The 286642-nt window shown below is 53.1% G+C and overlaps 1 protein-coding gene across 1 annotated transcript; it reads left to right on the forward strand.

Annotated features, from left to right (window-relative positions):
• The first annotated feature begins 11771 nt into the window (after window positions 1-11771).
• On the forward strand, window positions 11772-191600 carry LOC101686749 (gamma-2-syntrophin-like). The gene is given in 20 exon segments (XM_045069242.1): window positions 11772-11887; window positions 14742-14890; window positions 67406-67467; window positions 83169-83439; window positions 90127-90170; window positions 90263-90322; window positions 101047-101119; window positions 106075-106166; window positions 129110-129241; window positions 134700-134714; window positions 141811-141924; window positions 143156-143186; window positions 146849-146973; window positions 154316-154387; window positions 160896-161019; window positions 161022-161080; window positions 169854-169871; window positions 174856-174930; window positions 176381-176491; window positions 191460-191600. Coding segments are annotated over 20 exon segments (1884 nt in total).
• Window positions 191601-286642: the final 95042 nt, after the last annotated feature.

Below are 286642 nucleotides of genomic sequence, written 5' to 3' on the forward strand. Positions count from 1 at the left end.
AGAACATAGGCAGTAATCTCTTCGATATCAGCCACAGCAACTTCTTTCAAGATATGTCTCCAAAGGCAAAGGAAACAAAAGCGAAAATAAACTTTTGGGACTTCATCAAAATCAAAAGCTTCTGCACAGCAAAGGAAACAGTCAAAAAAACAAAGAGGCAACCCACGGAATGAGAGAAGATATTTGCAAATGACAATACAGACAAAAGGTTGATATCCAGGATCTATAATGAACTCCTCAAACTCAACACACACGAAACAGGCAAACATATTAAAATATGGGCAGAAGATATGAACAGAGACTTCTCCATTGAAGACATACAAATGGCTATCAGACACATGAAAAAATGTTCATCATCACTAGCCCTCAGGGGGATTCAAATTAAAACCACATTGAGGAGCACCTGGGTGGCTTGGTGGGTTAGGCCGCTGCCTTTGGCTCACGTCATGATCTCAGGGTCCTCGGATCGAGTCCCGCATTGGGTTCTCTGCTCCACGGGGAGCCTGCTTCCTCCTCTCTCTCTCTGCCTACTTGTATTCTCTCTCTGTCAAATAAATAAATAAAATTAAAAAAAAAAACCACATTGAGATATCACCTTATACCAGTTAGAATGGCCCAAATTAACAAAACAGGAAACAACATGTGTTGGAGAGGATGTGGAGAAAGGGGAACCCTCTTCCTCTGTTGGTGGGAATGCAAGTTGCTGCAGCCTCTTTGGAAAACAGTGTGGAGATTCCTCAAGAAATTAAAAATAGAACTTCCCTATGACCCTGCAATTGCACTACTGGGTATTTACCCCAAAGGTACAAATGTCGTGAAAAGAAGGGCCATCTGTACCCCAGTGTTTATAGCAGCAATGGCCATGGTCGCCAAACTGTGGAAAGAACCAAGATGCCCTTCAATGGATGAATGGATAAGGAAGATGTTGTCCATATACACTATGGAGTATTATACCTCCATAAGAAAGGACGAATACCCAACTTTTGTAGCAACATGGACGGGACTGGAAGAGATTATGCTGAGTGAAATAAGTCAAGCAGCGAGAGTCAATTATCATATGGTTTCACTTATTTGTGGAGCATAACAAATATCATGGAGGACAAGGGGTGTTAGAGAGGAGAAGGGAGTTGGGGTAAATTGGAAGAGGAGGTGAATCATGAGAGACTATGGACTTTGAAAAACAATCTGAGGGGTTTGAAGTGTCGGGGGTGTGGGAGATTGGGGTACCAGGTGGTGGTATTATAGAGGGCACGGATTGCATGGAGCACTGGGTGTGGTGAAAAAATAATGAATACTGTTTTTCTGAAAATAAATAAATCAATTAAATAAAAAAAAGTAAACCCCCAACCCCCCACATGCACACACATGTGTACACACATGCACAAATGCACACACAGGCACAAACACATGCACGCTCACACCTGCACACCCATACACACACATCTCTGCACACATGCACACTTGTGCACACACAGGGCACACACATGCACGCTCACGCATGCACAGCCATGTGTACACATCTGCACGCACATGTGCACACACAGGGCACACATGTGCATGCTCACACACACATGGGCACACTCACACATGCACATACATGTCCATGTGTACATATACCTGCACACAGACATGCACACTCAGGCTTTTGCAGGCAGGGCACTGCTGTATGTTCACTTAAAACTTAGGAAAGAAATTGTCCGCATCACTGAATTTCCCTCTGCGCACCTCGGGGGGTGGGGGTAAACAATAAAATGTTACTGTCCTTAATTCCTGATAAACACACCCAGATGGGGTATTACATCTGGGCAAACACAGGACTTTATCTCAGAACCACCTGTGTTTAGAATAAAAGACATGACCAATGGAAATCTTAAACTCTGCTCATTTATAGGGGTACCTGGGTAACTCAGTGGGCTGAGTCTCTCGCTCTTGGTTTTGGCCCAGGGTCCTGGGATCGAGCCCCACATCAGGCTGCCTGCTCAGTGGGGAGACTGCTTCTTCCTATCTTTCTGCTCCCTCCTTCTGCTCATGCTCTCTTTCTGTCTCTTAACTAAATGAGTCTTTTTTTTTTAAATGCACTAGTTTATATATTCTTGTAAATGGAAACACCAGATAGTTCATTTATTTTTTCCACTTAAAATATTTGTCTAAAAATATCTTTTCCAAGAAGAAACTAAAGCTTCAGGTCTTTTTTTCCCTAATTTGAAAAGTAGCAGACACTGATTTATTAAAGCTCCATGAAGAAACTGCGCTCAGCTTCACCTTCAGATGTAAAGTCTAGAAGGTGGGCAGGATATATGCAAATGTGTCCTCATGTCCTTAGGTCATCAGGGCAGCAGAGAGGCTGGCCCCTGACTAGGAGAAGGGACAGGATGTCACTATGGCCACCGTGGTGGTGTGCAGTACCAGATCCTCAGGTGGCTTGTCATGCAGCATCCCTGAGTGTCTGGGGACAGCAGGCTCCCCGATCATTGGCAGATGACCAGGCCGGCCTCCATCCCAAGGGTCCCTGAGGATGCTTCCTTGGCCTTGGTTGTGCTTTGTGTGTTGTCCTGTGAAGATGACGTCAGCTTCACGCTTTTGCCCACAGAAGATATGTGGTACTTTTGCTAAGATGTCTTTAAGGATTTTTCTTTGCTTTTCAAGGTGAGTCGTTTACTAGGTTGTGCCCCAAGTGAAACACTGAGGCCGACTTCCGTGTTCCTGGTGGGCCCCATCATGTGGTCAGGGCTCTTCCCTCCTGGGAAAGTTCTCCATTCCATGTCTTGCTCGATGAGCCCTCGGTTTGTCTGGGTCCCTGGGACCTGGCATGGGGGGTCCCTGGTCACCGGCCCCACATTGTACTCTGACCCTCTCCACTTGACTAATTTTCAGCTCAGGGTTTGGGATTGTTTTCTTGTCTTTCCCCAACGCTTCTGTTTTTCACTTAATTCGAATTCACTTATTCCTGGTTTTGTCCATTTCTAGTTTTGAGTAAGAGCCATTTCTTGTTACGACCAAAGTGCAGTGAGGACAGTTCACTGACGGTGCAGGACTGTGCTTTCTCTTCCTCTTCGCGTGATGTTTGGTGGGGTTTCCATCCGCTGGAAACTTTAGACACTCATCTTGTGTTTCTTCTAGACACATCCTCTCCCAGCCCAGGTGCCATCCGAGGTGGCCACACTCCCAGCTCCGAGGCCTCTCTTTGATCAGGACGACCAGCGTCTGTGCCTCCGTGTTGCTGCCTCTTCCTGTCCATCTGCCCGATGTCCCTCTCTCCCTTTTCACCCCTTGCCCCTGCCCCCAGGACTCTCCCCCTGACGCACCCTCTCCTTCCCCAGAAGCCCACCTATGGGCCAATAGAACCCTCTTCCAGCCTTTAGCCTTTAGATGTTTGCTTGCTGTGGCCCCACCCATGGCCGCTCCCTCCCTCACCTTTCCCGGACGTGCCCTGTGCTGGCGAGGGGCTCCAGAGCAGCTGGCCCCTCTGCCCATGGGTGATTTCCCATCCGGGCTCTCTCGTTTCCTCCAGTTTATCTACAGCTAACACTGTAATTGTAGTAGGGAAGTCCTCCTCTGCAAGGCACTGAACTCTCAACTTTGTGCACCGTAGACAAGCCATTCCAAGATATGTAAGGTGTGAGAGCGAGCCGTCAGCAGGGTCACCTGCTGCCAGCCTCTCGGGATGTAATTTAGGTCTGCTGCAAAACTTGCAACCCTTACCACTGAAAAGCTCTGCAGAAAGAATGTTTCTTCCTTTTAGATTAATTAAATAATATGTATGGTTTTAGGACTTCCTCACATATGTATCGTATACCAGATCTAGATGGAGGAACACAGCCGAGGACAGAAAACGTTCTTCATACGTCACTTCACACATCAGACCTGGAGCCTCCTCTACAGAGGATGAACTGTCTGTTTATATTTTTGTAGGATATTTTCAAGAGGTTTTTTCAAACTTTTTAAAATTCACTTTACACGTCTATCTCATGTTATTTATTTTTTTAAAGATTTTAATTATGTATTTGGCAGATAAAGACCACAAGCAGGTGGACAGGCAGGCAGAGAGAGAGGAGGAAGCAGGATCCCTGCTGAGCAGAGAGTCCGATGTGGGGCTCCATCCCAGGACCCTGCGATCATGACCTGAGCCAAAGGCAGAGGCTTAACTACCCAGGGGCCCCTTGTGTTATTTCTTCTAAGCTTCCTTTAATCGCTTATAATTCTATACTGATTCTATACTGATAATCACACTGTGCCTTATGTATATTAGTGTGTTTCTAATACATTCTATTATATTACTCTGTGTTACACTGTATCATGCTGTGTTACACTGCATTACACTGTATCATGCTACGTTACACTTTATCATGCTGTATCACACTGCGTTATACTGCATCATGCTATGTTACACTGCATTACAGTGTATCACACTGCATTACACTGTGTTACACTGTATCACACTGTATTATATAGTAGTTAGGATGTTATGAGGTATTTGCTCAGCACAACTCTATCTAAGCTTGGGGTTCTGTGAACTACAACTACAGGCCAGTTTCAGCCATGGTCATGTCTGGATGACCTTTAAGCTAAGAACGACTTAACTTAGTCATCTCCTGATGCCTAACCATTTACCCCATACATTGAGTCTTTTTAAAAAAAATTTTATTTGAATTCAGTTCAGTTCCATATACTGTATTATACCTCCAGACAGTGTAGCATATGGTGCAGAGGTCAGTGATTCATCAGCTGTGTAGAACACCTGGTGCCTACCACATCGCCAGCCCTCCTTCAGGCCCATCACACAGCTACCCCATCCCCCCATCCACCTACCCTCCAGCAACCCTCAGTCTGTTCCCTAGAGGTAAGAGTCTCTTATGGTTTGCCTCCATCTCTACTTTTACCTTATTTTATTTTTCCTTCTCTTCCCCTATGTTCATCTGTTTTGTTTCTTAAACTCTACATATCAGTGAGATCATATAGTAATTGTCTTTGTTGGACTTATCTCACTCAGCATAATCCCCTCTAGTTCCATCCATGTTGTTGTAAGTGGCAAGATTTCATCTTCCTGACAGCTGCATAGTATTCACGAGCTGATGTGGCCACTCTGGAAAACAGCGTGGAGGTTCCTCAAAATGTTGAAAATGGAGCCACCCTATGACCCAGCAATTGTGCTGCTGGGTACTTATCCAAAGGATACAAACGTAGTGATTCGAAGGGGCACCTGCTCCCCAAGGTTTACATCAGCAGTGTCCACGAGAGCTGAACTGTGGGATGAGCCCAGATGTCCCTCCGCAGATGGATGGATAAAGAAGTGGTGGTGTGTGTGCATATATGGTCATGACAAAACTCAAGCTTACGGTCGCTCCATTTCTATGGGTTGAGTCCAGGCTTAGGTGCTGGGGGTCCTTCAGGCTTCTCTCAGGGGCTTGGCTGGGCTGTGTTCTCGTGTGTGGGCTCGCCTGGGGGCCACTTCCAAGTGACTCAGGTGTTGGTGGAATCTGTCCCTCACTGCTGTGATCTGAAGGGCCTCAGTGGCTTGCGTTTCCTGCGGACCCCTGTCTGGGCCTCTCCTGGGAAAGTTGCATCACAGGTGTTTCTTCCTGCCCAGCAGGAGAGGAAGAAACCCTGCCGAGGTGTCCTGTCACATGGAGTGGCCACCAGAGCGAAACCCCAACACTTCTGCCATATTATCCAGGTGAGAGGCAAGACATGAATCCTGCCCTGAGTGGATCTGGGGCTTCTCCAATGGCATTTATATGGGACCATTATGGACATATAGTCTCCCAGACACATCTTTACTCTTTAAAGGGTGGTAAACACTTTAATTGAACTGAAAGTTTGATGTGACAAAAACACCATTCATGGCCCATAAAACCTACAATATCAAGAGTTGGCACTTTACAGAAATTGAACTCCGTGGATTTGAAGGGATGATCAAGCGCAGCATGCCTCAGTGCAGGGAATGCCTCGGTTTCCCCACATGAGTACTGGTATGGAAGAGGAGGTGAAGACAGCACCAGAAGCATTTTCTCTGTGTTGTTCGTATCATTGACATGAATTCCCAAGTATCCTTAGGAACACAATGCATCTGTCTGATGCATGAGACTCACTTCCTCTTATCCTTTATACCTGAGGCTAATTCGTGCTTAAATGAACAATCATTTCATTCCTCAAAATCCCACTGACAGAGCAGCTTTCAAAACTCTTGCCACGGATGGGCACGTTAGTCAAAACCCAGGATAGTAATCGCTATTAAGGAAGCCTTAGGTGCTTCGGAGGGAAGATGCTGGTCTGTCCGTAAGCCTGGGGTCATTCTGGGTGGAACAGAGCAGTGGAAGGGAAGCTAGGGAGGGAGAGAGATGTGCCCAGAGCAGCAGCGGGGAGGGTGCCTTCTCTGAATTCCCAGAGTCACTCATTGGTTATCTCCTCCAAATGCAAGATCGGGACCAACTCCAGGAAGGGAGCAGCTGAGGATGGAACACGGAGCCGGTTCTCAGGACTTGGTCCCCACAGGGAGCCACTGCGCACTCGCACGGGGCCGGGAGACACACCTAAGCTCACACTTTGGCTGAACAGTAGTTTCTGCAGTGGTCATTTCCAAGGGAGACATTAGCACAGCTCTGAAGTAAGATGGCTCCTAGATGGGGATGTGTACGGTGGTGCACATGTGACCAGACGGAGACGCTGGGGCTCATGCCACATGAAACCTGCCACGGGGGTGCTGGCTTCAGTGTGTGCCTGTGTTGTGTGTATGTTTTGTATGTGCATGTGTACACGGAAGGAACCAAATGCAGTCTGGACGGACAAAGGAGTCTCAGAGTGTCATCTGGTTTGTCTGAAATCCCACCCTGATTGTCCCCGGAGTCACTGACCCTGGCCTGAGTTCCGCCAGAGGAAACCAGAGTTGTCAACCACGGCCCATGCCTATGTAGCATCTGCCTGGAGCATTCAGAAATTCTGGGAAAATATTTCCCTGCGTCCCCACCTCAAAAACATCCTGTCAGCTAATGACCACACCTCGGCAACTTCCTGCAACTCCATGTCTCATGGCCCTGCAGCAAGATTCAAGGTGAAAACCCCAAGTTTCACAAACAGAGAGGATTAACAGCAAAAGCTTTCTTGAAAATAGCAAAGTGCTGGGGGCCGAGAAACACAAAAATTCAGAATTAGATGTGGCATCATGAAAGTATCACATGAGAACTAGAAGAAACAGCAGCAAAATGGCATGCATTACACGACTTTTCTCCAAGACTGGGACCTCAGCACAGGTGGGGTGAATGTCCCTGGAGCGCCGTGGGAAAGAAACTGTCATGAGAGTCTCATACGCCACCATGTTCGATTCTAGCGGTGTCCACATGCTGGCCACCAGACTGGCTGTTTGGACATCCCTCTGGTATACAGTGCTCAAGGCATCGGGCCGGGGACCCCGGAGAGATGGCAGCCTCACCCGAGCAGTGCGGGTCCACAGCCATGCAGATCTAAAGGGTGAACACATGCCCAGTGCCATCACAGCTATTTTCAAGGGAAAAACACCGTGACAAGAGGCAAATGAAAAAATCCTTTCATAATAAGTAAAACTCAGCTATTTTAGCTCTATTACTAACAATTGAGAAGTCACACCAGAAAAGACTTACTAGAAGTTTCTCTCTGTGCCTAACTTTGGTATTTGGTACATAACCCCTCAGGAGCTATATTTTTGGCTCACACGTTTCTTAAGATACGGTAGCAAGTAAGCCGCAGTCCCGCCAAGGATGAATTTGTTCAATGTGACTTAAGCAAATCCATTTAAAATGTAGTCATACCTCTAGAGACAGCTATCCAAAAATAAGAAACTTCTTGATTTATCTGGAGTTATGCAAGCAAAGTCACCTTCCTTGCATGTTGGACTCACTTCTCCAAGCCCCTGCTCTGCAGAGGCTCCCCGAGTGCCCGTTGTGTGCAGAGGGTGCTTTATTTAGAACTACTGATAAGAAAAGTGGGGCATTTTTCCTTCAGGGTTTGTGTAGAATAGATACGTGTATATAAGTCACTATCAAACCAGATACAAAAGGATAAATAAGTTGAAAGAAAGTGGGATCACGTAACGGCAGGCAGGTGAGAAAATGCCTTTCTGGATGCCGTGGGTCCCACGATGAGTTCAGAGCGTGAGAGTTCCTGGGGCCGCAGAGACCCTCAGGAGAGCTTTCCAACTGTGTTCACCTATGACTGTTTGCTGTGAAGAGGCCAGTGCTCGAAGGACTGGGTGGGGATAGTTGGGGTGGGGGTTTCTGTCCAAGAACGCTCTTTAAAATTTCTAAGGGATGGGAGCATGAGAAGGTGCCACATGGGGAGAGTTCCCCAGAGAAAAAGAACAAGTTAGGCATCTGGGTAATATTATAATAATGTGATATAATATGATAACATAATATGACACGATAAGATAATAATATTATAATATAATAATGTACAAATCCTGTTCTAGGGAATGGGACCCTGTGATTGTACAGGCTGACAAGTCCCAAGTTTTATTCTCTGGATACCCAGAATGAGCCTATGTTTCAGTTTGAGCCTGAAATCAGGAAAAAGCCCACACCCCAGAAAGAAGGGGGGCAGAAGAGTTCCCTCTCACTTTGGGGAGCATCAACCTTTTTTGTTCCACTCAGACCTTGAACTAGTTGGATGAGGCCCAATGGGGAGGACAATCTGCTTTACTCAGTTAATGGATGTAAATGTGTGTCTCATCCAAAAACATCCTCACAGAAATGTCTAGAATGATGTTTGACCCTATATCTGGGCACCCCCTCAAGCTGACGCATAAAATCAACCGTCCCAGTATTCTACAATATAAAGTGAGTTGAATATCTCATGCCACACCCCAAAATGGAAATCTTATGCAGTGATTAAAGTCATTTAAGCTCAAAATTACACAGACAAATGTTTAGATACATTTTAGTTGAGAAAGCACCATAGAGAGCAGGCCTCACTGCAGAACGGCTCCCTGTCAGGCGAATAATACGTATTAAATTTGAAGTTAAGTATCCTCACACACTCACGAGCAGTGATATCTGAGAAGATGTCCATCCATGGTTGTACCAACATAATGGGATTTTGCTTAACTTCTGTATTTTTAAATATCTGGACTTCCTCATTATTTTTTAAAAATACTTCATTTTTTCATACTTCCTCATATTTTTCCCAAATATTTCAGACTACTTATAAAGTGAAAATATGGGGAGAGAGGTGTCCTTGTCCATAATGGAAAACTTTTTTTTAAAAGACTATAATAAGTTATAAATGAATTCTAATGCACTGTCCCAGCTGTCCTGAGCTCTAGGTGGGCAGAGATAAGCCAGTACCTTCCACGGGCGCTCAGGGACCACACAGCTTTCTGAATGACCCACGTGGCACCTGGAGCTAATGACAGCAGAGGGTAGATGATGTTTCCATGAGAGCTGGGAATGCTGATTTGCCAGTGACCTCTAAGCAAAGCTGGAAGCGTGAAGGGCCTGGGTAGCAGGAGATAACTGTGTCCAAGGCACATCTTCTCCAAGCTTCCTTTCCTCATCTGTCCTGCCCTGTCTGGCTCCGGATGCAGCCCCAGTAACTCTTCCTGTGTCAAGGGCTTATTTCTGAGGAGGTGTATTCCAAAGGCCTACTGAGCATCCAAATTTTGAGAAAAGATACCCTAATGCGAGTTTGCAAGGGCAGAGAACCTTCCTCAGCACTCAAACACTGCGGATACATAGGCCTGAGGCTGCCTCACTCCATCTGGTGAAGATGCTGGCGCCGAGGCCACATCTTGCGGATCAAATCAGTCTTGCTGTCCTTGGATCCACACACCAGATCCAGTTCCCTGCACACAGTAATTACTTTAAAAATATGCAAAGAAATAATAACAACTTTTGTTAGTATTGCCTTTTAAGTTCTGGATTTTTAAAAACATTGTAATACTTTTATCTCAGTTCTCGCAGATAAGATGTAACATCTCCCCTTACAATAGCACTAAAGAGAAAGAAATCCTACCTGTTTACTTAACAAATATTCACTGCTTTTTCCTGTGCTAATTAATAAGTCTGCAAAGTTGAATGTATGAGGTAAAAGATCCCAAAGGCCTCATTTCCTGGAGAAAGTATAAGTGAGCAATTCTGGCACAGCCCAAACCTGTCACTCAGATCTGGGAAATGCACACTCATTGGCTTTCTGCATGTGCCCCAGGGACCTGAGGGAGAATCCTGTGACGGGTTCTGACAGGAGCACCTCCCTGCCACAGGCGGTCCACAGATGCCTTCACCTCTCCCGTGGACACGTGCCTGTCCCATGTGATGGTCCTTCCCTGTTGCCCATGACTACAGGCCCCAGCCCTCACCACCAGGTTCCCTGTCTCCCCAGCACCTTTCACGTCACCTGCTCCCAGGATAGCAGGAGACGAGGAGGAAAAGAACCAATGGCCCTACTGAGATGGAGCCTTGGGGCTCTGCCGACACGTGGGGCTCGTTGACCAGTGTTTGTTGGATCTCCCATGCCAGAGGGTTCATGATGCAGGGTAACTCTTTGTTCTGTTTGCCTACATTTGAGTGCTGTTGGAAATAGATCCTGAGGTGATAATTACAACGTGGTTGTACGTGTGTGCGTGTTCGTAACTTGACATTCCCCAAAGTACAGATTTAATGTTTGTATTTTTTCTTTGACATTTGCGTTAAGCCAAAGTGAAAAACTCACATGGATTCCTTTATGTAAGTGTTTGTAATTTTCAAATAATTCATATAAGCATTTGTAGTAAAATCATAACTTATGTTTCCATGAGGTTAGGTTACTGACATTTCAATAAAGCCAGATAAATTTCCGGTCAGTTAGCTAAAATTTGCAGAACTCCTTTTGGATTTGGGGATTTTCTAATTAACTCTATATTCTATAACAGCAAAATGTAAACAAAGCAATCTCCTTGAAACAGGTTACTGATTTCCATAAAAAGGGAAATTTAAGAAACTCACTGTGACTCGTGATACCAAAGACTCAGGGAATATTCTATTGAAATGAGGCACCTGATGCTGAAATGCGGTAATAACAGCAGAAAGACCAGGCTTGTTACATGGAAATGTCAGGACACTTGTGATCACATGAATAAAAAATAATATTGGAACATCAGGCAGATACCCAGAGCGTGAAGAAAATCCCCTACACTGTGGGACTGTTTGGCCTCGGGGAAGCACACCTAAAGACGTTACGTGTAAAATGAAGGCATGACCTTGACTTGCACGTGTGTTTGGAAAAGGCTTGTCACACGAGCTTCCCACAAATGACAAATGCCTCTTGCTCGCGTCCGAAATGTTAATGTGAGACATGGTAAAGCAGATGTAGAGCTCCATGTTTTCTGTTACCGCTGAATAAGATAAGCAAAGTGAACGTTCAAGAACCCTTTCCAAAACACAAATAAATAAATAAATTATAGTCCGGAATTGGGAAGATTAACGGCGACCAGAAAGTCCAAAAATTATATCAGTTCCGGTACATTCCACTCCGAACTCCAATCATTTGGGAAGTGGTAACCACAGGATGGAAAAATCTACCCCAATGGTCTGGAAAGCTGGGCTCCCCATGTTCTAACCAAGAGGCTCACAGACCCTGCCAGTGCCCCCTCTTGTGCCTGCCGGTTCCCGACCCAAGGCCAGTGCCTCTTCTCAGACTGCCATGTGGGCTCCAGTGGCACAGTGAGGGGGTAGCTGATTGAGACTAGAGCCCTCTGGGGGCTCTACATGAGCCTGGACATTAGAGCCCTGACATGTCCCACACGCCCCTCTTCAGGCTGTGCTCCAATGGTAGCTGCCGTGGCAGGAGACAAGCTGACCATTCTCACCAGCCTCACCAGCCGTGGGCACCTCGGTGATGCCCTGCCCTTTACCACCCAGCAAGAGTGGTTTCGGGGGATCAGGTAACTCGGGACAATCTTCAAAACAGGACGCTGCTTGCACAGCCCAAAGAGTGCTCTCTTCTGGCCCTAAATCCATCTTCCTCTGTCCCAAGCATCATGCCGTGTCCCCAGATCAGTGAGCCTCGTCTCCCTGCTCCTGCCTCTGCAACTGGGACTGTGTGGACGGAAAACAGACGGAACTCTGCTGAGAAACGGTTACAGTTTTTCCTCCCAAAGATGAAACAGGCAAAGAGAAACAAGATGTCCTTCCCGAGACATGGGCCAAGCGAGAGAGCACAGTTTCCGTCTGTGTCATTCACGAAGAGTGTTGGTACAACCGAATCAGCATTTCATCATAAAATGCAGGGCGAGAAGAGACACACAAATTGGGAGAATAAAAAGTAACAAATCCGTCAGATTCTCCAGAGTGAGGCCTAAACTGCACCCCTGGACATGCACCCCTGGACACACACCTGGTCAGCATTTGTTCAGGAGACACAAAGGTGCATATGCTTGCACCCAGCATGTCTATGAATGAACCACTGGCACCTGCAAGACACGCCAAGGGCTCCCGCCAACTAGCACCCACCCTGCCCATCCCCGGGCTCAGCACTCTGCATCCACGCTTCCTGGGAGTGCTTGAGATGCCACAGAAGTCTCTCACCCCCCAGTGACGACGGAGTGGGAGATGCCCAGAGACTCAGCTCTGCGTGCAGAGCTGACCAGTGGCTGTTATGGGCACAGACCCAGGCTCGTCCGGCGGGATTTACCAGACCTGCTTCCCCCCCCGTTCCAAACAGCTGTGGACGTGGGGACCACGTCAGCACAGAGAGACTCGGCAGGACCCGATGGCCTGTTCGGCCACTCTGGCCAGTCGGCGGTCTCTTGTCTTCAGGCATCTCACGGAGGCCATGAGTGGGGCTCCTGTTCTCTCAGTGGCTGCTCCATGCACACATGGAAGGTGGAGTTCGGGGGTGATCGAGCCAGGACCATCTGGGCCATCAAAGCACCCACTATTTGGTTCTTGAAGGGGGACGTTGGTGGAAAACCACCTCTTTATGCCTCAGTACCTTTAACCATGAACATAAAATGTGACAACAGACCCCAGCCTTGTTCTGTGTCCCCTACACTGAGTCTGTGGACAGAGGAAGGAGAAAGACAACATCTATGATTTTTCCTATATATATATTCAAATAATTGTGTTATTTAAAATTGTACACTCTCTGAAAATTAGGTGAGTTAGCCCATTATTTAGGTTTTTATAAAAACAGAAACTCCCACGCTATTGGTGTCGTGATGGTGGCATTTGAGATCAAAGAGGACAGTTCCAAGTTCACAAGAATATTACCTCAGAAGAGGAATAATTCTTGAAGAGTAGCCAGTGGTGACAGGATTCTAGACCAGGACAGAGGGAGAAGGGAGGTGGCCTGGGCAGAGCCAGAATTCACAGTGACGTGTGCCCAGAAGGCAAGCGCCTGCCCTTATCTCCTCCTGCTTGCGGCCGTCTCTGGGGGGACTCGGTCTCTCCAGACTTCTGCGGGATGATTTTAGGACTCATCTGCTTATCTTCTACTGAAGAAAGCCACGTCCCCTGCTCTGGATGCACCCCCAGTACAGTTCTGCCCGGTGGGGTGTGTCCTGCCGTGGGCCAGTGATTCCCGTGCCCACACCCTTGCCAGCAGCTCGTGGGTAAGCCGGGACTTGGGGTCAGGCTGGCGGCACATGCTCACAGTGTCTGTCAGTCGACTATTGATAAAACCTTAGGTTTGAATGGAATTTCTTACAAAAACTATTTATTTCATGAACTTTTACAGAAGTATTCTTGATCATGAATGCACATCTGACTAATGCCTAACCCCCCTGAATATACAATGTTGAAAATCCATCGCCAGGTAAAATAGTTTCTGGGAAATAAATAATTTTAATTTTAAAGAGGGAAAGATTATTAACGTGTGTTTTCCTCATTAAGGACTAAATTATTTTTTAATCTTTGTGCCTGACAGATTGCATCATTTAAGACAATTAAGTTGTCCCACTTAACATTTTTTGGACATCCTTTAAGATACAAGATTAGAAATTTAATATTCGGGAACTACATCCACTGCCTCTGATAGCTCTCAGGGCTCTTTCACGAGCGCCCTCAAGGTGGAGCGGAGCACGTCACATCCCGCCGCGCGGCACCTGCCTGCAGGGTCTGATACCCCAGCTGACTTCTGCGGGACACTCACTTGGAGCACAGGGAGAGCCACGAGGTTCTCAGATTCTCTCTCAATCCTTAGAATGCCTTAGGCGGCAGAACAAGTCTTCCTCCTGTCACTTGAGGGAGGCAAGACCCGTGTGGCAGGTGAGGTCCCCCAGGCTTTGCTTGGGTCCCCGCTGAGCCCCAATCCGGCCCCGAGGATGCACGTGCTTCAGGTGCAGGGCCAAGAGGCTGCCTCTGCAGCCCTGTGAGATGGTCAGCCCCGGTGCTCTGGAAGGTTGGCGGGGCAGCTGAGGGATCAGGACACACTGAGGAGTGGACAGACACCCGCAGTCTGGTTCAGAGGGTCCCAGTGCCTGGAAACAGACAGCCTCCTCCCACACTGTGAATCTCCCCGCCGCATGTCCTCGTCTCCAAGATGGAAGCTTGTGAGGCATCTGGACACACGCCCACACCTGCACACGATGTACACACACACTCACACTCACGGGTACACACGATGTGCACACATGCTCACACTGCATATGATGCAGACATGGGAACACTCGCTCACATGCACATGAGCACATCGAAAGCCTGCTAGGATGGACAGGTGACGGCCTCCTCAGGGACACTCTGGCCGGTGGGGCTTCTGTGTGGCTGGGGGACACCCCCCTATCTGGGGGTTCACCTCAGGCAGCACAGAGCAGGAGACAGCAAGCTCCAGATGGGCAGACCTCGAGGGCAGGCCTACGAGTTGTTCCAGAAGACGGACATGGGCTCTGGGCCAGAGACGGTGGGACCCCATGGACGCAGGGCCCTTGTGGTCGATGTGCTGCTCTCAGGTCAGGCACGACGCACTCCTGTGCACGCTCCCTGGGCTACACCCATCTTCACGCCACACCCGACTCCACGGCCTGCGTGGTCCAGCTTCGCCGTCAAGCTGATGCTTGTAGAAAGGCAGGTCTGGGTCGATGCTGTTGTATAATTAAGGTAGAACATTTCTATGCTTAGTTTGCTGGGAATTTCTCATGAATGGACACTTACTATACCTAAAACTTTTTTTAATCTACTGAGGTGACCATTTGATTATTTTTCTCTTAATTTGTTAATGTGGCCTGCTGAACTGGTTATGTTTTAATGTCAAACCAACTCTATTCCTGAAACAGCCCTGTTGGGGCCATAATGAGCCATCTTCAGGGTATATTGCTGGTTACAGCTGCAGACACCTTAAGGTTTCATCTCTAAGACAAAGCCACCAACTCAAATCTATGTATCAGCCTCCCTTTCCTCGTGGTTCCCAGTGACGTGTTAATTTATCCTCACACAAGCTCTGTTCATGTTTGGATGAAAGTTGCACTTTCCATGTTTTGAACATTATAAATTCACTGTCCTGGAGGTCCCCCCACCCCAAACATGCGGTCAGATGCCCATTCCAGACACAGTGCCCTGCGCAGGGACATGTTTTCAGAATCTGGGAACGCTCCCAGGAGAACTTGACCTTTGCTGATGTTTTCCCCGACTGCTGTCGTGTCTGTGTTAGTCCAGGCCCCCCACAGACAGCCTACCAGCAGGGTATGTGCAAACATGTATGGACACCTGCCCAGTCTCCCCTGTACACACAGCAAGCGGGGCTGTGGGAGACAGATGGTGGGCACGGGGGAGGCACGAGTCTGCATGGCCAGCCAGTACTCCAGCCTCCAGGCAGAAGTTCCACCTCTTAGAGAAAACTGTTTCTGCTCTCGACACCTCAACTGATCTGATGAGGCCCACTACATTATGGCAGGAAAGCTGCTTTACTCAAAGTCTGCTGACCAGGTCTACAAAATACCTGCCCAGCAACACCCCAGGGGCTGGCTTGATTGGCTGAGCCTTCAGCCCAGCTGAGTGGACACTGAAGCTGACCGTCACTGTTCCACTTCTGGTTCTCAGACCAGCATGTGCTGGTTCCAGGGGGTCAAGTTGTCTGTGGTCGGGGGCAGCAGGGGTCGGAAGCCTGATTTATGATGGCAGCTGTCTGGTAGGCATGGCAGGGAATGGCTGGGTTCATCTTTCATTCATCTGTCTGTGCAGGACCATGTGTCCTCACCACCAGGAAGAGCAGCTTGGCCATGTGGACCTACTTGTCATCACGTTTCTGGGTAGACTTTGGTCTGCACTCAAGAGCCTGAAGCAGCATGTCCTCCCTGAGTTGGTGCGTGCCTGTAACTGAAAAAGCCTTACCTGTCACCGCATGACACAAAGTCAGTAACAAATTAGATTATGGGGCCTCTTGCAACAAAGGAACGCTTCTCTCACTGGTCTTTGGACTAAGTGTTTATGTAAATCTAATATTCCTTAAATTCCAAGAACATTGAAAAAACTAATGCCGAACCCTTGGAGTGCACCAGAGTTTTATGAAAAAGAGAAAAAAAGAACAAGTTTTCAGAGAAAATGCAGCTCAATGGCATTTTTCCCCCATAAGAAGCCAAACTCAAAGAAACCAAAGATCAACCTTGGACAAACCAGTCTGGTTGGATTATTTTGATTCACAAAATCAGTGTAAGACACAGTTTCTCATTTCAGCTTTCCCAAGGGCTCTGTTTTGTCATGGCAAGTCTAGTTAATTTAAATTTCCTAATTTTCTTCTACCACTTACTGTTTGGATAAATGAACAACACGTTTCCATCCCTTTAAGGATATAAAAATACGTATGATTACAATAGTGACTAAGTGGCCTTGTGATTCCAAACAGACAGGCCTCTTTGTGGAGACCGAAACCGCATGTGGCACGTGGCCATACAAGGTCGTCAAGATCATCAGCTACTCTGAGATCCCGGAGTAACAGCCCTCAGCTTTCCCTTGTTTTTGCATGGGGTCATGTGGCTGTGCTTGGGGTTGTGTTAAAGAATGCGTTCACTTTTACAGTTTAAGCAGGAATTTAAAATGTGCTTAGCCATGCAGAGTTGGATACGTGACTTTGCTGGTCGCATGATGAGGCTCTGGGTTGCCTCTCAGTTCCCTCCATGAAGAGGAAATTAATCTAATCTGGTTAGAACGTCCCATGGCTATGAGTAGTTCCAACGACTCCAGGAGCAGTATTGTTGGAGACACAGATGAAATGACAGTTTACTGAGAGGAAAAATGAGAGTTGTTTTCTTTGAAGTTGATGCGTATGAGTGAGGAGAAATTGTGGATGGAAACGCGTTTGCCTTGGGTTCTAAGGCCTGCAAGAGACGGCTCCCTAAGGAAGCGGGAAGTGTGTTACTGTCTTGGTGAATTTGGCTCTGTTTTGCTAGATTCATTTGTCAGACTTCTACAGAGGATCTTGGGAATCCCTTACAGCCGAGTGTCACCCCAGTGCAGAACCAACTTTATCTCCCCAAAGTGACAGCCTGGCCTTGGAAGACCCTGTCCATTCGGAGAGCAGGTGACAGCTTACCTGCTCACCTTCCCTGTAATCTGCCATCAGCAGATGTTCCGTATCTGCTTACTACAATGCTATTTCTGTGTTCATCATCTCATTTCCCTCCAAATTAAAGACTTTGAAAGGGCTCCTGCCTTCTGGGGGAGCAAAGGTTTCGCACAGTGTTGCTGCCTTCTCTGGTCCATCTGAAGTGGGTGTCATCCCTGTGGCTGACAGGCAGCCGGGCCATGGCCACTCACTGCTCTCAGCACCTGTGATCGTGTCTTCATCAAGAGACAGAACTTTGTGATAATTTTTTTGATTTCCAATATTCAACCTCGATCTCACCCTCTTCCCCCAGAAAAGGAATTTTCAGGACGACTTTCACACACGGCCGAGGACATGTCTCTGAGATGTCGTAAGGAGATGAATGGAAAACCACCAGTGCTTCCCTGAGACACAGCAGAGGATGCCCTGTGAGATCATGGGGACAGGCGTCCACCCCGCGCAAAAGCGGGGCCACCCAGGGGAGCTCCTCTGGTACCACAGGGGCAAGCGGCTCTGAGACTGGTGCCGGGGCAGACGCTGGCCACTTCCAGCCCTCGCCCTGGGTGTTGTCCTGGCCACAGGGCAGAACCTGTGAGCAGCCCTAACAAAGAGCCATGTGTCCAACGAAACAGGGGGTGTGGCCTTCGTGTTTCCGGATATCGGAGTTACTGTGTTACACCATCAACCGCTGGTTTTCATCTGCTCCCACTCTTGCCTGGAAGCTAGAGGTGAGGTTTCAGTTAGGAAAACAGCCTGTATCCCACAAAGGGAAGCCTGAGACTGATGCCCTGACTGTTGGCACCGAGGCCACCGACCCTCAAGGACAGACAGGCGGGAGAGCAGGTCAGACACCCTCGAGCTGGGACCTGTTCCCACAACAGCCTTTGGTTTGGCAGCAAACGGCCTCACAGAAACACGTCACTGGAGACCCAGCAGAGCAAGCATTAATTACATCGAGCCAACCACGGCTAATCGTTTTCAGACAGAGTCGGTCTAGATTTCCATCTTCACTCCCAGCTGGGCATATGCGGGTGGACGGGAAACCCTTTCTCTTGTCCTCTGCCCTCCCCGACTATTTCCTTAGTAACCCCACTCCTACCATGGAAATGACACTCAAGAGAAAATATTTTTACTGATCCATTTTACTTTTGATGGCACAGTAATCCTTCTCGTGGGTTCAAAAATAAGTGAGTCACCTCTTTTTTTTAATTTTTTCCCCAAATCAGTTGTGCAAATCATGTAAAAATGGGTTATTGCTTTGGGGACTAGATCTCATTTGACCAAGTTTGGAAAGCTCATCATTAAGAAACAAGGACTCCGCTCATTAGTGGAACCAATACCTACGAAGCCTGCCTAGGGGCTGACCTCGTGCAGTCCCATGGCTTGGGGGTCGGGCCCTAGAAGGATAAGGAATGTCTTCTATGCCAATCAGGAAGGCTGGCAGGCTCACGGGGCACAGGGTTACCTGATGTCTCAGGGGTGTGCGTCTTCCCTTGGCCTCTTATGTATTACTGTTCTCAGACATCGTAGAACCCCATATGGACACATACCAGCTCTAGGAGACTAATGGGGATGCCGGTTACCACAGCAATGTAGGCGTGTTTTGTCCGGTGAGCCCAGTCCCACCTGCAGGCCAGCAGCTCCTCAGGGGCACTAGTCTGGCTGGTCTTGGGGAGTTAACCCCTCTGAAGGCATGTCTGCCCAGCCAGCCCAGCCTTCTCCAGGCAAGCTGTGGCAGATAGCTTGTCCTCTCAAGGTCACAAGGAACCAGCCTTACCTCCTGCTTCTCGGCTCATGACAGCATTCATTAAAATCTCCGACCTGTGCTCCTCTAAGAACTGCGCAGACTGAGGAAAGTTGCCCATTCTCGCCAGGATCCTTTGTTGATCTTGCCAATTCTATATCTGAAGCTGCCCGTGGCACCCCCAGGATTCAGTCGCATGTGCCGTGGCCAAGACTCTGCTGACCTTCCCACCCAACAAGTCATGGAGATCGGATCAGTACTGGGAACCCCATGGGGGCTCCCGTGTTTGCCCCCAGCCTGCCAGGCCCATAGGCCATGGGACGAGGTTCTCTGAAATGTATTTCCTGCCATGGATATGCTTGGAATCGTGTTACCCTGATGTGACCTGTGGGTTAAGAATCCACATGGCCAAAGAAGATTAAGGCTGCATGGGGAAGTATGGGGGTAACCAGCTGACCTGGAGAGGGCATCCTCCTGGCCCGTGGGGAGGAGCTTACTCCTGAGGGTTCGTACAAATGGAAGAGAGGGGAAGTGTCAGAATCCACCTGATGCACTGTGAGGAAGACTCCGCTGGCCACGGGCGGGAGCCGCGCCCCAAACAGGGAGAGCCCTGTAGCTGGGAGAGGCTGGGGGGAGAGGCTACCCTGGGGCCTCGGGGAAAGCCGCCACGCCCACTCCGTGACTTCCAACAGTAAAACCTGCTTTGCTCTTGAAACCTTCAGAACTACGGGAAAATAACTGTCTTGTCTTAAAGCCGTGGTGGCTATGGTACTGGTTATAGTGGCCATGGGAGACGGATACAAGGACCCGAGTCCTGCAGTGGCCAGAACCTGGGGAAATTGAGGCACGCGGGAGCTCGGGTGGGGGTGGGGGTCCCACATGGGGTGGGAGGGCAGGTCCCATGCATCTGCCTGACAGGCGTGAGCGAACCCAGCTCTCTCTGCAACACATGGGAATGTGGGTATTGGCCCAAGGAGCCCTGAAGGGAGAAGCTTGCTTAGTGTTGCATGTGGCCAAATGCAGAAGCCACATCCCTGATGTGTCTGTGGCTTCTGGAGAGTTAAAGGACCCCGGAACCCTTCCCCTGTGGACCAGCCTGGGGGGGCCTGTCGGCACATGCAGCTGGGGAGTGAGGCAAAAAGGAGGGTCTCTCCAGGGACAGTGAGATCACAGCGGGCCTGGAGAAAAGAGTGTCTGCCGGGGAAGGGGAGGCGGGCTCACAGAGGCAAGTGTCCTCCGGGACAGAGGCCCAGGCATGATGCTGCCCTGTATCTCCTTCTAAGGGAGGGTTCGGGGCAGTTTGCCCCTGTCCCGCCTGTAGCCTGGGTGAGGCAGGGGAGAGAACCCTTCTTACCACACTGACCTGGTCTATGGGGGGCGGTGCAAAGACCCCAGGCCCCTGTCTTCTGAGAGGGGGGTGCTGCCCCTGGATATGGGGTGGGCAGGGTTGACACCTGGAAAGGGGGATTCTGAGTTTGTCACTGCTCCTCCTTTCTTCAGGGCACGTGGGCCATGGGGGCCACACCTGGCCCTCTGGGTGTGGAGCTGAGCCCCTCAATGAGTGTCCCAGAAGTGACAGGTATGCCTTCAGCCTCAGTATCTGGGACAAGGCCAGACCCCTGGGGCTGTCTCTGGCTTCAGGCCTGCAGTATTGGACATGGATGCCATGGGGTCAGCCTCCATACACCTCCAAATGGCAGTGACAGGGGCCTCGCCTTGCCCGGGATGAGGAAAATACAGCCATGGTTTGCTTTGTGAGACGGACCGGGTAGGTGCCCCAGTCCATCCTGACCAGGGTGCTGGCCGTCCACACAGCCTTTCCCACAAAGTCAGCCAAACACAGGCCTCTTGCTTCTGCAGAGGCTCCAGACCCTCCGTGGATTATTCTTCCGGCTGCAGCCTCCTGAAGAGCCCAGGGGATGCCAGACCCACCACCCATCCCACGCCTCCCAATACCTGCAAATGAGGGCCCAAATCCTCAATTCAGGCCTTGGCCCCCAGGGGACAAAGCCCAGCAGAGGGCACGAAGCAAGCTGCCCCGAATTCCCCAGAAATGTGTTTGTTCCGCAGGGTCCCTGAGGAGTCAGTAGAGCAAAAATGCCCCTAAGTAGCTCGTGTCCCTTCCTCCAGCTGGGAAAGAGCCCCTCACTGCCTGGCCTCCTCCAAGGTCCTGTTGACCTGTAGAAGCCAGGCACATGGCGGGCAGTCCTGTCCCTCAGAGTCCACACAGTGAAGCTCTAGCCTAAACCCTCAGGCTGTGACCTTATTTGGAAATAGGGCTGTTGCAGATGCAATCAGTTAAGTCAACTGAGACCATTTGGAGGGGCCCTAATCCAATCCAGTCAGTGTCCTTATGGAAATGGCGAAGCTGGAGGCAGAGCACCCGGACCCCATCTGGAATGACGAAGGTTCTGCCCTCCTCCAGGCCCCGAGGATGGCCTGCAGCACACAGGGACGTGGGACCCAGAATCCCGCCCATCTGAGGACCCGCCCCGCCAGCTCCCGGAGCTCAGACTTCTGTCCCCAGAATGGGAGACCACAAATTCTGTAGTTTACTCCCTGAAATCAGCTGTCCTCTGGGATGGCCAAGTCAGAAGGTGCCCGCACGGAACTTCTCCAGAGCTAGGACAAGCACAGTCTGTGGGAGCCCAGGGCTGCCCTGGGGGGCACCAGGGCATCACGGGCAAACAGTGTGAGCACAAAGACACGCGTGAAGGGACCGGGCAGCTCCTGACTCCTGATCACAACTGAGAGGACATAAAACCACTGTAAAAACCTTTCTGAGGGGTGCCTGGGTGGCTGACCCCAGGGGTCAGCTCAGTGGGTTAAGCCTCTCTGCCTTCGGCTCAGGTCATGATCTCAGGGTCCTGGGATCAAGCCCCGAATCGGGCTCACTGCTCAGCAGGGAGCCTGCTTCCCCCTGTCTCTGCCTGCTTGTGATCTCTTAAAAAAAACTTTCTGAAACGTGATTCAGTTTTCACATGTGGTCTTGAAAGTAGTGTCACCCAGATTCATTTTCAGAAATACTGATGTAAAATTACCTAAAATCATTCCTTTGGTGCTAGCATCAGTGTTCATGAAATCTAAAATCACTGGGTTTAAATGTGATAAATAACAACTTTACACACCTCCGAGTATCTCCCCACAAAATACTATTTACAAAGAAAAAAGTGTCTTAAATAGAGACCCTAATGGACGTCAGAGTGACCAGCGGTCACCGATTGCCAGGAGTGAGACCAACTGCTCCAGAGACGTTTGCTGCGGCTTGAGTCTCAGCTCACCCAGAAAAGTTCTCAGATAACAGAGTTTCAGGAGGACCTGTCTGTGAGGTCATAGGCCTTTGGGAAGATGGGTCCTTTGGGGTCATAGACCTTTGGGAGGGCCTGTCTCTCTCAGGGCCCAGCACAGAGCCTCAGGCCCGTGGCAGACGCTGGGAAAGACCCAGAATCAGCGACCGTCAATGGCCAGGCTCATCTCAGTGCCGGCCCTCTGGAGTGATGGTCCCCAAGCACTGGGGCCGCCCTGGACAGAGCCCCTGTCTTCCTCGAGTCTGAAGTCCAGATGGGAAGACAGAGACGTGTCTGTGTGCATGTGCACACGTGTGCCTGGGGGTGTGTGTGTGCAGTTACACTAACACAAAATTGTTCTTAACACACAGTGTTCCCAAATGTCTGTGGGGGGAGAGGCTGCAACAGTGGGACTTTGCTTCTCAAAGCCTGCCTCAGTTTAACCCATACTTTCTGTTCTCAGTTTACAGAGCAAATGGACTGGACGTTTCACATTTACCTACTTTTCAAATATAAGATCTTCCTTTTCCTTCCCGTGTAGTTTGGGCGACGTCTGCCCACAGGACAAGAGCGGTCGTCACCTACAGCCACACACTCAGGATTTTCCCCCCGGGGTCAGGCCACTATCAGATCAGTGCCACAGGAGGCAAATGCAAGAGAAGCATCTGGGGCTGTGAAACAAGCCGCCTTGAGACCCTGCCCCCAGGCCTGTGAGAACAGCCATGCCTCCAAGTCCACCAACACCCAGAGACACAAGCTGCTTGCCCAGGTCTAGCTCAGAAAGACAGTCCATCGTCCTGTGTTTCCCTCCATCTACACCAGGGGAATGGGGGGGTGTTACAAGGAAATACGTACATCAGGGTCAGAAGGTATCATCAGGAAGGGAAGCAGAAAAACGTTCAAGTTCCCTCGGGTGGTGGGGAGCCTACCTAGTTCTGGGGCCCGGAGAAGTTAACCACGTCGTAACCAACGCAGTCCCTCATAGTCTCGAGAGTAGTCCCGGGCATCAGTGCTTCTGGAGGCCACCTGGCTGTTCTCCACGTGCCCCCAAATCTCTACATGTGAGAAAACGCCTCTCGAGGTCAGACGCTCTATATGCAGAAACATGCCTTGTCTGTTAGAAATCACAATTTCCCATCTACTACACACACACACACACACACACACACAAACTACATATGTATTACACGTGTTATACGGACGGATAAAATAATGATATGTTACGGAAGTTAAAGGAAAGTAGATTCTTTGAAATAAAAAAATTGACATTTTACATAAAACTTCATGAGGAATTGTGAGTAGTGGTCCCCGGGGAGATAACTACGCAAAGTATACTAGTTTTGGGAATCTGTAGTTCGACTGCACGTGAATCACTGTGTGAGTTTCCCAAAAGAACAAATTTATTTCCCTGTAGTCTTGGTCTCATGGTATGCGGCATACGCTGTGTGTACGCTGTATGGTATGGAGAACACAGGACAGTGGTGATAATGCGGACATTGTTTTCTTCTTTAGGAAGTAAAAAATACGAACTTTACCAAGGAAATAAAATAGTCACATTGTCATACCACTTCTAACGCATCTACTGTTCTAATGTTTACGGGTACAGGACTTAAATGCACATACGTGTATATCGAATGAACACTGTTAAATTGAGTCCTTTAAAAAAAAAATTGCCAGTTTCACAGGTGTAAACCCCTGACCACAGCCAATTTCACTCTACAAATGTGACAAGCCTTACCCTCTGGAGTTGGGAAGACGTGTGAACTCTTGTCCCCAACACACTGCATTTAGACATACACATTTTCACAGAAATGGCCTTAACTCCTGCCTTTCATAAAGTGCATCACGAAGACCCACCTCAGTCTTCATAACAACTGCAGAAGCGGGGCTCACAGGCTACATTTTAGGTATTTTAGGTAATTAATCTTTTCACGCACAAAGATGTTGCTTTCTGTTATGAATGAGGCCTTGATGAATGTTCGCCCACAACTGTTTCCATCGTGCAGCTGGTGGAGTCAAAAAGTGGCGGCTCTGCTTTCTGTGGCCTCACGCCAGGACTCCAGTGGGTGTTGAACGTTCGGGGTGATTGGGTCAGTGAAGCCCACACTAGAGCTATCCCACGTGAGTCACACTTTCCTGACTCTGCTTTCCAAGGACTCAGAGACCCTGCTGTTAGCTTCAAAAGGGAACAGGGAGATCCCACAGACTCTGCTTAGGGTCCACAAATCTGAAAATGTATTTTTACATTGTCTAGATTCCTCCTGAGGGATCTCCTGGGCCCTGCTTGTACTTCCCAGGAATAGTAATGGTGGTTTTATGTCCTCAAGTCTCCACTTGCAACTAGGCCTCCAGGTAGTTACAAAGGACCGTGTCCTATTTGGCTAATTAATGCTCTGATCTGACAATTACTGAAGGCTGACCTCATACACGCGGACCCCGTTGTGGTGGCTGGGTGTGTGGTCATTGGGACCCTCCCCCCGCCCCAAAGCAGATGCCGCCCCAGAGGGTCTGGAGGGTGAGAGACACATGAGGATGCAGCCTGCCTGCAGAGGTCTGAAGGCACGGGGCTAGTCCTGGAGGAGGAGGACGAGGGGAGAGTTTACTCTTCTCGGTGCAGGACAAGTCGTAAGTGAGTGAGAACATTCTGTGGAGTTAACAGAGCAGGAGAGAGAATACAGACTTGCAGGGAAAGGCAAAGTGACAGGTTCCATAGCACAACAAGGGTTTATGTCCCATGCAAGTAGACATCCCGATGTTTGCTGGAGAGAGGAGAGGCAGAGAGCATCTACGGAGAAGCAGGAACAGGGTAGATATGATTGCAGGGAGAAGAAAGACAAGTGAGGCTGGCCTGCCCGCTTCGTGCTCACCTCTGGTTTCTCTTCGAGTCTGGAAGCAAGATGAGAGCAGAGAGAATGGGAGCAGGGGGAAAGGTTGGGGGAAAGGTTGGAGGGGGAGGATAGGGGAGGGAAGCAGGGAAGAGAGTGGGGAAGAAAGGGCAGGGGAGGGGAGGGCAGGGAAGAGAGGACAGGTCAGGGAGACAGGGAAGAAATGGAAGGGGAGGGCAAAGGAGGTTTGGAGAGGGCAGGGGGGCAGGCAGGGAGGGCAGGGAAGCTGTTTTAGAACGGGGGACAGCAGGCACCGGCACAGGTGGCTGAGCAGGGGAGGGTTTGAGCACCTGGGCAAGATGGAGGCAAGGGTGGAAGCGGAGAGCGGGTCTGTGATCTACTCTGCACTCAAGTGTTTGGGGACAGGTGTGCAGAGGGCGGGCAGCTGGGTCCAGCATCTGCAGCTTCGCTGCACAGGTGTGACCCAGGAGGAGGTTGTAAGACCTGAGAATGGTTGTAAAGGACCAGTCTGGGGGGATCTTATCTTCCAAGCAGAATAGGGGAGACATGGAGATCTTTTGTGGGAGGGGTCAGTGGGTGATGGTAAAGACGGGCCCCCTACTTGTCTACACACACAGGGTGAGACCCCTAAGACCTTCGGAAGTCAGTGAGCAGGAGGGCGGGAAAGAGGAGGGTCCAGAAGGTAAGGGGGTGCCATGGGATGCTGGCCCCGTCCCATGTGCTTGCTGGGTCACCTTGGTGAACCAGAAACTCTGGGACCCCAGCAAGGGGCCAGCAAGAGGTGGCTGGGGGACAGGGAGCTTGGGGGGATAGGGGCTCAGGGGGGGAGCTGACTGTTGGGGGGCTTGGGGGCTGGGAAGGACTTGAGACTTGGTACTAAGCCTTCATATTGGTTTTCTGATGGGCGCCAAGTCCCTCAGATCCCCCTACTGGTGCATTTGGCTGAAAAGCAGGGACTTGTCCTTCCCATCCTCCCCCGCAGGGAACACAGAGTCTTATATATGACACAAGGGCAGCCCATATTTTTTAATCAATAATGAACGAATGAGATAAACGAATGGTCACCTGATTAAGTCATGAAACAAAGTAACCTGTAGGCTACAGCTGGGCGTTTTATGAAAGTGTTTTCTTATAAAGGATAATCTGTCAATTACAAGCAATATTCTGTAAGAACAAGTAAACAAATCCGAAATTCAGAGTTCTCAAAATTCATATACTTCACACATTTCGAATGTACTAATTGAGAAAATGAAAGTATCAAGTGAGAAGATAACCTTTTGATTTTATTATTACGGCACAAGTCGAGGAAAGCCGTATACCATTGCTCAAATTCTTATACTTGTCTTACTTAAGCCTGAAAATCTAAGTATCTGTCTGTATTTCAGAACCTAGTTCTCTCCTTGGCCGCTGCACACTTACATAACTGGAAGTAAGGTCTGAGTACTTGGCTATGAGTCAAGCCTTAATGTATTCATGGTTTATTTCTATTCAATTCTAAAAACTGAAGTGCATATTTGAAGATTACAGTGCCTACCAGATATTTTTAATATCATCTCCAAATATCTTACTCAGGTAAGGATATAGTGATATAATCCACTATGGGTTCATTTATTCTTTCTCAGAAATATTTTACACATGTGTGAGGAAACTAATGTGTGGACATTCTTATTATGTGGGTCATAAAATGTCTGCAAGCCATCTAGTAAGTAAGGTAGTAATGCTACAAACGAGCCCATGGACCCTGAGCTCCCTGAGGACATGGCTGCTGTATGAATCATATTCCTGGGGTCTACTAAAGCACCAGGACAATGTCAGCAATCGATAGTGGCTGAAACTTGTGAATGATTGAAAATATACTGCAAATCAAAAGCGGTAAAAGATACACACATTCACACAAAGTTTTAGACATTCACTCCTGTAGCACTGGCCGGTTGCTAAGTCCTTTGAGCTCCCTGCCAAGACAGCTCAGCCGTCCCTCGGAGAGATTTCCCTATAATAACCCTCTTCTTTCCCTTTTTCTGTTCTGAGTAGCCTGTTACTGTGGATTACCTCACACCATTATTTATACTGTGGCAACAGCATATTTCCAAAAGAATTTCAAAAATAGTATTCACTTCAAGTCCTTACTATATAAATAGCAACCAATTTCAACAATAATGCATGAGTTTCAGATGTGATTCACAAGGTATCAGTTTTTATAAAACTAGGAATACCACAAATGATCATAAGTGATGTTCTTTTTCTAAAATAATTAATAGGATTTTTTATTTTACTGTTCAGTGAATTTTCACAGTTTAAAAATACCAAGAAATGATGTATACAAACATACCTCTTTTGTAGCAAACACAGTTATAAGACCACACAAGATTTTGCTGCTGGTAGCTATGATGGAGAAACCTATACTTGACCATCTCCCTGAAAATGAGCCACTGTAAAAGCTGGATAGAAAACAACAAACATCTTGAATGTGGAGGAGAACCTGTGGCACCAGAACTTGCTGCCTGGAGATGCCAGAGAGAAGGGGAAGCTCTGGGGTGAGCCTCCCTGAAGAGCCAAGAAGGAGTCCCAGGCATCTGGGGGAGTAAAGACTGGACTCCATGGTAGCAGCAGCGAGGACTGGAGGGACCGAATGGAGGCCACAGAGAAACGGAACCACCCCAGAGGTGGAAATCTGGTGTCCTGTGTGTGGTTGTGCATCCGGCCCTATGGGCCACCAGGGGAGGTGTGCTGGCGGTGCACAGCAGTGCAGAGGTGAAGACTGGCACCTGGTTGACAGTGGCCAGGTGAGGTCAGGTGGGGCTGATAGGGTCTGGGGGCTTGGGGCCAGCTGACCTTATGTCCAGTGGAGGAGACAGTTTTTAAAGTTTGGTTAGGCGCAAGGGGGTTGAGGGAATTGTCAGTGTGACTGAGGACCACGGAGTCCCTGATGAGAAGGGGATGGGGCGACCGGGAGACCTGCACTCAGACGTGCTCTTACAGCCCAGCTGTGGCACTAACCTCGCTCGCACCGCCCTTCCTAGTTCTGCGTCTTGCTACAAACAGAAAGTACGACAATGTTCCTCACAAACTTGCCCAAGAAACATACCTGTGTGGAGCACATTGTGCCGGGGATAAGAAGACAAGACAAATTCTTGTATTTCCAGAGCTTACATGCTAGGAACCCCCTGAGTGTTCGAAGACCCGACAGATTCTGTCCAGGACGGATGGAGCGACAGAGTGAGAGAGATCTGGAGAGTCCGACTCCTTGCGTGCCTCTGGGTTAGAAGCCCAGGCCTGCTTACCATCAAAACAGGCTGTAAATTGGTGCAGCTGCACGGAAAACTGTGAAAGCTCCTCAAAAGTCTAAAAATTGAATTATCAGTATCCAGCAGTCCCACTGCTGGGTGTACTTCCAAAGGAAACGCAGACAGGATATCGAAAAGCTATCTGCACCCACGTGTCCCGGGCACCATTCCTCACAGTAGCCAGGATCCCTCACCGGCAGCCAAGATGGCTGAACTGCTAAAGCTGTGTGTGTATGTGTGTGTGTGTGTGTGTGTGTGTGTGTGTGATGCCCATGACAGTACGTAGATGCGTGCCTGTGCATACATACATGTAGGATGAAATACTATTCAGCCGCGAGAAGGAAGGAAAGCCTGTCACTTCCAGCAACATGGATGGGCCTGGACGACAGGATCCTGGGAAAGAGTCAGATGTCAGGAAGTCCTGCCCAGTCTCACTTACACAAGGAATTTAAAACGAAGGAAAGGAGAGTGGGCCTGGGAGGGTGGGGGAGATGGGGAGATGGTGGTCAGACCCATGAATTCTCAGTGACAGCAGGAGTAAGACCCAGGGAGCTACAGGACCCCATGGCAGGGGCACAGTTACTGGCACTATTATATACTGGGGAGCTGGTAGGAGAGTAGACACTGGGCTTTACGGACCTGGAGTGCTGGGCTGCTGTGAGGGCAGTGACCGTGACGTGACCGTCCTGAGACACAGAAGGGCACCAAATCCGCACAGTCACACCCCAGTGCAGCCGCAGAAAACCAGGCTGGAGTCTGGCAGGTCATGTCTTCAGGGTTTGTTCAATACCTAGTCTAGGGATCTCAGCATTGGGCTCTCCCGGCCTTGGCTCCCTTTGGACACCGGCTCCCTGATAAGCAGCCCCATGTGTGCGAGCTCATACTCACAGTGCGGTGCAGCTGGGGGACACGAGGCTTACAAAGGGCGGACAGCACATGCCCACTGCTTTTGGGGTTGGAAGCCCCGTGTGCCTGTATGCGTTTTCCTGAAATTAATCCCAAGCTAAATGACATCTGCATTTAAATTAGGATGGTCTGAGTCTACACCGCGGGGGTTACCATCTGGACAGCAATTTCCGTGCGAGCCTGGGGATGGGGGCTGGTGCCTGTCTTCGTCTTCCTGCCGCTGGGCGAGGAGGTCAGGTGGGGGCGCGAGGCTGGTCCGGGAGCCATGGGTCCCCGAAGGTTGGGGCGCCAGAGCCACCATGCTTTGCGGGGATTGCGTGGGGGTAAAAAGCCGAGGCTTCCGCTTGCTTTCCCTTGCGGGGCAATCCCGAGGGTCCCGCGTCAGCTGCCCTGTGACTTGCGATGGGGCAGGAGGTGTGTCGGTCTCCAAGGATCCAACAGGCCGAGCGACTGTGTTGCGCAAAGGCAGGGAGGGCTGAGGGGAGCCCTCCAATCAGACAGCCCAGGGAAGGGGCGCGGAGGGGGTCGCTGAGCCCGCGGTGGGCCGCTCTACTGTGCCCGAGAGAGCCCCGCATCCACGCGCCCCCGGCCCCCCAACCGGAGAACCCACTGCCTCCTCCTGGCCTCAGTGCTCTGGGACCCCCACCCCACGGTGGTGCGCTCCACCCCACCACTAGCGCCCAGGGCCCCACCCAGCCCGTGCGCTTGTTCTCCGCCCCGGTGAGCTAAGCCCACAGACCCCTAAGCTCCCCCGCCCCCACCGCCCCTGGAGCGCCGCGCGCCCCTCCTCCCGGAGGCGGGTCATCTTGGGCGGGGCTCACGGGCGGAGGGCGGAGCGTCCACTCCCGCTTCCCGCCGAGCCCGGACGCGTGCAGGACCCAGGCGCTGAGCAGGTTTCGCCTGGCCCGGAGCGCGGGCCTCCCGGCTGGGCCATGAGCACAGACTGACCGCCGCCCCCGCCGCCTCCCGCCGTCCCCAGCGGGCTCCCCGGCTGCCTCCAGGAGCCCGCGCCGGTGAGTGCGGCTCCTCCGCGCCCCCTCTTTTCCCGCGGCCCGCGTCTCCCTCTCCTCGCAGCCTCCCACCGCCGCTCCTCACACCCCTGCCTCTTGGCGTGCCCCCTCCCCTCGGCGCGGCCCCTCGGCTGCTCCCTACGCCCTTTCCCCTCTGCGTGCCCCCTCGCCCCCTCCGCTCTCCGCACCCCGCACCCCAACCTCCTTCCCTGTTAGCCCGGACAGCCTGTGCGGTGGGTGGGCGCTGGCACCTTGGGTACAGTGGGTGCACACCTCCGGACCGCCCCCTCTATCCGAAACCCAATATACCAAATGGAAACCGTGGGTTTACTGTTTAATGTCCTGAGCGGCTGGAGGGAAGCACAGGGGCTTTGTGGTCCGCGGGAATTGGAGTTTTCCAGAATTGGCATTTGAGGTTGGCCCGTATTCCTTCGTGTGAGTGGCTCCTGGGTCGGAGAGGGAGTTTCGGAGGCAAGCCGCCCCCCGCCCCCCGCCCTGGACAGGGCCAGGTCTGGGGCCTCCCCAAGACCCCTTTGTCCCTCCCTCTTGCTGGGGGGCGGCTCCCGCTGAGTTTTCTGGGATTGGGGACAACTCTGAGCAGAACAGCTACAACTGATGCTCTTTTGACACATTCCAGTCTCTGCCCCAAACAACTCCCATTCCCCATTCTTATTTTGGAATAGCTAAACTAGTGATTGACAGGAAACAGAACTGTTGGCTCAAACAAAAACGAAAAGTTCTCGGAAGCCTTCAAGTTGCCACCCACACATAAGGGAGTGTTCTGCAAACAGTCTGAGGCAGCAGCTGATGATCCTGGCCTCCAGAGGCTCTGGACTGCGAGACTGGCTGAAGAGGGCCCTGCAGGTCCCGAGGCTTCCCTGGGATTCGTCCCCATAGTCCTCCTTGTCCCTTGAATGCCCATGAAAAGCTGGGATATACTCACCTTGCTTCTCAGGGTAACAGAAATATCTTGACTGAGGAGAGGTGGATAGACTCGTGCTGGTTGTAATCCTTCTAAACTAGGATAGGAGCAGTAACTGAATTTTTTAGATATAGATGTGTGTAGATATAGATGTGTGTAGAGATAGGTCCCTTTTCCATCATGGCATTCATTTCTGGGGTATTATCACCAAATTTTAGAATTCAGGTCCAGGTAACATTCTGTTTATTTGTTGCAGTACTTTGTGATACGAATAGTTGTCTAGCCATTGTGGATAGGAATTCAGCTTCCAAGATGTGCTGGTAGTAACCTGCTGAAGAAAACAGGGATGCTCAGGGGCGATAGGCTTTCTGCTTTGTTACTGCTTTGAATTTTGAAACAATTCCCCGGTCGGAATTGTACATTTTCCTGGAGGAACTCTGGCACCGTCTGCTGAGAACCGTGTCCTTGTCTTGGCGGAATTTCAGGTCCCCCCCTCCAGGGCATCATTCTCGCAGGGGAGTAGGTATTGGCAGTGACTTGGGGTCTTAAGGACATCCTTTAAGTGGAGGTCCTCTGGTTGGTACCCTCCAGTGTGCCACGTGTTGGTTCCTTTACAGCCCTAGACGTGGGGTGCACTAGTGGAGGGGGGCTCTGTCCACCAGTTTGCACAGGCTGCGCTCAGGGCTCTCTTTGTCAGAAGAGCCTCGGTTACAGGATATAGCCAGCATGAACTGGACCTGCAAGTGAGCTTTTGTCAGGCCCTGGGGGCAGGTGTTGGGACAATAAGGGAGAGGGTAGCAAGGCAGGAGCTGTAACTTTGTATGCAAATAGGCTGTGTCAGTGTTCACTAAAGGACAACAAATGCCAGGGTTCAGATTCTTATTTAAGCTGAGTGAAAGCATGGGGTTGGTGCGCAGTCTGTCCGAACACGGACACTCAGAGCAAAACACAGACACTCTGAGCATGGACACTCAGGTTTAAAAGCCTCAGAGCTGGACGGCCACTATTGGGAATGGAGTAGTTCGTGTCCAGACCACCACGCAGAAGTACTAATTTTTGTTTCACTGACTTCGCATAATATCAGTGTATTTGCATAGTTCTTCAGCTACTTGAGCTAAGGAAGGAATCAGTTTTTCTAACCAGGAAAGCAATGACAGAAAAGAACCTTGTGTTAGTCCCACTATATTTCTACTCACAAAGGTGTTTTCTGAAGGCAAAAATGCAGTATAGTCTTTGTAAGGACTGCTTGCGTGGAGTGTGGGAATCTGGCCAAATGTGGACGTCTCCTTCAGGCATGGAGCCTTCTTTCTAAGCCTCCCCATGGCCGTTCTTCATGGTCCGCTCTTCCTAGGTTTAGCCAGTGTGCGAACCTGAGCCCCTACTTCCCCATGTCCCCTGCTAACGTGTCCCCATGTCCCCTGCTAAGGTCCATTCATGGGGGCAGGTCGATTCATGTAGTTTAAAACAGGGAATCATCTGGTTTTACCAGGAGGTAGGTCTGCTCATGAACACTTTCACGAGATCCAAGTCAGAGCTATGCTTATTTATGTAAAATATCCAGGTTGAACCGCCTTATTTCCCAAACAACAGACGTGGGACAACAGCCTTCGAGAACAGCATGTCTGTATCGCTATGGAAATACAACTACAGTTTCTTGGGTCAGCTTTAAAGTAGTTCAGCTTTGCGAGAGGCTGGCATGGGGATGGATGTCAGAATATCCCATCCAGGAAACCAGGTCCGTCCAAAGACGCCAGGCTTCCCCTTTTTGAAGGGGAAGGAGGGGGAGAGTCTGGGTGGTCCTGTGAGGAAGGATAAACTCACTATCCATTTTCCTGAACTCTGGCCTGGGCATGTTTGCTACGGGATCTGTGAAGCTTACTGTCCCCAGGGCAGCCTCTGGAAGGGGAGGGGCTAGGCTTCTGGGCAGGGTTGGGTTGGGGCAGGACGCTGCCCCAGGTTTTTATGGGAAGGAGGAGTGCAAGGCAAGTGGTGTTCCCTCCCTCCCACATTGCCTGCAGAATGTATGGTTTGGGTTCCAGAGGTGGTTCTGAATCTCTGATTCCAATACTCGCTATTTACATAGAATCTGCAGGTATTTTAAGGAGATAAAATAAGGAAGGCTAATGCTTTTGGAGGAAAAATGCATGAGAATTTCGTGGAAAAATGTGTTTGCAGTTTAAACTGGTGTGGGCTTCTGGTTGTCATCCCTCCGGTCACCCCACTGTCCGGGGTGTAGTTCTGGATAGAAGACTCAGATTATTTTCAGTTAACACTAGATGTCACTTCTGCCCAGCGCATGCCAACACAGAGGCAGGTTTGTCCTCGTCTGTTTCTGTGCCCAGATCCCTCCAGGCCTGACCCCGTGCCCCTGAAGCCTGCCGCCGCCCACCATGCTGCTTCTCAAGCTATCGCCAGATCGAACCGGTTTCCCTCTCACGTTGTCTTTGGTGTCAGGGAAGTGCTGGGGATGCCATGATAGTGTGAGTTTTCAACTAAATGATCAGGTGAGATAGTTGTGTTTTCTGAAAGGTCTGCAGTTTTAGATCTCATTAATGTCCCTATTCACTAGTTATGTTTAATTAAGCAAAGAATTAAGATTTAGAAAAACAAACCTGTGGATTTGGAGGGTGGGCATGGAAGATACCATGGGATGTGATGAGGGCAGGTGGAGGCTATTGTAGCCCCTCCCTGGCGCCCCAGGGCTGTGACCCGCCCCTCCCTTCCCAGGCTCCAGAGCAGCTGGGCTCTCTCAGTCCCATTCTGGGAGCCTAGGAGAGCATCTGGGGATCAGCTGGGAATCGGCGAGAGCCATATTTGTCATCGTGATGGAGTAATTGTGACTATGCCACGTTGGCACTTGACGCTGACTCTTCTCAGTTTCCACAGGCACCGAACTCGCTTGAAATTTGAAGGAACACCGTTCAGTTACAGCACTGAGTTGGACGGTTACTGTTGCCCCATTCAATTACAGCACTGAGTTGGATGGTTACTGTTGCAATCAGAGGACGGGCTCAGGCTCAGTGTGCAGATACTACTGTGCTCATCGATGCCCATTATTTGTTTTTCCTGAACTTGAGTTAGACTCTGGCTTGGGAAGACAGACTGCCCTCTGGAACCTGCGGGTCAGCAACTGCATTGAAGAATTAGTTCATTAGGAAGTGACCGTAATTACTTATATTTTAACCAAAAGTAGTTCAAATGACAAGTCGTCGTAAGAATTAAATTCCTTCAGGAATGAATGCTCTTAGCAGGCAGATAGAATTGTTGTCTATTTTATGAATTACTGTAAAGTAAAAATACAGCCACAGAAATGCACCCAAAGTCTGTGTTAGAATGTTTTTGTTCATTGAGCTAGTGTTTAGGAACATAATCTGTGCTTATGAAGTATGATGTAACTGTCAGTCACTCCTATCAGAAATTATAACATCTTCCACAGACAATAAGTAGTTCACATTCAGCGATGTTCACACAAAACCTTGGGGGAGCTTTCAGAAGCGAAATACCAGGGCTTTGGTGCATTCGTTAGAGGGAAACCAGCTTTCCTTTCTAAAACAGAGCCTGTGAGATGAAAGGGGACCTGAGCCCTTTCCCAAGTCTTCCCTGAGTTTGACGCACCCTGAGCTGCCTCTGCCTGATAACACTCCACAGCTGCCTCCTGTCGCCAACCTCTGTCCGCAAGTCATGAGTGCCCCGTGTGTCCCCGGACCCAGTCTGCCTGTCTCCAGGCAGCAGGTTGAAACCACTGCTTGCTTGCTCCGGGCTCACCTTTCTCCGATGTCACAGCCTTGTCCCTCCTTGGGATCTTTGGGTAGCCCACCCTCGGTTACTTTCTGGGTAACCTCACCCTCCTCCAGTTAAGCACCACACAGCCCCCTGCACTGTGCTTTCAGCCCCCTGTCTGTGCCCTGCTCAGCTGTTCAGTTAACATTTCCAAAACCAGTCTTATAATCTCAATCCTAAGACCTGGTTCTTTTTGTGTTTACATGTTTTAGAACAACAGCACCATCCACAGAGCTCATGGCGTTTTCCAAGCTCTGACTTTCTTAAATTTCTGATGCACGTGATCTTTCTGGTTGCCTCAGGACCTTTGCTCATGCTGTTTTCCTCTTCCTGACATAAATCCTCACCCTTGCCTCAGTCCCAGTCTCCCTCCCATTAGCCCAGCTAATTTCTAGCTGCTGTCGCAGCCCCGTGCCTCCCTGATGGCTGTTCATGTCTTCTCTCCTGCTGCAAAAGCCCCAGATTGGTCTGGCTTTCAGTGCTCATAGGCCATATGGGCCTCATTCCTACCATCAGGTTAAAATTTAAACCAATCCATGATTGCCTTTAGAGAGAGCATGTTTGCAGCTTCTCCAGTGATGCTGCTTATGAGCAAATGGGAACATTTCCCTTCCTTTTGGAAAGAGACGTAACACTTGGCAAGTTGCATTCATGGTACATAACAGCTGACACGTATGTACCCACTGAATCAATACATATTTATCTGCTGCATTAAAAGATGTAATTTTGTGAATAATAGGGAGGAAGTTCTGTTTCTGGCTTTTATACCAAGAACTTATTTTATATTTATAATTAAGTTATTTTGGATTTGAATAAAATCACCACTCTTTATTTCTGTTATAGCTACAGTCCAATACCGCTTTTATGAATGAGCAGAACTGTTAATGGTAAAATATCGTTTATTCTACTTCTCACCTCTATCCTGTTGAATGTTACCCTTAATGATCTCTCTTCAGATAATTATACTTTACCAAACGGCTCCTGATAACTATCTTGTTTGCTTTATGTGCTGGGAAATAGAAAATTATTTCCCATACCACCAACTGAGGACATTCAGAACCCGGTGCATTAGCAACAGTCCTTTCAGAAGGGTGTGTGGAGTTGACACAGTCTGTGTTAACTCAATGAAAGAAAGCCAGCCCTGGTTTTATTCCTAAAATTATCATGGTTTGCATCTCAAGGCAGAGGGACACCAGTGTATGCTGCCAGAAAGGCCAGCAAGGTCCCTGTCCTCTGCAGGGGGAGGAGGGCCTCGGGAAGCAGCGGCGCATGGGTGTTTTCACAGCCTCAAGCATTGTCTTGGGAAATAGACACTTGGTAGAATGACACATGGAGGATCACTTGGTGTGGGTGTGTGCTTATGAGTGTTACACACATGCACACTCACACTCAGCTACTGGCCAGTGTTGAGCAGGGACCTAAGAGGTGGACCAAGCCAAGAGGTGTGGGCAGGAAGCCCGTGCAGGCCGCTGCCAACGCGAGTCCTCCCTGGGGCTCGCCGTGCGTCCCTTCCTGGGGTACAGGCACGGGCATGTGCTCCCAGACTGGCCCGAGCCGATGGGTCTGCAGGGAGTAAACAGGCAAGACCTGATCGCAGATCCCTACGGCTGTTGGAAGAAGAAGAGAAATGGCCCATCACAGGGCGTAGCAAGTGTTAGCAGGATTGGTTACTTCAGTGTTCCCAGACGGACCCCAGAGCCGTGGTGCGAACACTCTGGCCTCTGTTGAGAAGAGCCTCCAGGCCGGCCAGTGGGGAGCTGCAGACCCGTCGGCACAGAGGGGCCCTCTGGAGGGTCCGGAGCTCGTGTGTGAACTGCTGTGTCACCAGGTGTGGGTAACCGAAATTCTCGGGTCTCACCGGTCAGGCGGGGAGAATTACAGACTCTCCTTAGAGGGTTCTGGGGATGCCCCGTTCGTAAATGACTGTGTTAGTGTGTAACAGGGCTGTGTAACAGGGCATGTTGGTAGCATATGTGCACACGTGTTCACCCCGGGTCAGGCAGGTCTCCTTCACAGTGAGCCATTATCATGGTACGACTGTGATGCCCTTTACAATTTGTGCTTCTAATTTTTTTTTTTAAATGAGTCACTCTCTCTCTCTCTCTCTTTTTAAGATTTTTATTTATTTGATAGACATAGATCACAAGTAGAGAGGCAGACAGAGAGAGGAGGAAGCAGGCTCCCCACTGAGCAGAGAGCCTGACACAGGGCTTGATCCCAGGACCCTGGGATCATGATCTGAGCCAAAGGCAGAGGCTTTAACCCACTGGGCCCCCCAGGCATCCCAATGTGTCACTCTTTTAAGAGTGACGGGCCCACACTTGGGTCTTGCACTGGTTTGTGGAGTTTGTGTTTGTGGGACCAGTTAGCTGCGGAGTGCACCGTGACACGTGGCATTTCCGTGTAACCGCACCCGTGGCAGTGGGATGATCCACCTTTCCTGGCCGGGAGCGCAGCGCAGCTTCTCCTAACTGTCACGGTTGTCACCCTGGGAGTTGGCTGCATGGCGACTGATTGCAATGAACATTTCTCGGAAGGAGTTTCCTTAGGAGGTTCCTGGACAGGGTCAGGTTTTGCTGGTGGTCTTCCGGCTGGCGGGGCTATCTTCTGTCGTTGCTTGAGCTGTGGTTCCCCAGAAGATGCACCACACCCTGAGAACCTCTGGAAAGTTATGTGGCCATGGTGGGGTTGAGAGGAGGAGCTCCCTCTCGTTATTTGCGTGGACCCCAAGGAAGCGTGCACGTGTCCAGTGAGAGGGAGAGGCCACTCTGTGCAGGGACTTTGAGTGGTCCTGTCACATGAAACGGAAGTAAACAAGAGGAATTGAAAATCAGGAATCAGGAGGGAGACCTTCTGATCTCCTTGGATCGCCTGTTTTAAACCTGGGTCACCCCTGCAAGCTGCGATGGTTCCTGGGTCCAGGAAGGCAGGTGTCCCCCGTGCACTTGTGGACACATGCCCTGGCTAACTAGATAACATGGTCAAGTAGTAAGTTAGATTTCTAAGTTCTGCACCTGAAGCTGGGTTTTACTTAAAAAATTTAAGCAAAAAAAAAAAAGTGTGTAAATTGAGTTTTAAATATGGGAAAGATACCAGTATATCTGGAAAATGATTATCAGGTAACTCTGGAGGACTAAAGTTTCTAAAGAATTTTTTTCTCTTTTGAGTTTGCTCAGAACTGTCTTTCTAAGGTACCTCTTTTTCAGTATTGAAGATTTGATCATTTTCAGTTTTCAGTTTAAAATGATAAAATATGTGGTTTAATAAATTTTGAAATGTAGAATATTTCATTTCTTGGACAGATGCCTTCATTTTCCAAATGAATATCTATGCGTAAATAAAGCATTTTGTTGTTCAACTTTTATTCTGTATTTTACCACAGTGGTGACTGTGGTAAGTACAGAATGCAGGATTTGGAGGTAAATGTGGCACATTTTTTTTAATCCTGCAAAGATATGACGCGTCAGTGAAGTTGAACAACTGAGCTTTGTGAACTTCCTGCAATTGCTCTAGAAAAATCTCTAGTCACCATCAACCTGTTTTGTGTTTAGGATTTGAAATACAGTAGGAACCAGGTTTTACAATTAAAAGCTGCTGTAATCCAAATAAATGTCATTTTAAAAAGAAATCAGTTCATTTAAAATCCAAGGGTTATTTAAAACATCACTTGAGCTTCAGAATTTTTTTCTAGTTTAACTTTCTGGATGTAATACAAATAAAGATACGTGTTTGATATTTTGATGTTAATGTGGTTATAATGTCAAACATTCTTAATGGGCACATAGGATGTTGGGATGATACTCACCTAAAGCCACTGTGTTTCTCCAAGACATTGGAGACTAACTCTGAAACAGTAATAACAGGAGAGAAAACAGGATGACACGCATACGTGTAAGACTTGTCCAGGTAGAGAACACATCATTTTAGCAACTGAGACAAAGTGGGACAGAGTGGCTAATGACATATGGGGACAGACACGGTGCTGAGTGGGAGAGATTTAATCCTATTTAAAAACTCATTTCTTTTTTTTTTAATATTTTATTTATTTATTTGACAGAGATCATAGATAGGCAGAGAGACAGGCATAGAGAGAAGGGGGAAGCAGGCTCCCTGCTGATCAGAGAACCTGACGTGGGGCTTGATCCCTGGATCCTGAGATCATGACCTGAGTGAAGGCAGAGGCTTAACCCACTGAGCCACCCAGGGACCCCAAAACTCACTTCTGTATTGGGTGACACTGTGATTTGGAATCACTTTGATATGAAACTGTGTAACACGGTAGATGCGGTTCAGTAACAGGCGCTTGATGCATTGGAGAGGAAGGAGCTGGTGGCTACAGAGAGGCAGGGGGACTGCAGAGCTTGCTGTCCTGGCAGGACACAGCCCGGAAGGTGGATCCTGCGCCCTGTGAGTCCCGGGAGCACCTCCCCTCCCTCGCTGTCCTCGGCTGCTGAGGACCAGCCCAGATGCTTGAAGATGCTCCGTGCTTCAGATACTGCACATAGTCCTTGGATCACATTTCATTGCAACCAGAAGATCCATTTTTATTAGGGTGGAATCAAAATGATTTGATTGTGATTTCTATTTTCGTAGGTGGAAGGGGGGTGGGGAGGGCTCAGGAGGCATCTGCACATGGGGCTCTGCCTCATCCGGGAGGGCACTGGGACGCGCGAGGGGCCGGGGACCCAGAGCCGGGGAGAGCATCTGGGTGGGGCTGCCGTCATGTGCACGGCCACCCGGGGCTCACGTGGCTCCTGCTGGGCCTGCCCTGGGCTGAGAGGGGGAGCACGAGTGGGCAGGTGACACAGAATGGCACCAGGCCACGGATGCCAGGACACCAGATCCCCATGGCCTGCGCCCAGCCAGCCACTGTATTGGGCCCCCACCAGCTCTTCCACAGGGCAGAAAATGTGTAAAACCCTGAGAAGAGTGAGAACGGGGAGCCCATCGCCCTGTGGCCTGTGGTCGATGTGGCTAATGTCTGGTATGTCCTCCTGCTTTTTCTTCAGTTTTCCGTACTCATCATTTTAAACTCTTCCAATTAAGATGGATGTAACCCTGCTTTTTAAAATTTCTCATTATAGAAGGACAGTTTGCACAGTTTATTAAGAATTACTGACCCATTGTCAGATCTCTGCCTCCTCTGTCGTACCAGATGAGAGGCTTTGTGAAGTGACTCCCATGAGAAGAGATTTGAGTGAGGACGTTGCTCGTGGGAACCAGACCATCTTGTTGTTGGCTGAACACCCCACAGGGTGGCTGAACACCCCACAGGGACTAGATGCCACTTTCCCGAGTTCCCCCGTTCTCCTGACTTCTCAGATCGGCGGCTCTCAGTATCCACTATGCACCCCGAGATGCTTGGCGAGGTTCCATGGGGTCAGTGTCTGGTTGTGATGTCGTCACTGACGGCGGGGAGAAGACCATGGGATAACGTGTTCAGAGCATGGAGGGAACCCCACTTCCGTGCCTGTGGATATTCGCGGAAACTACAGGCACAAGACGACCTTCCTGGCACCTCATGTGCTCGTGGTGGACTCGGCCAGCACCTGCTGCAGCACAGTGTCTGCACTCCCCGGCTGCAAGGACCAGTGAGGCTCTGCCCTGGGTCCCGGGGCTGGGGCCGGGCAGTGGCCACCCTCCCGCCTCCTTCCCTGCCCACGTGCACTTCTCCAAGCCTGTGTTCCATGATTCCTTCTGGGCCACCCTGCTTCATGGGGAATATCCTTAGCAGTTCCCTCAATCACGATCTCTTGATCACTAAAACCTTGCTTCACTGCCGCCTTGTTCTCAGCTGCATCTGCTGCTGGCTGCGACGGCGTGCATGCTCTCCCATGGCACCTGGGCCTCCCTGTGCTGCTCTGTGGGTGGCACCCCTCCAAGAATCTGCGTGGGGTATGACCAGCCCCGTACTCACCACTTCCGCCCTGTCCCTGAGGCCCTGCCTCTCCTGGCCTGGACTGGGGTCCCCTCGGGCTGGGGTCCCAGGCTCCTTCATTGTCTGGCCCACAGCCACTAGACCTGCTCTTGTCTGCCCATCTTCTTGGAAGACCGGACCTGGCACAACTTCCTCCTGTCTCTGTCTGCTGTGTTCCGCATAATGTCTCTAGATGTACTTTCCTCGTCATCAAAACCGATGAACCTCAGTAATTTTGTTATTCCATTGTTGCACTTACAATGACTTTTTAAATGTGTTAAATCACTTGTTGGTAGTCATTTGTGTTTTGCACTTAATTTCAGCACCTGCTGTGTGCGACTGCCTCATCTGCAAATTGCTCTATTTTCTTATTTTACCTCTTGGGATATTATTTATTTTCTTCTGTTTTAAGTAATTTCTCATTGTGTTCTTTGGAACTCTGATGGTGAGGATAAACTGTCTATCTTTGAGGGGTATATTCCTTTCAACTTCCTCTGGTGGTTTGCAAGACTTGGGAAGGTTTTTATTATGCAGAAGCCATAATAGGAAGGCAAACAAATCAGACTGAAGATATTTTTTAAACTCTTATAGGTCCAGGCAAAATGTAGAAAGTAGAAAATAAGTATGAAACAATGGAATGGAAGATTATTTCCAACACAGATGACAGTTGAAGAGCTGTATTTTTAAATGAAGAAAAGTATCTGAAAATAACATAAACAGCCCAAGAGAAAAATGCTCAGAGGATATAAAGTCCCTTTTAAGTAAAAAGCATTTTGACTAGCCTTAAGTATAAGAGAACATGTTCTTCCCGCCCCAGCCAGAACAGTGGGAGGTGCGTGGACGCCTTGGGGTCTTTTCTGGCAGAGGGTGAGCATGTTGTCTGCAAATAAGGATGCTGTTCTCTCTGCTCATGGCCATCATCCCGGGTTACCTGCTTTTCCCTGTCGCGGTGGGCAGGCCTCCCGCGGACACCGACGGAGCTGGTAAGGGGGCACTGTCACCGTTTTCTCATCCCAGCGGAAAGGAATTAGCATTTGTCATTGCCCCTGTTAGCGCGTGCCTTTTGTGGATGTGTGTCCGGGTTGAGGGGTTCCCATCTCTCAGTTTACTGAGAATTTTATCAAGATGTGTAGGTCGTGTGGCTGAGCATCTGCAGGGCTGGGTTTAGGTTCCAGTCTCTTTACTGTCCTGGGTTCAAATCCCACTGCTGCTGAGATGCAGTTTTCCAGGTGGCATGCACAATCTGTAACTCATTAAAAAAACAAACAAACAAACAAACAAACCTCTGGGGACATGGGGTGCCTCAGTGGGTTGGGCGACTGCCTTTGGTTCAGGTCGTGATCTTGGAGTCCCAGGATCGAATCCTGCATCGGGCTCCCTGCTCTGTGGAGTCTGCTTCTCCCTCTGGCCCTCCCCCACCATGCTCTCTCTCTCTCATTCTCTCTCTTTCAAAATAAATAAATAAAATCTTTAAAAAAAACCTCCGGGAGGTTTTTACCAGATGTACATGTCGAGTGCTATGGGATGTTTTTCCATCAACTGCGATGACTCGTTCTTACTATTCGTGATTAGGTTGCCGATGCGGTGAACTACATTAAATGTTTTTTTTTTTTTTTTTTTTTTTTTTTTTTTGACAGAGAGATCACAAGTAGGCAGAGATGCAGGCAGAGAGAGAGAGAGAGAGGGAGGAGGAAGCAGGCTCCCTGCCGAGCAGAGAGCCCAATGTGGGACTCAATTCCAGGACCCTGAGATCATGACCTGAGCCAAAGGCAGAAGCTTAACCCACTGAGCCACCCAGGTGCTCCCATTCAACAGTTTTGAGCGCAGACACTGCCTCACGTCCTGGGGACCAACCCCACAAGGCCGCAGCGTGTTCTCACTTCCTGTGTGACTGGATTCTGGTCACTAACAATCTGTCAGTGGTTGTTTGTGTCTGCGCTCATGTTGGATGTTGGTTTAGTTTTTTTTGTTTTTGTTTTTGTTTTCCATGTCAAGCCTTCTTTGGGTTTTGGTGTCTCTGTAAGCCCAGCTACACCCAAGAGCTGGGGGCATCCTTCTCTGTCCCCAGAGACTGTCTGGGGTGTCTCTCCTTCTTCTGCCTGGTAGAAGAATGCTTGGAGCTCAGGCTTCCTCTGCGGGTGCCGGTGGTTAATTACCAGTTGGTGACATTCCCGAATACGTCCGAGTCCCGTCTGCTGTGCCGGTGCAGGGCTCCAGGTGGATGGGTGGGGACAGACACTGGGACAGCTCTTGGGGAAGCAGAGTTGGCGAGTGCCTCGCTGGCTTGGGAGGACGGGCCAGGACACACTTACTTGTCCTGGCTCACCGAGCTCCTGGATTCTGTGGGCCGCTTTGAGACCGCTGAGTCTTTGGGGCTGTGTGTGACATCTCATGTCGTGATCTGTCAGGGGGCCTCCTGGGAAGGGGATGGTATCTTTCACACAGTCAGCGGTTTTGCTGCCGAGGAATTTGCCCCTCAGAAAACGGTCTGAGGAAGATGGGTCTGTGGTTTTCTTCTCTTCTCCGTGAAGACACTTCCTTATTCCAAACGGCAGGAGGAGGTGCAGATCGTTCCCCCTGGTGATGCAGATGTGTGGGTTTCTCTCAACAGCCGACCAGGTGGTTTTCCACTCGGAGACCTTGTCACTCTTTTGGAGGGCACAGTGTGGACACTTTTGAACAGTGGTGTTGCTGAAATTTACAGAAAACACTAATTTGATTGAAATTATATCAGAGAAAATAGCTTGGGAGACAATTGTGCCACGTTTTTGTTTATAGAGGGAGTAGGTAAAATCACCATTTGAAATTCCTTGTGGGACAAGTGTTTACAAGTCCAATCGTGCTGCGATTTCATGCTTTCTCTGGAGTGTCTTCTCCTGACTCACACGCTTGAAATAAAACCTGTTTCAATTCTAAAATAATCATGTTGGCATGATTCTTGGCATATAATCTTCTGTATGGTTAATTCTTTTTTTTTTTGTATGGTTAATTCTTAACCACACACATCAGTCTGAGCAGGTTTTGCCATGTTAAACGTGTCAGGTAACGTTTTCACGTTACAGCTCAGTCTTAGGATTCTTCTCTATATGTCGGCAGGTGAGAGGATTTTTGTAGTAGACTTAGAAACATCCCATGATCATGGAAGGTTTTCTGTTTCCTGCAGAAGGGTAGTATCATAAGGGCACGGGGTATTCCTGAGTTCTGGGGATATTGCCAAAATAGAGAAAAAAAGTCTGGTTGATAACATCTACCTTCTCACCCTGTTTTATATGTAAAGTGAACAGAAAGTGAAATTTTGGCATATCCATTTCATGAAGAACACAGCAGTTTCTGCAAAGCTCCTATATTCTGCCAGATGCTTCCCTGAAATAGTTTAGCTCCTTGAACTGCTTGATGAAAGTGTAATGAAATTGACAGATGTAATATTTTATGTTTTAATGAATAAAAAATTAATGAGTGTAGTAAGACCTTGTTTTAGTATTGGTGTCACAAAAAAAATCCTCTTAGTTTTCCTTGACAGGAACACATGCACATGTGTGTGTACAGAGGCATGCACATGTGTGCATATAAACATACCTGCGTGCACACACACGTGCACCTGCACACACGTGTACATTTACAGATGTGTGGGCACAATCAGTACACAGCTGCACATGCTGGTGTTTGCACATGCATGTACTCATGTGCACATACACACACATACACCTGCCTTGCGTGTGCACACATCTGAGTACATGCCTGCACATATGCACGTGTGTGCACACATGTCTGGGTACATGTGTGTGCACACACATGTCCTAAACACCGCACTTGCCTGCATTTTTGTCCTCCTGGAGTTGCCTCTCTCGTGGGGGCATCTGGTGGGTGTGCGGCATCAGGAGGGCATTGCTGAATGTGTCCATCTCTCTGAGCAAGGCAAGCAGGGCGAGTAGACCACGTTTAAGTTGGGGTTCTGGTGACAGAAAACCCAGGGACACTACCTGCTCAACCGGAAATGGAGCCCACGGTTCTGAGTCCCTGCGCCTGGACCTCATGTCCACAGGTCCAGAGCTGATAGTGTAGAGTGGAGCCGGGATTCTGTTCCAGTAATTTAACAAGGATGGACATGAGCCTCTTAGTTCCTTCTAAAGGGTTTTCCTCAATAATGCTAGAAAAGAGACGGTACACTCACACAGTTTGCCAGGAGAGATTTCCGGGCAGAAGAACATTATATGTCATTTTTCTTCCCAGGAAACTTATTATTATTATTATTTATTTTTTTATTTTTTGGAAAGCAATCACCTCAATTTGTGAAGATACGAAATCCAATCATCAAGTGTGCCAGAAAGCCAAATATATACAAATCACACTCATTCTTAGACACAATCTGCTTTCTGAAGGAAAAAAGTGTATTTCCTGACAGAAATGGGTACGGTCCCAGAGGACTGCCTTTCCCTCAGTTGCTGTGTGCCAGCTTCTGTAAAGGCGTGTCTCCCAGGACGTATGTGCCCGCTTCCATTAAACATGAGGACCTGGTGGTGTTTTTTCTTTTTGGCAAGTGTAGAAACTGGCAAGAACACGTTTTCTGCTCGAACAACTTCTGTAAGGAAGATATTTCCTTCCTCCTAAATAGGAAGGTTTGTTGGCTGACAGAGTCTTCCCTTGTCTCTCAGTTGGCCTTTTCTTTCCCAACAAGTGGAAAACGCGCTTCTTGACTTGAATTTCAGGGCCAGCAGTGGCAACAGCCATGATGCTCCTGTTCCGGGGAAGCTTGCCGTCGGCTGGCTGGCTCTGGTCCCTGAAGAGACCTCCCAGAGGCTCACGTTTCCCACCCGGGATGGTGTCGATGTAGTGTCCCAGGGTATCTGTGAATTCATCATGTTTTAAAAGAGAAACTGACTGGTGAAAAGTTGGTCTCTCAGAGCTGTGGTCAGAAATTTGGCTTTTTCTCTGGGGGATTCTGTGGGAATGCTGCTCCCCATGAGTGGGTGGGACGACCCCCAGGGTAGGCCCCCAGGAGCACCCTCCACCCCCACGGTCCCAGCCATGGGCCTCCTCCGCCGTTGTGTGAATCAGCAAAGCTGCTCCAGCTCGAGCCCTCCGAGCCACTCGCCTTCGTTCTCTCACAGACGTTGTGAATGCTAGGGTTGGTGCATGTCAGCACAGTTACGTAAATAAGGAAGAAAATAGGGGAAATTGTTGTGTTCAGAGATCCTACATGTTTATCTTTTTCCTGGGAATTGAAGCTCTGGAGTTGGGGCTTCTGTTCATTATTTCCAGGGAGCACCTCACTGCACTATGCGTTTCCTGTAACGTCTGGGTACTCCCCTGCCAATGACAGCAGAAAGGACACACACATCCCTGTGTGTGCATGGTGAGGACACCGGGGTGACCCTGTGTTTGCCAAGTGTCCCAGCGCCTTCAGGTGAAGTGGGCACTGGCCGGCCGCCCTCGGGGGTGAGTCTGAGATGGCACATCTGGGGCCTCAGCGGCACCCTCCAGACTCTGCATAGGCTGCGTCCGGGACCTCTCATGGGGTCAGTGTTCTGTTCCCACTTTGGATGTTGGCAGAGATGCCCCTCTGTGCCAGCTGACCTGCACCCAGCGGGAGGTCGTGTGCATTTAAATAACAAAATTGTGCTTCCTGTGGGGAAGCACATTTAGTGAACCTGTGACTGATGGTGCCCTGGTTAGGAAACCGGACAGAGTACCTGGGAGGGACCCAGGTGGCCCAAGTGAGGCGGGTGCCCCCCCCCCCACAGCGATGTCTGCTCAGATATCTGACCTGTGTTTCAGGCGCCGCAGATCCTGTGGACCATACAGGAAGGACCTGTAACCACTTTGTTAGCACGAGACACAGTTTCTTCCCGAAGTAGAGGACTTGGTGGAAGCAGAATGAAAACTTCCTGACTCTTTCTATGAAGCCAGCATTACCCTGATCCCCAAACCAGGCAAAGACCCTACCAACAAGGAGAATTTCAGACCAATATCACTGATGAGTATGGATGCTAAGATTCTCAACAAAATCCTAGCCAACAGGATCCAACAGCACATTAAAAAGATTATCCACCATGACCAGGTGGGATTCATCCCTGGGTTGCAAGGATGGTTCAACATTCGCAAATCAATCAATGTGATACAAATTAATATGAGAAGAGAGAAGAACCACATGGTCCTCTCCATCGATGCAGAAAAAGCATTTGACAAATCCAGCAGCCGTTCCTGATTAAAACGCTTCAGAATATAGGGATAGAGGGGACATTCCTGAACTTCATAAAGTCTATTTATGAAAGACCCACAGCAAATGTCATCCTCAATGGGAAAAAGCTTGCAGCCTTCCCGTTGAGATCAGGAACACAAGGATGTCCACTCTCACCACTCTTGTTCAACACAGTATTAGAAGTCCTAGCAACAGCAATCAAACAACAAAGAGAAATAAAAGGTATCCAAATTGGCAAGGAAGAAGTCAAACTGTCTCTCTTTGCAGATGACATGATTCTTTATATGGAAAACCCAAAAGACTCCACCCCCAAACTACTAGAACTCACACAGCAATTCAGTAACGTGGCCGGATACAAAGTCAATGTACAGAAATCAGTGGCTTTCTTATACACTAACAATGAAAATACAGAAAGGGAAATTTGAAAATCAATTGCATTTACTGTAGCACCAAGAACCATAAGATCTGGGAATAAACATAACCAAAGAGGTAAAGGATCTGTACTTGAGGAACTACAGAATACTCATGAAAGAGATTGAAGAAGACAAAAAGATGGAAGACCATTCCGTGCTCTTGGATCGGAAGAATAAACATTGTTAAAATGTCTATACTGCCTAGAGAAATCTATACTTTTAATGCCATTCTGATAAAAATTCCACTGGTATTCTTTAAAGAGCTGGAGCAAATAATCCAAAAATTTGTATGGAATCAGAAGAGACCCTGAATCACTAAGGAAATGTTGAAAAACAAAAATAAAATGGGGGGCATCACATTACCTGATTTCAAGCTTTACTACAAAGCTGTGATCATCAAGACAGCATGGTACTGGCATTAAACCAGACACATAGACCAGTGGAACAGAATATAGAGTCCAGATGTGGACCCTCAGCTCTATGGTCAAATAATCTTCGACAAAACAGTAAAAAATATAGAGTGGAAAAAAGACAGTCTCTTCAATAAATGGTGCTGGGAAAACTGGACAGCTATATGTAGAAGAATGAATCTCGACCATTCTCTTACACCATACACAAAGATAAACTCGAAATGGATAAAAGACGTCAACGTGAGACAGGAATCCATCAGAATCCTAGAGGAGAACATAGTAGTAACCTCTTCGATATCAGCCACAGCAACTTCTTTCAAGATATGTCTCCAAAGGCAAAGGAAACAAAAGCGAAGATGAACTTCTGGGACTTCATCAAGATCAATAGCTTCTGTACAGCCAAGGAAACAGTCAAGAAAACAAAGAGGCAACCCACGGAATGGGAGAAGTAATTTGCAAATGATAGTACAGACAAGAAGTTTATAGATTCTTAAAAATATTATTTATTTATTTCAGAGAGAGAATGAGAGAGAGCATGAGAAGGCAGAATGTCAGAGGGAGAAGCAGACTCCCCATGGAGATGGGAGCCTGATGGGGGACTCGATCCCAGGACTCGGGGATCACGACCTGACCAAGGCAGTAGCTCAACCAATGGAGTTATCCAGGCACCCAGAGTTTATTGATCTTAACTCTCACATATGAGTCTGGGGACTGTTTTGGGTACTTTCTGTGGAAGTCGTGTAGTAATGATTGGGGTTCATTTTTTTCACAGGTGGTTCTCTGATTGTTCCAACAGGGTTGTTTGAAAAGATTGCCCCTTCCTCATTCAACTTCTTTGGCCCTTTTAGTAGAAATCCATAGGCTCCGTCGCTGGGTGTGATCTCTGGGGAGTCATGCGTGCGTATGTGCACACACGTGTATGTACGGATACACACACATCTCTCCTATGCCAGCACAACACTGCGCTGATGGCTGTAGCATACAGGAAGCCTTAAGGTCACGTGCGTCTCACCACACTGCGGTGACCCCCAGACAACACAGGTTTGACCTTCACGGACCTTCTTATACGTGGGTTTGTTCTTTTGGTGAATACAGGACAGAGCTGTAATTGTGTTTTGTCTTTCTCGTGAATTTCTTAGTAATACTTTCTTTCCTCGAGCTTCCTTTGTTGGGAGAGCACAGCGCACCAATGGCTACGACATTGTGTTCACTGCGTGTGTTTTGGGTAAGGCTTCGGTTGGAAGCAGGCACCCGTGGTTACATCTGGGGTGGTCAGAAGTTGTGCGTGGACTTTTGACTGTGTGGAGATGGTGCCCCTCACACCCCGTGCTGTGCAAGAGGAACGGCTTACAGAAGCCTCACTCTTAATCCGCACGTGTCTGCCGCTAATCAGAAAATGCAATACTGAAGACAGAAAACCAGATGGCATCTCCATTGTTCCATGACTTTAGGGACTATAGCTAAGTCCCCTGAAAGTCTGCCACAAGTATTAATATCTAATGGATTTCAAGGACGAGTGAAAATCCCTCAAGTGATGTAATTTTCTAAGTCAAGTGTGACTATTAAATATGGTCTATGTAAATCCTGGCTCTGAGCCCAGTGGAGAAGCTATAAATCCTATAATATGGGATAGAACAAAACTATGACTTTAATTCCAAATAAAAGTACACACTCTAGTTACTTTTGTCCCAAAAAGTACATGCCTTCTTATATTAGGATGTTTATATTCACTAACTTGCTGGAGTCCTTATGTTTTATTTGCCATAATCCTCTGAAAGCTTTTGATGTCGTAATCCCGTGTTGGGGTGTGAGGCACTTTTACCCAAAATAAAGCCTGATAGTAATGCGGACCAATATGTAGCTGAGAAAATGCATCCCACCGCGTGGAATTCAGAGCCAGCCAGGTCCACAGGTGGGCTCAGGGCTGCGTTAGGACATGACTCCTTCCAGGGAGGAGAAGACCCACTGCTTTCCCAGGAACGAGTTTCTTTGTTGTCATTGTGAGACCCGACAGCAGTGGGTCTCATAGTTCATGGTAACCACCAAGACATAAATGGCAAGAAGTTTCCTGGGAGACCGTATGCATCTCGTGGCTGGGAGGCAGATTCTCTGTGCTCTCAGATGGCAGGGAGAGGACCAGGAGGTCCATGCCGCTCCCGGGGGACCGGAACAGCAGTGATGTTACTCAGCTGGGCATGAGTGTCTGTGGTGCAAATGAAGAAGAGGATGTTCATTAGAGTTTCATGGAGAACACGGCATATTTTTGTGGCAATTACCAGCACCCTATGCCAAACTGAAAAGCAAACATTAGACTATTTTATAGAACAAAAATTCTAAATATGAACTAGCAGAAGTAAGAAGGAGAAAACAGGTGTAGGAATTAAAGTAGTGATATTGAAAAAACCATGATTTCTAAGAATACAGAGCCAAGTGGCACCTGGGTGGCTCAGTGGGTTAAGCCTCTGCCTTGGGCTTGGGTCGCGACCTCAGTGTCCTGGGATCAAGCCCCACATGAGGCTCTCTGCTCGGCAGGGAGCCTGCTTCCCCTTCTCTCTGACTCTCTGCCTACTTGTGATCTCTCTCTCTCAAATAAATAAACAAAATCTTTAAAAAAAAAAAAAAGGAATACAGAGCAAAAAAAAAAAAAAGGACAGGAAAAAAGATAAAAAGGATAAGGGATACGGAAGACAGAAAGAATTCTATATATTCCTATAGAAGAAATCAAAGAAATGGAACAGAAACTGTCATCAAAGTACAATTACAAATTTCCTTGGTACAGTATTTATTTCTGTCATCCTCAGAAATATACTATTGACATTCAGAATTTCCAAAGTAAATGGATTTAAAGACTTCAGGAATTCCTGGGGAGAAAAAAAAGTACATCAGTAAAATAAAATTTGAAAGAAGATGATGGTTAACTGAACAGAATTCACCTCACAGCCTCCAAGGGACCCTGGAAAGAGACTGTGACCTGGCGTGTGCGCCAGCTCCATTTGCCTCTTTTGTGTCTGGTCCTGGAGGTGTCATCAGGTTGGCTGAATGAGCTCCACGGCGCCTGGGCCTGGGGCAGAGCCTGGCCAGGACTTCATTCCTTCCACCCTCTGCTCCTCTGCAGCAGATGTGTGACTCCCATGCTGCACTCCTAACTGGCAAAGCGCAGTCCAGGGGGCTTTAGGGTCTTCAGAGCTGTGCTTGCATCACTACAATTTGCGTGAAGAACTTCTCACGCCCAACAAAAGGGCCCCTGGCCACTGAGCAGTCGCTCCCCGTGACCCGTCTCCCCAGGCCCATGCAGCACTGATGGACTTTTGACACAGATCTGCCCATGGAGGACATTGTACCATAGTGGAACCACATAGTGGTCTATGTGACTGGCTTCTTTCCCTTATCACCATGACCTCAACAGTCATCCACACTGTAGCAAGTTTCAGACTCTAGGTTTTATCATTGCAGAATATGTCCCACTGTGTCTCAGCCCATTCCCGGATGTTGTGGTTCTCCACTTTGGTGCTGCCACGGATAAGGCTGCTGTGGACATTCATGAGCAGGTAGCTGAGGGGACCTTGAGGAGGGCTTGCTGGGTGTTGTGGACACTCTGGCTTCAGCCTGTTTGAGGGATGGCTCAGCTGTTCTCCAGAGATTTCCAGCTCTATTTCGTGACTGTTGAAGTTGCTGGTCAGGTCTGCATCTTGGAGAGCTCGTAACGGAGAGCGTGTCATGAGGGTCACATCCTGACCAGCGGGACGAGAGACTCCCGCTTCTTCATGTCCTTGCAGAACTCACCAGTGTTCCTGCTAAAGAACTGACAGTCACTGGGTGGGTGTAAAGTCTTAATGGTTTTGATTTTCATTTCTGCAGTAAGTAAAAATGTTAAATAGCTTTCCATATGTTTATTGGCCATTTGCATGTTTTTCTAGGAGAGTTGTGTGTTCAGATCCTTTACTCATATTTTAATTGAGTTTGCTTTATTCAGTTATAAGGTCTTTAAAAATACTTTGCATGATACACTTGCAAATATCTTGCAGATATAGATGTGTGGTTTGCAGGAATATTCTGCCTCTGTGGGCTCTTTGTTTTCTTCATGGTATCCCTGACTGAGTTTTTATTTTGGTCTTTTTCTTTTGTCACGTATTCTTTGGTGTTTTATCTGATAATCCAGTACTTTTCCAAAGTCCTGAAGGATTCCTCCTATTTTCTCCTAAGATATCTATAATTTTAGTTGTCACTTTTTAAGTAAAGGGTCCATTTTGAGTTAAGTTTTGGTATATAGTATAAGGAAGGAATACAAGTTCTTTTTTCTAGATGTGGATGTCCAAGGTGTCCCAGCAGCATTGACCAAAAAGTCTATCCTTTCCCCTACTGGATTGTCCTGTCCAGTCTTGTTGAAAATAAGTAGGTCACACATGTGAGGGTCTATTTCTGGATTCTCAGTTTTAGTCCATTGGTCTGTGTGTCTGCCCTTGTCCTTTTGTGATCTGTTCCTTGTGGGAAGTTTCAAAATTGGCAAATGTGAGTTCTCCAATTTTGTTCTTTGTCAGGATTGTCTTGGCTATCCTGGGTCCCTTGAATTTCCACATAACTTTAGGATCAGCTTGTCAGTTGTAGCAAAGAAGCCACTCGGGATCTTGATAAAGGTTGTACTGAGTCTGTAGCCCAGTCCGGGGATGGTCACCATGTTCAGCCTTCCCATCCAGAGGCATGGATTCTTTCCGTCGATGTAGTTCCTTAATTTCCTTTAACAGCGTCAGGTAGTTTCAGAGTTCTGCCTCTATTTTGTTAAAATTATTTCCAGTTGTTTTATTCCTTTTTTGCTCTTAAAAATGGAGTTTTCTTAATTTCAGTTTTAGATTATTCACTGCAAGTGAACTGAAATACAGTAGAGACACAACTGGTTACGTGCTAGTCTGGAATCCTGCCACATTTCTCAACTCATTTATTGGTTCAAATACTCTTTGGGTGGATTCCTTGGGTTTTCTGTTTGTAAGATGATATAATCTGCAAATAGGTGAGAGTCTTAATTTCTAATATAGCTGCTCACTAGTTCTTTTATAATTATTAAGCCTTTTTTTTTTTAAGAGAAGTTTAAGACTCACAGCAAAATTGAGGGGAATTTGCACCTCTGCTGCTCACAGGTGTACAGCCTCCCTGATGCTGAACATCCCATCCGAGGGGACCGGAGGGGACCTCTGTTATGGCTGATGTTTATGGCTACTTCACTATCACACGAAGTCCACAGTTCACCTTAGGGTCCGTGTAGTGTCGTAAATCCTGAGTTTGGGCAAATGGACCGTGAGAGGTGCTCATTGTTAAGAGTGTCATGCAGAGTAGTTTCACTGCCCTGAAAACCTGCTGTGTTCTGCCCGCTAGTTCCTGCCCTCATCCCCAGAGAGGGCGCAGGAGGAGAGGGCAGGAGAGCGTGAGGAGCCCCGGGCAGCCAGTGCTCTTGGGCGGGCAGGCAGAGAAGGCAGGCAAGCGGGGGTGCAGGCTGTGTGTGCTCAGGAGGCCCGAGCCCAAGAAGCGAGGAAGCACTGAGAGGTGCAGTGCGGGGCTAGGCAGGACAGGAGCATGTTTGTGTTTTAAAATTGTTTGGGTGCCTGTCGGAGAGAGATGGGAGAGGAGCCCATTAGCTGCCAGGGACCAAGCTGAGCTCAGCAGACTGGTGTGGACCCTGCGCCAGGGCTACGCTATCGAGAAGTAGAGGCCCTCCCGGTGTTGGGAAGTCCTGCTTGCGGGTGCTGGCGCTGGAGGGCTGCAGTGTATGTGTGAGGGGGGCGCGAGGGCCTCTCGATCAAGGGATGAGGGGCAGAGGAGAGACACTTGGAGTAGAGCCTCCCTTTGCGTGGCCTCAGGCATCCTCTGCCATCACCAGTGCCGTGTGGCGTGTGACACCTGGGAAACTGACTTCCGTGCTCATACTCTAAGATGTGACATCTCGCTTGCACTCAAATGTTTAGAAAATGTTCAGAACAAAACTTAAAAGGATTATTTAAAGGCTCACAGGAGAACAGATTTTTAGAGCAGATTACAAAACAGAAACTGTAAAGAATCAGATGGAAAATTTGACTACATTACAGTGAAAATATCTACATATACATAGATTTATTTTTACCTTTTTTCCCAAAAAAGACAGCAGAGCTAAGCTTAACTGACAAACCAGATGCTGGAAAAGCATGTTTTCAATTAATAGACAAAGGATTTATTTCCATATTAGGGAAATAATTAAAAATTAATTACAAAACACCCAGTGGTGTAGACAGGAAATCCAATGCCCAGAAATCTCCGAGGACAATAAACGTGGATGAGGCTCTGGTGGCTCACGGGGACAGGGGAAGGGCAAATTCTCATGAAGGATGAACTACTTCACAGTAGTTCAGTGAGATTGAAAAACAAAATAAAAACATGTTATTCCCAAATATTGTATCCCTAGTGGGTTGCTGGAAACTCAAACGCTACTTTGTAAGTCTCTACGAGCGTGGTGGGGAGCAGTCTGGCTGGAGAGTTGAAAATGCCAGTGCCTTTCAATGCAGACAGTGTGTTTCTACGCGGGTACCCAAGACGTCCCCATGCTCTTGAGCAAGGGCCCGTGTCAGACTCCCCGTGGTCACATCATGTGAAAACCAAAATGTTGTATGTGGCCTGGGAGCCAGCCAGTGTCTGTTCATCAAGGATCAGAGCAGAGTAGTTCCTGACAGAAATCGCTCCGGATGACAGTCCGGGAGATTGTGCACGCAGGGCACGTCCTCAGTGACGTGCCCCTACCCCGTGGGGATGTCATGTTCTTGCCCCGTGGGGATGGCATGTCCCTGCCCCATGGGGATGGAAGGACCCTGATCCCATGGGGATGGAGTATCACTCGGACATGAGAATAGATAAAGTGGGTCTTCCTCTGGTCACACGTCTACACTGAGGCGGCCGTGTGGATGGCAAAGGTAGTTCTAGTACTGCCTCCTTCCTGAAATGTTAAGGTTGTGTTAACTACTGTTAGGAATTTATTTGTACATAAATATGTGGTAAAAGTATAAAAACTGTCATTGGGTGGAATATTTGTTACTGTGGTTAGCTCTGAAGAGGAAAGGGAGTTGGCTCCCCAGACACGCTTTTGAAGGAGTGTATGTGCAGGGCTGCCAGCGTGACTTGGCTGAGCGTCTGCTTCTTGATTTCGGCTCAGGTCATAAGCTCACGTCACACACCGAGCCCTGGGCTAAGCATGGGGCCTGCTCCAGAGTCTCTCCTCCTCCTCCTGTCGTTTCCCCCGCTGTGTGCGTGCTCACTCTCTGTTTCCAAAGAAAAAACAAATATAAAAAATAACAAGTATGTATGCACATACACACATACAGAAGTGTGGGCACACGGAATGTGAATGTCTGCACATGGAAAGATGTGAGATGAACAGGCAGACGCAGAAATATGTGCATGCAGGGACGTGAACACACGCGTGTAAATTTATGTGTGAGCACAGACACGAGGGTACATGTATGCAAGTATTTGAGAGCAAATGCACAGATATGGAAGTATAAGTACATACACACAAGTACTTAGAAACATACCAAAAGTATACAAATATTTCTATAAGTAAGGATTATAAAGTAAACATATGTGTGAATTAAGATTATGTACATTTTGGGGAGGAGTCAAGATGGCGGAGAAGTAGCAAGCTGAGACTGCTTCAGCTAGCCGGAGATCAGCTAGATAGCTTATCTAAAGATTGCAAACACCTGAAAATCCATCGGCAGATCGAAGAGAAGAAGAACAGCAATTCTGGAAACAGAAAAACAACCACTTTCTGAAAGGTAGGACCGGCGGAGAAGTGAATCCAAAGCGACGGGAAGATAGACCCCGGGGGGAGGGGCCGGCTCCCAGCAAGCGGCGGAGCAACAGCCCACAAAATCAGGACTTTTAAAAGTCTGTTCCGCTGAGGGACATCGCTCCAGAGGCTAAACCGGGGCGAAGCCCAGGCGGGGTCAGCGGGGCCTCAGGTCCCGCAGGGTCACAGAAGGATCGGGGGTGTCTGAGTGTCGCAGAGCTTGTGGGTATTGGAACGGGAAAGCCGGCTACAGAGACAGAGCCGACAGTAAGCTCGCAGCTCCGTGTTACCTTGAACCGGTCGCAGGCTCGGTGAGCTCGGAGCACGGCGGGAGGTCAGGCAGACGGGAGTAACTGGGCACTGTTCTCTGAGGGCGCACTGAGGAGTGGGGCCCTGGGCTCTCGGCTCCTCCGGGCCGGAGACCAGGAGGCCGCCATTTGTATTCCCGTCCTCCAGAACTCTACGGAAAGCGCTCAGGGAACAAAAGCTCCTGAAAGCAAACCCGAGCAGATTACTCACCCCGGCCCCGGGTAAGGGCGGTGCAATTCCGCCTGGGGCAAAGACACTTGAGAATCACTACACCAGGCCCTTCCCCCAGAAGATCAACAAGAAATCCAGCCGAGATCAAGTTCGCCTACCAAGGAGTGCGGTTTCAATACCAAGGAGAGCAGCAGAATTCCAGAGGAGGAGAAAGCCAAACACGGAACTCATGGCTTTTTTCCTGTGATTTTTTTTAGTCTTGCAGTTAATTTAATTTTTTCTTTTTCATTTTTTTTTTCTCGCCTTCGGGTAAAATTTTTTTTTAACTGTTACCTTTTCTTTTTTAACGATCTTTTACTAGTTTATCTAATATATATATTTTTTCTTTTTTACATTTTTCTTAGGTGTTTTCTTTTTTAAAAAATTCTTTTCTTTTCTTTTCTTTTTTTTTCTTTTCTTTTTGTTTTTTTTTTCTTTCTTCCTTTTTGAACCTCTTTTTATCCCCTTTCTCCCCACTCACGATTTTGGATCTCTTCTAAATTGGTTAAAGCATATTTTCCTGGGGTTGTTGCCACCCTTTTAGTATTTTACTTGCCCCTTCATATACTCTTATCTGGACAAAATGACAAGACGGAAAAATTCAACACAAAAAAAAGAACAAGAGGCAGTTCTGAAGGCTACGGACCTAATCAATACAGACATCGGTAATATGTCAGATCTAGAGTTCAGAATGACAATTCTCAAGGTTCTAGCCGGGCTCAAAAAAGGCATGGAAGATATTAGAGAAACCCTCTCGGGAGATATAAAAGCCCTTTCTGGAGAAATAAAAGAACTAAAATCTAACCAAGGTGAAGTCAAAAAAGCTATAAATGAGGTGCAATCAAAAATGGAGGCTCTCACTGCTAGGATAAATGAGGCAGAAGAAAGAATTAGTGATATAGAAGACCAAATGACAGAGAATAAAGAAGCTGAGCAAAAGAGGGACAAACAGCTACTGGACCACGAGGGGAGAATTCGAGAGATAGGTGACACCATAAGACGAAACAACATTAGAATAATTGGGATTCCAAAAGAAGAAGAATGTGAGAGGGGAGCAGAAGGTATACTGGAGAGAATTATTGGGGAGAATTTCCCCAATATGGCAAAGGGAACGAGCATCAAAATTCAGGAGGTTCAGAGAACGCCCCTCAAAATCAATAAGAATAGGCCCACACCCCGTCACCTAATAGTAAAATTTACAAGTCTCAATGACAAAGAGAAAATCCTGAAAGCAGCCCGGGAAAAGAAGTCTGTAACATACAATGGTAAAAATATTAGATTGGCAGCTGACTTATCCACAGAGACCTGGCAGGCCAGAAAGAGCTGGCATGATATTTTCAGAGCACTAAATGAGAAAAACATGCAGCCAAGAATACTATATCCAGCTAGGCTATCATTGAAAATAGAAGGAGAGATTAAAAGCTTCCAGGACAAACAACAACTGAAAGAATTTGCAAATACCAAACCAGCTCTACAGGAAATCTTGAAAGGGGTCCTCTAAGCAAGGAGAGAGCCTACAAGTGGTAGATCAGAAAGGAACAGAGACCATATACAGTAACAGTCACCTTACAGGCAATACAATGGCACTAAATTCATATCTCTCAATACTTACCCTGAATGTGAATGGGCTAAATGCCCCTGTCAAAGGACACAGGGTATCAGAATGGATAAAAAAACAAAACCCATCTATATGTTGCCTCCAAGAAACACATTTTAAGCCCGAAGACACCTCCAGATTTAAAGTCAGGGGGTGGAAAAGAATTTACCATGCTAATGGACATCAGAAGAAAGCAGGAGTGGCAATCCTTATATCAGATCAATTAGATTTTAAGCCAAAGACTATAATAAGAGATGAGGAAGGACACTATATCATACTCAAAGGGTCTGTCCAACAAGAAGATTTAACAATTTTAAATATCTATGCCCCCAACGTGGGAGCAGCCAACTATATAAACCAATTAATAACAAAATCAAAGAAACACATCAACAATAATACAATAATAGTAGGGGACTTTAACACTCCCCTCACTGAAATGGACAGGTCATCCAAGCAAAAGATCAGCAAGGAAATAAAGGCCTTAAACGACACACTGGACCAGATGGACATCACAAATATATTCAGAACATTTCATCCCAAAGCAACAGAATACACATTCTTCTCTAGTGCACATGGAACATTCTCCAGAATAGATCACATCCTCGGTCCTAAATCAGGACTCAACCGGTATCAAAAGATTGGGATCATTCCCTGCATATTTTCAGACCACAATGCTCTAAAGCTAGAAATCAACCACAAAAGGAAGTTTGGAAAGAACCCAAATACATGGAGACTAAACAGTATCCTTCTAAAGAATGAATGGGTCAACTGGGAAATTAAAGAAGAATTGAAAAAAATCATGGAAACAAATGATAATGAAAATACAACGGTTCAAAATCTGTGGGACACAACAAAGGCAGTCCTGAGAGGAAAATATGTAGCGGTACAAGCCTTTCTCAAGAAACAAGAAAGGTCTCAGGTACACAACCTAACCCTACACCTAAAGGAGCTGGAGAAAGAACAAGAAAGAAACCCTAAGCCCAGCAGGAGAAGAGAAATCATAAAGATCAGAGCAGAAATCAATGAAATAGAAACCAAAAAAACAATAGAACAAATCAACGAAACTAGGAGCTGGTTCTTTGAAAGAATTAATAAAATTGATAAACCCCTGGCCCGACTTATCAAAAAGAAAAGAGAAAGGACCCAAATAAATAAAATCATGAATGAAAGAGGAGAGATCACAACTAACACCAAAGAAATACAAACTATTATAAGAACATACAATGAGCAACTCTACGCCAATAAATTTGACAATCTGGAAGAAATGGATGCATTCCTAGAAACATATAAACTACCACAACTGAACCAGGAAGAAATAGAAAGCCTGAAGAGACCCATAACCAGTAAGGAGATTGAAACAGTCATTAAAAATCTCCAAACAAACAAAAGCCCAGGGCCAGACGGCTTCCCGGGGGAATTCTACCAAACATTTAAAGAAGAACTAATTCCTATTCTCCTGAAACTGTTCCAAAAAATAGAAATGGAAGGAAAACTTCCAAACTCATTTTATGAGGCCAGCATCACCTTGATCCCAAAACCAGACAAGGATCCCACCAAAAAAGAGAGCTATAGACCAATATCCTTGATGAACACAGATGCGAAAATACTCAACAAAATACTAGCCAACAGGATTCAACAGTACATTAAAAAGATTATTCACCACGACCAAGTGGGATTTATTCCAGGGCTGCAAGGTTGGTTCAACATCCGCAAATCAGTCAATGTGATACAACACATCAATAAAAGAAAGAACAAGAACCATATGATACTCTCAATAGATGCTGAAAAAGCATTTGACAAAGTACAACATCCCTTCCCGATCAAAACTCTTCAAAGTGTAGGGATAGAGGGCACATACCTCAATATCATCAAAGCCATCTATGAAAAACCCACCGCAAATATCATTCTCAATGGAGAAAAACTGAAAGCTTTTCCGCTAAGGTCAGGAACACGGCAGGGATGTCCATTATCACCACTGCTATTCAACATCGTACTAGAGGTCCTAGCCTCAGCAATCAGACAACAAAAGGAAATTAAAGGCATCCAAATCGGCAAAGAAGAAGTCAAATTATCACTCTTCGCAAATGATATGATACTATATGTGGAAAACCCAAAAGACTCCACTCCAAAACTGCTAGAACTTATACAGGAATTCAGTAAAGTGTCAGGATATAAAATCAATGCACAGAAATCAGTTGCATTTCTCTACACCAACAGCAAGACAGAAGAAAGAGATATTAAGGAGTCCATCCCATTTACAATTGCATCCAAAACCATAAGATACCTAGGAATAAACCTAACCAAAGACACACAGAATCTATACTCAGAAAACTATAAAGTACTCATGAAAGAGATTGAGGAAGACAAAAAGAAATGGAAAAATGTTCCATGCTCCTGGATTGGAAGAATAAATATTGTGAAAATGTCTATGCTACCTAAAGCAATCTACACATTTAATGCAATTCCTATCAAAGTACCATCCATCTTTTTCACAGAAATGGAACAAATAATGCTAAAATTTATATGGAACCAGAAAAGACCTCGAATAGCCAAAGGGATATTGAAAAAGAAAGCCAACGTTGGTGGCATCACAATTCCGGACTTCAAGCTCTATTACAAAGCTGTCATCATCAAGACAGCATGGTACTGGCACAAAAACAGACACATAGATCAATGGAACAGAATAGAGAGCCCAGAAATAGACCCTTAAATCTATGGTCAACTCATCTTCGACAAAGCAGGAAAGAATGTCCAATGGAAAAAAGACAGCCTTTTCAATAAATGGTGCGGGGAAAATTGGACAGCCACATGCAGAAAAATGAAATTGGACCATTCCCTTACACCACACACAAAAATAGACTCAAAATGGATGAAGGACCTCAATGTACGAAAGGAATCCATCAAAATCCTTGAGGAGAACACGGGCAGCAACCTCTTCGACCTCTGCCACAGCAACATCTTCCTAGGAACAACGCAAAAGGCAAGGGAAGCAAGGGAAAAAATGAACTACTGGGATTTCATCAAGATCAAAAGCTTTTTCACAGCAAAGGAAACAGTTAACAAAATCAAAAGACAACTGACAGAATGGGAGAAGATATTTGCAAACGACATATCAGATAAAGGACTAGTGTCCAGAATCTATAAAGAACTTAGCAAACTCAACACCCAAAGAACAAATAATCCAATCAAGAAATGGGCAGAGGACATGAACAGACATTTCTGCAAAGAAGACATCCAGATGGCCAACAGACACATGAAAAAGTGCTCCTTATCACTCGGCATCAGGGAAATACAAATCAAAACCACAATGCGATATCACCTCACACCAGTCAGAATGGCTAAAATCAACAAGTCAGGAAATGACAGATGCTGGCGAGGATGCGGAGAAAGGGGAACCCTCCTACACTGTTGGTGGGAATGCAAGCTGGTGCAGCCACTCTGGAAAACAGCATGGAGGTTCCTCAAAATGTTGAAAATAGAACTGCCCTATGACCCAGCAATTGCACTACTGGGTATTTACCCTAAAGATACAAATGTAGTGATCCAAAGGGGCACGTGCACCCGAATGTTTATAGCAGCAATGTCCACAATAGCCAAACTATGGAAAGAACCTAGATGTCCATCAACAGATGAATGGATCAAGAAGATGTGGTATATATACACAATGGAATACTATGCAGCCATCAAAAGAAATGAAATCTTGCCATTTGCAACAACATGGATGGAACTAGAGCGTATCATGCTTAGCGAAATAAGTCAAGCAGAGAAAGACAACTATCATATGATCTCCCTGATATGAGGAAGTGGTGATTCAACATGGAGGCTTAAGTGGGTAGAAGAAGAATAAATGAAACAAGATGGGATTGGGAGGGAGACAAACCATAAGTGACTCTTAATCTCACAAAACAAACTGAGGGTTGCCGGGGGGAGGGGGTTTGGGAGAAGGGGTTGGGATTATGGACATTCGGGAGGGCATGTGATTTGGTGAGTGCTGTGAAGTGTGTAAACCTGGTGATTCACAGACCTGTACCCCTGGGGATAAAAATATATGTTTATAAAAAATAAAAAAATTAAAAAAAAAAGATTATGTACATTTTGTGTTGGACATAGAGATGCACAAAGTATTTTATTTTTAATAAGTTTTTTGCTTTAATTCCAGTGTAGTTAGGTGCATAGAATGTTTTACATTTTGCCCATGAGCTTACACTCACACAAAATAAAGGAAGTCGGTGGGCGGATTTTTCATTAGAATGTTCCGGTTCTAACCGTGCTCAGCTCTTTCCCAGCTAACTCTGCACTCGCCAGGTGAGTGCTGTCCTGTGGGTGGTGCCAGGCACTGAGGTTTGGGATACAAAGCAGGCTTCTAGGAATGGCAGATTTTCAAGTAAATGGTATCTTGTATCTGGTCAGTCCTTTCAAATCATCCTCAGCCTCGGTGTGGCTGGAGTGACCCGGCCGCTGGCCGCTGGACTTTGCACCGACCCTCAGGGCTCTTCTGTATTTTCTGGTGTTTGGCACCCACAAAAATCTGTATGTAGATATGCTTTGGCCAACAAGTTGGCCACTTACAACTGGTAGGAATGTAATGATTTAACGATGAGGAATTCACAGCGATGTTTAGAATCCTGATTTCTGAGGTAGCTCTTAAGTCCTGGGGAGATCAGAGTGCAGGGGGAGGGCTGTCCTGGGGAGAGGGGGGTGCAGGGGAAGGGTTGTCCTGGGGAAAGGGGAGCGTAGGGGGAGGACTGTCCTGGGGAGAAGGGGATTCAGGGGAAGGGCTGTCCTGGGGAGAGGGGGTGCAGGGGAAGGGCCTTCCTGGGGAGAGGGGAGTGTGGGGGAAAGGCTTACCTGGGAGGAGAGGCAAGGACAGGCAGCTATGGGGGCTGGACTGTGACTTGGTCTCCCGGCTGCTGCTACAGGGTTCCCCAAGGGTCAGGGCCCACCCCGCAGGAACACCTGCTTTCTGTGGTGAACACGGAGGGTCTCATGGTGGCCAGGATGGGCTGTGCTCAGAGCGGACCCGAGAATCCGCACAGCAGTAGCAGGGGACAGTGGTGAGGAGAGGCTGACCCGCGGGAGGCTGGGGAGGCCCCGTCCAGTTCCAAGTGGTCTGTGCCCTGGCAGCAGACTTGACAGGTGGGTGCACGGCCCAAGGTGAGTGATAGTCTGATCATGGCCCGCGAGGTCACAGTGGTTCTGCCACATAGTGATGGGAACCCTGCCTCACTATGCTGGCTGCGGAGGAGGGTGTCTGTGATGTTACCACTGATCAGGCCTGTAGGTGTGACCTCAGTGTTAGCCTGCTGTCCACCACCAGTACTGACCATGGCAGTCCCAGGGACATGAAGAGACATGCTGTGTGCACTCCTTCTGAGAAGCTGAATGTTCTGTGTGAATATACCCTGAGCCAGGCGGCTCTTCGCGGTGGGCTTCAGGGCAGTCCGAGGGAGGCAGCTCTCCACGGTGGGCTTCAGGGGAGTGGCAGTGAGGTAGCTTAGTCTGGGCTTACAGTTAGACGAGGGAATCAGACTGAATGCTGGGCGCCCAGCTGTCCACTGGACCCACCCGCCACTGGGCGACAACGACAGAGCAGAAACCCATAGGTCAGAGCAGCATCCTGATCCTGAGCGCCGACTAGGACGTGCTGAGCCAGGTCTGGGTCCTTCCATCTGTGACTCTGTGACTGTGTTCCCACTGGGAAGCAATCATTGGTCTTCTTCTGACATTTTATAACTGTTGGCCTGGATGTTGTGTGCAGGGGTGAGTGGATAGGAGGCAAGCCAAAGCCGGTGACAGGTGTAATCCCTCTGTGGAGGGGTGTAGTGGGAAGGGCAGGGATGAGCTGAAGGGGTGAAGGCATTGTCCCTAGCAGAATGCCAGGCTGGAGGGGTCAGTGTGGCACCAGACCCCAGAGCTTGTCCAGTGGCTCTGGGAAGAGGGGGAGAAGGTCCATATCCTTATAGTCACCCAGCAGCAGCTTGTTCGGACTCTCCTGGCTTTGTCTCAGTTAAGAAGATATCTGAGCATGGCAGTGCTGTGGGTCCCAGAGGAGTGATGGCTCCAGGAGATGCAGGGGTGGTCGTCAGCACCCAGACACTGGAGCCCTCCACGGGTGTCACCTGGGGGCAGTTTGGGGGATAGTGTGTCTGCAGATGAGCAGCAGCTGCATTCCACATCCACTAACCACCATGCACAAAGTCTGGCTTCCTTCATCCACACGTGCAGGTGCCCCCTGGCACCTCTCATGCTGTCACCGGGGGTGGGGGACGCTGCCCTCCTCAGGATCCCCCATACAGCAGAACCTGTAGGGGTTCCGGGAGGGGTTTACTCTAAGAAATAGGCTCATGTCATGACAGAGGCTGAGAAGTTCTCCAAGATCTGCCCGGATATCTGAGAACCAGGACAGCCCCTGGTGTAAGCTCCATATTGCGTCGGAAGGCCTGAGAACCAGGGGAGCCCATGGTCTGGTTCAAGTGTAAAAGCAGGAAGAACTGATGTCCCAGTTTGGAGACCACCTGGCAGAGGAAGTCTCTCTTGTTGTACAGAGCATTCCCTTCTTTGTTCTGTCAGGCCATCAGCTGATCGGATGAGACTCACCCACACTGAGGGGAGCAATCTGCTTTCCTCAAAGTCCACTGATTTGAAAGTTACTCTCATTCAAAAACATTTTCACAGGGCGCCTGGGGGGATCTGTCAGTGAAGGGTCAGCCTCCAGTTCAGGTTAGGGTCCCAGGGTCCTGGGATTGAACCCCGCATGGTGTGGGGGGTGGTCCCTGATCAGCAGCGAGTCCACATCTCTCTCTCCCTCTGTCCCTACTTGTGCTCTCTCTCTTAAAATAAACAAACAAAATTTCTCTTAAGGAAGAAAAATATGTTTCACAGAAATATCCCAAAAAATGTCTGACCAGATTCCGGGTACCATGATTCAGTCAAGTTGTGCACAAAATGAACCATCACGGGGGCCAGATGCATATGTGAGTTGGTTTCTGGGGACAGAGAGGTGAGGCGAGTTCGCCGTGGTGGCCCCGTACTTCCACGGGGAGACAGGACACCCTGGAGCACCTGGGAGGTCAGGGTGGGCTCCCTTCATGGGAGGGTGGGAGAGGTGGGCAGGGAAGGGTTTCTCAGGCAGATGGAGTAGTGCGTGTGAATGTTCAGAGGAAGGAGCAAGTGAGGTCATTGGTAATTGGGGGCCAGAGATGAGGCTTCATAGGATCTGCCAAGAAATTCAGACTCTGCTCAGTGCAACAGAGAATGTCATATGCAAAGTGGGATTATTGGTTGTTTCAGTGTGTTTGAGTGCATTTTTCAAATACCTATAGGTTTGGTTGTGATACAGACAGTGTTGCAGATACTCCAGTCCTGGAAGCTGTGAGGTGGGTGATGTGTTCATCGGAACAATTTAGGTGAGAGGCGATGCTTTGAGTTAGGAAGGTGGCTGTGAGATTCAGAAAGTGGAAAGATGGAGAAGCACCAGGGCTTGGCTGATGACACAGGGACATGGGGCAAGGGGCTACAGAGTGACCCCCAGGTGTCTCACTTGGGCCAGGATGGCAAGTGGCAGGGCCAATCTCAAAAGCATGGCCAGCAACCCCCCAGTCTGGGGTTTGAGGCTGGTTCTCCCCCGCTCCTATGTCTGTGCCTTTTCTCCGAGCCTGATGCTCGGTCACCAGTTGGTGACACAGAGGAGACCCGCTCCAGCAGATGGCTGCTGGGCTGGGGACTCGTGTCGCCAGAGGCCCCCCGCTCCAGGAGTGACTCACATGTACGGGAAGGGTGCAGTTCACAGAGTCACGCCTCAGCCTCTCTGTCCATATGGGGTCTGAGCATGCTGCAACTGTGTACCGAAGACTGTGATTTTTCTCCAAATTTATATTAATGATTATTTTCTAAAACATGGAAAAGTTGAAGAACGATCCCAGTAAATGCCCATATACCCATTACCCAGTTTCCATAACTGATGTTTTTATATGTTTTCTTCATGTACGTTGTGCATGTGCTGCGTACATCATGAGTTTCAGCCCCAAACCCACAGCCTGTCCTCCCATCGGGCTGTCTGTCATCACGATCTGAGTTTCTCAGTTGGTTAAGGGAGGGACTCCTGGACCTCTCCCTCTCTGTCATTCACTGTTTACCAACACTGTTTTGTCTGATGGCATTCGCATTGACTGGGGTCCTCCTGAGTCCTGTATGCCCTCAGGTCTGGCAAAGTGACTTCCTCTTCCATGGACCAACAGCCCCCCCACCCCCCCTCCATGAGAGACATGCTCGAGTTCCTCTTGGAAGGACAAGGTCAGCGCTTCTTGCTTGTCCGGAGCCCTGGGCTTCGGTGGCAGCCGTCGGGACAGGATTTTCTGCTTCTCGGCTCCTCTTTCTCCTTAACTCTCTGAGCCGTGGTCCACACGCTGGGCTGTGCGTTTATCTAGTGTGTTCCGGCCTGTTACCGGGCCCGGCCGTGGGTGGGGAGGCTCCCACAGCTCTGCAGGCCGCCTCCTGGTCTCAGCACATGCCCCATCTCTGGGTCGTCCTGTTCTGACACTGCCAGATCTCAGGTTGACCCTTGTCACTTCTTTGAGGGACCCAGAAATGGACCCCCAAATCTCCTAGGAAGTTGCATTTGCTTTTTTTACTGGGCTTAATTGAATATGTAGAAACAAACCTTCCAAGACAATGGACAAAGCAAGACAATGTACTTTTATACTGTCAAGACTTTCACATCTCACCCTACAGGACTTTTGCCTGGATTTGCTTTTTCTTTTCTGTCCCAGTGAGAATTGTGAGTTCTAGTAATCCTATCATGCTGGCGCGTTCACTAGTCCCGTGTGTACACAAATGCTCTCCGGATGAGGACGCCATAATCTCGTGGGGAACGATGAAGCGGGGTTTTGCGGATTTCTCACTGTCGAACTTCAGAACATCTTCAGTTATGAACAGACAGACCAGTGTGATGGGCTCGGTTTTGTGAAGCTGTTCTGTTTGTGGTCATAGTATCCATTTAACAATCAGCTTCAATATTTAAATTAGTTTCTAATATTTGGGTTTTAGTATTTTTCTTTTGACTTCATTTAATTTTTGAAAATGAAAGCCTACCTCGTGCACAGCTCAGTGCAGAGTAAAGGAGCACCAGGGAGATCTCACGACCCCCAGCTACTGGCTCCTGGCTCTTTATGCAATCACTGCAGCTCTTGCTCGTTTATATCTAAATTTTTATTTGGGGGGGGGAAGTGAATGTATATTTTCTTCCTCCTCTTCTGTGTTTCTCCCCTGATGCTCTCCTCTCCTTTTGTAGCAAGACCAGGGAGCTGTGAACTGGTCCTGCCCCCGGGTTCCTATGTTGGCTACTATGTTGCCGTAGGCGGGGATGGGGGGTGGGGGGCCGCCCTCTCTGCTCCAGGGCCGCAGTGGAGGTGCCCTGCCAGCCTCGTTCAGCTGGTCCCCTGCTCATGGATACTCTGTGCTCCATAGACTTTAGCAAATACAAGCTGTGGCAGTTGTATCTGTTGCACGTGTTGTTTTCTGCACTGGGAACATCTTGGAGGAGGTCTTACCAGCCGCATAGTAAGTGCATGACTGACTGGGCGATGGGCACTTCTGTCCCTGGGGTAGGACTCTCTGCACGTGGCTGACACGTTGGGAGCCTGCAGCGGAGGGGATTCTCATGCATGTGTTTGGAGGGTGTTTCCATGTGTTCTTGTGTGTCTCATGAGGTCACTGATAAATTGCTTCTCAGGAGAGGACTTAGGGCCTGGCTTCTGGTTAAAAATGTGTTTTCACAATTCCATGCAAACACAGATATATGGTGTCATCTGTGCCCTGGTCATACCTCAGACACAGGCCATAGGCAGTTTTACCTGCTTTCCTGTAGTCGCCAAGGTTTTCTGAAAGATGTCTAGCAATTTAAAATAAAAAGCTGTAGTCTCTCCACGAGAGCCTGAAATTAACTGTCTAACTCAGTTGTGCCAAGTATTTTTCTGTTATGGTAGCATCGCTGGGACACGCTCCATTAATTACGTGCTGGGCCGATGTGGGTTCAACTGTAAACGTTGTTATGTATAGCTTCATGAGCTGACACCACCTCAGTCTTGTTCTCTGAGACAGCAGGGAGCTCCACTCTGTGATCTACTCTGTGACGTCAGTGTGTGGGAGCCAGGGCTGCACAGACGGTGGAGTCAATCTGCCTCCAAGGGTGTCTCTAAAACGATGTTCCCGATAAGGCTGTCATTTTGCCTTTCAAGTGTGTTTGCTCCTATGAGAAAACTCTGCCGTGTGCCACCAAATTGAGGTAGACATTTCAGATTATGCTCAGTGTGCAGCTATGAAATTAATGTTATCACAGCATTACCTCCAGACGATTGATTGAATGACTTTTTAATTTATTATGGTAACATTATAACCATCAAGAATATTCAAGCACAGTAAGATATTCCAGAACTTTCCATTAGAACTCTGATTCGCATGAGGTAGGTATTTGTCTCCACTTAAAAACGTCCAGGGGCGTCTGGGTGGCTCAGTTTGTTAAGCCTTTGGCTCGGGTCACGATTCCAGGGTCCTGGGACGAGCCCCACATCAGGATCCTCCTCTCTCTCCCTCTGCCTGCTGCTCTGCTTACTTGTGCTCTCTCTCTGTCATATAAATAGATAAAAACTTTAAAAAAAGAAAATCCAAAGGCTTCACTCCCAAATGCTACTAAATCATTGGTTTTAATACTAAATTATAACAAAATAAAGAACATTTTTGTAACTGAAAATTGTGATGATTTCCTGACACAGTCATGCAAAATTAATAAATTCCTTTGCATTCTGACACAGGATTTGTTCACTGGGTGGTGTCTGCATGAGAGTTTTATTTTTCTCACACAGATCAAATTTTGGGGGGGCTGGGAATGACTGGGACAATTTCTAGGGCACAGGGAGTTTGGGGTTGCCCACATGCCCTTCTCCTGCACTTATATAAAGATGATTTTAGTGTAGGGAGTTTGAGAATGATTCCCTATGATTCTGGAATGGAATCCACTTTTCAGTGGATTCTGGAAAGTTTCTGGTGTGGATTCTACATTTTTCTTAGTATTTAAATTACCATTTATTCAAAAAATAAAAACTGTGTTCATTTCCTATCTTATATCTGATTAACATCTGTGTTTTTTGTCAAGAACGAGTTCTGTAGTAAGAAACATGATGTTACAGGAAGGAAAACTCCCAAGACTGAGAATTACATTCAGTATCAACAACTGGGGGACTGAGTTCCGTTTATTTATTTATAACATAAAATCGTGGAATTGAAGTGCCGGTTGGCACCACGACGGGCGTACTGTAGTATTAGAGACATTCTCGGAGGCTTGAGGGGAGAGTGACCTGCAGTTCTCAAGTTCAGTGCCATGAGAGTTCTCCTGAAATTAGGCTTGAAGATTAGCTGCGTGATTTCATGTAAATTTACCCAGAGCCATTAAGAAGGCTTATAGAAATTCTCTGCCAAGTGCTTGCTCCTAAATAGAGAAAAGGCTCTTAGGTAGAACCTGCTGTTTTTCACAATGTTGGTTCTTCCGGTTGGGAATTATACTGACTTTAATTCAGGAAATGTTATACCTTTGCTTTAGGAACACACACTGGGTTTTCTCTTTCAGTTCCGGGTTTTCTCTTTCAGTTCTGGGTTTTCACGGGAGCAGACTGAGTGCTGCACAACCAACCAGCCAGTGCAGTGGGGAACGTCCGTAAGATGCTGTTGTGTCAAAGTGAGTAGGTAGTTGCCCGACAGTGTTTTTCCAGCAGCAGCTCTGGTGCCCTGTGCCTCAGGGAGATGCACCTGTCACCTCGCCCCCATCAGGGACAATGGGCCTCACCCATATGATTCTCTGCTCTAATCCTGGTTGCTTGTTCTTAAGGACGGGGCTTGCACGATGCTGCCAAGCAGCTGAAAAGCAGAAGGGCATGTGCCTGCTGGCTCCAGGCCCTGAGGGAATGGCTGCAGAGACCCTCGGATGGCAGGCAGTTCTCAGCCATGTGTGCCCACGTGGCCCGTGGGACGTGCTCAGGCATGTTTGGAGAGACATGATGTGTGCGTGTGATACACGACATTCCTGATGTGTGCAGACTGCATAGGGTTTCTCCACACCACCATTCAAGAAAGAGAAGTGGCCTCTGCCTCTGACCCTGAACATTTCCACCCCAGGAGGACATCCCCAGCTGCCTGAGTCCCTGGAGTTAGCAGTGAGGACACCATCCTTCCCCGGGCAGACAGGCATCTGGGGCTGTGAGGAACAAGGGCTCGGGATGGGCTAGGGGATCGGATGAGGGAAGACTTACTTCAGGAAGTGAAGAGGCACTAGAACAAGGAGGAGGAGCCCAGGGAAATGATCCTGGATCCAGGATGCTTCCAATGGCCCAGAAGTGTGTGGGGGTCACAGACGAGTCCTCCACAAGTTCAAGCTTGTGAGCTCCGACTAGGGGGCTGAAGACAGGATTCTGTATGCCCTGGTGATGCGCTGAAATGAATCCTTGTTGACTTGGTCTTTGAGTAACAAGTGGTTTTTGTTTACTCTTGGGCCCTGGACTCCTTCAGCTGAGAACTGAGCTGGACGGGAGGCAGTCACGTCCTCAGAGCCTGGCCCAGCTGGTCACTTTGCTCATGTGGCAGCATGTTCTCTGGGCAGGAGCAGATGGAAGTAGCTCCTATGGTGTTTCTCTCCCTTTACGCAGTGACCATAAAATTGGGTGGAATTGTGTTGACACCGTATTTGAGTCTGGGTGATGGGAAACCTGTGTGGTTTTTTTTTTTTTAAGATTTTATTTATTTATTTGACAGAGATCATGAGTAGGCAGAGAGGCAGGCAGTGGGGGGGGGAGCTGGCTCCCCACCGAGCAGAGAACCCAATGTGGAACTCAATCCCAGGACCCTGAGATCATGACCTGAGCCAAAGGCAAAAGCTTAACCCACTGAGCCACCCAGGCGCCCCAGGTAACCTGTTTTTAAAGCAATTCTCTGTAGTCAGAATTTGTGAATAGATGGTGGTGACACTTTGTTTTGGAGGCCAGAGACAATGCTTTAAACTCTGTTAAGTGCAGTGTTGCTGTTAAAGTAGGAAGATGGCTATGTGCATAGGACAGGTAGTGGATCACGGCAGCACAAATCTGAATGTTGTTGCACAGGGTCATCCCAGTTCTCTGCACTGCTGGCCCCCTTGGAGCAGAGGGTCAGTCTGCAAGGACAGGTTGCCCTGTCTTGACCCCAGTGACCATCCCACCTGTGAGGACGGCCGCAGCGTGGGTCTGCAGTCAGTGTGAGTAGAGTGTGTTGCCAGGATGATTGGATTCAGACCTTAGCTGTTTCCAAGGAGAATTGTTCATTGCTCACATCCATGTGCTGCTGGGGGGATGGCTCAGGTGTGGCTCGGGTGTGGGTCAGGTGCGATGCAGGTGCAGCCCAGCTGTGGCTTAGGTGTGGCTGCAGGGTGGCTCAGGTGTGTGGCCCAGGTGTGTCTGCAGATGCAGCTTGGTGACCTCTTGTCCCATGGCCACGTGGGAGAAAATGCACTCGGAAGTCTAGGCTGGTACGAATGAGGAAAGAGACTCGGGAGTGACTGGTGATGAGGGAAAAGCAGTTCCACACCCACAGCACCCACTTAAAGGTGGGGTGGGGCCTGCCTGTGTGGGCTCTGTCTCGTTGACCCCATCTGCCCAGGTCGGGAAGGGAAGACTGGGGCACACCTGGGGCCAGGCCAGGTTTAGGGTGAGGGCCAGTCTGCTGATCCCTGGTTTAGAAAGTAAAGTAGAAGAAAATACCTGTTTGGAAAATCCCAAGTAAAGTGAGGACCAACATGAAGAAAACTTAAGAGTTTAAATTTTTGTGTTGTTGTTCAGATCATTCTGTTATTGGTCAGACCAGTCATAAAATTAATTGGGTCATTCCATCTGAAAAATTTAAATATTAAAATTTAAATACATGAATTGACTAAGGTTATACCATCATGTGATACAGGAGGTTGTATTTTCTCCATAAATGAATTGGCAGTCTAACTGTAACACCAATCAAAATACTAAGGATATTTTTAAACAGAAGACATTAATTCTGAGTTTTATCTGCAACAATGAACAGGGAAGAATGAACAGATGGGCCGTTTTTGGGGAAAAAAAAAGACGCTGACCTGTCCTAGCGAATGAGAACAGAATTGTCGCATGCTGTTATAGTGGGAAGGGCGTGTGGCATGGGCGTGAGGCAGGTCACACAGATCGGTGTGCGTGGTCCGTCGGGAGTGAACAGCCTGGGGAGTTTGTTAAATAAATCATGGCAGCAGGAAGTGGATGGCACTGATATAATTGTAGTTATTTTGAAAAAAAAAATTAAGATCTGCTCCATGGATTCCAAATAGGCTAAGAAATTAGTGTAAAAAAATCAAACTATAAAACACTCACTCATAAAACACACCAGACTGTGTTTCTGTCTGATCGTGGACAAGAGTCTCGCAGAGTCAGGAGGAAATCACAGGGACTGACCCGGATTTTCCCCTTTGGGGCTTTGCAGGGTGCTGGTAACTGGAGAGCGTCTGGGCGGGAATGAAGTTCAACTTGGAGGAACCAGGGAACCTGGGGATGTGGAGCACCCGGTGACTGAGAGCAGACAGCAGGGCGGGCTGCAGTGTGGGACAGCACTAAGAGCAGGCAGGGCCAGGCTGGGCGGGTGCCTTGGGAACCCCGTGCACCTGCCTGCTTCCCTGGAGCTCCTAGGAAGGGTCAGCGCCTGGTGCCACAGACAGCATCATCCACTTGCGTGCATTCGTTCTGGAGGCCCCGGGACGGACTGCACTTGGAGATTTGGCATTTTGGGTCCCACGGGATCATGGGTTTGCTCAGCCGGGTCTCAGACACAGAAGTTCCGACGTCCGTGTGAGCACCACAGTAGATTTGTTATTTTATTTTGCTTTGCTGCAGATTTGTAGAGTTTAAAATATATCTTTTAAAACCAGTCCAAGAGCAATAAATAATTTTAATATGACTTGTTAATCAGCGTCTGGAAACTCAAACAGCTATCAGTCATTACTGGACAGTTAATTTCTGGAAGTTCTTTCCACCATTCAGTGTCAGATGCAGACACACGGCTTTTAATTGAAAACCGCTCTAGCCTTGTTTTATGGGATTTCAGGATTATTAATCCGACTCTCCAGCAGAGTTCCTGTCCAGGCACTAAGAACGAGCATTGAATAGAAAGTAGGACAGGAAGTTCGTCCTCCTCCCTGTGGATTTCAGGTGCTCCGGGGCATCTGTGAGAACTTGGTAGAGGTCACAGTTCAAGGACATCCCCTCTGCAAGTAGGTTTAGGAAATTGCAGAGTGGCCTTTGCCAACCTCCAAAGACACAGGCAAATGAGGGAGGGAGACTGTTTTGGGAGAAGAGGCCCTGTGTCGGCCCCTCAGGCCTCCTGGGCATGCTGCTCTGGAGGGCCCTGCTGCACCCACCTCTCCCTTCCCCTGCTGGAGCCTGTGCCTGACGCTCCTCCCACCCCCAGCCCATCGGGACATCCTGCTCCTCTGCCTGCTCCGGTGTTTCCCCTTCCTCCCTCCCTAGGCCAGTACAGCTGTGACCACCTCCTCCTCCTCCTTCCTTCAGCTTCTTTCATCCTTGACCCCCTTCTGCCTGTGACCTTCTTCTGCCCTTGACCTCCTCCTTCCTTTGACTTTCCCTCTGCCCTTGACATTTTTTCCTCCTTGACCTTTGGTTAATTTTGTACATTGTGAATGGTTCAACTTAAAGACTTTTGCCAATATCCTTCGGTTGTCACGGAGGTCTGGATTTTCAGGTGTTCTCAGGTGGCCATTCCAGATATGTTTCTTTGGGCTTGTGGCTGGTATAGACATTCTCTGTGGACCGGCAACAGGCTTCTCTGGTCTTGTGCCCCAGACTGGGGTGGCTGGGTTAGGACGCACTGGTGCACCTGTCAGTGAGAGACCCAGGAGCGCGTGTGGGGTGCCGCTCGGGTCTGAACACCCTGAAGGTACCAAAGGGCTCCAGTGTCCTCATATCCTCGCCTAAACTGTGGGTTTTGTTGTTTTTACCAAACTGTTGGGAATGCTAAGGAACTCTGGGAGAGTTTTGAAGTAATATTATTTTCATTCAGTTCATTCCTCCTGTCTTTTCTCTGTAAGCTGGTGTCACATTCTGTGGGATTTCTGAGCGTGATCTGGGGTTCCCTCTGGGCACGATCAGAGACTCCATTCTGACCAACAGCAATTCTTTGTGCTTGATTTGGGGTGGTGTTCCCTGGGGGCTCTGAAACGAGTTTTGTTTTTGTTCTGAAAGGAACTGCTGTGCCCTCTCAGCCTTGAGCTCAGGACCCTCACCCCACGAGTCCCACGCTCCACCAGCTGAGCCAGCAGACACTCCTAAAGTGAGTGTTTCAAAAATTCTCAACCGATTCTTTCAGGATTCATAATCGTGTTTCGAATCTTCTCGAACTTTGATTTTTTTCCTCTTATTCTAACAGCTGATGGACTCAAAGGATTGTACCCACATCTCCAACCACAGTTTTAATTATGTTTATCTACATTATTTGGTTATTGGCTTTAAATTTGAATATTTGTTGGAAATGTGTGTGGTCTTGACTGTTGAATCCTCTTGATGTTGTGTTTCTTTATTTATCTTGAAGTTTAGAGAAGGAGAGCGAGTCGGGGAGGAGCAGGGAGAGGGACTCCCAAGCTGACTCCTCCCAGAGCTGGAGGCAGGGCTCAAGCTCGCAGCCCTGAGATCAGGAATCAAGAGCAGAAATCAAGAGTCAGACGCTCAACCCATGGAGCCTCCCAGGCACCCTGTGATCTATCGTCTCCTCTTGTCAGTGTTTTGTTATAATGTTTTACTTATAGTTGTTGCTGGAACACTTTTTTTTCTTTCATGAATGGGTTTAAATGGGTTTGACGTCCTTCAGGGAACTCATATTTCTCTAGTCTGTGTGACACTGTCTTTCCTTTTCAGTATTTTTGTATATTTTCGTGTGTCTTCAGTTTATTTCTGTCATTATTCTATTGTCAGCAGAACTCCTGTGAAGAGCTTTCAAAACTGAAACAAGCTCTTCCCTCCTGTCTGGGAAATCTGTTCTTTCCAAGATGAGCAGTTGCATTGTCTGCCGGTAATGATAATTTTTCCTCTTCTTTTCTAGGCATTAAACACCATATTTTGATTCCCCGCCTTATTAACATAGCTGGGATTTTCAGAACAATGTCAGACAGTAGTGACAATAGTTGGTGTTTTGTAATAATTTTCTGAGATTTGTCAACAAGATCCTAAGATTTTCTGTCCTGGTTTATTTGGGTGATCTATCACGTGCTGACGAGTAACTCTGTCCATGTAGCTGGCATGTTATTCTTTTACTCCTGAATTTGATTATTGGAGGGCTGAAGACAGTCTGTTTTTACTCAGAATTGAGATTCTTCCTTCATTTATTTCTGTTGTCTGCGGTTGTCAGGTTTTTGATTTTTCTGTTGAATGTCTGAGAGTGATTCCCTCTTTCCTGTACTTTGAAATCCTTTATGCAGCATAGGATTTTTTTTTCCTTCAAAGTTCAAGTCTGTACCCATTACTGATCTAAGCTTTGAGCCCTTATAGAAGGCGCTGATTAATTCCGAGTTTGTTCGTTGTCTGCAGATCTATGTGAGTTCTGATGAGCTAATTTCTATGGAAGGTTGTCACCTACAGAGAAATGGTGTGGCTCTGTGCCTCTCCTGGCTGTGGCCTGCCTGGCCACATTCTGTCCTTGTGTTCACACGTGGGGCACTGGCACACTTGTGGGACACACCCCAATTTGTGGTGTGTGGCTTGTAGTGGTGCCACAGGCCACCCCCTCACCCACGCTTCATATGTGCCTGGATGCCTGGGAAATGCATGCTCACAGCTGCATCCTCCCCGGCTGCTTCTTCCTGCCCAGTCGGGACAGCACGTGGCTGCACGGGTCCCGGATTGTTGTTGCTCAGGAGACTTAGCAGATGGTTCTGGTCCCCTTGCTCTCAGGATTCTGAGGGTTATCTCAGTGGTGGCTCTTATTAATTCATGGATCTGAGCTGGGATCAGACCTGCCCTCTTACTCAGAAAACCTAACACCGTTGCTGAGGGGTGACCCATGTACCACGCGAGTCCATGTGGGTATGATTTGGTGGTGGCCGTCATACTGACTGGGCTGCACCAGGGCATGATCACCACGCTGAGGGGAGCACCACACCCGGCCGATGAGTCCTGGCACCTGCCCCCACCCCTCTGGCAGCCACAAGTCTCTGTTCCATGCATTTGCTGGTCCTGGAGCTTTGGAGGCCTTGGCAACTGCCTGCTCTCGCCAGTGGTGTCTGCAAGCCGCCTTCACGGAGTCTGTGGGAACTTCCTTTCTTCTGTGACTGGACGATTCCATCATGTGATGCATCCCTTTGTCACCCGATGGACACTCGGGTGTTCTGAGTGGCGTGGCCGTGGACACTGTGGATGTGTGTTTGTGCGTACATGTGTTCGGTTCTGCCAGTTCCATACGTGGGAGTGGACTTGGTGGGTGAGGTGGGCGCTCTGTGTCCAGTCACGGGGGGAGGGGCAGCATTTCCATGGCGTGCAGGGGTCCTGGGCTCCCTCTGCCTTCAGATGAGAGCCGCCTGCGGGGGGATACGTGGCGGGAAACCGGTACTTGAGACATGCTTCTTGTGGCCAAAAATAACAAAGTTTGAATCAGGTGCCTCAGAATGATTGTGTCCATGATACCGTGTGTGGATGTAAATAAGCCAGGGTCGATGCTTGTCAGAGTACTTGAGGTGGATGGACTACATTTGCCTTTGTTAGGGCATTTGGATGTTATCAGTTTTCGTAAAAATCCTTAACCAACACTGCTTCTTCTCTAATATAACCTCGTAGAATGTGAGTTTCTGCGACCAGACTGAAAAGAAAAGATTATTATGGAAAAAGAAAGTAGCATGTGGCGCTAGTTCTGCCTGTGAACGCACAATGGCTTCTGGTGCCTTCCTGGAAAGGCTTCCGGTGCCCTTGACCTTGGGGACCGTGTCTTCCTGAGGTCGTGGGCTTCCCCTTGTTTTAATAGTGTCCACGAGAGCCATGTGTGCCATTTTCTTTTTGAATACAATTAATCCAACTGTAAAGAAGTTCAGTGTCATAGAGACTGCCGAGAGCAGGGTTACAAGCTTGTTGAGCCTTACAGTCGTCCTGATGCCTGCAGTCAGGTGCACGCCCTGTTTTGTGACAAGAGTGTGAACGTTCCGCTTGATGCCGGGGAGTCTGCTGAATCCAGTAACCTAGCTCAGTGCCATTAGAGATGTCAGAAGCTTATGACGTCCGGTGTCACGGGTGTCCCCAGTGGAACATGTGGCACCTCAGGAAAAGTTAGGCAAAGTGCTGATTCTTCACCCGTTTCCCCACTGCTGTTCCTTCTTCCCAGCTGGGTGCATGTTTGTGGAGGAACGCATCTTTGCTCACAAGAACCCACCTGCACAGTCTCTCCCTCTTTGCAAACCCACATGCGTGTGGAAAAAGTGCGAAGCGCGCAGACTCTGTTTCCATAATGAGGGTTTGCCTCTAATTTTGCTTTTTTGAAAGGGGTGAAAAATTCCCACCTAAAATATGTAGGTTTAGAAAATACATATTAGGGGCTTTGGGATGGCGCAGCAGGTGAAGCGTCTGACTCTTGGTTTCAGCCCAGGTTGGGGTCATGAGATCAAGCCCCGTGTCTGGCACTGCACTGAGCAGGCATCAGCTTTCTCTGCCTCTCCCTCCAACACTCTTCTCTGTCTCTCTCTCCCTCTGTAAATAAATAAGTAAATCTTGAATATATATATGAAGAATTGTTTAGATAGCTTCAACAGTAGCGTCTGAGACTGACAGTTGAATTCATTTTTTTAAAAAGATTTTATTTATTTATTTGACAGACAGAGATCACAAGTATGCAGAGAGGCAGGCAGAGAGAGAGAGAGAGGAGGAAGCAGGCTCCCTGCAGAGCAGAGAGCCCGATGTGGGGCTCGATCCCAGGACCCTGGGATCATGACCTGAGCTAAAGGCAGAGGCTTTAACCCACTGAGCCACCCAGGCGCCCCTGACAGTTGAATTCTTGTAATGACAAATGGTGATTCATATATTTTGCTTCAATTGTTTTAATGTCTTTTATGACTACCAGGTGTGTATACTGGTAGGACTTTTTTTCCCCAATATTTTCCTCACAATTGATTGCATTTTAAAATATAATTTAAGCAGGTGGCTATCTATTTTAAATAATATTGAAATGCTATTTTTTGTGTGTGTGTCTAATCCAAGTTATTCATATGTTATGCCATTTTATTAAGAGTCTTCTGATCTTTGTGACTTTTATGGGATTCTGTTTTTGCAGAAATAGAAATTAGTATCATGAAGCTCTACCTTCTTTCCCCTAAAAATATATTATAAGGATGTCATTACTGACAGACCTTGCTTGTTTCTCTGACGGCTCTAAGTGTACCAGGATGGGGAGCCAGTCACTTTGTATCAGATGGCTGACCGGCTGCTCCCTGGTCAGTGGAACTGATTGAGATTGGACTGGAAATGACTTTTAGGGCAGTCATTTGAGAGACCAGATCCATGGCATGTTCCTGGATTGTGGGGCAGTGTGAGCCCTGCTTTGTCTCCCCATGGGCAGCCGTGTCTCTGAGATTCGAAGCTGATGCAATCCCAGAAGGTTTGGATGCTCACTTGCATCTGTGTCCTTCTGTGGCTGGTGGTCAGTGAGGGGCAGCTCCCCAGAGCCTCCCGCTGTAACGGACGGCTACCCCGTCTGGAGTTGAGCCATCTGAGGAAGGATGTTGGTCTATGAAGAAGTGAGGGAGTTTGCAACCCCAGGTCCTGATTCTTACCCCAGACCGGCCCCCCAGGGCTTGCCTTGTGTGGATCAGGTCTCCCTCCTTTCGTTTCTAACCAAGCAGCCTCCCCGTGGTTGTTCTCAATCTTTCTGCCCAACAGAATCACCAGGGAATTTGTGACCCTCACCTGGACCTGTGAGCTGGAGTCGCTGCTGGGGGCCAGTCTCCCGTGGCTTTGGATGCTCTGCAGGTGATTTTAGGGAACAGCTCAGTTCAGAACCCCTTGCCCCGCCCCAAGCTTCCAGCCTCAGCTTTTCTCCCTCCTCGTCCTTGTTCAGTGCCTGTGCGCCTGCCCCCATCGCTCCCACCCCACCTTCTGTGGCTCTGGGGTGGCCGCCCTTTCCTGCCCTCCATGCCCCATGCCCTAGAGAAGCTCAGGGAAGAGGTGGTGTCTCTACCTTCGCAAAATCCATGAGGATCTATCCATCTTGCTAGTCTGTTGCTGGTAGGGAACTGTCTCCTAAGGTACAAATTCCTCTTTTTTGTGTTCCAAACTAAAAATGCCTTAGGTTTTTTTCTTTAAAATGCGTATCATACTCGATGGCATGAATCATTTCAGAAGGTGGGGTGGAAACGTTTCCCACGTGGCTGAGTGCGTAATGGCGGTGTAGGTGGCGGTGTAGGTGGCGGTGTAGGTGGCGGTGTAGGTGGCGGTGTAGGTAGCGGAGGGCTCCTCCTTCTGCCACGTGGACTCTGATGCTAACTACAACCAGAAACACGGGCTGACAGGCAGGCGGGACAGGCAGGCGGGACAGGCAGGCGTGCTGTCAGAGGAGCTGTTTGGTTTCTGAGTTTGCTTCCCGTCAACTCTGAGTCTACTGCAGCAGATCGGTTTTCACCGGGAGCTGGTCTGCCGTAGAGGGTGGCAAAAAAAGGACATGTCTTCTGCCAATAAAGTTCCGGAAGTGCACGCACCCGGCTGGGCTGAGAGGACAGGAGCTCCTAGCCTGGTGGCAGCCCACTGGTGGCTGGGGTGGTGGGTCCTCCTCCCAGGGGTGTGCAGGGGCCTCCCTGGCAGGGCCTTGGGTGAAACCATGTTTCGCTGCAGTGCCGCTGCCCAGTGTTGCCCTGCTTCTGCCTCATGTGCCCTGTCAGAAAAGCCCAAGGGTCTGAGAGGAGCCGGCTGCACCAGCTGCATGTCTGTACCCGGGATTGTAGGAGGGTCTATGGGACGCTTCGACTCTGCTGCTGCTGTCTTAATATCTAGTCTTGTTCCCAGCCAGTGTCCCGCTGCCACAGGTGTCCACGCTCACCGGGGGCCCTGGCTGGCCTCTCCGAGTGGCTCTTCAGCCGTGTTTCTAGCCCTGGACTGTTTTTACCTGCAGTTGTTCTTACAGCTGGATGATGACAGAGCCCATTGATTCCAGGGGCTGTTGACAGTAACAGGCATAAGAACCATTATTTCCTGTAGCACTTTGAAGGGCTAGGAAAGCAGCTGAGGACACTGAGGATGTCTTGAGTTTGCATCCTGATGGTGCAGGGGCCAGGTCCTGGAGAAGAGTCCCGCGACGCCCGGGGTCAACTGCAGAACTGGTCCCTGCCAGGACGAGACCCTCCTCTGCCCATCCTGGCCCCCAGGACCCCTGCATTCTAGGAAGTCCAGACCTTTCTGTCCAGGTCCTGACCAGTTCTGCAGTGAGCAAATAGATCAGCTTTGGGACGGTTGATACACTTCATTTTCTTATGCACAGATGGTTCTCTGTTTAATTAGTATTCTTCAACAATTCCAATAAAGGATCCAGTGTTCTCCTTGAAGTCCTCAAGTGGTTTTGGTGGGTATAGCCCTGGGTACCGAGTGGATTTTTGGAGGAAATTCTTTTTTTTTTTTCTCTTGGTTCTATGTGTAATTATACAAATTGTGTTTTCAAAATAATTGTGTCCTTACATTATTGTTTATAAATTATTATATAAACATGCAGCCATGTTTGCAGATTATGTAGATTGAGTGTGATTTTTATGCAGCCGTACCTACGCTAGCCGCAGTGATGTCTGACGTTTGTGTCCTTCCCAGTTCTATTGGTGGACCTCAGTATCCTTTGTGAATGTTGTAAATGCCGTTGGATTTTTATACCTTTAAACTCGTTTATCCTGTCTGATGGGAGACAAACTTGTTCAGGAAAATGCTGCGTGACACGCTGAGGTGGGGATTCTCACCACCTCGTGCGAGGTTTTTGGAGGCGTTTAACTGGTCTTTCAGAGACTCACAAAATTCCTATTATTCCTGCTGATTTTAGGAGCACTTTTTACCTTCTGTGTGTGTCTCTATCAAATATATGTGATGCCAAGATCGCTCACTCTGTGGGTAACGTTTTGATCTCTTTGGGGTAAGTTTTATTTAAAATAATTTCTCAGTTTTTATGTTGAACCGTTAGTCCCTTTCTGGATTAGAATTTCAAAATTAGGGCATCTGCAGGCTAGAACTGGTTTTACATGCTGTTCAAATCAACTTTACTCTGAGTCCATGGAAATGTTTTCACCTGTTTGCTTTTAAGCATTTTGTTGATTCGCCGTGCAGCTGTCGCTCTGAAGTCGGGCTGGACTGGGTTGTTTTCTGTGCTCTTCCCCGGGGCGCTGAGTTATGTTTTCCTGGGTTCTTTCCTACCTGACCTTCGTGTTGTGCTTGTCACATGTGAGCAGACAGACGAAAGTGGATTTGTTCTGGGCTGTGTATTCTGTCTTCTCTGCCTAGCTACTTTCTCAAGCAAATACCCCATATTTTCATTGCTAGAACCTCAAGATGGTTCTTTATACCTGGCATTGTATGTCTTCTGCCTGGGTGTCCTTCAGGATTGCACTCACTCTATATGATTACAATTCCATTTGAAATTTAAAATTATTTTGTCAGTTTCGAAAGACTTGCTGGGGTTTATGATTTTGTTTTGAATTCACAACAGATTAATTCAGAGACTGATTTGTAGGTGAACTCATAGAGAACTCCGACCGCTCCAGAGCAGGAATCTGTCCAGTTTGTGAACACGATCCATAACTTATTCAGGTCTCATTGTTTCCCTCCCAGTAACAGTCTCAGATTTTAAGTGTGGAGACCTGCCCAGTTTTCATCAGCCGGTTTCTGGATGCTGGTGGTTAATTCTCCGCGAAGTGTATCCTTTCCTTTCCAGGGTTGTTATTTGTTGCTGATACATTGATGCTCCTTTTGCGGTATTTTCCTGATAACCCATTAGCTGGTAGTGATGCTATGCTGTAGACAGAAGGTTGGAATGTTCGCGGGACAGATGTGATGTAGGTGCTTTGATTCTCCTGCTCAGGGATCCCACCTGTGAAACAGCTTCATTCTACTCCTTTCCTTTGTGCATCACGTGTGTTTGAAGCATGTGCCGTATGCCTGCTCGAACTGGCCAGGAGCAGCAGCAGGAGCAATCGTGCATCTTTTTCTTAGCCTCTGTCTCCAGGGGAAGCTTCCAATAATCCCTCATGGTGAGTGACAAATGCTGTCTTTTTAGATGTTTTCCCGAAGGTGAAGGACGGTGCCTTTTACCAGAAGGTTCCATTGTGGATGAGTATTTAACATTATCGAACACCGTCTTTGGAATTTATCAGTGATCTTGGGAGTCTCTTCTTTTTCTGCTCATGTGGCTGATTGCCAGTCTCGAAGGGTCCCTGGTACACGGGTGCTTCTGTGTGGTCCCATCCCACAGTGTCCCAGGGCTGGGCTGTCCCATCACAGCATCTGGCCGACTGATGGAGTTTGGTTACTCTGAGTCACAGCTTCATCCTGGGAGCAAGGTCTTTCTTGGGTCATCCTGTCTGGGGGACAGCACTTCTGATACAGTCGGTTTCCATGTAATGATGAGAATACTGATAACACGTTTTGCTGATTTTCAACATTTTTTGCCATTCAAAGAGCTTTGATAAACATGGAAACAAAAACCTTTCTAAAGGTAGAAAAGTGGATTTGAACAAGGTACTAATATTTTCAAGCTTTTAAAGAAAATCCTAATTTTCTTTTAAAAATATTTTTATGAAATCCCGTAAGAACTGCTTGGAAACAGTAACTCAGAATTCATACTTACCATGTGTTAAATTCATGAAGCCATGGCCATACGGACTTTTCTGTGCTGTCCCCACGTGGTCTGTCCCGGTGCATTCTCGGGGGTTGTGGGTGAGCGAGCTGTGGTCCTGCCACAGCCCCCGCAGTCCCCACACTCATAACCTCTGCCTGTGTTTCTGCTTTGTCCCACAGGCCAGAACTGGCATTGCCTCCCTGTACCATGAGGGGTCTGGAAGCGCATATGACATCTGCCTGAAGCTGACACCAGAGGTCCTCATGGTGCAGAAACAGGACGTGGTCTGTGTCGGGGGGAGCAGTCATGGTGCCCACGTAAGTGCCCCGGGCACTGTGCTCTGCATGGGCTTGCCAGGGAGGCTCCTCGGGAAGGTCACTGACGGCCTCAGGACTGTTTGCCCCCCCCCCCGCTATTTAAACGTCCCCAGCCACAAAACAAGGTCAGGTTGAGGTGTATCGCTCTGTGTCCCTGCCTTTTGTGGTTTCCTCATTGATGTGTTTCCCTGGAGAAGATGTCCCCACACACTGCAGCGAGACACGGGACACACTCTTGCTGGAGATGGAGACAACGGAGTGTGGGAGGTGATGCATGGCTGAGGGTTTCCATCTGGAACGATGAGCAGTGGCACACAGAGCAGGCACTGGCCTGCACCACATATCCTCTTGCCCTGGTGTCCAGGCACAAACAGGCGTTTCCACGCTAAAGCTCCGTTTTTCTTTTGGTTTCAGTCACTTACAGTGAACTTCTCTGGAAGGTGAGACACATTTTGGGTAGAACTGTGCGGACATCCGGTCCTCCGCCTGTGTTCGCTGTCTTGGCAGCCGGTTCTGGAGGACACAACTGGCTGTTGAACAGAACCTGCTGAAAAGTAACCAAAGTGTCCGTTAATGACCGGTGTTCTTGTCACAAAAGAGAGAAGTCAAAATTAAATTTAATGATTTTTAAAATCTACTGGGGCAGGGGGTGCCTGGGTGGCTCAGTGGGTTAAAGCCTCTGCCTTCGGCTCAGGTCATGATCCCAGGGTCCTGGGATCGAGCCCCGCATTGGTCTCTCTGCTCAGGGGGACCTGCTTCCTCCTCTCTCTCTGCCTGCCTCTCCACCTACTTGTGATCTCTGCCTGTCAAATAAATAAATAAAATCTTTAAAAAAAATCTACTGGGGCAGCACCAGAGTTTCAGATCTGCGGACCTGGGGACGCTCGCGGCAGAGCACGGGCGCAGGGGAAAAGCGAGCAGAATGTCGGTGGCCAAGAAGGACGGCCAACCTGGCGGCTTGGGGGAGGGGATGTTGGCCCACCCACATGACCTGGTGTTTCCTGAGAAGTTAGGGAGGTGGGACAGGGGAGAAGAGGACCCGGCAGACGGGAAAACAGGGAACGTCTTGAAGTAAGACAGGAGCCACACATGGAGCCAGGATCCCCAGGTGCCGCTCAAACAACATGTCAGACACGACAGTCTCCATCTGAAGACTCCCACAAGAGCACGGATGGGAGACCCCGGGGTGGTGGGTGCTGAGCAGGGACTGGGGGAGGGGGCCCTGGAATGAGCGGCCGCCAGTTGAGGCCGAACAGCTGATTTCGCCTGGTTGATGAAAGGTGCCTGGCCTTGGCCACAGGAGCCGGGCAGATTCTGGGAGGAGAGGGAGGCCCCGCATTTCCTTCACCTCTTCACTATCGGGTTCTCATGGGGGATGCGAGTGTTTGCGCTCCTGTCTCTCTCTGGCTACGGTGGGCGGCTGTGGTGCTGTCGTCCTCGGGGGCAGGTTTCATCTGCCTAGGAATGGAGGTCCGTCCACATTCTGACTGGGATCTAGACCAGGTCCAGGATATTTGGACTCCACGTTCTGGGATCTTGATGGGGCTTTTCAGCCCCACCCCCCCACCCATGCATGCCCCACCCCCCCCACCCATGCATGCCCCACATGCTGATGGTCCAGGGAGCTATGGGCTGGCTCCGCCGCTATAGACCTTCGCAGCCCAGACCACGCTGATGTTCCCCTTCCTGCACTCGTGTTTACACAGACCGGTAGTCGCATTCTGGAATATTTATCTCCTGGGTCTTGCCTGTCACTGATCTTGGTAGAAGAAAAAAGAGTTGATCGGTTTTGAGCAGAAACTGCTTCCTAGACACTGTGCAGCCCTGTGAGAGCTGTTCTGACTGCCAGCTCAGCCCAGTTGCCTTCCAGAAAAATTGTCAGTTCCCCACTTTCCTGCTGGAAAAAATGCTTAAAGTTTTCAAAAAGTTTGAAAGTGTTTTTAGAAAAGGGATAAGGCACCCGCAGGCTCATGCAGAAGAACGCCGAGAGACGGAGCCATCGCCGGCCGCCCCAGCCACCCCTTGGGGATCCCAGCAGATCACTCGGTGTCTCACAGTGACTGAACCTGTTACAGTCGTCTTCAGAAATTGGGTTTATCTCTTACGTGGCAAGTACTGGGCGACTGTCAGCAGGCTGATATTTCAGTTTGGAATGAAGATTGGAAGTTGTATTAACGGAGAATTATAACGGAGAATTATAACGGAGTTGTATAGGACGGAGAAGTAGTCATCACGGCGCCCGCCAGGTCTGGCCGTGCTGATGGTTTCTGTGCTCGGCTCCATCCCCGCATCTTTGTGTTATTCCCGTTTAACGTGCCTGCGCCCATGTCCTCTCTGTGGTTCCCGTTTGCTTCCTCTTCTTGCCTCCATAGATCAGAAGTCGATTAATGTCAAAACAGAGTTTGGGATTAAATGATAAAACAGAATGATTTCTGTTTGTGAAAACCAGAGCTAGGATGGGTTGGAAACGAGTTTGTTGAATACCATGGATTGTGAACTGTTCTCCCCAAGTCTCATTATACATTTGATTGACATCATCATTTGCTCCCCCGGTGAGTGAGGGCAGCCCCCGGGCCCCGAAGGGTAGTGTGTGATGGGGCCAGAATGGGGTCTGCGGAGTGGTGGAAAACTTGTACAATAAGTTTTACAATAAGAAGCAGGGCGGCCTTAGAGCCGGGATTTGGGTGGCCTTAGAGCCAGGATTAACTTGTACAAGTCCGCAATAAGAAGCGGGGCGGCCTTAGAGCCAGGATTTAGCGAGTCTGCAATAAGAAGCGGGGCAGCCTTAGAGCCGGGATTTAGCGGTGAGTATACACGGAACAGCCATTAGGTTGGGATTCTAATTATGGGATCTGGACAGTCAAAGTCGAGGTTAGAGGGTTTCCTAAAGGACCTTCTAAAGGCCAATGGCACGCCGTTAAAAACGAAAACTGCTAGGATAAAAATGGTCAAGCAGCAGCTGAAAGACATTCAGCCCGTATGGATTTTTCCCCCAAGCCCTTAGTTCTTTGGAAGGATATCCTTACGGGACAATGGAAAGGCCCAGATCCTGTATTAATCTGGAGCAGAGGTTCCGTTTGTGTTTTCCCACAGGACGTGTGTGCAACCAGCTTCCCTTCCAGAGCTATTTCAAACATTCAGCAATATGTTCCAGTTCACCAAACAATGGGCTGGCACAATTGATCTTCTTGTCCTCCTTCTTATTGGCATTCTGCTTCTATTCAGAAACATTCACCAATGGAGAACACAGCAGCGAGAGCAGAGCCGAGCTATAGTACAACCCTTATGTCAATAGAGGCTGGGACATCGCCCCAGATATGGCTAAGCATGCTAGATCGGTAGTCAAAGACGGGTAAGATCAGTAAAGAAACATACCAACCTAAGACAGGACAGAGATCATCGATATCTTGTGTCTGATGACGGGTAAGGATGTTTTCTGCTACTGACGACCTAAGACAGGCATGATCTCTGCCATAAAACAAAAAAGGGGGAGATGTTGGGGACTGCCTCCAGCCTGGAAAGTCCCCGCCATTACAAGATGGCACTTGGCTCACTCAGCAAAATACACTGCAAGTAAACAACGAACATTCTGGTGAAGCCCGCCTAAAGGAGGACATAGTCATTGGCTGTTTCAAATTTAATCAGCATAGTAACAGGACTCTCATTGGCTCTCCCCATTGCTTGGCCCCTTATTGGTCCCCCTGCTGCTTATAAGCTAAGGAAGTTGACGAAATAAACAAGAAATGAAGCATTAACACCGAACCAGGCTTCTTGTCGTCCTTGCGGGTCGAGGGCGACAGTAGGGTATAGACTGTGACCCAGACGTGCAGGCACGTGTGCCCACGCAGATGGAGGGGTCCCACCCTAACTCCTGGGGGTCCACAAGCCTTGGTCGTCTCCTACTCTGAGATGGGTTAGCTTGGATCCGATGGGTTTGTGGAGACACTTTGGGGTGGGTGAGCATGGGGCTGGATTTGGAAATTCGAGGCCCAACCTGACTCCTCCTGCCTCTGTGACAAATTGCAGTCCCCTCTTCATCTCCAGTGAGCTGGCTGTATGAGGGAGAGGGTGCCAGGGTCCAGTCCTGGACCTCATGGCTGGAGCAGACAGAATGAGCATCTCAATGTTCCTTCCTTCGTGTAGACGAACCGGTGAACGTCATGTTTTGCAGCCAACAAAACAGTGTGACGCAGACAGTAAGTGGACTTCAGTGCTGAAGAGAAATGTTGAAGCCTCACACGTGCTGGGGGACCCAGGCTCCGAAGGATGGGGGGCCGGGAGTCTTGGGTGGACAGAGCCTTCATCTCCAGCAGCCCATGGCAGAGAAGGTGACTGAGGCAGAGAAGGGGATGGGCGGCTGTCATTGCTCCTGCTTCTGCAGGCCACCGCAAGTGAAAACCGAGGGAAGCAGGTTTGCAACGAGGATCCCACTGACTGGGCTGCAGCCCTCACCGGCCTTCCAGGTGGACGCACTCAGTCCCCCATGCAGACAGAGAGCTGAGTCTTGGGGAGTCTGGGCAGTGAGTGCAGGTGCTGTTCTGGAGATTAGCTCAGTGCAGCACTCAGGGCCACATGCTGATGGGCTGCTTTTGGTTGGACCCCAGGACTGTCACTCTGTGGGGCCTGTATTCTGACGGCTGCAGACACCTCTGGTTTCTCCTGCCTGATGTGAAGTGTCCGGAGAAACCTGTGTGGCCGCGGCATGAGGTCATCACACACAGAGATAGGGGACCAGGTACATCGTGGGGCCTGGGGTATGGAGCTGAGGTCGGCAGCGATGTGCTCCTGGGCTTCCTCTGTGAGCACCAAGGCCGGTATATCTGTGACTGAGGAGCCATCCCAAACACTGTGGGTGGATGCCACTCCCCCGCCACCACCTCCCACCGGCCTCACAGCGTCAGGAGGACACATAAGCCAGGCTGCCCAGGGTGCGGGCTGCTCAGCGCCCAGAGCGCGTGAGCCCTAGTGCCGATGGGAGCCTGGGCCGTTGGTGGAGCTGCCAAGGACAGGGCGCCCTCTGGGCGAGGCTTGTTTTTGGGAGTTAGACCCAGGCCACTGAGGAGGGCGAGTCTCTCTCTGACAGTTCTGGTTTGCGGCGCCCTGAGTGGGTCTCTCCTGAGACATCAGTGTAGACCAGAGAACAGCAGAGGTGTCCAGTGACTGGTTATTTTTAACTGATCCGAAAATCTTCACATTCTCATTCTTGTTTGACTTTAATAGAAAAACTTTCTGCCGTTGTCCCTCTTCTTTCTCACAAAACTGAAGGCAAGAATATTTGTTGTAGAAGCAGGTGGTTGAGCAGAGGTCAGTCTCACAGGCTGTCATTTCGCTCTGCGGGGGGCTGTGACAGGAGGGGGTCTGTGTGTGGGCTGTACAGGGATGCAGGCCATGTGCAAGGACAGGAGCCTTGCAGCGTCTTCAGGGGGGCCTGGCCACACCTGAGCCACCACCCGAGGCTTTCGTTGCTCAGTGTCCTGGGGGTGAGAGCAAGATGGAGACCCTGAGACGTTCTGGGGACGGAGGACTTCCCGCGCGAGTGCTGCTCAGCCTGATCACACCATGAGAATTTGGCACGGGAAGTTTTGACAGCACAGCCCAGTTTGAAGGCTGATCCCCTCAGCCAGGACAGGGCCTGGTCCCACACCTGCCCCCAAGGCCAGCATTGTCCTGTCCACTGCCCCCAGCTCAGAGCTGGACAGGGTTCAGGAATACAGAAGGGCAGAGACAATGGAGACAGACCCGGAGACCGACACGGAGGAACCCGGGTCACACAGCTGGGCCACGCAGGCTTTCTGGGCATCGTTGCCATGGAAATGAGAACACCGTTAATCACCTAAACTCAGCACCGTTGCATTTAGTCACATGAAGGCTGTACCGTATTTTCAAAGAAGTTTAATATTTGTCAGTGACAAGCAGTGTTGATGACTGGCATGAAGTGCGCTCAGGGGACAGAGAGAATTGCCGTGTTAAGGGGATAGCTTAAGGGGATAGTATCTGGTTTCTGGGATTTAACCAAAGCCTGAAAAGTTGAAACAAATTCATGGGAGGGCAGGAAGCCGAGTTGCTTTACATTTTGGGCAGATGTGCTGGTTTCTGGGAAGCCGCCTGTCCCCGCCTCTGGGGACTGGAGGGCAGAGGAGTCCCCTCTGGGGACTGGAGGGCCCCACGGTGCTGGGAGCCTCTGGCATGCCCAGGGCACGTTCCATCCGTGTCCCCCAACCCAGCTCCCTATCTACAGCCGCCAGGGTCCACTCATTCCCCAGCAAGAGCGGAAACGGTCAGCAGCTTCTGAGAGTCCTGCTTTGTTTTCTGTCCTCACTCAGCAACCACCAGGACTCAGACGTCACATGTCAGGCGTGGAAACACATCATTAGGAAGAGGTGACATGCGAGTTTCATGTTAGGCCACCCTTGCGTGTCTGGGAAGTTTCTTAATGGGCTTGCACTGGCCACTCAGCTTGGTGGCGGGAGCCTGCTGCTTCTCTGCCCACGCTTGTCCACACGCTCATGGGCTCGTGCACGTGCATGTGCACCCACGTGGTCTCCACACACCCACACACGCCAAGTGCACTCACATCTGCTCAGCTCACATGCCATGACATATGTGCGTGCACGCACACATTCAAACACAGTCACCCACACATGTGCTTGCATGCGCACATTCACACACACACACACGTGTGCAGCACACTCACGCCCACACGTGCATGTGCCCACACACAAACCATAATGGTCACTGCGGACACAGCTCAGACAGGAGTCCTGACAGAGCTTGACGTCCCAGATGTTTCCTAACCCCGTGCCCTCTTGCCACCCCGCAGCCGACCAGACGGGGTCGCTGTTTGTCAGAGACACTGTGCTGCAGGTCAGTGCTGCGACTCCCACCCTCAGCCACGCTTGTCCAGATTAGTGGTGACCGTCGGTCGTCCTCCAACGTCTCAATTGCTGTCTCTCCAGGTGAACGGCACCAAGGTAGAGAATGCAACCCACCAGGAGGTGGTAAGTTTGCCACGTTCGGTGACTCGGCCCTGGTCAGCTCCTCTGTTGTGGCTGCCTTTCTCTCCAAATCCTGTCTCACGCAGTGTAGATACGGTTTTAGGACTAGGGAGGACTTGGTGGGCGTGTTGTGCTGTGGGATGACCGGGGGAGGCCCGGTGCAGGGCGGTGCACCACGGCTTCCACAGGCTGTGCCAGCAGATGGCTCTGTTCCCATCCCCGTTGGGAGGACTGAGCTGCAGGGAGCAGGGACGCTGCCCGAGCATTGGGGTCGCTGGCCATGCTGAGAAGCGTCGGGCGTCCCCCGGGCTTGCTCTCCCACGCTTGTGTGTAACTGGGCAGACAGCTTGCGGGATGGCTCGTGATGCGCCCGCCAGGGATGAAGGTGTGCCCACACGCATTACCCGGCCTTCCTTCTGTGGAGGAAGACATGACCCAGGTCAGTCAGATGTGGGGAACAAGGAAGGATGAGCCAACACCCGCGTGAAGCCGTCCAATTGGAGCAGCTGACCCTGGGATGGAACCCACGAGGTGGAGCAGGTCGTAGCTGCCGCCAAGGGGAGGGGCGACAGGACAGCCTCACCGTGCAGCGCTGGGATGGTGCCTTGGGGCGGGGCGAAGCTGGGAGGGATGCCTGGTCCTGGAGGCGATGTGTAGATGCCCCTCACAGGCAGCTCATTCGGAGGGTAACGGAACCGAGCCTACATCCCGTCTGTTAACGTCCCCCAGCGGGTCAGCAGGTATCCGTCCCTCGGGGTTGGTTTTTCCGGGAAAACGACCGGTAACTCCAGGTAGGGCAGACAGCTGTGCTGCTGGACCATCCCTGCGATGGGGCCCACTGAGCTTCCAGGACACCCGCTGACGGTCCACTGTGTTCACCCACAAAGGACCCATGTGCACACCCACCTCTTCTTGGGGGCCCACACGCAGCCCCCGATCTGCACTGGGTGTGGGGAAGGTGCTTGCAGTGGGGACAAACAAGCATGGAGTCTCGAGGGATGCACAGTCCGGGGCGTATGTGCACATGCGTGGAGTATCCCCAGCTATGCTCTTCCCGAGCCACATGTCTGTGCGTCTCTGGGGGGGGTTGCTTCCTCAGGGGAAGGAAGGCTTCAGGGGCCCCTGAGCACCCGGCCCAGCCCAGGAAAGCAGACAGGTCGACCCAGAAGTCATGCTAGAGTAAATTATGGGCAGACCTTGTAAACAGAGCGAACTCCAACGTTCGGTACAAATACGCCTTCAAGTCAGATTATCAAGTAATTCGTCCAGATTCCAATGGGGGCTAAAAGGGGCCGTTCAGCCTATTATTGGGGCAGATTCCATTTTTCAGATTCATGAAGTTCATAAACATGTTAAATAAGTGAATCCCTCATAAACACATGGTCTCACACCCTCATTTTTCAGAGTAAATTCTAGCTTCAGTTAATTCTTTTTTATTTCAGCATAACAGTATTCATTGTTTTTGCACCACACCCAGTGCTCCATGCAATCCGTGCCCTGTCCAATACTCGCCACCTTGTTCCCCCAATTTCCCACCCCCCACCCCTTCAATACCCTCAGATTGTTTTTCAGAGTCCATAGTCTCTCATGGTTCACCTCCCCTTCCAATTTCCCTCAACTTCCTTCTCCTCTCCATCTCCCCATGTCCTCCATGATATTTGTTATGCTCCACAAATAAGTGAAACCATATGATAATTGACTCTCTCTGCCTGACTTATTTCACTCAGCATAACCTCTTCCAGTCCCGTCCAGATTGCTAGAAAAATTGGGTGTTCATCCTTGCTGATGGAGGCATAATACTCCATAGTGTATATGGACTGCATCTTCCTTATCCATTCATTCATTGAAGGGCATCTTGGTTCTTTCCACAATTTGATGACTGTGGCCATTGCTGCTATAAACATTGGGGTACAGATGGCCCTTCTTTTCACGACATCTGTATCTTTGAGGTAAATACCCATAGAGCAATTGCAGTGTCATAGGGGAGCTCTATTTTTTATTTCTTGAGGAATCTCCACACAGTTTTCCAAAGTGGCTGCACCAACTTACATTCCCACCAACAGAAATGTCTATACTGCCTAGAGCAATCTATACTTTTAATACCATTCCGATAAAAATTCCACCGGTATTCTTCAAAGAGCTGGAGCAAATAATCCTAAAATTTGTATGGAATCAGAAGAGACCCTGAATCATTAAGGAAATGTTGAAAAACAAAAATAAAATGGGGGGCATCACGTTACCTGATTTCAAGCTTTACTATAAAGTTGTGATCACCAAGACAGCATGGTACTGGCATAAAAACAGACACATAGACCAGTGGAACAGAGTAGAGAGCCCAGATATGGACCCTCAGCTCTATAGTCAAATAATCTTCGACAAAACAAGAAAAAATATAGAGTGGAAAAAAGACAGTCTCTTCAATAAATGATGCTGGGAATATTGGACAGCTATACGTAGAATAATGAAACTCGACCATTCTCTTACACTGTACACAAAGATAAACTCAAAATGGATAAAAGACCTCGACCGTGAGACAGGAATCTATCAGAATCCTAGAGGAGAACATAGCAGTAATCTCTTCGATATCAGCCACAGCAACTTCTTTCAAGATATGTCTCCAAAGGCAAAGGAAACAAAAGCAAAGATGAACTTTCGGGACTTCATCAAAATCAAAAGCTTCTGCACAGCAAAGAAACAGTCAAGTAAACAAAGAGACAACCCACGGAATGGGAGAAGATATTTGCAAATGACAGTACAGACCAAAGGTTGATATCCAGGATCTATAAAGAACTCCTCAAACTCAACACACACAAAGCAGACAATCATATGAAAAAATGGGCAGAAGATATGAACAGATACTTTTCCAATGAAGACATACAAATGGCTATCAGACACATGAAAAAATGTTCATCATCACTAGCGCTCAGGGAGATTCAAATTAAAACCACATTGAGATATCAGCTTACACCAGTTAGAATGGCCAAAATTAGCAAGACATGAAACAACATGTGTTGGATGGGATGTGGAGAAAGGGGAACCTTCTTCCACTGTTGGTGGGAATGCAAGTTGGTGCAGCCTCTTTGGAGAACAGTGTGGAGATTCCTCAAGAAATTAAAAATAGAACTTCCTTATGACCCTGCAATTGCACTCCTGGGTATTTACCCCAAAGATACAGATGTAGTGAAAAGAAGGGCCATTTGTACCCCAACATTTATAGCAGCAGTGGCCATGGTCGCCAGACTGTGGAAAGAACCAAGATGACCTTCAACGGATGAATGGATAAGGAAGATGTAGTCCATATACACTATGGAGTATTATGCCTCCATCAGAAAGGATGAATACCCAACTGTTGTAGCAACATGGATGGGACTGGAAGTGATTATGCTGAGTGAAATCAGTCAAGCAGAGAGAGTCAGTTATCATATGGTTTCACTTATTTGTGGAACATAACAAATAGCATGGAGGACATGGTGAGTTAGAGAGGAGAAGGGAGTTGGGGGAAATTGGAAGGGGGAGGTGAACCATGAGAGACTATGGACTCTGAAAAACAATCTGAGGGGTTTGAAGTGGCGTGGGGTGGGAGGTTGGAGTTCCAGGTGGTGGGTATTATAGAGGGCACGGATTGCATGGAGCACTGGGTGTGGTGCAAAAATAATGAATACTGTTATGCTGAAAATAAATAAAAAAATAAATTAAAAGCAAACAAAAAAACTCATTGAGATTCCACCTTATACCAGTTAGAATGGCCAAAATTAGCAAGACAGGAAACAACATGTGTTGGAGAGGATGTGGAGAAAGGGGAAGCCTCTTACACTGTTGGCTTCAGTTAATTCTAAAAGGAATCATGTCAACTCTGCTCGGACGCAAAGGAGCCACAAGATGAGGCTTCCTCACACATACACTGCCCCAAGCTTCGGAACATGGGGGGGACAGAATGTGCTTATTTCCACGGCAGGCGTACATGGGAATGAACCTGCAGCTTCCCTCTGGGTTACACACTCTGGGCTTCTCTCCACATCGGTAACTGCTGTTCGAGCAGTCGCCATGGGGAGCAGACCGTCTGTGGGTAAGTCTGTGTCGCACAAGTTCTGAGACACATCCCCCGAGAGAGCAGGACATCACTGGGGCTGACAGTCGCATGGTGTGGGCAGGAGGAGCCCGCATCCAGCGGTCCTGCGCCAGGGAGGAGCTGGGCCAGCATGGGTCTGCCTGGGAGCTCAGGGCGGGCAAGGCCGAGCAGGTCTGTGCCCACAGGATCTCGGTATGGCCGCGTGATGGATGTCGTGTTCCTGCATTGTGGTCAGAAGCATCACAAAGATCTTGCAGACGTGAGAGCATCTTGGCTGAGTCTTTGCCAGTCCAGCAGAGCAGACCAAGCTCTTAGGAACGACAGACACATTGGCGAGAGCTGCCCTGATTAGTAAGCATTTGGGAGCTTACCTCCTGGTGCCTCCTAGTTGAGTCAAATCCATCCTTTCTGACCTGTTTCTGAATCCATCCAGCCTCAGGGCAGAAGTAAGGTCAGTCACGTGCATTAGTCGCAGAATGGAGATGGCGCGGAGCTCAGAGCAGCTGCATGTCCCAGGCGGTGCCCACCCGGGAGCATGGCCGCTTGCTCTGTCTGTTGGAATGGGACTCGCTCTGCCCTGGCCAGTCGCTCGACAGATGTTCATGGAACTCCTCTGACACTCGGCAGTGGGGCACCGAGGTGGGCGTAAGCCAGGCTTCGGCCTCAAGGGTGAGTGTGGTCCGGGGCGGGGGTGGTGCGCTGGTTCACGCTGGAGGCCGGCTGCCCAGTCCTGCCTCTGCTCTCCATCCACTAGGCTCTTGGAGAGACACTTGCCCCATCCCAGCAGACTTGCCCTGTGCCACCTCCCTCTGTCTTCTCTGCGGGGATCAGGTGTTAACGTTCCCCGTGTCTCTGTTCAGGTGTGCATGTGCCCGGAAGCTCCACCACCGTGAATGGAAGGTGCTTCCAGCAGACGTTGCATCCGTAATCAGGAGCCAGGTCAGAAAGGAGCAAAAACACACGGATTAGGTGGGTGGGTTGTAAGTGGAGGACTAGATGACCGACGGATGGACAGATAGGTGCAGATGATCGACGTACTTTCTCACTCAGAGGCTGGGAAATTGTTGGAGGAGGGGTTCTCGGCCCCAGAGCCCATGACTGGCAGCACCCCACGGAGATTTCTGCAGATAACCTTCAGTTCAGGTCAGTTTCTCCGTCTCTAGCTGGTAGTGTTTGATGGCACAGGAGCAGGAAACAACTTGTAATAATGTCGCAGGCATGGTTCATGGGAGATGGGTCCTGGGGCGGCCGTGGAAGCCGAGACTCCTGCTCACGTGCTCACCTCTTCCAGCGAGACTGGTCCAGCCCCGTCTTGCACAGACCAGTCCCCTAGGTAACATTGCTGCCCACGCCCAATTTTGTGGCTTCATGGGGCAGGGGACATCCAACCCATGGTGACCACTTCCCTTGTGTTGTGGCTCATGGACCCACCAGAGTGCGGCCGCCCCTCGTTGTCCTAGGAGCGTCTCTCCAAAAAGAATGTTTCCAGACAGATATGGTTTTATCGACATGGCTTCATGACAGACCCCAAGCATGTGCATGTGACCGTTCTGCTGCCTCCTTGGATGCCACCAGCAGCCCATCTACATGGACACTCCAGCAACTCGGGTCTCGAGTCCTGCTGCCCATGTGGCAGAGCCCAGTGTGACCAGAGCACGGAGACGCTGCCAGGCTTGTCACAGCCGAGTGCCTGGTGGACTGTCGGGTGAATGGGAAGAGCAGAGTGCCTGGACGTGGTTCCAGTTCCTTCAGGACCCATGGAGGCTGCTGGCAGCTGTGTTGTCTTCCTAGATGCTGACATCTGACATGCAATGACTTGTCCTTCAGTCTGCAAGGGTTGGCGTGCCCCAGGCCACTGGCAAACACATGGAGGTCACGGGCTTGCATCTGGTGTGGGGCCATGGCTTGCTGCCCTGGCATGTTACCAAGTTCTCCAAGGTGTTGCCTCATTTTCCCCAGCTTGAAGAAGCCTGATGTCACCAAGGTAGCAAACCAGCAGTTGGCCCAGGAAGAGACCCCACTTCGTGTAGACTGCAGGACAGACAGATGGCTAGTGTGGCCGAGCGGCAAGGGAGGAAAGGCACCGTCCTTGTAGCTGGAAAGGACAGTGTGAGTTGTCCCACCCAGGGAGGCAGGGGCAGAGTGGGCGTGCACAGCCCTGTAGCTGTTACTGGGGTCCATGGGCTCATGTTCCCGGCCGAGGGCCGTGGTCACTGCTGACTCACCCGCTGTGCGAGGCTGAAGGGGTGCGCGAGCTGGGAATGTGGGACAGACTGCTCGTCTTTTTGGTCCTTCACGCAGCCTCGCAGCTGGTTCTGTTGTGCCAGCAGAAGCCATTCGAGGTTTTGCACAGGCCCCTCCTGACCGCAAGTCGAGAAGCCGGCGTGGAGATGCCACTGGCCAGTGGCTGCGTCTCTGCAGTCTGTTCGGAAAGAGTTGCTGCAGGCTGTGTCCAGAGCCACCGAGACACGGTGGGCTCAAGAAGAAACAAAGGCCACCATCGCCTGGCCCCTGTGAGCCCGTGCTGAAGGGACCATCATGGGCTTGGGTCCAGGAGGAGGACCCCGTTCGGGCCCAACACTGATGCCACGTGTCCTCCTGTGGGTGCCAGTGGGGAGGCGGGTGGTACAAATGTTTGGTCGGAGGACTCGAGGGCGCACAGTCCACAAGTCGGCTCAGTTCTGGAGGCTGACGGGGACTCTGTGGCTCTCTTGTGAAGGTCCAGTCTCTGTCCCATTAGAGCTCAGGAAAGCAAGTCTCAGGAAGGCATGTGGTTATGGTGTCTGTGAGTCACTGTGGGATGGAACCCACGCTCACCAGACCACCTGCCGCGGCCCCTGAGCCATCCTACCTGCTCCCTGTCCCCACCTCCAGAGCAGACATGAGAAGAAGGTGGTTTCCTTCTTTGCAACTGATTCATTCTCAAATTTCAATTCGTTCCGTGAGTTCTCGGGTCCTCTGTTGGTGGAAGGCTGGCATCCCGGCAGAGATGACATGGTCCGTCTGTGGTCATCCACGAGGTTTTCCCCGCATGCCGGGATTTCAGGTGTAAAAATCACCAAGAACTTGTCTGAGGATGATGCCAGGGATGAGATTCTGTGAAGAGAATTTCAGCTGATTTACCAGAACATGCCAGTTAACCCGGAAGAAACGTCCGAGTGGCACCCACCTGGCTTAAGACCCCAAATGGCTCCGACTCCAACATCCATGTGCAGACGTGCCTGTCATCACAGGTGGTAAGTCAAGAGGCCTCGCTAGGAAGGGCTCCCACGAATACGGGCATGTGATGTTTGCCGAGGTGGAGAAGCTAGTCCGGGCCTGACTGTGGTCCCAGGGGCTGGAGGTCGGTCTGTCTCTGTCCCGCAGCTCAGGTTGCTGGGGGAGTCGCCATTTTAAAGGGACCGTGCATTCCGCTTGCTCTCTCTCTCTGCTGTCGGACAAGTCCTCCCAGCTTCCCAGCCAAGATCGAAGCTTGAAGTGTGACCTCCTGCCAGGGACTCTGGGGGTGTTTCAGAAATGGGAAGTTTGGAGAGACCTCATGGATACCTGGTCTAGCCCCTCATTTCACATAGGAGGACTTTGAGGCGACCAGGGACCCAGTGGCCTGCTTGTGTCTGTGTGGACGAACATGGAGGAGGAGCAGGAGATGGGCAGGGTGGCCCGGGCCCCAGGGGGTCCCCCTCCCATCACAGTCGGGAGCCAGGACCAGCAGTGAGCAGGGACGCCATGTTGCATATGGTGCTTTCCCACGTCCGGCCAGCGCCATGCTAAGCAGGAGTCACATGAAGGAGACGTGTACAGGCTGATCCCTTGCGAGGTCCTCGGCACAGAGGAGGAGAGCTTGCAGCTGGACTCCAGCAGGTCAAAGATGAGGACGGCGGACCAGCTGCTCCCTGAGGCTGTGTGGATGTTCCTTACAGCACGCTGCCCTCCTGCCCGCAGAGTGGGCTTCTGGGGATGGAGGAAGGACACAGAAGCCAGGAGGGGTAGGACAGCTGGGGCAGCATGGGGAGTCCCTGTCCAGCCCACGGCTGTGGCCTCACCTGTGCCCCCAGGTTGAGCACGGCTTGGGGCACCACACCCTCCCTGCAGAGCCCAGGTGGTGACCTCGGCAGCCCTGTGAGTGCACCCCCCTTTCTTCCAGTTACTCTCCATGGACCTCAGTGAAGGGTTAGGAATGTATGTGATTAGTGATGGGCCTCAGTGAAGGGTTAGAAATGTGTCCAGTCAGTGGTTAAATTGAAGTGAAAACACACTCATTCTTCTTGTCAAGTGTGTGGATGTGTGCGCGTGGACGCGTGTCTGCTCGCCCATGCAGGAGAAGTGAGGTTGGGGCGGCAGGGTAAGGGCCTAGCCGTGTGGCCGGGTGGACTTTTCCTGCATTTTCCTCACCACTGACTCGGTTCTGAGTACATCACGCAGGTGCTGTCAGTGCACACGTGACTAGGGGCAAAGCAGGGTCCCTCTAAACAAATCAGCAGCAGCAGCGGGGAGACCAGGTGGTGGAAAGGGTCACGGCTCTGTGCTTGTCCCGTCCGTAGAGACCCCTTGCATGGACCCACACTCCGATGCCCATAAAAATCTGGTTTTGAGATCTGGGGACAAGCTGGCTGCGGAAATCTATCTGCAGATGTGCTATGATGAGATTACTGGTGCCCATCCTGCCCCAAGGGGTCAGGTCTGCCCTTGACCACTTACCTGATGTTCCTCCACTACTAAGGTGCTGATCACTGATGGAATAACGTCCCCTTGGGAAGGACTTCGTGTCACAGGTCCCTTAGTAAATGGTGACTCACACGTCACAGCCCGCACTTGCAGGTGCGGAGAACTAGTTCCGATGCTGTGTAGACTCTGCTGGTTTTCAGGAAACAGAGGCCGGCAGGACACTGGTGTTCATACTTCTGACGCTCACCAAGTAAGCGCTTGCCTGGCAGGTGGGTGGCAGGGAATGGGAATGAGCCACTTGATTCATAAAACACAGAGACGTGTTCATGCCTCTCTTGGGCCCCCGGGCTGTGCGTGTCCCTGTGACGTTGGCGTTTCGGAAAGGCCGATGGACTGATTTGCGACACCGTCTCTGATGTCATCCTGCCGAGTGTTCTGTCCAGTCTGCAGAAATGCCTTTTCTTGGGCGTGGACGTGTGACTCACCCGACTCCCCGTGTTGGTCGTGAGACTCACACATAAGGGCGCACCGGCTGGGAAGAGGCCTGGCCAGAACTGGGAGGTGTATCACGGTGAGAATCGGCGGAAATCTTTCCTGCTGTCTGAGAGATGACACTGCCTTGGTGGGCATGTTGGCACGTGCCGACATCCGTGGACTTGAAGAGCGCGGCCCACGGCTGTCGGGTGTTGGGGGAGTTGCAGGTGTACTCAGTGGTCGGGCACACTGTGCGGTCACAGACCGGGGACCTGACGGGCGTCATGTATGTGAGAAACGCGCCTGCTTTGTTCTGAGGAAGAACACGACAGACCGTGCTCCGTGGTCACCTGGAAAACTTCTCATTGATAGGGCCTGAGGGACTCCCCAGCCATTGTCATATCCCGGAAAACTAGCTGTGCTCCGGGTTCCGGCCAGATGTGTGGCCCTGAGCCAGAATGGCCTGGAATCCCACCCCCACCAGCCCTCTGCTCTTGCCGCTGCGTGTGTGGCTATCCATGCAGGAGGCTCCTGGGATCTGCGGATCTGGGATGCCCGGGGGCTCAGTTTAACATCTGACTCTTGGTTTTGGCTGAGGTCATGGTTGTGATCTGAGAGTCATGAGCTCGAGCCCCATGTTAGGTTCAGCACAGAGTCTGCTTGAGAGTCTCTCTCCCCATCCCTCCCCCCACCCCTGCTCATGAACGTGCTTTCTATCTCTCTCTAAAATAAATGAAAAATTTTAAATGGAAACACGGAGGGCATGGTGATGGGGGAGGGCACACGTGCGGCTCTCCGGGCTGTGGAGAGGACAACAGTAGGTGTCAGGGACACCTGTGACAGCCACTAAGATGCCAGGCCCAGGGACATGGAACCGATAAGGGAGCAGGAGCCAGAGGCGACCGGAGTTGAGGGAGGGCCGTGCAGGCGAGTCCTGACTGGACGCACACCAGCCAGATGCTGGTGAATTCCATTCCCCTCTGGGCTCAGGAGCAGCGACGTCACACTTGCTTCCATGTCGGTGAGTGTGCGAGACGCAGCGAGACATGGAGATCCTGGTGGAGTGGGAAGTGACCAAACCCTGGATACAGTGCGATGCCCAGCATAGCAGCGTGGGCACGTTGAAGGGGCACCCGCTCATGTCACGGAAACCCAGAGCTCATGCCCGTGATCTGCTGGGTCCCCATCACCCAACTTACCTGTGCCTGCCAGCATCTGGAAATAGGCCATCTGTGCCATTCTGCCGAGTCCTCCTGACGGGACTTCCTGGTGGGGGAGTGGTAAGTGCAGACGACGGCCGGGGGTGGCACCCCCATGGGTGCATGAGGGTCTGTGTAGATGGCACACGCATGTCGTGTACTCAGGGCGGCGGCTGCTCCCGGGGCCATGGGGCCTCCTTGTCTCAGTGGTCGTTGCCAGCGCGCAGTGGGTGAGGAACAGTCCAGGCGCATGGGGATCCTGTCTTTTCTCTCCGAGCCCGGTCCTTTCTGACGGTAACGTGGCTGTTCCCTGTCTCGTTACAGGTGCGTCTCTTGAGAAATGCCGTGACAAAGTGACCATCACGGTTGAGTATCTCAGGTACGCACCATCGTTTCTAAAGCTCCCATTAGGTAAGGGGCAGTGAGACCTTCAGGGGCCCGGGGTTTCCTGCTCCCCACGCTGTGTGTCCCCTCGGATGGGAGTCATGCCTGGGTGTCAACAGTGGTCACTCCACGGTGGAGGATGCAGGTAGATGCCTCAGCTGCAGGCGTCCCTGAGACCCTGCATGTGCACACACCCAAGGCCTTTCTGGAGAAGGAGCCTCAGCCGGAGGCCTGTGCCCTGATCAGCTGTAAAGTTCCTCCTTCAGGTCAGCTCACTGGTCAGTCCCCTGCACACATGCACACACAGAGAAACCAAGTTTGTGCCTGAAATATCAGTGTGAAGTGAGGAATGTACCCCAAGAAGGAGAGGAGGGAGGCACGCGTGTGAGAGGATGGTGAATGGACGCGTGTGAGAGGAGGGGAGGGCATGCTTGTGAGGAGGGGGGAGGGCACACGTATGTGGGGATGGGGGAATGGATGTAATGAGTCTGTGCTGTGAAGGGGTCACCCCACCCTGGACATGACCTAAATCTCTTGCTCGCCGAGCAGTGACCGGGTCAGTGAGGCGCCGCTGGTCCGTCCGGAAGTCTCAGTCCAGGTCGTAAACCATGACCTTTGCTGACTGCGCGGCCACTGTGCATTTACAACAGTGTGTGGTTGCTTTCCTCCTGGGCAGCCGGGACGGGCGTCCGGCACCTTCGTGCTTGTTGGGGCTTTGGCTCTGACCCTCTCAGTCAGGTGTGCGGCTCGGCGGGCATGGCCGCGCCCTCCTCTCCCTCGTACAGGAGCGGCCCTGCCCTGGGCTCGCCCGTTGGCCTCATTTCCTGTCCCTTGGCTGCTGCCCCGTGCCATGGAGTCCCCAGCCGCTTCTGTCCACAGGTTCAGGGGTGACTCCCCGGCAAATCCGGCGCAGGAGGGACCGCACTGGACCGAAGGGCCGTGGACCTCATTCATCTTCCTGCTCCCCCCACCCCGAGACCTTGAACAGATTGGCCCCAGAAACCATGTGTTTTCCTGTCAGAGCCCCATGGGGTGACCTCACCCATATCCACATTCCTAGGGGAGTGAAGGTCCCTCCTGTCGCTGTGCAAACATGTCAGGACAGCTCGCCACGTGACATCCCTCCCTCTGAGCCTGCACGTTGTGACTGGGGTATTTGGTGAAGTGCTAAGAGGGTCTGGGATCCTGAGAACGGCCTGAGGGGCTGGAGACACAGGAGGTGGCGTGGTCAGAGTGGCGGGAGCAGGCGTGTCCACCGTCAGCCTGGCCCTCCAGGGAGGAGTAAAGAACATGAAGCCCTGTGTCCCGTCCCATGGGGCTGGGGGAGTGTGGGCCACAAAGGGGGCAGCCACGGTGCAGGACGGGCAGGTCCTGGGATCCAGGGGGGTGCCCGTCCGGGGTGGACGGTCTGCTCGCCAGCTCACGGGAGGGGGCCCCTCGGGCACTAGCAGCTCCTGCCTGTGGCCTGGTGCTCCGGGTCCTGGGAGCAGGGACCACAGCCACGCCTGCGTTCGGCAGGGAGGAGCTGGCCTGGCATGGGCTGGTGTCTGCTTGGTGGCCGCAGGAAAGCCGGGCAGCTTGGACAGCAGATGCCTCTCGCTCCTGGTTCCAGGGACTGGACGTCGGAGGAGGACCTGGTTCTAAGACATCTCTCATGGCCATGTCCTCACGTAGGGAAGGAACAAGGGAGGCCTCAGGGGCCTTTTACGGGATGACCTTGTCACCTCCCACAGGCACCCAGCACCTTCCCATCCGGGAATGGGGACACAGACAATCCGTTCGCGACAGGGGTGAGGTTTGGTGAGATACAGGGTTTGGTATAGGCAGGGGAAGGTGCAGCAGGAGCTTCCCCTGATGGCAGGAGGGCTGCCGAACCATCTCTCCTCTTTCTTCTAAATCTCAGATGGAATGTTGTGAAGAAACGTGGCAGGAAGAAGCTCACGGCACACGGGGCTCAGTGGCCTCCTGCCGCTCTGGGTCTCGGGTCAGACTGTGTGAGCAACGGCTTCACGCTGATTATCTCGGGAAGAGTGAGGGCCAGTGAGCACTGGCTGTGCATATGAGTCTCAGGCATGTGGCCTCGTGTCCGTGGGAGGCAGGGCCACCAGGTGGTCTGTGTGTCTGCCTGTCTGCCACATATCAGTGTTCCCATAGGGTGCCCACTCATGGTTTCCATGAGGGAGGGAAGTCACTTGTGGCCTGCCACCCGTGCCACATGAGATCCGCCTCCCAGGTTTCCTATGCGACGGGGATGTGGAATTCTTTATGAATTCAGTAAATGTCCATGGTCGTTTTATTGGGTTCTTTGTGAACTACAAGAGTTCAAATCTTAGTATCCTAAGAAACTGCGGTGTAGTGGCCGTAATCCTTCCTGAAATTCAAGCAAAGTTTCCAATGCTGAGGCCACAACATGAAGGCAGAGTTGCTCTTGCCTGCTCAACCCTCAACCCCACATCGGGTCATTGGTAGCGGGCAGCCACACTCTAGAACACGGAGTGAGCCTGGACCCTGTCCGTCCACGTCCTCAGCAACCACAGCTCTGTCCTCATGCCCCATCCGCATCTGTGTCCAGAATGGTCCATCTGGCGTCCCCTCCGGCTCAGCTCTGTCCCCACACCCCGTCTGCGTCCCTGTCCGGAAGCAGCCTTTTCCTGGGAGCTGTGGAGGCTGTGGGGATTAGGGTGGCCTGGATTCTGCTGAGTCGCTAGTGAGCCAGTCTGGAGAGCCCACGTGGAGACGCTGAGAGGCAGACTTGGTGCTGGCCCCGGGGCAGCGCTGTGCTGCTGGTGGCCGTCGGCAGGAAGAAAGTGTGGCTGTTGGATGTGAGCACCACTGTTGCAGCAAAGGAGGACAGAGCACGCTTCTCCTGAGTTCTTGGGGCTGCGCACCTCACCGTGCAGCAGGAACATGGTGGTGTGCGGGAGGGTTAGGTCCTGCCGGACGTTGAGTGGGGCAGAGAAGGAGGCCTCGTGCGTCACCCAACGGCAGGGGCAGGACTGGAGGCGGGAAGCCTGGCAGCAGCACACACAGCCCCATCTGCAGAGATCCAGACTGGTGGCTTCGGAATGATGGCATTGTGTGGTGTGGCTTGACCTGGGTTGTAGCTTTTAGAAAGGGACGAAGCACTGGGCCCTCTCGGGTAAGCGTACGGAGCCGTACTCAACAGCTGTTCCATGATTTCAGGCTCACACGCTCCTCCTTGCAGGCGCTTGCAGAAGGGGAGGTGGACATTCACGCGACGTGGCGCAGCAGGATGACTGCAGCCTTGCTGTCCATGCTGTCCCCTGCTTCCGGCAGTCACGTGCCAGGTTCCTGGGTCCGCCCAGAGGTGCCCGGGGTCTCCTTAGGATGAAGCCTCGATGCTCCGTTCCTGCGGCAGGGGCCTCGCACACTCTGCTGATGTCTTCCCGTGTCTTCCCCACCGAGGTAAATGGACTGTCTCAGTCGCAGGAGCTGCTCACGGTTAGGATGGGCTTCCCAGGAAGATAGCTTTGTGTCTGAGGCTGTTCCCACATGGGAGACGGTGGAACACTTTCCCCTTCCTTTCCCAGGAGAGCCCCCCTGTCAGGGTCTGTGAGTTCTTGTTGGTTTTGTCGAGCTGTTAACAAGCTCTGGTCATCTTGTCCAGTTTTTAGAGGGACTGGGGGCGTGCCCCCCCTTTACCAGAGCAGATGCTCCGTGGGGAGCCTTCTCTCCCGAGTGCCCCCAGCAGCCATCTGGGGAATACCGGGGTCAGCAGAAACAAGTGCTGAATCCCCCTAATTTTTTCCTCCATGAAGTGATGATGGGGGTCGTGGTCCCAACACAGCTTTGTAGGTGGCGGGAGGAGGTGAAATGCTTAGGAGGCTTCTAGTTCCATTTCCAGGACGTTGCAAGGATGCTAATGATGTTGTGACCAACACGGGCTCGTCTCTGTGCCCCTGCCAGCGGCCACGTCACACCACTGACTGGCAGCACATAGCCTTGACACCGGCGGGGGTGGGTTTGGGCACAGCGTGGCCAGGAGGTGAGGGGGCAGACCCACTCCACTCTGGCTGTGTTTTATCACTGGGCACGTGAGCTCAGGAACCTCCGATTCTTCTCTTTCCTGGAAAGTCAGAAATCTGGATTTTTAAAGTGATGCCTTGGTTTTTCTCAAAACAGATTTGTGGGGGGTGCCTGGGTGGCTCCGTGACCTGAGCCTCTGAGTCTTGGTTTTAGCTCAGTCGTGTTCCTGGGGTCCTGCCTGGGCTGCACGTCAGCTTTGTGCTGGGACCAGAGTCTGCCTGCTTCTCCCTCCCGCCCCTCCCCTACGCATTCTCTCTCTCAAAACAGAGAGATGTGCGGGTCACACTTGGCCTCCCCCCCCCCAGTTTGGTGCTCCCACCGGATGGGACCCATTCCCTGCAACGGGCTGGGGGCATCCACAGCTCCCTGGTGGGGTGGCCTCCACTTGGGGTAGGGAGAGGACATGGAGAAGAGGAACTCGCAGCTCAGAACGGTGATAGGGTGACCCCAGGGCAGGTGCAGGCATTCCTGGCCCTGGACCTTTGCTCCCGGCCCTGGTCCGCAGTCCTACCCATTTCGTTCGTCTTTGTGTTTTCCACTCATGTGGCTTGCGAAACCCAGAGCGTCAGAAAACGTCCGACAGATAAGTACTTTGACAACAAAGAACAGAAAGTCAGGACTAGGGTTAAGTAAATCAGCCGATGTGACGCTTGTGCTGGGAAGGACAGGGGAGAAGCCCTGGTGTCACATGGGCGTGGGCCCTGGACCCTGGTGCTGGCGCCTCGGTTCAGGTGTCTACCTTCTGCCCATTTTCTGTGTGAGGCCGGATGGAGGGGGTTGCTGCAGGGTCCCAGGGCAAGATCGGCATGTGCTGACAGCCCAGACTCTCACCACCCACCCCGCGTGAGGGGCCAGGTGTGGGGTCCTGGGTGGCCTCCTGGGGCTGGGGTTTCTGGAAGGCGCCCCATCTGAGTAACGTCTCTGCTTGCCTGCAGGGTCCCCGGGGCCATCCAGTGCCCACGGCAGCCGGGCCTGCTCCCCACAGTGCAACAGTGGCGTGCGTCTGAACGGCAACCCCACAAGTACAGTAAGTAAGCACGGCTTCTCTCTCTCCGACTGAGCGTGGGACTGGTCGGCACAGATGCCCCAGAGGGGGCAGGTCCCACACGCTGGCCAGTGCAGAGCACAGATGTAAGACAGGATGGAGGATGCCACTGGCCGGCATTCGTTTCCCTGGGGGACACCTTGATATGCCACGACAGGGGGTCATACTCGTGACTTGTACCACCACGAGCAGGAGGCACACCCAGCTCCGAGGCAGACCTCATTGTCCTGCTCTCATCTGCCGAGCAGTGGACCTTGTCTTCAAGATGCCTTTGTCAGGTCCCCTTGGTGGGGGGGGGGGCACTGCCCAGGGTTTGTTCCCAAATCAGGACAAGCCTCTGAGCAAGCACGAGGCTGTGTGCCTGCGCTGAGTGTCCATGAGGCTCTAGATGCCCTCCCCATCCAGAAGCACCGCGGGGCTGGAGCAGGGCAGTGGACCGGCTACGGAGCCTCCTCCCACAGGGGCCTGGTCCTGCTCCCCAACCAGTGGGCCTGCTGTAACCTCTTCCCAGGATGTGAGCTGTCCCCCAACGGCATCTGTGGGCACAGATCAGTCACGTAAGCATCTGAGAATGCTCTGTTGGAAATCTTACCTAGTAGCACGGCTAACACCACCGGCTGCCAGGCCTGCGGTGGAGCCCGAGAGCGAGGTGTAATGTTCCGAAAATGGCATAATTTCTGGTTTGAACCCTTTAATGTCACTCTTGATATGTAAAGATGGCAGTTAGCATCTTGGTCAGCCGTGCAGCAAAATATCAGCACAAAACCCCACGAACTCAACTCAGATCTATAACCAGAATATTGTCACTGGCTTTTCAGTCTGCATCTCACATGTCTATACTGGCTCCTGGCCCACCCAGAGGCAAACAACATCCTGGATCTATGTCGTCCCCTTGATCAAATATGTTTGTGTGTGTGTGTGTGCACGTGCGTGCACGTGTGTGTGTGCACATTGTGTGTGGGTGTGTGCAACCCTGAAAAGACGCCATTTCATCTAATCCTAACCCTTACGAAGTATTGCTCCAGGACAGCATTCGGGGTTTACGCTTTTCTCACCGTCCTGGTTTCAGGATCCGCAGAGGTCACAGCGAAAGGGCCCCGTGCTGTGTTGCTGCTGCTGTGCATGAGCCACGGTTGGTTTCCCGACCGTCGTCAGGCAGTGGGCCTTCAGCATGTTCTGTGGGCCAGCATGTGGTAGGTGAAATCTGGTGGCCGTGGTCAGAGGGCGAGTTCCCTGGTGTTTGCTTTCCGGCATGACGTGGCTCCTGTGCCCGCACCTGCAGGGATGTCCCCACTCCCACCCCCGCAGCCTGGGAAGCCCCGCTGGCCACTGCCCCCACCCTGCTGTCTCAGGGGCTTTGATCCGTGGCGTGTATACAATGGCCGCTCTGCCTGGGACGGATTTTGTTTCCACCCACGCAGACGAGTTCCGCAGCTCCTCCTCCGTGTTGATGTCTGGTTCTATCTTTTGGCGACCTGTCCTCCCACCTGTGTGCAGGCACGAGGTTGTCTATCTGCCACACCGACCCACAGGGATGCTGTGGTGCTTTCGGAGCAAACCCTGCTGCGTGCTGGCGGCAACAGCTGGTTGTCCTGTCGGGAGGAGTGAATCTCCGCGGATGATGCACCCACATCTTCCTGGGGTTCTAGAATCCGCTTTGCGGACCCTTTCCTTTCCCTTTGCTCATAAAAGACACTTGCTTGTACTTTCTTCCAAGTGTTTTCTTGTTTGCTTTCCATGTCACATCTCAAAACCAGATGAGACTTTTGTAAAACAAAAGTGGGAAATAAGGATCAGATTCGTTTTCCTGGGTAACAGCTCATCGAGACCTGTTTCCTCAGGGGCCATGGTGCTGCCTGGATCCTTGGCCACGTGTCCTGGCCACGGGTTTACCACTGAGCACAACTCGTACTTTTTCCATCAGCGTCCAGGTCTGTGCCACGCTTAACCGCCGCGCGTTTGTAGTGCAGCGTGTGCCGGCCATGACCTCCCCACCTCCTTGTCCGACGGTTGCTCCCATCCTCGCACTTCCTGTCTTTCTTGTGAACTTTACAACCTCTGACCAGATCCCATGGACGTCTTGGGATCAGATCTGCAGGGATCTGAATGTTGTACAGTCACGGAAAGAATCTATCACTTTAAGATTTCTCAATCTTTTTTTTTTTCTTTTTTATTATTTTCCACACAAGAGCATTCATTTTGCCGCTGGTCCTCCTCAGAGCCATGTACCACCAACTCCGACTCATTTGTGTTCCCTTACTCCTTTCCCTTTACTTGTGTTTTCGTGTTTTCCTGTGTCCTGCGCTCTGGTCTGGGCCCCTTGCGGGAGCCTGTGACAATGACTGGACATGCTGGCTCGTTTCTGATCACAGACGCAGGATTCTTATCCGTCCCCTTTACTGTCCTTCTTTTCTTCTTGATCTTTAAACTATTTTGGTTAAGTTCTTCATGTGTCTTTCCTCTAAAGTTCTCGTCTGCATGTTAGAAATGTATTTGCTTAACTTCTACTAATTTAGAGTTTGCCCTTGAAGTGTTGCCGTCATCTCCTCTGTTTGCAGCGCAAAAACGTACCCATCCCCAGCTCCTTTTGGAAGGACGTGTGGACCTCGCACCCTGTCCTGGTGGTTCCCCAGGGTGTCCCCGTGTGGCCCCATGGCGCGTGAGGTTTGGGTCGCGCCTCATGGAGCCTCCTGTCGTCCGCAGGATGTCCCGCATTTGATGCTCTTACAGACTCAGTGGCCAGTCTGTTTCAGGTTATTTTAAAACTGGTTATTTTTTCTAAACTTAATCCTGTTTCCACTTTCTGTGGTGTCTAGTGATAACACCAGGACGTTTTCTTTCGGTGTGGCTGTGGGTCTGGGGCCGTGTGCTCAGGCAGCTTCCTGCATGGTGACCGGAGACAGCCTCCTCCTTGTCTCTGACACCCCGTGTTTCCTGAATCCACGTCCTCGGCCTTCATCGGGGCCCTTGGCTCCCCGCGGGCCTTACTCCAGCCCCAACCCTGGGACTTGGAAGCCATGTGTGCTCGAACGCCTCATTCTGTCTGCCAGAGCCCCTACTTCTCCACATTTCCTTTCATTTCTCGTTGGGTTAGCTGCTGGGGAATTTCTTAAGATCTTTATTTCATTACTTTTTTCAGCTTTGTACAGTGTCCTGAACGGTCTGCTGAGGGCTGTTTTTTAAAAAACCATCAAGGATTGCGTTAATGCGATTCCTCGTAAATGAGAGTCGTGTGGGGCGTGGGATGCACGGAGTGCACTTGAGAAAGGAGTGGACAGGGTTGGGGAGAAGCTCCCCGTGGTCTCCCCACACCTCCCTTTCATGGCCTCGGGCCCGGTGGACATGTGGCTCACTCTGGCATGGGCGCAGGACCCAGCGCGGGGCTGTGAATGTGCATCCTCAGCCGTCCTCCCGCCCTTACTGCAGAAGGGGAAGAGAGGGCTTCAGAGCTAGTCAGTGCTCTCAGACTGGTCCAGCCAGTCCCCTTCCAGACAAGCTCTCTGAGTGGTTCAAAACGCGTCATAGAGGATCTGAATACCAGAGAATCAAAATATAGTCATTTTAAAAAAGATATCAAGATTCAAAATCCTATAAAAAGCTTTAAAGGCCTCCTCCTTGGTTCTCCAGATGGAGACACTAGTCCCACTCATGTCTAGCAGCTGGCCCACCGTATGCTTTGAGCTGCTGGGCTTTCCCTTCTGGACGCGACCGAGCACTGTGGTCATCCCTTACCCTCAAGGGAGGACTGTGTCACACACAGCCGAGTGGTTATGCACCCGTGGGTGGGAGAGTAAAGGGACCCCAGCCGCACTTCGTTTTACGGAAAGAAATAAGTTGGAGACGTTATCGGACTCTCAGGGTCTGGACCACTTCTCATGGGGACTTTTCAGAATGGCTCAGGTCGCTTGCATTCTCCTAGGACTGAAGCGGCCAAGCACGAGACGGGGCTGGTTCCGAGCCGCTCTGTAATCCGGGATCCCTCAGGGGTGGTCTCTGGCTCGGCGGCGGAGCCTCTGAGCGCACCATGCCTGCAGCCTCGTTGAACACGTCCATGCGCCAGCGCTGCTGGGTGTTGCTGGGCGGCCATGTGTGTGACAACTGTTCTGTGTGTTTATTCTGAACTAGAATTTTAACCGCCCCTTCCCCCTCCCAGAGTTGCCACCCCCGCTCCCGGAGATGAGGTCAGCTCACTCTTGGTCTCAGGGCGCTCCCAGGGGAGGGTCCGGGCCTGAGGCACCCAGGGGAGGGTCCCGGCCTGAGGCACCCAGTACCCATCATCTGGACACATGGCGTTCTCAAAGTAAATGCAGATGGGAGCGGCAGGAGAGGCTAGAGCTGTTAAGAAACTGTCTTAATTCTGAGTCTATTCAAGAAGAATTAGGAAAGTACCCACTGTGGTGCCCATAACCCTTCTCCACCCCAGAGAGAATCAGATGCAGACCCGAGTCTTAGCTCACACCCAGGTGACCGGATTAGGCCACATAGCTGGTCGAGGGGGTACCAGGGGCAGCCCTGTGGCCACAGCTGCAAGGCCTACCTGCCGTGGGATGCACGGACAGTCACATGCTTGCTCTGTGAGGAGCTTCATGGTTTCCATGGAGGCCCTGCGGGAAAGCTCTTCCCAGATGCCTGGGCAGGCTCCTCCCCGGGGCCCTTGGCAGATGTGCCCCAGCCCTCCTATGCAAGCCGCTTACCGCCTGTGTTCTCTGAGCGCCTGCAGGCATGCAGCCCAGAACGTCCACACACCCACACCGGGCACAGCAGTTGCCAGGACAGCAACCCACCTGTGTCCCCGGGAGGAGGAAGGACGGACCAGCGTCCTCCAGACTCAGCATGGATGAGGAGCTCAGGGCCCCAGGAGCAGGCTCCCTGCTGGGCAGCCTAGCACCTGTGTCTGGTGCCCGTTACTTGGTCCCTCTCTTGCTGCCTCCCTAGAGCTAGGACTCGGTGCTGTGGAAATACCCAGCAGCATTTGTTTTGGGGAAACCCGCCCTTCTGCAAGTAGAAGGTCTCACGTCCCTGCAGATGGCCCATTTAGGAGCTGTTTCCTCCCTGGAGATTGTCGGCAAGATTCCCACACACTTCGCCATAACCTCCTGGGTTTCCCAGGGATAAGCTGACTTGCAGAACGCGGTCCAGTCTGTAACCGCAGGACGCTTGCCGCTGCTACAGGAACGTTGGTCTGCTGGGACGGCGTGCACTCCTGGTGGCAGAGGCGCGAGCGCTCAGGACTTCCCTATGTGTGCGCATGTGAGTGTGCGTGCGTGCGTGAGTGTACGTGTGTGTGCATGCACGTGTGTGTATGTGTGCATGGTCGGTGCCATGGGTCATCTCTCCTGCTGCTTCAGGAGTCACCTCGGAAGAAGAGGGGGAAAGGCCAGGGCAGGGGCGCGGCGAGCAAAGCGCAGAGTGCCAAGGCCGTGGGGACCCGTCCCTGCAGCCGCCCAGTGCTTTTGCCATCGTTCCCCTGAGGAGAAGGCAGGTGAGGCCAGCGGGTGTCATCAGGCTCGTGCTTCCCGCTCCCTCCCCTGTCCTGGTGCACACTCCTCGTGATCTGAACCAGGGGAAGCCGGAGCAGCAGGGAGCCCTGCCCAGGTGTTTGTCAGGTGTTTCTCCAGTAACTGTTGCTTTTTTTCCCTGAAAAATATCTTGACCAAAATGTTGGTCTGGCGCTGGGTGTCGGTGGAATTTGCTGTTCTGAGGGTAACGTGGGCAGATGAGAGAATTGAGGTTCACAGGGTACATCCAGGGCCCCAAGTGACGAGTAGCAAGGATAAGTAGCAGCGTTGAAGCCGGGTCTGTGTTGGGGTTAAACAGCGTTTCTTGTTGAAGGGATATACTTGTATAAAATACACATTTTCATGTTTACGTGATTGTGATCACACAGCATGTGTTTCTCCTTTGCTTATGTTGTGCACAGTAGGTGTGTGTGTAAGCGTTTATTCAGAAGGCTGAGTCGGTCCAGAGACAGAACGGGGTGAGCCCAGGAAGCTCCAGGCAGCAGGTGTCAGGACCCAGCGGGGCGGGGAGCGTGCTCAGAGTGCCTCAGACCCGCCCCTCAGTGCTGCATTAGGGATTGTTCTTGCCTGGTTCTGTCCAGCACATGCATGCGGGCGTGGCAGGCTGTCATGTTCACACAGAGACCATGGACAGATGTGAGAACCTATGGGGGATGCTTAGCAGGTGTTGTCCGGAGTTTCACTGAATGTGAATCACGACCGATTTACACTCAGACCTCAGAAGCGTCTCATCATCACTTCTCAGTGCAGGGTACTTCCTCCCAAGCCGCAGTTTGGGCGTGTGTGGGCCTCTGTTCTGCTTCAGGAACCAGCACGACCTGACCTCTTCAACCCCTGCAAGCCTGGCTGTGCCTGGGCCCCCCAGCTCCAAGCCCCAGACCTGTCTCAGACAACATCGCATGTGCCATCTGTGGGATGATGGAGCACGCAACAGCCACATCTGTGGTCTGCGTCCCCCATTCTTTTACATCCAGGGACCTAGTAAAGAGCAGGAGCGACCAGACCAGTGCTGTCAGCACTGTTGCAGGAGAAGTAAGCACCTGTCACGGGGAGGCTCACAATGCTGTCACCACACACAGACCCCTTGTCCTGCCCATAGCCTGCATGACCACATACCACATCCCTTGCCGCTCTGTGGGGACCCTCTGGTGTCACAGGACTGATGAGACGAGGGGTGGGCCCAGGGGGTGGGGAGGCCATCGGCACGAGGACACCAGCAGTCACTTCTGGGAGGGGGTAGCAGAGGGGCCCAGCCTCTCTGGGTGGGCCCAGCCTCTCTGGGAGGAAGCGCCCATGACCGCTGGGAGAGGACCACAGAATGAGATGCGGCATTCCTCACCCTTGTTGTGGCAGTGGCTTCCGTGGACATGGTAGCTGCGACCTTCTCACCCATACCTGGAGTTTCAGCAAAATCCTTCTGTGTGATAGATCCCTACTAACATTACCCTTAGTTGTATTACACCCTTTCAGTTTTATAATTCTGTAGGAGCGACAGCTGAAACTTCTTCTTTTATATGACAATGTGGAAATGGTGCACCACTGCTCTTGCATTAAATGTAATTTATATTCAATGTTTCTGCTTTTTTATCTCATGCAGTGGATTTGCTTTTATGTTAAATGCACAAAATGACTATCGTGGATCGTGGATCGTGACTACGGTATATCGTGTGTAAGGAAGTAGGATCCTCGGTTTCTTTTAAAATGTGTGGTGTGTCACGAGGAGTAAAGACAGAGGAGGGTCGTGCTTCCTGGGGGTGCTTTTCCTTGGCCTGCGTCTTCACGGCTGCAGCCACACTGCAGGCGGTGGGGAAACCGGGTCTGCGTGGCCCTGGCAGCAGCTCCCGGCAAGTGCAGCACAAACCACAGGAAGGGACTCGGGAGGAGGAAAATCCTCTGCATGAAACAGTTTCCTTAGTGTTGAGACCTTGCCACGTCGAGACACCTGAGACGTTCCAGGGAAATTGAGGGACACACAGATAGGAAATTAGGAAACATGTGACTCCGAAACAGTATATAAGTTTAAACTCCTGTGAATCGCTGACCAAGAATTATCTAATTTAGTAAATGGTAAGTTCTGGGAATATCAAATCTTCTGTGGGTTCCACGTCCCCTCCTGTAACCCATGTTAGCTGTAGACTCTTTCTGCGTAAAAGGCGCAATAAGTACTTCTGATGCTTCTTAAATGCTATTGCGTTCAATAAATACGTGTTCTGAAGTCTGCAACTGTACCCAGTACTTGGAGGAAAGCGCCAGGCTGGATTCGCTCCTGCCTCACAAGGCACAGGAATGCTGCTCTGGTGTCTCCGAAGGCCTCTCATGGGGACTTGGGGTTGGGCTGTCCGTGGCCGCAAGCCCTGGGGAGGTGGGGCTAGGTCAGGACCTGGCACAGAGCAGCTCGGTGACATGGAGCTGGCTCCTGTCTGCCCTCCTGCTTCCCCGAGCATGTCTGTGAGGCCCGTGACCCGTGGGGACCCCTAGCGGTCCTCCTGGTGTCACCAGGATGGGTGCACGGTGGATTGAAGGTCCCTGAGGCAGCTTTGGCACCCACCTTCCCAGTGTGGCATGTGGGTTGTGGTGTGGAGTCCTGCTTCTCAGGCGGCGCCAGCAGGTCAGGTGCCCGGAGCTGCTCTGCTCCAGCCCAGTGGTCCATGACACATGTGGACAGTGGCCCTGCCATGGATGCCTCCCGCCGGCTCGTGCATGCATAGCTGTGAGTGCCAGGAGGAGGCCATGGGGCCGGGCGGTCCCATGCCGGAGACATACTCGCAGGGGCAGCAGTTTCTGCAGCAGAATCGCCACCCGCCAGTCACTGAGGAAGCTGGAGGAGGGACCACGGTGCAGACCCAGCACAATCGCCAGCGCCTTCCCCGGAACTAGCACACAGCCCCCCACCCTGCATCAGGGTGATGACAGTTGAAGTAAGGGACGAGACCCCGGACGTGACTGTTTGGAAGGGCTCATGATGCTGCCATCACAAGAACCCCTCATCACGTATGTCACATCCTTACCTGAAAGGAAATACTGAATGCGATTGATCACAGAAATATTAAAAAATCCTTCCCTTAAAGAAAATCTTCCCCATCAGAGCAGTGCTGTTGAACTCAGAGGCAACAGTTCTGGGCAGCTCCTCGGCCTCTGGTGCAAAACCATGGGTCCTGACCAAGTGTTTCCTCGTATGTGTACTTCAAAAAGATGAGATTGGAGACCCCACACTGGTGCCTGCGCCGAGACCCAAATGCACCTGACCGTCTGCATCGTGCCCAGGGGAAGTCTTGTAGGGAAACCAGTCTATTCAGACTGTGTTAGATTTCATTTTCCCCCATTTTTTTTTAGGAGTATCAGTGAGGGGCATCTTAGTTCTCCACGAAAAAAGAGAAGTGTTCATTAAAGTATTACGTGCATTTTGTTCTAATCGATTTCACTTCTAAAAACACGAGTTCTGTGACGGGGTCGTAACCTCTGAGTATGACGAGGAGTGTCGTTAAGCCCATCTCCTCAGGGCTGTAGTGGCGAGGGTAGGAAGCAGTGTGCTGGGACACATCTGGGCTGCGCCCTCACAAGGCGGCCCACCTGCTCTCAGGGTCGTGCATGGACCTGACAGCCCCGGCGGCTTCACGCTGTGGCCACATCAGGCTGGGAGCGTCACTCTTCCACACAAGCTGACAGTACAGCGGTAATGGTAACTGTGACCCATCCTTCCATCTCTGCTGGGTTGTGAGGGCCCGACAGGGGTCCCCATCAGCCAGGTCAGCATGACCCCCCTTACCCCAGCCACGCATTGCCCCGGGTCACTGTGCGCAATACGAGTGGGCTGTGTTCTGCACCATTCCGGCTGTGTCTGTGACAGCCTGAAATTGCGTAGGGAACGGGCCCAGCCTCCAGCGGGATTTCCCAGGGTAGAAACACAAACGTGTGACCCACAGCCCTGTTGTCTGTGGGCAGCACACTCGGTTGTGACTGAACATGAGGTAGTGAAACGTGGGCTGCTTGCTAGAATTTAAGCCTTTCTTAGGGTTCATAATCATTAATCTTTGCTGATAAAGACCAAAAAGAAATCGAAGCGTGATGGTTGAGCGTGTCTAAGAGCAGCCCTGAGCCACGACAGTCCCACGAGGGAATGAGCCACACATGGCACGGGTCGAGGTTAGGACCTCCCATCTGTGGTCACATAATTGGGGTGTCATGTGCCACCTTCTCAGTGACCCCAGTGCGAAAGCACTCCATCGACACTGGTGCTCCGTTGCATTGGGAGATCAAGAATGCAGAACTTCCGTAATATCACCAAACACCTGCTGCCCACTCCGGTGACCTGTTTGTTAACTTTGTGCACATAAATGTGGGAGAAGCTGGGGCCCTGGAGAGAGCCTCAGGCTGAGCGCAGATGGCTGCAGTCCCGCGTGAAGGACATAGCACTCTCTGCAGGTATGAAAATATCATCCAAATCATGGAGGACAAGGGGAGATGGAGAGGAGAAGGGAGTTGGGGGAAGTCAGAGGAGGAGATGAACTGTGAGAGACTGGATTCTGAGGATCAAACTGAGGGTTTGGAGGGGCGTGGTGGGGGGTTGGGTGAGCCTGGTGGTGGGTATTTTGGAGGGCACAGATTGCATGGAGCCCTGGGTGTGGTGCATAAACAATGAATTCTGAAACACTGAAAAGTAATTAAAAATAAATTTTAAAAAATCATCTTAGTTTATTTGAAATGATTTTAACATCAGCATTAATATTTCTGTTTCAAAAATTGCATTTAGACCGAAGTGTGCATTGACTGATGAACAGGTAAGAACAATTTGTGCACACATGGAGTGTCACCGCCAGGAAGGAGGAACCTTGCACTTGGCCGTCTTGCTGTGCGGCGAGAGTGTGTTATGCTGAGTGGGATCAGAGGGAGACGGACACCGTATGACCTCCCCCAGGCGGATTTAAGAAACAAAGCAGATGACTCCGTGAGGGTGAGAGAGAAGAGAACGGGAAACAAACTGCAAAAGACGCTTAATGACCGAGAGCAAACTAACGGGTGGGTGGACAGAAGTGGGTGCAGGATGGGCTGGATGGGGGACAGGAGGGCCCTTGTTAGGGTGAACCTGAGTGTCGTGTGTAAGTGATGATCACTGAATCTCCTGAAACCAGTATTGCCCCGTGTGTTAACTAATGAGAACTTAAATAAAAATTTTTTAAAAACTAAAACTTAAAAGTTGCATTTAGGTCCTGCCCTGGGTGGTGCTTCACCAGCAGACAGTGGACATGTGTCAACACACTTCCTTCTCATGACAGACACAGTGTGTGAGGTGCAGGGTGTCCCTGCCACAGAGAAGCCGTGTTTCAGAACGTGTGTCAGAGCAGGTGCAGGTCAGATTAATGGAGACCCTGAAGTCCTAGCTCCCTGCCTGTGAAACATGAGTCTCAAAGAAAGGGACCTAAGAATTTATCTTGTACAATTTCCCTGTGTGTTTCAGTGCACAGTGAAATTTTCAAGTCTTTACATAAGGAGTGGACATAGAAATAAGACTGAGCAGCTGGTGGCGTGAATCTCCCATCCGGCACCGGTTCTGGGATCAGCGGGCACTGGTAGAACAGGGAGTGCTCAAAGCCCACACAGCATTTCCTCTGCAAACGAACCACCACACTCAAACCAAAACCAAAAACAAGGCACACCTGTTCTCAGGCTCTGGGCGGCTGGCAGTCAAACACCATGAGCCCTGAGAGAAGGGACATCGCACAGCGAGCACGGCCTGGCACCGTGGGACTCCAGGATAGCACGTGGTCCTGCTGCCTTGAGGAGACAAAGATAAGGATGTGGACCTCTGCATCAGCCTGAAGCTATGGGGCAAGAAGGCACCAGAGTCCCCTGAAGGAGGGGGGAGTGGGGAGTCGGTGTATGTAGGGTTTCCAGAAGTCCTTGGTTGAATGCCAGGATGCCAGTGCACCAGGAAATGCCATCTGGTGTCCCTCTGGAAAGGCACTGAGGGGCACGAGCACACAGATACTAGAGGTCTAGCGGCGCTCACAGCACTGCAACTCCGCCACAGCCAGAGTGGGAAACCTGTTAACTCCCAGACCTACAGCTATGAGGTCCTAAACTATCCTAAACAGAGCCTCAAACCAAGCTTGGCAAACACCTGCAGACAAGACAGTGTTGGAGGTGGAATGCCCTAAAGTCCCAGGGGTTTAAGAAACACCTTCGTTTTCCAAAAATACCAAAGTGACCAGAGTAAGTGCCTGCTGACCAAAAGTCCCCGGGAAAAAGAGGTAACCATGACCTTGTGTCATTGACAGTGGGCAGTATGTAATTGGAAATCACTAGTGATGTGAAGAAACAAGAAGTGATAGAAAAGTTAAAAAAAAAAATGAAAAAATGTAATCAGTAGAAATAGACCCCATGTGAAGATGTTGAATTTAGCAGACAAAGGACTTAACACTTTCAAATATGTTGAAGGCCTTAGAAGAAAACATGGTCTTCATGACTGAACAGATAGGAACTCTTAGTGAGGAAACCGAGACTTCAGAAGATAAATGGTAACCATAATAACTGAACTAAACACCACTAGTTTGGCTTCCCGCATAAGGATGATGGCAGTAGAACTGGTCAGGATACTGGGGGATGAACTGAAATGTTGTCAGTCTCAAGAACACAGGGAAAAAGACTGACAGAGGAGCACTGGTGACATTTGGGACACATCAAGGGGACGAGTCCCAGAAGGAGAATGGAAAGGAATACAAGCAGGATGCATACGAAGAAAACTATCTACAGGCAAATTCCCACCCAACCATGGAAAGCCAAAGAAGAGAAGGACATTGAGGCATCAGCCAGATTTTAAAAAGACATTTCTTACCCAGGAATAATGATGTAAATGACTGTTTATTAAGAATTTTACATGCAGAGGAAAATATTCTTTAAAAATGACAGGATACAGACATTTTAACGTGAACCTAAGCTAAGAAAATGTCACCAGCAGAGCTGCACTAAAAGAAATCCTAAGAGATGACCTTCCAGAGGAAAGAACAGGGTGGCAGATGGAGATGCACACACAGGAAGGAGTAAGGGGCTCCGTAAGTAGTGAGTATGTGCGTGTGTTTATAAAATACCTACTTTTATTCTTCTCTGAGTTTCCTTTCAAGTTAAGTGATAGAATATAGAAAATCAACATGGAGGTGATGGTGTGTGTGGAAGTAAGAGATGCATCAAGTAGAGCCCCACTCAGCAGACAAGAGTGGTCTCAATTTCTGCTCAGGTCGTGATATCCAGCCATGATCGAGTCCTGCATTCGGCTCTGTGCTCAGCTCTGCTCGAGGGTCTCTCTCTCCCTCTCCGTTTGCTGCTCCCTCTGCTCATGTGTATGTTCTCGCTCTAAAAGTAAAGTAAATAAAATTTACCTACCTATCTTTAAAAAGTATAATAATACAGTGTAAGGAACAGGCACTCTGAGCTGATCTGTTTGAATTCTTACACTTGTGAACTGAGCTTTGGGAAGGGGGACGTATCAGATATAAGATTTTGGTGTTTTTTTGTTTTTTGTTTTGTTTTATTGTGTTATGTTAGTCACCATACAGTACATCATTAGTTATTGATGTAGTGTTCCAAGATTCATTGTTCGTGTGTCACACCCAGTGCTCCATGCAGTATGTGCCCTCCTTAATACCCACCACCAGGCTCACCCAACCTCCCACCCTCCCACCCCTCTGAAACCCTCAGTTTGATTCCTGGAGTCCTGAGTTTCTCATGGTTTGTCTTCCCCTCTGATTCCCCTTTAATTTTCCCTCCTTCTCCTAATGTCCTACGTGTTATTCCTTGTGCTCCACAAATAAGCAAAACCATATGATAATTGACTTTCTCTGCTTGACTCATTTCACTCATCATAATCTCCTTCAGTCCCATCCATGCTGACACAAAAGCTGGGTATTCATCCTTTCTGATGGAGGTGTAATACTCCATAGTGTATATGGACCACATTTTCCTTATCCATTCGTCTGTTGAAGGCCATCTTGGTTCTTTCCACAGTTTGGCTGTTGTGGCCATCACTGCTATGAATACTGGGATTCATAAGGCCCTTCTTTTCACTACATCTGTATCTTTGGGGTAAAAACCCAGTAGTGCAGTGCAATTGCACGGTCATAGGGAAGCTCTATTTTTAATTTCTTAAGGAATCTCCACACTGATTTCCAGAGTGCCTGCACCAACTTGCATTCTCTCCAACAGTGTAAGAGGATTTTCCTTTCTCCACATCCTCTCCAACACTTGTTTCTTGTCTTGCTAATTTTGGCCATTCTAACTGGTGTAAGGTGGTGTCTCAGTGTGATTTTGATTTGAAACTCCCTGATGGCTAGTGATGATGACCATTTTTTCATATGTCTGTTAGCCATTTGTATGTCTTCTTTGGAGAAGTGTCTGTTCATGTCTTCTGCCCATTGTTTGACTGGATTATTTGTTTTTTGGGAGTTGAGTTTAGAAAGTTTTTTATAGATCCTGGATATCAGCCCTTTGCCTGTACCATCATCTACGAATATCTTCTCACATTCCATGGGTTGCCTCTTTGTTTTGTTGACTGTTTCCTTTGCTGTGCAGAAGCTTGTGGTTTTGAAGAAGTCCCAAAAGTTCAGTTTCGCTTTAGTTTCCCTTGTCTTTGGAGACGTGTTTTGAGAAAAGTTGCTGTGGCTGATGTTGAAGAGGTTGCTGCTTGTGTTCTCCTCTTTTTTTTTTAATATAATTTTTTATTTTTTATAAACATATATTTTTATCCCCAGGGGTACAGGTCTGTGAATCACCAGGTTTACACACTTCACAGCACTCACCAAAGCACATACCCTCCCCAATGTCCATAATACCACCCCCTTCTCCCAAACCCCCTCCCCCCAGCAACACTCAGTTTGTTTTGTGAGATTAAGAGTCACTTATGGTTTGTCTCCCCCCCAATCCCATCTTCTTTCATTTATTCTTCTCGTACCCACTTAAGCCCCCATGTTGCATCACCACTTCCTCATATCAGGGAGATCATATGATAGTTGTCTTTCTCCGCTTGACTTATTTCGCTAAGCATGATATGCTCTAATTCCATCCATGTTGTCGCAAATGGCAAGATTTCATTTCTTTTGATGGCTGCATAGTATTCCATTGTGTATATATACCACATCTTCTTGATCCATTCATCTGTTGATGGACATCTAGGTTCTTTCCATAGTTTGGCTATTGTGGACATTGCTGCTATAAACATTCAAGTACACGTGCCCCTTTGGATCACTACGTTTGTATCTTTAGGGTAAATACCCAGTAGTGCAATTGCTGGGTCATAGGGCAGTTCTATTTTCAACATTTTGAGGAACCTCCATGCTGTTTTCCAGAGAGGTTGCACAAGCTTGCATTCCCACCAACAGTGTAGGAGGTTTCCCCTTTCTCCACATCCTCGCCAGCATCTGTCATTTCCTGACTTGTTGATTTTAGCCATTCTGACTGGTGTGAGGTGATATCGCATTGTGGTTTTGATTTGTATTTCCCTGATGCCGAGTGATATGGAGCACTTTTTCATGTGTCTGTTGGCCATCTGGATGTCTTCTTTGCAGAAATGTCTGTTCATGTCCTCTGCCCATTTCTTGATTGGATTATTTGTTCTTTGGGTGTTGAGTTTGCTAAGTTCTTTATAGATTCTGGACACTAGTCCTTTATCTGATATGTTGTTTGCAAATATCTTCTCCCATTCTGTCAGTTGTCTTTTGATTTTGTTAACTGTTTCCTTTGCTGTGCAAAAGCTTTTGATCTTGATGAAATCCCAATAGTTCATTTTTGCCCTTGCTTCCCTTGCCTTTGGCGTTGTTCTAGGGAGGTGTTGCTGCGGCTGAGGTCGAAGAGGTTGCTGCCTGTGTTCTCCTCAAGGATTTTGATAGATTCCTTTCGCACATTGAGGTCCTTCATCCATTTTGAGTCTATTTTCGTGTGTGGTGTAAGGAAATGGTCCAATTTCATTTTTCTGCATGTGGCTGTCCAATTTTCCCAGCACCATTTATTGAAGATGCTGTCTTTTTTCCATTGGACATTCTTTCCTGCTTTGTCGAAGATGAGTTGACCATAGAGTTGAGAGTCTATTTCTGGGCTCTCTATTCTGTTCCATTGATCTATGGGTCTGTTTTTGTGCCAGTACCATGCTGTCTTGATGATGACAGCTTTGTAATAGAGCTTGAAGTCCGGGATTGTGATGCCACCAACGTTGGCTTTCTTTTTCAATATCCCTTTGGCTATTCGAGGTCTTTTCTGGTTCCATATAAATTTTAGAATTATTTGTTCCATTTCTTTGAAAAAGATGGATGGTACTTTGATAGGAATTTCATTAAATGTGTAGATTGCTTTAGGTAGCATAGACATTTTCACAATATTTATTCTTCCAATACAGGAGCATGGAACATTTTTCCATTTCTTTGTGTCTTCCTCAATTTCTTTCATGAGTACTTTATAGTTTTCTGAGTATAGATTCTGTGTCTCTTTGGTTAGGTTTATTCCTAGGTATCTTATGGTTTTGGGTGCAATTGTAAATGGGATTGACTCCTTAATTTCCCTTTCTTCTGTCTTGCTGTTGGTGTAGAGAAATGCAACTGATTTCTGTGCATTGATTTTATATCCTGACACTTTACTGAATTCCTGTATAAGTTCTAGCAGTTTTGGAGTGGAGTCTTTTGGGTTTTCCACATATAGTATCATATCATCTGCGAAGAGTGATAATTTGACTTCTTCTTTGCCGATTTGGACATTTAATTTCCTTTTGTTGTCTGATTGCTGAGGCTAGGACCTCTAGTACGATGTTGAATAGCAGTGGTGATAATGGACATCCCTGCCGTGTTCCTGACCTTAGCGGAAAAGCTTTCAGTTTTTCTCCATTGAGAATGATATTTGCGGTGGGTTTTTCATAGATGGCTTTGATGATATTGAGGTATGTGCCCTCTATCCCTACACTTTGAAGAGTTTTGATCAGGAAGGTATGCTGTACTTTGTCAAATGCTTTTTCAGCATCTATTGAGAGTATCATATGGTTTTTGTTCTTTCTTTTATTGATGTGTTGTATCACATTGACTGATTTGTGGATGTTGAACCAACCTTGCAGCCCTGGAATAAATCCCACTTGGTCGTGGTGAATAATCTTTTTAATGTACTGTTGAATCCTGTTGGCTAGTATTTTGTTGAGTATTTTCGCATCTGTGTTCATCAAGGATATTGGTCTATAGCTCTCTTTTTTGGTGGGATCCTTGTCTGGTTTTGGGATCAAGGTGATGCTGGCCTCATAAAATGAGTTTGGAAGTTTTCCTTCCATTTCTATTTTTTGGAACAGTTTTAGGAGAATGGGAATTAGTTCTTCTTTAAATGTTTGGTAGAATTCCCCCGGGAAGCCATCTGGCCCTGGGCTTTTGTTTGTTTGGAGATTTTTAATGACTGTTTCAATCTCCTTACTAGTTATGGGTCTGTTCAGGCTTTCTATTTCTTCCTCGTTCAGTTGTGGTAGTTTATATGTTTCTAGGAATGCATCCATTTCTTCCAGATTGTCAAATTTATTGCCGTAGAGTTGCTCATAGTATGTTCTTATAATAGTTTGTATTTCTTTGGTGTTAGTTGTGTTCTCTCCTCTTTCATTCATGATTTTATTTATTTGGGTCCTTTCTCTTTTCTTTTTGATAAGTCGGGCCAGGGGTTTATCAATTTTATTAATTCTTTCAAAGAACCAGCTCCTAGTTTCGTTGATTTGTTCTATTGTTTTTTTGGTTTCTATTTCACTGATTTCTGCTCTGATTTTTATGATTTCTCTTCTCCTGCTAGGCTTAGGGGTTCTTTCTTGTTCTTTCTCCAGCTCCTTTAGGTGTAGGGTTAGATTGTGTACCTGAGAACTTTCTTGTTTCTTGAGAAAGGCTTGTACCGCTATATATTTTCCTCTCAGGACTGCCTTTGTTGTGTCCCACAGATTTTGAACCGTTGTATTTTCATTATCATTTGTTTCCATGATTTTTTTTCAATTCTTCTTTAATTTCCCGGTTGACCCATTCATTCTTTAGAAGGATGCTGTTTAGTCTCCATGTATTTTGGTTCTTTTCAAACTTCCTTCTGTGGTTGAGTTCTAGCTTTAGAGCATTGTGGTCTGAAAATATGCAGGGAATGATCCCAATCTTTTGATACCAGTTGAGTCCTGATTTAGGACCGAGGATGTGATCTATTCTGGAGAATGTTCCATGTGCACTAGAGAAGAATGTGTATTCTATTGCTTTGGGATGAAATGTTCTGAATATATCTGTGATGTCCATCTGGTCCAGTGTGTCGTTTAAGGCCTTTATTTCCTTGCTGATCTTTTGCTTGGATGACCTGTCCATTTCAGTGAGGGGAGTATTAAAGTCCCCTACTATCATTGTATTATTGTTGATGTGTTTCTTTGATTTTGTTATTAATTGGTTTATATAGTTGGCTGATCCCAGGTTGGGGGCATAGATATTTAAAATTGTTAAATCTTCTTGTTGGACAGACCCTTTGAGTATGATATAGTGTCCTTCCTCATCTCTTATTATAGTCTTTGGCTTAAAATCTAATTGAGCAGATATAAGGATTGCCACTCCTGCTTTCTTCTGATGTCCATTAGCATGGTAAATTCTTTTCCACCCCCTCACTTTAAATCTGGAGGTGTCTTCGGGCTTAAAATGAGTTTCTTGGAGGCAACATATAGATGGGTTTTGTTTTTTTATCCATTCTGATACCCTGTGTCTTTTGACAGGGGCATTTAGCCCATTAACATTCAGGGTAACTATTGAGAGATATGAATTTAGTGCCATTGTTTTGCCTGTAAGGTGACTGTTACTGTATATGGTCTCTGTTCCTTTCTGATCTACCACTTGTAGGCTCTCTCCTTGCTTAGAGGACCCCTTTCAAGATTTCCTGTAGAGCTGGTTTGGTGTTTGCAAATTCTTTCAGTTTTTGTTTGTCCTGAAAGCTTTTAATCTCTCCTTCTATTTTCAATGATAGCCTAGCTGGATATAGTATTCTGGGCTGCATGTTTTTCTCATTTAGTGCTCTGAAAATATCATGCCAGCTCTTTCTGGCCTGCCAGGTCTCTGTGGATAAGTCAGCTGCCAATCTAATATTTTTACCATTGTATGTTACAGACTTCTTTTCCCGGGCTGTTTTCAGGATTTTCTCTTTGTCACTGATACTTGTAAATTTTACTATTAGGTGACGGGGTGTGGGCCTATTCTTATTGATTTTGAGGGGCGTTCTCTGAACCTCCTGAATTTTGATGCTCGTTCCCTTTGCCATATTGGGGAAATTCTCCCCAATAATTCTCTCTAGTATACCTTCTGCTCCCCTCTCTCTTTCTTCTTCTTCTGGAATCCCAATTATTCTAATGTTGTTTCGTCTTATGGTGTCACTTATCTCTCGAATTCTCCCCTCGTGGTCCAGTAGCTGTTTGTCCCTCTTTTGGTCAGCTTCTTTATTCTCTGTCATTTGGTCTTCTATATCACTAATTCTTTCTTTTGCCTCATTTATCCTAGCAGTGAGAGCCTCCATTTTTTATTGCACCTCATTAATAGCTTTTTTTATTTCAACTTGATTAGATTTTAGTTCTTTTATTTCTCCAGAAAGGGCTTTTATATCTCTCGAGAGGGTTTCTCTAATATCTTCCATGCCTTTTTCGAGCCCGGCTAGAACCTTGAGAATTGTCATTCGGAACTCTAGATCTGACATATTACCAATGTCTGTATTGATTAGGTCCCTAGCCTTCGGTACTGCCTCTTGTTCTTTTTTTTGTGTTGAATTTTTCCGTCTTGTCATTTTGTCCAGAGAAGAGTATATGAAGGGGCAAGTAAAATACTAAAAGGGTGGCAACAACCCCAGGAAAATATGCTTTAACCAAATTAGAAGAGATCCCAAATCGTGAGTGGGGAGAAAGGGGATAAAAAGAGGTTCAAAAAAAAGAAAGAAAAAAAAAAAAAAGAAAAAAAAAAGAAAAAAGAAAGAAAAAAAAGAATTTAAAAAAAAAGAAAACACCTAAGAAAAATATAAAAAAGAAAAAATATATGTATTAAATAAACTAGTAAAAAATACGTTAAAAAAGAAAACGGTAACAGTTAAAAAAAAATTTTACCCGAAGGCGAGAAAAAAGAAAACAAAAAATGAAAAAGAAAAAAATTAAATTAACCGCAAGACTAAAAAAAAATCACAGGGAAAAAGCCATGAGTTCCGTGCTTTGCTTTCTCCTCCTCTAGAATTCTGCTGCTCTCCTTGGTATTGAAACCGCACTCTTTGGTAGGTGAACTTGGTCTCGGCTGGATTTCTTGTTGATCTTTTGGGGGAGGGGCCTGTTGTAGTGATTCTCAAGTGTCTTTGCCCCAGGCGGAATTGCACCGCCCTTACCCGGGGCCGGGGTGAGTAATCCGCTTGGGTTTGCTTTCAGGAGCTTTTGTTCCCTGAGTGCTTTCCATAGAGTTCCGGAGGACGGGAATACAAATGGCGGCCTCCTGGTCTCTGGCCTGGAGGAGCCGAGAGCCCAGGGCCGCACTCCTCAGTGCACGCTCAGAGAACCGCGCCCAGTTACTCCCGTCTGCCTGACCTCCGGCCGCGCTCTGAGCTCACCGAGCCTGCGACCGGTTCAAGGTCACCCCGAGCTGCGAGCTTACTGTCGGCTCTGTCTCTGCAGCCGGCTTTCCCGTTCCAATACCCGCAAGCTCTGTGACACTCAGACACCCCGATCCTTCTGTGACCCTGCGGGACCTGAGGCCCCGCTGACCCCGTGTGGACTTTGCCCCGGGTAGCCTCTGGAGCGATGTCCCTCAGCGGAACAGACTTTTAAAAGTCCTGATTTTGTGTGCGGTTGCTCCGCCGCTTGCCGGGAGCCGGCCCCTCCCCCCGGGGTCTATCTTCCCGTCGCTTTGGATTCACTTCTCCGCCGGTCCTACCTTTCAGAAAGTGGTTGTTTTTCTGTTTCCAGAATTGCTGTTCTTCTTCTCTTCGATCTGCCGATGGAATTTCAGGTGTTTGCAATCTTTAGATAAGCTCTCTAGCTGATCTCCGGCTAGCTGAAGTAGTCTCAGCCTGCTACTTCTCCCCCATCTTGACTCCTCCTAGACTCCTCTATGATTTTGATAGATTACTGCCTCACATGGAGGTCTTTTATCCATTTTGAGTTTATCTTTGTGTATGGTATAAGAGAATGGTCGGGTTTCATTCTTCTATACATAGCTGTCCAATTTTCCCAGCACCATTTATTGAAGAGACTTTCTCTTTTCCATTGGACATTCTTTCCTGCTTTGTCAGAGATTAGTTGACCATAGAGTTGAGGATCTGTTTCTGGGCTCTCTGTTCCATCCATTGGTCTATGTTTCATGTGTCTGTGTTTCCTTGCCAGTACCATGTTGTCTTGGTGATCACAGCTTTGTAGTAAAGCTTGAAATCAGCTGACATGATCCCCCCCAGCTTTGTTTTTCTTTTTTCAACATTTCCTTGGTGATTCAGAGTCTTTTCTGGCTCCATACTGATTTTAGGATTCTTTGTTCCAGCACTTTGAAAAATGCTGGTGGAATTTGGATCGGGATGGCATTGAAAGTATAGATTGCTCAGGCAGTATAGACATTTTGATGATGTTTATTCTTTCGATCCATGAGCATGGAATGGTCTTCCATCTTTTTGTGTCTTCTTCAGTTTCTTTCATGAGTGTTCTATATTTCCTCGAGTATAGACCCTTTACCTCTTTAGTGAGATTTGAAGTGATATGATATATTGACTCAGAGTAAACACCGATATATTCAAATGTGTATTGCAATCCCTATCACCAATGAGGAGAGGTGGAGATAAAAAAGAATAATGAATAAAAATGAACCCCTAAAAAGGAGAATATGTTCAACAAAGTAAAAAAAAATCCAAGAAGAAAAAATAACAAATTAGCAATAAGTAATTAAACCCAGGGACATGAGAATCACATTAAATATAAATGAAACAAACATTCCAATTAAAACATAGAAATTATCAGACTGAATTAGAAAGGCCCTTATTGCTGAAAATATTATTTAAATATTATTTAAACACAAAGGCACAGACTGGTGGGGATTAAGCGTGGAGTCGGCGTGGCCCGCAGTGGGTGGCTGCAGGCATGGGACTCCTGAATTACCTGTGCCGGTCATGGAGTCCTGACAGGTGCACCCACGGCACTCGGGTGAGAGGGTGGGCACAGGCCTTATTGCCTCTGCAAGCCACTAAGCCATATTAATTGGGGCAGAATGGAGAACTGAGCAATTCTGCGTTCCGCAGGAGGAGTGTCCGTCAGGTGGGGATTTGCTCCCAGGTGTGAGGCTTGCACTGGCCCTGCAGCTTCCTGCGGGGTTCAGAGGCCCCAGAAGGCTCACCCGGGCTCACCGTGCCTGTTGTCTGCTGAGCAGAGCCAGTGCAGGCTCTCCTGCATGGCCAGACCTTCACTCTGTCTCAGTGTCTCTCTGACCTCAGGGCTCAGCACCACTGAGGGCAGGTAGCCGGACATCCCGGAGTGGGAGCGAGGCCCAGGTGCCATGGGGGGACACTCCCGGCACGCCCCTTCCCCTCTGCTGGGCCCCCTGCCCTGGTCGAGGAGAGGGCATCGGGATACCCCAGAAAACCCACTTATCCATGAAGGGAGTCTCGTGGAGACCTGGTGTCTGTGGCCTGTGAGGCTGCACCGCAGGGTCTTCGGGAGGGTTTGCAGGCAGAGCCAGTGGCACTGAGTCAGGTGCAAGCTGGCCTGGAGCACTCACCCTTGTGCATGGCTGCTTTCGTTGTCCCTGCTGTGGGCTCCAGAGTGAATACTGAGGCAGCTGTCGCCCCCCCCCCCAGAACCCAGACAGGAGCTTGGGGGGCCCTGTTGCCTGGAGCCCTCTTCTGACTGTGCTGCTGGTGGACACCCGCCAGGTGGGGTCATGACCCTGCTGGCCTGGGCTCTGTGCTTTCCACACACCTGTGTCGTCTGCAGGCACCGCACAGGCAGGAGCCACTCCCCGTACCCCCTGTGCCCACCGGCCTCACTCTGTGCCCTGCCCACCAGACAGGGTGGCCTTGTGACCTGGACATGTGAATGTGCCCAGTACTAGCCGTTACTGTGTCTTGGACCCAGAGTCACTCTGCTGTGACACTGGAAGCGGGACGGGCCCTCCGGCCTCCTCAACTTAGCACCTTCCAGCTTCAGTCTCTCCCCATCGCTTCCCCTTCAACCTTCCTCTCCTTTGTGCCACGTTTGGTTCAACAAAGAAACAGTTCAGACTCTCATGGACATGCATCTGTTTCTTTCTAAACCTTTGAAGACCTTGTCACTTGCGGTTTTATCCTCTGGGTTGTACTGAGTGTGAGCTGGACAGACAGGGGTTGGCCCCACGCCACACCCCATGCCGACTCACTGCCCCTTGACCATTGGCTCTCCTTTGTTTTGCATAGGCGTCTTTGTCACATTCCTCACCCATAACTTACAAACCAAAGTACGAGAAGCGCTGGCTAGACACCCTGTCCGTTCCTCTGTCTATGGCTCAAATCGCGAGGTAGCAGACTGGCACGGAAAAATTAAGATGTGTGACCATGGTCTAGAAGGCCACAAGCCCTGAGCACCGTTCATGACCCGGCTCTTCAGAGTCACGAGTGCTCCGGGGGCCTGGCTGTGGCCGGCTCTGGGTGGCTTGAGGAGCACCATTTAAGTCAGGACCTGAAGGAGCACTGATTGGAGCAGCCGCGGGTTTGCTGAGGGCAAGCGTTCTGTCTGGTGTGGACACGACTCTTGTTATGTCCTTGGGAAGCAGTGATTCGAAGAAGATCCGTGTATCCACTTGCAAATGTTTGCAGTTAGATGTCAGCAAGAGCGTATTCTTGTCCAAGCTGCAAACAGCCTCAGAAAAACTGCTTAAGCTCTGTGGGTCTCCTTGTCACCATCGATAAAGGGAGAGGCTGGACCAGCATCCACGGTCCAGGATGCTCCCTGGCATATGAGCCTGGTTAATTACTCAGCTTCAGAGATGCAAGGTGTATCCTCTGTGCCGTGAAGAGGCCAGCGAGCAAGTGGCCGGTGAATTTATTTCTATTTGCATGACGGGCGTGCAGAGAACCATGTGAGCCATGCATCTGTCAGCAAGGGAAGACTTTACTGCTCTGACACTGAGCACTGACGTTGATACAACCTGTGTGCATGCCTGTGTGTGTGCACACCCACCGGAGGGTGTGTCACGTGTGTATGTCTGCGTGTGTGCACACCTGCCTGAGGGTGTGTCCATGTGAGTGTGTCTGCATGTGTGTGCATACCTCCCAGATTGTGTGCCTGTGTGCACCCATATGTGTGTGCTTGCGTACATGCCTGCCTGAGTGTGCACATGAGTGTGAACCTGTGTGTGCACATGCCTCCCTGAGCATGTGCCTCTGTGTGTACACACCTTTTGTGAATGTGTCTGCATGAATGCCTGTGTGTGTGCATGCCTGCCTGAGGGTGTGTCCGTGTACGTGTGTCTGCATGTGTGCACGCCTGCCTGAGGGCGTGTCCGTGTGCATGTGCCTGCATGTGCGCACGCCTGCCTGAGGGGTGTCCATGTATGTGTGCCTGCGTGCCTACACGTCTGCTGTGACTGTGTCTGTACGTGTGCTCATGTGTGAGGCGGGGGACAGGAGAGGCCTGCGTTGTCTTCATTCAGGGGAGGGAAAGTCTTCTACCGCTTTCCATAAGTGGTTATAATTTGATTTTCAGGGTTACCCGACATTAGCTGCACGGCCTTCTACAGTGAATGTGCACATCGTGAAAGAGGGCTTAGGACACTGTAGCATGAACAGCTGCTCTAGGTTTGGAATTTAAGTGTGTGGCCACCTTTGGGAAAGGTCAGTAGCCATGTAGTCAGAATGGCGGGCAGAGATGGACGGAAGTGTGGATAGGTGGGTGGACGATGGGCAGGCAGGTAGCTGGAGTCGGACTGACAGGTGGACAGCCGTGTGCACAGTGAGATGAGCAGCCCAGGTTCTTATGGCTGCAGACCCCGTGGAGCATGCCAGGGTATGGCTTTCTTACTACCTGTTTCCTGGTTGGAGCTGGTTCTTTGAGAGCTCATTCGGGGCTGGGTCCATGCTCTCTGGTCTCTGCCTACCCCTGTGGTTGGGTAAATGGCTCTTGGAAAATTAGGGCCACTGAATGTCACCAAGCACAGGCTGGCCGGTCGCTCTGCCATCTCTCGTGACAAAAGGAAGACACAAACCAGCCCCGAGACCTGGGGGGGCAGGTCAGCATGCTTATTTCTCACAGGCTGTGTCCTCAGTGATGCCTGCCGGGCGCGGGACAAAATGCCCCATCACAGAGCACAGGGCAGTGTCTCTAGCGACAATACTTGCCATGTCCTACCAGCTTCTGTGGCTGTCTGTGGTGCAAGATGGGCTTCCTTCTTGGCCACAGAAGAGCCCGCCCCTGGGGCCACGGGCAAGTGCCCATGGGGATAGGGGCAGGGCACGGGATGGTACATGGCTGGGGCCACCCCCTGCCCTGTTCTGACAGGAATGCTGCTGAGCCCCCACACATAGGGAGCCCTGGGACTCCTCATGAGACAAGAGCACATTGTTCCCTGAAGGCTCTGGGTCTTAGCTTTGCTGACATTTTGGTGATTTGAAGCAAGATGTCAAGATGGGCAGGAAAGCACAATAAAGCAAAATATTGAATCAGGACTCAAACTGCATTTTATAAAATGTGATTGTCCTGTCACAGCTGACATGAATGCCCCTGATGGGGGGCTGAGAGGAGTCACAAGGCTTCTCTTCCCTGGGAGACCCTCTAGTCTGTCCCGATGCGAACAGACGAAATCCTGCAGTTCCGCTGTATTTTCTCCCAAAGGAGAAGATGAGAAGTATAAGGAACATGTTCAGAAAACACGTCCTGGATCAGTGTATTCTCTTTATAACAAATAATTTCAAATGAACCACTTTTAGAATCTTGGACGAAGTTAACCTGGGAAGGGTGCTCAGGCCATGAGTCAGAGCAGCTCTGAAACTCGGGCTCGGGAGGCAGGATGGCAGCACCAGCGGCCCCACGGCCATCATCGTGCAGCCCTGGGATCTCCTCTTCTGGAATCTTCCCTTTTCTATAGTCATTGCCTCAGTAATGGTTGAGGTTCCTGAATTTCCTCAAATTTTTTTGAAACGTTCTTTAAGGAGTAGATGCCAGTATGAACCTATGTCATTCGCAATGAGTGTTTGAGGATAGGACCCCAGATGTCCTGGGGGGTGATGCTCCTTCCCTGTGGGCCCAGAACCCGCAGGACGGCTCCACCAGAATCCCTGCTCCACTTGCAGTCAGGGGCGAAGCTGGAGCCCTGCTGGTAGGTACGTTATTGTCCCCATGGATGGACGCGGAATCGTGAGTCGCCATCTCCACAGGCGGGCACGGAATCATGGGTTATTGTGCATTGATTGTGTTCATGTGAGTGTCCCGGGTTTGGGTGGCCCCAGAGCAGACTATACCCGCTGCCCATGGATCCAGTGCACAGCGTGGGGCTGGGCCTCCTGGAAATTCAGAACTGCTCCAAGCAGTGACTGATGTAAACAGTGCTGGTGGCTGGGACTCACTCCTGTCTGACACTGTCACCCTGATCCTGGGGGGGACCTGTCCCATCCACTGTGCGTGCCAAAGAGAAGGGCACCTGTCTCTGTGTCCCCATATCAAATGGCAGTTGCTCAAAGTGGCCAAAGTGACATCTGTCCTAACCGCCTCTGAGGACCACTGCCGGTGCCCACAGAGGTGAGCGCCACATCTGCAGGAGACACCATGCAGCCTCAGGTCCCCGACGTTGGCCTTGTTCTCCATGCGGGATGCACCCTGCAGGCTCGGCTCTGGTGCCAGAATTTAACAGGCTCGTGGGGTCTGAGATGAAAATGAACAGGAGGTGTTTATAGTAAGAAGAAAGGGTCTTCTGAGACGTGCTTGTCCTGGCCCTTCCTGGCAGCCAACGCCCATCCTGGCTCTCCACCCACAGTGCTGGTCTCTCAGCCAGAGCCCCTGGTCTGCCCATCCCGCCACAGGCTGTCCTCATGCCTCTGTCCTCACTGCCAATATCCCGTCCTTTCCAGGCAACACGGGTACTGGAGGGACAGGCCCTTCCTGTGCTGAAAAGGAGCTGTGCCCTGAACAGCCAAATTCCCTCCTGGCACTCAGAGCAGCCCACATGGGTCCTGGCTGCAGGGGTGTGGTCAGAGGGTCCACAGGCTCCCCAGCTGCTTGGGTGGGCAGGACTCCCACGTTTGCCTCCTGCCATGGGCCCTGACCCTGAGCCTGGGGGACTGCAGGATGAATTTGACCTGCTTTCTAACGACTTTCAGACCAAATCCAGGAAATTAGGTTCATTTGGGTTTCTATTCCTGCGTCTGCCTGGTAGGCAGGCCTGCGCATGCCTGCTGACCCCGTGGCTCCCCGGAACCTCAGAACCCGTGCACCACCCCTGCCCCTAGATGCCACCTGGCTCTTGCCCAGAGACCCGACCTCTCCGGAGCACAACTTTAGACCGAGACCCAAGCTCAGAGGTGTCCCGACCTGTTTTCAGATACACGGTGTCCCCCACCTTGTGGAGAGGCTCCAGGGGTCCTGAGGCAGTGCTGGCAGGGCGCAAACAGGCCCTGCATGGGAAGGTAAGACCCCCTCAGATGGATGCCTTGCCAGCCTCAGGCCTCGTGCTGCTGCGGCCAGTGCCAGGCCCAAGATGGGATCTGTGTCCCAGGGGAGAGCGCGCAGTGCTCACGTTCTGAGGGCCTGGGACTCCCAGTACTCTGCAGAGTCCGTCACACAGAAAACCAAGCGTGTATGCATGCAAAGCAGATGTCTGTGTAGTCATAACCTACAGATGTAACTGGACACTGTCCATGTGGCAGCCCACTGTCGTGAGAACCGAGACAGAGGAGCAGAGACTGGATTGTGTGTGTGCCTGTGTGTGCTTCTGTGTGTGCACGTGTCCGTGTGCATGCGTGTACCTGGGCTCCTGTGGGTGTGCGTCTGTGCACATGTGCACGTATGCACCTGTGCATGCATCTCCCAGTTGCTGGTGGCCTCAGGCACGCTGGTTGATCTCCGTGAGCTCCTGTGTCCTGTCTCTGTCAGCGACCACATCAGGACCTTCTGCAGGGAGTGGACAGAGACTGGAACCAGAGTGACACGTGAAGCGTTTTGCTCAGCACTTACTGCAAAGTCAGAGTAAGTGAGCATCAGTGGCTGTTTTTATCATGAGTTACATTGTCGTTTGTATGCTCTGTGGTTTCCTTTTTCTTCTCTTGAGCTTGTTAATGCTTTACCCTTAAAGACTCATGTGGGATTATGGAGAGAATCCATGCAGTTCTTGGAATCCATTAGCCGTTGTTGCCGGTCTGAGAACAGAAGCCGGGGGGCGGGTATGGCAGGCTGTGTTCTACCGTGTGACACTCCCCTGAAATGTTTCTTTTACTCATTTTTGTGCTTCCATAAAATCAGTACTATACTATCAGCCAGAAGGTTCTTTCTGGGGACAGAGTTTAACACCACGTGGACTAAGAAATTAGCACAAAGACTGTTTGCTGCCGCAGAGTGGAAAGGACGGTGGCCTTGAGAGACCGGCAGCTCCCGGGAATGTTTTTCTTTCCAGCCCGGGATGCATGCCGGGTGCACCTGCTGGGCAGCCACATTCAGAGCGAGCGGAGCTGCATCCGTGTCAGCTGTGGGACGGGGTGCATCTGAGTTGCCCGCTCGTTTGCTGCAGGTCTGCTGAGCACTCTCGGAAGTGGGTACAACCTCCACTTCTCCCTGACATGAGCCATCCCTGCGTGTCCTCAACCTCCTGTCTACACTGACATCCGGGGCTGGCAAGGAATCACTTGGGCCCCGGGGTAGGTCTCGCATCTCTGCCCGGAGCCCGTGTCCCTTTCCATCCCATCCTAAGGACCACAGACAGTGCCTCTCCAGACGGGGTTTTCTCAGGAAGCATTTCTGGATGACCTCTGTGCTGTGTGCTCACAGGGAGCCCTTCTGTCTGCAACTAGTGGGTGTGTTCAGTGGAACAGCAGTGAAGTTAGAGACTGAAAGTTTCACACCAAAAACTGCACCATATGGTCTGAAGCAGAGAGGGTCGTGAGTGCTGGGGGCATGGGGGCCACCGGGAAGGCATGAAGCATCTCATGGAACCAGGGACTGGCCACCACAGGGTGTCTCTGACTCACGTGCATCCGTGCACACACTCGCAGATGCAGGCAGCCAGAGGCATTGGTTCCGGGGAGCCCAGACCACAAGTGTGTATGGAAGCGAGCGCCGCCTGGCTCTGCCGTGAGCTTTACGGTGCGGCTGTTCCACCTGCTTCAGCCCAGACATCCCAGGAGACAGAGATCTCACTGTGGACAAAGAGCGCCAGGGTTCCGGCAAGAACAGGACATCAGCCCAGCTCAGCGTTCACACGGCCAGTTTCTGCTGCTGCAGCCACTCCGAGTCGTCCTGGGAAAGCCGCCCCGGGGTGCGGACAGGTCCAGGACTCCCAGCCGTGAACCGCTGGTGCCTCAGTGCCCACTAAGGCCCTGGAGTCCTATCGGCCCTGCGTCCTCTGTGTCATGCTGATATGTCAGGAGCTGGGCTGTCTGGGAGATGTGCTTGCTGCGTCCTTTTTAGCTGTGAAACCATGAGGTTGTGTTTGCTGAAGTGTGGCTCCCATACAGCGTCCTGGATTCCGACACAGGTGGCAGCTGTCTGACATCCTCACAAGTGGTCCTCCTGGCCAGTCACCATGTGCTGCCATGCCACCGACTGAACTCGTGCGTGTTCCTCTGTCCCTGTCACCTCCTTGTCTCCCTCCCTTGGCCACCACCAGGTCGTTTTCTGTATCTGTGGGTCTGTTCCTGTTGTAATGGTTTGTTTCTCACTTGTTTCGTGTTTTAGGGCCCACATTTAAGTGAAATTCTACAGTATTGTCTCTCTCTGACTTAGGTCACTGAACGTAACGTTCTCAGGGTCTTTCCAGGTTGTCACAAAAGGTAAAGCCCCTTCTGCGGCTGAGCAGGGTTCTGCCGTGTGTATGTAAAGCGTCTGCGTTACCTGTTCCTCGACCTTTGGACGCCTTTCATGTCCTGACAGATGTGAACGACACCGCAGTGCCCCTTGGGGAGTACGTGCCCCTCCACGTCAGTGCTTTTGTTTCTTTTGTATGAGCACACCTACTTGTGCGATGGCCGGGTCTCAGGGTAGCTCTGTTTTCAGCTTTTTGAGGAACCCCCACACTGTTCTCCGGAGCAGCTGCACCAGCTCGCATCCCCACCAGCAGCGCCGGGGGCCCCTGTCCTCACATCCTCGCCGGCGTAGGGGCTCCTGTCTTCTTGACTCTGGCCTTTCTGGAGGGTGCGAGGGCACATCTCGTCACAGTTTTGGTTTGTGTTTTCCTGATGGTGTGATGCCGGGCCTCCTTCCGTCTGCCTGTCGGCTGGCGCGTGTCTTTGGAGAGAAGTCTCTTCGGGTCTGTCCATTTTTTAATTGAACAAACGCATGATTTTGTCACGTGACACCTTGATATCTGAGATCGCTCTGGTGTCCCAACCCCCACCCTGTTTTGGGGTTGAAGAAACAAGACACAGGAGCTCACTTAGCATCTGGCTTAAGGCACCCACTGCTCATTGCTTCTCTGTCTACGGCCAGAAAGTGCAGCTCCCACCCACGTTCCACGGGATATCTTGGACAACTTTCGCTGCTTGATTCACACTAGGCCATGTGACCCAGCTGTTGTCTCGATTATGAGGTTTTATTCTTTGAAATGGAAGGAGGACACAGCCAGTGAGATGAGCATGTGCGCATGGTGTGTGGTGCTGCTCTTGGCACACGGGACTCAGCCGGCAGACAGACGGGAAGTGCAGTGGTGTCTTTGGGGGTGGCAGCTGGAGGGTTCAGGGGACATTTATGAGGACAGGCTTGTGCTAGGGCTACGTGTTCAGCCGGTCTGTGTGTAGTCTGTGCTCACGTGGGTGCCATGGGGTGGGTGCCGGGCTGCTTTGGGGACGGTCACTGCTCTGATGACTTTGGGTATTTGTGCTTTTATGGAGTAAAATGTGTGTGACAGTTTTGTTTCCATAGGTCGAGGGGTTCCCTGCCCAGAGCATGGATCTGGAAGGAGCTGGGTGGGGCTTGTTAGCTGCCCACCTGGGTGGGGGACGTGGCCTCCTGATGCCACTCTGGGAAACAGAAACACTAACACCTGTTTTTTAAGATTGCTGAGAGGAGAAATATGTTAAAATTGTGACTCACTTAGCACAGGGTCTGGCATGAAGCCAGACCTGAACAAGTGATCCCATCAAGGTCTCCTTCTAGCCGCTGCCATTCTGGTTTCAGGTACCATGTGGGAACCACTCCTGCTCTGGGGTGTCCTTGTCCGCCCAGACGGCAGCTCACGTGCCCAGGAACACATGTGCTGGAAGAGGCACCTGCCACCCACTGCAGCGTCTGGGTCCCATCGCTGGGTTTTCAGTCTTTAAGTGCCTGTCACCTTCTAGATGGGCTGATGCCTCTCCAAGCTGGGTAACGGATCTCACGGCGCAGCCCCAAGGCCATCGCACGTCTGGGAGCCAGAGCTGGGCTGGGTCTGGAGTGCAGGGGGCTCTTGCATCCGCCAGGGGTTCTGCCGCAGGCGTGCTGGCCATCACGCCACGTGTTTTCAGGCAACAGGTGTTCCCGCCCCTATGACATGCAGGCACCCTTGGGAACGCGGGTGGCGGTGAGCAACACCCAGGACCTGTGTTCTCGTGGAGCAGAGCCTCTGCTCGGACACGGGGCGGGAGGCAGGCAGACCTTCTCGGTGTCCCTAGGGTCCTCGGCGTTCTGTTTTCTCACCGTTCCTCCCTCCATGGGACCCCCTGCTGGTTTCTGCATGGGCCCCTCCGCAGGACCAGGGGCTGGAGGACCCAGGCCTGGTCTCAGGACGGTGACAGAAGGTGACACAGGAGGACGCCAAGTTGCTCTCTTAGGCACCATAAGGGAGAAGTTAGCTTTCTCTGATGGACCCACTCAACTGGTGAGCTCAACTGAGCACTTTCTCTGTGCCCTGAGTTTTCCAGGAATAGGGACTTTTCGTGAACAAACTGGTGCAGGGAAAATGCTGCCCAGACTCAAATTTTTGGTCTGTATTGATATTTAACATGGAGCCCTTAGAAATGCCGCTGCCAGATGGGAAGAGGAGGAAGAAAATATTTCTCTGGCTTCCATGAAAAAATTATGCCAATGCTACAGAGGTGGTCGTGAAATACAATATAAGAAAGCAAATTTGAAGATTTTATGAAGTCTGAGAGGTACACACATTCTCTTCTCATTCTGTCTAACTCTCCGTCATCAGCAAAATAAACACACGCCCTGCCCCAGCTGCAAAGTGTGGGGCCCCAGGCTCCACAAAGGATGTGGGTGCTGTCCATCCCCCACCCCGGGTTCCTGCCCAGGTGCGGGGAGATGGGGGCGCTCCTCTCTGGTCCCCAACCTCCCCATTGATGACGCATGTGGACGTGGCTTGGTGTCTTCCTGGGTAAGCGTTTCCTGCTGATCCTAAAACCTCATGCAGGACGGTCACAGGATGCGCTGAGCCTGAGTGGCGGTGTCTGTGATTTTCAGCTCTGATGATGACCTTGACCATCTGGATGAAACCCCAAGAAGGCAGAACAGATGCTCTGAGTCCAGAGCTGTGAGGCCGGCTTCCTCCTACGTGCAATGGGAGGGGTGACATTGACAAGCTCAAACTCGCTGCCCGAGAACACGGAGAACCTAAATCCTGAATTTGGCCGAGGACGAGAAGGGACGCCTGTCATTCTGGCAGGCCCGAACGTTCACATAAGTGCCTCTCGGTACTGCTGCCCTCGCAACAGCGAGCCCGAGTGTACGTGCCATCTCGCACATCACTAAATCACGTGTGTCCTCAGCATGAATACCCCTGGCGGCCCTTCTGTGTGACAGCCAGTCTGCGTGGTCTCTGCCACGAGTTCGTGTCTGAGTGCCAGTGTTTACACGGGACCGCGATTGGCAGCAGCCTTCCCCCGTGCAGGTGTGCTGTGGCTTGATGGGCATCGTGAAGGTCATCATGTGGACAAGGAGGACGGACCTCGGAGGTTAAGGGTCCAGCGTGCCTGAAATGTGCACTCAGAACACATGGCCCTCCTGGTGGAACCAACTCTGCACGAGGCTTCGTGGAAGTCTTTGTCAGACCAAGGGCACTCCTCTGGGTCCAGGCCACGAGGAAGAGTGGAGACAGTGGGGAGGCTGTGCTGTGGGTCCCTGGGGTTAAACAGGACACGGCGGGAGCCGACTGAACAGTGATGTGCACACGGTGAGTCCTAGAGTGACCGACCCTCTGTTGTACACGTAGTGTATGAAAGTTACGCTAATTGTTAACTCATCCTTTATTACCAGCTCTGCTGGGCATCACCCAGCCTCTGGCTAGTGACTAGCAAGTACGTCACATGCGTGTCCCATGTCTGCGGCACATGAGCCTGGATGTCGTGCATGTCTCCATCATGTGGGCCCAGCAACACGGCATAGCTCCCTTGGTCCTACAATGGCTCTTTACATGATCTGCAGTGAGGGAGGAGGCGAGGGGATCCTGTCCTTCGTAATCCCCTTGTCACCATCTGGGTGCACTCCCCTGTGCATTCACTTCCCCTACAGGACCCACCTTCAGCTCCCGGTCTCCATCCCTAATCCCAGAGAGGGTTTCAGGAGCACCAGACTCTGTTTCCTCCATTCATCTCCAAGCTGGATGGGGTGGCAGGGGCAGCACGGGGCTGGGTGGACCCACTTGGGCGCTGAGCATGGGGAACATGCTGTCCCTCTGTCTCCTGGCATCTTGGCCTCCTGGCTTCTGCTGGAGGTTGGCTGGGAGGTTTGGGGATTCCTCCCAATTACCAGTTGCTGTTCTCCTGCTGCTTTGAGATGTGTCCCTTGTCTTTGATTCTCAGCATGTTGACCTGAGGTGTCCGTTGTGGATGTGAATCCCCGTTTGGATCCCAGGACCTGCTCAGCGTGCAGACCAGCAGTTCTCAGAATGGTCTGGAAGGGCTCTGGCCACTGCCTCTTGGGACATTTGGTCTGTCCTAGGTCTTGGCTCCTGCTGGGGCTCCCGGCGGGGTCTCCTGCTTCTTGGTGTCCCCAGTGGGTGTCTTCTTTCTCTGGGCTACACAGACTCTGCCAGCCAGCCTTGCTCATCCTTCCCTCTGGACAAACCTGGCTCCAGCCTCTCCAGTAAATCCTCCTTCACAGTTCTTATACTTGTTATGTCTAGGGACCCGCTGGCCCTTCCCGCACAGTCCCCCACATGGGGGACTGCTATTGGATGAGCTGCTTCAGACACGGTTTCCTTAGTCCCCGGAATGTCCCCGTGATGGCTGTTTGCACACCTTCCTGTGCGAGGTAACTTCTAGCCACATGCACCAGTCACACTGTCCCCTGTCCAGCCCCCTGCGTCCTCAGCCCCACCGCATCCAGGGCTTATCACTGTAACTTGTGTGGGAATCTGTCCTTGCTGGCTGGACATTATAGCACAGTGGATGTGCTCAGGTACAACCCGTTGGCTGTGTAACTGGTCACCTTGGGATGACAGGGTCACCCAGGTGTCAAACCACTAATTTTCACATGAGTGGCCTGTGGCTCTCAACCAAGCTCTGTGGCCTAATGGCTCCATAGAATAATGCAGTCAAATCAGTTCCTTTGAAGGGACAGTTTCGGGGCTGGTGTTTGGGACTCATCCTCACCATGACCTCGCCTGCTTCTGCAAGGGCCCCTCCCTGGGAATGACTCTGGGCTCTACTGCAAACAAGGTCAGTGTCTTTGCAAATCCCTCAGGAGCCAGAGCTTTTGTGCCTTGTTTTCCCCAAAGCAGGAGGTAGGGATGGTGATGCTTATCTGTCAGTGAGCCTTGTGCTGGGACACAGGCAGTGACGACTGGGGTAGACCCTGGGGGTATGCGGGGGAGCAGATGCGAGGTCGGACCTGAGGTCAGGGTCAGGGGCAGACACAAGGTCGGGGCCACCTGTGTGCACCACAGGGGGAGGACGGTCTGCTCTGTGGACTCTCGGCTGAGAGCCCAAGAGAGGCTCTGTGGTGGCCCCTGCCCACCCCTCCTCTCAGGCCGTGTCTCTACTTAACAAAACCGTGGATACACTCACAGCTGAAATATTATCAACAGGTAGTGTAGACTTGTTACTTAAGATAACATGTCTGCTTCATCATTCGTTTTTTGAACTTCTCAGTATCTGCTTAAGGGCATGATGGTCCAGGCTCCAGGGTTAAGACACACGGTTTTCCTAAGGAGAAGGGGACAGGAACACAGAGGACAATAGTGGTGTCAGCTGGGCTTCCCACTTCGGGTGTAAGCAGCAGACACTTAGCTCTCACACTTCCCGAGGCTGGAAGTCCCCATGGTCCCCGCACGGGTCCCTGCTGGTCACAGCTGCTTCTGGCGGGCAGACAGCCCAGCGTGGAGTGCTCCCAGGGTGGGGAGGGAGCTGGGGAGTCTCTTCCCATAAGGGCATCAGTCCTGCGGGATCAATGCCCCACCCGACCAGGGCACTGAGCACTAATTCCGTCCTAGAGGCACCCCCATCTCCAGAGACATCCATGCTGATGAGATGAATGTGGGGACACGAGTCAGCTGACCACAGAATGACACGAGGGGTATCTTTGAAGAAGGCTTCCCATGATAAGGAGGAATTACTGAAAAGACAGTCCTGCTGTTATGAATAGTTTGACAGGAGGGTTTGTGGCACCTTGACTTTTATAAAAAAAAGAAAGAACCAACTTGTTGGAAAGCTCCACTGTAAACATTTCTGTGTGCCTGTCATAAAATAGTGTCAGTGTTGGGTAACGATGATGTCTGACTTTGTCAAGAGCTTCAAATGCCTCAATAAGTGGTCTCGGAAAGAAGTATCGCTGAGGACTCCTTAGAGCAAGGATTCTAAAATCCCTGGACGAGTGATAGTCATTTCCTACACAAATTGGCTCTCCTAATTTTTAGTGAATTAGAAAGAACTGTTAGTGACAGATTTCCAAGTTCTGAACTTACCGTGGGGACCGTCTCCCCGTGGGGCTCTGGGCAGTGGGGAGGCTCTCGGGCCGGTGTCACAGCATGGCCCCCTCTTCCCGCAGGTCCGGTATGTTCAAGGTGCTGGCTCTGGACGGGGTCATCACGGGCGTCCTGCAGTTTCCTATGGCCCGGGACAGCACCGACTGGCTGAGAGCGGTGTCTGCAAACATCTGTGACCTGACCTTGCAGAGAGTGAGCTGGCTTCTGGACTTTCTGCTTTTGTACTTAATCCACAAAAATGATGGATATTTTTTGTTATTTATGATTAGCCCTAAAATGACTGATTTTATGATTAAACAAGGAAGTACATACTTTTTTCAACATACCACATCTTTGACTAAAATAAGTTCAAAATTAAGTCCTCCAGATATCTCCTGAGGGAGAGTCTGGGTCCGATCAGACCTGTGGGTGCCCTCCCCATCCCTTTCTCTCCCTCCTTTGGCCCATGCACAAGCACAGACCCTTTCACGTACATGTAACAGCATGGATGTGTTCCCTGGTGCGGGGCCGTAACGTGGGGAGCCTAACGCAATGGAAGGCAGACGCCCCGTAGCGTATGAGGACAAGACCTCCCCAACCAAGATTACTTCCCCGATTCCCAGTGCAAGCTTCCAGGACGGAGAACGTGTCCCATCTCCTTGGGTGATCTGTTCGATGTTTTGAAATAAAAAACACAACCGGCTGGGAGTCAGGGTCAAAGTAAGAGTAAGTTCCCCCCGGAACCACCGTGTACTGGCAGGGAGCTGTAGGCTCCCGGAAGGACTTGCTCGTGGCCACAGTGGCCTTTGATCAGTTGCCTCCCAGGTGACCTGCCCAGGAACTGTGTTTGTGTCCCCCACTCCACCAGCTGCCCCAACCCCACTGCCCGTTCCCACCTTGCTACCCATTCCCCGCCCTGTCTGCCGGTCCCCCACCCTACCACCTGTCCCCCTGCCCCACAGCGAGAGCACGGGAGCCCCTGTGGTCAGTGCAGTGTCACACCTTCTCGCTGGCGGCCAGAGCCCAGGGAAGAAAGCTGCCGGGTGGTCTGGAGCCACGCTCTGGCCTGCATGCTCAGCGGCCACACAAACACTGCTACTTCGCAAGGTTTCTGGAGAGCGACGCGAAGGACACGCATGATGTGTGAGATGCAGGGACTTCTCCCCATTTTCTTCAGATGTTGAAATCTAGGCATCACTGGTCCATGACTTCACTCACACAAAATGCTGATGGTTAGAAAGAATAAGTATTAGTTGTGGGTTTTTTCTTCGCTGTGAGCATTGCAGCTGTACATGGTTTGGTTTTTAGGGAAGAAATGCTTCATAGAAGAACTTGTTCCCGAGGACAAGTCCTGCTGCTAATTAAGATCAGTTGCCGATCCGACAGGTGGAAATCACCTCATCAGTGTCTTGTCCTACTGACCCCATCGTCCCTCTCTCTGCAGATGTGGATGGCGAATTGGTGCTGTTCCCCCTGACCAGGTAGGTCCTGCGTTCTTGTCAATCTAACGACCAGTCTCCCAAAGTAGCTTCTCCTGGCTCAGAGGCTCGATTTGGGGATTTGGGTAGAGGTCAGTGTCCCCAGCCTCGAGTAGGAGGAATCGCTCTGGTCCCCTGTCAGGTTATGACTGAGCTCTCAGCAGCTGCGTTTTCTGAGGAAACGAGGTTAAACAATCGTGTAGGTGAGACCGTGTAAGCTGGGAGGCGTTTTACTTAGAGACAAACCTGTATATCTAGAACCTTAAGCACCGTGTAACACTCCTAGACAGCATCCCCACCAGGACAGCTTGCCCTGAGGAGCACATTGGCCAACAGATGTCACTGAGGATGGGCAGGAGATCCCCCCCCCCCCGGCAGGCAGCTTCCCTGCACGGACCAAAGCTTCCAGCGGGCTGCCTCGTGGGGGTCCACAGCTCATTCCTTCTCTGAGCAGGGCCAGCCGCTGACAAATGACTCCTGATTTGGGGCTCCTGCTCCCCGGTCGCCGGGTCTGTAAATGCATAGGGAGGGGCTGATCATAAATTTAGAAAAATGTTACAAGAAATAAAATTTACATCCAGAACCACTTTCCTGAGCATTTCTTCCCTAATCACAGAAGGTTGACTAGAGAATTAGAACACAGCCACGGGGCTGCATCTTCCCTTACGTGGAAGACGCCTCGGGCTTTCCCAGTGTCAGGAGGGATCCGGTCTGGAAACCAAAGCCTGTTCTGTTTTAATTTGAGTCACCAGAGAGTTGGGAAATGGGGTTCAAAGAAACAGAACTCCAAATACTGAGAACATGAAGTAATTAGGGCTCGGAGACCCCGAGACCAGGGGGTAACCTTGATCTCACGTTATCTCAGTGAAGTTTTGCCACACATTAAACCATGACCGTGTCATGCCCGCCTGTCTGCATTCTGATCCCAAGTAATGCCTTTCCTGGTGGCATAATTTGGCCAGACTAACATCTGAGATGTAATTTTTTCATCCATAAAGTAAAAGACCTATAGCAGGTAGAGACTTTTTTCTAACTTGAAATTTTTTTTTCTTTTAGCATCTTTATTTTATTTTATTTTTCATGTTCCAAAATCCATTGTTTATGCACCCTACCCAGGACTCCATGCACTCTGTGCCTTCCACAATACTCCCCACCAGCCTCACCCAACCTCCCACACCCTCCCCTCCAAAACCCTCAGTTTGTTTCTCAGAGTCCACAGTCTCTCATGGTTTGTCTCCCTCTCCAATTTCTCCTAATCCATTTTTCCCTTTCTTCTCCTAATGTCCTCTGTGCTATTTCTTATGCTCCACAAATAAGTGAAACCATATTGACTCTCTCTGCTTGACTGATTTCACTCAGCATAAACTCCTCTAGTCCCGTCCATGTTGATACAAAAGTTGGGTATTCATCCTTTCTGATGGAGGCATAATACTCCATAGTGTATATGGACCACATCTTCCTTATCCATTCGTCCGTTGAAGGGCTTCTTGGCTCTTTCCACAGTTCGGTGACTGTGCCCATTGCTGCTATGAACATTGGGGTATGGATGGCCCTTCTTTTCACTCCATCTGTATCTTTGGGGCAAATACCCAGTAGTGCAATGTCAGGTTCATAGGGAAGCTCTATTTTTAATTTGTTGAGGAATCTCCACACTGTTTTCCAAAGTAACTGCACCAACTTGCATTCCCACCAGCAATGTAAGAGGGTACCCCTTTCTTCACATCTTCACATCCTCTCCAACACATGTTGTTTCCTGTGTCATTGATTTTGGCCATTCTGACTGGTGTAAGGTGGTATCTCAGTGTGGTTTTGATTTAAATGTTTTTTTTTTCCCCTCAGGGGCTCAAATTAGTGTATTTGGAGAGGAAGATTAGAAATGAGAGTTACTGCACAGGCTTATGGAAGAACTGTGCCTGCCGTATCTCACTGGGCTTTATGGTAAAGGACTAGCTCACATTTTCCCTAAAACTGAACATTCTGTGTGTACTGTAGGAGTTCATATTTGTGACACTGGGCCTTTCAAGAATGAGAAGCCATGCTTTTCTCATTCTAAACAGTTCGTTTCTCATATTGGTAATTAGCAAAGGCATAATATTTGAATAAATATTTGAAAAAATATTATGTATTTGGGAACCTTTGAAATTCGCAAAAAACAAATATAAAATAGGATTAGAAGATCATACAAAAGGCCTGGAGTATAGATTTTTTTTTTTAGATTCTTGTGTTTAGTGAGTAAGATAACTGTGTCCTTCGCCATCTGAGCAGACGCCTGTCCTTCTGGGATGACAGGCAGCCTGAGAGGACGGGCATGTATTTGAAATTGTCCCATGCACACTGGAACCCCTGTTCCCTGCAAAGGTAGCAGGTCCTCCTGTGTATTTCCGAACTAAATTTCATCTGGGAAATCTGAATTCAAGGGAAACATGCATGTCTTCCTCACCAAATCCAAAAGAAACTAAATCTGAGGTGTGTGGTCTTGTTCTGTGTAAAGGTCAAGCTGTACGGCGTTATCTGATGGGCACTTTGGTAATCATCTGACTCAGTCAAGTGATAAAGGAAGACTTTCCTATAGAAAGGGCATCTGAAAAGATAAATGAAAACATCTCACTTATCATAATGGTTATGCCCTCTGAATTTAATTATGATGATGTCACCAGGGAGGTGTTCATGAAATCATAATATACGTTTCTTGGGACATGTAATAAGCCATCGGAAAATTCATAATGTAAAAGATAAAATTAGCTGACCTTAAAATTATTTATGAACTGCGTATACCTAAAAAAGATTCATAATGCAGGGAGTATTTCCAGCAATATCTAAGCTATGATGTATCTCTTTGCTAATCGACCTAGAGAGAATTAAATTACACACGGAATGTCTTAAAGTTCATGTGCAGTTTATAGACGTTCCCGATTGTGAATGATCTGATTTTTATATAATTTCTTTCTGTAAAATTCCATCTGGCACCCTGACCCAGGCCCTCTTTCGCCAGGAGTGGAAGTGAGAGTTGTCAGGGTTTATTCCGCAAACCGCAGCAGAGGGGACGGCCCCCTGAGCCTGGGCCAGGCAATCCCTGTAGCACTGTGCTTGCCCCGCCGCGCCCCCACCTCGAGGCAGCTCTGAGGTCAGGTGTACTGAGCAAGTCGTTTGAAGCTTTCCTCCCTGCCATACCGCAGCATTACGTTTCCGGGTCAGACACAGGGACTGACATTTGTTTGGAATCCTGCCCCCAATGCGTCAGCCATATTACTGTTTCATTGACGTTTCGAACGTTGTTGTGATTTGTTACAGCTGGTGTAAAGAAAATCAGTTTTTCCACTCAGGCCAACTCTGTGTTTGCTGCAGCGACCGGGGGGCCTGGAAGTCACAACCTCATAGACAAGTTGGCAATCCGAGCCCCAAACAGAGTGTAATTTAATGCGGTGTTTTTAAACACCCACAGAGGGCACAACACTACTGTAGCCGGGGGACCCATGGGGCGCTGATGCTCCCAGAGATGCTGCCGGCCCCTGGGGACCCACAGGGCCCCCACAGACGCTCATATCCGTCACCCTGGTTTGGGCAATAGGAAACCCGCTGCTTCTGAGCGTGCCCACGGTCTGTCCCTTCTAGCCCCAAGGCACACTCGCTACAGCTTGGGTTTAATTTCAAGGGTTTCCCTCTGCAGGTTGTGCATATGGGATGGGTCAGTGAGAGACTCGAAGGCACCAGCTCCTGTCACACCTTCCAATCCAGGCTCCTGGCCCTGAAAGGCTTGTGCCTCCACGTGTTCAGCTCTCCTCCCGTAAGGACGCTCTTCTGTCCAAGATGCCCAGGGCTGCTGCGAGAAGTGGGTGGGACGTGTGTCCACAGGAGGGCAGACACAGAGGGGCCGGTCCCCTGCTCCCCTGCTCACATGCCAGCCAACAGGGAGGCAGGGGCTGCAGAAGGCCATTCTCCGAGCATCAGACACAAAACAGAACTAAACCCTCCTCTTCACGTACTCTGAGTTACTGCCCCGAAGATTAGACTCAGGAGGTTACTCTGTCCTTCACGTCTCCCATGTCTTATTATAAGCCTACACCATAAGCCTAAGGCGAATTTCCAGAGTTCATGATCACACTGTCAAGCTATCACCAACCCTGTGGTGCCAGAAGGACCAGATAGAACGTGTGTGCCCTGCCCTCTATGGGGCTAAAGCAGCTTCTGGAACTCAGAACAGCCAGACCTGCTGGCCCTGGTGTGCGGAACCCAGATGCCAGCTGCCCGCAGAGTGGGTGGTGCTTTCTGCCACCAGAAGTAAACCAAAGGGTCTCCTCCCTATGAAGGCTGGGGCGCCATCCCCATCATCCGTGTGCGCTGCACCTGCTCATCTGCCCGTGGTCAGGGGACCTATACTTCGCATCCGTGTCCTGGCTGCTGTGGGTAAGACTCCACATTTCACCTCCCCACCAGCCGTCATGGTCCTACAGTCTGGGCTGGAGGGGCGTGTGGTGGGGCAAGCAGGGGCTGGTGTCGGGGGCTCACCTATGCTGACTTGTGGAGCACCGCTGTGAACCTAGCGCTTGGATGTCAGTCATGTCTCAGGAAGTGGTTTTAAAAATAAAAAATTATGAAAGGACATGATCATGTTTTCCCTTCAGGCATCAAGACGGTAGTGTAGGTTTTCAGTGATAAATACAGCTTTTTAATAAGGTTTTAAATTTGGAATAATTATAGATTTGTCAAAAGCTGAACATATAGTACAGAGAATTCCCATGTCCCAGACTCCCTGAAGGTTGGCACCAAGTGTGACTCTAGCATCTGGTGGGCACTAGAAATTCAGTAGCGAGTTCCCTAATAACGACCTCACAGGCCACCAGTCCTCCCTGCGTACCTGACACTCTCCTTCTGTGTCTGGAACAAGCAGGACACCACCAGGTTGCATGTGTTTTAATCAGCCAGTGCTGTGGCTTTACTGAGATTAAAGACTTACCTAAATAAAAAAAAAAAAAAATCCAAGAATTTTCCTCAAAACAAATGTACTTATTTTTTTAAACATTTGTTGCAGATGTGATATTACGTGATTTTGCCTGAGAAACACGCAGCAGGAGAGAACTTGAGCCCTAACACAGACACACAGACACACTAACCGTGGAGCTTACCTTGGGCTCAGCAGAAGCAGACATCTGCGGGGAGAGGGCGTGGGCTGGCGAACCCTGGGGAGGGGCCGTCTGTCCATGTCCTAATGGAGATGCTCACAGGCCCCTGTGACAAAGGGAGACTCGGGGCAGGCTCAGCCCTATGCTGGGTGGGAGGACGGGTCTCAGCCTCCCCTCCACCTGGTTTAGCATGAGCCTGGAGGCAGCCCTTGCAAGGCTCATGTCCAGGGCACAACCCCTCTTGCTCCCAGTTTTTCCCTGGGGATCATTGAGGTTTTCTGTGACATTTCTCCTCCCACTTCCTGAGGGCCGCGGGACTGACCACTGATCTTGGCACCCTGGTATCTCCAGGCACAGCTGGGTCGGAGAGCCTCAAGGTGCCCATGGTTCAAACAGCGTGGCCCTCCTGATCACAGAGTTGTCCCAGCATAATTTCTGTCAGCAATCACTTTTGTGTCCTGCATCCCAAGCTGTGGGAAGTGCCTCTGCCCGGGACAGCGCCCATGGCCTCCTGTCTTCTAAGGAAGAGCAGTTTCTAGTTAAAGATGATGTCATTTCCAGCCATGTTCAGTTACTGGTTTCTCCAAAGTTTCATGGAGGGCGCACACTTGGACATCTACCACGCTGTCCCTCACCCATGCATGGCCGTGCCGTGTGGCTGGAGGTGTGGGGTCTCTGAGCCTCCACCTGTCCGAGTGGGGATGCTGTGACATGCCCCACCATCTCCATGGAGGGAGAGCTGAGCAGAGCCATCTCTCGGATGCAGCTGGTCCATCCAGGTTCTCTGCCAGAGTTTGTGCAGATCTCTGCGGTGAGAGGAACTGAACTCAATGGCACGTCCAGAGACCTGGGTGGACGGGTGGCCGCTCCTGGGCTCAGATGGTGTTTGTGGCCCAAGAGGAAATGCACACGTGCAGAGTGCTCGCACGGCTTGGCCTGCCCCAGCCAGCCCTGCACAAATGTGACCTGGCGTATCCCATACTCAGTGGCGGGGACGGGACAATCAGCCCTGGTGCAAGTCGGGACCTGACCTGCATGCTTGCTCCCTGTGGGTGCACCTGCTGCTCCATCCCCCCGCCAGGGCTCACTGTGTCTCAGGCTCACCCAGTCTTCCTGCTTGCTCATGGTCTCTGCTGACTCTGTACCTACCGTGGGGCCCTTCTCTGTGGCCGCACTGGCTGGGGAGCCGGGCGACAGGCTTATGTACTCTCTTCCAACAGACTGGGATCAGGTCCAAGATGTGGGGATAACGCTGTGTGATCTTAGGTAGGTCACCGCCCTCTCTGGTCTGCTAGCACCCCAGCACACTGTGTCGGTTAGACTAGGTGACGGAGGCAAGTCCGGCTTCTGCTGGCCTGGAGAATGGCTCCACAGAGACCGCAGGGCTCTTCTCCTGTCCGGCCAGTGTCCGTTCCTGCCAGCCTCTGCAGAACTTGTATGTGTTCAAATCCAAGCCACAGAGGGAACGTCTGACAGGCTGGCACGGCCCTTGAGTACAGGTGAGGTGACTGCACCGGGGAATCTGACACAGATGCTCTAGCCAGGGACCCCGGTGTGGTGGGTGGTGGACCCCCAGCGCTGACTCTGGGGAGGGCCTGGCTGTCCCAGCTCCATGCAGTGGGTTCCATGGTGCCGCTGTCCACTTCACCTGTAGCCATGGTCACCAGCCAGACCTCTGTGGGACCTGGGGTCCTGCACCCAGTGGGCTTGCCCAGGAAAGGGCCTTGGCAGCAGCTGTGGAAACTGGGGTAAGCGCGTTAGGTGTCTTTCTATGGTGCTTCTCCCAAGTTGTGTTTGCTCCCCAAGGGGAGGGGTACAGCTGGCATTCACCACTTGTAACCCAGCAAGGCGCATGTGAAATTAATCCCAGCCTCCCAGAGACTCCTGCCAGCCAAGACAGCCCCATCTGTGCATCCCCAGTCCTTCCAGTCTTCCAGCTAGAGACCCTTGTCCTGCTGGAGTCGGTGATGGGGAAGCGTCCCTGTACCTCTTTATCCCACTGTCCCGATTTCATTGTGGGTATTTATTTGATACACAGGAGAGGAGTTAGAAGCATCTAGTCTAATCTTTACGTGTACGTACACTGGTTTCCTCATCTGAGCCTTGCACAACCAGTGACGTCTGTCAAATGGGCTCCTGAGGGACACAGGGTCAGTGTGTTTCTGACCCGCACATTCTTAAAATGCATCTAAAAGCTGCAAGGATGGGCCTCGTGGGCAGATCTCTGCGTTAATGATGCTGAACTGAGGGAGGTTCGGCTTTCCAGGCCCTGGATCCAGCATGGCACTTAGAAGTGCCCCGCGTCCCCTCAGGAGGAGTCTGGTGCCAGACGTGGGACGCCAGACGTGGGCAGAGGTTTGAGCAGAGCGGGGGGTGGGGGGCGGCGGCACGAGAGACACTGTGTAAACAAGGGCTCTCCGGGAGAGGAGGGGCTGCGGGCCATCACCCTGTGGAGTGAGACCCCATCGCTCCAGTGGAGGCAAATGTCCCTGACCAGTGACTGCCGCTGTCCCTGCGTCTCAGGTCCCCACTTACCCATCCTTCCTCCTGGGGGCAGCGGTTTTGCTCGGATGGCCTGACCACACTCACCCAGCCTGTGTCTCCACACTTCAGGTCCGAAAACTTGAGTACATTCTCAGAAGAGGTTCTCTAGCAGGTAATCTGGGAAGAGCTGAAAGAGGGCATCTACCACCATGGATGGTTTCTGGGCTCCATCCGGACAGGGCAGATGAGACACTGAAGCAAGAGGGGGAAGAAGGACAGAGGCTGGGAGAGAGATGGGGCAGGGGAAGTTCTTCCACCTCTCCAGGCTGCAGGTGTCCGGGGCTGGGAAGCAGAAGCCAGCAGTGGGGGCTGGCCCGGGTCTCTTGGGCTCTGGGAGGTGCTCCCAGGGGTGGGGTAAAGCCAGGGTGACTCATCACACTGCTCTGCTTCCTGCCAGCTTGCCCTCCAGTGTCCCCCAGTGGGGTGGCTGGGCTTAGTGCCAGCACAGCCACACAGTTTCCAGAGTTATTTAAATTAGTTAAAGGAATCAAAGAAAAGTGAATAGAGCCCTGAGGGCCTCGTGGATATTTTGGAGGGAGTTTGCATCAAGCAGAACCTTAGGAACACTTTGTGTTTGTGCTTCTGCCAAATCAGAGAAGCATTCATGGGGCAAAACCCGAAGATGGCCAACCTGCGTGCACCAACGTGGGCCTGCCCAATGCAAAGTCACAGCAGCAAGGAGGCTCATGAGGGATTTCTTCTTGCATTTTCACAATACTCCAAAAATAAGTGCTATTGTTGTGACTGGAAAAGTTAAAAATCATGTCCACATTCACCCTATAGCTTGTACCCCACATCGCCTTCCAGCGATCACTCTGACTGACCTCGCTTGCATGTCTCACCTTCTGTGTTTTTTGAATCACAGGACAGTGACTTAACTCTGGGTCAGTTAATGTGAAGCGGCCGCACGTCCCTGGATCCTCGTACCATTAACTGCCCAGTGAAACGTCCTGAAGCGATGGGCATGGAGTGCCCAGTTGCCTGGCTTCCTCCGGTGTTTATCTGGCAGAGCGATTTTAAGAAGGCCACCATGCAGCACATGGAATACTTGGAACATTTCAAAGACACTGTGAACTGTGATCAGTTTCATTTTTTATTTGTATATGTAATGGCTGGAAAGTAACTACAAAGTGAGCAGTAAAAATCAAAATTTGTTGAATATTTCAGATTTTCTCATGAATTACTCTAATGTAGAGGTCATACATGCTAACATGAGTTGTCAGCTGTAAAACAGTACTCAAATTTAAGATGATTTGGGGCACCTGGTAGTCAGCCAGTGAAGCATCTGCCCTTCGCTCAAGTCATGATTGCAGGTTCCTGGGATCCAGTCCTACATTGGGCTCCCTGCTCAATGGGGAGTCTGCGTCTCCCTCTGCCTGCTACTGCCCACTGCTTGTGCACACTCTCTCTCTCGTTCTGCCAAAAAACGAAAATATTTTTTTTTAAATCAGGTGATTTCCCTCAACTCTAGTGCCAACCAATCTTCGACAAGGCAAGAAAGAATGTCCAATGGAAAAAATGGTGTTGGAAAAACTGGACAGCCACATGCAGAAGAATGAAACTGGACCATTTCTTTACACCACACACGTAAATAGACTCAAAATTGATGAAGGACCTCAAAGTAAGACAGGAATCCATCAAAATCCTTGAGGAAAACACAGGCAACAACCTCTTTGACCTTAGCCGCAGCAACTTCTTCCTAGAAACATCACCAAAGGCAAGAGAAGCAAGGGCAAAAATGAGCTGTTGGGATTTCATCAAGATCAAAAGCTTTTGCACAGCAAAGGAAATAGTTAACAAAACCAAAAGACAACTGACAGAATGGGAGAAGATATGTGCAAATGACATATCAGATAAAGGGCTAGTATCCAAATCTATAAAGAACTTATCAAACTCAACATCCGAAGAACAAACAATCCATCAAGAAATGGGAAGAAGATATGAACACACATTTCTGCAAAGAAGACATCCAGATGGCCAACAGACACATGAAAAGTGTTCCACATCACTCGGCATCAGGGAAATACAAACCAAAACCACAATGAGAAATCACCTCATACCAGTCAGAATGGCTAAAATTAACCAGTCAGGAAATGTCAGATGCTGGCGAGGATGCCTAGGAACCCTCCTACACTGGTGGTGGGAATGCAAGCTGGCGCAGCCACTCTGGAAAACAGTATGGAGGTTCCTCAAAAAGTTGAAAATAGAGCTACCCTACAACCCAGCAATCTCACTACTGGGTATTGACCCTAAAGATACAAGTGCAGTGATCCAAACGGACGTGTGCACCTGATTGTTTATAGCAACAATGTCCCCAATAGCCAAACTGTGAAAAGAACCTAGATGTCCATCAACAGATGAATGGATAAAGAAGATATGGTATACACACACACACACACACACACACACACACACACACACACACAATGGAATACTATGCAGCCATCAAAAGAAATGAAATCTTGCCATTTGCGACAACGTGGATGGAACTAGAGGGTATTATGCTGAGCAAAATAAGTCAATCAGAGAAAGACAATTATTATATGATCTCCTTGAGATGAGGAAGTTGAGAGGCAATGTGGGGGCTTAAGGGGGTAGGAAAGGAAAAAATGAAACAAGATGGGATCGGGAGGGAGACAAACCATAAAGAGACTCTTAATCTCACAAAACAAACTGTTTTTGTTTGCGTGGGGGAGGGGGGTAGGAAGAGGATGGTTGGGTCATAGACATTGGGAAGGGTATGTGCTTTGGTGAGTGCTGTGAAGTGTGTAGACTGTAGCCCTGGGGCTAATAATACATTATATGTTAATAAAAATTTTAAAAAATTATAAAAATTTTAAAAATCAGGTGATTTGATCATTATTATTGTTAAAATAGTTGTAAAATGCAGTGTCAGGCCAATCATAAACATGTTCAGTTAAATTGATAAGATAAAGCTTTTATTATTCCTTGAATGGAACAGACTAGTGATGTTAGTCCTAAGTCACAGGACAGGACACACATACTTCAGGTCACACTCTGGCAAACACTCAGACTCACCCACACTCACATGCAAACTAGTTACCCTCTAGTAACTAGTGTGTGTGTGTGTCAGATGAGCTCCTGCCTTGCCCGTGTGTGCCACACCCCTGCGGAGGTGAGCACAGGTGACCCACGTACAAGGGTTAGCATTCCTCCCATCCGGCTCGCGGCTGAGAATGTAATTAAGGTAAAGGCTCTCCGCCACTGGGAACGTTTACATTCATCCAGCCAAAAGTACCATGTTTAGTTACACGTATACTTTACAATTTTTTCTGTTTTTATTGAGGTGTAATGGACAAAAGCGCAGTAACTTTATAGTGCACGACACGGCGGTTCGCACGCTAAAGTGACTCCCAAAGATAAAGACTTTATCTCATCTCATTAACTTTTAGGAATAGGAAAATGCTTGTGGTTTATATGTATATTTTATAATTCTCACAGGTGAGCACATTAGACTGGGCACAAGCAGAAAAATCCTACAACCTCTGTGAAGTACTATTTAAACTTCACAAGGTAGGTACCCTCTGTGCACGAGATGCTGTCATATAAATAAGATGTGCCTTTGGGTTTGAAAAGTCCATTGAAAGATTAGGTTAACCTGAAAGTCTTTAGCTCTCTTCCCATTCCCCACCCTCAAAGCTGCCATCCTGCTGTCCATCAAGGTGGATGGCTGGGTGTTGGGTAGATGGATGGATGGATGGGTGGGTGGATGATGGACATATGGGTGGATGGATGGGTGGGTGGATGGGTGGATGGATGGACAAATGGATAGGTGGGTGAGTGGGTGGATGGGTAGGCATATGGGCGTATGGGTGGGTGGTAGGAGGTGGATGGATGGGTGAGTGGATGGGTGGGTGGTGGATGGATAGGTGGACAGATGTGTGGATGGACAGAGTGTGCATAAGTGCGTAGGTGCACATGTACTGGGAAGAGGGTGTTTTGTTACCGCCACGTACAGTAATATGTTCCAGAATCTTTGGTTGATTATTGTCTTTGCCATCGTCTGTAATATATCAGATATAAACCTGAGCTTTCATATCCAAGTCTGGCCTAGGCTGACCTGAATGACTAATCAAATAGTCCAGTCCTGTTAGAGGGAAGGCACTCATTGCCTAAGGAAGGGCAACATGTTACCTATAATGTGCATCCCAGCTTTCAGAATCATTCTGTTGAGTTGAACAATTCCAAAGTAATGAATCCATTGCAACAGCATCCATTCTCGGTTTCTGCTCGGCCGGCCCATTGGGGACTGGTTGGGTCAGGGGGTCAGGGCTGTGAGCGCTCAGTGGGACTCAGTGGGCTTGCTGTTCCCGCATGTTGCCGTATTGGAGATGACAAAAACTGGTGACTATGGATTCCACCAAGGTGCACATGCCTTGGAGACACAGTTGTCCCACTGTGCACTCTTGGCAGATCTCAGAATGGGAGAGAATTCTTTAAAAAATACTAAATTACACAAAAATGTTGGGACAGGGAACCTGAGATGGGACACGTGGGAAAGAATGTGCTGGTCACTGAGCCCACTCAGGTAAGGGCAGACGACCCCTGGAGGGGCATAGTCCCCCCACTTCCCTGGCAGCCGGGGGGGCCCGGTGTGCTCCAGCTGTGGCTTGTGTCTAGGCTGGCAGGGAGGCAGGGCCTCTGGCTTCCTGCCACTGCTCAAGGAGAACCCAGGGCTCACCACCCATCATGGGGGCAGAGGCGCAGGCAGCCTGCCCTCAGCCTGCCAGGTGCGGCCCTGCTGAGGTCAGGCCGGCTTGCAGCGTGCAGCAGCGGGGACGACTGAGGGCCGTGGATGGTTCGTGGTCATGCGTGAAGTGCCTGCTCTGGAGTTGGAGGGGCCGAGACCACCCCTTGGAGTTTCACGTGGTTTCTTCGCCTCCATCCATAGTCTGTGGAACAGGAGCCGTCCTAGGGCCCTCTGTCGTACGATCCTTTCAGCAGGGTTGTGTTAATTCAGTGTGGTGCTGTCACTCTGGGCAGAGTGAAGTCCCCACTCCGCATGGCCTCCTGGGCGTGTCTGAGGTCCCTTCCCGTCCTGCGCGTCCTGGGAGCTGGGACGCGCTAGCGCTGCGGTCGGGGCCAGTGCACTGCCCATGACTGTCTCGTCCTATGTGAAGTTGCCTGGCGGGAGCTGTAAATCAGAGCTCAGAAGTCCTTCTGGTGTGAATTGTTGCCCGGATGTCTGTCTTCATTCCTTAGGCTTCCGTGGCGACGTTTCCATGCAGCTGAGTCCCTGCCCAGTGTGCGTGCCCAGCAGCCATCCTGGCTGGACAAGATCTTGTAAATCAACACCATTTTATTGCAGTAACAGACCCCTGTGAGTCATCGGATATTAAGTAAGACGGAACCCTAGGGATCAGGAGTGTTGTACTGACACACCAGCACAACCGTGAGAATATGAATTAGTTGTGATGCCAGTGGTGACCGTAATTGTTATTTACTTATACCGCCTCCATGTGTTTCCTCTTCAAATGGTGCCTTTGCACGTACCTACCTTTCCACAGTAGCTGGAATGCATTTGCACAATTATTTGCTCATGGGTGAAAGTGTGAAGTTCTGAGGAGGGAGAGCCGCCTCTGTATTTGTGCTCCACTGCTAGGAGACGGACAACACAGACACGTGGGTGTGTGGGACGTTCTCTCATCGCTGAGTCAGGCACCGTCTGTCTCCATTGCTCACAGAGGGGTTGGGATTTCAGCCTGTGGTCAGCTGGACTGGGGGGCTCAGGGCCTTGCGGGGGGCAGCTCTCTGATCCCAGCCAGGTGGCGCGCTGCATCAGAGACAAACCTTCATTCCTGCTGCGTTGTGTTGGTGATAGCAGGGCACTGAGCATGTATGTAACATGACACATGGCATGCATGATATCGTATATGTGATACGTGGATGTGCACGTGCAGGACGAGACCATACCGTGTTGGCCGTAGCATGTCAGGGCATATTGCTGTTGGCCAGACTGTGCTGCTGATGAGGCTGGTGTGCAGAGTGCGATGTCTGTGGGCTTCAGTGAGCTGTCGGGGTTGGGGGTCATACACACTGTGGATGAAGGCTTTCTCCACGCTTCCTCTGGAAAGACCAACAGCAGGTCTTGACTGTGTAGTCAGGGACGTGAGTTTGGGAGCTGTGTCCTGCCAGTTGCCGCTTTCCTTCGTTCTGGGCAAGTAGCTGGCAAGGACGGAGCTCTTCCAGCAGCAGCGGCCTAGAAGGAGAGCTTCGACTCAGCGGTGAGGGAGGCAGAGCCCTGAAGTCTGAGCTACTCGCTGTGAGGCCAGAGGATTTGTCCTGTGTCCCCATGCAGGAGGGCAGGATCCCCTGCATAGAAAGCACCTGTGTCCCTTTCAGGTCAGTGCATGCAAATCCAAGCAGGACGTCTCTGTCTAAGTTGAAAATTAAAACCATACCCCGTGCAATTTTTAGTGTGTTTTGTCTGATAATTGGACCTTGAAAAGTCATTAATCAAAAATTAGAAGTTTTGAATGAAAATTCTATGTTTTAAGTTTTGGTTTGCCTCCTTAAATATCCTCGAAAAGACTTTTAAATTTGAATCTGGGATTTTAGGCTGCCTGTAACAGTAATGCACATGGGAAACATATTCCCAGGAGACTATGAAAAAATGGTAAAAAATTGACATTATGTGGAAGCTGTTCTCAGGGCAGGTCATGTGCAGACTTTCATCTGTCAGTACCCAAAAAAAAGAATTTCATAGAAAGATCTAGAGTCCTTTTCCTTTTTTGAAAAAGGTGGCTCACGGTCCCACGTCAACCTCTTTGTCATCTTGCCTGTGGCTTTCCGCACGCTGGAGGTGTGGCATTGGTGCCCGGGGTCAGCCCTCTGTGTGGATGTTCCTCCTAAAACACCAGACAGCCGCTTCTTCCCCCACCCCGTGGGACGCCCGGTGAGATGGCGGGAAGGCTCTCGGCACTGCACGTTAGGAAGTGATCATGAAACCATGACGTTAGCCAGGAGCCCAGCCATGGCACCAGGTCAGGCAGCCCCGGGGCCCGGCAGTGACAGTGAAGACAGTTTTGTAGAATAAATGGTTTTTACAAGGAGGCTGCGTTCGGTAGGTCATGGGGCATGTTTGGAAGTGTTAAGTAGCTGCTCACAAAATAGGATCTCCCTTTTGCGCGCACCTTCCGTCACTGTGGAAAACCCTCCTCATGCCTCGACTTAAAGTCGTCCATGTGCTGTTAGTTCTCTCTCGAAGACTGAAGACGATGGCTGCCCTGGGAATGGATGCAGGGCACAGAGCTGTAACGACTGTCCCTCAGGACAGCCATTAGGATGTGGTCTGGGAAATACATGTTGTAGATGCAACATCGTTTCTGACTTTCTTCTCCCTAAAAGTTACTTCTACTGATGCTTAGAATTGTTGTTCCCTAGTTCAGCTCTCATCAGAAAATGGATGAGAAAGTTGCCTCAGTCAGATTGGGTACAGAAGACACCCAAACCGCGCCCAGCTCCCGGAGGGCACCTAGTACAGGTGCCGCCGGATGGCAATGACCATCCTGCAGGAAACCCCCAGGTGTCTCTGCTCGACGTGAGAATATCCCAGTTAAAACCATCCATCCCTGAAGTTCACTTGACTGTTTGGCCAAGGACATGGACAGTAAGGTTTCTGTAGGGGGCCTCCCGGGAGGGCTGAACTCCCCCTTTACGTCTGAGCTCAGCCTCAGTATCACCCACGGCTCCAAGCTCAGAGGCACGGGGTAGCTGCCTGCAGCCTCACCGGAGGCTGGATGGGACCCAGGTTCGCTCAGCCTCCAGCTGCTTTTCTAGGCTGCTCTGTCTCACCGGTTGGAAACATTGCATTCAGGAATCTCTCTAACTTGATCTCCAGAAACCTGTGAAGCAGTGGGTTTCTGGAGTTGGATTCCCAGGGAAGGGGGTCCTCAGCGGAGGGATGACTAGGGATGACTGTGCCGTTGGCTCAGCTGCATTGCTGCAAAGGGCAGAGGGTCTCTAAGAGTGGGGTGGGCATGGGGGTCAGCAGAGGGACCCTGGGCCAACTAGGAGACCCAGCATAAAAGTGAGCTGTCTCTGTCTTTGCATAGACTATGGTTTTGCAAGTGGGAGCAAACCCCAAAACATGGGGCTCCTGCCTGGCAGGAAGGCCTGAAGGCTGGGGCACCTCTGTCCCTGATGTTTGCCTTCCCGGGGAAGAAGGCTCTAGGTCCCTGAGAAACACAGTCCCAGGCTGTGGAAGTGGCCACAGATTTGCATCTCCAAGGGATCTATACTTAGGCTGTCTAGTGCCCCGCAGATAGGAGGCTGGGCCCGGAGCCTAGCAGGGGAGCCGGGGCTGTGTCAGAGGAGCCCCCACCCCACACTGACCGGGTGACTGATTCAGACAGGAGCTGCAGAGAAGCACCAGGAATGAGCTACCATGGAGCTCTGTGCACACGCCCACTCTGTTGACAGCGCATCATTTGCTGTGCAGCTGCGTACTGGGGTGACAGAAAGTAAAGACAGCTCTGAAGCCATTCTGTGTTCTGTTGCGGGATGTCCCAGGTTGTTCAGAAGCTATTTTTTAATTCCTCCTGTCTTTTCCTAATACAGAGCTCAGCTCACTGCTTTGAGTTATAAACATGTGACTCCCTGGAAAGTGACCTCATTCCCCAGAACTGCTCTAAACGAGTAATTCAAAAGCGACAAATCACTACGTGGGGGAGAGCATTGAACGGGAGCTCAGTCTTAGCTCATGCGATGGTCGCACCGCTCTGTGTTGCCTTAAGGGCGCGTGCTCTCGTGCTGGTGCGTGGTGACCTGGCGTGAGCTGAGGACGTGCATGTCTTATGCTTTACTGACCACCTGCACAGCCCTTCATGTGTCTGTTGGCCATCTGGATGTCTTCTTTGCAGAAATGTCTGTTCATGTCCTCTGCCCATTTCTTGATTGGATTCTTTGATAATGACACTGATATGTTTTTTATAGATTTGGGACACTAGCCCTTTATCTGATATGTCGTTTGCAAATATCTTCTCCCATTCTGTTGGTTGTCTTTTGGTTTTGATGACCATTTCCTTTGCTATGCAAACCTTTTTTTTTTTAAAGATTTTATTTATTTATTTGACAGAGAGATCACAAGTAGGCAGAGAGGCAGGCAGAAAGAGAGGGGGAAGCAGGCTCCCTGATGAGCAGAGAGCCCAATGTGGAGCTCGATCCCAGGACCCTGGGATCATGACCTGAGCCAAAGGCAGAGGCTTTAACCCAATGAGCCACCCAGGTGCCCCATGCAAAAGCTTTTGATCTTGATAAAGTCCCAAGAGTTCATTTTTGCCTTTGCTTCCCTTGTCTTTGGCAATGTTTCTAGGAAGAAATTATTGCAGCTGAGGTCCAGGAGGTTGCTGCCTGTGTTCTCCTCAAGGATTTGGACGGATTCCTGTCTAACATTGAGGTCTTTTGTCCATTTTGAGTCTATTTTTGTGTGTGGTGTAAGGAAATCTGACCTTTGCTGTTGAAGGGGTTTTTAAAGCATTCATTCTATGTGGTCAGGGCCACTGGGTTAACACTGGCCAATCCCAAGTGAGGGTCCTGGCCCTGTGGCCTCCAAAGTGTGCACAGAGGCCTGTCACTCAGGACCGAACTAGGCAGTTGGAGTGCCTGTGGGGCCCTGGGGGGTCATGGGGACATGGGGTGGCACCTGTGCCGTTTTCATTGCTCAGTGGTTTGGCGCTGAACCGCACCACGGAGGTCTCCTGCCTGTCTCGTAAGTTCCATAAAGAACCTACAGACCTTTTGAGGAAACACTGAAGCAGAAGCCGTGGTTACTAGAATTTTAAGTGAAAGGTTCTTTTGGCCATAATTTGCTCAAAATCAGGGTTACCTGGGGCCCATTTCCCCAGGAGCCCTGTCGGAGGACATCCTGTTCCTGCACATGCCCTCAGGTGCAGCCGCTGGGGTCACAGCAGTCACAGCAGTCTCCCGTGGGCTGGTAGTTCTGGGACATGCACAGCGTGGGGCCCAGCCCTTCATGGGAATCCCCATCCCATGCTAACACGCCACCAGCTCTGTTTTCCAGTTGTGGCTCGCAGAGGACCGCTGGCTACCCACGGACTTTGGCCGCGATGACCTGGGGCCCTTCTGCTTCAGCATCCAGGTCACCCACAGCTAGAGTCGCCTCTTCAGCATGGAGCTGGCGACTGAGCTGCTGCATGGGAGAGGTCTTTCCAAAGAGCTACCTTCATGGAAGTTCAGAGAGCCGGGGTAAGCGACTCCCAGCTTTAAGGGGAAAGCCCTGTGGATGTCTGGCCTCGTAATTCCGTGTGCAGACACTTGTTCCAGAGAGAAATGGATCTTTCAACATTGAGCATGCCTGCCTGGTTGACAAGGTCCTAGCGACCGTCTTGCTCCATGTGTTTCGCCAGGGACAGGGTCATGAGAGGGAGGAGTGAGGGGCTGTGCATCTCCGCCAAGCCATGTGTCGTGTGCGTGGAAAGCACCCACTTCCCTCTGCGGGGCTCCAGGGACAGCACGCCTACACTCCTGATGGGCAAGGCTGCCACAGACTGTTCTCTGCAGACAGCGCAAGGGAGTAACCCACCATCACCGGGACGTCCATCATGTTAAGGCACACTCGGTGGCCCTTCCTCTGCATCTTAGTGATCGCGGGGAGAAGACAGGACACCCCTTCTTGGGACAGCAGGTGTATCACTCACATGGTCGAATGTGTATCGACAGGAAGCATCAGGACTAGGTGTTTTAGTCCTCGTTGTCATGACTGTGGGGTTCCCTTTACGAGGAGGCCACCCTACAAGCCAGAGGCAGGAAATCCACACACTGATGTGTCAGGGAGAGGACTTAGTCCCCAACAGCACTGGGCTCATCCGGCTTTGCATCTGTGACCGTAAGGCCGTGGGCTCAGCCATAGAAGACCGCCCACTCCCTAAGACACGCATGTTTGGGGTGGGACGATCCTGGACCTCCGGCTTCTCTCCTGGCTGCTGCACCGGCCGTCACTGCAGTCAGTGGGCCTCCCTGTGAGGGTTTGAGCATCACTTGCCACCCGTGGGGTCTACATGGGGACATCGCACTCAGATGCTGGGAGACCCTCCTCTCGAGTGGGCCAGTGCGTCCGGAATCGGTTCTAAAGCTCATGAGGCCCCGCTTGATGCAGGCGGGTGTGGGAGGGCCAGGGGCACCCAACACTGGCTCCCGATCACAGCACCCACTTGGAGATGTTGCGGCGGTCAGCCACTCAGATCCTGAGTGCAGCCGAGTTCCCAGAGTGCATGTGGCAGTGCATGTGGGCCCAGCTGAACCTTACGTTCTTACCTTGGGTGCACATCACGCTGCCAGAAGACGAGGAAGATGTGAGGTGTCCACCGCATCCCTGGCTGTGGTGCAGCCAGGGGCCGCCCGAGCCTCTGATGGAGGGAGGCCGCAGGACCCGCTCGTCCTGTGCCTGTCACTGTGTAAGTTTGCAGCCATCCTGGGTGGTTCTGTTCTCTCTTCTCCCTTCCTTGTGTCCAGAGCCAGGGGCAAGGCTTGGGGACACCAGGCCTTTCATAGCCGGAAATCCCTTCAGAGGAAGTAGCTGCTCCTTTTGCGGAGAAGGCCAGGGGGACACTCTGTGGAAGGGAGGACCTGAGGTCTGGATAGGACATGGCAGGCCATGTGCCCGGCACGTTCTCTGGAAGTGTTTCTAGTAATGCAGGATGGAGACAATGAGGACGTCTCGTGGGTGGGGGCGGCGAGGATGAGCGTCACGATGGTCGTGACGGTGACTGTCCGGTGACGTGCGTAACAGGCCGGCCCATGCGCCAGGTCCTCCTGGAGAGCTGGGGTCTCCTCATGCAGGAGGGAGAGGTCACCCAAGGCCTCCCGAATCCGAGAATCCCCAGACCCACATGGGCTCATTCTCGGTGCGGGGGTGGGGAGGGTCCTGCCCTCAGGTGCTGGTGTCCAGCGCCGAAGCCTCTGTCCTCATTTCTCGGTTTCTGGACGTGGAGGTGAGTTCGGAAGGAGCATGTACTTTGGAAGGTGCTGGGTCAAGTCCAGCCTGACCAGTCTCTCCCTCCGTGGACATGGGCAGAATAGTTCCTGACTCCTTTACTTGGTCTGCAAAGTGAGAAAGAGTGCGCGCCCCAGAGCGTCACCGGAATCATGGTAATTTCCCCACATGCCCCACGCCACGCTGTGGGCCATGCGCACTCCTGCTCATCTTTTAAAGTGAATCTAAGGTGTGATACTGTTTCCTTTGCTTTTTCTCCTTCACTGACAAGAAGACTCTGTTTGCAAAAGTTGAGTGGCCCCTCCAGGGTCACCTGGGGAGGAGCCAAGAGACCACAGACCAGGTCTCTGTGCAGAAAACGCATTCACCCCTGTCACACGCTGCCTTCCGCATGGAGGAGGGGGCGGGTGGGAGCAGCTGTCCTGGGCGGGCAGGCTTCTCGACGGATTAACACGGCCACCGCTGTCCCTGTGTCTGCTGGCCTCGGCAACTCCTGGGTCCTACCTTTGCTCGGACCCCAGGCCAAGATCCCAGCTTTAAAACTCAACAAGGTTTGCACATTTATAATTCAGACGACATTGGTTTCCTTCTCTGTGTTCTACAGGCCGCATGCTGATGGTTTCCTGCATTCATCTTTCTTGTGCTACTCCATAAGGATTTCCAAAACAGAGCTCTGGGTTTAATCACAGGGCACGTTTCTCCCCAGTGGTTTCTCCATGCCCCTTGCATGGGCTCAGCAGGGTAGAAGCTGGGTGCTTGCCTCCCACCCGGCTCTAGCTCAGCAACATTTTTAAACTAACAGTATTTTACGTGGTACCTATCTCACAAGTCTCCTGCAGGCACCCGGGACCCAGGTGTCCCCCACACATGTGGCTGAGTGACAAACTTCCTGGTTGGGGCACCTGCGGGACTCAGTCAAGCACCTGACTCTTGGTTTCGGCTCAGGCTCAGCGGGAATCTGCTTGAGACTCCCTCTCCCTTTGCACCCCCACCACACACACGTGCTCTCTTTCTAGAACAGAGCCCTTCCCCTGCTTGTGTGTGCCGCACTGGCCTGGGTGCGAGGGCAGGAGTCGTGTCATATGTTCCGCAAGCGGGTTGACACAGATGTCAGCACTGTTCTTTCATTCTTACTGGAACTATGTTTACCTCGTGCACACAGTGCTTTCTAATTTGCAAAATGTTGTCTGTTTTATACACATAAATTCATTTTTTTTATTTATACCAGCACTATCTTCTCAGAATTTAAGAAAAACAAATAATCTTTTTTTTTTCCCCTCATCACAGCGTGCCGTCTCCAGGCCTGCGTCCAGCCAGCTGCCTGTGGCTGCTACGACGCACTAGGACCCTTCCTGTCCTGATAACAGGGCTTCCCATAGGTGCACCAGCTCTCCCCATCTCCACCCCACTGAGCTTGGAGGTTGGGGTGCTGGCTTTAGAACGCCTCCCCCTGGTTGCAGGATGTGGCGGCCTTCCGGTCCCCTCTCTGGAGGAGGGCGCCGCTCCCCCAGCAGTGGGACATCAATCATAGGGTCCCCCTTGGGTCTGATTTTTCCAGATTAGGTTGTGAATGCAGTGGATTAACATGCTTGTCAGGGCACACCGTCTGCTGACCAGTGTCCGCTCCGGGGCCTGGGGTGCGGTTAGCCTCCCTCTTGGGAGGAGGAGGAAAGAACACCCAAGAAAAGTTGATGCTCAGTTCTAAAGCGGTTACCAGCGGACGGCAGTGGGACTGATGGCTGGTTTATTTCACCTTGACGTGGGCGTCGTCGCTGGTGCGAGGACAGGAGGTGAGCACTGAGTCATGGGAGTGGGACGGCATGTGTGAAGCCCTGCCTTGGTCACAGCTCCCTGCATCCCAGACATCGTGTCCTGCTGGAGGGAGGTCTTCCAACTCCAGCCATGACTGGGCTCACTCACCCCGCGCCATCACCTGCCAGATGGATAGTGTATGAGCGCCACCCTGCCCCCTGGTGTGCTGGGGCTGTCACTAAGCCGGCTGGAGGCTACTTAGTAGTGCCTCAGCTCCTCCCGACAGGACTTGCGCTGCTGGGAGAAAACGCACTTTGCGAGGAGTTCAGGCCCTCCTGCGGCCACGCCATCTGCACACCTCAGGTGCCTCCATCCCGCGAAGCACAGTGACTTTCCCAGGGCAGGGCAAGAGAGAGCGTGTGGGTTTGGGGCTCCCTCTCTTCCACCCTGTGCAAGGCGCCCGTGTCCAGAGCTGAGTCAGACACAGAAGCTGCAGAGAACCAAGGCCTGAGCAGCAGAACTATGGTAAAGTACGATGGACTGTTCCAGGGCGGAGTGAGTGCCCTGTCATCAGAGGCATCCAAGTGTAGTCTTGCTTCTAGAGACTTTGCAGAGAGGACACCGCCACCCACAGGCTGCACTGCACAACCTCTGCCATGACAGTGGATTCAGAGGATGCAGGTGACCATGGGTGCCCAACGAGGAGCTGGCTTCAGAGGTGACCTATGGAGGGGCTGGCGAGGGAAGGAGTCGCATGTGCGAAACGGTGTGTGTGTGCGAAACAGAGCGTGTGTGTATCTTCCCTCCTCCACTGAGGGTTGGAGATGGACCCGCGGCAGGAACGAAGGTCACCACAGAGAGCCACCGGCCTCAGGGAGGAAGGGCTTGTGCTGGATTCCACGGATCCCCAGAGGACAGGACCGCAGCCCCCGCTCCTGCTGGTGTCAGGCAGGCTGGGGGTCCGAGGCCCCTCCCGTGTCACCCCGGCCCTGTGGGCATTGGCCCCCGCACCCCTCCACGCTGAAGGGGACCCTCAGAGCAGGCATCCACGCACGGCCACCCCCACGGGGCCTTCCTCCATGGGGCTTGGCTCCCCTTTGCCTGTGTGCCAGTGTGCATGTGCTGCTCAGACTGCCAGCACTGACCTAGCCGACCAGGGGATGCTGGGAGCTGCGGGGAGTGCGGGGGCGCGTGGGGCTTTCCAGGGGCACATGGGGCTGTCCAGGATTGCGGTGGAGACTGAGCTGGTATGTCCTGAAGCTGGGTTTCGGCACTTCTCCCTTGCCAACGTGGGTGCCCTATGGCTCACGGCCCCACCAGCCCAATGTGCTCAGTCTTGCTGCCACGGCTCCATTCAGGCAGGTGATAGGGAGCGGCCCATACTCTGGAAGTCATGTTCTGTGTGATGATTTGGTAACAAGAAACGAGAACTTAGGGCCCGTGTGGCCTGTCGGGCTACTGCTGGGGACACCCACAGGAGGTTGGTCCTAATGGTTAGCAGTTAGGGCTGGGGGGTGGGGTGCCACCCCGGGAGCTGTGGGAGCACCCTGCACCCTGAGGGCAGGCCTGTGTGCATTGGGGAATGTTTCTCTCTGGATGCACGCGGTTAACCAGAACTTCTCCTGCTGCCTGACCTGACCCATTTTTGCTTCATTACCCTCACCGTGCAGATAGAAAGCATTTGGACAATCATAAACGTTGTAGTTTTTTTGAAGGTGGGGATAGATTGCTGCAGACACTTTCTGGGATGCCTCTAATTAGAGCAAAGAAAGAACTGGGAGGATGGGAGGAGGTCCAGGAATGTAGTTTCCCAAGGAGAACCCAGGAGCTCGTGGGTCCTCCCAGTCCCAGCTCTGGTCCCCGGGTTTCCATGCCCATTTAGACCCAGCGAGCTACCCTCCTTGCCCCTTTGCAGCCCCGCCTGGTTGGCCAACAGTGGAAACCGGCCTCTGCTTAGAGGAGGTGAGGCCCAGAGCCCCTGGGGTTGACTCAGAGTCCAGCAGCCCCAAGGCCGGGGGATGGCCCTGAAAGTCGGTGTTTTGGTCCCAGATCCCTGAGTCAGTCCACAGCATTTCCTCTCACTTCCTCCTCCCCACACACTGTACGTGCTGTGGGCCGGCTTGCTATTTTGTCCCATCTTCTCCGTAAGCTGAGGCTCGGGGGCAAGGCCGGTGACGGGGACAACTAATGGGATGGGGCCAGAACCGAGCTCCACTCGGGCAGACCAGGTGTGTGCGACGAGTGTCTGCCTCCAGAGCATTCCAGAGAGCATGAGAGCAGGTGCTCCCACCTGTCCCCGTCCTCCCCCGGAGCCTACATCGTTCTCCAAATGAACACGGGATAGGTACGACCATAGCTCTCCTGGAAGTGTGAAGTGAGCCTGTGGTCAAAGGTTTTATTTGATTTAACTCCTTATTAATGAGGGAAGTAGAGGTGGTTTGAGCCGTCCAGAGAGCTCCTGAGAAGAAAGTCCCTGAGCCTAGGCTCTGTGACCAGGATGGCTCTGGGTGCCACTGCTGGGGAGACAGAGCCTGCACTCAGCGACCTCCAGCGCTGGCCCGGAAGGCTGTTGGCTCCGCCGGACGGCAGCTTCCATCTCAGCAGACAGAGGGAACCGGGTCAACGTTGGCCTGTGGAGCTGGGTATTGCCCAGTCCGTGGACAACCAGGTCAGGACTGCATCCCATGGGCCCGGCCCCTTCCAAGGAGTAAGTCGGGTTTCAGAAAAGGTCTCTGATCGTTTCCCATTTTTGCTCCTGAGGAGTGTCTGAAGACCGTTGTCATACCCACACAGCCTGGTTACCCTGTCCGCCGGGAAGGGAGACCTCAGGAGAGGCCAGAGCACTGACCCATCTGGGGGCCGGTGCGTCACCCACGGTCCTAACTCGGGAAGCACCAAGCCACCGCCAAAGCAGAGAACTAGTGTCTTCTGATGAACCTGAAAATACAACAGGCGGCCCAACCCAAAGTAACCAAAGGAAATAAATCAGAGTACAAATCAGTGAACCAGAAAACCCAAGAAAAACAGAGAAAGTCAGCGAACTAAAATTTGATTTTTAAAAAAATGTATGAAAGACTTGTCCGACTGATGAGAAAGAGAAGCACAACTTAGAGCGTTAGGAGCCAGGTGACACCACAGCCAGTGACGCAGATGTCTGCTGAGACAGGAAGGGAGCATTACATATACAACTTCTAAAAATGGGCTCTAAGTCTGACAATTCAGACGGGAAGGACCAGCGCGGGCAACAAAGAAACCAGCAGAGCTCCCTCGAGGGGAGGCAGGGGACCTGAAGGTGCTGTGTGGCGTAAGAACTGCGCCTTTGCTCAAATCCCTTTCTGTGAACGAGATTCCATCCCAAATAGGGGCCCTGGCGAGTTGTACTAGATACTAAGTAATAATGATAATGATAATAATGATAATAATTCCACGCAAAGCGGGCCTGAAAGCTGCATGGGGACTGTGCTTTCAGGCGTCTGTGAGGCCAGCGTCCCCCATTACCTGTACCGGATGAGAATGTGAGAAAACATAATGCAGTTATAGACCGTTGTCTCTCATGAATGTGCATGATGATCTAAACACAATTCTCCCTGATAAAATCCAATACTAGTAAAAATTATTCTAGGAAAATGCAGTTGGTCTTATAATCAATCAATTTAATCTATCAGGCTAACAATTCAAAAGGGAGAAATCGTTGTAGTAGACCAGAAAATATTTGACAAAACCCAGCGTCATACCAGCAACGTGGGTGTGGAAGAAATTTGCCCTAACCTGGTACAGAGACAACCATCCCTTACAGAAGTGCCCGCGGGTGACATCCTATGTAACGGTGAGAGACCGAGCTCTTTCCTGAGACCGAGTGTAAGGCCCAGATGGGCCCATCTGTGCCTCCGTGAATGCTCCAGCCCAGGCCTGCAAACGTTCTAGTTCTGATGCTGCCCGATTTATGGGTTTCTTCCTCTGTGGCTGCGTTCTTGGGGTCGGTTCTAAGACCTTGAGCGGTCGTTCCTGCCTTGGGTCTTCCCCTGGAAGCTTACTACTTCCCCGTGTCGCTGTCACCCTCACAGGAGCAGTGCGCCCTGCTGTGAGCCCCACGCGGGGCTCATGGGGAGTCCGCCTGTGCCGGGAAACCTGGGAAAGAAGGGCTGCTGACGCTCTCGTCCGCGGTGGGAGTTTCTGTCCATTGGATCTGGCTGTGAGGGGGCTGGGGCAGGTCCAGGGCCGTCCTCAGATGAGGAAGTCCCCAGCGGACTGGGCTGGGCAGGGCCTGGCCCACACAGGAGCTCCTGCACGGTCACCCCGTCTGTAATGGGGTGAAATGGTTTCCATTCAGTAAACTGCCTCTGACGCTCTGAGACATGGATTTGATTTACAGATGACGTTATGGAAACTGAAATGATTTCACTTACCGACTTCATGTATCAGCACATTTTTGAGAAAACCTAGAGGGAGCCCTGTTAGTTCCGGCCAAATCTGGAATTTCTCCCAGGTGCATCAGGTTCAGAATGTCACCGCACTTCACCTGTTTAACCCCACGTTGGGGCCCCTGGGCACAGTAATCAGATGCTGGGCTCCTCACCACGTGGCCACGCTGGAGCAACACAGTCCCCAAACCCAAGGCCCCCTGTTTGGTCTCGTTTTAGGTTTTCTTGTTCGTGGCCCCCAAGAGCTTCACTCCCATGCTGTGGTTGCTTCCTCTGCCTCCCTGTTGGGCCCCGAAAACAAGGCCAGACTAGCAAGGACGTTGTCAGCAAAGAGCAAATACCAAGGCAGAATGTAAGGGTCCATCCATGAATGGGCTGTACAGACCGGCTGTCCTGAGTGTCCCAAAGCCTGTTTGCTTCTTGGTTTCTAGCTGTGGTTTTGTTGCTCTTGTTCCTAGGTGAGGCTCTCCTATTCCCTCCATTCATAGAGCCTCCCCTACAGGCCACATCCTCTCCTGGATGACCTCGGCTGGGGCTGTGTGCAGGTAGGTGCTCTCCCCACCTGGGGTCGGGCCAGCTGCTCTCAAACCTCCCTCCCAACCAGCCAGCGGCTACAATGCAAGGTTTAGAGGCGCCGTCCTGGCGTGTCACCAGGAACCGACATTACAGAGGCGTCCTCGCTGCCCTCAGCAGGGCACGTGCACCCACATGAGAGAGATGTGCTGCCTTTCTGATATGGTTTGACTTTGTAAGAGAACAAGAAGTAAGCTTGGATAAGTCACGCAGTTTTCTTAATCACTTGCTTCCTCCTTCCTAACGTCATTACCGCGTTGTCCTGGATGGTGTTACCAAGTCTAACTCACACATGTTTGTAAAGCTCTTGACGTTGAAATGCGCACAACCTAATTTCCGTAAATGCTTAAATTAACCTTCCAGATACATTTTTAAGAAATCCCAAGCTTGGGTTATTAAAAGCAAAACACTAGCTTCAGTGAGAGCTCTGGAATGCCGTGTGGGATCTTATGAAGATGCTTCCTCGGTTCTCCTGGAGGAAATAAACCTTGAGGACCTAAGATACAAGCCAGTGAGATGGGAACAGCACCAGGACTAGAACGGATTTATGGCATCATTAAAAGACAATTATTAGTTTATTACCAGAAGCACCAGTTTAATTACACACTGACCTTCAGACTGTTTTCTTTACGGGCAGGAAGCCTATCACGATTCCGGAGCTCAGGGAACACTGCCCATCCACTCGTGCAGCTGAAACCGACTGCTCTTTCCTTAAACACAACTTTCCCTGAATGACCTGGAGGCACCTGGCCTCTGCTGGGAAGTCCCTTCTTCCTCCTCTCTGCATCTTTGTGCCTATCCTTACAGGAAGCCCCGGGTCCACCCTCGGGACACAGGACCACTTTCAAGTGTCATCTGAATTCAGAAAATTGAGTTTTTCCTTTAAATTGTTATTCATTTGGTTGAACAGTCTCAGGAATGACATCACAATTAAACTTGATACATTCGTGTGCAAACTTTCTAGAATGATCTCACTGATCATTGCTCTAATCCTAACAGTCCTTTTCTATTTGGCTTGTTGCTGAGTTACACCAACTCTGCAAGTGTGATGCCTATCATTTCGTGTCTTCAAACCGAGATACCGACGTGTAACCGCTCTGCACTCCTGTGGTGCGCAGACATGCAAACGTCCATGGGGGCTGGCGGCAAGGGCACATGGGGCCTCCGGCATCCATGGGCACTTTCTGTCCAGCTGTGCTCATCCCTGACCGAGGGTCATGTCCCTGAGCCTGGCAGATGTTGGCATGTCCCGGGACGGCCAGCGCACTGAGTGTCCAGCCAGCGCCTCCTCCCAGCCAGGCACAGTAACAGTGGACAGCAGTGTGCATCTGCGCCCTTGGCCGCTGGCCACACATGGCTTGAGCTGCCATGGGAGCCCCTCAGAGAACGGCTCCTGAGAGACCGTTTGAGAAAGGTGGTGTGAGATGAGGCAGAACATGTCTGTTCAAGAATGAGGCCGAGAAAACAGTCTATTTTCAGCTGAACTTGGGAGAGGAGAAGGTGGTGAATTTGCTCAAAGTCACAGAAAAATCAGACATGGAAGCATCCAGTGACATGCGGCCAGACACCTGCAGTATGTTTGCATTAGGTCCATGCGGCGAAGACAGAGCCCCCAGCCTCAGCATGCGACCGTCCCCCAACCCGACAGGGGTCTCTCGGGGCACAGACCCAGCGGCTGACACGGTTCCTCCCTCTGGAGGTCCAGGGCCATCCACCACCAGTGCAGGGACCAGCATGTGCCCAGCCCTGTCCTCAGAGCCAGGCACACTCCGGGGCCCTTCCTCCAAGGCCCAGCACTCTAACCAGGTGGGAGGAGCCCTCCACTTCTGGGACTCCAGCAGCCTGGTGAGAGCGAGCCAGGATCTCCCTGCATCACAGGGTCCCTCCTCCATGCCACCCACAGCATTCTTCTTGCCACCTGAGCAAGCTTGTCCACCGGTGCTGGGGGCCTGCTCCTACACCCATGCCACAGCGTCCGGCCCACTCAGGGTGTCGGCTCCATCCTTGTATCCGTGTGCATGTCTGTGTTTGACAGCAGCCAACCTGTGTGTGAGTGCAGTGCACACGTGTCCACACACGGACAGCGAGGGTCTGGGGAGTGGAAGCAGGGACGTGGAGGATGCACCTGATTCATGTCTCAGGAGCGACGGGGACAAGGAGAGGCGGCACTGGGTAAGTGTGCTGACATGGGCCGTGGCCGCCAGTCCCTCAGAGCAGACAACCCAAAACAGCCGGGGAGCCCCAGGGCTGAGGGTGACTGGTGCTCGCTGGGAAAGCCAAGCAGGGAGATGGCATAGGAGTCCACATCCTGTCCTGGGAGGAAGGTGAATTTCCATTTAACGTCAGGAGGACCAGTGTTGGAGTCCATGCCTGGACCAGCCATGACCCTGGGAAACTGGCACAGACTCTCCTATTCTCCCTTCCAGAGAGAGCGTATGCAAAAAGATGTTTTCCGGGAACCCCTGCAGTAGTGCAGATGTTACAGACACGTTTCCACTGGTCACTGGTGTGGCATTGTCACTATAGGCACTGGTGGAGCATCATTGCTCTGTGTCCTGTTGTGGTATCATTACTGGGGTGCTTGTGTGGCATCGTTATCATAAGTACCAGTGTGGCATCATTACTGTGGGTACCAGTGTAGCATTGTTACTTTGGGTATCTGTGTGGCATAGTTACCACAGGTACCTGTGCAGCATCATTACTACGGGTACCGGTGTAGCATCATTACTATGGGTACCAGTGTAGCATCATGACTATGGGTACATGCATGAGATCATTACTACATACACCACAGCCCGTGTTCAGCTTAGTGATTGAATGACTGCCTCCCTCTCGGCTGGGGACATGATCAATGTGAGCAGACACAACTGCTCATGTTGAATCAGGAACGTGCCAGTGTATTTAGAGTGCCAGCCTTCGAGCCAGACTTCATGAACCTCTTCGGTTATGATGCCTCCAGGTCCACCCAGCACAAGTTGCCGGCTTCTGCGTGTGCAGACTCTGGCCCAGCATGCCTCAGTGTGGGCCTCCTGCTTCAGCACATCACTCACTGGATGTCCTTCGGCCACTCTCCTGTGGATGTCCCGTGACCAATGTGGGTGGCAGTGAGAAAAGGTGTCAGCACGTCCTGGTGTTGGTGGTGCTTGTGTTGAGCTCCCTTTCCTCATACAGGTGCCCCTACCACAAACGTACATACCCACCTTCCAAGTTACACTTAGAATATAATTGAGAGGCACAAAATACCGATGTGACGAAGGAAGTGGCCCCAGGGCGCAGCAGCGAGGCTAAAGGGAGCTCTGGATCCCAGACTCGGAACCTCTGAGTGTGGCCCACAGGCTCTGCTACAGGAAAGGGAGCAGGATGCCGGGCCTCACGGGACTCCGGCCAAGTGCCCTGCACCGCTCTGCCCTTGCGGCGCCCTGGGGATACCTGGAGCTGATCGCAGCGGCCTCTCCTCTGACAGGGGTGGGTGATGAGTGGGAGATGCGCCTGCTTGCCTGAGCCTGGGTGCAGCCGTCTTCCTGGGGAGGAGAGTCCTGCTGTCTCTAAGGCTCACTCTGAGAACGGGTCTGGGGCATTTCAACATGTCATGTGTGCTGAGCATCTAGTCGCCACTCAGAGCACATGCAGCAGAGACGTGTACTTTCCACAGAATCCGGCCATTTCCCAGCTGGCGCCATGCAGCCCAGTGCTTGAGGGGCTCCAGCTGGGGTCCTCCCAGAGTGAGCTGTGCTAGAGAGTCTGGGGGACAGAGCCAGTTACGGGGAAGCCACGAGAGTGCACGTGTCAGGACGTCCATCCCCCCAGGCAGGAATGAGACCCTCCCCCCGGGTGGTATCAGGAGTCACCCCCGCTCAGCTGCAGGGAGCAGAAGCAGGGACCACGTCGCAGGCCTGGAGCTCCCGTCCTGTCAGTGGTGAGGGTCTTACGCCCAGAAGGGGACCTGGACCTTGCCAGCCTGGCCGATCCGGGACAGCCCCTCCCCTGCAGATGGTTCAGAGAAATTCAGGTAGAACGAGTCAATGGAGCTCAAGGACCTCAGAACAGAAATATCTCCACATTCAGTGACTGGGAGGGTCACAGCCCAAGTGAACAGACAGCAGCCGCCCCCATGGCAACGCTGGCGGCCGGAATCTGAGGACTGTGTTCCAGCCGCCATGGGTGACGTGCTTCCGGAGGAGGTAAAGCCAGACAAACGGAACCCAGGGAAAGACAGAGGAGCTCGGCGAATCCATCTGAAGCAGCACAAGGACGACATGACGCAGTTCGAGACGAGGGTCGTCCTGACAAGGAAACGGCTCCGCAGCCGAGCTAGACATGGGACCGAGCACGGAGGGACCACCTCGTGACGCAGCTGCGTGTGGGGCTGAGGGAGCCACCTTCCCGCTAAGGGGGACCCTGGAAAGTCCAGAGTGGATCCCAGTGGAAAGCCCCAATTTGGTGGACGGGAGGCGGTGTCCACAGCATCCTCCTGCCCGAGTGTGAGGCCAAGGGGTGGACCTGCAGACAGACCACGCAGGTTGAGGGAAGTGGTGCTTCCCAACACACTGTGGTGTCCCTTCCCGAATATGGTCCTTCTGCTGAGCGTGCGGGTGCCGATGATGGACCTCTGCGCTTCCATGCCCGCATGCGTGGTTTTGTGTACATGTGTGTGTACCCACGTGTGCATGCATGTGGGGGACTGTGCGCACAAGAGAGAAGGCTGGTCCCAAACATCCATGTGTCCTCTCCCAGCAGATGAGGCTTTCCTGTTGAGTTTCTCGGCAGGGGGACCCCCCCAAACCAGTGCCCTGTGGGTGGCCGGGAGCTGTGCAGTGCAGCCTGTCCCCGGCGAGGCTGTCCTGGGGTTTGGCACTGCTTCACTTCAGGATCTCATCCCCCCAAAGCACGTCCGGTGTCCCGGGGACAGACCCGCGGCCCTGGCCTTCTGTCCTGTGGGCTGTGCGCAGGGAGAGCCGTGAGCACACCCCACCCCGGTCCTTCCCAGCACGTTGGCACGTGGAACCAGGTATCCCGTTGTTTCCGAAACTGCTTCTCACTGGGGATGTGCTGGGCCTGGTCGCTGATTTGCGGTGAGAGTGGCACTGGGCCCGCATCCAGCTCCTGCTCGGTGGGAAATGTTTGCCCATAGACAGCATGCCGGAAAGTGCTGCCTGTGGGCAAAACGTCAGGACTTTTGAAAACCTGGTTTCTGACGGTGGGGGGCTGTGGCAGCTACCAGCTCACATTGGACCCTGTGCTAAAAAATGTTCTCTCCACACGAATGCTCTTTTCAAGGCCAGAGTTGGCGAGGAGAGGCTCTGTGCTTCATGGTCGATCTCGCATGGGGTTTCACCTGCTCCGACAGGAAGACAAAGGTAAGGTGCTTGGCAGGCCTGCGCAGGGCCCCAGAGATAAGCACGGTCACATGTCAGAGGGGCGGACTGGGCTCCAGCTCTTCCTCGAGTCCGACTTGAGCCACGGGTGGTTTTACCATTCTTCACTGAGCTGTTAGGGCCTTGCCAAGGACCCTAGCAAAACCATGACATGGCCATGGCCCTGGCTTCCCTCGGTGACAGGTTCCTGTGTAGCATTGGGGAGGGTTAGCATCTCAGCAGACAAGTCTTGGGCTGTTGGGTCTGAGTCCCAGTGGTGGGCACACCAGGCAGACATAGGACCCTGGGGCCAGCTGCTCGCCAAGCACCCTGCTCACGGTCCTCAGTGCACCTTCTGGATAAGTGCATTGTGTGCTGCTCAGTGGCTGATGGCAGCGGCTGGGGGCTGGCCCCAAGGAAGCGGGTGCTGGCATTGTGAGTTCTGGGCAGAACCTCCCGATCCCAGCAAGAAGAGGTCGTCTGCCAGGAGCGAGGATGCCCTGCCATGCTGAGGCCCGGGTAGACCCACCGCCCTCAGCCTGGAATGAAAGGCCCCGACGGAGCCCGTTCAGACGCTTTGCCCTGAAACACAGGGACTGGATTCAAAGTCACAGAACTGCAAGACCCTGAGGTCACTGGGGCCAGGGTTTAGGGGTCATGGGGCAGATGTGCCTTTGAATCCCTCCGTCCCTCCACTGCCTCTTTTCCTCTTGTGGCACTTAGAGAAACTTCATTATTTCAACACAAGCAGCTTAATTTACTAGAAATGCAGCCCACAGCTGGCGCTAGCTCTTCCAGGGACGAAGATATTTCTCCTCGCGCGTCTGATCTCAGACTCAGTTTTAGAAAAGCCCCCGAGTCTTAACTTGCTGCAGACTCTTTTTTTTATGAAACTCTGAGAATTTAGGAGCCATGTTTCATCTCTAAGGTGCCTAGTAAGCAGCACGTAGGGTTTGTGGTGGCACAAGGGGGTCGTGGCCACTTTCTCTCTTCGGTGTGGGGTACACAGGTGTGGGGTGACTTGGATGAGCCTCAGGTGGGGCCTGTCGGTGGGAATGCAGGATCCCCTCCATAGGCAACGGGGACCGAGTCACATGCTCTGGAGCCAGCAGTGGGCCTCCTCATGGGTGGAGACATCTTACAGGCAGCGGACGGGGCCGTGATCGTCCGACGGGCAGCCACATGCAGGGAGGAGAAAGCCCAGCAGGGCGGGTGGGCAGCCAGAAGCCTGCGGCCTGCTTGGGCCAGGCACCATAGCACAGAAAGGATGGGGCCATATGGGGGTCGCCTCGCGCAGACCAACGGAGGGGGAGGTGGACGTGCTTACCACGTGCTCAGGGTAGACGGGAAAATGAGGCGAACCTCGGCCTTTTTAGAAGCAGAGTCCGTGAGTAGATGAACAACGTGCGTGAGCTTCTGTTCCATGTCCCTGACTGGCCTCATTCTCTCCCAGGACGTGCGATGGAGGTTCAAGTTCTCTCAGTTGAAGGGGTCCTCGGACGACGGACGCACTCAAGTGAAGCTGCTCTTCCAGCACCCAGGCAGCGGGCAGATAGACGTGAAGGTAGGTGAGTCTACGTGGCCGTCAGCGGCACACGGGTGACAGCCGACCGGCAGAGGAGGTTTCTGTCCCCTGCAGCCGCAACCCCACTGAGCCCCGATGGCGGGACATCTGAAGAGCCTGGGGTCTGTGTCCTGTAGCAGGGCTTAGAGCTAGGACCGGGGTCACAGAAGCACGTTAATGGATTCTACTAAAAATTATGTTCCTCAGTAAACATTAACAGCCATGCACGCTCAACGGTGCACGAGGTGAGGCTGTCTGTCGGAGAAGCAGCTGACCCCGGCTTTTGTAACAGGTCATGACCTCAGGGGCGCAACAGCGAGCCAGGCGCAGGTTCTGCATGGTTGGCAAGCTGAGTCTCTCCCTCTGCCCCGACCCCCTACGCACCAACTCTCTCTCTCTCAAAAAAACAACCATCCATTTGTCCGTTGAAGGGCATCTTGGTTCTTTCCACAGTTTGGCGACTATGGCCATTACTGCTATGAACATTGGGGTACAGATGGCCCTTGTTTTCACTACATCTGTATCTTTGGGGTAAATACCCAGGAGTGCAATTGCAGGGTCATAGGGAAGCTCTATTTTTAATTTCTTAAGGCATCTCCACACTGTTCTCCAAAGTGACTGCACCAACTTGCATTCCCACCAACAGTGTAAGCAGAGAGAGTCAATTATCATATGGTTTCACTTACTTATGGAGCATAAGAAATAACATGGAGGACATGGGGAGATGGAGAGGAGAAGGAAGTTGAGGGAAATTGGAAGGGGAGGTGAACCATGAGAGACTGTGAACTCTGAGAAACAACCTGAGGGTTTTGAAGGGGCGAGGGTGGGAGGTTGGGGGAACCAGGTGGTGGGTATTAGAGAGGGCAGGTATTGCATGGAGCACTGGGTGTGGTGCAAAAACAATGAATACTGTTACACTGGAAAGAAATTTAAAATAATTTAAAAAATAAAGACTCAATTGTAGCTATTAATACCAATTTTTAAAAAAGAATACAAATACACGAGCAGCCAAAATTGAAAGTGTTTTACAAACTTCATTTTGCATGATTCAGTCTGTAAAACCAGCCCTTCTGTCTGTTTTATGCGCACTTGTGTTGCCGACAGCCCAGTCTTGGTATAACTGAAGACAAATGACAAATCCAGGGAAAGACAGACCCGTGAGATGCAGGAACCTCTGCCACTCGGACACCGGTCACCACAGTGCCTGTGTCTCATTCTCATGAAATCGGAGACACGGCACACGGGACGAGCTCATATCCAAATTCAGGTTTTAACATCTTTTTATTGAGTTTAATGAAATAATGTTCTCTATTTGCTTTTTAAAAAAAGATTTTTATGTATTGTATTTGACAGAGAGAGAGCACAAGAGCACACAATCAGGGGAAACAGCAGAGGGAGGGGGAAGCAGACTCCTGGTGAACAGGGAGTCCGATGCGGCGCTCGATCCCAGGACTGGGGGACCCTGACCAGAGCCGAAGGCAGACACCCAACTGACTGAGCCCCCAGGAACCAGGCATGTCTATCTGCTTTTTAAGTACGACGGTGACTGTACAGAATCTGCTGACGTTCTTAGCTTTAGGGAGCAGATAAAATCAAACCCTGAACGTAGATGCCCTCGGGGTACCCGAGACACCCCGTGAGGGAGCAGCAGGTGATACAGCAGGTCTGTTCTGGACACAGAGTGGGGAGATTTGCGGTAATTTCGTATGTGTCTCTCTCTGCACTAACACGATCGCCATGGGGACCGTCAGCACCACATCCTCTCCATTGCTTGACTGATTGGCCTCTGGTGGGGGTGGGGGCGGGGGGGGGGCATTAAGGGTTTCCTGCCGAAATCCTGCAGCCTCTTACTCTGGTGCATTCTGTGGGCACTTGGGTGACGCTTTGGAAGTCGGCTCACGGCGGGGTCTCAGGGATCCGTGCTCGTGCGCGTTCCCGTGGCTTCCCCAGGGAAACTGCCGGTGTGAGGTGCATGCTTCCGTGGTATCACAGGGTCCTTTGATGGTGACGCAGGTGTCACTACATGGGAAGGCATTTGTTTTTGTAGTGTTTGGGGAAGTTTTGGTCTTCTGGATTCATGAGAGGAGTGGGCCTGGGAAATCCAGACCGGGCTGTGGGACAGGCAGTCGAGAACTTGGGGCATGGGTTTGGAAACCTCTCACTTTCCCTGGGGAATGTGTACGCACTGGACCGGTTCCATTTTCAGCTGATGAAGACAGAGAGCCCTGGAAGTCATGGGGGTGCGGGGATGGACACAGGAATGAAAGGGCTTGAAGCTTCAGTGATTTGCAGTGATTTCTCTATGAAAAATTACAATTGGGAACACGGTTAACTCAGCTACACATGGACAGCCTCCCCTCCGGGGCCGGTGGGCAGACGCAGAGGTCAGAGCCGAGGGCAGGTGCAGGTGGGGCTGGTGGGCATGTCACTTGGGGCAGGCAGACATGCAAGAGAGGAGCCGTGGCACTCTCTGCTGGGAGGGAATGTACTGTGTGGCTTCTGGGAGCGGGACAGATGCACGATGGCTCTTTCCAGAAGCTACCCTGAGCCACATCCCCATGACTACCGCCTGTGAGGTACAAGAAAATGGGAAAAGATAGAAGGGAAACCTGGGCCCCATGAGAACACTCAGCATTGAGGCTCCATTTTAATGAACAGCCTGTGGAACCGAGCTCTGAGCTGGGAACCCCAGTGCTTGCAAATGAGTGGCATGAGTGGCACATTGCTTGCATCAGAACTCGGGAACGGGTAATTGCCCAGAGAAGGCAGCGTTCCCGTCCACTACATCTTCTCGTTCAAGCAGTGATAACCATATAATGATTTTCCTCCTAGTATTTACTAGAAATCTCTGCACTGCTGGGCCCAGGTAGTGCCTCCCAAACAAGTGCAGCGGGAGAACTCTGGGGCCCCCAGCGTGTGAGGGGCTTGGGGCTGGCATACCGCTCACAAGTCTAGGTGTGTGCAGGGACAGGTCCTGACTCCAGGCTGCTTCTTGTGGCCACAGGGTGGGAGCTGCCACGTGTGGTTTTCTTCTTATCTCTTTCTCCTGACAGAACTGGGAAGCGAAGGACCTGCTTTCCTCTGCTCCGTGTGTTGCTGCCGTGAGCTGCGGATCAGGAGGACAGAGCCTCAGGGCTGACGGTGCCTCCTCAGCCCTCATCCCCAGTCCCTGACCTCGCTCTGAGACCAAGTGTGCAAAGTACATGTTTCTCTGGTTTCACTTCTGCCGCCAGACCAAGCCACCGAGGGGCAGCTCTGCTTCAGTGTTTTAACTTCAGCACGTCCCAGGCCTATTTTACTTGAACAGAGGAAGAGCAAATCCATGTCAAAAGCACTACCAGGGACCTGGGTGGCTCAGTGGGTTAAAGCCTCTGCCTTTGGCTCAGGTCATGATCCCAGGGTCCTGGGATCGAACCCTGCATCAGGCTCTCTGCTCAGCAGGGATCCTGCTTCTCCCTCTCTCTCAGCCTGCTTCTCTGCCTACTTCTGATCTCTGTCTGTCAAATTAATAAATAAAATCTTAAAAAAAAAAAAAAGCACTGCCAGGTTCATGCACAAACACATTTACCAGTTTGCAAGAAGGAGACTGTCCCAGGTGCCACTAAAGCCCAAGAATTCTGATGCCACCTGTCCAAGGCTGCTGGCATGTGGGCAGAATGCCCGCCGTGCTTGTGAGTGCAGCGTGCTGAAGGAGGCAGGAGCGTGTCTCTGGGAGGATTGGTGGTGTGTGGCCATCGCCCAGCAGTGACCGAGCTGGTCACCTCGCCAACACCTGCTCCTTGGCCTGCAAGGAGTTGGCCCAGAGTGCCCAGCGAGGTGGGACGAGCCTGGCCGTGGGCGCACATTTGCATGAAATACATCTAAGCATGTGGATGAGGAACGGATATCGTGTCTCTGAACCTGAAACGTGGCTGTGGAGCCTCCGTGGCCAAGAGCATTGGTGCCACAGCATTTGTCCTCTATGTGGCTGACTCGGTAGACCTGGGATGCTGCCCAGGAAGCAGGCGGCGCAGGGAGGGAGCCATAGTGAGGCCAAGCTACCACGGGAGACACGCAGATGGGCCACTGGGGTGTCTACCTCTGTCTTTTTCTCTGTCTTCATCTCTCTTTCTGTGTATCTCTCTCCGTCTCTTTATCTCTGTGTGTGTGTCTCTGTGTCTCTGTCTCTGTCTATGTCTCTGTCTCTGTATTTCTGTGTCTCTGTCTCTGTGTGTGTCTTTCTCTGTCTCTGTGTCTCTGTCTCTTTCTGTCTCTCTCTTTATATCTGTCTCTGTGTCTTTGTGTGTCTCTCTCTGTCTCTGTCTCTGTCTCTGTCTCTCTCTGTCTATGCCTTTCTTGTTCTCTGTCTCTCTATGTCTCTGTCTCTGTCTTTCTGTGTCTCTGTCTTCCTCTCTGTATGTGTCTCTGTCTCTGTGTGTGTCTTTCTCTGTCTCTGTGTCTCTGTCTTTATCTCTTGCTGTCTCTTTCTGTGTCTCTGTCTCTTTGTGTCTCTGTTTCTCTGTCTGTTTCCTGTCTCTGTGTCTCTCTCTGCCTCTCTGTCTCTCTCTGTGTATCTCTGTCTGTATCTCTCTGTGTCTCTGTCTCTCTCAATGTCTATGTCTCTGTCTCTGTGTCTCTGTTTCTGTCTCTGTGTGTCTCTCCCTATCTCTGTCTCTCTCTGTGCCTATGTCTCTCTCTCTGTCTTTGTCTCTGTGTGTCTCTGTCTCTGCTCCTGCACTGGGCTCCTTAGTGGCTCATTCCAGGTGTGAAGTAACAGTGTTTGTAGGGCTCTGGTGCTGGCCCTGTCTTGGTGTGGAGCCGTGTGCCTCTGTCTCGTGTGCCACTGGTGAGACCCGCAGTAGCCACGTGAACAGCGACGCGGACAAGCCACATCTCCGAGCACCTGCCTTGTCCTTGAGTTACCAACACCGAGGAGAGGAGGTTCACGGGCAGAGATGGGAGTCATGCGCCGGACGGCTCTGCCCTTGTGGCAGCAGGTGGCAGGCCTGAGTGAGCCCACCATCAGGGAGGCTCTGTGGGTCCACAGCCTACATGCTGGACCCTGTGCACAGGTGCCGAATGCCCTCAGTGCCCCGCTGTGTGGCCGCTGCACCTCCGTTAGTAGCATGTGGGTCTCTAACTCAGCCTGGCATCCTTCTGCCTGGAAGGTTATTGAGTCCCCATTTTCAGGAGGAAGACTGAGGCCAGCCTGGCGGGAGCATGGCCAGCTGGCTCAGTGACCGCCAAGGCTCCCCTTGTGTCCGTGAAACTCTCCCTTCCCAGCACGAGGCGCACAGGTGTGCCAGCTGTTGGCCCACCTGTTTCCAGGTTTAAGGCAACAGGACCCAGCCTGGTCCCCACGAAACAACTCCCAGTGGCCTCACCCTGATTTCGAGTCTTGGTGCCTCTGCCTGTGAGGCTGTCGCTTCCTGCAGACACGGAGCTGGAGGACGGCTGTTCACTTCCTGCACAAACAGAGCTGGAGGACGGCTGTTCTCTTCCTGCACACATGGAGCTGTAAGACGTTGTCAAGCATCCTCTGTGTTGTTGGACGTGGGTGCTGGGACGTGGGGAGACGGCAGCGCTCAGAAGCACGGACAGGGATGGAATCCATGCTGCTCAGTTCTGCCGTACGGAGGGCGCGCCCTGCAGAGAAGCTGAGTCCGTCCATCTTAACGACCTTCTGCTGAGCAAACCCTCTCTCGACTGGGCTCCACCACGGCGACGGTCCTTCCCTTGGGTGGGACGGAGCTGCCTGGGAGCCACTCCAATGGCTGCAGCAGCACTGAACATGGGCTTTGGCGCCGGGAAGCCTGGCCCATCCCGATGTGGTCACCCAGCCTGGCCCTGCTGTCCGCACACCCAGCTCTCGCTCCCGCGCTTTGTAAGCTGTTCCATGGCAAGTGTGGTCGCTGCGCATGTCCCTCCTTCCACACCCAGTGTGGGGCTTGAACTCATGACCCCAAGATCAAGGGTCCCATGCTCCCCTGACCAAGCCAGCTGTGTGCCCCTCATACACGTTGTTTTCAAGGACGCTCGGTAGCCTAGGCCCGTGGGTGCAACCTGCTGTCCTCGCCCGTGTCCTGCAGCAGCTGAGGTGGGCGGCAGGCCTCGGTCTCCAGCCACCATGGGCTTAGAGCCACCAGTGAGTGCTGCGCGCCCAGAAGACAAGACTCAGGACTGGCCTGTGGAGAGCCGGGCTCGTCCCGCTCCCAGCCCGCCGGTCTTGGTCATTCCCAAGTAGGAAAGAAGGTGCTTTAGAACAGTGGCCTGTCAGGGGCTGAGGTCCATGTGTGCCCGGGGCCCTTTGTGAAAAACTCTGTTCACCGGACACTTAACCACTCCGCTTTCAGACGAACTGAAAATGAACTCAGGCCCTGTGGGAGAACTCCGTCTTCCCAGAGGAGCTTCAGGAAACCCGATGCATGTCTGAGGTAGTGCTGGAGCCTATGGGGCATTTGGAAGCCACGCAGGATGTGCTCAGTTTCCCTCAGAGCACGTGAGTAACCCACGACCCCAGGACTTCAGGCCTCTTTCCTTGTGCGGTTTTATTCTGCGGACTGTTTTGAGGGGAGGATTTGGGGTGGGTGAAGGCTGCCCTGGGGAGCGGCCCCAGCTGCGTGTTTGGTCCTGGGAACTGGAAATGCACCCGATGCACCTGCTGGGGCGGGCCTCAGGGAGCGGGCTGGTTTTGTTTTCTTCCTGATAGTGATGGTCAGTTTTTATCACCCTATCAGCCAAATCATCGTCTCATGACTGCTTCTTTCTATCCCTTCCATAGACTATCTCTGTTGGGGTCTGTATTCTGGACATCAAAATAATACTGACTTTCGAATTAAAGTGGTATTTCAGGGGCACCTGGGTTGCTCAGTAGGTTAAGCCTCTGCCTTCAGTTCAGGTCATGATCTCAGGGTCCTGGGATGGAGCCCTGCTTTGGGTTCTCTGCTCAGCAGGGAGCCTGCTTCCCTTCCTCTCTCTCTGCCTGCCTCTCTGCCTACTCGTGATCTCTCTCTGTCAAATAAATAAATAAAATATTAAAAAAAAAAAAAAAACCATGGTATTTCAGTTCAAAGACCTTGGTAAAGAGATACGTGCAAATATATCCCCTTTGGCCCAAACTTAACAAGAGAACAACCCTAAGGGCAGTAATCACTGTCAGGCTTTTTTTGAAAATGCAGGGCATGTCATGCTGTGCTGCACCCAGACAGCCTCCCCTTCTCCCTGTGGAGGCGGGATCTCATCACAGCAGCATAGATGGGGAAACTGAGGCCCAGGGTGCTTTGTGGGATGCCCAAACCCCCAGCTTCTGTACAGCGGAATGAAGGGCATATGTGACCAGGCTGGCCTCAACAATGATGAGCTCGGGTTTCTTTTCTTCATGTTTAAAAATTGTGGTAAAGCATATACAGCATAAAATTTCCATTTTAACTACTGTTAAGTGTACGAGTTGGTGTCATTAAGGACATTGTCATCACTAGGGAGCCATGCCCACCGGCATCCCCAGCTGTTTCCATCCTCCCTCCCCCAGCCCTGAGTCCACTTCCTGACTCCATAGACATACTCTTCCAGATACCACGTACATGGGTATCTGTACCCATGTTCATGGGACGAACGCTCTCTGTCCAGGCTTCATCTGTGTGGCACATTAGTCACAGGTCTCTCTGTTTGGGCTGTGCAGTGCCCTGTCCTTGGACACGCCAGCTGTGCTGGCCTCTCCCCTGTCCATGAGTGCATGGGTGGCTCCGTCTCTAGCTGCGTGGGCACTACTGCACAAATGTTTACTCAGTCCTCGCTGTGTCCCGAGGAGTGGGACTGCGGGGTCCTGGGCTGTCGGCCGGGCTTCCCACCTGCACCCTGTGAGTGATCCTTTTCCTGCCGTCTCTGCCGACTGATTATTTTCCTCTTTTTAAAGATTTCAGCCATGCTTGTGGGTGGATTTCTTGGCGATTAGTGGTGTGCAGTGTATTTTCACGTGGTCATTGGCCATTGGTGTATCTTCTCTGGAGAAATGTCAATTCAAGTCCCTTCCCACCTTTCAAGAGGGTTGTCTCCTTGTGGTTAGTGAAAAGCGCCCTCTCTATGCATTTCGGGTGTTAACCCTGCGTCAGAAACACGACCTGCAAATGTCTTCCCCCAACCTGTAGGATACCTTCACTTTTTCTTCCCTTGAAACTGTCCCCTGATGGCCAGAAGGGTATAATTTTGGTGAATCCAATATATCTGCTTTCTTGCTGCCAGACAGCCATGTGTGGTGACCCCCCCCCCACCTTGCGGACCCCCACCCTGAACCCGTGAGGCTGCACAAACGGTTTGCAGCTGGTTGTGAGCTCACCCAGACGGTGGGATGCAGGCTTCGGACAGGATGCCACCACCTCAGTTGAGGCTGCTCGCGTGCCACAGACACCTGCAGGCCACCCGCCCTGCGAGAGCTCCCCAGACCCACATGCAGCTCTGGCTGCCTTCAGGGACTGCTGCTGCTCTATGCGTCCTGGGGGTCTGCATGGACATCTAGCCGCCGTGGGCCGTGATGTGCCACAAGCTCCAGCCAGGCAATGCTGGCCACCCCATCACAGGGTGGGAAACCTCGGCTGCTATCTGCATATCCAGACACTTCCCTTGTAAGACTTTGGTGTAAAAACAGATGGAGTGGAGGGAAGTCGAGCTCAGACCTTGGCTCCCATCTCGTGTGAGAAGCAGCCGTGCCTCAGGGACAGAATTCAATCTGGCCATGTTTCCCTGCGTTCCAGGGAACTGAGGACAGGCTCCGTACAGGTTCCTGCTTCCCTGCTTGCAGGCCATGCCCTCAGACACGCTGGCGATGCCTGGGTATGTCACACCCAGACCGGCCATGGCGGGTGGCGTAGCCAGTGGGTGGAGGCCAGTGTCCTGGAGCCATGGTCCTCGTCACCATCTGCTGCCCTCAGCAAAGGTGGTGTGGACCCCACGCCAAGCGTCCCTGACTGTCAGGCACCATGGCTCACAAGGAGGTGGACGTCTCCACGGCACCAGCTGCATGAACAGGGGCCTCCTCTCCCCGTCCCGGGCATGGACACCCGGCCCAGCTCAGTGAGGACAGCCTCGTCTCCCGCTGAGCGCACGCCCACCGCTCAGCACTAGGGGAATTACCGTGCTGTGGAGGCAGACCCCACGCCTCGCACAGGCCCATCACTACTCCATCCCCTTCTCTCAGGGCCTACTGTGTGCAGGGGGGTGTTGGTGGGGGCGGACGTGGGACAGAGCTGCACACGGATAGGGATAGGTCGTGTGAGTTCGGACACAGGCGCTCAGGAATATGTCAGGAACCCTCAGTGCGGGGACCGGGGTCCAGGAAGGCCACACCCCGCCCTGGGAGTGCAGTCCCTGCGCCGGCTCCGGCCACGGATCACCTCCTTCCACCCCAGGGGTTCCTGCAAGGCCCCAGCTGAGGCCTTGAGGGCCTTCTGTCATGACGGAAAATGAAGTCACTGGTGGTGCTGCGTCACCAGCGGTGTGGACGGGGTTTAGAGCTGTCATCCCCACAGGACAGAGGACCAGCAGACTCGAGTGTGCAGTGGCCACCTGCATCCGCTTAGTTAGCAAGAACGTACTTTAACAGGGACAAATGTGGCTTCTAGAATGATGGCCTCCAACCCAGGGATCTCCTGGAAACAATGCCAGTCAGCGTGGCCCATGGCCACTGACCCGTCCCTCCTCTGAGCCCACAGAGGACACTGTGGGGCCTTTGGTACCCATTTGTGTGGACTTGGGTCCCCTGGGGACCTGGCGGGGCTGGACTTCCACCTACTGTCCCCACCACCCCAACCTTGGCCGGTGCCATCTTTGTTCGGAAGCACGGGCATTCTGTAGAAAGTGAGAGTTGGGGGGACGCCCACCGTTGAGTCCAACAGGAACCGCCTTCAACCAGCATCTGCACGCTGACCTGCTCTGTGGGGAAGTCCCAGTGAGCCTTCATTCCTAGACAGTCAATGAGCCACAAAGAGCCTCGAACAGGTGGATCCCCGCACACCTGTGCCATCCACGCCATGGCCCAAGGTTACATGGTTGCTGAGTGCAGGAGTCCATGCAGGTGACTTGCTGAGGTTCCTAGGCGATGGGCTGTGGGCCTGGAGCTGGCTGGCAGCCCCAGCTCAGATGGGGTCTCCATTCATGCTACCTCCTCCGCACCTGTTGGGGAAGCTTGGCCACAGGAAGTGGGTGAGAGGCTGCCACCGGAGCTCTGGTAGGTGTCTGAACCCCGGACCTGCACCTCCTGATTTACAGAAAGCGCAAACCTGGTGGCCCTGTTGGCCTGAGGTTGGGCACGTGAGCACCGGAGGCACTTTTCTTGGTGAGAAGGGGTGGGCATGAGTTGCACGGGGCTCCCCTATGACCACGGGTCTTGACCACCCAGAGCAAGTGCCCGGGAAGGAAGGAGGGATGGGCCAGCTGCGAACGTGACGTGAACGGGAAGGACCCTGGGTGGGCGAACAGCAGGACCCCCCACTCACAATCCATGGCAGTCCTGCCGAGAGCCAGCCCGGTGCTAGCTAACGGCACAGGCTTGGCAGAAACTGCATTTCAGAATCTTCTGGAAGAGTGAGTGGGGGCTTAACGTGTGACCACCGGGCATAGGTCAGGCGTCCCAGACAAAGCTCCCTGCTTGGGCCCCTCTCCTCCTCACCGGCCATTCCCTCCCTGTTCACGGCTTGTTCCCAAGCTCCGTGGCAGAGAGAGAGACAGGATCACCGGCAGGGGCAGCATCCCAAAGTTTCCAGTCACAGTCCTTCCTGCCACACGGACCTGAGTGAGGACAGAGGATACTCTCGTGGAGACGCACGATGGACATTGGCAGAGAAAGGCAGCTGGGGCCGTGAGGCGGGATTTTCTCAGGCGTGAGGGCCACCAGGCCCACAGGGCCGCCTGACCAGGCAGCGGGGTCCCTGCCCTTCTGAGGTGGATGCAAGGCAATGTCCGGCTCCCACGTGTTGGTCAGTTACTGGGGGCCCCAGGCGAGGGGAGTGCATTTTCCCTCGTGTTCTCCTGCAGTCGCGTCTGCATCGGATTCTTAGTACTGACTGCAGAGCGAGGGGGACCCTTGTCCCCAGGAAATCGCCTCTGCGGACGTCCCAGTGTGGGAGGTGTGTCTCTTCATTGGGCGTGGAATTTTCCAGTAAAATGTTGGCCAGAGCAGAGAGAAGGCCCGGAGCCCCAGCAGCCTCCTGCGGGTAGGTAACTTTTGTCTGGAGCTGCTGCGGCTCCAGACCCGCGCCTCGTGCCAACAGTGCTGAGCACCAGGCACTCAGCTTGAAGACCGTGAGCCCAGGGAGAGGCCACAGGCAGACGGGGCAGAGCTGTGTGGGGAAGTCAGACTTGATAGCATCCCAATGAGGTGCCACCACTGAGCTTCCACGTCAGTAAGACTCACGACACTCTAACCACACCATTGCCGAGTAGGACGGGTGTTGACACGTGAGCGAGCCAACGGAGTGAGAGCCATGGTGACCCTGGCATGGCAGCATCCGATGCTTTCTCCCAGGAAGGCAGAGCAAGAGCCTAGCGAGTGGCCTGCACTGGATGGCGAGGGCAGGGACAGTCCGGTAGACTCCATGCGGGTTGGGCGGTCAGCCATGGACCTCAGGAGGGCACCTGAATGGGTCCCCGTCTGACCAGATGGCGGACAGGCTGGATTGTCCCCTCCCAAGCCCCTGTTGTCCTGGGGAAGCGTGGTCTCAGGGAGACTCCTTCCTTCCAGCCATCAGCTGCCCTCTTGGGCATTTGGGATCTTGGTTTTCCCTTGCTCTGTCCGGTGGCCACTAACCAGGAGCTCTGTGGTGTCTGCCCCCAGTGTCTGCCAGCTGTCACCACCTTTGCACAGGTCCTGACCCTTTTCCCCAGGAGCACGGTCACCTGTCTCCCCGGTTCACGCTCCATCCACAGAGCCTCTGGGACAGTTGGGAACTGGGCCCCGCAACGGGCCAGCACTCACATTAGGGAGATCCGTCCGCTCAGACATGTCCTGACCAATCCCAGGCAGCTGGTGCATTGAGACAGGCTGTGGTAGAGATGGGGTTTCTGGTGGAGAAGACTTGCCCTGGACACACGGGGGATTTCAATGTCGATGCACTGATTGGAGGTGTCGCTCTAGAGACCGAAGCCACAGACCTGAGGCAGGACAGAGGAAGAAGGAACGTTTGCTCAAGTCTGGGTGACTTCATTATTCATGTCTTTGAGGAGCCTGGCATGATGCTCATGGGTCTTTACTTCGTTACAGGAAAAGTTCCAGGTCCTAAAACACGAGAAAGTTGGTAATTGTGCAAGCTGCGACTCATGTTCCCAGTTGTTATCTTGGCCACCACGAGATCTTTAAAAACGTTTTATGAAGACAGAGGTCATCAGGACACACATGCTGCCGAGGAAGAAAGGGGCCCGACGTGGGGGACAGGGGATGGATAGGGGTGGGAGGTGGGAGTGTCTGTCCCCGGGGGCACATGGCCCTCTCCCCAGCCCTCAGCCCTCTGGTCCGTAAGGCCCATGGCGTCTCCACCAGTGTGGCTGTGCACTGTGAAAGGGCCTGACTAGACCGTGCACGAGAAGAGAACTGGTGAAGTTATGGGTTTTGAGGGTGAGCACACAGCAGGACCAGGCCCTGGGTGAAGTGGCCTCCTCCTTCCAGAGGCAGGTGTGTCCTCAGGATGCAGTAAACCCCATGCGCTGTTGCAGTTGTGGTTGTGGGAGGACGGCGTGTGGGCCACTTTGTCTGGAGCTTGTGGATCTTGGTGCCTCGTGGCAGGGACCGTACCGGCCATCCTCCAGGACGGGCTCAGTCCACCCAGCACCGTGTCCCAGTGCTCGTCCCTGTGGGATCCGTTCCTTCCTAAGGCAAATGGTCCTCGCTGTATGGACAGACCACATGTCCCTCACACGTTCACCAGCCGAGTGGGCCTCCAAGCCGTGCTGTCTCAGCAGAGTCAGGCCAGTTCGAGGGACAAAGCTGCCAACATCATACTCAGAGGGAGACAACGCGACTGACCGCACGGGGTGCCTGGAGCCCTGTGACCCGGGCCTTCTTAATCTGTCCTTGAACGGTGAGCAGAGAACTACTCCGTGGCACCCATCACCATGAGACAGTTCAGGGAAACACTGCTCTGGGGGTCCCGGCACTTCCTATGTCTCTCTTGCCCCGCGTGGGGAAGTCCTGTGTCAGGCCTTTGTCACCCGGCGGGCGGGTGTCACAGTCCGCTGTCGCCCGGGGCCCGGCTGCACACGTGTCACCCAGAGAGCCTTGTGGGGACCCACAGCAAGAAGCCAGCTGCCCCACACAGCCCTCGGCCTCAGCCTGAATCGACTGCTATGTGAGCTGCTCTCAGGGGCCTCCCTCAGTGTCTGAAAAGATGGACTTGGGGCGTTCAGTCGGTTCAGGGTTTCAACATCGTTGTCCAGGTGTGGGCACAAGTCGGGGGTCAGCTTGCCTTGACTTCGGGCATGGGGTCTGGGCAGCTCCTGGGTCCTGCCGGGGATGGGAGGGCCACTGGGTAAGGTGATGCGGCAGCAACCATGTGACTATCAGGACACTTCCGTAGGAGCACGTACCTCAGTTGCTGGAACATTTTGCTCATGACTCAGAAAATGCAAAAATGAACAGTGACCGGTCACCAACAGTCAGTCTGTCCTGCAGCTGTCACGGTTGGGATCCATTCTCATGCAAGGGAGGAACTTAATTCAAGGTGGAACACAGAGAAGGGGTCCCGTGGTTCCTGTACCTGGCATCGGGGTGGCTCTGAGCATAGGGACCGAGGTCATGCAGGGCCCCCATCTACCCCTCTGTGAGCAGGTGTCCATGCTGGACACACCTTCTTGCTGACTGTGTGTGTTGGCAGAGCTGCTGTCCCCACACCCAACATGCCCGTGTGGACACCCTGCTTCTGCTCCCAGGGACCACGTCAGCCTCCCCAGAATGCTGGCTGCCCACTTGCCTCCTGTCCCCATCCGACAAAAGGAGCAGCTTCCAAAAAGAAGTCTCAGGCCTACACAGTCCTAGGAGGGGACCGAGGTAGGCATCCTGCTTAAGGGAAGCGTGAAGCCAACTTTGAGATGTCAGATCTCGAATCACCAAGAGAAGAGCTGAGGTGGGTGTCGGGGCAGGATGTCGGGAGGCATGGTGAGGGGGCGAGTGTGCTCTGCCCTGGCCCAGAGGTCCTGCCCCCAAATTAAAATATCAGAGATCCTGCCCTTACAGGCATGGAAAGGAGCACACCAGGGATGAGACGAGCCAGCTGGCTGTCCTTGCTGTTGTGATACAGCTCTCCTGACGTTCGCATGACAGCTCAGAGCACAAGGCAGTTTGCACAAAGTTTAGTTAAGCTGTCAGTTAGGTAGCAGTTCTCTTAAAAGGAATTCTGGTGGCTTTAACTATTTTGGAGTTTTATTATGCCAGAGTAGAAAAGAAAGAAACAGAGTAAGATGTGAGGCTCCTTCCCCATGTGTCAGGTGGGGTGGCAGCCAGACAGGAGTCATAGCTCACCATCATGCACGTCAGGACACCAAGGACCCATGTCTTCTCCCGTCTACGTCAGCAGCAGGTCCGCACCCACCTGCTCGCAGATGCATCATGGGCACTTGTGTGGGGTGTGCAGGGAGCGGTAAGACTGTCTGTGGAACGAGCTCCACATCACAGCCTCCCCAGGGTTCCACCCAGCTGGTGTCAGTGGGCTGGGGATGAGGTATGGGATCCCCGGCCCCGCACAGACGGAGTTAACTCTGGGAGGTCGTTACCTCTGGGAGACGGAAGATAACAGGGTCAGGCCAGCCTGTGGGTGTCCACATGAACCACGATCTTCGTGGCTATGGTCATGTTGACCACAGGACTCTGCCTCTCACTTTAAACCTTCCTACTTCGAGGGTATTTGTACCAGAGTGACTTTCTTGGAGCCCAAAAAGCATAGAATTCACTAAATGTTTCATAATATGCTATTCTAAGATGCACAGCATTATATTTTATTTTTCCTTGTAGGAACTCAAATTCCCAGACCTGACGGCCATCCTGCACTGCGTTCACGCCTTCCTAGCAGCCAAGGTGGCCTCCGTGGACCCCGCATTCATGGACAGCCAGAGCATTACAAGGAAAGTGCTTCTGTTGAGCGCTGAACATTAAATTATTTTCTTAAGATAAGTCAAGCAGAGAGAGTCAATTATCATATGGTTTCACTTATTTGTGGAGCATAACAAATAGCATGGAGGACAAGGGGTGTTAGAGAGAAGAAGGGAGTTGGGAGAAATTGGAAGGGGAGGTGAACCATGAGAGACTATGGACTCCGAAAAACAATCTGAGGGGTTTGAAGTGGTGGGGGGGGGAGGTTGGGGTACCGGGTGGTGGGTATTATATAGGGCACAGATTGCATGGAGCACTGGGTGTGGTGAAAAAATAATGAATACTGTTTTTCTGAAAATAAATAAATTTATAATTAAAAAAAAGAAATGACTTTTCCCTGCAAATGTTGCAACTCTGTGATTTTATAATAAGCCTATAGTTGTGATACCAATAAAATACGTCACCAGTTTGCAGAGATGGGTCATTTGTAGAGCTGACAGGCCGGGGTGCTGCTCAGGCAGACCAGGTGGGCCACTGGGGATTCTCCGAGCCCTGAGAACGGACTCCGCACCACATGCTCCGCCTCCCCCATTGCTGACAGCTGGGCCGCGTTCCCATAAAACATGCAGTAAGATCATGAGAGCCGTCGCTTGGAGTCTCTCATGCAAGGAAAGTGTTTCATCAGCACTGGGTCATTAACGTCCCCTTTTTCTCGAGGAGGGGTTCAGTAAGGTTTTGATTTGAGAAATGAGTAGGAGAAATAGTTTTTAAAGAAAAATAATTTTGAGGGCGCCTGGGTGGCTCAGTGGATTAAGCCACTGCCTTCGGCTCAGGTCATGATCTCAGGGTCCTGGGATCGAGTCCCGCGTCGGGCTCTCTGCTCAGCAGGGAGCCTGCTTCCCTCTCTCTCTCTGCCTGCCTCTCTGTCTACTGTGATCTCTCTCTGTCAAATGAATAAATAAAATCTTTAAAAAATAATAATAATAATTTTGAATACTTAATTTTAATCCTGAAATTTTATAAATTATTATAAAATTAAATAACATATCATTTAAGTGCTAATTTAAATGACTTTCCAAATTCATGAAATACAACCTTTATTATAGTTTCCTGGGTTTCTGTACTCTTTGCCACTTCTAAGAAGGTCCTCTTTCTGCTTTTGTCATTAAAAGCGACTCATGGACTCCTGAATCGCATGGAGGCCGACTGTGGTCCTAGATCACGACTTCACGTCTCACGTGGACATATGCGAGGACAGGAGGCATGTGACCCTCGGACTGTCCGGTTCAGGGGAACAGGCAGATGCAGGAAAGCAGGCGCACGGTGTCGACCGCTCAGCGTCCCTCCAGGGCTGGCTTTGGCAATGACCGCCCGCCCCCTACGGCCCACCCAGCCCTTGTGGGTCTGTCGGGAAGAAGGAGGTGTTTGGGTTTGGAGCATATCAAGTGCTGATGATCACTTGTCAGACACAGTGATATGGAGAGGGCATCTGCAGGTAGCATGGGTGCAGTGTGCAGGGTACATGGAATTCCTGCTCACATAGTCCCGGCTTCTGTGGAAAGTTAGCCCAGCATAGCAAGGGGCTTTAACCAGTATTCCTGAGAGAAGGGGGATCACGGAGCATCAGGTGGTGGCGTCCTCTGGAGATGACTGTCCTCCCGCCTTTGAAGCACATGCCCCATCTACGTTGGGGTGAGCAGCAGCAGGAGCAGAGCTGACACCCAGACCCCAGGCTGGTGACCCCTGGCTTCAGCAGCATCTCCAGGTGTGGCTGATGTCTCTCCAGATCTCGCGGGGTCTCAGTTTCATCACGTGTTATGCCAATGAGCCTAACTCACTCCACCGTAGGAGGCCTTCTTCTGCACTCAAGAGAAAAGAAATCATGATTATTCTTTGTTTATTTTCACGAAACTGTAGATTTTAGAAGTGTACTTTTACTAGATCATAATGAAAACAATAATATTTTCACAGGAAGATTCGATACTAAAGTTTACATTTGTATACATACAATTTTTGGAAAAGATACACAACTTTTTTTTTAAATTAAAAAATAGCAAGAATCTCTTTGCATGAAGTGAACAGTGGCCACGTGCCCCTCGCCCTTCCCCTTGCACTCCTACAGCACCTGTCCTGCCCCCACGGGTCAGGCTGCACCCCTCAGACACCCCTGCAGACTGGGGCGGGGCAGGCAGGTAAAATGATACTCACTGCCCCAGTTCGGAAGCAGGGCTTGTCAAGGGCATGGACGGTGTCTCCTGACTGGCTCTCAGGGTGCTGGGTCAGAAATTATTTTATTTTTATTAAGGAGATGTGGTTAATCCTAAAATCTCAGTTTTGTATTTTAATTAGTAGGACCCACCACAGATCTCTGATTGGAAACTCATTGATATGGAGACTGTGCTGAGGGCTGGGCCCATGGGACCCCTTTCAGCTCATGTCCTACCTGGCGTAGGTGCATCTTTCCTCACCATGCTGGTGAGGAAACTGACCACTGAGCCTCTGCCCAGGTCTGAGGCCGGGCTGGTCCTGGCGCTGGAGGAGGCATGGGGGGAGCCAGGCATGAGCAAGCCGAGCTCAGTGCGGGAACGGGGTGGCAGGCAGGATGCCGCGCGCACACCCCCACCCCCCGCTACAGGGAGTGCTTTTGAACATCGGGAACAGCTCTACAGGATTCCAATAAATTTCATTTTTCTCGTCTCCAGGTCAGACTCTCCTCCTGAGCCCCAGCACTTCCACATCGAAGCAGGGGATCTGGCTGTGTTTGGTCTCTGAGTTGAAATGAGTGGCCTGACTGCACAAGCACATTTCTGACAGCCTCTCGCTGTCTGCAGTGGAGCTCCGTGTGTGTGGACACGCAGTGGTTCCCACCGTGGAGGTCCTTCAGAACCAGCTGACTCCTGACGCCTACCAGGACCAAAGTGGACATCCGGGACGTGTCCGTGGATCCCGAGGCACCGGTCCTACTTCTCTGTCCCTGCGGACAACATGTGGGAAGTGATTCTGAAGGCCTGTGGTTTGGTGGGGTCTGCAAGGAGAGCCTGTCTTAATCCCCTGCCTGACTCTGGGCGATGGCACAGCCCTCTGGTCATGCGCAGGGAAGAGGCTGGGTCCTTCCAAGCAGATTGGACCTGGCAGCTCCTGCCATTCTGATCGTTCTGCTCATTACCACCACCGGCTGGCTCTACGCACACTCAGCTCAGAGCAAGAGAACCAGCAGAGATGGCCCGTAACCCACCCATCCATGTATTCAACAGGATGGTTTTGGAAGTCGAATGATTTATTCAGCTCTGGATCCAGACTCTGTTTTCTCATGGTTTGACAGGCGGATGATGGATTTATCTAGTATTTACTTTTTATCAGGACGCAGCTGACACACAATGTCATCTTAGTCTTAGGTATAATCACAACAACGAGGCCAGACATCTGTGCTGGGGGGGGGGGGGGGTCCCCTGCACTGCCGTGGAATGCCGCCGTCGGGCCTCGCAGCTGTGGAGTGCACACGGGATAGAGCACTGTGCCAGCCCGGACTTCACAGTGAGTGAGGCTTGACCCCTGAGAGAACTGGCCACTGTGTTTTCCAGGTACAGAGACGAACAGCCCTGAGGTCCCATCCCGGGCCCCAGCTGGGCAGGGGAGGGCCCTCCGTGAACCCTCTGAGATCAGACATATCCCGCCCAGAGCCACTGTCCTCTCTGGCCCCGCAAACCATGTGCCTCCTGGGTTCACGCATGACCTCCACGTGCAAGCACTGGAACACGCAGATGTGTAGACTGCCGGGGTGAGGCCATTGACAAAGAGCTTGTTCTCTCAGAGTAAAGGTTCTGATGGAGATGAACATACCATGGGCCACGAGTTCTCTGTGTCCGAGAGGCACCTGGTGGTCAAGCCCCAGCTAGGTGGGCCGACTGTCAGGGCCGGAGCCACAGGCTCGCAGGAAGAGCACCGCTGAGCTGGACAGAAACACCCAGTGAAAACTCCGTAGGCTCTTAACGGGTACAGCCCGGGATGAGCAAGCCCCGTGCAGGTTTCCGACGAAACCATGTCGCCTAGGGGCCCATTCTGTCCACAGATGCAAGGAGACCTGAGCCAGGCTCCCTGGTGGCTTCTGTGCGCAGAACGTGGATGTTTGAGGCAAATGCACTTGATTCCTTCATTTGGCAAAGATTTGTGGAGGGATTGGGGGTGCCAGGCTGTGAGGGGCACCTACAGCTGGAGGGGGCTGAGGGGGCATGTGGTCAGGATGCGGGCATGGAGGCAGTGGGTGGCTCCCATGGGGCCATGCCCTTGGGGCCCGTGCTTAGGTGTGTGGACGTCCAGCCTCATGCCACGTCTCAGAAGAACACGGGCGTACTGGCTGCAGGTAATGGCCTCGTCGTGTCAGGGGCTTCGCGTGAAACATGAGTCTGGGATTTTCTGTTCTACTTTCTGTTTCTCTTCTGGGGCTGGACTTGGGGCTGAGCTGACCTGCTGCCGACACTCAGACACAGATCATGGATGTTCCACTCTCACAGATGTCCCCGCGGTTTGTCAAGGAAACGACTCTTGCTTTGCTCAGTGGCGTCTAGTAACACTGCACGTTGGTCTGTTTGGGGGTCGAAGTTTTCACAGAAATTTGAAAGGGTTTATGCAACACATGCTGACAAAGGAGTTCCCTTAAAAAGAACGTCACACCTGAAAAGGTGAGACCTTTAGGTTGAAATAGACAAAAAATCTGTTTTTAATCCTTTTTTCCTCATTTGAAATTTAAAAAAGGAAAAGTCATGAAGAAAAGTTTATTGAACTACTCTGCACGTTGCCTTACAGCTGATAAACCTATGGAATATGGAAGGAAGATACTCGACTCTCCACTTAGAGGTGCACAAGCCTCATATTTTGGTGAAACAAGAAACTTAGCTTGATAACTAAGGAAAGAGTCCATACCATGCACACGGAAACATACCCAGAGTCAGGAATTACTCAGTGTGTCTTTCTGTGCTCAGTTCTTGGGCTTCCGATTCTAAACTCTGTTCCTGCCTTTTGGAGAAACTGTGTGCCAACCACATGATCCCCTCGTTTCCCTAAACGCACCTGGGTTCCAAAATGCAGAACGAGTAAACGCTATAGGAAATATTTGGCCAAATGTGTCCTTGTTCGCCCCTACAGAAGATAAGGAAAATATCCATTTTCGGGGTGTGCAGACAAAGAGGCAGGTTTTTTTCAGGACTCCATGCTGTGTGCTCCTCTCATTCTGGACAGGAAGGTCAGGCAGCAGGTCAGCAGAGAGCTCTGTGCTTGTGGTTGGGGAGCCCGTCCTCCCAAACCTGAAATAGAGACACAAGAGTGTCACTGTCTCTCCCTTTAGGATGACAGTCCCATTTAGAGCACGGTGACCCTAAGTGCTGGGTCGGCCAGGTCCCAGGTCCTACCAGAAATGTGCCCCCTTGAAAAGGAGTCCGGGATAGTAAACAAGTGAACAGTAGAGCTACCGTATGACCCAGCAGTCGCACCACGGGGTAGCTACCCAAAGGACAGAAACACTGATTCAGAGGGACGCAGGCACCCTGATGTCTCCGGCATCCACAAGGGCCCAGACATGGAAGCAGCCTGACTGTCCACCAGCCGACGAATGGATGAAGAAGGTGTGGGGTAGACACACTATGGAACACTACCCAGCCACCAAAAAGAGTGAAATCTTGCCATTTGCAAGAACGTGAGTGGGTCTAGAGGGTATCACGTGGAGAAGACGAGAGAAACAGATGCTTGTGGAAGTTAAGGAACAAATGATCAAGGGAGAAAGTTCAGAGAGAAGGAGAAACAAGGCAGGAAGCAGGCTCTGAACAACAGAAAACCCTCAGATGTCAGCCAGCGGTGGGGGGGTGGGGACGTGGCACAAGGCGCACGGTCTGGTGGCGGGCACTGAGTCAGTGCCCAGGTGAGGGTCGCGACAGCGGACACCGTGTGCTGACTAGCCCACAGTTAAAATAAACACAGGAAAAGAACTGAGTCAGGGAGAAAAGGTCAGGTCCACCTCTCAACGCAGTGATAGGTACCAAGAGATTTGTAAAAAGGAGGAGAAGGAGAAAGAGAAGAATAAGGTCCTCCTGTTGATTCCTTTCCAGCAACAGCCACACATGCGTTGAGGCAAACAGCGTTGGCCGGCCATTCGGCTCCTTTCCAAGGTCCGTTACGGATGCATTCCCAAGTCTGCTTGGTCAGATCAAGAATGCCGTGGAGGGGCGCCTCGGTGGCTCAGTGGGTTAAGCCACTGCCTTCAGCTCAGGTCGTGATCTCAGGGTCCTGGGATCGAGTCCCACATCGGGCTCTCTGCTCAGCAGGGAGCCTGCTTCCTCCTCTCTCTCTGCCTGCCTCTCTGCCTACTTGTAATCTCTCTCTGTCAAATAAATAAGTAAAATCATAAAAAAGAAAAAAAAAAAAAAAGAATGCCGTGGAGGAGCTACTCCTCTGTGCCTCCAGAGGTTGTTTTGGTTTTGTTTTTTGCTTAGAACTTGATCCAAGAGTCCCTCTTGTCATAAAACAGCAACCACCCAGAGCTAGACGCGGTCTTCACGGACCACTTGGCGGGCTGGACTGCCACAGTACCCTGGTGGGGGCTGGTGTTTTCCTGGTGGGGACAGCACAGCTGTAAGCTCCCCAACAGCCCACCAGCTCCTGCCCCGCCCAGCTCTTCTCTTCTCCACCTGAAGACGAGGGGCCACAACACAGACAGAACCAAGTCGCTGAGGCAAAGATGACCGGGAGGGGATTGTCATGTCTTCTTCTGACTCCCAAAATCACGGCCCAGCCTTTCCCCATGAAGTAAGAGTAAAGACATTTATCACAGAAACAAATAATGCAATATTCACATATAAACTTAATGTTATTATTGTTAAAGCAGAACAAACTGAAATGCTTCTGGCAAAAGGAAAACCAAATCCACGTTTCTAAAAATATTTCCCAAGGTTATATTTTGGCAATGACAAAATATAATACAGAATTTGGTTGGGGGGAAAGGATATATATTTTATTAGTACTTAACAGTAATTTTTATTGTAATGAATATATTATTTTTAAAATTTAAATGCAATTACTTAACATAGAGTGCATTACTAGCTTTAGAGGTAGAGCCTGGGGGTCCATCCGCTGCAGGTGACACCCAGGGCTCTGTCCATCCCACACCCTCTTTCCTGGCTGTTCCCCAGTTACTGCACCCCCTCACCCCTCCCCTCCAGCAACCCTCAGTTTGTTTCCTATGATTAAGAGTTTCTTCTGGTTTGTCTCCCTCTCTGTTTTTGTCTCATTTTATTTTCCCTCCTTTCCTTATACTCCTCTGTTTTGTTTTTCAACTTTCTCATATCAGGGAGATCATGTGATAATTATCTTTCTCTAATTGACTTATTTAGCTCAGCATAATACCCTCTAATTCCATCCACATCATCGCAAATTGGCAAGATATCGTTTCTTTTGATGGCTGCATGGTATTCCATTGTGTATATACACTGCATCTTTATCCATTCATCTTCTGATGGACATGTAGGTTCTTTTCATAGTTTGGCTATTGTGGACATTGTTGCTATAAACAATCAGGTGCACGTGTCCCTTCGGATCACTGCATTTGTATCTTTAGGGTAAACACCCAGTAGTAGAATTGCTGGGTCGTAGGGTAGCTCTGTTTTCAACTTTTTGCGGAACCTCCATGCTGTTTTCCAGAGTGGTTGCACCAGCTTACATTCACACCAACAGTGTAGGAGGGCTCCGCTCTCTCCACATCCTCGCCAGCATCTGCCATTTCCTGACTTGTTAATTTTAGCCATTCTGACTGGTGTGAAGTGGCATCTCACTGTGCTTTGATTTGTATTTCCCTGATGCCAAGTGATGTGGAGCATTTTTTCATGTGTCCCTAACAGTAAATATACACCAGATTTGAGAATATTAAATAATACATATTTATCCTGAGAAAAACTGTTCTCCTGTAATAAACTTTTCCTTTAAAATTGGAATCAAGGCAAATGCAAACAAACAAACAAAAAAAAAAAAAAAAAAAAAAAAACCATCCAGAATGTTCCCTTGGGGAAACCAGCATTGCCGTGTTCCTTCAGGTAGACATGTCTGGCTCTGTCTAACCTTGACTTACACTCTGGAACAGAGCCTGACCCTTGTAGATGCAGTGGTGGGTAGATTCCGAGAACTTTACAGATTAATGTGTGAGAACCACTGCCCATCATGGCTGCTGAGATCATGGCTTCAAGGTGATCCGGGGGTTTCTGTGCAAAACCTCCCCTCACTGAAGCCTGGGAGCCAAGAAGCTTGCTGGTGGCTTTATGGAATGTTCTTTGATGAATGAGGGACTTTCTGTGCCTTCGTAAGAGCTCACTGTGAACCCAGACCCGCCTGAAAAGGACCAGGTCAGGGCCCCAGGCCTGGGCCATGGCCCCGCCTTACTGTCTTCAGATCCTCCATCCTCCGGACAGATGAAATGATGCTAGTTTCAGCCTGAGCCTCTCTCCTGCCCTAAAGGGAAAGCTCTAGAAGGTGGGGCTGGACCCACGGCTGAGCATTTTGGGGTCATGGCAGGTGTCATATAAATAATTGGTGTGGCGGTCTCTGTTTTTTTAATTAATGGGAATCTTTAAGTTCTTGAAAGCAGGGGTCAGCAGGCCACAGACCATGGGCCGCATCTGGTCTGGGCATGGCTTTTGTCTGGGCGGCTTCATTAGAACCTGGCTGGTGGGTTCGTTGGGGCCTCTGCACCCGGTGCCGGGGTCTCAGAGCTCAAATACTGTGGCTGCATTCCTGCTTTGTCAGAAAGCATTTCCCGACATGTGTGTGTGTGGGCACACTTGGGGCTGGGGACACAGAGGTGCCCTCGGCATGGTTAACAGTGTGCCAGAGTCTTCTGGCCCTGGTGTCTCAGGGAGTCTGCCCTGTGCTGTGCCCTCAGGGGGATGGGGGAGCAGGGAGGCCCAGGCCCCCAAGGAGCAGATCTGGGAAGAGCAGGTCTTGAGAAGGGCAGGAAGCATGTGGGGGCCTTCCGGTGGCTCAGGGTCTGCGGACCCCAGATGGGCAGGGAAGCAAGGGAGGGGCCCCGGAGCGAGGGCGATGCAGGCTGCTGAGCATTTGGGCATTGTGATGCCTCAGGACCCCGCATTCATTCACCACTTCATTCAGCAGGATCCTGCCATGAATTCTGAGCACAAGCCTCAGGTGACCAAACCCTTCCTCTGGGGACTGCCCCGCACCCGGTGGGGAGGACAGAGCTGCTCCTCCAACAGGTGCGCGTGCGTGGAGGCGGCAGGAAGGGCAGCAGCACACCTGAGGGCAAGAGAGCAGTGGAGCGGTGGGCGCGGCCCTGTTGGTGAGCCTCTGCTGACGGGGGAGGACATGCTGCGTGAATCTGGAGGGACCGCAAGCCCCTGGACGGGTGGACGGACGGGTGGACGTGGTGCCGGAGCCCCCTGTCCTGTCTGGAGGATCCCCAGGGGTTTGCAGAGGCTCCGTCCTCCTCCTGCAAGGGCTGCCCGCTGAGAGCCAGCTGGGAGCCCCGGAGTGCAGATCCCTGAGCTGGAGCTGGGAAAGCCGCCTCCACGCGCTTGTCAGGGGACCAAGTGTCGCAGAGATGGGGCTTGCGGAGGGCGGCAGCCGGGGGGAGGCAGCCCGGCGCTCTGGGCATGGTGCCAGCGCAGGAGGGCAGCTGTGGGGGCGAGAACCGGAGGAGCCTCAGGACAGCTCAGGAGCCGGGCTGTTCGCCGGAGCTCACGTGGCCAGAAAGGGCGGCCTTGCCCGGGCCAGCCCGCGGAGGGAGGACAGACCCCATCTGGGCCAACACCTTACTCCCACTACATGCCGGCACTGCCATGGCCATCAGGACAGTCGCCGAGAACCGGGCATGCACAGCTGGCTGTCGACCGTCCCCGAGCGTGAGAGCGGGGAGCTCCATCAGGCGCTGCACCCCAGGGGTCCCAGATGCGCTCGCGGGGTCACCAGCAGGCGGAGGTGCTGGCCCGCAGCAGCCGCGGCATGAGACCCCCAGCACTGGGGCGCCAGCCGTTCAGCGTGCGGCCCACTCTGCCTCGCAGGCGGAGGTGCACAGTCCGTCTTGTGGTGTTTCTGTACCAAAGGCGGACAAGGAGGGAGAGGAGTCAGTCTGCCCAGGCCAGGCTGCTCCGGGGTCGGCCCGGGTCGGCCCGTCAGCGCAGGGAACGGCGTCTTCTCCCAAACGGGACTAGACCGGTGCCCACCTTGCTGAAAAGCCTCAGGGACGCCTAAGTCCAGCAAGAACTCACGGAGTGCGACGGAGGCGTGGGCAAAGCCACGGGGCAGCCTCTGACCCCGGAGGCCTCAGAGAGTGAGTCAGCTGTGAGCACCCTGCAGCGGCCAAGATGTCTACCCCCTCCCCGGCTCTTCACGTGCACACAGATGCCAGCCAAAGGGCATGGAAGCAGCCCTGGCACCCTCCCACAGGCTCCTGTAAGGGCCACCGTGGGTCAGCCTCGGAAACTCCTATGTGTGTCTCTCTCAGCATTGGCAACACACCAGTGGGAAGGGCAGTGACCTCAGAGAGGTTTTCTTAGAAGAGACAGAATGTTCTGGAACACAGTGATGGCATGAAAAGAAGGGTGTGTGTGCCACTTTGCAGGTGGATGCAAGCCAGCCCTGGGCAGCATGGGGCACTTGGCCTCACTGAGCCTGTGAGTGGCTCTCGTGATGGAAGCTTCTGGAAATTCATAGGAATGATGATGCATAAAGGACAAACAGACCGTAAACAAGCAAAGAAAGCAACGTCCCAGAGCACTCTTGGAATTCCTATGAAAGACAAGGGGCTCTTTCCTGAGTAAGAATCTCTCTCATTATTTCTCGCTTATCTGACCTTCCCCGTCTTCCCTGATCCCTGGTCCACGTCTGCCTGCGTCCATCCGCGTCACGCCAGCTGCACTCCCCCCATGCCCCGTGTGCTCACGTCCTCCCTCTCAGCTTCTGTTCTGTCACTGCGGCCAGTCCCTCTGTGCCCTGCTCCCTGACCCCCGTGACCTCGTGACACAGCCCTCTAGTGTCCCTTCACTCGGCGCCATTTGCTTTAAGCACACAATGTCGTGGGACACCTCCAGTGCAAAGATGAAACGAGGCCAGGGCATCTGGAAGCCGTTCCTTATACAATGTCTAGCATGAAAAGATCCAAGTAAACAACGATATGTAATTTTTGACAGATGTACGAAGTTGATGATTTTCACTGTAAGGAAGTACACGATGTGACAGGGAAGTGTGGTTTTGTCCAGGATCGATCATGTATCATTGGGCAGCGAGAAGAGATTGAATTCATCTGTAATCTGAATATTTTACATTAATTGCTTTTGAGCTCTTCATAAAAAAAAATATATATATGTTCACTAAACAGAAAACTCACAGTGTCAGTAAGAGAGCAGCCCACGGAGGTATGTATGGCCGGCGCGCCCCAGACCAGCTCTCCAGCCAGGCGGACAGTGGCCACGAGACTGGCAGGAGAACGGCAGGAGGAGGGGCAGGAGGGAAGCCAGCACCCCAGGAGTCTGGAAGAAGGTTGGATGAATCTTCTAAAACCAGGCAATGGCGTTGGCTGAGATCCTCCAGGCATGGGTGAAACTTAACATCCTGGAACACAGAAGCCCCCGAGTTCCCGGAGTGGCAGGTGCATGAGCAAGCCCCCGTCTCACAGACAGCAGGAGCTCAGGACCCGGACCCCAGCATGCAGCGTCTGAAGATGGCGGCCTGCACTGTGCCCGTGATCACCCTGGTTCCCCTGCAGCGCTGCTCCTGGCACAAGGAGCCCCTGGAGGCCTACGCAAGTGCTGTCCACAGACTCTGCAATGTCACATGCTTGTCCGGGAGTAGGATGACTTTCCACCCTGTGCGATCTGCCAATTTCGGCAGCTGGCAAGGACATGGCAGTCACGGTTGGCCCTCACATGTGCAGGCAGCTGGACAGGGACGCTCTACGGAGGTCGCAGGATGGACGTGTGCAGAACCCACAGACACTGGTCATCTCAGAGGCTGTCTCTGCTCACGGAGCATGAGCCCTGAGCCTGCGTTGCGTGTCCTACCCATGAACAAGGAAACACACACCTGACCACCGGGCGAGGCGAGGCGCCCTCCCTGCTGGATGAAGACTTTCCTTCCCTCCGTGTTCTGTCCTACATTTCTCACACTCAGAAAACTCCTTTGTCAAATATTACTAAAAACCAGCAGGGAAACTCCTGGGTTCCAGAACACACATGATGTTTTGATTGGCTATTAGGTAAAATCCCAAAATATCTTGAACCAAGCTTGCGTGTGTCTCCGAGAAAGAACCTCCCCCACCACACGGCATGAGATCAGCCATGCACACCAAGAGAAATGTGTCTCTTCAGTCCTGAGGGAGCCAACGTGTGCTTCTGTGAAAGGTGCAAACGGACTCGGGGGTTTTAGCAAGAACCAAGTATTGGTTCCATGTCAAGTCTTCATGTCTCGGCAAGTCAGTCATTAACGACCAAGCCTACAGGAGATCTTTCTTAAATCCCTTTTACTGTTTACAAAAATATAGATGGTTTTCTAATACACACCCTCGTGGCTAAATTTTTAAGCAATCCAGGTAAAAAGAGAAGCCCTTTGGAAGGTCTCCTTTTCCTGCCCCTTTGTCCCAACCCAGCCAATTTGCACACCTTGAAGTGACTGGCTTTTCCCCTGCTGGTCGACAAACACTTTCCTCCTCCTGGTTTGCAGTGAGGAGGGCAGCACATCCAGGCCCCTGAGGGGAGTGGGGCACAGGGCCAGTTGGTAGAAGCCCTCCCGAAGCAGCCTGCACCCCAAGCCCTGGCCACTGTTCTCCCCCAGAGCTGAGCCTGCATAGCGGTCCTTCCCGATCCCCCCGTGTGGGCTAGGTCTGGAGATACCTGGGAGTTCAAGTCAACCACTGGCCCGGAGACCCCAAGAGGAGCAGATACAGCAGCTCTTGTGGACAGGCAGGCAGCGAGGACCTCGGGCACACGCACATCAAAGACTCCTCCCATGAACCCAGGAGCCTGGGGTGCATGTGAGAAGACCTCAGCCCTGTGTCCACCTGGGCACTCCTGTTTGCACTAAGTGGCCCTGTGGGGTCTCGCCTGATGGGACCCCAGGTTGTGGAGGCCCCAGCCTCAGCCAGAATGGAGACTCAGGGAAATCCCCTACAGGCTTGTTCCCCCCGGGCCCGTGTGTGGCTGGAGTCAGATGGAGCAGCACCAAGCCGTGCTCTGGTGGAGAAAGAGGCCAGGAAGCCCTTGGTCCTGAGGGACATGAGAGCAGCCGGGTGGCTTTCAGCAGCTGGAGGGGGCGGGGAGTTCATGGACGGGCTGGGGTGGGTGTGTCACTTGTAGGAGAGAGTGGCAGGAGTCGAGTGAACGTCCTGACAGCCTGGATCCCTGGATGACCATGAGGGCAGAGCCACACGGACTCTATGGCCTTGTTGACAGCAGTTGCAATGTGGCTACTCATTACTGTGGCAGAAGGGGGCTTGCCTGAATCCGGATTCCATCCCGCTGTCCTGCATGGACACCTATCAATGCTATGTGGACGTCACATGGCAAGAGAACCTAATGGTTTGCAAAAAGCCACATGGTCCAAGCACGAACCATGTCTGGAGGTGAAATGAGGCTCCGTGTGCTTCTGAAACCAAGGGGAGGCATTGGGCAATGCGGGGTGTGTGTTTCCACTTCCTGGGGACCCTGGTGCACACACCTGCTGGGCAGCTCCTTGTGTGTCTCTTACTCACCACGCCCGCGATGACGATGGCTGTGTTTCCCCGTGGCCGGCCGTGAGTGCCAAAGGGGCTGGCTTGACTTCACCACCGTCAGGAGAGAAGGGAGTTCTGCAGCGGTCCTGTACTGGGTCCCAGGGGAGGGGCAGTCTTCCCGCCGCTTCCTTCAGCCTGCTGTGGGCTAGCCTGTGTTCCCTCAAAATCCACCAGCCAGAGCCCTAACCTCTGCCCTTCGGGTGCACCTGGAGATGGGGTCCTTCAAGAGGAACTTGAGTGAGGGCTTCAGAATGGGCCGAATTCCAGTGGGACCGTGTCCTGACAGCACTTGCTTACTGGGTCACACATGCAGGGAGAGACAGCTATGCGAGAACAGTGGAGGGGCTGGCCCGACCCTGTAGAGAGGCCTCCAGGGAAACCTGCCTGCCCACATCCAGATCTCGGACACCAGGGTCTCTGCCGCCCTGGATCTCAGGGGTCTCAGCCACCCCACTGGCAGCTCCGCCAGGAATACGTTTCTGTTGTTCAAGCCCCTCCTCCATGCTGACTTGCCCTGATGACCCTGGGGAGAGACACCGGACCTTCCTTCCTCCTCGGCTTCACACTTGGATCTTTACTGAATCCTTCTATGGATTGCACATGAAAAGATGTGAGATCCTTTACCATCTGCTCCTAATTTTCCCTTCAAGCTTCATTTCACATACTGCTCTCCTAGTCATTCCCTGTGGTCCCTTCTCTGAACGACACAGCACCTTAGATCTGTCCTTCTCTTGCTCACTTGTTCGTCCCCACACCCACTGATTCCACTTGTCCCTCCCCCACCCCTCTTTCCGTCCACTTATCCCCCATCCCTCCTCCCCTCCCTCCCTCTATCCGCTCATTCACACTGTCAAGGGCTCACATGTACCCACCTTTTCTCGGCACCATGGACAGAACAAGAAACAAAACCGACTTCTCCGTGAGCCGTCCTGCCGCGCCCTTTAACCAGAATCTCTCTCTCTCTTTCTCTCTCTGTCCCAGTCGGCTTCCCACTCACACGTCCTCTTCCGCAGCAGGTTTTCCTCATCACACCTGCTGTTACCTCTTCTGCACTTCTGTGTTCCCACGATCCCCATCCAGGATTTTCACAGGGATCTGTTATCTTCCTGACCCGACAGCACATTGGGTCAGTGCGGGGAGAACACCTTACCTCTGTTCCCATCCGTCGAGCTCAGAAACCAGGGTGAAGGCGTGTGCAGTGCTTGTCGTTTGGATCCAGGAACAAGAGTGCTATTTATTTTATGAGTCAATGTAAGAAGTTTCAACAGGATTGTCAGACCTTTTTTATGACCTTTGTGGGTTTTTTTTACTGTCGCCACACACGCAGCCTGAGTCCAGCTAGAAAGAGGACAGGAGCTCTTGGACTGAAGGTGTGTCATAATGACATTGAACACACCACTCGTGTTCTGCTGTTTCCCTTAATTGACTGAATTGACTGATTTACCCATGTGTGAGTGATGCCTCCAGCTCAAAGGGAAGAAATGCCTCACCACGTTGCCCGAGGAACTGCTGTGTGCTTGCACGTCAGGAGTGAGCTGGGGAAATGGATGTGTTTTCCCTGGAAATCACTCAAGGGTGTTTATTGACCTTCGCTGCTCAGGTTGGAGCAACAACCTCGGAGAGCGAAGCCCCGAGCTCCAATACGCTTGGATTCCCGAGCCCTTTGCAGGAGCTGCTCACTCCCAACCTGGCTGAGCCGCTGCATTGACCCACGTGACAGTTCTTTAAAATCCCAATGTTAGGGGTGCCTGGGTGGCTCAGTGGGTTAAAGCCTCTGCCTTCGGCTCAGGTCATCATCTCAGGGTCCTGGGATTGAGCCCTGCATCAGGCTCTCTGCTCAGCGGGGAGCCTGCTTCTCCCTCTCTCTCTGCCTGCTTGTGATCTCTGTATGTCAAATAAATAAATAAAATCTTAAAAAAAGAAAATTCCCAGTGCTGGCAGCGGGTCCTAAGGGGGCCCGTATTGCACAGAGTGCTGGGCGTGGTGCACAGTGAGTGCTGGAGCACTGGAAATAGAATTTAAAAGATAAAAAATAAAAATAAATAAATAAAACCCCAATGTTTTTCTGTTCCTTCCCCAGGGAAGGTGCTCTGTGTCCCGTCTCTGCAGAAGCATGAGGAGAGCTCAGCCCAACAGGGGAACAAGCCACTCGTGAGGAAGTCTCCTCAACAGGTCTTCCTCCACCGTCAGCCATGGCCTGGCCTGCGTTTGCCACCCTTCCTGGAGAGTGACAATGACAGGTGCCCCGATTGGCCCCCGCTTGTCACTGTGCTGCCCTGCATGTTACCGCGTCATCAACACAAGGATGTCGTCCGTTTGTCCCCTCTGTTGGGGTAAGGACCGCACTGGGAAGCAGACACTGCAAGCCATTTTAGGGGTCACCCTCTTAGCAACCTCCAGCCAATGCAGGCGTTGGTTTCCCCTCAGGAAGCAAAACCGAGTCTCTGTTCTGCTGCATTAATGAGGGGATGGCGTGACTGTCAGAGGCCCCAGGGTCCCTGCCCACTGTTGGGATGACAGGACATCTTCTCAGGATGGAATCATTCCGAGCTCATCACGTGGAGGGTCTGGGACCGGGGAGGACCCTGGGATGCATCCAGCTGTCATTCCAGCTTTGAATAAATGCACTCGGTGTGTGACAGGGACAAACACGCCATGCTCCGGGAGTGGAGGCGGGGGGACCTGTGTTGTCACCACGGCGAGCACAGGGCGTGGGGACCAGCCGTGCAGTTATCAGTGTGGTAACAAAGCCACACAAACAAAGAGACTTGGGATGCATGAGTCCCCTGGACCAGTCCTCGTGGGGCTCAGACACGCAGCTGTGGCACACTGGGTTGTCCCGTTACCTTCCAGACACCTTGAGAATGACGTCACGCTGACGAGCGCATCTCTACCTTCCACCAATCCCTCGTTCTCCCCAAACTGACTGCGGCCTGAGCTTGGTGGAAAACTGGGGGTGCCACCTTGCATTACTGATGTTCTAGAATACTCTTGTGAACACTGACAGCAGACGCTAGCCCTGGGGTCTGAAGGGCCACTGGAAAGGGGCTGGATGCGTTTCCCAAGAGCCGCTCTTGGCTTGGTGCAGACTGACTTTGGAAAGGCTCCTGCATGTCGTGTTCCTCTAACACGTGCCGAAATGTTTTCTTGATTTCTTCCTTAAAATGACACGTTTTTTTAAAACCTTCCAAACAACTCCCTTTCCTAGGTTGCCTTTATTCAGTTACTTAAATGGCACAGCCTTCCAGGAATGGCATAGCATTCGGTTTAAGTTTGCCATACACCGGTGCATACGCACAACGCCAAACCACAGATGATGGAAGAGCTAGCAAACCCTCCTCACATCCACTAGGATTTCTCTGAGGCCTTGAAGGAATTTAAATTCACTAATATAGTAAAAGCAATTATGTGCCCTCCTGAGTCTTATCTCCATAAGCCTCTGTTCGAAAGCTGCCCCAGGACAGTCAGGAGTCAGTGCGAGACGCGGGGAGTGCCCATCCCGGTCCGTGAAATTCCGATGTTTTTGTTTAATCTGGTGATGCTCTGAATCCTCGGGAGAGTGGAGGAGGGATGACCATGAACTGGAAAGTGCTAGAAGGCTCAGACAGCCAGGGATTCCCCTCCTCCCTCCATGGGGCGTCTGTGCAAACACAAGGTCTCTTGCCACACGGCGGAAGTCACTGGCGTCCGATGGCAGAACCTGCCGCCCCTGCACACGGAGGGTGAGCTGCCGAGACCGTGCCCTGCCCGCAGCCGTGCGAGCTGTCTGCTGACGTCACGAGTTTGTAACCATGTCCCAGCCTCTCCCGTGCTCCATCTCACATCCAGGGATGCAGCCAGAGGGCGGCTGGTGCTCAGAGCCCCCGTGATTCCCAGATTTGGGAATCTGGGAATCTCTGCCACAGCGTGAGTCTCCTGCCCAAGAGCCAGCCCAGGGGCCACAGGTCCCCCGCTCCTGCTCGGAGCCTGCGGTGTGTGATCAGTGTGGCCCCAGGGAGCTGGGGCGGCTGGTGCCAGGCTGAATTCTGGACATTGCAGACCTCCTGCAAGCATCTGGCCGGGCGGACAGCCACAACTTGTCAGGAGAGCTGCGGGCGAAGCCTGGATGAAGACTCTAATTTATAAGGAAAGTTAGCTGAGTTTGGATCCCAGATTTCATTTTCTTCTTAAAAAGGGGCTCATTAAGATGACTGTAGGTTGACCTCAGAGTCAGATGGTGGTCAGGGATGCCCACCACTTCCCACCACCCCCTGGTGTCACTGACAGCACAGCATGGGGATGGAGGCCCACTCGTCCTCCTGAGGGAACCCCGCCTGAGGCCGCGCGTCCAGCCCCAATACCGAGATGTGGGGATGCTGTCCCCGAGTGCCCTTGTTCTCTTCCCATCAGTGATGGTCTTTCCTTTACAAAGGCGAACGTGTGCACAAGTGGGCAAATGGAAGGACAGACAACGCGGCCGACAGTGAGTGAATGGCATGAGTGGGCTTTGGTTTGCCAAAATGGGGTTGGGGGCTGCGCCGGGGCAGGTGGGCTTTGAATGCAGCCATAGGCCTGTATCCCTCGGAGTCGGGGTGAGCACCCAGAGAAAGCATGACACTTCCCTGCAAGCTCAGGGACCAGCAGGCATGAGGCCAGCGGAGTAGGAGGGAAGACGCTCTTCGCCAGCCCGACACTTTGGAAATCCATGACCACTCATCCCCTGAAGTGTTGGTGACCCAGAGCTCCCCACTCAGACAAGCGGCTTGTGGACCCCTGACTCCCAGAACAATCAACCAGAACTAGAGCTTAAACTTGTACAGGAGCTTTCTCAGGATGTGAGTTCTCTGAGGACAAAACCCGCAGTCCTCTCTTCGAAGGCCGGCATGCAGACTGTGTCAGAGACCTCACACACGTGTGCACCTCGGTCATGGCCATCTTCCTGCAGGCACAATGCGGGCACTGTCGTGGGACAGATGTGGACACAGATGAGGCAGCCACGCGTGCACCAGGAATGTCTGGGATACTGCACAGGGTGCACAAGCTCGGGGAAGATGCTGAGGAGGGTGTCTGCAGCTGTCTTTCCCATTCGTGCATGTGAGCCGCACCAGGTGCTGTGACTCTGTGCCTGTGTGTGTGCATGTGTGTGTGCACATGTGAGGGCATGCACCTGTGAGAGCACACAGGTGTGCGCGTGTATGTCTGAGAGTGTGCACGTGTATGTGCAGGTGGTGTGAGTGTGTGCACTTGTGAATGCAGGCAAGGTTGTGCAACGATGCACGTGCAAGTCTGTGCAGGCAGATGAGTTCTTACACATTTGTGCACATGCACGGGCAGGTGTGTGTGCATGCAAGTGTGTGCACATGTGCATGCAGGCAGGTGTGAGGGCAGGCTCATGTGTGTATGTATACATGCAGGTACATGTGAGTGTGTGCATAAGCGCAGTCTCAGCAGTTATGCTGGTGGGTCCGCAGCAAGAAAGAGGTGGGTCAAAGCTAGGGTTCCCCTCTGACCTCACAGTCAGGTTGTGTCCCCTGGGCATGGGGAGGCCACTGAGATGTGGATGCTGGAAGAGCAAGGAGCGGGTCCATCAGGAGCCGTCACGGGGTGACAGGGGTCCTGGCATCTGTGTGTGGAGCCAGTGAACCAGCAGTGGAAAGGATGAGTGAAGGAGCCCACCAGTTCTGAACTCCAGGCTTTCCTCTCTGACCTGCTGAGACCCTAGTGTCATCCCCCAGGCCCCCAGGGCCCAGGTCCATGCTTCAGAGCCTCCCGCGAGCCACCAGTCTCCTGCGTGTCCCCCTCTAGCTGGCACCGGAAGTCCCAGAGCCCCATGTCACTATCCCCCCAAACCTCCCTCCCATTGTCTCTAAGACAAGAGCCTAAGCTGCACATAGCACTAGCTGTCCCCTTCGGACTGGTCCACTGGGTGTCCCTCCCAGCCACTGAGGAGCACAGGTCCCCAGGACACAGGTGGCAGTGCAGACCCTCGTTCCTGTGTGAGCCCAGAGACCTCAGTCACTCCTCTGCACACAGGCAATGGTGCCGACGGTGATGGCAAGAAGGCCAGTTTCCCAGACCCTTCCCATCTACCTCCTACACCCTGAAGCCACGCAGCCCCCTGACCACATGTCCCTGTGCCCCGTGGCTTCCATCTGGGCTTCACCACCGGTCAGAGCCACCTGCAGGACAAATGCACATGGGCCCCCAGGCTCTGCTCTGACCTGCCTCCCTGGCATTGATCATGTTCTGTTTGTGATGATTTAGGTCCACATCTACATCCACATCCACTTCCAGCTGGCCTCGTCCTGTCCTTGGAGCTTCAGAGAAGGACTGAAATGTATTTTTGTTGGGAGAGTCCTGGGCATTTCAGCAAAAAGCCAACATGGGAGAAAACTCCTGGTCCCCTAGCCCTACATGAGCTTGCCCTGCACTCCAGGACCCTGTGTCTCCCACCCAATCCCGTGAGGGCCCAGCATGGAACCCACCCCTATGGCTAGCATCCATGGGAGCTCTGAGCTCTTCCTGGATTTTGTCACTAAGGGCTTCCTGTACCTTGAGGACAAGGTTCTCCCAAACCCCATGACCTGGACCCGTCAGGTAAGAGAGGTTGGACAGGACCACAGAACAGGTGGTGTCCACTTCCAGCATGGTGATCGTAGGGCCACCCAGTGCCATCGCTTCAGACAAAACACACCAATGACCAGAACTTATCCTTCACAAGAAGACCTGGTGTGTTTTGATCCTGGCTGAACCGTTCACTTTGTGTCAACTCAACCAGTATAATCTCACTGGGCCCATGAGGACCTGGACGGGGGACGCTTGCTTGTGACGGCATCCCGCAGGCTTGGTGCCCGCCCAAGGGCATGGGAGCTGCCCTGGCTGCTGATGCTCGAGTGGGCATGGAACTGCAGGAGGGTTTATAGGGTGGCAGCAGCCATCCAGGAGGCAGGTCAGAGTCTTTGGGCCTCAGACCCAGCTGGGGGGACGCTGAGTGCGGTGCTAGACACGTAGTGAAGAGCCCAATGACAGAGTGTCCCGCTCTCAAGGTCCCAGAGAAGCAGCTCGTGTAGACGTCGCCTTGATGGGCCACTTGTTCTCCGCCGGTTCTGCCGTCAGAAGGAGAGCACTTGCCGTCCTGGGTGTCACGCTGGCGGTGGCCTGTGCACACAGCCTCTTCCCCTTCCTCCAGAGAGGCCAGGACCTCCTGTAGGGTGAGTAACTAGTAAATACCATCTCTGGCCCTGGGAAGCTGCTGTCCACAGCCACAGAAACAGACAGCAGCGTGGCAGCCCTGAGAGCCAGGCAAAGCATGTGCCATGTTTCCTCCTGAGTCCCGAGAAGGGAGCCGTGGTTCTAGAAGGTGGACGGGTTGCAAGTCGGTCCTGTCTGAAGAGTAATTCAGGATCTCTACCCACGAGACTCTCCATTTCACCTGCTTCACTATTTGAAAAACTGTCTTTGGGAGAAATCACTTGTTCCTTTTCCTGGGCATGGTGTGTGTCTGGGACAAGGGGTGCTGCAGTATCAAGTGTGATCAGGATTGGGTTGGGTGCTTGCAATGGCCACACCTAAAGCTCTGCATCTGTTTGGCTAAAATAAATAAATAAATAAATAAATAAAGGCACCAAACACATTGAAGGCATTTGCCTTGAGCAGAAGGTTGGAGGTGCCTCTGGCTGCCCCACCCTGGGGACACACACTGTCCCCAGCAGGCTCCTGCATCCCCGCAGTCCGGTGGGACTGTCTACAGACTCCTTAGAAGTGGGAGGACTCTCACACTGACAGCCCCCGTCCCACCTCTGCTGGGCCCCACTTCTCCCAATTCCACTGGACTTGGGGCTTCGTGACCATGTGGAAAGTTGCACCAATATCCCTCACAGACCCCCGTGCCCCTAAGAAAGCGCCTAATGCAGCGCAGGCAACAGGAAGCCTGAGGCGAGCACTGGGCTCAGAGAACATGGGTCTGCATGCACCCCTTCCCTCGCCACGCCTGCCACGTGCAGGAGCTTGGGAAGTCGTCCATCATGGGGACCCCTGACATGCCATGCTGTGCTGAGTGCCTTGTGTCTGGACGATGGCAGGAAAGGACACCAGACACGCGTTTCAGGTGCCGCGGGGAAGGTGGGCTCGTCTCGCCCACGTGAGCCTGCAGTCCCCGTGCTGTTCAACAGCTGTCCTGTGGGTTAACTAATCTGCCCTTCTATCTGATAGTCATTAAGGCCCCACCTGTATAAAACCACAGTAACACAAGTTAGGAGTCACGTGGCTGTGGTGGCTGAGTTGTCATGGGTGGGAGGAGCCCATGGACCGTCACACACACGGTCAGCTGTGGAAGTCACAGTCCACACATCGGAGCTTGTGATCTCTGCTGCTTCGCTGGAGTCCCGTACGCCACCGCCCGTCGGAGGGCTGGACCCGCGCCTGCTGGACTTGGAGTCAGCACAGTGATCGCCCACGAGGACGCATCCCGTCAGGTTTTATCTGGGGCTGTGGATGCCATGTCGTGGGCGTTTTAGCATCAACGGGAGCATTTTGAGGCTGGCTTGTTAACCGTTTACAAATACTTATTTGGAGAATATTTCTCTCACTGTGTCCGATCTCATGTTCGTCGATAGAGGACAGTGTTTTCCGGGTCGACCATCAGCTCACCGCAGTTTCGCCGAAAGATCACTGTCGCAGGTTACATTTCTAGGCCCCCAGTTCAACTCACGATGCTGCTCTGTGTTCTCAGGGGTTTGTATTCTTATCACAGCACTGGGGTCTTCGTGGAGCTGGAAGCCAGGAGGTGGGGCTGCCGGCGGGCTCACTCCTGGGCCCTTGCCCCGGCGTGTCCAGTCTAGGCTTGGCCCCAGGAAGGCCCCAGAGGCCCGTGTCCAGGGCCTGGTCACCCCCAGGAGGGCCCCAAGAGCCTGAGGTACAGCTGTGTCCAAGCTCACTATCCTTCTGGGTCCTTCCATGAAGCCCCCCATACAGGACTGGAGACTGGACAGGGCACAGTCGAGGACACCCGGAGATCCTGGACATGTACACCTGACGGTCATGCTGTGACCTGTAGTGGTCTGGTGGGGTACGGGAGCAAGGCCAGGGCACCCTGCATGTCTGTGCCGCTTGAGTCTGGCTCAGGAGAAGCTCCAGAGTAGGGTACTGGGGCTCAGTTCAGGGAGGAGCAAATGGAGGCAGCTGGAGGTTCTGGGTAGGAAGGAGTCGGCCGTGTTTGCGGACAGATGTGTGCATGGCCATGTGGGTCTATAAGAGCAAGGCTGAGGCCCTTCTGCAGAGCCTGAAGTCCTCATGGAAGCCATGTGCTCGTCAGCACGGAGGGGACGCGTGTGCACTGTTTGTGCAAAGCTGAGACTATCGCACAGGCATCCTTATGGCAATGGTTCTCACAATTTCCAGCCACTGCCGAAAGGAAGCCATGGGAAGCAGAGACTGGCCTGCAGACCCGGACACCTGGGCCTAGCCGGGCTGGGACGCGCCGAGTGAGGAACACTGGCCAACTTCATTCCTGGTGACTGGGTTTCGGTAAATGGGTCAGGCACATCAGGATCCCAAAACAGCTCCGTGGCCATCCTCAGTGACCCCGGGGCCCACACGGTTTGTGGCCCCAGGGTAGGAAGACTCCAGCGTCTGTGTGCTGAACAAGGGCTCTTCAGAGACAGTGGACATGCGGCTCTTCCGCAAGTGTGTGCTCACCCGCCGTGGGACCGGAGGGTTGGAGGATCTGGGGCACCCAGCCCGGCCTCTGGACAAGGGCTGGGAGGGTTATCAGATGCCCACGGCCAGGGTCTCTGCCTCTCTGCCTCTATGACGACACTTCCGTAAAAGCCCAGAAGCGCTGGTTCCGAGAGCTTCAGGATGGGGAGCTCAAAGGTCCCTGTGTGCCATGGGCCGGCCACACAAGCCACGAGGACAGACGCATGTTTGTTGTGGGCCTCACCCCTCACGTCTCTCCTTTGGGCTACTGGTCTGTAGCCTTGAGTGAACTGGTAAAGGCCGTGCTTACCTGAGCTCCCTGGGACTGGATAGCTAAGGAGCTGAGGAGGGGGTCCTGGAACCTCCCCGGGGCAGCCTGTGGCCAAAAGGTCAGACACCGGCCCGGGGTTTGTGACTTTGGTGTGAAGCCACCTGGGGTGGACCAGCTGGGAGTGGAGATCTCAGCCACCTGGCGTCTGCCCAGTGTTGTGTGCAGGGCCAGCTTCAGATGTGCTCCACGGCAGACTTTGTCCGGAGCCCTGTGAGTCACCTTGGGGCACAGAGTCCGTGAGGAGGGCCATGCTGCCTCAGCAAGGGAGGGCAGTGCTGGCTTCGGGGGTAAGAACGAGAGTCATGAGGTTTGGACTCACACGTGCCCTGTGCCCTTGCTTTTGTGGGGTGTCCCTGTCCCTCTGGGTCTGGGAGAGACTCTGCAAGCCCAGCATGGTCCTTGGAGACCCTGTCTGTTGTGCAGGTTTCTGCCTCCTTCCTGCTGTCCCTTGTTCGCATCCCATAGTGAGAACTCCTGAGCTCACAGGCCTGGGGCCCAGCAGAGCGGCACCTGCCCTGCAGCGTGCTCCCCAAGCCCTTAAGGACAAGGTCCCCCAGCGCTTGGTGGCCAGTCTCATCTCCCAGAGTCCCAAGATGATGCACGGAATTGTGTCTTTCCCATAACACACTCAGAGGCCGCAGGGGGTACAGGGGGCTGGAGAGGGCGCATGAGGGTGTCTGTGCCAGGCTCTGCCCCCCTGGACCTGGGAGGCGGCTGGAGTCTCTGCCTCTGGCACCTGCGGTCTTGGGCTACACAGATGCCCTCCCAGCTCAGAGACTGGCTCTTCCTGCAATGGGGTCATTAGTGAAGATTTAGGACAAAAAAGGACAGAAGAGAGCTGCCAAGAGTACTCACTGATTTTCTGGGGTATCTTGTGCCCACCTCCTCCTAAATATAGACATTTCCATCCTAAACAGTTTAATTCCTACAAAGGTGTATGTGTTTGACAGTATTCTGATAGTCTATTTATTTTTACAAATTATGCATTTCCTTTCATGAAGTATTGATTATGCAAGGTTTGTTAGTAACAGAAGCTACTTGGGCACCCCTCAAAGCACTTGCCCACTTTACATTATTCATTTGGAGCCTCCTGTCTGAACCCAGGAGCACAATCTTGGGCTGCAGGTTAGTCTGGGCCACTCTGACAAGCCACCCCGACTGGCTGGCATGCACACAGGAGACTAGCATGTCTCAGGCTCCGGCCACTGCAGGTGCAGATCCGGAGCCCGTTTCGTGTCGGGTGAGGCGGCGGGCAGATGCACCAGGCTGTGTCCATGCCGGCAGGGGCCCTCAGCCCGTCTTACTCATCCTATCACGGGGTCCGCCTGTGGCTGTCTTCACATGGTCCCACTGGGTGAGGCTTCCGCGTATGAATTTTGAGGGACGTGAACATGGGGACGAGTGAAGCATTTCAAGCATGAAATAAAATTAAACGCGAATCGTGTCATTAGAGACTGCCGGCACATTTCAGTAATTTGTCCTTTCTTAAGTGCACAATGTAAAATGGGGAAAGTTTACGAGCTTCTGTGTCCTGGTTAGGGAACAGAGGACTTGGCTCCTTGCAGTCACAGAGGGGGTCTGGGCCAGGGGGAGCGAGACTGCATGGGGAGGTGGTGGGAGTGGGCAGGACCCTGTGCTCCTTGCACTGCGTGGGCAGAACTGGGGTGTGGGCTAATGCCTCCTGTGAGATGTGGAAACAAGGCCCATGGGGGAGCCGGCCAGGACCACTCCAGATGGGGCTCAGGGGCCGTGGGCTTGTTGTTGCCTCACGCTGCCCTTGGAGGACACTGAACATGGCAGAGGTGTCTGTGCTCAGACAGGGTTCACCATGCTGTTTTGTTCCACAGGACAGAGCAGAGACCCTCCTGTCATCAGCATCATGGAGAGACCAGATGCGTGGTGGTCCGCGCCATCTACCATGGGGGACACGGGAGGGCAGGTCTCTAGGGGCTGGTGCCCAGGCCTCGCTGCCAGCCTCGCCAGCTCCACCTTACCAATCGGGAACTCCCATGCATTTACTCACTTTCCTGGTTTCAAGGGGAAGATCCCTAAAGAACCGGTATTCAGTCCCAAACTCTGTCTCTAGGGTAGCCCAGAGCAAACCATGGTGATCTCACCGTGACGTGCATCTGTGGTCTCAGTGGCAGGGGTGGGATCCCGGTGGTAGACGGGGTTCCCGGGACAGGGGGCTACTTGTCTTGGGGCAGAAGGGAGGAGCGGAGACCAGAGCGGGGGCGGAGGACACCGTGAGACACAGACATTCGGTGTGGGACAAGCCCACCCATCCTTCTGGTTTCAGTCATAGGAAACCCTTGGCTTTAATACATAATTGACCTCAGTATTGAGGACATGGTGGTCTCACGTGAGATGTTTGTAAAGCAAACAAAAGAGCTAAAGAGCGGGTTTTGTCCTCACAAGCTCATCTTGTTGTTGGCTGACTAATGGTTACAGACGCTCTTGCTGGGGACAGTGGCATCCACATGTGGTCCCGGGAGCCAGATCAGTAGAGACCCGGGACCAGGGTGATACCTGCCCTTCCCTGGACGCCTGGATGCCCCGCAGGGCATCACCCCTCCATGCACTCGTGGACCCACACTTTGTTTTTACAACAGACCCGTCCTTGGTCCTCTTGCTGGGGAGCCTTCCTGCGGGCTGTGCACCGCTGAGCGTGGCTGGTCCGTGCAGCCCCTACTGCCATGGGCGGGCCACGCGGGGGACGCAGGCTCCAGGCCCTGCTCCTTGGCGGCTGCCACTGCGGGGTCCTTCTCCTCTGGAATGGCGGTGGGTGCAGTCACACCATCTTACTGTCACTCCCTCAGATGGTTCTTTCCCATTTTGCTTCATCGTGCCTACCAGGGAGACAGCATCTGGAGTACCCAAGGGACGTCCTCCTACGCCTGTGGTCCCTGTCACCTAAAGCTCCTGCCCCTTCCCGGACCCACCACTGGGCACACTGACCACTGGGCACACTGACCATGGTGGCGCGGGACCCACACCGGTGTAGGGGAGGGTCCATGCTCCTGTCTTTTGCCCTGGAGAGGAAGGCGTCCATGCTGTGCGGGTGCTAGGGCCGTTCTACGGAAGGAGATGCCACTTCTGCCTCCTGTGCTGCCCCTTTCTAAGCAGACTCCATGCCCACCGTGTGGCTTGGACTCGGTACCCTGAGAACAAGAGTGGGAACTTTGCTGACAGCCCACCAGGCGCCCCTCAGAGCAACCCCTTTCAAAGCATCCTTGAGAGTGGACAGGAGCAAAGACAGTCAATGCCCTTTGTCTCACGAGGTGTTGAGAAATAACCCAGGGCCATGGAGACTGTCCCCCAGTAGTATCTGTCCCTGTGCGGATGCCACGCTGGCATCTTGCAAACTTATCCAAGACCCTGTCCTTCCAGGGACCACAGTCAGACCCTGGATCTGACCCACAGGGCTGGGACCACATCTGTTTGTCCCCATCCTGCTCCCCAGGGTTGGCGGCCGCCTCATGACTCTGGGCTGCAGGTGTGGCCCTGCGTGTGGCATCCTCCTAGCAGCGCAAACCAGGTCCCTCGAGGTATTCCTCAGGATGCTTGGGCTTCTCCCTGGATTCTGAGCTGAGCTCTGCCCCTGGCCAAGATGTCACCCAGGGAGGGGAGGGCGTCTGCCGTCTCAGGGCCCTCGACCAGGCGGTCTCATCCATGGGTCTGCCAGCGAGCAGAAACTGGCCTGAGTCTCCTCCCACCATCGAACTCTGAGGACAAAGAAATGGGATCCTCGGGCTTAACTGCACTTGTCAGGGCCATGGGGCTCCTGACTCATGAGGAGCAAAAGTGACGAAGGAAGAAGGTGTCGCGTCTCAGTCCTGCTGAGTCTCCTCGTGCAGAACTCCAGCCCTGCGCACCAAGAATAAGGCTGCAGATGTGTTTTACCCCTCGGTTTTGCGGTGATGTACGTGGAAATGCAAAGACAAGAGAGCCAATCAGGAAGGTCATTGGTGAGGTCTTCTGAGATTGTTTCTAGACATTTCTTCAAGAGACCTTCGAAGACCAGCATTGCTCAAGGAGGCACTGAGGCTGCAAAGTAAACTCACAGTTCACTGAGGTCCTTACAGTTCAAATCCAGGAGACGCAGCCTCTAGAGGACCCAGAGACGTGCTCGGGGAGGGTGGGCGGTGCTTATGGGGGCGAGCCCGTAGCCCTCCTCGCTCGCCGGGGAGAACGCTGACCAGTGGAGGTGAGCAGCCACCATGGGTCCCCCAGGGTAGGGCAGGACAGGTGTGGGGCACTGGGCTGTGGCCAGAAAAGTAAGCCACGTGCCGGGCCATGTGGCACAGGTTGGCGGGCACCACGAAGCTCATGCCCGTCCGGGCTGGGCAGTTGCCGCCCCACCTCCCCAGCAGTCTCCCTCGTGGATCCGCCCAGTCCGTGAGCTCCTGACCTCACATTCCAAGCTGCCCTCCCCCCCGAAATGCTGAGATCTGTTCCCTTTATGTGTAATTGTGTCTCATTTAGGATTAATGAACTAGTGAGCCATTTGCTATTTGCTTACTAATCATAGAATGAATTACTACATTTCTTTTTTTCTTAAAGATTTTACTTATTTATTTGAGAGAGAGACAGATTGAGCACAAGCAGGGGGAGAGGGAGAAGTTGAGCAGGGAGACCAATGCAGGGCTTGATCCCAGGACCTTGAGATCATGACCTGAGCCAAAGGTAGTCACTCAACCGACTGAGCCCCCCAGGTACCCTGGATTATTACATTTCAATAAATAATTAAATGTCAACAATAATCCCCAATAATTATTTATTATTTATGAAATAATAAAACCTGAAATTTATCAGTATTTTTTATCGTGATCATTGAGAACTTCAAAAGCACGGTCCACGGAGCGCATGGTGCCTGCTTCTTTTCTGAATTCTTCTAAAACCAGAAGAATCCAGTCTGTGGGGTGCACAGTGGCCCCAGATGGATCGAACACCTTTAATGTCTTCACTCCGCAAACGTGTGCGAGCCCCGTGGCCCAGGTGCAGGAGAGCCCCTGGGTGCTATGGGGCCGCCTGGAGGAAGAGGGAGCGACTTTGGCCCTGCTGGTTCCAAGCAGAGAGGACACACAGGGAAGCAGATAGATGGAGGCAGACGAAGGAAGGGGAGAGAAGGTAGAGGCAGAGACCCAGAGGGAGAAGGAAGAGTCAAGGAAGGAAGATGCCGTGAACTGACCACATGACCCCTTGTCCATGGCCAGGACCCCACATGCTTGGGGCTGTTTCCACATACGTTATGGGCTGTGACCCCACATGCTCAAGGTTATGACCCCTGGACTCAAGATAGTGATGCCACCTCTAGGGCTGTGACCCCAGGGGCTGGAGCCGACCAGCTCGGGGCAGTCACCTGTGTCCTGAAGACCGGGACCCCACATGCTCGGGGCTGGACCCCACTTACTCGAGCCGAGACCCCACGTGCTGGGGCCTGAGATCCCTCGTGTCTGAGCTGTGAGCCCAGACAGTTGGGGCTGTGACCCTGTATCCTCAGGGCTGTGACCCCATATGCTCAGGACCTTGGGACCATTTCTCAGGGTATGACCGTGTGGGCTCCGGGCGGTGAGGAGACCCACCCCTCCCTCGAGCTGGAAGGTGCTGGCTGCCTGCCATGGTGGGGAGGGCCCTGGGGTTCCACGTGCAGGCAGCAGGCAACCGGGTACAGGACGGCGCTCGGAAAAGTCTCTGGGAGTGTGGGCCTGACGTCCTGCAGCAGAGCAGAGGACCATGTTCAGGGGCTGTGTGCTGGGATGGAGGGGGCGGTAGGGGCCACGCTGCCCTAGGGCTCACCAGATCTGCCCTGCTAGGAGGGGTGAGATACTGGGTCTCAGGGTCAGGGGTAGGCAGTTACCTGGGCTCTGGCCTGGAGGTGCTGCTGGAAAGGGGCCCAGGTGAGTGAGTGGACGGGGAGCAGATTGGCGGCCCAGAGGTGCCCACATCAGGGAGAACTCCTGCTGGCTCCTTGCGGGTCCCCAGACACTCCAAGAGAGGTAGGGTCCTGGGTGCCTCCTCCGCTCACTGCCTTGCCTCTAAGGACTGTTTCCCCCTCATGCTCCCAGGATGAGCCTGTGCCTAGCCCGTGTACATGAGTGGCCCGTGTGGGCTGGAGAAGTCGTCTTCTCACCTCAATGCCTTGGCAGGGCAGGAGGAGGTGATGCTGGGCAGGCTTGTACCAGTCTACATGGCGCAGTGCTGGGGACCACCACCAGTCTGCCACGGCTCTCATCCCCTGGCACAAATCCTGCCTGTACGGCCTTCAGGCTGTTTCCCACATTCGTGGCTTGCTGGGGGCTCAGCGCATGTGCCGCCGTGCCCCTGCACCTGCGTCAACACCAGCCCTTGGTCCCGTCCACTGTGGACATGAAGACGGTTCTGGAGGTGCCCAGCGAAGAGAGGACCAAGGACGCTTGGTGACATCAGTAGCAGATGCTTCTGTGTCCTGGGCACCAGGGAGATGGTGGAAACTCAGACAGGCTGTGAGGCCGTCATCACACAGAGGAGCCCACCTTCCCATCTGAGCTCAGAATCAGATCTTCTGTGCTGCAGATGAGAGGGCAGGTCTGTCATTGTTAATAGCTCACTGACTTCCTAGAGCTGAGGCCTCAGGACGACCTGCAGCCGTGGCCAGTGGTGTGGACCGTGAGCCATGCAGGGATCCCCGCCATGCGGGATCCATTCCGTGGCTTCAGGGGGAAGGTGGCCGCAGTGAAAGCCTCTCTGTTGGGAGACCCATGTCCCCAGAGGGACCCGGGCCAGCAGCTCTGCCTGCAGACATCACCAGCCTGCTGTGGCCAGAGCCACAAGCCTGGCACATGGGTTCCCAGTCAAGGGACCACCCATCCAGAGCCCAGGCTGGGGCAGGGGAGGCAGGTGTTTTGAGCTGCAGCCCCTGGGAGCCAGGGCAGGCAGGGAAGAGTCCAAAGAGAATTCCCGTTCACAGCTACAGCGCCTGGCGCGGTAACCGGCAGACAGGACCCCAATGGAAGAGTGGGCTGCACAGCCTTGCCTTGGTGCCTTGGGGTACCCTGGTCTGCAGGAAGCCCAGGGAAGCCCTCCAGGCTGGAGTCCCCATGGTGAGGCAGGAGCAGCCTGGGCCCCGGAGGAGCTCTCTGCTGGGGATGCCCCTCTGTGGGGAGCACGAGACGGTCTGCCACCAGCCAGGGCAGGTCTGGGCCATGGCAGTGCACCATGGCCGCAGGAGCCCAGGGCAGGGAGGGGCAGGAGAAGGGGCTGGTGTCTTCCCAGCTCCAAGCTGGGCCAGCCCCGGTCTGGATGTGAGGACGTGTCTCGTCAACCTGTTCACTACAAAGACTCCCAGGGCTCTGTCTCAGTTCTGTCAGTGAGCTCTGGGCTCCCATCACTGCACATGTGTGCACACGTGTGTGTGTGTGTGTGTGTGTGTGTGTGTGTACATGCCATCAAATGAGCACGCATGTGCGTGCACACCTGTGCACACAGCGTCACAAGGGTATAAACAAAGTCCATAGAAGGACTCCCTCCGGTGACTCCTGGGTCATGCAGAGCCCGGGGTGTGGAGGCAGTGTGGCTGTATCACATCCTTCCCAGCAGGGAGTGCCCCTGGCCTGTGTCAGACCCCGGGGAGCTGGAGTTGGGGCCGGCCATGTTGCTGGGGGACCAGACATTACTGGGGCTCTCTGGGCCAGGCCGAGCTGGGGGTGCAGGGTTGTGGTCTCTCATGGAGGACCAGGTCTGTGTGGGAACCTCATGGGGGCCTTTCTCCATGGGGGGCTGGGCCCAAATGCGCTTGTGTCCTGATGTGCCCAGGGGTTACCCTGGGGCAGAGGGGGAGGAGGCGAGTGCCTGCTCGCACCCGGGGCTCCTGGCCCACTGGCCCCAAGCTCAGAATGTGGAGCTCCCCACCCCGGGGTTGTCCTCAACCCCAGCTCTGTCTCTCTCATTCCCCTGGAGGACTGGGGGCTCAGCCTCGGGGCGTCCCCTCCCCTGCTTGCCTCTACCAGACACCTTCATGGCTCTTCTCGCAACGACCACCCTGGTTTCTGCATGTAAACATTTGTCCTGGAGCAGAGTGTGTTTCTTGGGCATGAATCTGTGGTTACAGTGTCTCTTTGTCCCCAAACTTGCAGGCTGGGCCAGCAGATTGCAAGAGTCTGGCCGCGGGCGTAAGCTTGTTCCTCGCTTTCTGGAGGGGAGACCAGGAGACCCCTAGCATCTTCTCCAGGAGCGAGAGAAAGGAGATGAGTTTGCGCACTTAGAGCTGTCATGTCCGCTGTTAACACAGGGGGACCTGCAATCGTCTCCTATCCTCACGGTAAGAAGCGTGGTCTCGTGCTTGAGACACTGGAGCCGCCAGATGCAAACCGGGCCTCGCGGGGCCTGCTTCCCTCCCCGTGCATGTCGGCTCACGCGTGCTGGGTTAGCGCTCGGGACGCCTGCATGGCTCCCCACACACCAGAAGATGGAGGGAGTCATTTACGGTGTTTAGAGATGTGATTCCGCAAGTTCGTGTCCTGGATAGGCGCTGCCGATCATAGCCACACTGAATACCATCTACTGATGTTGCGTCCAGGGTCCAGACCTGCTTAAAGAGCCACTCGGACCTGACCCATGTCACTTCTGCACACACATGGGAGGCACGAACAGGCTCCGCAGGCTGACAGGCAGACAGACTGACGGAGGCCAGCGTGGCCCACTCTGCCAGTGCTGGATCCAGCCTCTGTGTCCGTGAGGACGTGGCACCTCATGTGGCCGTGTCCATGAGGTCTGTAGCCTCGGGCTTCATCTCAGTGGCTCATGCTGGGACGTCCGCACCCCAGGCTGTGGCCCAGAGACTGCGATGCAGGAGGTCTGGGCCCCCGGGAGGCTCTGCTCACCGGCTTGTCTGTTGGCTGTAAACATGGCGAGAAGAGGCACCAGCTGCCTTCACTGCAGACAACGTTCCAAGGACGTTTGCAAAGCGGAAACTAGGGCGCCTCCCCGCACAGAGGGGAAGGGTTTGCTCCCTGTTGACGTGACAGAGGTGAGCCCCTGGGGTGCCTGCTCCCCTGTTCCGAGGCCACCACACTGGGCCCAGGGCCTCTGTGAAGAGTGGGGTTCTCACCTCCAAGGACTACTGGAGCACGTGGCCCCAAACGCAGCAGCTTAACACAGTACCCGTGGTTCATCACACCATCAGGGGTCACGGGCCAGCACAGACCTCGCTGGGCCAGAGTCGCCATCTGGGGGACAGCGGTCCTCCCAAGACTCCGAAGAACCTCATTTTCCCCTCCCTCCCAGCTCCAGAGGTGCCCGTGTTGCCCGGCGGGCCTTCCCCGTCTTCAGGCGGCCACAGATCTCTGACCACTTTTCCTGTCCTCCCCATTCTCCTCCCCTTGTAAGACCCGGTGCTTGTGTGGCCGCCTTGAGGGCTCGGGAACAGCCCCTTTCAGCCTTTGCTGTTAGCCGTCCCAGCCCTGTCTGCAGCTTAATGCCCTCGCCGTGCAGCCAGGCCTGCTCGTGGCTCTGAGGATTCAGACACAGACTACTTTGGGGGACTGTTCTCCTGCCCCTGCAGTTTCAGGGAGCCCCAGAAAGGCGGTGGCCCGTGTCTGGGGCCAGGGTCCCATGTCTCTGACGACTGGTGTGTCAGCTTCTACCAAAAGTTCATGACAAGGACAGCTGGGGGGCTCAGAGGGTTAAAGCCTCTGCCTTCAGCTCAGGTCGTGATGCCGGGGTCCAGGGATCGAGACTCAAGGCAGGCTCCCTGCTCGGCAGGCAGCCTGCTTTTCCCTCTCCCGCTGCCCCTGCTTGTGCTCCCTCTCTCACTGTGTCTCTCTCTGTCAAATGAATAAATAAAATCTTAAAAGAAAGAAAACTTCGCGGTGACCTGGTGTCACGTGCACAAAGCAGCTGTGACATCCAGAGCCCTTTATGGAAGTTCTGGGCTGCGCACATCAATGTGGACATCAGGTTCACTCTGCTGTGTCCCTCGTGTCCACCGTGTCTGTCACTGGCTGTGCCCCCGATGCCAGCTACTCGGCTCTCAATGAGGGAGTGTTGTAAACTGAGTGTAATTATAGCCTTTGGCAGCCAGAGTTTTCATGGGTGACAGCCTGAGGAGAGTGGTTCTCAGCATAGCACTAGCCGCCTCATTCCCTCGGTGCACATTCGGGCTTCTTACTGACTCATGGTGGCCCGCAGGGTCGCAGCTGGTGGCAGAAGCTTGGCTGATTTTGCTGAGTTGCTCGCGTCGTGAGCCACACATCTCAGGGTGGCTGGAGAGGCTTCCTGCCGCTCTGCCTGAGGCCGCGGGTGTCCACTCTGCAGCTCCACCTGGGCAGAGGCCAGCTTGGACCCCTGCCCCCGGGGCACTGGCCCCAAAGTGCCATGGGCAGGGGGCTGGACGGATCCCCTGGGGCTGGAGCTGCTGGGATGCACGAGGCCGGGGACACAGGGCGCTGGGGACCCAGCACGGTGCTTCCGGTCCCACCACAAAGGCTCTGTTGCCTTGTCCTGCACTGCGGGTGCCAGTTCTCTGACAGGGAACGGGGCCAGTCTGTGAGCACGGGCTCACCCGGGAGCTCCAGAGGGCTGCGCGCAGGGCCCCTGGCTCACCAGCGGGAGCACAGCACAGGTGTCTAACTCGATTCTGATAAGGCTTATCACCCTCAAGTCCTGTCCGGCTCAGGACCTCTGGATGTGCCTGTCCTCGACCCCACATGGGGCAGGCCCTGCACATACTCTGCTGAAGTGAGTGCTGGCTCCTTACAAGAACAGTGCCAAACAAATAACCCGCTTTACTTCTCCCCTTGTGCCATAGAGACCTCTGCCAAAGAGGGATCCTGTCTCCATCACAGCTTCTGTCTTTCTCCAAATGCCCTGAGCCGACCAGCCAAGCCGTCTCCCATGCGGCCGAGATCATGGAAGCTTCCGTGCAGGCCCTGAAGATGAGAGTCTTTGGGAAGCTCCGGGGATCCTGGCCTCCCATAGGTGAGCCCTCTGAGATGCCCCCCCAGCAGCGGTCCCAAGGGGCAGAGACCGGGCTGAGAGGGGACTGTGAAGAGTGCTTCTTGCTCGCCTCCCTGCTCGCTCCCAGGCAGACGCAGTGGGTCTGTCACCGCTGCTCCAACAGACGTGGGATGTGGCTCGGTTCACTTGGGAGGTAACGGTCCCTCTGTGGTCCAGACTGAACAAGGGCAGCCACTCAAGCCCCTGGTAGGCTGTGTCATGGCATCCAAGAGCCGCCGTGCCCTGGTGGAGAGACGGGGCGGCCAGGGATGGCGCAGACGGGGAGAGCCATGTGCGGGTCTTTGCGAGGGGTCACATTCCTGTAACAGCCGGCAAAGACAGCAAGCCCCTCCCTGCTGTGTGGCTGTGGCATCTGAGACTTCCTCCGGGCCTCTGAGAACCGCTTTGCTGGACTCTGAATGGCGGACAGAAGTGGCTGCTGGCAGAGTGGCTGCCCCCAAGCAAGGCAGCCTGTTGGTGAAAACGGGGTGTGGCTGGCTGGACCTCCGGGCAGTGTATGAGCCCTGCACAGGCAACTAGAAGATGGGGTTTGTGAGAAACAGACTAACCTGGACTTTTCAGCGTGGCGTCAGGAGCCACGTGGTCCCTAGGTTCCTCCCCCAAAAGAGCCATAGACACTTCGTGCCGACTTAGCCTTTGTTTCTTTTATAGAGTTTTATGGGTTTTTTAAATTTATTTTTTATTTATTTTCAGCATAACAGTATTCATTATTTTTGCACCACACCCAGTGCTCCATGCAATCTGTGCCCTATAAAATACCCACCACCTGGTACCCCGACCTCCCACCCCCCTCCCCTTCAAAACCCTCGGATTATTTTTGAGAGTCCATAGTCTCTCGTGGTTCACCTCCCCTTCCAATGTCCCCCAACTCCCTTCTCTTCTCTAACTCCCAGTGTCCTCCGTGCTATTTGTTATGCTCCACAAATAAGTGAAACCATATGATAACTGACTCTCTCTGCTTGTCTTATTTCACTCAGCATAATCTCTTCCAGTCCCGTCCATGTTGCTACAAAAGTTGGGTATACATCCTTTCTGATGGAGGCATAATACTCCATAGTGTATATGGACCACATCTTCCTTATCCATTCGTCCGTTGAAGGGCATGTTGGTTCTTTCCACAGTTTGGCGACCGAGGCCATTGCTGCTATAAACATTGGGGTACAGATGGCCCTTCTTTTCACTACATCTATATCTTTGGGGTAAATACCCAGGAGTGCAATGGCAGGGTCATAGGGAAGTTCTATTTTTAATTTTTTTTTTTTTTTTTTTTTTTTTTTTTTTTAAAGATTTTATTTATTTATTTGACAGAGAGAAATCACATGTAGATGGAGAGGCAGGCAGAGAGAGAGAGAGGGAAGCAGGCTCTCCGCTGAGCAGAGAGCCCGATGCGGGACTCGATCCCAGGACCCCGAGATCACGACCTGAGCCGAAGGCAGCGGCCCAACCCACCGAGCCACCCAGGCGCCCCCTATTTTTAATTTCTTGAGGAATTTCCACACTGTTCTCCAAAGAGGCTGCACCAACTTTCATTCCCACCAACAGTGTAAGAGGGTACCCCTTTCTCCACATCCTCTCCAACACATGTTGCTTCCCATCTTGCTAATTTTGGCCATTCTAACTGGTGTCAGGTGATATCTCAATGTGGTTTTAATTTGAATCTCCCTGATGGCTAGTGATGATGAACATTTTTTCATGTGTCTCATAGCCATTTGTATGTCTTCATTGGAGAAGTGTCTGTTCAATATCTTCTGTCCATTTTTTGATATGATTGTCTGTTTTGTGTGTGTTCAGTTTGAGGAGTTCTTTATAGATCCTGGATATCAACCTTTTGTCTGTACTGTCATTTGCAAATATCTTCTTTCATTCCGTGGATTGCCTCTTTGTTTTGTTGACTGTTTCCGTTGCTGTGCAGAAGCTTTTGATTTTGATGAAGTCCTAGAAGTTTATTTTCTCTTTTGTTTTCTTTGCCTTTGGAGACATATCTTGAAAGAAGTTCCTGTGGCTGATATCGAAGAGGTTACTGTGTATGTTCTCCTACAGGATTCTGATGGATTCCTGTCTCATGTTGAGGTCTTTTATCCATTTTGAGTTTATCTTTGTGTACGGTGTAAGAGAATGGTAGAGCTTCTACATATAGCTGTCCAGTTTTCCCAGCACCATTTATTGAAGAGACTGTCTTTTTTCCTCTGTATATTTTTTTCCTGTTATGTCGAAGATTATTTGACCATAGAGTTGAGGGTCCATATCAGGGCTCTCTTATCTGTTCCACTTGTCTATGTGTCTGTTTTCTTGCCAGTACCATGCTGTCTTGGTGATCACAGCTTTGGAGTAAAGCTTGAAATCAGGTAACGTGATGCCCCCAGTTTTATTTTTGTTTTTCAACATTTCCTTAATGATTTGGGGTCTCTTCTGATTCCATACAAATTTTTGGATTATTTGCTCCAGCTCTTTAAAGAATACCAGTGGAATTTTTATCGGAACAGCATTAAAAGTATAGATTGCTCTAGGCAGTAGAGACATTTTAACAATGTTTACTCTTGTGATCCAAGAGCATGGAATGGTCTTCCATCTTTTTGTGTCTTCTTCAATTTCTTTCATGAGTGTTCTGTAGTTCCTTGAGTACAGATCCTTTAGCTCTTTGGTTAGGTTTATTCCCAGTATCTTATGGTTCTTGGTGCTGTAGTAAATGGAATTGATTCTCTAATTTCCCTTTCTGTATTTTCATTGTTAGTGTATAGGAAAGCCACTGATTTCTGTACATTGACTTTGTATCCTGCCATGTTGCTGAATTGCTGGATGAGTTCTAGTAGTTTGGGGGTGGAGTCTTTTGGGTTTTCCATATAAAGAATCATGTCATCTGCGAAGAGAGAGAGTTTGACTTCCTCCTTGGCAATTGGGTTACCTTTTATTTCTGTTTGTTGTCTGATTGCTGTTGCTAGGACTTCTAATACTATGTTCAAAAAGAGTGGTGAGAGTGGGCATCCTTTTCGTGTTCCTGATCTCAATGGGAAGGCTGCGAGCTTTTTCCCTGAGATTATTCCCTGTATATTCTCAGATCACAAGGAAACTGGAGCTCAACCACAAGGAAAACTTCCCAAGGAACTCAAACACCTGGAAGCTAAAGACAACCTTGCTTAAGAATGCTTGGATCAACCAGGAGATCAAGGAAGAACTGAAACAATTCACGGAAACCAATGAGAATGAAGACACTTCAGTTCAAAACCTATGGGATACAACCAAGGCAGTCCTAAGGGGGAACTATATAGCCATCCAAGCCTCTCTCAAAAAAATTGAAAAATCCAGAACACAGCTGCTGTCTCTCTACACCTTAAAGAACTGGACAATCAACAACAATTCAAACCAACTCCACACATAAGAAGGGAAATCATCAAGATTAAAGCTGAGATCAATGAGGTAGAAACCAGAGATACAGTAAAATGTATCAACGAAACTAGAAGCTGGTTTTTTGAAATAATCAATAAGATAGATAAACCATTAGCTACACTAATCCAAAGGAAAAGAGAGAAAGCCCAAATTCATAAAATTAGGAATGAAAAGGGAGAGATCACAACAAACACCAAGGAAGTAGAAACAATTATCAGAAGTTATTATCAACAGTTATATGCCAATAAGCTAAGCAACCTAGATGAAATGAATGCATTCCTGGAAAGCTATAAACTCCCAAAATTGAACCAGGAAGAAATTGACAACCTGAATAGACTAATATCTAGTAATGAGATTGAAGCTGTGATCAAAAACCTCACAAAAAACAAGAGCCCAGGACCTGATGGATTCCCTGGGGGAATTCTACCAAACTTTCAAAGAAGAAATAACATCTATTCTCCTGAAGCTGGTTCAAAAAATTGAAGCAGAAGGAAAACTTCCAGGCTCTTTCTATGAAGCCAGCATTACCCTGATCCCCAAACCAGGCAAAGACCCTACCAAAAAGGAGAATTTCAGACCAATATCACCGATGAATTTTGCTGCTCATATTCTCAACAAGATCCTAGCCAACAGGATCCAACAGCATATTAAAAAGATTATCCACCAGTACCATGCTATCTTGGTGATCACAGCTTTGTAGTAAAGCTTGAAATCAGGTAACATGATGCCACCAGTTTTATTTTTGTCTTTCAACATTTCCTTAGCGATTCAGGGTCTCTTCTGATCCCGTACAAATTTTAGGATCATTTGCTCCAGCTCTTTGAAAAATACCGGTGGAATTAAAAAAAAAAAAAAAAGTCTCCTATGGTTCATTTCCCTCTCTCTCTCCTCCCTTATTCCCTTATGTTCATCTGCTTTTTTTAAGGTTTTATTTATTTATTTGACAGAGGGAGACCCAGGGAGAGAGGGAGTACAAGCAGGGGGAGTTGGGGAGGGAGAAGCAGGGTCCCCGCCCAGCAGGGAGCCCAATGCTGGATCCCAGGACCCTGGGACCATGACCCGAGCCGGAGGCAGTCATCTAAGGACTGAGCCACCCGGGGCCCCATCTGTTTTGTTTCTTGAATTCCTGGTGCACGTGAGATCACACGGTGTTTGTGGTTCTCACAATGACTTACAACATGAAGCCCTCCAGCTCTGTGCACTGACTGGGATGCTTGTTCTCTTTCTTTCTGTGTCAAATGGATGCGTCCTTCCCAGGGTTCCTCTAGTGAAGCTCACCCCCACCCCGGTCCCTCCTTGGTCGCCCTTATGGCTTTATCTCGAAGATCTGTACAACTCGTCTTGGAGAAGTGACTAAAAGGTTCCTTATAGGACCAACAGGGAAGCATGCAACATGCAGCAAGCATGTGGCAGCAACGTGCTTGGGGAAATACATAAGCTTTTGGGCCCCAACCTGGAGAGAGTGGCGAGAAGGGAGCCAGCAGTCCAGCTGGTGAGAGCCAGGCCCCAAGGTCCAGTGCAAATGCTGCCCACACCCCTGTCTGGCGGGGGGCCGAGCTCTGCTGGCCGCCCTGTCTCACCACCAGGGCGCGAAGGCTTGTCGGGGACACGACCCAGTCCTGTCCCCGGGGCCCGGAGCGCTGACTGGCTTTCCTGAACGGTCACAGCAAACAGGGGTTTTAAAAGCCCATTTCCTCTCGTGGAAGGTGTGCGAGGGCATTGTCGAGAGCACCGGCCCGGGGCCCAGAGCACTGACTGGCTTTCCTGAACGGTCACAGCAAACAGGGGTTTTAAAAGCCCATTTCCTCTCGTGGAGGGTGTGCGAGGGCATTGTCGAGAGCACCGGTTTGAAGGAGAAGGAAGCCCTGGCCCCGGGGCTGACGTGTCTGATGTGGCGGGCGCTGTCTGTGACTGCCTTGCCCCGTGTAGGGCGGGGGTGGGCTTGTCCTCACACGCGGCTTCCTCCCCAGATGTCCTGCCGGAAGATGTGCTGAACACAGTCACGAATGTGTCCAGATGCCTGCTGTACATGCTGCCCCCCGAGTGCCTGGACACCTGCCTGGCCAACAAGTACCGGCTCATCTCAGGCACCTGCAACAACAGGTCAGCGTGTCCTCCAGACGGGCCCTGCCTCGGTGGGTATGGGGCAGCAGCGTTCCATTCCGGGAGGCTGCAGACCTCTGGGGTCTTGTCCTACCACTGTGCGCCCTGGACCCCTACCTGCTCCGCTTGTTGCCAGGTGTGTCCCCGACCTGACCCGATCCACAAGTGTCCCCTGGATGCTGCCCCACCCTGTCTGTGGGTGTCCCATAGACACCTGTCCACGCCATCTGTGGGTGTTGCTTGGATGCTGCCCCACCCCTTCCACAAAATGTCCCCTAGAAGCGGGTTCTGGGAAGGCCCAGGAGCCATGGATTCAACTGAGATCAGAACCCTGAGAAGGCTAAGGGCCAAGGAATGTGGCTCCATCGGGCCCGGATGTCAGTTGGGCCACAGGTGGAGGACGGCCACGGGACCCGTGACACAAGTCTGCACCAGAGCAGCTGCCCGGGTATCAGAGGGCAGTGCAGCTGTGGCTGTGCCCGCAGTGGGGGCCTGGGCAAGATGGCAGTCCTCTCTCTCCCTCCCTCCCTCCCACCCTGCCTCCCTCCCTTCCGCCCTTCCTTCCTCCTGCTCTGAGGCAGGCCCCACGGCATGTGTTGGGGAACACGATAGTCCTGTCCTCCTACAGCTGGTGAGTGGGATCCCTGGCCCAGTGGGTCCAGCATAAACAGAACTGGTTCCCATTTTTGTTACAAAGAGTTTCGCAGTTTGAAGGTTAGGTCCTATCATAGGACCATAGTCCTGGACTAAACAGAAGCGCAGAGCGCATCGCAGAATGACCCAGAACAGTGCTGGCCGTGTGGTGGTCACGGGGCTCATGGGGCTGGTCATGGGGCTCCCTGGACCGGTCACAGGGCTCACGGGGGCTGCTGCCAACAGGCAGGGGCGTGTGGTCTCATCTGTGGTTCAGGACAGAATGTGATTCCTGAGCAAACTAAACCATCCGGGATGTGAGCTTTCCCAGATGCCCAGACTTCCTTTCTGCACTGGCTGAAGCTGCTGCTTGCGCCAGGAATGCGTCCCCTCTCCCCTCTAGTCGCCTCCCCAGGAGGCCCTGGGCCCCTCAGCTCAGCCGCCCAGGTCCCTTCGGCAGGGGCAGGACGTCCCCTGGCCCAGTCCTGGGGAGCCCCGCCCAGGGATCTTGTCTCAGCCCCTCTCCCGGTTGGGCGGTCTCCTCTGTCCCCGCCTTTCCCTTGTGGCCCAGGCTGCAGATGGTGGAGTCTTCTGTGCACACGGACACTCTACTCGGGGCTGCTCCTGCGCCGTGTCTGTGCGACACATGCCACATGCGTGTGCTCTTGGGGCCTGGGGCCCACGCACTCGCAGGTTCTGTGCGATGCCCCCTGGCACATTAAACCCTGGTGTGTTCAGATCGAGGGGCTAGAGACAGGATGGGGGTTTCTTCTGGATACACATTTTTCCCTGAGGAAGCACTTTCCTTCTGGAAAGTTCTGGTTGTTGCATGAGTGTCTGCAGCACTGCCAGTCAGAGGTGACCTTCTGCTCCGTTTTGAAGGTTTGTCATGGGTAGGACGCTGGGGTTGCCACTCATCCAAGCCACGCCCATGGTCACACTTCTTTGCAAGGTTTCCCAGGATTTGGGCTCCAACATGTTGGTCTTCGCCACCATGTTATGCTTCCTGCGTTTTACTGAATGTCCAGCAGCACTTCTTTCTCATTTCTTGGGGGTTTGTTACCTTCTCTCTTCTCGACTCTAAAGTGGATGCACAGTGGCTGTTTTCCACTTTCTTTTCCTTCCTTAACCGCGTCACTTCTTAGCCCGTTGCTGCTTCCTGGCGTGAACCGTGGGCTCTGGCCCTGCCTGTTGGCTGCACATCAGCCAACGTTCTGTCTTTAAGCAAATGTGGTTTGGAATTTGACTGTATAACGTCTGAATTTCCAAATGGTGGATTGTAAGGAGACTCCATTTCTGCTGGTTTCCCTCCATGCGAGCTGACGGCTGGGTGTCGTGGCTGTGGCTGCCCTCACGGCCCTTTCCCCTTCTCTGAGATCATGCCTGGTGCTGGGACCCAGCCCGTGAAATCAGGTAACCGGAGTGGAGAAGGATTTCTGTGCCCCACAGTCCTTCTTGCCGGGATGATGGGATCAGCGCTACCTGCGTGGTGCGTGCATGAAGGCAGCCTGTTTCTGGGCCGATGCCGCTTTCAGGAGCGTTGCCCTCGATGGCCCTCAGGTTCCCACATCTGCCCGGGTTTCTGGCCATGAGCATGTGGGCGTGCGTGCTGCTGTCATCCATCACGGCACATCCGGATCTTGGCAGGGGCTGCTGGATGTGACAGTGACCATTAGATGACTGTCATTGGCATTCTGGGCCCTGTTTCTGCCTCCACGAGAAAGAAGGACACTCCCGTGACAGAGCCGTTCCTGCCTGTTGGGAGATTTCTGAAGGTCTTTGTGTGCAGTGTGCAACGCTGCGATGGAAAGCAGTGCCGTGATCATCACCATGGACGACCGAACACTATCTGACTATTTGGGACCTGCCCAAGTCCTTAGCCAGAGAGGACTGTGAACACAGCTCCAGGCGCCTTCTCCCCTGAGCAAGGATCCCAGCTCAGGCAGCGGTCAGCGACTCCTGTGTGACGACGCTGGCTCTCAAGATTGCAGCAGTTTTTCCAGCTCAGACAGCTGCTCGCCAGCCTGGCCCTGGACGTCTCTGACCTGCACCCGATGGAGGGAGATGCAGACAACATTTGCACCCACATAGTGATGGATCCACCTGTTTCCGGAGAAGCCACCAACTAGAGAGCAGACTTGGGCCGGAAACACACACCCCCCCTGCCCCCACGCATGCACCGCACTTGTAGCGGCAAAACTGTCCCCCGACAGGAAAGGCCGAGGGTCGCTGAAAACCTTCTGCACTTCCATCGGCTCGTGTCGCCGGCAGTGTCTAGCACCCAGCATGTTCTCAGCAGAGGGAAAGGACCGTGGGGCTGCCGAGCAGGCATCCCGTGTGGACACAGGCAGGCTGGGCATGGGCTTGCAGGCTGTGGGACACGGCCAGTCTGCACCACGGCGTGATTCTGCATGGAGCCTCCTTACCCTTGGAGAGTCTCTGATCTCAGAACCTGTGAGTTCCCGGAGGAGGCAATGCACTCTGCCAGCAAAATCTGATTCATGGGTTTGATGTGCCCGCAGAGCCCCTGACCTCCCTGGGTTTAGTGTGTAACTTGCTGTGCATAAAATTCCCTGCATTAATTTGTCAAAACTCTTGCCCAAACCCAAACTAAAAGTGGGGTCAGTCTTCCAAAGCTGTGTGAAGAGGCATATGTCCTCCCTGGCAGCTCCTGTTCCGTCAGGACACCCGCCGCTTGACCGCATCCACTCTCACCATATCTTCCCATTTGTGTTTGGACGGAGTGCAGGAAGCCATCCAGCAGAGGTGACCCTACAGATCTCACTGGAGGGGACATCCTCCGCACGGTGGTTCCTGTAGAGAAGCCCATGTTATCCTTCTTCAAACTGTTGCCTCCAGACCACAGATAAGGGCCACGCAGAGCCCGGGCAGCACTAAAGTTGTTCATAATTCTGACACCTGAACAGAGAAAAACGGGAGCCCCTGATGTGTGCACGTGGTCCCCAAGGCCCCAGGATGCTCATGTGTCTGTGAAAACCTAGATGCTGCTGGGGTGGGTCTCCTGCATGAAACACTTGGACCATAACATGGGTACGAATGATGCCAGGACAGGGAATTTTCCAGAGTTCTTGGAGCACCATGGCATCCAAGCCCATGAGAGAAAAGCACAGCATTGGTCCAACCGCGTCCACCCAGGTCTGCGCCGCCTGCCATCAGGGAGCTCCAGCCGCGACTGCACGCCAGGGGCTGAGTGTCCTCACGCTTCCAGCCAGCAGATGGGACATCGTGCATGGTAGGAGCCACACCGGGTCCTGGGGCCACGTGGGGACCGTGCGGGTCTGCAAGCGGTCCCCAGCCCCACTGCCAGCAGGTGCAGCCCCCAGCCCTGGGGCCATGTGGGGACCTCCTGTGGATGGGTGTGGGAAGGATGTGCTACCACGGGGCTCCAAGCTCATTCTCAGTGATGCCGTGGCTCCTCGAGCAGACCCCACACACAGCCCCCACATGCCCACACCCGTCTGCAGCCAGGAGGACACCCATGGGAGCCACTCAACCTCCACTGTGGTTGTCCATCCACACTCCCCTCAGACTGGACGTTGGGCCTGCCTCTCTCAGCATCTGGGTGCTGGAGCCTCAGAGAGGAGAGCCCGTGCTTCCGAACATCACAGCGGAGATGGCTGTGTCCCCGTGACCTCTTGTCCAGAAAGGCTTCCATCCGCTCTCCCCGTCAGCTCCTGACCATGTCCTCCCTGCAGCCAAGAACCCAATGGACAGATTGTGAGGACCTAAATGTTGGGCCGAGGATCTTCCAACATGACAGTGCACCAGGTGCTTCATGAGGAGGCTGTGCACAGGCCCCCCAATGGCACCAAACACCAGCCCCAGCACCGGTCACTCTCCCTCCAGGACTCCCACCAGGCAGGCCGACTGCACACCCTTTCCTGGTGTCCACAAAGACCAGTGAGCCCCTGGGCTCTCGGGACAGCCTATAAGCTACTGAAATGCAAGTCAGTCAGCAGAAAAATCACGGCCTAAGCAGTTGAAGGAATATTTCATTATTTTTAATGGAGTAAATTTGCACCTCCCCCAAGCAGTGGAATTTCCACGACTTAAACCGACTGTAACGAATCTGACCATTGGGGATAGCATGCAGTCTCCCCATGCTGACTTCCTGCCACTAATGAGATGCATTGCGGTCCAGCGTCATTCCACAGATGGGGACAGGCTGGTGTGCAGGAGCTCCAAGAAGGATTGATGACAGGATTGTCCACCCCCCCCATGGCCCTGCAGATGCTCCCATGTCCCCACCCCGTCTCCACTGGCAAGTCCCCCAGGGCTGCTGGCCGGGGCAGCGGCGACATGAGTGACTGCGTTTCACTGTGTCCGGAGCCTGTGGCCCTGCTAGGAGCAATGTGTCTGTTCCATCTGCCCGATGCCACGCGGCGTCTCACCCTCCGATGTGTGGACATGTTGTGAGTGTGACCACGGTCTTGGCAGCTCCTGGTGCCTTTCACGCCCAGGCAGAGCTTCTCAACCAGCCACACTAGTGGAGGACTGGTCCACGTCAGCGACGTCCCCCATCCTATTGATACCGTGTCAAAACAAAGCAACGGATCTTTAAACGTTTATATTTCTGAACACTCCAAAAACTTCACAAAGTCATGTGGCCTATCACAAAACTCTTGGATTTTGCAACTTAGATGTTCCAAGTGTCAACACTAGGGGTATGTGGGGGCTTGCTGGAGAGTTTAGACCTGACCTTTTCCAACTCGGGCGCTTGTCTACGGAAAGCCTCCAAGCTGGCCTCACACACTTTGCGAAGACCCTGCAGCAACTGCACAGACATCCCACAGCCGGCGCCCACATGGACGCGGCACACAAATGTCAAGGGAACACAGACACCGTCAGGATTTTATGCCTAAATTATCCGTTAAAAAAAAAAAAATCCCCAACAGAGGATTCTCATTTCTTTTTGCTCTTTAAACTGATATTCCCGTTCTATTTTTTCCCAAATGTAGGCTCTTGCACTTGAAAGTCTCACGTCTATTTCCTCAAAGACCACCCCCGGTGGGGAGCATCCAATAAGGTGCTGGCAAGATGGCTGCCGCAGGCCTACGAAGACGGCATCAGTGAGCCCTGGGGGTGGAACCCCCACCTCCTGTACAGCGGCTTCCCGCTGCCCCAAGTAGGTGTCCCCCAACCCCGGACCTGGTCCCTGCTACACTGTCAGACCACCCCTACCCGGGAGAACGCCCGAGGCTGTGCCCACGCTCTGGGCAGCGGGCTCAGAGCCCCGTGCTCTCTGTCCCCACAGGCCTGTGCCTGGCGGCTTTGTGCCCCGCTTTCCACCTCGGGGGCTGAGGGGTGGAGAGATGAGCATCACCAGCAGTGACGGGGACAAGGCAGACTTAGATTAAAGCTCAGCTGACTCTTGGCTCTTCACAGTCATTTCGGTATTTGGGGGTTTGTTTTTGTTAAAGATTTATTCATTTTGGGGGGGAAGAGTAGAGGGAGAGGATCCCACGCACACTCCCCGCTGGTCCCGGAGCCCAGCGTGGCCTTTCACATCACAACACTGAGACCATGGCCTAAGCCAAAACCGAGGCTCGGTTGCCTGATCACTGAGGCACCCAGGCGCCCCTTATTTTGGCGTTTTGATATAAGTTCTTTATATCAAAGGCAGAGGAGGAGGTCTAACCAAAGATACTTAAAAGTTAAGTAATTCACTTATTTATGCAAAATGATGGTTGCTACTTTATGCCTGGAGGCAAATTACTTGCTAAGAAAATTCATACAGGCTACTGATCAATTTGGCTAAAAAGTGGATATTTTGCCCTCAATTTGCCTATTTGCTTTCGTGAATAAATCAGTCTGCCTGGTCTTAAACTATATATGACAGTGGAATTCTCCAGAAACACGATAGTGACAGTCTGTTCGGTGTGAACACGCTCGGGGACCAGTACTCTGTCCCTAGACCCCTACCTCGTGCACACACATGAGGACAATTTCTGGACAAATGCACAAGATACTCCTCACAGGTGTTACCTCCCCGCCCCCACACAGGACGAATGGGGATGTGGACCTTTCACCTACAACCCCCTGTTTGATTTCTAAATGACATCTGAGGCGATCAGCTTCCCTGGGCCTTTCTCGCGGATGGCCGCCGAGCAGGACGACCAGTGCCCCTCAAGCTGGGAGCAGCGTTGGAGCTGGTGGCTGAGCCCTGGGAGAGGGCACAGGCCCCCCGGCTGCACTCGTCCCTGTCCCTTTCTGCAGGACACTCTCGGCCTCCATTTGACTGTCCCTAACAGATGTAGTAACACCTTCCCCATCCTGCCTGATGCCCGGCTCTCTAGGCTCAGCGTGAAGGGACAAGGATTCTGTAAACCTGTGTTTCCCAGAATCACGTGGCTATTTGCAATGACTGGTGCTCAGACATTGTTAATGTGGGCTGCTGTGCTCCTGCACAAACTACTCCACGTCACCACTGTCCAGTTCTGGAGGAGAGGTGGGGCTCACTGGGCTGCTGCCAGGCATGGGTGAGGCTGTGGGGGATCCTCTTCCCGGGCCCCCAGGTCCACATCCCCTCTGATGACAGGCAGGAGAGGCTCTCAGATTTTAGGAACCATTTGATTGCATTGCACCCACTTGAAACTTCAGAAGAGCCCCTGTGTCACGGTCCCGACACTAATCACATCTGCAAACCTGTGGAGGCCTGAGAACAGCCTCACAGCCCTGGCCCCACCCTCTGGGTCATGGCCCTTATCACACTGATGGCTCCCTGTCCGTGAGCGGGCACCCGGACCTGCAGTCTCCCCTGTTTCCTCCTTCTCTGCAGATACCCATCCCACATGACACACTGGTCTCTCTCACAGGTCCGGGAGGTGACAAGACAAGTCATTTAGGTCCCCAACAAGGCCGTCACTGAGGATGAGCAGTACTCCAACGTCCTGGCGGTGTGGGGACAATACATTGACATTGTGTTCACCCCCCAGAGCACCAGCAAAGCTGCGTTTGGGGGAGGAGCTGACTGCCAGCTTATGTGTGAAAACCAAAACCCATGTTTTCCCATACAGGTAGAATTTTAAACTGTGTGACTATTCACTATGAAAGTAACAGATGTCATTCTAGAAATCAAGCAGGGGAGTGTAAGGGAAGGTCCACATCCCCATTCATCCTGTGCGGGGGGCGGGGAGGTAACATCTGTTAGGAGTATCTTGTGCATTTGTCCAGAAATTGTCCTTGTGCGTGTGTACACGCATGCTTGTGCGCATGTGTGTGTGTGCACGGGTGTGCATGGGTGTGCGTGCTCTGACCCTTACAGCTGATGGGCCCTGCTGTGTGTGTCATTCAGAACCTGTTGTAATTAGCCAACATCGCACCATTTTGTTAAGTGGACAGACTTTCGACTTCTAAAGTGTGCACGGTAACGCATTAAGCCATTTGCTTGCTCACAAGCATTTAAGTTTCAAGCTTTGCTGTTTTCATGCTGACACAAATAGTGAAGTGAAGCATGCCTCCAGACGTGAGCCACGGTGCCCCTGTGTCTGCCTGTTGGGCTGCAGAGCTAGAGGGCAGTGTCCATGGCGTGTCCTGAAGAACAGGTCTCTCTAAATACGGTTCTCATTTCTCCTCTCACCACACTGACCCCGGCAGGAGCCCGTGGCAGGCTAGGACTGAGGGCAGGAACAGGAGTAGACGGGTCAGAGAGTGACCCCCAGGCCGATGACTGTGGCCAACCTAGAGCTTCCCCTGTGCCTGCTGAGGCCGTGACGGCATCTCCCCTTTCCCGCAGCTGCCCAGCAATGCCTCGGGGAGCACTGGTGGCTCCTGTTTGCCATTGTACCGGTCCTCTGCCACCTGTGGCACCGGGATGCAAGGTGCCTTCTTCAGGCACCTGAGCTCGGCCAACCCGCAACAGCAGGTGAACGGGCTGACGTCTTTCCTGGATGCGTCCACGGTGTACGGCAGCTCCCCAGCCTTGGAGAAATAGCTGCACAACTGGACGAGCCCCGAGGGGCTGCTCCAGGCCAACACGTGCCATCTGGACGCCCGCAGCGCCTACCTGCCCTTTGTGCGGCCCGCCACCTGCATGCCTGAGCCCGGCCCCTGTGGGACGGCTGCCACGCCCTGCTTCCTGGCGGGGGGACAGCCAAGCCAGAGAGGTGTCCGCTCTGATGGCCCTGAACATGCTGTGGCTGCGCGAGCACAACAGGTGGGCCTCGGCGCTCAAGGCTCTAAACGCACACTGGAGCACCCACACAGCCTACCAGGAGGCGTGCAGGTGGTGGGTGCCCTGCACCAGGTGTGAGGGCCCGGGGGCGCTGGGGTCATGAGGGTAGGGTTGGAACAGAGCGAGGGATCCCAGCACGCAGACAGGGCGGGGGGGCCACAGTCTGGATGCACCCCTGCGGGTCACAACCTCATGTCCCAGGCGAGCACACGCAGAGCCAGTGAAGCAGGAATGGGGGAACCACACGGACATGCAAACGGGGTTCGGTAGAGCAGGGGGGCGGGAAACCTGTTCCTGTCTCAGACAGCTTGTCAGACCTGCTCCAAACTCCAACAAGGTGGATCCCAGGGTTCCTGGTTGGGGGCTCTTTCCCCTCCCCCAACGTGGGGTCCCCCAGGCTGTGTCCCCCTGATGGCAGCATGCTTGGCTGGGTCATGCCCATGCCCCTCCCCTGAACAAGGGCTCCGTGGGCACATGCTGTCCAACCTCGCACTATGCTCCGGCTGCTGGACCGGACCGTGCACAGTGGACACTCGGGAGTGTGTGCCGAGGGTGTGTATGCAGCCCAGTCCTTGCGCACCAGGACCAGGCCACATTTCTCAGCTTCACTGTTCACTTTCAGATTCCCTGGAGTGTTTTTTCAGTCAATAGTTTCTCTTTGGTGTTTTTTGCAAATATCTCAGAAACACCAAAATGACAAGAGGCTGTGTTTAGCATTGATAAACCCTTGCCGGGAGGTGGGCTGCATCAAAAGGTTTCTCGCAAAGCCGTCCATCTTTCCTGCTTCTGTGTGGTCTGGATCTCTCCTGTCCTGGAAAGCCTCATGTCGCTGAAAGAAACATCTGCATGTCAGAAGACAGAGAGCATGCCCGGTCCCACGGCTGCTGCCTCAGCTCTGAGCAGCCAGGCCCAGGGACACGTGGCCTGGCCTTAGCTCCCATCCCCCACCCCACCCCACACCCAAAGCAGAGGCAAGCCTTCTGCCTCCTGACCCACAAAGTCCCACAACAGCCCCAATCTGTCCAACAGAGCCCCATGGTGCTCCCCACCAAGGCACTTACCCCAGATTCAGCAGCTCATTCCCCCGGGTCCCCCCTGCTCCGGACAGACAGCCCTATATGGGCATGTCCCCAGGGTCTCTATCTCCACTGGTGCCCCTGTGGGTCAGGACAATGGGCCCTATGCCCCCTGGGAGGACCCTAAGTCAAGCTTTAGAGAAGGGGAGAGGGAAGCAGAGGTCATTAGAATCTCTTCCACTGGAATTTAAAGCTGTCTCGTATTCCTGGCGAGGAAGAGGAAGGCCATTTCCCTTGTGGGGACAAGAAGCAGAAGTGGAGCCCTACCTACACTGGGCAGCAAGGGCCACACTGAGCTTCCGTGCAGGGAAGGCTGTGGACACGTCTGGAGTCTGGGCTGAGGGCCGGGTTCTGCGTGACTAAGTCGTCCCTACTCCTTACCCATCAGTGGCCCAGGTGCTTCTCACTCATCCCTGAACCGGCTCTGGGATGACCCATCAGACAAAGAACAATGGACCAGCCTCCAGACCCCGGAGCTGAAAGCGGGCTCTGTGGCAGCCCTGGGCTCTTTGCGTCCACTGTTCTGCTGGCTCCACGGCTGCTCCCCGCTGCACGCCTGTGAAGTGCAAATCAGAAAACATGTCCCACTCGGAAGGGATCTGTTCTGAGGGTGCAGGTGGGAGCTTTCTTCCAGCAACTGGAAAAGGAGCAGCTTGCCTGCTGCATGGAGAAGCTACAAGCAAAGACCTTTATGTTCTCGACAGAACTGTTCCTATCGGCTTTTACCTCATCGGACGACACTTATTGACCCAAATCCCTTTAATCCTGGAAGAATCTGATGCTGATTTTTACAGGAAAGAGAATGACTGGTAAACCTCCCAGCAGAACCCTTGTCCCTGACCCTGTGGGGGACACCGAATGGAAACCACAGGATGAGGGTGGGTGGCCTTGTTGTCACTGATGGGGCTCCCTGGAGTCATGGGCCCCGGAATCAGAGACCCAGCACGCCCACAGCTGTGCCCCTGGGGGCCTCAGACTTGAGCAGCCTCCCAGGAGGCCACAGCCCCATCCCCGTCCCTCGAAGGGCCAGCATCTGGCTTGCAGAACTCCCCAGGACCAGAACAAATGGACCAGCACCTTTCTGAGAAGTCACTCGGAGGCCCTCGCACAGGGCGGGAAGACGACAGAGAGCCGATCCCATCAGTGGACCGCGGGGTCCTCATGTCATGAAAGATGCTCCTACGGCCTGTGGATCACACCTGTCCTGTCCCTTTAAAGAGCACGCTGTATCTTCCAGGCTGAGACCAAACCAGGACAAGGCCTTGTTCACAAAACCCAGGCCCAGTTTGGGCTCCTGTGAGACCCCCGCCAGCCCCTTTCCTTCCTGTCTGTTGTGGTGAGCTCACGAGCTAGCAGACGCGTGTCAGGGAAGAAGGAGTAGCTCAGGATCCCAAAGTGACTTTCTTCCAGAACCAGGTGAAGGGCGGATGCCCTTCAATGGGGGGCATTTCTGCACAGCTTCTGGGGAGGGTCCTCAGCACGCACGGACCCACCGGGTAACAAATCCATCTGCTGTACGGAGACCACACAACAGACCCAAGAGAGAAAACCGTGTATGTTTTCTACTCTCACAAAAACTCCATGAAAAAGGCTTTTCCAGAAAAGGAAGCCAGATTAGAGAGGCCACCCAGCTCCCCCACGCACCAGGGTCACACAACCACAGAGTCGGTGTGGGGGGAGCTTGGAACTCATGGGTTGGGACCTGGGCCTCCATGGCTCAGGCTCCTTGAAGCACCCGGATCCCTGACTCCTGAGCTCAGGCATTGCTGATGCCCACAGTGAAGGGGGCGAGGAGGTTGGGGGAGGGGTGAAGCATGGCAGCCAGTCCTATGTGGTGCACCCCAAGTTTTACGTGCCCTGCCCTGCCCTGGGGGTGTTTGGGGGTGTCACTGACATGCCCTCCAAGCCCCATAAGTCTCAGAGCTGTGAGGATGCTCTTGGGATCCATTCACCTATTCACCTGTTCCCTGACCTGGACGGCCTGTCCTTCCCGGGACAACTCTGGCCCCAGCGGATGTGCAGCAGAAAGTCCTTCCCTGTCGCTGGACTGACCCAAGTCCGGAACGTGGCCCCTGCTGCCAGTCTCCCTGCTCAGAAGCTCTCCTGTTTTCCTCTCTCCATAGATTATCACCATGCAGGATTATGTCCCCAAAATCCTGCGCCCCGAGGCCTTCCAGAAGCATGTAGGACCTTATGAGGGCTACGACCCTGCCATGGACCCCACCGTGTCCAATGTGTTTTCCACGGCTGCCTTCTGCTTTGGCCATGCCACCATACACCCCCTGGTGAGGCGGCTGGACGCCCACTTCCAGGAGCCCCCGGGCCTCCCCTGCTGCAGCTGCAGGACACATTCTTCAGTCCCTGGAGGCTCCTCAAGGAAGGTGCGTTTCCCTTCATGCCAGGGCTTTGCCTCCCTCCTGTGGCTTCCCTGGACCATGCCCCCCGACCTTGTTTATCATGGCCCTGGGCCACCCCTGTTGTTGCTCTGGGGTACCCAGAGGCCAGATAGTCATGATAAAAGACTCATGTGATCAGTGTGGGAGGGAACCGAGAGGTGGGCTTCTCCATAAAGGATCCTGTGGAGCAGGCTGGTCCTTAGAGGTGAGGGAGCAGGTGCCCCAACCGACCCCCCTCTGTTCAGCATCCCCTGCCTGTTAGACTCCAGCTTCTGTCTCCTGCAGTTGTCCACTGCGGGAAACAACACGGAAGCTTCAGGACTACTGTGCTCCTTCTCTGGGTTTCCTTCGGACCTGAGGCCTGCCCCTGCGCCTGCTGGTCAGTCCTGGGAACCCAGACAGGTACTCACCCACTCCCACGGCAGAACACCAGCAGCACTCAGAAATCCTCAGACTCACGTAAAGTGAAGTCGTGACCTTACATTCGTGATCTTGAAGGGTTTTCCGTTAAGAACAAGCAGAGTTCCACCAGGACTCATGGGATGACCGCCTCTCATCCCTGGTGTTTTCCAGGGGGTTTGGACCCTCTCGTGAGGGATCTCCTGGCGAGACAAGCCAAGCGGCAGATGCTGGAACAGCTGATGAATGAGGAGCAGACGGAGAGGCTGTTTGTGCTGGGCAGCTCGGGTGGGCTGGACCTGGCGTCCATCAACCTGCAGCGGGGCCCGGGACCACGGCCTGCCAGGTAAGCCCGCCCCACTCCTCCCTGCTCCCTTCCCACCTGGGCTGTGGGGCGGCCCCTCAGAGCCTCTTCTATCGGAAGCAGTGTCTCTGATCCCCGGCCACCTTCCAGAGCTCTGGTCCATCCACGGGGAGTCCGATCAGTGTTGCTTGGAGGACAGGGACCATGGGGTGGGGTGGGAGCAGTTCCCGAACAGGAGAGGCTGTGTTCTGGCCTGGTGCATACTGGGAAGTTAGAAGGCCCGCTGTCCCGCCCATCTGCCCCTCTCACCGCCCCCAGACCGGTACATTCCTCCGACTGCCTCCAGGTGGTCTCTCACCAGTGGTCCTATCCCTTGGCTCCTCTGGGAGTGGGAGCCTTCTTCTCAGGCCAGTCCCCACTCCTCCTCCCACTTGCTGTGCCCACTCTAACCCTATCCCCTCCATCTGTCCCAACGCTCCCCACCTCTCCCAGAGGCTGACCCTCATGTCCTGCCTCCGTGGCCTTTCCTCCTGGGGCCACCGTGGTTCAGCTGTCTGGTCCACTCTGCTAGCCATGCAAGGCCCCCTGCAGGCTGGTCCACGAGTGCAGACTTGCCTGTCGCCTGGGGCACTGCTCCAGGTCAAGGCACACCCGCACATGCCCCTTTCATGGACCCACCTGGGGAGCAAGGTGATCTGTCAGGACACGTGCTGCTCTGGCCTCCCCCTCAAAGCCCCAGGAGGTCGAATCCTGACCACTGCACAATACGGTGTCTTCCTACTGTGTCAGTGAGCAAGCTCTCCAGTAAGACCCCAACCGTGATGCTGGAACATTCCGGCCTATTCCCTTCTGCTGGGCACGAGGTAGTGGGGTGGTTTCTGCAGGCTACAGTGCATGGAGGGAATTCTGCGGCCTGCCCAGACTGCAGACACGGGCCGACCTGCACACTGACCTCACCAAAGCCAGCATTGTGGGCCGGATAATGGACCTGTAATGGGCACCCCGACAACATCGATGTCTGGCTGGGGGGCCTGGCTGAGACCTTCCTCCCCCAGGTGCGCATGGGTCTGCTGTTCGTATGCCTCATTGGGAGACAGATGAAGGCCCTGAGGAACGGAGACCGGTAGGTGCCTCAGCTGGGCATGTCTGCAGCCCCCAGCCTGTGCAGGCCCCAGCACAGCTGTCGTGGGCCCTCACACAGCCCGGCTGTCTCAGTGGGGCTGTGAGACCGGGTCTTGCGTCTTTGCAGCCATCACGTGGTGACGCCCGGAAAGCCCCTCTGTATGTTCTTTCATGGGTCTGCTAAGTCGGGTAGGGGCGCTAACCGAGGAAGGAAACCGAGGCCCAGGGACAGCGTCTGAGCGGGGGCGGGTTTGCTGTCCTTCTGTCAGCGTGGCCTGACCACTGTCCTGTGAAGGCCCCCTAGGGAGTCAGGAAGCCACGCCCTCATTTCCGGCCCAGTGGGTCAGGAGGGAGGGGTCTGGGGGCACTCGGACACAGACGACAGCACAGGAAATGCTGTCTGACCCAACGGGAGGCGCCCTCAGCCGCGGGCTCTCCTCTCCTGTGCATGTTCTGGTGGGAGAGCAGTGGGGCGTTCCACCGAGGCCCAGCGGCGTGAGCTGGTGAGACATTCCCTGTCCTGGGTCCTCTGTGACAACACGGACCTCCCCAGCGTGCCTGTGGATGCCTTCTGAACCGGAAGATTCCCATAGGACTATGAGGCATGCGAGAACATTCCGGGTCTGAACCTGGACGTGTGGAGGGAGCCCCTTCCTCAAGATTATGTGAAGCACTTTTTAGATTAGGTTGTAGCATGCGGGTCGTTTTCAAGAGTGTCATGTGCCACAAGGCATGCCCAAAGGGGGAGGTGAGCTGCTCCACATCTGCGCCGCAGCGGGGACCCCCAAGTCAGGGCGGGCAGGTGTGTGGACGAGCACGTGGGTGTCGGGGCACAGGGCTTCCGCCGGGCCTCCGTGACGCTGTCCGCAGAGACACACCCAGTGCCAAGAAGCTGTGTGCCCACTAGACTGCAGGAAAGATGGCCCTGGCTGGAAGTGGGGGGGAGGCAAGAAAGTGGGCAAGGTGAAGGAAGTGAGGGAGTTGGGGAGGTGAGGGGAGGGGGTGGTGGGTTTAAAAGGGGTGAGAGGGTGGGAGTGACGAGCAGGTGAGGGAAGTGAGGGGTGAAGGAGTGAGGGGGTGAGGAGATGAGTCGGTGAGGGGTGAAGGGGTGAAGGCCCTGAGGGTTAGGAGCAGGAGGAAGACGGGTGGCGCCGAGCACTGTGTTGGGCGAGGATGGCGCCTGGAGGGGTTGGCTCAAGGCAGGGACTGACGTGGAGGGGGAGGCTCCCCCCCATGACCGCTGCCGCCCATCATGCACATCCTGGACAGATCTGTGGGACATGGGGTCCCTGTGGCTGGAGGCCACGGAGACAGGGAGGGGACTGGGAGTGAACGCCGCTGGGTCTGTTGCCGTCTGGTACAGGTGACATGTATGGCCTCCCTGACAGCATGGACAACGGGGACGTCGCGCTCTGCGGCGAGACCGGATGGCACATACTCATGTTCTCCTGCCGCCATGGGTTCCAGTTGCAAGGCCAGGAGAAGGTGGCCTGCGCCCCCCGTGGCCTGCTCCGGCCGCCCTTGTGCCGAGGTCAGTGGCTCCTCAGTCGCCGGCTTTACTGACTTTCCCCCAGATCTTTGGTTTGCAAACAGGAAGTAGAACGAGTGTCGTCGGGAGAAGGGGCCGGCGGGTATCGTCCTCTTCTGCCGAGCCGTGCTGGCTCCGAACACGGCATCCACCCAGGCCGATGCACCCCACAGGCCTCGTGCCAGATAAAGCACCGAGACAGTCACGTCCCAGCACGGCCATCGGGGATGCCAGCGGGAAGGGGACGTGTTAGTGACCCATGGGAAGAGCTTCCAGAGCCGCCTCCTCCGATGAGGCCCAAGAGAAGGGCTTCCGCTCGGACGGGCCCCACATGTGTCTGAGTGTGGCCATGCGGCTGGCACGAGCGTGAGTGGGAGCCTCCAGGGTCCGCCCCGGGGGCCCTGTGCCCCATTCTGCTGGTTAGAATGGTGTCGGGGGCGGGGGGCACTGAGGTGACGGGCCAGGGACCCTAAGTCACTCCTCCAGAGAAGCGGGCAGAGGGACATCCCCCAGGGGCCCTCTGAGCGCCAGACCCTGAAGTCGGGGTTCCTGGTGAGAGGGGCTGGCACCCCCACAGGAAGGACCCAGGACAAGAATGCATGACCCCAAGAGTGGGCAGGAGGTGGAGGCCAGGGAAGTGCGCTGGGAGCTGGAAGCACACCCAACTCGCAGGCCCACGGGCCACGGCCACGGCCCCGGCTGTCTGTGGGCAGTACCTGGTATCCGGTGCGGAGCCGCGTGCAGCTGGGCACAAGGGGGAGAGACAAGCTCACGCCGGGGCGTCCGCGGAGGACGATGACAACTGTCTGGGGACGGGCGTTGCTAACAGCTGCACGAACGTCGCAACATGCCCAGTTACAAACGATTCCGACAGGCAGTTTCTCCTCCAGAACAAGAACCGCGTCTTGGTTTCGGTGTCTGGACTGTCCTGTCCTGGGAGGGTGGCCACATCCCCTGCTTCCGGCTCAGTCCTGCAGGAAGGTGGACGGAGACTGTGAGCCCCAGGCCTGCGAGGGCGAGTCCCGTGAACCTGCCAGGCTCGTGGCAGCATCTTGCAGCGGCCCGGGTCTCCAGCTGCAGAACTGGGTCCAGGGAGTGCCCCAGTGGTAGCCAATGGCCCAGAAACAGCAGGGTCAGAGCCTGCCAGGGCCGGGGACGTGGTGCCAAACACACGACCACACAGGGAAACCTTTGCACCCAGATTTGCACCAGCAGGCCATGAGCAGCTGGGCTGGCGAGCACCCGGCGCCTTGTCAGCCATGAGGATAGGGAGACCACCCAGAGAGCTCTTGCAGATTCGCCTTCCAGAAAATTCACCACTGGACCCCACATGCCATGTGCCTCACACCCTTTTTGCCTAAACACATTCGACATGTTGATTTGGGCTGTTCTCAGTATTTGTGACCCCAGAGCTCGATTCCTCACATCCCTTCTCAGCTAACCCATCATTCCATTCCTCTTCCTTACCCCGCAAACCAACAACCACTCCCCCCACCAAGTGGGCCGCAAATGACCAGGTGCCCGGCACGTGTCTGGCTCATACTGACCACTAGCTGTGAGCCTCCTGAGCCTGATGGCTGCTCCTGGGGGTGACGGGGTGACGCTGGTGGACGGCTAGGGTGCAGCCCGCCACGTGGGCACGGTTCCTGGCTTATAGGGGTTCTGGCAACAGAGAAGCAGCTCTGGGTTCCCCAGCACGCCCAAGTCAGGACCTGCACCGCGACCAAGACCTGGTTGGGCAGGTCGGGCCTGGGAAGGCTTGGGAAGGCCGACCCCCTCTCGCTGGGCCTCGTTCCCCGCTGGCTGTGACCCGGTCTGTGACTCCACATGCCTGGCCTGGGCCGCCTCAGCAGCTTCCCAGTCTGCCTCCCAAACCCACGGCCTCTGTGACTCCGCATCATTTCTCAGATACAGGATGGCCCAAGAGGGTGTGATGGTTGTGTCATCCAACACGTGCCCAGGGATCAGTAAAATACAGCGTCTATTGACACTAAGACCTCCTGTGTTTCCTGAAATTAGCCAGAAAAGAAATGTTTTATCTAAAGGAAAACGGACTCAGCGAGTCACCAGGAAACAGGCCTCAGGAATCCAGTGAGGCGTCCCAGGTTTCAGGCAGGAGACGTGAGGGCAGCACCCCTTCCTCACCAGCAGTTGCCCACCCATGGGCACTGCCTCACTGGGCCTGGGAGCCTCAGCTCCAACTCCACACTGGGCAGCCTGTGCTCTTCTCTGGGCCAGTGTCAAGGGTCGTGGGGTCGTGGCCCAAGGCCTCACACGCCCTCTGAGGGTGAGCCGTCCAGTTGGAAGAGTCCACATGGACGCACAGACCCAGCCCTGCCCTGGCCACCCCCCTCCCACTCACCCCTGTCCCACACAGGCCACATCCCACTCGAGGGGGAAGATGTCTCCTGGCGAGGCTCTGGGCCCACGTGGAACAAGACCCAGCTGCCCAGTGTGCCCAGCTCACCATGAGCTGCCGATGGCCCCACGACACAACCCGCCCATGTCCCAGTCACCTCCGCTCATGTAGGAGCACTTGGCACAAAGCTTGAATGAACATGAGCAGCAGACTGGGTGGGACGGGACCAGCTTCAGTGCGGGTGGGTGTCCCCACAGGATCACGGCCACACCATGCAGCATGGTCACAGCGTGGCTGTCTGCCAAGCTGACCTCAGAGGGTACCCACTGGCAGCAAGAAAGTGGGTGCTCAGCGACGGATGTGGCCCAAGGGAGACATGGCTGCCACGATACTGGGGGTTCTCGATTCTCTTGCCCACGGAGCAGGGAGTGGACAGGAGCCCCCAGGGTGAGGGCTGCAGCAGGGGACAGGGAGGACAGGGATATGGCCTGACCTTCATGTGGTCTGTGCAGATGTCAACGAGTGTGAAAATGTGACAGCCTCTCCCTGCCACCCATCAGCCTGGTGCAGGAACACCAAAGGTGGCTTCAGCTGTGAGTGCACAGACCCCTACATGCTGGTGGAGGACGGGGCGATGTGCATAGGTAAGAGCTCCCTCCTCCTGCGACCTCCGTGGGAGGGGAGGGCAGGTCGGCCATACACCTTACTGATGGCAGCAGGGTCATCCTCCCAGTGGCATTATGCCCGTGGCCACGCATGTCCTGCCACCGTCATGCGTGGTTGGGAGTGACGGGACCACGCATGTTCCACGACCACCATGTGCAGCTGGGCTTGGGCTATGCTTTCCGGCAGCTCTCCTGACCTCTCACACCCATGAGAGTTTATCTGAGAAATGGCTTCCCTGGGTAGTCGTGGGCAGAGGCAAGCCCCTTGGGACCAGGCTGGCCCAGGGCTCTCGGGGCACGCTGACCGCAGCCCTCGGCAGGGAGCTCGCTAACCTCCTCCCCCTCCCCAGACTCTGGGAGGCTCCCGAAGGCTTCCTGGGTCTCCATCGCCTTTGGCGCCCTGCTGGTCGGCGGCCTGGCAGGTCTCACCTGGACGGGGGTTTGCAGGTGGTAAGTCCTCCCCTCAAAGCTGGCAGAAGCTGTCTCCTTCCCTGTGGCAAGGCTGGTGTGTTCCAGAAGCCAGTGCAGACGCTCGGTGCCACAAACCCCTGCAGCCCCAGAACAACTTTGTACAAAGCTCCGATTTATGGCTCTTATGCCTACAACTGTGAAGGTGGGAGAGCCCGAACACCTCAGGGCGTCCGCGGCCCATGGATGGAGACTCGGGGCGTGGGCTTGGCAGTGGCAGCGCGTTGCTGGGGATGCTCCCGTTGGGAGCCGAAATTGTGCCCAGATGTCTCGGAGAGTAAAGGTCCCCCTGGGATAAAACCGGCTCGTCAACGGCCCCGCCCCCGGCGCAGACTCCTGCAAATAGGGAACTTGGATTGACGTAAAGCTGGACCTTTACATCAAAACCGGCCACATGGTGGGGCCTTCAGAGCGGATCTGGGTGTCTCTTCGGGACGTGGGTCTGCACCTGTCCTCCTGCTTCCTGACCAGCAGCTCTGAGGACTCGAGCTCGGAGTCTTGCTCAGCCTTCCCGGTGGCATAAACTGCAAGACACCACTGCTGGTCCCATCTGCCCAGGGTCGGCCCACACCCCACCACCCTGTGTCTACTGGGACACGCCACAGAGTTCAGCGGAGTCCTCGCCACGGCCCCGTCCCCCACCCCTCTGCAGCAGCAATGTTGCTGCATGCAAACCCAGAGCCCTGGTGATCAGCTGTTACCACCAGGAGGTCACCATCACGTTCTGAGGTGTCCCCAAGCACAGCCAGCTGCAGCCTGGCCCCTCTCCAAGCCCCTGGGAGCAGCAGCTCTGGGACGGGATGGCTGTGCTCCTCCTGCCCAGGCGTCCCGTCGCAGGAGTAAAGCCAACACCCACTTCCTTTAAACTCCAAGACCACCCTGCCCCCACTTCTTCACCTGACACGTAGGTTTACCTCTGCCAGGTAAATGGTATTTAAGTGACACACTTTTAACAGACTCGTGATTTCTGGCAGAACCAATGAACACCACAGTTCAGACGGGAATTCCTTCAATCTACCAGCTAAGGGGAACGCGCGACAGCCGTGTGTCTCACGAGCTTGGTGAATCCAGCTGTGATGTCATTAAACTCTCCCTTTGATCACATGAGATCTTTGTTATGGGCTGAAATACATCCCCCAAATTCACATGTTGGAGACCCGGCCTCTGGGACCCTGGCATGGGGCCGTATTTGGAAACAGTGTCGTTGGGGACATAACGAGTTGAGATGAGGTTGTGTCAGAGTAGGTGTCCCCGGTCCAACAGGACTGCTGTTCTCACTGGAAGGGGGAATACGGACAGACAGGGACACACACAGACCGAAGGCTGGGTGAAGATCCGGGCAGAGACCGGGGAACATGTCTACCAGCCAAGAGTCCCCAGCAAATCTCCCAAAACCTCAGAAGTAGTAGCCCTGCCAACATTTTGACCCCACACGTCCACACTGCAGGAAGAGGAGAGAACAGATTTCCGTGGCCAAGCCCGTGGGGCCGTGGCACGGTGTTACTGATGCCCCAAGAATAGCATACAGCAGTGCTGGGGCATCTGCTGGTGGAAGGTGTCACTTGCCTGTGCTGGGAAGAGCTACAGCAACATCGAGACCCAGGCTCTGTCGGGTCTGGGGCCTGGACTTAGCCTCTGCGCCCCTGGCTTCCTCCCAGGTTGCTTTGGCACCGAGTGTGATTACACTGTCAAGGCCATCACTGTCAGGACCGTCAGGACTATCACCATCAGGACCATTAAGACCATCACTGTCAGGACCTCACCATCTGGACCATCAGGACAGTCACTGTCAGGACCATCAGGTTATCACCATCTGGACTGTCAGGACCATCACTGTCAGGATTGTCAGGACTATCACCATCAGGACCATGACCGTCTAGACCATCACCGTCATAGCCGAGACCGTCAGGCTGTCATACCAACAAACCACTGATTTGTCAGCAGCAACATCATCTTCAGGGCAGCCCTGCCGACTGCTGGCCATCAGATCAACTGCTGAGCAGTGTCTCTAGTTTTCGGCGGGGCTGGCGGCAGGAAGGAGCCTGTTTTACGGACGTCTGGTCTTAGAAGCTCTGACATGGGCAGTAACTGAAAGCTGTAGCCGGCCACCCGCTGCTCGGTGAAAATGAGCCAGGCCATGGGCACACACCGGCGGAGGGGCTGGGAGCTGCGATCCTGTGGACTGAACATCCACACTGTGAAAATCCAACATCACCATGACTTAAGTTCACGTACCGTCTCTGTCAGACCTCGGCCACCGTACCATGATACAAAGATGCCCCAGGGCCCACACAAAGAAAAGGGGTTCTTGTTAAGACGGACAGCTGTCCATCAAATGGGCACTTGGGAAGACAGTGTCCACTGCCCTGGAGTGTGGACTCTGGAGCCTTCATACCCACCCCAAAGCTTGGCTGGGTCACTGGTCACCCATGCTGGCAGAGAGCAGAGCCGTCTGGCCGCAGAGGTGCTCAGAGCGGCACAGACAGGTGGACACTGACTTGCTGGCCCACAGCCTCTGTGGGGACAGACAGACAGCACCTAAGCCCTCGGGGAGGCGAACCTACAGCCACGCCCAGAAGTGCCCCGATGCGCCCCGCCCGGTATCCGCTCCCCTCCCCACAACAGAAGGCCTTTGGTTGTGAATTTGGTCGAGAGCCTGAAGCCTCCTGGTTGTGGTCCTCCCAGGGAGAGGGAAGCTTGGTAAGGGAAGGAATTTGTCCTCAGGGATTGGAAGGGGTCAGGGTGCAGAGGGAGGGGCCCTGGCCTTGGTGGCCACCCCGATGGACTGTCCTTTGTGGGAGCTCTCGCTGGACAGCCTGCGGGTGGGGCTCCCCCTGGCCCCTTGGCCCGCTGTGTCCACACCAAGGACTCTGTGTCCACAATCCACAAACACCCTGGCATTGGGACACCTGCTTCCCTCCCAGCCCTTCACCACGAGGCTGTGTGGATTCATCCAAAACTCCCACAGCCTGGTGGGCTTCCAGGAGGATGGTGCCACGTGCCCGGCCCGCTGTCCTGGCTCTGGGGAGGACGCGCCCACTTCCATTCCCATGGGGCTCCGACCCCACAGAGAGCTGGGTGGGGGTGGAGGCGGAGGTCGAGCCGCACCCCTGAGTCACCTCTGCTCTGGTGTCCCCGTCCTTCCCTCCACAGCTCGGGCTCCGCTGCTCCTGCTCCCATGGCTGCCAAGTTACATGGTTTAGCCGAAGTCTTTCTTCTTTTCCATGCAGACATGTGTCACTGGCTCATCCCCTCTGCATGTGGCTTTCAGTGCGCCTGGGGGTCCCAGTGTGTCCCGTCCACATCCATTCCTCCCGTCACATTTCCTGACTTCCCTGTGATGCCTCTGGTGCTGCTGGTCGCCCTGAGGGTGCTGTTCTCACCCTGGGGGCTCCCAGCTTTGGGAGGGTCTGACAAGGGAGAGCTTCAGCCAGGACTGGCTCCAGCCGGAGAGGAGCACAGCATGCTTCCCAGACGGTCCTGGCTCAGGAAATCTGCGTCCAGATGCCACATGCGTGCAGTTGCCTGGAAAACAGAACACAGAAAGTGGGCACGGGGGCCTGCCCCCAGTTCAGCTTCTCCTCCTGGGGACAGTGATTTTCCGAACCCACCTGCACAAATCAGAAGTGGGATCATACAAATTCGGCAGGACTGGGGCTGGGGCTGTCTCTGGGCAGGGTGTTCGCGGGCTGCAGCCGGGGCTCCTGGCACGGGACAGGCTGCGCAGCCTCCTGACACCCCTCAGCCGACAGAGAATGGTGCAGGCCGCGCCGCACCTGGTGCTGTCTTCCAGCTAACAGTGGCCCTGTGCTCCTCCCTGGATGGATCAGGAGGTGCCCGGGGTCCCAGCACCCCCTCCAGTCACAGTGACAGCATGACAATGTGTGTGACGGGCCCAGGGTGTTCGCCTGAGTCATGACCTCCGTCAGCAGGTGTGTGCTTGTCTGCAGGGCACACGCCAGCTGGAAAGCCTCAATGTGCATTGCAGGCTCAGGTGGAAGAGGAACCTGCCAACCTCGGCACTCGCCGGGACACAAACGCATCACAGCCTGCTGCCGCCACTCGGGGCATAGGGCAGGTGGGTGCACCGCCTGGGTGGGCACAGGGTCCCCACTCTTCCACGATCCTATTCAGACCAGGAAGCCATCATGGAGACCCTGGTCCCCTGACCCTGCGTGGCTGCCCACGCCGGTCCGGTCCCTCTCTGCACACACTTGCTGTGCAACCACGGCTTGTGCAAGCTGCGTTCTTCCAGGATGACTTATGACAAGTGTAACCTACTTTGTTTAGAGAGTGCAGACATACTAGAATGAGTAAGCCGGGGTGGGAGCCAGGATGATGCTTCCCGTTTGTGCAAACTGAGTCAGAACTGACCCCATGGCAGGTGCTTGCCTCCATGTCACCCCAAGTCTCAGCCGAACATGACAGCTAGAAATGAAAGGAAATGTTATCTTCTAGAAAACACTTTTTATTAAAAAATGGAGTCATTCCAAGTAGTGTGGAGACAATGGGTCTAGACTCATGTGTGGCTATTTTTACTTTGTGTGCATGACCACAGGACGGGTGACACTGAAGTTGGGCGTGCACACGCCTGTCTGGCCCTGGGACACTCATAGCTGGTTGGCCCTGCCCCCAACGCGTCCCGCCACAGAGCAGGACCTGCGTCCATCCTGAAGCAGGGAACCGAAACGCCCCATTGGAATGCACACACAAGGACCCTTCCAGGCACCCTGGGACCCCGCTTGTCCCTGGGCCCCCAAGTAGCTGACTGAGACCCTGGGGCCCTGGCGGGTGCCTGGTCTGTCCACATGCTCAGAGCCAGTTCTCTCCCGCAGGACCCGGCCTGCGGATGCCAAATCCTTCCCTGCCAGTAGGAACTGCAGTGACACGCTCAGAAGCCAGGTGTGACAGGGCAGCCACGGGCTGATTCCTGGGAGTGGATGGTCCTTCTTGGTATGGGAACCCCCTTCCCACACGACAAGGGGGAGGAGGTTCACTCTGGAAACAACCTCGATCCTGGCATGTCCATCCTGAATAAAGCATGCACTGCTCCCCAAGCCAGAGTCACGTGTCCTTCACGCTCGTTTTCACGGGCAGGTGACAGGGTGGACGATGGCGGCCCTACCCATTGTCGGACACCAAGCAGGATACCTTGACACAGGTCACTCCATGACAGCAGTTCTGAGTTTCCAAAATCACCACTGAGGCCATTTCCCAAATAGAGGCTGACTTAGCACCTGCTCAAATCATGACCTGGCACAGGCGAGGAAACCCTAGGCCATGTGGCCACGGGCTGTGCACACCCACCTGACCCACTCCTCCCGGGGTGGCCTCCACAAGCGTCCACACGCTCACAAGCCACTCCGTCCCATCCAACATGCCGGGACACGCCATCTTCCCTGTACTCAGGGCTGTCTTCCCCAGGGTCCTGTCGCCGCTCCTTCTCCTTCCTCCCTGTTTCCTGCCCACCCACCCCCTTCCCTGCATCCTGCATCTCAGCCACCTCTGAGCCATGGACACTCCACACCTGTGCCCCTCCCTGCTACATCCCCTCCTGGAGGTGTCTCTTCCTGGCAGTGTCTCCTACCGGCAGTCCCCGTTGCGGGCAGCTTTCTCTGCTGACTGCGTCCCCCCAGCGGCCCTTCCTACAGGCAGCAGTGGGAGGAGGTTGGCTCTTCAGATCTGTGTCACCCCAAGAGGACTGCCAGGCCCCACTCTGGACACCTGGCACACCCCCAGGTAACAGCCTGACACCCCTCTGAGGGTTTCTGGCCTCAGCGGCATCAAGGGGCTGTGAACTCCCACAAAGCAGTGATCGTCATGGCCCTAGTTTTCTACACAAATGACCGAGTGGCCGGCTGAGTCCCCTGCCCAGGTGGCCCGTCCCTGCCAGCCCCTCTGGGAGATGGAAAGCCTGCCCTGCCCCAGAATGTGGAGCGCAGTTAGTGACACAGACCCGCTCAGGCCGGGGCGGCTCTTCCTGACATGCCAGGAGGGAGGACGTGGCGGAGGAAACGGGAACGTCTGTGACACAGGTCCCACTGCTTGTGACCTGCCCACAATGCTGCTTCGCGCAGGAGCTGGAGACCCAGATCTTACTGCTGTCAGTATGACAGTCACAGCGATTAAACTGCTGCCAGAGGCTCCCTGGGGAAAGCCCACTGGTCCCCTCACCACGAGGAGCCCACGTCCCCCTCGGAGCCCAAAAACACCACGGAGCGCGTGCTTCTGGGCCTGGGACACAAGGCATCCTGGGCTCGGACTCCACGGGATTTCCGGAGGAAAGATGGGAATGGAGAGAGCCCTGAAGGCCCATCTACCTCTGCAGCCGCTCCAACTTCCACCGGCATCAGGGCCAGGACGCGGGCAATAGCTGCGAATCCCTGCGCTGTCTGCTCTGGGAGCTGGTCTTTCGTGCCGTGGTGCCCATGTGCTTAGTGTTGCCTCATAAGCTCCTGATGAACAACCAGGGAGCCAGAAGGGACTGTCCTGGATCGTGAGGGTCCCAGGATAATTAAGTATCGACAGGCCACGACCCCAGGGACCCTGAGCTGGGCCTTATGTGCTCCCCTCTTGTCACTTGTAGGGAATCTTCACTCTCGTGCAGTCAGATTGTTTGGGGTATTGGTAACTTTGCCGGCACAGTTCTGGGGGACGCGCTGTCAGGATTAGCCACAGTTTTGTTGTGATCGAAGCACTTGGACTGAGTATGCAGGGGTCCGTCCGCTCCCTTCCCAGGCCCCTGTGTCACTGTCCCTGGCTCGTTTCCCTTCCTCCTTGGCTATTCCCAAGAGGGTGACTGTGCAAACTGGCGGCCTCCTGGGAATAATCAGCCTCACGCGATATTAGCCCCAGATGTCCCCCCCAAGGTCACTTTGTGGGGCCCCTTTATTTCGCAGCAGAGCAGCTGAGTCCTGGGTGCGAGCTGGGAACTGCTCTGCGTCCTGAGGAGGGCTGGCAATGCCATCCCCACAGCTCTTTGCCCATCCACCTGCCCGTCTACCAGGAGCCAACCGCCCCAGCATCTCCACCAAAGCTGGACCCCCTGATGGTGCGGGAGCTGTTTGGGGCCATCAGACTGGATCATGTGGTGGGAGCCAGGCCCACCTCACTGGGCATGCCCATCGCGTGAGCCTCACCTCCTGAGCGCCCCAACAGGAGCCCAGGGCTTGGGTGGGGCACAACCCCTGCTTAGACCTCTCTCCTTTAGGACAAAGGCCTGCAGCAATGTCCCGTTTTCCTTGGCTGACAGCACCCCCTGCTGGGCACAGCAGGAAACACAACCCACCCCCGCTCCCTGCAGGCCAGGTTGCGTGCAGGACAATGCCCAGGGCAAGGCAGCTGCTTCCTGGACCTGCTTTGTTAGGGGAGGCGGCGGAGGCGACACCGGGGGACAATAACAAAAACTGTCAGAAAGAGAAATAAAGGACTTACCAAAACATCATGTAAAGTGTTCTTTCACAACAAAGTACATCTTCCCCTTTTTATTTGAAGTTCACCTTGTAGTGGCTTCTGGCCAAGGCAGCGTGCTCTGAGAGGTGGGGTCCAGCTGCCCTGAGAACAGCGTCTGCCCGGGGACTGGCTGGCCCCACGGAGGCCACGTACTGCGTAGTGTGAAGTGCAAATCGGATACGATTTTACCTACCCAGCAGAGCAAATATGTACGACTCGGTGTTGACACCCATTTCTCTACAAAATGTGATTCTGGGAAAGTTTTGCTTTTATTAATGTGCAGTTTTTATAAATTAGAGGAATGAAATCATGTCCTATTGTAGACCTATTTCCAAAGGTCCAGGCAGATAAAGGGTTTGGTTTCCACTGTCGACATGTTTGGACTTTTGTTGCGGCTGCTTTTGGTGCAAAAGCAAAAGAGAATGAACCGATGCAGCCACCCTCCCCCAGTCGGGGAGCAGAGCTGTCGGGGCTGGACCTTCTTGGAATCTGGAAACCAAAGAACCAGGATAAGCAGGTGCCTCTGCTCAATCTCCCACGCCCTCCTCCCCCCCGCCCCAAACTCGTCTCTCTATGACAGCCAGCTGGGGCTTGGGCAGGAGTCCACCCACCTGGCCCTTGGCTGACGCACCTGCCCCTGGCTAAGCCAGAGACAGGCCCAGGTCTCTGGAAGGTGCAGAGTGCGTTTCCCAGGTTCAGCAGCAAGCCTGGGTGACAGAGATCCACCCCAAGGAAGGTCTTCACCCTCACGACACCTGGTTTGGTGAAGGAGTCACCCAGCCCACGGTCCACGAGATGGCGCTTTCCACACCAGCCAGCATGCTCCAAGCTGGGTGTCCAGGACTGAGCAGGACGTCTCGGGCAGGCCAGCTCCAGCCACCGATCACAGTAATCGACTGACTCTTTTTTTTTTTTTAAAGATTTTATTATTTATTTGACAGAGATAGATCATAAGTAGGCAGAGAGAGAGGGAGAAGCAGGCTCCCTGCTGAGCAGAGAGCCCAATGTGGGGCTCGATCCCGGGACCCTGAGATCATGACCTGAGCCGAAGGCAGAGGCTTAACCCACTGAGCCACCCAGGCAACCCTAATGGACTGACTCTTGAGGCAGACACGGTCCTAGATATGCGCGCAGCTCTTCTCGAGCAAAGCCTGGTTTGAACGTTACCTCTGAGAGCAGCAGCTCACACATCACAAGAGTGCGAGGGAAGCACTAGCTGATCAAACCTGTCGCTGTGCAAGGTACCAAGTCCCACCACCTCTCTGAACCACCTGGGTCTGCCGGGACATGGGACAGATTTGTTCCTAGATGTCCCTAGTGTGGTAACGGACTGACCTTTTCTCCAGTCTCATTCAGGGCTCTACCCAGAGGCCTGAGGCACTTAGCAGAGCTGCCCCTGGAGAGCTCAGCGTGACTGGGTGAGGAGGGCACATAGTGACCTGTGTGCCTCCTGGGCAGGACTGGACCCCATCCCCTGAGGTCAGAGTGTGGTCTCTGGGCTGACCCCAGACATCCAACACTGCACTGGTCACCCCACTTGGCCTCCAGCACCCACCACCCAAGGCCGCACCCACCAGGGGAACATGACTCCAAACCTCTGGCTGAAACAACCAAACAATGTGGTCTGAGCAGAGCCTCCCAGCTCATTCCTTCCGCATCTGACCAGGAAGAAACTGCGGCACAGGCAGTGATTTCTGGCCGCGGGGCTGGTACACGCGCCTGCTGCGGCAGCACTGAGGATGCCTGGTTGATCGGAGTCCCAGCGGTGTGGCCCTTTGGGTGAGACCGCCTGCAAGGGTGGGTCCCGGCCCTGGTCCAGCGTCCCATCCCGGCAGCCAGGACACCCAGCCTCCACCGGAAGCCAAAGCAGGTGCCCAGTCTGAAGCTGAGGAGCCTGTCATGTGGACATAGCTGCGTGTGCTGGGGACCCACGGGGGACGCCCGCTGCCTCCCTGGGCAAACCAGGTGGGGATGGAGACTCACTGCACGCGGACCCTGACCTGACTTCCAAGAGCCCCGACCCCCATGCACCCCAACATCCACACTCCCTGAGCTCCGGTTCCCCTGACCTCCAGGCACCCCGACCTCCACACCCGCTGCACCTGGAACCCCCGGGGCAGGCCCCGGAGAGGCTCCGCGGTCTCTGCCTCTGCCCAGAGCTCGAGCTCCTGCTTCACGTGAGTCCTATATGCCGGGCAGCAAGTTCACGCCAAGAGGAACTCCCATGCACTCTGTGGGGCAGGCGACCAAGGGACCCGCACACGCTGGGCTCTGCACAGGAGGGACCCGCGGCCTCTGGGGGGCGGGGCTTGGAGGCCACGCCCGATGGAGGGGCGGGGCGGGGACTGAGATGGGGAGGGTAGGCCACTCCCCAAGGAGAGGGGAACGGGGGGGGGGGGGGGATTCCAAGCCCCCAGCAGCAGGCTTGTGGGCATTTTCTTTGTGCGGTTTCAGGTCCTGGAAAAGAAGGGTGGACTGTCTGGGGCGTGGCCGTGTGTTCACTGGTTTGGCAGAACTTTTTGGTGTGGCTTGACCTGGGGGTTCATGCTGCTGGCCCCCAGAGCACGGCCCGTGGGCGAGGCTGCGGGCAGGTGCCGACCCTCATGAGGTGATCCCCACGCGGCTGTGCTAACAAGGGAAGCGACAGCACGTAGACAGACGGGTGTCCCTGGGGTGGCATGGTCGCTGGGACCTCCCCACGCTAGTGCTTCTGAGCCGGAGCAGGTCCCCTCACGGTCCAGGCGGGACCAGAAGGTGGACAGGGCCGTGGAGTCTGAGCAGAGCCCAGCTGCAAGACCAGATGTGAGGTCACCCACCACTGTCCCCGTGAACTGGCCTCTCCCCCTGAGAGGAGGAGTAAAGAACAGTTCGGGCTCCACCACGAGGAGCTGCCCAGGCCAGTGGGCAGGGGTTTGCTCACCTTCACTGGGGCCCAGGATGCCTGCCAGTCCTCTACCACGTCCGCCTGGCCGTAGAGGGATCCAACAGGTGAGACCGCACCTGTCCAGGCAGAGCCTGCCCAGCATCCGGCCAGTTCCTGTCCTGACCACGGGATGGCCAGCATCCGGTCATGAGCGACACCATATGTCCTGCCGGTGTGGACGTCTCCATCAAAGGAACAGTCGCTGTTCCTCTGCCCTCCCGGGTTCTTGGGCAGGGCCCCTTGGGAACAGGCAGGTGAATATGAGGACAGGGGACCTTTGTCAGCACATCTGCCTCCTGCCCAAGCCTGGGAAATGAGCACCTCCTGGGGGTTGAGGCTCAGATTCCAGGCCCAGGAAAGGTGGGAGGGGCAGGCGAGGCTGTCAGAACGGGCTGGGTCAGCGAGGGCCCCAGTGCCCTCATGGCCTGCTAGGCCTTGTGTGATCCGTCATCTTCTGCCCGATCAGCCAGGGAAAGCCCCTGACATGGGGCGAGGTGCTCAGGTCTGTCTGCAGAGCTGCCACAGCCGAGGCTGAGCTCCCACCAAGACCGCCACAGGGTCCGTGACCTCCCCGGGGCTCGCATCCTCTCCTCTCTTGACCCTCCACACTGGGCGAGGCCAGAGGGGAGCGTGTGTTGGCAGCTCCTCCAGCCACAGAGGTAGGGGGGCCACTGCAAACACCATTGTACCCGCTGCAACGGGGGGCTTTGTTCTGGAGTCGGGGCCTCTGCTGCTGGTGGCCCTCGGGAGGGACCCTGGAAGGAAGGAGCTGAGGGGGATGAGGGGGGCACCCCGTGCTTGCTGGCTGCGCCAGGCCGGGGAGATGAGTGGGGCTCCCGCTCCTACAGGGGCTTTAACATGAGCGGGCAGGTGGGGGCGGGGCACCCAGCACTCACTCTGGTCCTCACCACCCACCCTGCTCACAGCAGGAGGGCGAGGTGTGGGATCTGCGTGCTCCCTGCTGCTGCAGAGACCCCGCTCTCAGGACAGGAGATGCACACAAAAGCAGGAGCCGCTTCCTCCCCGTTGGCACAAGAGAAGACTGAGGCACGGAAAGACGCATGAATCCCAAACCCCCAGACCCTGCTCTCAACACCTCACCCTCCCTTCTGGAAGGTTCTGCAATCAACGCTGAGTCCTGCCCACTCCGGGGAGCATATAGGGAAACCAGAGTGGCCTTGAATTCACATTTGCTGAGACAGGCAGTCTGTGGTTCCCAGGGCTGGCCCTACGAAGACGAGACAGCTTTGCTGTGAGAGGAAGAGCCCCCCAGCACTGCTGGCACTGCTCTGGGCCCTTGCCGCCCGTCCTGGATGGTCTTTCCTGAGCTCTGGAACCATTCTCCCTTGGACCCAGTCATGCCTACCAGCACTCACCACTGCTCCGAGAAGGTCCTGGTCAGGGGTGAGAGCACACGCGCACATGAAGAAGCTGCGGGGGCCCCAGGACTGAGCGCCTTTCTGGTCCCGACGCCAGGAGTTTTTCTCAGGACCCTTCTGTCCAGCATGTCCTCCTTCCCTTCCTTCCCTGGGGGTCCGGGATGGCTTGGAAGTGTCCCATCACACCTTCTCCCATGTGACCTCTGCCCTGGGCTGTTTCTCTGTTTCCTCCAGATGCTTTGTGTCTCCCTGAGGCATCGCAGGTCCCATGTTTGCATGTCTCCCTTGCTGCCCAGATGGTCAGTTCTCTGGCACGCGTGATCACCCACCAGGCACTTCGGAAGTCTGTGTCCAGAGTGTGGCCTCGGTGGGCACTCAGATGTGCTGCTGGCAGAGGGCAGAGGGCCTCCACCACTTTCCAGAGCCAGCAAGGTGTCCCCTCTGGGATGGGCCTGCTTGGTGCTGCTCTGGGCTTCAGATGGAGCGTGGGGTACTGACCACAGGCTCATTCCCTCCCTCCCCGCCCCTGACGCCCACCGCTTCCCGGCCGCCAGGCCTGCTGATTGCTGGCAAGCCAAAGCGGCTGGAACTGAGCCCACATCCTGTCCCCAAGAAACATGATGTCCACCCCGGGTCCCATGGCTGTGGCCGTGGCTACCCCACAGCAGAGGATGATGAAAATACACCTGCATGCCAGGGAGGTCTTCAGGCTAGAGAGGTCAGGGGCAGGGCAGTGGGCCTGCGTCTGCGCCCACCTGGGGCTCCACTGGAAGTCCCCAGGGCTGAGCACGGGGTTGCAGAGGCCTGCATTCCCCGGGCTGGGGTTCCGGCCTGCAGGGTGAGCTGGAGCTGAATTTCTAGGTCTGTGAGCTGGTCAGTCAGAATGAAATCAGAAGCCACCATAGAACAGGACCCCATCTGAGAGCCAGCTGTGTACACTGACCAGCACCCCCTCTGTGGGGCTGCCGCCTCCTAGCCTTGGACCTCAGGCAGGATGCTTTGCTTTTCTGAGTGTGGTTCGCTCATCTGCAAAATCCAGGTGCAGAGCCGCAGTGCAGGGGTTCATGGGGCCAAGCATGTTCCCTGTGGAGTATTAGCCAGGGCTTGGGGCAGGTCTGTTCAGCAAGCGTCACCTAGGGGCCTTGCTGTAGCCTCTGGCAGGTACCCCACACTGGCCTGTGGCAGCCAGAGCCATCCTACAACTTGGCCCTGCTAAAGATGAAAACAGAAGCTGGAAAAGCTGTTTTCTCAGAGGGTGGAGAAAGCTCCATGAAATTTCCACAGGCCTCCGGAAATTGGTCTGGCAGCCTCTGGAGCTCGCCCCAGGGTGTGCCCGGAAGCCAGCGGCTTTCATCCGGAGCAGCCCCCGCTCCCCGGGACTGTGGCTACACTGGCCACGTGCCGACCTCTGGGCGGCCAGGTAGGGCCCAGGGCACGGGGCCTGTGGCGGGGACCAGGGCAGCTCCATCCTCAGCAGAAGCGTCTCTGCTGGCCCAGAACAGAGGGGAGCACTCAGGTGAGCCACGAAGCTGGTGTCCCCCGCAGGGTCCCAGGGTGTCCAAGGCAGTTGGAGAGGATGGGGGCTTTGCAACGTGAGACAGGACTCCTAAGTTTCGGCCGTGGAGAGAGCATGCGTGTCCGTCAGCATGAGCGGGAGACCCCGGATTCACCTGTAAGGAGATGCTGATCGTGGTGCTTTCCTCAGATCACCTGCCCACCAGGGTCACCTGCCCATCAGCTCTCACGGCCCTGCGGGTGACCCCGCCTCCCACCACCTGTGCCCACTGGCACCCTGTGTGGACCGAGCCCCATGTCCATGGTGACGCCCCCTGACTCAGGCCATTTGAATGTTTAATTGTTAAGGAAAAAGCTATATTTGGGGTGGAAAAAGTGTTCCTTAAAAAACATCAGCAGTGAGCACGAGCCCCAGAAACTGAGGGACGGTGAGGAGGTAAGGGTGCGGGTTTGCAGCCTGAACACAGGGCTGGGGTGGACAGGAGGGTAGACGCTGGGTGTACAAACACCTGTGTCTCCACAGGGTCTGGAGCGGTGCGTGTCACTGAACATATGATGAACCCACATGCAGCGTGGGAGGTGAGCGGCTGCCAGAGGCAGGGGGCCTCCGGGGACCTGCTCGCTTGCTGTGCTCCTGCTCGGACCTGGAGAGGTGGGAGGGCCAGGCAGCCGCGAGTGAAGCTCTGGGGTGTCACACCTTACGAGAGAAGACTACCTGCGTGAAAAAACGCCATTTTGGTTCAGGACGCAGGCAGCCGCCTCCTGGGAACCGCGGAGCAGGGCAGAGAGCACTGTGCCGGCTGGCGGGCGTTCTCAGGTTAAAACGGCACGCGTCCCAGGGCTGAGGTCCCTGTGGGCGGTTCCAGGCAGGATGGCCGGGCGGTGCCTCAGAAGAAATCCGCACATCAGACGCGCCTCCTCCTGGTGCGGGCGCCCTCGGCCGGCCATGAGTCAGCGTGAACGAGTGACGGTCCGCACTGGATGAGGGCCTCAAACGGGACACGTGTCAGGCAGGTGCTGTGTTAACCTGCAGGCGAGAGTGCAGCCAGAGCTCGTGGGCCTTCGCCCCCGGGGTAAGGCTGGCCCGCCCTCAGAAGGTTCTAGAACACGGGCCCGCGGTGCACCCGCAGTGAAGCTGTGGGTGACGGGCCGTGCGGCCCACAGTCTGTTCATGGATGGGCACGCAAGCGCCTCTTCCACCAGCGGGACTGACAGGAGGCACCACGCGGAAACCGAGGGCTGTGAGAAACCACCAGGAAAGCGCCCTGGCCTGGCCCACCACACCCTGTAGGCTGCGTCCTTGATGGACAAAACCCCGGCAGAGCTCAGGAGAGTGGGGTCCTGGGGACAAGGACACCATGAGCTTGGTCACCCAAAGGAAGAGGAAATTTCCCTTTTCTCTGCTCAGTGTGCATGGGGGCACCAGGGCCTGAGTGTGGCATCCACATAGGCAGTGTGACACCATGACTGTCCCCACGAGGGGTGGCCACGACCCCGGGAACAACACGCTTTCCAAACTCTCTTGGTTGCTTGCTGTTGCGGGCTTCACTGACAAGACCCGGGGAAGGCTTGGTTTAATTTTATGGATGGTGTGTGGAATTAACACCGAGAAATGAGCAACTGGCAGAGGTTCCTGGAAATTCTGAGAAAGAGAATGAGTAGAATCACAGCAGAGATGCAGCCCCGGAAGGGCAAAAAAGGCAGATGTGGGGCTAGAGCATGAGAAAGGGAAGAGTGTGCCAGACATAGGGGCACGTGAGCCTGTCGTGTGGGAGGCAGACGTGCAGAGCTCCCTAGATGCAGGCCAGAGGGAGGGGCAGGGCAGGAGCAGGGACCGTCCCTGGTACGGTTCCATCAAAACAAGCAAACGGGGGGCGCCTGGGTGGCTTGGTGGGTTAAGGCCTCTGCCTTCGGCTCTGGTCGTGGTGCCGGGGTCCTGGAATCGAGCCTCGCATCGAGCTCTCTGTTCAGCGGGGAGCCTGCTTCCTCCTCTCTCTCTGCCTGCCTCTCTGCCTGCTTGTGATCTCTGCCTGTCAAATAAACAAATAAAATCTTTTTAAAAAGGCATCACTGGTCACAATTCTAACCTACTGGGACCCTTGTACCCAAGACAGATGTGACATCCACGAGCTCACCTGTCCTAGAAAAGTCCCTGAGATGAAATGTGATGCAGCTGAGGGGACTCTAAGTTCCAGGGTGACAGAATCACAGGAAAGTCCGGGGATGGGCACAGGCCCCCGAGAGAAGCATCCCCAAACTCCAGGGACACACAGGGGAGAGAGTCATGGTGACGGGAAATTCTACGTGGGACTTTTGCTGTTTGCCGGGAAGATGATGGACATGACATCTCCAACTGGGCATAGCCAACATGTGTTCCTGGGGAAATAAATCACCAGGAAAACCACTTCTGCCCCAAATTAAGGCTCAATTTTCTGATAAGTATGATTAAAACCAGTAGAAAAGGGATTAAAATAATGCAAATGTGGAGGACTGTCAAACTAGAAGACACATCAAGTCTAAGACTCTTAAACTAGGAAATAAACCAAAACCTGCAGCCGGGACAGGGGAGAAGGGTCACAGAGCCCCCGGCATCTCCAGGGGGTCCTCGCTGGCGCTCGCTCGGACATGCAGGCTGTCGGCTCCTGTGTGAGTGTGAAGCAGCCACCCACGGTGCGAGGGGTCATCGAGGGAAATGTGCCATTGAGAGACCACCGGGACCTGGGAATGGTGGACACCGCCCCCGTCCCTGGTGAGCTCCAGCTCAGGGACTGCTCCTGGGTGTCCCTAAGAACCTGGGACATTTCATAATAAGATGGAAGTAAGGGACTTAATGAAAGAGTGAGCATCCTTACGTCATGGTTCCAGAGTTTTCTTTTTCTTGAGATGGAAGGTGAGGGAGGAGAGGAGGACCACTGTGCACTGGTCACCAGGTGCTGGTGGTCACTCTGGTTGACCAAACGTGCAGACAGCAAATGGCCATCAGTGCATGACAGTCAGAAGGGAGTGTGGGTCCCCCACCAGCCCACCAGGCCCTCCCCCCTGTCAGCCCCCTCCCCCACAGCCAGCCATCCCCCAACCAGCCAACCCCTCCCCACCAGCCAATCCAACTGCCCACAAGTACAGAGCTCCACGGTCCACATCACAACCTGACCTCGGAGGCAACAGGGAAGGTGGAGGACGAATGGCCTCGGACAGAGGTGCTCCTGAAGTGGGAGGGTGCACTGCCAGTCCGGACCAGCCAGAGAAGGGCCTGCAGCTCCTGGACCGCACCCAGGTTGGACATTCGCTCAAGAACCAGGTCCCCACCCCTTCCTTGGCCCATGGAGCTTCCAGAGGGAGGAATAACGTCGGCGAGGGCGCTCCTTCACAAAATGCAGTTAACGGGGAGGGGACATGGTACCACGTGAAGACACCACGAACCGTGGACTAACCCGTGTCCTCGAACTCAGCGTTAGAGTCACAAACACAGTGTCAGTAATGCCCAGGAAAACGCTCCTGTGTCTGGGTTGGTGAACTCTGCATTGAGGACCACGGGAGCCCACGTGGGCATTTGGTACCTTTACAGAGTGCAAGGGAAATATTTCTAAAAGGGTACTAAATGGCAGATAAAAACCCAAGTTTACTTTAATAGTTGGATTAAAAAATACTCAAGCAACAAGTAATTACTGAGCACTGACTGTATGCAGGGGAGATCGTGGGCTTTCAGCCGAGACCCGCCAGGCTGGCGGCCAACAAGGCCCAGTGCCGTGGGGACTGGTAGCAGACAAACACAGCTGGTCTTCCATATAGAAAAGACTGTAAATATGGGAAACCTAAAAGAATATTTTTTAAAAGCCATTAGGATCACTAACTGAATTTATCAAGGTTGTTGGACACCAGTGTCCGAAATTGAACTGCATTTCCTTATACAGGGAGCACACGGCTAGAAAGTTAATTTTTTTTTTAAGATTTTACTTATTTATTTGACAGAGATCACAAGTAGGCAGAAAGGCAGGCAGAGAGAGAGGAAGGGAAGCAGGCTCCCCGCGGAGCAGAGAGCCTGATGCAGGGCTCGATCCCAGGACCTTGAGATCATGACCTGAGCCGAAGGCAGAGGCCTTAACCCACTGAGCCACCCAGGCACCCCTAGAAAGTTAATTTTTTTAAGAAACAACATTTACAGTAGCACAAAATAGCAATAAAGGGAAATATGCCTGACAAAAATGTGTCAAACGTTTAGAAAAATCACTGAAAGAAGTCATAAGTTAATGTAGTCATAAGTTAATGTAGGACGTTTTCGTATTTATGAATGAGATGATTGAATGTTGTTAAAAATGTCGGTGGAGCCCACACTGAATTACAGACTCAGTGCAACAGCAGATCAAACTCCTGGCAGACCTTGCTCCCTTGCAGGCAGTGACAGGCTGACGGGCAGCAGGGACCGGACTGAGAACAACCAGGACAGCCTTCAAGAGGACACAGCCGGGGCGCCTGGGTGGCTCAGTGGGTTAAGCCGCTGCCTTCGGCTCAGGTCATGATCTCAGAGTCCTGGGATCGAGTCCCGCATCGGGCTCTCTGCTCAGCAGAGAGCCTGCTTCCCTCTCTCTCTCTGCCTGCCTCTCCATCTACTTGAGATTTCTCTCTGTCAAATAAATAAATAAAATCTTTAAAAAAAAAAAAGAGGACACAGCCGATGGGCCCCACTCCCAGACACGAACCACGACTGCGTGGTCTCGGCGCAGGAAACCAGGTGAAGCAGCGCTTCAGGGACCGCACCTGTCCAGCCCCAACTGAGACGCAGCAACCCCCCGACCAGGGGTTGGCCAGGTCAGCTGCACACGCGTGTGGACAAGCGCCAACCGTCCCGTGGGCGTGTTCTACCTAAAACTACTTTCCAGGGGCCCCTGGGGGGCTCATTCATTAAGTGTCTGCCTTCAGCTCAGGTCATGATCTGGTGTCCTGGGTCCTCGGATCAAGCCGCACGTCGGGGGAATGAAGTTTCTGGAGGACGGCGTATGGGGATATATTAATGGTCCACAAGACTGCTCCAACAGGATGGGAAAAGCCCGTAAAGGGAGGGTTGGTAAGTAGGACTCGACCAAAACCGCACAAGAGACAGGTGCCCAAGAGAGGTGCAAGTGAGGGAACAGGCTGGGGCATGTGTCCCTGAAGGAGGACAGCTGTGCGGAACACGCACGGAACCAGGAACCGCCGACAGACCCGACTGGCTACGTGAGGACAGGCTGGGGGAGAGGGCGTTCAGACAACCAGCCATGACGACGCCGGTGCACAGGCTGCCCGAGAGGCCGCGTCCCCCAACTGGGGACATCCGGGAACCCGGGGACCTGCCACCGCCAGCGGGATGCAGACCAGCAAAACCGGTTTGGAAGGCCTTCCGGCAGTTTCTGACGAAGCTGAGCCCGCGCTTTCAGCGTCCATGGCCACATGGTGCAAATGGGGCCCAACCCCGGGGGGCCCATGGTGGATGCACCATCTGAGCCAGCATGTGGCTGGTGCACGGTGCTGTGGGGACGGTCACCGACGGCCCGAGTGCAAGAGAAACCCACAGCCGAATGGCGTGATCAGTGGAAAGGTCAGACGCAGGCCCCAGTTCTGCACCCGCACACATGCATGAGGCGGCTGCTCCGAGGAGGAAGGCTCACACGTGGAGCCTCCGGCGCCCGCCCTGGTCTGTGTCCCGGCCAGAGGTCTGTGCTGACACACACTGAGATCCGGGGAGCCGTGGGCCCACGTCTGCAAATCGGCTCTAGCTGGAACGTCAAGGGAGATTCCCCGAAGTCCTTCTACTGTGAGGTCTACCACCCAGAAATGGTGTGTTCTGTTGGAGGGGAAGCCCGAGCTGTGTGTCGAGGAGTCTGAGGTCAGCGTAGGAGACGAGGATGAGCAGAGGGGTGCAGAGGGCCTCCCTCCCCGAACTTCTTGCCTTGGTCGTTCTGCTGGAATCTCGGGGGTCCTGTGGGGTCACCAGAAGGCTTGTGTCCTGGCTTGGACCCTGGTTGTCAGAGAAGTGTGCTTCTGCCGGGGGCTGTCTGCCGCAGCCAGACGCCATCCCAGTGCCTAGCACGACCCACGGGAGCTCAGCGGACCCCAAAACGCTTCCTCAAACCAGCCTGCTGCCCTGCTTCCCCACATCTCCTCACACAGCTTCACGTCCAGAGAGACGTGGTCCGGCGGGCGAGGGACGCTCGCGCCAAGCCCAGGAAGGGCCTGCAGCCCCAGTGCACCTCCTGGGCGAGGGCCTGTTCCCAACCCCCTGAGACAAGCCACCCAGCAACACTGTGGGCCATGACGGTTTGGTGCTTGCAGGGTTCAGGGACATCTCCCGAGGAGTGACACCACAGCTCCCCCTTCACCGTCTCGTCCCGCTCCCCGGGGAGTCCTGACCTGGATGGGAGATGCTTCACACCCATGGGGACCAACAGACCTGCTAACCAGAAAAGCATGTTTTACCAGAAAATTTGGTTATAAACCTTTGCTCCTGGGTGTGGCAGTGGGGGGGGTGTCAAGGTGAACTCTAGTTACATCCAGGGTGGCACTCGGCTCCTCCTGCCATGAATCACCACATGCATGGGGTCAGCGGGGGGGAGTGGCCCAGAGGCAGGACCATGAGCCAGCACAGCCAGGGGTTCTTCCTCTCTGCTCCCCACAGCCCCCCTGCAGCCCCTGCTGGGAGGGGGACGATCCCGGGAATAACCTCCAGAGCTCCGGTGGGAAGTGACGGCAGAGGGACCAGTCCTTCAAGACAGCGGGAGAGACAGTGAGCGAGACTCTGCTTCCTGCGGGTGAACCCGAGTCACGTCCTCAGGCTGGTGACTCCCAGAGCTTGTGCAGAAGCCACCCCCAGGGTGGAGCCTACCCAACCCTCAGGTGAGCAGAGAAACCCACTCGCTTCGCCACATCACAAACATGGGGCTGGGCTCTGCGCATCTGCTTTTCCGTGACACGACGCGCAGCTGCACCCTGAAGCCGGGTCCGCGTCGTGTGTCGGCATCTGGGACGACATGTGCACTCATCCCGGCAGTGTGCAGGGTGGGTCCATCTGCGGGACCCCGAGTCAGCTCCGCAGGACACCACAGACCCCGGGGTGCCCGTCCTGGACTAAAGGCCACCTCGGCTCCCAGCCCCAGGCCCTTAGCTGCGGGCTCAGTTTGAAGGGCGCACTGCCTCATGGGTGCCGTGCCCGGGGTTGTGTTGCTCCCCCAGGCCACACCCCACAGCAAGCATGTCTGTGCCCCCATCCACACCCCCCTCAGCAGTGGCGGCTGCATGGGAGACCAAGAACCCCAGGGTGGTGACTCAGGCCATTGGGTCTGCGGACCTGGACCAGCATTCCCAGGAGTCTCAGGGGCACTGGGCTTCCTCTGGACTCTGCTCCAGCACCTTCCCCACTCTGCTGGCCCCAGCCTCTCCCTCCCGAGGCCCCCTGAGTCCCACAGTTGGTCATGGGAAGGGGACAGAGCACTGGCCCCACAGGACCACGAACAAGGTCCAAGGTGGGCCAAGCTGGTGCTTCCAAGGGCCCATGGTCAGCAGCTGAAGACTGTGGGGCAGGGGTTGTGTGAGTGGGGCCCCAGCCCTTCTCCCCATCCCAGAAGGACGACCCAGCCTGCCCCCGCCCCAGCGCTGCTCCAACCCTGTCCTTCAACACAGACATCCCGCCAAGGCCCTCCGGCGCAAAGCTGCCCGCCTCTGGGTGGATGGCTGGTCTCAGTCAGGAAGCTGCCCAGCAGCCAAGCGCTGACCTTCAGCCCGGAGCCGCCCAGGAGAGCGTCTGTGGAAAGACCACAGGCAGGCTCCGGCTTGCAGGGGTGGCCGCCCACCCCCGTACGCACCAGCCAGCGATGACTCAGCGACCACCCCGCCCACGTCTTCATGTGCACTGGGGATGTTTACTGCGGACGCTCGGTCTGCAGAGACTTCTCTGGCCCGGGAGAGCTCTCAGCTCCATGGGTGCCTGCGTGCGAGCGAGGAGGAGGACGATGTCTGCACTGCGGAGGGACAGGCAACTGTGTCCTCAGAGCCATCCCTCCTCGAAGGCCCGGGGCTGCGTGTAATCGAGGAGTCCCTTACAGCCGGTGATAGAAGAGTCTGCATCTAGCCCACGGTCTGGGTTCTGAGGGGGCTCATCCGTATTCTACACGTGAAAGCCCAGGTGAACCCAGGAATGGAAGTTTCAGAAAAGCTTATTTTGGATCAGTGTTAAAAATGGACATTCAGGTGTTTGCGGCTGAGCTCAAGTGTTGAAGGCCTGTAGAGGGTTGAGCTCCCTGTCATGGAAGCATTCAAGGGGAGGCTACACTTGCCTAGAATTCAGCTCCATGGAAAGCTGTGGCCCCTGGGCACGGGTTCAGGGAGGCCTTTGCACGGGGTGGGCTGTGGCTGCGTGGCTGGGCTCACAGTGGGCGAGACAAAGACTATCCCTTCCAGTGGGCCAGTGCCCGTCCCCACACATCTCTCATGAGGTGCTGGGTCCTGCACTGGCCTCGTTCCTGACTTTTCCGGCGGCTTCAGAGCATCGCTGGATGTAAGCAGCCCGCCCAGCAGCCCAGACTATGGGGACCTGGCCCACCCAGCCTGACCCAGGCCCAGGGGACGCAGGGCTGGCACCACAGGGTGGGGGGTTGGTGTTCCAGAAGCGACAGAGCCCACCCTTCCTCCACTCCAGATATGTGTCAGAGACTGTTTCCGTTTCCTGCCTGGGCAGAGACAGATGTGTCACTACATGGCAGGTTCCAGAAGAGGGACACCAGGTCCCTGCCACAGGTGGAGACACCCCCACCCCCAAGTGCTCCTCATGGATGCTCATCCCATCCAGTGGCTGCAGCCACGGCCCCAAGGGAGCCCCAGTCCTCTGGCCGCCTCCGCTCCCTGGGAGGGATGCTATGCGGTTCAAGTGCGTCTGGTGTGTGGCGGGGTTGAAGGTGGCTGCCAGCCAGTAGGAAGGAATAGTGCGTCCAGACGAGGACACGGCCTTCCATTCCCGCTCCTCTCCCAGGCCAGGCAGAGGACACAGAGCTGCTCCCCAGATGCCTCCAGGCCATGCAGCTGACTGCCTGGCGGCCAAGCTCCGATGGGCGGGGTGGGACAGGCACCCACGGACGTGCTCAGACCAGGGAGCCTTGGCCCCGAGGCAAAAGCACAGGGCTCTGAGTCCTGAGAAGCCATGAGGCTCTCATGCTGCCCAAGGTAGCCACCCTGGGCGGTGCCCTCATGGGACGCAGCCATTCAACCACCATCCGGGGGACCAGCCCCACATCCAAGCTTGCGGAGTGGTCCTGCCCTGCCCACACCATTGTGGGAGCAGCTGTGGGGGACACTGACACAGCCTCACCCAGTGGGCACCCAGGCAGCTGCCAACCTACCTCCCCAGGGTGTGTGTGGCACTGGAGAGTCTGTCAAGATGACCCTCTATCCTGCACCCATGGCCCGGAGCCACTCGGGGTGGGGGTGCCCATAACCCACAGCCACCAGGAAGTGCCTCCTCTTTCCTCAATGCTTGAACAAGCACTGCGGGCAGACAGGGGGACGCCTCCGCGCTCAGTGCTGTGTCCTCAGGATGGCTGCATCCTATGCCTTGTGACCAGGGCAGGGGCTTGGGTGGGAGATTTCTCTGGCAAGTCTCGGGACCAAGCTTTGCTCCTGGCCCTACATTCTTCCTGCTGCTTGGAATGAACGAACAATGGCAGGAGCCCCAGAAGCCACCTTGAGAGTATGAGGATGAGAACTGCCCGGCTCCCAACTTAGGAGGGAAAAACAATTCCCCGTCTTTGGAAAGGGACTCATATCTGGGTTTCCTGTTGTAATTTTCCACCCTCACAGGGAACTTGGCTGCTGAACCCAGTCACCAATGCAATAACAGTAAGCAAAGGGCTCTGAGATCCTTTCAGGGTGACAGCCATGCCCTGAGGTCAGGAACAGGGAGGCCAGCAGCAGCCGCAGCCACCGGAATGGGCACTGGGATGTGGAGGTCGGGGGAGCCTTCTTCAAGGACGCGGCTGCACAGCTGAGATGCTCCCCATGCACTGGCGGCTTCCGGGGCCAAGGCTGCAGGCCAAGGCCACAGCAGGCCTGGAGCCCCAGGAAGTCAGCGGCCCAGGCCACAGAGGAAGAGGGAGCGGTGTGGGCCCCTCTGGGTGAAGGAAGGTGTGTCACGCAGTGCCGGTGAGGGGACGGGGAGCCTGAGAGGGGAGGGGAGGATTTGAGTTGAGTCCCCACAGGGCTTTGAGGGGATGGGCCAATCATAGCCCAGGCTCCCGACCAGAACACTGTGCGGCTGCCGTGGGCAGTGTTGGCTGTCCACGAGCACCCTGTCCCCATTGCTTCCGGCTGCCCACCATCAGCTGAAGCCACTGCCAGGGTCTGCAGGCACATCAGTGTCCCCAGGGCAAATCTGGGTCAGACCCACTGGAAATTGTCCCCAAGGCAGATGTCACGTTAAAGGTAGCAGAAGATGAAGGAGAAAAATGTTCAGGCTAAAATAATAAGCGCATGAGGTCATGTGGCAACCGGGCGCCTGACAAATGTTGTACTGTGTTCCTGCAGCTTTCCTGCGAGTCGGGTGCAATGGGGTCAAACGCACAGGATTCCTACCCAGCACGACCCCTGAGACGCGGTATGGTGGGCACCTCTGCACGTTCCCCAGGGCCACAGCTTCCGGAGCACGACCAGCCACCGGGCCTCCTCTGCCTGGGGGCACAGGTCTGCAGAGAAGCTGCCGATTCTGACAGACCCAGCAGGGGCTTCCCTGCGCCCACCTTTCCACAGATGGCAGCCCTACCTCACGCACTTTTTCTTTCCTCAAAAACACGGTTGAATTTAAAAAATCAGTTCTACTGAAGGTGGCCTTAGTGGCAGGGGGCGGGGTTCTTCCTGCGTCCCCAGACTGTCCCTGACGCCTGAAGGCGTTCCAGCCGTGTGGGCGGTCTGTGGGGGACAGCGGGGGACCCCATGGACAGACCCCCAGCCCCTTGCTGGAGGCTGACGCCAAAGGGAAGGGACCCAGTAGCTTGGGAGCCCACAGGCCTGCCCTTCCCACTGCCGGAGGACCCCTTCCCACAGCCCTAGTTTCCTCAAACCTCACCGGGGTTCTTCTGGGCCTGCCTCAAGCCCAGGCCCCACCAGCCCCTCCTCCGTGCCTGGTGGGAGGCTCCTCTCCTGGCCCCGCCCCCAGCAGGCCCTTCTCCCCAGGCTCAGCCCAGCCCCTTCTGGGCAGACAGAACCCATCCCCGGGCCCCTGGGCCCCTGTTCACCTCTGGCACCATCCGCCATAGGGCCTGTGCTCCTGGGGCGGGGGGGGGGGGGGGGGGGGCAGTGCCCTCCAGCACCCGGGGCCTCAGGCGGGGCTTGGTCAACATTTGCAGGATTGAAGGACACAGCTGCCCCATGAAGCTCTGCCCAGGGCCCGTACAGCCCAGCAGCGCAGGGGCCACAAGGGGCCGGCATAGACATCTTCACATGCACACGCACCCACCAGAATGCCCCGCCCCCGCCCCAACCCTCGGCCTGCGAGGCATCCCGCCCTGGTGGCTGGGGTTCGGGTGTCAGGCAGAGAAGGGTGGGGCTTGCTCTCGGGGTCGCTGGCCCCCGCTGCAGGAGGAGGGCGGGGGGCCGCATGGAGGAGTTGGATGGCGTCCAGTCCCTGTGCTCATGCGGCAGAGACAAAGAGTTCCCAGGAAGAAGGAAACTATGCAGTGAGGAAAGTAGATATCCCTGATTTACAGCCCAGGGGAAGGAGGTGCTGGACAGCTGGGGGCCCTTTGGGTCCACCAAGGGGGGTTCCTTGGCCTGGGGGGGTTCCCAGGCAGAATCTGAGCAAGGTGTCCTAGGCACCCCATGCCTGCCACTGGCCCTTCCCCTTGTGGGGCTGGTGTCACCACTTGGCCTGCAAGGTGTTCCCTGGTCTGGTCACCTTTCCAGGCCCCATGAGAGTGAGGAGGGCCAGCTCCAGCTTGGGGACCTTGGGGGGTGGGGGTCACTGACCCAAACAGAAAGTGAAGGCACCTCAAAGCCGCTGTCTGAATCGGCCACGTCACTGGCCTTCCTTCCACCTGCTGCCCAGCTGGGGGGCCTTCAGAGCCCTGTGCCAGGGGCTCTGCAAGCTCCACTCCCTGCAGTGAGGGAATTGGTCTGGCCGGATGGATTCATGGTCCCTTGGATGTGGGGAATCCCAGCAAATGACGCTGTGACATCTTCACCTACAGGGAGAGCACTGTGTGCACGGGGGGCCATGCCACGCCCTAACTTCTCATTGGGACAGACGCCAGGAGGGGCTGTGGGACGCCAGAGCCCCACGTCTCCCCCGACCTAGTGTCTTGGCAAAGAGGTGAACTGATTTTAACATCCGGGTCGCTTCCGTTGCTGAATCTGCAGCTGTGCAAATTAGCGGGATGTGTAAGTAAAAAGCAAATTTCTGTCCAGAAACCCGTCAGAGAGAGGACTTCATACCAAACCTCGCTCCACGAGCACCACACCCCACCCCGCCAGAGATGGACACGCTCCTCCTTCCTTCTGTGACCGACCCCACGTCTGTCCCACAGAGCATGAGCGTGATGACCACACTCATTGCCGTTGGGAAGACGAACCCCAACCACAGGCACACGGGCTCTGCACAGTGTGATCCCGAAAATTCCAGAAGCAATCTGATACCGCATGTCTGCCTCACACAAGCAGCCGATGGGGGGTGCCGTAGGGGCAGAGACCATGACGCCACAGAAAGGTCCCCCAGTGTCTGTGCAGCCTGTCCTCCGTGAACTCCCCACTCTGTCGGCACATAGCGGCAGCCTCGATGGCACCATGGCTTATCCTGCATCTCAGCTGCAGTTCTGCCCAAGGCAAGGTAGTAGCGGGGGCCGAGGTCCATAGAGTCTGTCACCTGGTGGGAGACACCAAGGGCCAGGAACAAGAGCTCCCTGTCAGGACACAGAACCTGGGGAGCCCTGAGGACAGGGTGGTGCGGCAGGGCAGGCCCGGACAGGGTGGGGTGGCTGGTTGCACGAGGCACCCTCCCCCACCCGGGCCACGCTCCCCCACCGGCTGCCTTCCTACCCAAACACGCCAGCCAGGTGTGGTCATCCCACAGCGCAAACGACTGCAGCTGCCCCTCAGACCCGTGCTCAGCGTCTGACCGGGGTCCCCTGGCGTCCACCCCAGCGTGAACATGGAGGGTGCCACGTGGAAGACTGGCTGCCCTGTGTGCACGAGGGTCACGTCCCCTCCTGGGCCAGGGATAGTTCCAGAGTCCAGCTTCCCAGCGGAGGGTCCAGCAGCAGGACGGCCCTGCAGTGCTCGGCGGGCCGGGCCTGCAGACAACTTGGGAGGACCAGGCAAATTCCCTCTCAAAGCACAGCACCCACCAGAACGAGCATTTTCACTAACCCTCAAGGTCACTGGCTTTCTGAAGGGGTCAGGCAGGAGCCCAGGCTTGCGATGCACCACCCACACCAGCACTCCCATGTGTCTGGGTTCCCCGTGTGGGGTCGCCTAATTCAGTGCTCCCCCAGGCGAGTCCACCGCAGCCCAGCGCCTTCAGGCTGAGAGCACTTCTCCCCAAATCTCGCCACCCCCACACTTACAGGTCATGGGGCATTTGGTCCGGGGTTCGCCATCTCTGCACACCTGACATCCTACCTGTGAAAGGGAGCCATGACTGTGGTCACTTCCCTTCTCCTGCACCGCCGTTCATGGGATGGGTAAGACCAAGGGTGGGCTCCTCAGTCCCGCTCGCGAGACACCTGCCGATGGGCCCACGCGTGTGTAGGGGGACCTGGGCACGGCTCCACTGTGATCCCAGAGCCTGGGTCTGCACCCAACAGAGACAACCAGCGACATCTGTGGGCACACAGTCGGAGGCAGCCACGGGCTGGTCCCAGGCTCATCCTTCCCCGGGGGTTCTGCCTTCGACCATAAACCCGCCAACCCCTTGAGCCCCCAGGACCCACACCTGCGGGTGACATCACCCGCGCTCTCTGGGACCTGGGGCCAGCGACTTACAGCCAGGCTCACACTTGCTGGTGGCCCGGCCCTCCTCCCTGTTCTCAGAAGAAACTGTTGGTGCCACAGGAGACCTGAAGGGGAGACACGTGGCTTAGTCATTTGCTTATGGGGCTGAGTGTGCTGTGGGGTGGACGGGCCGGAAAAACAAGTGAGATGCCCTGCCCCTCACCCACCAATGTTCCCTCTGCCCTCTGGGCCCCCTCTTCTTGGGGGCCCCCCACCCGCCTGCCAGTGCCCCCTCCTCACCGGGACGCCCCTAACCCTCCTGCTAACTGCTCCCCTCTGCGCTGTCCACACTGAATTCATGGCACCAGGAGCGCCAGCTGCACGTCCCTCATGCGGGGTTGGGGGGGTCTTCAGGTCCAGGCCCCCGGATGGTCTGTCCCACAGGAACCACTTCCCAGCAACAAGGGCATGAGACACACGTTTCCCTCAAGCACTGGCTTGTGGAGAAACTGAGGCAGGCGCTCTGGATGGGGCCTGTGGCTCTGCCTGGGTGCCTGCGGACACGCAAGCTGCTCTTCGTCACTGACACGGGAATGGTGCATCTGCCCTCCCACCACAGACGGGGCTCTGGGAAGCAAAGGGCACCGCACGCGTCACCACGGGGCACCTGTTGGACCTGATCCCGTCTGTCACACGGCTGATGCGGTGCGCATGTGTGATGGCTGCCGACGGGCGAGGAGCTGGCCGTGTGGGTCTTCGTGAAGAGGTCACACCATGCAGAGTTGAGGGACCTTGGTCCTTGCGGCCGTCACTCCTGGCCTGGTCCTGTGTCCGCACCCTCCATCTGCCCACTCCCGCCTGCAGCCCCACAGGGCTGGCCACAGCAGGCGCCTGGCAAGCCATTGAACACGCACAGCAGGGAAGGCGGCCAGTGGGGTGCCGGGACCTGGGGCGTGCTGACGGCCCATCCGCGGACCAAGGCCTGTGCTGTGTCTGCTTGCCCCGACCAAAGCACAGCTGATGGCTCGTGAGAATGACGACCCCAGGCAGGAGCGGGCGCAGAGTCCCGGCAGAGCTGGCTTCCCTGGGAACCTCGCAGGTAACTCACTGCACGGCCGCACCCAAGGGGCTCGGACCACGTTCTCCCTGCAGGACGGCTGCCTGTGGTGTAGACTCCACAGCTCTGGGGGGTGCCATTCTCCGACAGGCCACACATTTCTGTTTCCCACTGACCCTAACTGTGTTCCTGTCACACAAGCTGCACAGCCTGAGGGGCTGCGGAACCTGGGAGCCAGGAGCAAGTGACTGCAGCCAGACGCTCACCTGAATCCCACTTCTTCAGACAAGTTATTTGCAAAAATGGAAACACTCTGTTTTCATCTGCCCACAGTTGGGGACCCTCGTGCTGAGAGGTACGGGGACCACTGCCAATGAGGGGCGGGGTCAGCAAGGATTTCCGAGTACCTGGTACTCCGTGGTGGCCAAGGTAAGACGGTGTGGGGACCAAGCCGTGAGCCCACTGGGGACCTATGGGCCATGCCCATGAGACAGGCCACAGAGACCAGCGGTGAGCAGCAGAGCACGGTGCTGCCCTCACAACCCGACCTGGCCGTGGGCCACTGCAGACCAACGTGGCAGGTGGGGTAGGGACAGAAGACCCCTTCATGGAACAGGGATGGGGAGCAGGGCTGACAGACACGGGAACAGATGTTTGGAGGCCTCAGAAAGAGGCAGGGGCAGGCGGCCGGCAGGAACCAGGGGCTCATTCTGGAGCAGGTGCTCTGTCTCTCAGGAGCGGTTTGGGGCTCCTGCAGAACGGGGAATCCTCATGGTGCTCCTGTGTCCAGATGCTGCACTTTGCACGACAAATGGAGTAAGGACAGTGTTCCACCGTCTACACCCTCTCTGGTTTGTGTGAAAACATGACGGAACGCGGGGGAGCAGTGTCCAGGCAGGGCTGCCCAGGAACGAGGCTGGGCACAGGGGGCCAGGAGGACGGTCCAGCTCATGCTCTGTGCCTGCTGGGGCGCGAGCATGCCAGTATCTGGTCACCAGGGGTGGAGGGCTCTCACAGCAGGCGTGGGACGCAGCGGGCACAGACATACAGGGAGGGGAGGCCAGTCTACACCGCTGGTCAGCACAAACGAGACCGAAGTTTCCCGAAGTTCCAGAACTCCATCCTTCCCACGCAAGCCCGGTTCAGAAAACATGCAGCCCCGTCGAAGCATGGGCAGAGCGCAGAATTCAGGGTCACTGTTCACTTTCTCCAGGCTTGATGACGTGACCAGAGTACCAGCCCCAGAGTAGCGGGACTAGCCCTGGGCTCCAGCCCTTCCCGATTTTGGGGCGCCGAGCCTACCCCGGGCGATCCGCACATGCTCGCGACCCACACAGGTCCACGGCGCAGGCTGTCTCTGTGGTGAGCCACGCTCGGGGCACAGCATGATGGTGGCGAACGGAGTCCACATCTGCGATGGGCATCCTTAACGAGCACAGACATGGGCACTCTCCAGGGAGTTCCTTGGAGAGCATCCGCACACCAGTCATTCGGCAAAGGCTCTGGGTGTCTGCCCTGATTGGTTTTGCTGACTGCGGACAAAACAATACGAAAATCTGTTTGCACTGGAAGGATGTGGGTAATCTGAGCATCTAACAATGACATCACAGAGCTTCTTGACTCTGGGCTCAGAGCCCAGGCTCGAACCACCGAAGGGGAACTCGGTTTTGGCCGACACTTTGAGAGCAACGTTTTCCCACTCCATTTATGAAGATCGATGTTGGAAAAGGACGAAAAATGATGGAAGTCGGATTCCAGTCCTTTCTGTCTCCCAAAGCCCTGAGATAAATAGCCCCACAAGGATCAGATTCCGGTTCTTTCTGTCTCCCAAAGCTTGAGATAAATGGCCCAATAAGGAATGGTCCCAAACCTTGGCATCAACGCAGACGACTTGGGACGTGAGGTATTTCCTTCCCTCCGCAGTCCCACCAAATCAGCAGACGAAGTTTCTCCTGGAAAATGTGGCTTCCCTGCAGAATGGCCCTCGACAAGCTGTCAGGAATCATCGCGGAAAAAACATGACTTTGTGATGGCCATGTGAAGGCCGAAACACGCTTATGACAGGAACTGAGGCTGGTGGGGACGCCCGGCTCTGCACAAGGAAACCGGACACCAAAACAGCAGACAGAAGCCGAGTTACTCTTAACAGATGCCACAAACATGAACACAGGCACCACTGGAGTCTGCAGACCCTTCTAGAATTAAACATGCCACCCCAAGGCCAATGCCTCGCGGTTTGGGGCGGGAGGATGCTCATCTCCCTGAACACAAATGCCCTCGAAAGCACGACTTGAGAATTGAGTACAAAACGAGCACTGAACAGCTGAAGAGCCAGAACGCCACCTGGTCAGGACCTTTGTCACCAGCACCATGATGTTGGAGAGCGCCTGGGGGACAGCCTGGAGGAGGAGAAACAGGAAAGTGGGGGAAGTGCAGGGGTCCGCGGCTCAGTCCCTCTGCTGGTGGCACCAAGGGCAGGGGCACTTCCAGAGTCCCCCACCTGCTCTGCACCTGCAGGAGGCCCGGCACAATGTCCCCCACCTCAGGGGCCACGTGCCCTTCTGCACCCACAGGACGAGGCTCGGCCAGCCAGAGCACCCAACGTGTGCCCAGACAGTCTGTCTCCTGTCTCAGCCTCCACCACAGGAAGTCGGCAGGGACGAGGCCCAGAACAAAACCTATAAACCGCAAGACTTCCCAAAACTTGGTCTCCATGGCAGATACATTTTTTCCTAAACATGAAATACATCAAAACCGCATTTGCTGAGTTCACTAAATGCTTCTGGTGAGTCGCTTGGCAAATAAAACACAAATATTTGGGTCACCTGGTGTGTAATTCTGCACACAGGAAGCAGGTGTGAAATGTTTTTAAAAAGGCAGTAGAAATGTTTCTAGACCTTCCTCACAGTTCTTAAGAGCAAAAGGCAAACGATCACTTTCTGCCAGTTTCACATGGTGAGTTTCCTGTAAAGTAGTAAGAGGCGCCTGAAAGACCCGCGGATCTCCTTACCCAAGAATTCAACACTGCCACAGGATGCAAACAGCAAGAGGTTCTTTATTGTTACGCAGGTGCCTGCGGGTGGTCAGCGCGCGCCTGCGGGTGGTCAGCAGCTCCTGCTAGCTGAGCACACCTGGCTGGGGTGGTGCCGGGTTTTTATAGACAGGTACAAACAAGTCCCGGATGGGACGGGGCTGATTGGCTGACAATTTGAACATTTGAAAAAAGGCATACTTGGTGTTAGTGGATTGGCCCTGGAAGACCCCCTCGCGCGAAGAGAAAGGCGGGAAGGGGAAACAAAGAGGGGAAGTTTGACCTTATTACTCAGCAGAAAGACATCCTGCCTACCTGACTATGCAGCCCCCTGTCTACGTGACCTACGGGACCATGCAGCCCCCTTGCCTACGTGACCATGACCATGCCTCGGCTATTAGGAGAGGGTATCTTGTTCAAACAGGAGTCAAGTGTCATGCCCTAAAAGCCAAGCGGTTATAGAAAGGCAAAAGAGCAGTTACATTGAATTCAACCCTGGGGGAAGGGTCTTTTCATTGCAAGGGGAGGAGGGGTACTTTTACACAACAAAAGAGCAGTTAATTAGTTAACGACTGGGGGGCGGGGTCTTTCACGCCCATTCCCTGCGCCCCCCCCCCCCCCCCCCCCCGCTCCCCCATGCACGGCACTGATGGGGGCTGCGCCGGCTGTCTCTGGGCAGAGCTGCAAGGCCCCCGTGAACCGAACCCTTCCTGGGTCCTGCACACGGCTCAAGGCTTCTCTAGTGCAGAGGACTGGACTGTGGACCCCACTCCGTCCTGCTCCTCCCGGGGAAGGTCTTGGTGACACCCATTATTGTGCCTGCTCAGAGCAGGAGAGAGGAGAGCTCCTCCCCCAACCTACCCACCCCAGACCCACTGCCAGTCTTTCCAGGGGCTGCCATCCCAGGTGAAGCCGGCACACAGCCCAGGTGCTCTTCTCCAGCGAGGGGGACTGAGGCCAGGCGGGTGCAGGACACCCCACCCAGAGTCCTAGTGACCTTTGGCTGACTGTCACCACTCTACTTGGACACGTGCCCCCCAAGCTTCAGCTCATGACAACCTTGAAACAGTTGAGCTTAAGTGGAATGGATAATTTCCAATGTCATACGAAGCGCGTAGCACGACACACGTCTGCGGAAAGCTGGCTGAACCCCGCAAGAGCAGAAAACAGGTGGCTTCGAGCTCCCCGCGTCCCCGCGAGGGGAGGCCCGCCTGTCAGTGTGCGGCACCAAGACCGACAGGACACCCCGTTACAGCAGCAGACGACAGGGCACAACCACTCCCGAAACTTGGCATGCACACGCGAGCAGCTCAAGTGTCAGATTTTGAAGCAATTCAGCAATTTAAGAAACTCATTTAATTTTCCTCGGTATTTCAAATGTTCTTCTCATGATGATTCTGTCCACGGTAGTGACTTTCTCTCAGCCTTGTGAAGATGCCACAGTTCCCTCTGGTTCCCCTTGGAGTGGTGTCCTCTCCTTCCCTGCACCCGGAGCCCAGAGCAGGAATGGGTGTCCCCCACAGCCCCGCAGCATGGTCCCTCAGGGGACCTTCCTGTCACAGGACCCGTCCCTACCACAGCACATGTCCAGTGCTGTGACACAGTCCTTCTGACAAGGACATGTCCTCGTCCACAGCACGACGTGCCCGGAGGCAGAGGCAGCTGCCACAGGCTCACCTGAGACCCCAGCTCCCCTGTCTGGACCCAGCCCCTCAGCCCCATGAGAGCATCCAAGCTGCCTGGGAGGACACCCCTCCAGGCTGCCAGGAGATTAGAACCCGCGTTAACCCCCCTCCAGGCTGCCGGGAGGTCAGAACCCATGTTAACACCCCTCTTGTCCTTTCTCCTTGCTTCTCCCATCTCACATTTGCCCAGGACACAGTGCCTGGAGCAGTCTGGCTTTCTCCAGGAGCCGTCCCCTTCCCCACCTGCTGTCAGCCACTCGCAGCCAGCAAACAGTTGCCCCAATGACAGGCTTGACAGGAAGAATGCCAGTCCCCATTTGAAAACATGGCCCATTTATTTGAACTGACAGCATCAGTACATAGTGCAAACATTTCTTTGGTAATGAACTGATTACAATGAACACAGAAGGCACTTGGCTGTCGGCTACAGTCAGAAAGTAAATAAATATGTACATTCGCTTCTCGAGGCTGTGATCCCCCCCCCCCCCCCGCAGTGGCCGCAGAGGTTCCCTCGGGGCCCTACATGCAGCTCGGACACCGCATATGTAATGAAACCAGGGGCCTGACACTCCTGCCGTAGTCACACATCCTCACTGTGAGTTGCAGACAGCCACCCTCCCAACCCAACCTAGAGCACGGTCCTACCCCACCCACATCCTGACCCACGTGCGTGCACATCTGTGGCAAGGATACATGGCCGCCTATGAATGGCAGACCCCCGTGCACAGGTGCCACCCTGTCCCCAGACGCCTGAGCAGCTTTCCTAACCACCATGCTGGGGACGCGGTTATCCACTCTCTCACTGGCAGAAACGCCTCTAAGGTTTGGTGGTCAAACCTTGATATCCCCAAAGATGGCCCACGCCCCACAAGACACAAGCTGGTATTTGCCACTTGGCATCCCGAGTCAGTTCGGCTGTGTTTAAAGCCACTGTGGACACTCACGACGTGAGTGCTCACCCCACCCCGTGGTCGTGGGAGCCGAGTCAGAGCCTGGGGTCTCCTGCTTCTGCAAGGATGCCTGTGCCGGGCCAGACTGGGCTCTGAACCCGCCCACCACATGCCCGATCCCTGGAGACCTGACTCCAGGCTTCCAGGGTGAGGGCCAGCCCACAGAGCCCCACCCTGGACTGGCCACCACATACTGGGACGACCTGCATCCTTGGGGGTCGCGCGGGGGCCCCGCATCTGTGCATGCTCCTCAGGACACGCATTACCTCATGCTAGAACAAGGAGGAGGCTGCTGGTTTATTACGAAGAGAGAGACCATGAGGTATGATGGTTGCTTTTCTCGAAATTCTAAGACAACTTTTGTGTAGTGGGAAGTGATTTTTCTGTCATTCCTGATACCTAGAACATGTGCAAAATCTCATACAATGTCATGCATTTCAAAAATACAAATGAGTTAAAGGGGTCAGTGTTGTTTCTTAAGGCACTCATACAACCTGAACGTAGGAAGTCCCTCCGTGCAGAGAAGTCTGCAGCGCTCAGCTGGGACCAGAGCCCAGTGTGTGCCGCGGGCCGCCGGCATGGACCCAGCCTTCGGCAGGAACGAACTTCATGTCTGGCCTACCCCGGGCAGCGTCACATGAGTGCTAGTGAAAACCAGCCTATTTCTGCCTTTCTGCACGTGGCTTTATCTCTCTCTCATGGGCGAGCTGCTGGAAGCTGCAGGCAAGTGGGGCCGTCCATTCAGGGACGACATGCTGGCACTCACTGCCCAGACCGTCACCCCGGCTCTTCCGGGAGTCTGTCCGTTGGCCATGCGCCAATCTTCCCTTCCCAGCGCGGTGTGCGTCCTTCTGGCAGCTCCGTGACATGCCCTACTGCGGGGCTGGTGGGGGTGGGGGTGTGGGTGGGGGATGTCTGCAAGCTCCAGGTGTAGAACCAAGCAGGACTCACTTTTGGTCGAGAAGAAATGGTGGTATTCAGGGAAGTGAATTTAGAAGCCTAAATGACTTAACTGTGCAATTTAATAGTAACACCAATATTTCATCAAAAACATTAAATAAAGACCTGAGAATCTAACATGAAGTCAGGACACGTGTCCACGGTTTCTCCTCTGTGAATGCTCTGCTTTGAGCACCTATGCTCTGCCCAGATGGAGGGGGTCCCTCCCGTCTGCATGCCCTGTGCCGGCCGTCGGTCTCTAGGACGTGTGAAGGGCCCTAAAGGTTCTGAGGTTCTTCTTTGAAAGTTTGGTAGAATTCTCCGGGGAATCCATCAGGTCCTGGGGTCTTGATCACCCCTTCAATCTCACTACTAGATATCTATCGGTCTATTCAAGTTGTCAATTTCTTCCTGGTTCAATTATGGGAGTTTATAGTTTTCCAGGAATACATCCATTTCATCTAGGTTGCTTAGCTTTTTGGCATATAACTGTTGGTCATAACTTCTGATGATTGTTTCTATTTCCTTGGTGTTTGTTGTGATCTCTCCCTTTTCATTCATTATTTTATGAATTTGGGCTTTCTGTCTTATCTTTTGGATTAGTGTGGCCAATGGTTTATCGATCTTATTGTTTTTTTAAAAAACCAGCTTCTAGTTTCATTGATACGTTCTACTGTATCTCTGGTTTCTACCTCATTGATCTCAGCTCTAATCTTGATGATTTCCCTTCTTATGTGTGGATTTCATTTGATTTGTTTTTAATTCTCCAGTTCTTTAAGGTGTAGAGACAGCTGCTGTGTTCTGGATTTTTCCTTTTTTTTTGAGGGAGGCTTGGATGTCTATGTATT

This window comes from Mustela putorius, unplaced genomic scaffold (assembly GCF_011764305.1).
Source record: "Mustela putorius furo isolate JIRA1106 unplaced genomic scaffold, ASM1176430v1.1 tig00003914_pilon_pilon_pilon, whole genome shotgun sequence".
Lineage (NCBI taxonomy): Eukaryota > Metazoa > Chordata > Mammalia > Carnivora > Mustelidae > Mustela > Mustela putorius.